The 278,376-nt window shown below is 47.6% G+C and overlaps 12 protein-coding genes and 10 long non-coding RNA genes across 71 annotated transcripts in view; 12 read left to right on the top strand and 10 right to left on the bottom strand.

The window, feature by feature from the left end:
* Positions 1-14,313: 14,313 nt before the first annotated feature.
* On the bottom strand, positions 14,314-25,437 carry LOC109260460 (uncharacterized). 2 transcript variants are annotated; one of them, XR_008423440.1, is made up of 4 exons: positions 25,371-25,437; positions 23,029-23,110; positions 19,652-19,766; positions 14,314-14,614 (listed from the first exon to the last, which is right to left on the bottom strand). It is a non-coding gene; the product is annotated as an uncharacterized LOC109260460 (long non-coding RNA). The 2 variants fall into 2 exon arrangements; XR_008423439.1 differs by lacking the exon at positions 25,371-25,437 and having other exon boundaries at positions 23,029-23,256.
* A 415-nt stretch (positions 25,438-25,852) lies between these two features.
* On the top strand, positions 25,853-56,298 carry ZNF274 (zinc finger protein 274). 4 transcript variants are annotated; one of them, XM_019438625.2, is made up of 8 exons: positions 25,853-26,100; positions 26,587-26,660; positions 27,414-27,540; positions 28,302-28,397; positions 43,188-43,670; positions 53,101-53,201; positions 54,362-54,488; positions 54,963-56,298. In XM_019438625.2, exons 1-8 carry the CDS (start codon positions 25,977-25,979, stop codon positions 55,862-55,864), a joined length of 2,034 nt encoding a protein of 677 aa, XP_019294170.2. In that variant the 5' UTR covers positions 25,853-25,976; the 3' UTR covers positions 55,865-56,298. The 4 variants fall into 4 exon arrangements, with proteins under 4 accessions (XP_019294170.2, XP_019294171.2, XP_019294173.2 ...); XM_019438628.2 differs by lacking the exon at positions 25,853-26,100 and adding an exon at positions 26,107-26,381; XM_019438627.2 differs by lacking the exon at positions 25,853-26,100 and adding an exon at positions 26,107-26,316.
* LOC109260450 (uncharacterized) lies at positions 29,290-38,826 on the bottom strand. Of its 7 annotated transcripts, none has more exons than XR_008423422.1 (4): positions 37,904-38,826; positions 37,342-37,466; positions 34,601-36,306; positions 29,290-30,190 (listed from the first exon to the last, which is right to left on the bottom strand). It is a non-coding gene; the product is annotated as an uncharacterized LOC109260450 (long non-coding RNA). The 7 variants fall into 7 exon arrangements; XR_008423427.1 differs by having other exon boundaries at positions 34,601-34,839; positions 36,211-37,466; XR_008423423.1 differs by having other exon boundaries at positions 34,601-37,466; positions 37,956-38,826.
* Positions 44,108-67,903, bottom strand: LOC109260453 (uncharacterized). Of its 9 annotated transcripts, none has more exons than XR_008423413.1 (9): positions 67,211-67,900; positions 66,405-66,633; positions 63,565-63,751; positions 55,858-56,016; positions 54,713-54,847; positions 51,279-51,327; positions 50,589-50,830; positions 46,248-48,810; positions 44,108-44,681 (listed from the first exon to the last, which is right to left on the bottom strand). It is a non-coding gene; the product is annotated as an uncharacterized LOC109260453 (long non-coding RNA). The 9 variants fall into 9 exon arrangements; XR_008423407.1 differs by having other exon boundaries at positions 54,706-54,847; positions 67,211-67,899; XR_008423411.1 differs by having other exon boundaries at positions 46,248-46,656; positions 47,342-48,810; positions 50,589-51,327; positions 54,706-54,847; positions 67,211-67,898.
* On the top strand, positions 67,872-82,864 carry ZNF544 (zinc finger protein 544). Of its 9 annotated transcripts, none has more exons than XM_019438600.2 (8): positions 67,872-67,919; positions 68,329-68,469; positions 68,964-69,108; positions 72,938-73,349; positions 74,650-74,741; positions 76,296-76,434; positions 76,740-76,823; positions 80,260-82,864. In XM_019438600.2, exons 4-8 carry the CDS (start codon positions 73,307-73,309, stop codon positions 82,281-82,283), a joined length of 2,382 nt encoding a protein of 793 aa, XP_019294145.2. In that variant the 5' UTR covers positions 67,872-67,919; positions 68,329-68,469; positions 68,964-69,108; positions 72,938-73,306; the 3' UTR covers positions 82,284-82,864. The 9 variants fall into 9 exon arrangements, with proteins under 9 accessions (XP_019294145.2, XP_053762181.1, XP_053762180.1 ...); XM_053906206.1 differs by lacking the exon at positions 67,872-67,919 and adding an exon at positions 67,955-68,097 and having other exon boundaries at positions 68,329-68,406; positions 68,968-69,108; XM_019438599.2 differs by lacking the exon at positions 67,872-67,919 and adding an exon at positions 67,957-68,097.
* Positions 77,438-96,345, bottom strand: LOC109260449 (uncharacterized). The gene is made up of 9 exons (XR_008423404.1): positions 96,147-96,345; positions 95,545-95,618; positions 91,650-91,871; positions 88,461-88,693; positions 87,725-87,807; positions 83,622-83,750; positions 79,184-79,339; positions 78,617-78,779; positions 77,438-77,894 (listed from the first exon to the last, which is right to left on the bottom strand). It is a non-coding gene; the product is annotated as an uncharacterized LOC109260449 (long non-coding RNA).
* Positions 96,346-96,501: 156 nt separating this feature from the next.
* Positions 96,502-110,502, top strand: ZNF8 (zinc finger protein 8). The gene is made up of 4 exons (XM_019438651.2): positions 96,502-96,677; positions 101,722-101,848; positions 102,147-102,242; positions 105,658-110,502. Exons 1-4 carry the CDS (start codon positions 96,612-96,614, stop codon positions 107,094-107,096), a joined length of 1,728 nt encoding a protein of 575 aa, XP_019294196.1. The 5' UTR covers positions 96,502-96,611; the 3' UTR covers positions 107,097-110,502.
* A 939-nt stretch (positions 110,503-111,441) lies between these two features.
* On the top strand, positions 111,442-117,363 carry LOC109260456 (uncharacterized). Its single transcript, XR_002077049.2, has 4 exons — positions 111,442-111,766; positions 112,180-112,287; positions 112,415-112,625; positions 116,780-117,363. It is a non-coding gene; the product is annotated as an uncharacterized LOC109260456 (long non-coding RNA).
* Positions 117,364-117,455: 92 nt separating this feature from the next.
* Positions 117,456-131,602, top strand: LOC109260445 (uncharacterized). Of its 3 annotated transcripts, none has more exons than XR_002077014.2 (3): positions 117,456-118,701; positions 120,303-122,432; positions 129,948-131,602. It is a non-coding gene; the product is annotated as an uncharacterized LOC109260445 (long non-coding RNA). The 3 variants fall into 3 exon arrangements; XR_002077015.2 differs by having other exon boundaries at positions 130,078-131,602; XR_008423434.1 differs by lacking the exon at positions 129,948-131,602 and having other exon boundaries at positions 120,303-122,796.
* LOC109260462 (uncharacterized) lies at positions 130,796-133,145 on the bottom strand. The gene is made up of 3 exons (XR_008423448.1): positions 132,990-133,145; positions 132,091-132,287; positions 130,796-131,006 (listed from the first exon to the last, which is right to left on the bottom strand). It is a non-coding gene; the product is annotated as an uncharacterized LOC109260462 (long non-coding RNA).
* A 160-nt stretch (positions 133,146-133,305) lies between these two features.
* Positions 133,306-143,929, top strand: LOC109260440 (zinc finger and SCAN domain-containing protein 22). Of its 4 annotated transcripts, none has more exons than XM_053906291.1 (4): positions 133,306-133,433; positions 133,918-134,149; positions 137,729-138,181; positions 140,945-143,929. In XM_053906291.1, the coding sequence occupies exons 3-4, from the start codon at positions 137,782-137,784 to the stop codon at positions 142,018-142,020; spliced, it is 1,476 nt and encodes a 491-aa protein (XP_053762266.1). In that variant the 5' UTR covers positions 133,306-133,433; positions 133,918-134,149; positions 137,729-137,781; the 3' UTR covers positions 142,021-143,929. The 4 variants fall into 4 exon arrangements, with proteins under 4 accessions (XP_053762266.1, XP_053762267.1, XP_053762268.1 ...); XM_053906292.1 differs by having other exon boundaries at positions 133,427-133,562; XM_053906293.1 differs by lacking the exons at positions 133,306-133,433; positions 133,918-134,149 and adding an exon at positions 134,156-135,955.
* Positions 139,634-140,952, bottom strand: LOC128778069 (uncharacterized). The gene is made up of 2 exons (XR_008423456.1): positions 140,398-140,952; positions 139,634-140,184 (listed from the first exon to the last, which is right to left on the bottom strand). It is a non-coding gene; the product is annotated as an uncharacterized LOC128778069 (long non-coding RNA).
* A 5,278-nt stretch (positions 143,930-149,207) lies between the features above and the next one.
* A1BG (alpha-1-B glycoprotein) lies at positions 149,208-157,664 on the bottom strand. Of its 2 annotated transcripts, none has more exons than XM_053906266.1 (8): positions 157,501-157,664; positions 153,101-153,139; positions 152,731-153,009; positions 152,035-152,307; positions 151,453-151,749; positions 150,505-150,801; positions 149,746-150,038; positions 149,208-149,373 (listed from the first exon to the last, which is right to left on the bottom strand). In XM_053906266.1, exons 3-8 carry the CDS (start codon positions 152,912-152,914, stop codon positions 149,227-149,229), a joined length of 1,491 nt encoding a protein of 496 aa, XP_053762241.1. In that variant the 5' UTR covers positions 152,915-153,009; positions 153,101-153,139; positions 157,501-157,664; the 3' UTR covers positions 149,208-149,226. The 2 variants fall into 2 exon arrangements, with proteins under 2 accessions (XP_053762241.1, XP_053762239.1); XM_053906264.1 differs by lacking the exon at positions 157,501-157,664 and adding an exon at positions 153,225-153,312.
* Positions 154,157-162,721, bottom strand: ZNF497 (zinc finger protein 497). Its single transcript, XM_053906480.1, has 5 exons — positions 162,653-162,721; positions 162,361-162,535; positions 161,243-161,342; positions 160,105-160,786; positions 154,157-154,810 (listed from the first exon to the last, which is right to left on the bottom strand). Exons 1-5 carry the CDS (start codon positions 162,719-162,721, stop codon positions 154,700-154,702), a joined length of 1,137 nt encoding a protein of 378 aa, XP_053762455.1. The 3' UTR covers positions 154,157-154,699.
* Positions 162,722-180,673: 17,952 nt separating this feature from the next.
* Positions 180,674-186,079, top strand: RPS5 (ribosomal protein S5). 2 transcript variants are annotated; one of them, XM_019438692.2, is made up of 6 exons: positions 180,674-180,804; positions 181,577-181,685; positions 183,900-184,109; positions 184,270-184,398; positions 185,778-185,876; positions 185,958-186,079. In XM_019438692.2, the coding sequence occupies exons 2-6, from the start codon at positions 181,578-181,580 to the stop codon at positions 186,024-186,026; spliced, it is 615 nt and encodes a 204-aa protein (XP_019294237.1). In that variant the 5' UTR covers positions 180,674-180,804; position 181,577; the 3' UTR covers positions 186,027-186,079. The 2 variants fall into 2 exon arrangements, with proteins under 2 accessions (XP_019294237.1, XP_053762287.1); XM_053906312.1 differs by lacking the exon at positions 180,674-180,804 and having other exon boundaries at positions 181,564-181,685.
* Positions 186,080-186,151: 72 nt separating this feature from the next.
* Positions 186,152-191,740, top strand: RNF225 (ring finger protein 225). Its single transcript, XM_019438682.2, has 2 exons — positions 186,152-187,023; positions 187,612-191,740. Exon 2 carries the CDS (start codon positions 187,623-187,625, stop codon positions 188,619-188,621), a length of 999 nt encoding a protein of 332 aa, XP_019294227.1. The 5' UTR covers positions 186,152-187,023; positions 187,612-187,622; the 3' UTR covers positions 188,622-191,740.
* Positions 191,741-199,130: 7,390 nt separating this feature from the next.
* On the top strand, positions 199,131-234,831 carry ZNF584 (zinc finger protein 584). Of its 8 annotated transcripts, none has more exons than XR_008423397.1 (7): positions 199,131-201,453; positions 208,742-209,986; positions 210,889-211,015; positions 215,851-215,973; positions 216,584-218,144; positions 223,626-223,766; positions 230,944-232,001. XR_008423397.1 is itself a non-coding variant. In XM_053906298.1 (4 exons), exons 1-4 carry the CDS (start codon positions 209,969-209,971, stop codon positions 217,588-217,590), a joined length of 1,275 nt encoding a protein of 424 aa, XP_053762273.1. In that variant the 5' UTR covers positions 206,556-209,968; the 3' UTR covers positions 217,591-219,501. The 8 variants fall into 8 exon arrangements, 1 of the variants encoding a protein (XP_053762273.1); XR_008423399.1 differs by lacking the exon at positions 199,131-201,453 and adding an exon at positions 234,099-234,831 and having other exon boundaries at positions 206,556-209,986; positions 230,944-230,979; XR_008423398.1 differs by lacking the exon at positions 199,131-201,453 and adding an exon at positions 233,015-234,083 and having other exon boundaries at positions 206,556-209,986; positions 230,944-230,979.
* Positions 234,832-236,306: 1,475 nt separating this feature from the next.
* Positions 236,307-243,349, bottom strand: ZNF132 (zinc finger protein 132). Of its 5 annotated transcripts, none has more exons than XM_019438622.2 (3): positions 243,096-243,349; positions 240,135-240,303; positions 236,307-238,777 (listed from the first exon to the last, which is right to left on the bottom strand). In XM_019438622.2, exons 1-3 carry the CDS (start codon positions 243,162-243,164, stop codon positions 236,847-236,849), a joined length of 2,169 nt encoding a protein of 722 aa, XP_019294167.1. In that variant the 5' UTR covers positions 243,165-243,349; the 3' UTR covers positions 236,307-236,846. The 5 variants fall into 5 exon arrangements, with proteins under 5 accessions (XP_019294167.1, XP_019294164.1, XP_019294168.1 ...); XM_019438619.2 differs by having other exon boundaries at positions 242,853-243,348; XM_019438623.2 differs by lacking the exon at positions 243,096-243,349 and adding an exon at positions 242,675-242,846.
* Positions 243,350-243,574: 225 nt separating this feature from the next.
* LOC128778057 (uncharacterized) lies at positions 243,575-263,154 on the top strand. Of its 2 annotated transcripts, none has more exons than XR_008423428.1 (2): positions 243,575-244,205; positions 261,037-263,154. It is a non-coding gene; the product is annotated as an uncharacterized LOC128778057 (long non-coding RNA). The 2 variants fall into 2 exon arrangements; XR_008423429.1 differs by lacking the exon at positions 261,037-263,154 and adding an exon at positions 248,197-250,475.
* LOC109260442 (zinc finger protein 781-like) lies at positions 255,757-261,921 on the bottom strand. Of its 2 annotated transcripts, none has more exons than XM_019438681.2 (3): positions 261,813-261,921; positions 259,736-259,862; positions 255,757-257,979 (listed from the first exon to the last, which is right to left on the bottom strand). In XM_019438681.2, the coding sequence occupies exon 3, from the start codon at positions 257,511-257,513 to the stop codon at positions 256,380-256,382; it is 1,134 nt and encodes a 377-aa protein (XP_019294226.2). In that variant the 5' UTR covers positions 257,514-257,979; positions 259,736-259,862; positions 261,813-261,921; the 3' UTR covers positions 255,757-256,379. The 2 variants fall into 2 exon arrangements, with proteins under 2 accessions (XP_019294226.2, XP_053762278.1); XM_053906303.1 differs by lacking the exon at positions 261,813-261,921 and adding an exon at positions 261,714-261,731.
* Positions 263,155-265,395: 2,241 nt separating the features above from the next.
* LOC109260452 (uncharacterized) lies at positions 265,396-275,533 on the top strand. The gene is made up of 3 exons (XR_008423420.1): positions 265,396-265,762; positions 270,805-270,991; positions 275,018-275,533. It is a non-coding gene; the product is annotated as an uncharacterized LOC109260452 (long non-coding RNA).
* Positions 275,534-275,778: 245 nt separating this feature from the next.
* LOC109260432 (zinc finger protein 324A-like) overlaps positions 275,779-278,376 on the top strand; it is a 6,101-nt gene continuing 3,503 nt past the window's right edge. For 2 of the 4 annotated variants that reach the window (XM_053906259.1, XM_053906256.1), the window contains exons 1-2: positions 275,779-276,557; positions 278,052-278,178. In XM_053906259.1, the coding sequence (XP_053762234.1) occupies positions 276,525-276,557; positions 278,052-278,178 (160 nt within the window). In that variant the 5' untranslated portion in view covers positions 275,779-276,524. Of the gene's footprint in view, positions 276,558-276,674; positions 277,093-278,051; positions 278,179-278,376 lie in introns of all 4 variants that reach the window. The other 2 variants (XM_053906257.1, XM_053906258.1) reach the window with 2 other exon arrangements.

Consider the following 278,376-nt stretch of genomic DNA (forward strand, 5'->3'; position numbering starts at 1 on the left):
TAAACGTTAAAAAAAATAAAATAAAAAAAAACAACTAAACTCTACACACAATGTAGTGCTCAAACTCCCAACCCTAATATCAAGAGTCACATATTCTATAGATGGAGCCAGTCAGGCACTCATACATCATTTACTTTTAATGTACTTATTTATAAGGTTGGATTTAGGCCTAAAATATTGTTTGTCTTCAGTTTACCTCTTCCGTGATTTGTTCCTTTGTTTCCGTTTTCCTGACTTCTCTGGATTATTTGAACACTTTGTAGCATTCCATCTTAGTTTATCTATAGACGTTTTAACTATATATCTTTGCATTTTTTAGTAGTTCCTCTAGGGATTATGGTATACATACCTAACTTTTATTTTAAAAAAATTTTTAATGCTTTTATTTATTTTTGAGACAGAGAGAGACAGAGCATGAGCAGGGGAGGAGAAGAGAGACAGGGAGACACAGAATCTGAAGCGGGCTCCAGGCTCTGAGCTGTCAGCACAGAGCCCGACGCAGGGCTCGAACTCACAGAATGTGAGATCATGACCTGAGCTGAAGTCGGACGCTCCGCTGACTGAGCCACCCAGGCGCCCCACATATCTAACTTGTAGTAGTCTATCTAGGGGTAATATTTTATACTTCAAGTAAACTATAGGTGCCTTACGGTCACATAGATCCCTTTACCCATGTGTATTATATCTACATACATTGAAAAGTTCTCAGGCAATATAATTTTTGCTGTCAATATTCACGCGGTGAAATTAATACAGGGAAAACTCACTACAAAGGAGTTGGGAGGCCAGCGGTGGAGCTGTCATGCTGTACCACTGCACGTCGAGAGTTGTCAGTAACAAAACCCATCAGAAGACCCCCAACAGAAAAGAATCATCTATTACAGGTCCCAACAGAAGATGGAAACTGCATTTCCCACAAGAAATCAACCGCCCCTACAACTGAGCCAATGAGAAACTGTCATCACCAGAACTCTTGCTTTTTTCTAATGGAATTTTGTTCAAAATTCTGTGCTGACAGCTCAGAGCCTGGAGCCTGCTTCAGATTCTGTGTCTCCTCCCTCTGCCCCTCCCCCTTTCATTCTCTCTTTTCTCTCTCTCTCAAAAATAAATAAAACATTTTTTTAAAAAGGAGAAAAAAGTTATTATGTTTACCCAAATAGTTATCATTTCAGCTGTTCTTCCTTCATTCTTGAAGTTCCAGTTATCCTTCTGGTGTTATTTCCTTTCAGCCTGAAGAACTTCCATTAGCATTTTAATAGAGCAGGTTTGCTGGTGATGAAGTCTCTTACTTTTTCTTCATCTAAGAATGCCTTTCCTTTGCTTCATTTCTGATGGATATTTTTGCTAGATATGGGTTTTCCATTTGACAGAGAGTTTTTTGTTTCTGTTTCTTTTTCCTTTCAGCACTTTAAAGATGTTTTCCCACTCTCTCATCACTTCTATGATTTCTGATGTGATGTCCTCCATCACTGGAATCATTGCTCTTTTACATGAAATGTTTCCTTTTTAAAATTATTTTTAGCTTGTTGCTTTCAATATTCTCTTTTGTCCTTCCTTCCTTCCTTTGGTGGGGGGCAGTACTTAGCAGCTTATGATATATGGGCATAAGTTTTCTGTTGGGGATGGCTGAGACTCCTGAGTTTGTAAATGTATACCTTTTTCCAAATTTGGGGAGTTTGTAGCCATTATTTCTTCAAGTATTTTTTCCTTCGCTACTCTTTATCCTTTCGTGATGTTTTAATGACACAACTTGAGATCTTTTGATATTTTCCCATAGGTCACCGAGGTTCTGTTCATTATTTTTTTTATCATTTTGTTCTGCTTATTCTTCAGTTTGATCTATCTTCAAGTTCACTGATTCTTTCCTCTGCTATTTTATTCTGCTCCTGAGCACATCCATTTGGTGAACTCTCTATTTCAGTCCAAAATTTCTATGGTCTAATTTCAAGTTCCAGTTTTAACTTCCATACTAAGGCAGAATTCCACCTTTCTATTTCATTTGTGTTTACCTTTACCTCAAGGAGCATGGTTATAATAGCTGCTTTAAAGTCTTTGATAATTGCAACATCTGGGTCATCTCAGGATTGGCATCTTTTTCTCTAAGTATTGGTCATTGGTCATATTTCCCTGGTCATTTTTATATCAAATAATTTGGATTGTGCCCTGGATATTTTGAATATTATGTTGTGAGACTCCGGGATTTGTTAAAATTAGCTGGAAATGTCGAATTGTCTGTTCTATCAGCAATCAACCCAGCTAGGTTTAGACTGTAAGTTCTGCCTCATTTTCTGTGGATGGTATTCCAATGTCGTTTCAGTTTCAAAGCGTCCTATGGTGTTGGGGTCTACCTGACATATGCATCGCTCAGGGGTATCCTGGAATGTTGGTTTTGTTTTATGTTTGTTTCAGTTCCCAAAGCCTTTCTTATGCCTCTTTGGCTCTGTTTCATGTTTGCTCACGAGGGTGAGCCCAGGACTTATGTCAGTTCATAAATGGAGTGTGAGAATCCTCTTCTTCAGCTCTCTCCTCACCAGGATTTCCCCTCCCAATTTTGGGCAACCAGCAGCTCTTTTCCCTAGTTTCTCTGGCCAGAAACTTGGGTTTCTTTCAGAGTTCAGTTCTGTGCCACTGGGCCATCTTTGGGATTTAGGAGTGAGAAGAAAGCAACAGAAAAAGTAATTGGGAAATTCCCCCACATTCTTCAGACAGAAGTGTCCTCTTTCTGCTTTCTCTGACCACAGAGGCAGGTTTCTCTAAGCTTTGGTTTTGTTCTATTGTGCAGTTCTGTGCAATGGGGTGTGCTTTCCAGGCAAAGTGGTGGGTGGAAAGAGCAGGAAAAGATTAGAATTCCCCTAAAACTCTTCAGTCAACTAAGGTTTCTTTTACTGGTCCTCTGGCTAGAAATGGGGGAGGGAGAGTTTCCTGGAGTCTTGCTGCCTGAGCCTATTTTACAGTTCCAGGATTTGGGCTGTCCATCTGTCAAAACTGGGAGAAAATATAAGGGGAGAAAACACAAACACACCTCTATAACATACATATCATTATTCAAGTTTTTAAATTCTGTACCAAATCACCCAATCTGCCTGATATTGTTTACTTTTCAGCATTCTTAGGTAGTTGGGGTTTTTTTTTTTTAATTTTTATTTTTGAGAAAGAGAGAGAGACAGAGTGTGGGCAGGGGAGGGGCATAAAGAGAGGGAGACACAGAATCCAAAGCAGGCTCCAGGCTCCTAGCTGTCAGCACAGAGTCTGATGCGGGGCTTGAACCCACGAACCGAATCGTGAGATCATGACCTGAGCAGAAGTCTGACATTTAACTGACTGGGCCACCCAGGCACCCCAGGTAGTTGTCTTTGAATTCTATTCAGAGATTTCAGCTGTAGTCAGTTGGAGAGATAGGCTGTAATTGGCTTACACCAGCTTGAACACCAGAGATTATATCAGATGTTAGAAAGGACAAAACTGTAGAAACAGAAAGCGATCAGGGTTGCAAGAGTCTTGGGTGAGGAGAGAGAATCAACTAATAGGGGCACAGGACACTTTTGGAGTAATGGAAATGTTCCCTGCATTGGTTATGTGGGTGGTTCTAGGATTGCATACATTTGCCAAAACACACTGAACTATGCACTTAGAATGGGTGCATTTTGTTGCTCATAAATTATAGCTCAATCAGGGAAATTTTAAAAAATGGACATAGCACTTCACACCTACCAGAATGGCTAAAATTAAAAGGACTCATAATATCTTTGTGTTGGCAAGAATGTAGAGCAATTGAAACTTCTACATACTACTTTAGGAGTATAAAGTAATATAACCACTTTGGAAAACTGTTTGGCAGCATCTACTAAAGCTCAACAATAGGACAACCTGTCGCCCAGCAATTCCACTCCTGGGCCTATTTGCAATCAGAAAGGTATACCAAGATGCAACCAGTGTACATGCAAGAATGTCCATAACAATAGTGTTCATGAAAGTCCCAAAGCGTCATCCACCCAAATATCTACCAATAGTAGAATTAAGTGAATTTGGCGTTTTCATACAGTGGAGCACTGGACCAAACTGCTACAAAAACAACAACAAAAAGGATGAATCTCACAAACACAGCGTTGAGCAAAAGAAGAGAAACAAAAACGCATACTTCAAAACCCCATTTATGTAAAGTTCAAAAACCGACAAAAAGTCTCCATGGTAACAGAAATCGGGATAATGTTTGTGAACCTTTGGAGGGGAAATGATATTGACTGGAATGAAACAGAAGCGGGGGTATCTGGGGGTGATGTTAATATCTTATTTTTTGATTTGTGTGTTTGTGATGCCCCCTTCCAGAATGGAGAAAAGGCCTCCCAGAGGCCTGACCAGGGATCCCAGAGGACATAGAATAAGGGGTTTCTCTCAGAGGGAGGAATCAGGGTCTTAAAAAAAAAAAAAAAAAAAAAAAGCCTCCTCTGTAATCAGGGCAGGATTTCGTAAGTGCTGTACACTGGAAACTGCCTTTTCCTTTGAGAATCCAGTCCCTGCTCACCACCGTACACTGGGAGCGGGGATGGGGCTCAGAACTTGCCTCTTAGCTTCAAGGTCAGTGGGTCCGAGGACTCTTGAGACCTGAGCTGTCTCCTGTGACTGGACAGGACTTGAACTACTCCTTTGGGAGGGGGGAGGGGGCGTTGGACCCGGAGAAAGTGAGGCCCCCGCCGGGACAGCGGATCTGGGGGACGACCTCCAGTGATGGCCACCAGTAGGCACCTGCCCCCGCTGGAGCCGCCTGCGACCCCGCCCGGGTCCTCCCGGCTGCCTCGCCGCTTCCTCGTCCCTAGCGCTACCCGCGCAGCTTTACCACCGGCAGCAAGATAGACGCCAGGTTCTACACCGCCTGCCACTAGCGAAGCAGACGCCCACCCCTCCCTGCTCAAGTCACCCGCTTCTGAGATTCTCCACTACGCATGCGTGTTACCCGGCCCCCCGGTCGCCTACATCTCCCAGAAGGCCGCGGGACCGGGCGCGCCATCTCCTCGCGGAATCTAGTTAGCTGCAGCGGTGTCGCCCTCTACCAGCGACGGGGGGAGAGGGCAGCGGATCGTGGATGTCTAGGTCTTCAAGGTGTTCAGGGAGGATCCTGGCCGCTGGGCTCTAAGGTGACCTCCCAAGTGGAAGGAAAAATCGTCCGGGGAGTCTAGCTCAGGCGGTCCAGAGCCTGAAACCCACCGCAGTCCTCCCTGGATTCATCCTTGCGGGCTACACGCGTTGCTACACGGAGATGGCCTGTAGGGGGCGGTAGAGACCTAGGTATTCTTACCAGAATATGGTGAGAGAGGTAGAGCAGGAGCAAGTGGGGGAGGGGCAGAGAGCGAGAGCGAGAGAATCCAAGCAGGTGCAGTGCTATCAGCGCAGAGATCAAAGTTGGGGTTGAACCTACAAACCGTGAGATCATGACCTGAGCCGAAATCAAGAGTCCCAGGCTTAACAGACTGAGCCACCCAGGCGCCCCCAGGATTTTTTTTTTTAATACAAGGAAAATCAATGGCTTGGAGACAGTGTGTCTAGAAAGGAATGAGGGGTAACTCCCTCAGCCAAAGATACATGAACCTTAGAAAATGTTGCATTTATTGGATTTACTTTTCCTCAAAATTCTATTTAGAACATTTTCAAACAGTCAGAAAACTTAAGATTGTGTGAGCACCCATGTGCCCTGCCCCTAAATTGAACAATAAACATTTGGCAATATGTGATTTATCACTATCTACATATCCAACATTGGGCTTATTCTGATAATAATCAAATGAGATTAAGAATGGCTGTGGATTCAAACAGGCACAGCCTGTGCCTCAGATTAGCACAGATGCTTTCTAGCTTCATCGCTTAAGTAAAAAGACCTCAACTCTCTAAAACTCACCTTCGTCATCTGAAAATCGGAGTAGAGAGCTGTGTGAGGACTGTATTGCTAATACCTATGTGCTCTACACACACTAAACTCTCAATGCGAATTTACTATTGTTTAACTACTAAGGCCTTTTAAAGAACTCATAGAAGTGGAATTTGTAAATCCCAGAAAGAATAGTATGAACATTTTAAACAGTTTTATACAGGAGTACCCGGGTGGCTCAGTCAGTTAAGCATCTGACTCCTGGCTTTTGCTTAGGTCATGATTTCACGGCCCTGAGTTCAAGCCCTGTGTAGGGCTCTGCAGCGATAGTGTAGAGCCTGCTTGGAATTCTCTCTCTCCCTCTCAGAATAAATAAATAAACTTTGGGGTGCCTGGGTGGCTCAGTCAGTTAAGTGTCCGACTTCATCTCAGGTCATGATCTCACGGTTGGTGGGTTTGAGCCCCGTGTCAGGCTCTGTGCTGACAGCTCAGAGCCTGGAGCCTGTTTCAGATTCTGTGTCTCTCTCTCCCTGCCCCTCCCCTATTCATGCTCTGTTTCTATCTCAAAAATAAAGAAACATAAAAAATTATTTTAAAAAGAATAAATAAACTTAAAAAAAAAAGTTTTATGTATTAATGAAATCTCCCTTCATACATCTCTCACCTACACTCACCAGCAGGTGTCTCCAGAGTCAAGTTCTCGGGACCAGCAACTATACAAATAAAGTGGGAGGAGAAATCAAAGGCACAAGCAAGGCTTTATTGCAGTCACAGCTCAAGCTGAAAGGAGACAGCACTAACAGACAGCAGTGAAACTCACCTCTCATAGTAGGGGAAAGGCCCTGCTTACTTAGGAGTGTTCTCTCAAGTTCCCACTCTGGCCCAATACTCTAATGAGGGGTTGGGGGGGGATGCGTCATTCTGATTGGCCCTGATTGACCGATATTGGCAGGTTACTCAGCCAGCTGTTTTAATGCTTTTTGGAGCCAGGATCCTGTTTGAAGTCTAGCTTGTATATAAGTCGGGGCCCCAGCCTGGCTGCATCATGGTTCTACTCTGTAGGAGAAGCAGTGCAACAACAGAAAGCGCCCCAGGTACACAATGTTTTTTTTCCCCCACCTGGGGCTTGTTCCCAGGTCCGTTTCATATCTCTATTGCTTTTCTTGCTGTGTAACAAGCTACCATAAATTTAGCAGCTGAAAACAACATGCATTTATCATCTCATAGTTACTGTGAGTCAGAAGTTTGGCATAGCTTAACTGGGTCTCTGTCTAAGGGTCTACAAAGGCTGCAGTCAGGGTGTCATGTATACACTTGACTGGGTAAGACTCTGCTTCAAGCTCATTCGGGTCGTGCCTGAGTACATCTCCTTGCACTTGTAGAGCTCACAACAGGTTGCTTCTTCCAAACCAGCAGGAGAGACTCTCTAAACACTCTTTTAAAGACTTCAGACTAAGGCCGACCCAGAATAATTTCCCTTTTGATTAGCCTATGTCAACTAATTTGGAACCTATCTTCAAAATCCCCTCGTCTTTGCCATACAACCCAAACTAATCATGGTATAACATTCTCACAATTCTGTCTACCACAATATCCAATCCAGAAATTGCAGTGTATCGTTGATTTAACTTGCATGTCCTTAATAATTAGCAAATTTGCACATTTCCTGTATGTTGCTTCATTAATACCCAGTTTTTTTTTGGGGGGGGACTAATCACTTAATATTGTTTATTCATTTTATGCTGGAATCTATTGATTTCACAAATGTGTATGAACTTTTACATGGAAGCTCCTTTTCCTCTGATTTTGTCTGGCTTCCCTAGGTGGTGCAGTTCAGGGTCAGCATACACTGAGATGGGAGTTAAAAGTGCAAAAGTGATACCAGAAACTAGGGGAGTTCTCCACACCTGAGACTTTGACCATTAGCCAGTGCCAGATTCTTGACTTCAGGGTAGAAAGATTTCAAGGATGAATCAGAGTAAAGCATAGCAGAATCAGCTTTATTGCAAAGCAAAAGAAGCCCACTTGAAGAGGGGGAGGACTGCAGGGGCATTTAGCTAGAGCATCTTAGTCGCAGGGTATGTGTACGGTTCTGATCTTTGTGAACAGTTATAATAAAGAGGTGAAATATTCATGTAGAATTCTGGGAATAGGAGGGGACTTCCAAGCCTTCTGTGTATCATTATACATGGGCAGTGCTGGACTACACGCAGGCGCAGTATGATTTTTCTCGTGGGGCTACTCTAGCCAAGATCTACCAGGAGTCCGCTAGCGCCCCCAGTGGATGCGGTCATTCTCACTCATTTGCAAGCTAAATGTGTCTTGGTGTGTACGCGTGCTTTGGGCTTGGGCAAAAACAAGATGCTTGTGGCAGTGAGAAACCACAGGGATATAAAGAGGTTGTTTAATCGCCAAAAAGTCTGTGAGGTGGCCGACTCTGTTTCCCCGTTTTTTGTCCCTCCAGCAATTTCTCAAGGTTTCCCTATTCTTACTCCCTCGGATGGTTTGTTGGGGAATAACACTGGTAAAAGAAAGAAAAAGAATAAAAGGAGGAGGAAGCCGGATTGCGCAGGAGGCACTGTCAGACCACAGTGCTACCCAGCAATGAGCTCCAGAACAGAGACGGCCAGTTAACGGAGTGTCATGTTAAGTGCAAACATTCAGGCCTTTGGACCACGGCCTTATTTGCTGAGTGGCCGGGCTGCTGGGCAAGGAGCATTACCTTGGCTCCTGAAAGAGCTCACAGCTAACAGCAGGACCCCCCGTGAAGGGGAATTTGGGCAGCAGCCAAACCAAGTGTCTATCCTTGGTGCCTTCTTCGTTCGTATACATATTCCTCTTAAAAATAAAATCCTTCACTCAGTTTACAAGGCCATGCCTGATCTGAGCCCTGAGCGCCCCCCGGCCCCCCCCCCCCCCCCCCAGCTTCATCAGGCTCTAGCCCCTCGGTGTGTGTGGCCTCTGATATTTCAATTCCCAGACTTCTCCATCAGTTACAGAAAACACAGTATCCGGGGCCCAAGATACCTTTGAGGGTCCACAAAAATGGTATAATTTCTTTTAAAATTAGAAGTGAAAAATCCTATCTGTACTACATTAATCTTTATACCAATGCAGTCATCAAATATAATTTTCTAAATTTTTTTTTATGAAAGAAGCAGCCCACGAACGCCAAAGTGCCTCAGGTTTGGGAAAGAAAGTCCCAATCTGCCCCTGCTGTGTTGCTTCTCACACTACGTTCTCTGCCATTTATCAGGCTCCTCTGCTAATTAGCACTCCCCCCTCTGCTCCTTCTTCTAGTCAGCCGTCTCATTTCTTTGGATCTTCTATTGCTTTCTATGACTCCAGGTGTATAACCTCAGCCCAGACTCTTCCCTGAACTCCAGACTAAAACAGTCACCTGCCTCCTTGACACTGCACTTGAAAGTCTAATGAACATCTTACATGCCCCAAACCAAATGCTGGTGCTTCCCCCATTCCCAGCCCCTCTCACAGCCTTGTCTGTATTGTCACCAGCATTTGTGTTCTTTCCCTGGTGCAGGCTGAAACCTCATTGGTGTCTGCACCCTCCTAATTCATATCCTGAGTGTGACTGGGCAGCAGGTCCTGACAGTATCATGCTCAAATCCACCCAGAATGCAGCCTGCTTTCACTTTCTGCCCAGCTGCCAGAATCTCTTAGAGTGATCATGTCACCAACCTTCCTGCTTCTATCCTTGTTCTCAAGTCTATTTCTCCACAGCAGCCAGAGTTCCTGTGGCATCTCCCTCCTTTGCTCAAAACTATTATGGGTTTCCACCTCCTTCAGGGTAAAAGCCCATGCCACAGCCTGAAAGGCCTGACCAGGTTAGTTCCTGTTGCCTTTCTGAGCTCATTGTCCACTCCTTTTCCTCTGCCTCACTCAGGTCCAGCCACATGGGTCCTCTTCCTGGTGCTCTTACATGCACGATATGCTTGTACCTCAGAGCCTTTACACATGCTGTACCTCTTGACTAGAACACCCTTCCACCAGATACCTGCCCAGATTATTCCTTTACCTCTTTAGGTCATTACCCATACCTGGCACATACTAGATGCTTAATGATTTCAATGACTGAAAAACCATCAATTGAATTGTTGATCCCAATATTTTGCTGCCCTTCCCTAAAGGACACTTACATGTCCTCACATTTGCTAGTGACTTGCAAGACCTCCTTGTGGGATTAGGAAGGAGGCATATATATGGGTGATATACATGTATGTCTATGTTTCTGTGTGTGTGTGTGTGTGTATGTGTGTGTGTGTGTGTGTGTATTCATATACATTTAAAGAACAAAGGAAAAATAAACCAAAACTAATGAAAAAGGATTTATTTACAGGTGGTAGAAGAATCGAAGTTGAAAGGACAGGGATGGGGGCACCTGGCTGGCCCAGCTGGAGAAGCATGCAATTCTTGATCTAGGGGTCATGAGTTTGAGCCTCGTGTTGGGTGTAGAGATTACTTACATAGATTAAAAAGCTTTAAAAAAAGAAAAGAAAGGACAGTGATGGAAGGTAGACTTCTCTGAGTATACTTTGGCATCATATAAATGGATTACAGGATTTAAAAAATTTAAAGACCTTATCAGTTAGAAATAGTTTAATATTAAATTAACATTAAAAATAATGTTCAGGGGGTGCCTGGGTGGCTCAGTTGGTTAAGTATCTGACTTCGGCTCAGATCATGATCTCGTGGTTCGTGGGTTCGAGCCCCTCATTGGGCTCTGTGCTGACAACTCAAAGCCTGGAACCTGCTTCAGATGATCTGTCTCCCCCTCTCTCTCTGCCCCTTTCCCACTTCCGCTGTCTCCCTCTCTCAAGAATAAATATTTAAAAACTTTTCAAAAATAATTTTCAAATGTTTAGTAAAAAGAGAAAAATAGGAAGGGAATTGCCCAAGGGACTCCCTGGGGAGGACTGCGGGGACTCTTATTGTCCTCACATCTACCTCTTCAGGCAATGCCTCCCACCTACAGCACATCACAGGCGGTTGCTGTCTGGCAGGTGGCTTATGCTCTGCCTCTGGTGTATTGGTGCAGATGTGGGTACCTGACCGCGGTTAGGCCCTTTGCAGTCCTCCTCCAGGATGATGTGGTCAGGAACACGGAAGCCGGCAGATAGACAAGCTGGGACTCATGGATGGTGATGCTATCCTCACAAAGACTATAAGCTCTGGCAGAAGAAGGCAGGAGCTACGTTTTTTGTAGCAAAGTTCTTCGATGCTTTCTTGGATTCCAGAACAAATTTTCTTGTTTTCCACAACTGCTTACAGTAAGTTATTACTAGCAACAATGGAACAAGTCTTGAAACATGATCTCTGTGAAGATTTTAGCATACTTACTTTCATTAGTTGTTTTCTTCTCCTTGTGCTTTCTTCTTTTGTCCTAGTTAAGATCATACCATATAGAATTTTTTTAACCTTATATCAAGATTAAAAACAATGACCATTTCTGTTTTGACCAAAAGCCACTGATAACTGAGAATATGTATCGGTCAGTTATTACCATAAGAAAACTGTGCAACAAGTCGCCCTTAAAATTCAGTGGCTTAAAACAACATTTCATTTCATTTTTGTTTTTAATGTTTACTTATTTATTTTTTTTTTTTTGAGAGAGAGAGACAGCGTGCAAGCAGGGGAGGGGCAGAGAGAAAGGGAAACAGAATCCGAAGCAGGCTCCAGGCTCTGTGCTGTCAGCACAGAGCCCGACGCAGGGTTTCAACTCATAAGCCATGAGATCATGACCTGAGCTGAAGTTGGGTGCTGAACCGACTGAGCCACACAGGTACTCCAACAAAGTCATTTCTTCTGGCACAATATGCCCACAGGTCAACTGGGGGTTTGCTGAGCTAGGCTGGGTTTAGCTGGCCTTCAGAATGATCATCTTGTTCTTGTCATGACAATGGCAGAGGCACAAAAGGGTAAGTCCAGCCACATTAGCACATTCTATACCTCTACTCACATCATACCTGTTAATCTCCTATTTGCCAAAGCAAGTCTCGTGCCTTAGTCCAAAGTCAGGGGCAAGGAGATATAGTGTATATTAGTTATATATACTATATAACTAATATATAGTTGTATATTATTTATATATTATATATATGTATATAATATATAAATTTTACACTTGGGGTAAAAATTACCCCAAAATATAATGGCTTAGAATAAGAGTAGCAAGCTTTTTCTATAAAGAGCCAGATAGTAAATATTTTAATTTTTTAATGTTTATTTGTGAGACAGAGAGAGACAGAGCATGAGTGGGGGAGGACCAGAGAGAAAGGGGGACACAGAATCCAAAGCAGGCTCCAGGCTCTGAGCTGTCAGCCCAGAGCCCGATGCGGGGCTCGAACCCAGGAACTGTGAGATCATGACATGAGCAGAAGTCAGACACTTAACCGACCAAGCCACCCAGGCACCCCGATAGTAAATATTTTAGATTTGGTGGGCCACATGGTCTCTGTTGCAGCTACTCAATGCTGCTTTTATTGTAGACAATAAGTAATGAATGGACATGACTGTGTTCCCATGAAGCTCTAGGGATAGTGATATTTGAATTTGACATTTTCACATGGCATACAATACAATTCTTTTGATTTTTTTAGCCATTTAAAAATGGAAAAACTGTTCTGTCTGTGAGCCATCCAAAACCAAACCAAAACAAAAAAGACAGCTAACTAGATTAGGCCTGGAGGCTGTAGTTTGCTGACTCCTTGCTTAAAACAACAAACATTTGATATGCTCACAGTCTCTGTAGGTCAAGAAATTAGGAGCAGCTTAACTGATTGTTCTTTCTCAGGGTCTCTCATGAGGCTGTAATCGAGATATTATTCGGGGCGATGGTCATTGGTCATATGAAGCCTAATAGCAATAGAGGGTACATTTACACGTTTTTCTATGTAGTTGTTGGCAAGAGGCCTCAGTTTCTCCTTGAGCCTCTCTCCACATGGTTACTTCACTGTCCTCCTAACATGACATCTGGCTTCCTCCAGAATGAGAAGAGATAAAGAAACAATAAAGACTAAAGCAGTGTCTTTTATAATCTGCTCTTAGAAGGGATGTACCATCACTTCTGCCACATTCTGTGAGTCACACATACCAATCCCAGCACAGTGTGGAAGGAGGGAACCAGAGGAAAGTGTGAATTCCAGGAGTGGGGAATCACCAGAGGCCATCTTGGAAGCTGCCTACCACACCAGCATCTATTTATTTTCCTTCTACTTGATCTGTTGTGAAACCTGGTCTGTGGGACTGTAAAGTTTTCCATGGTCTAGATTTTGTCGATCAGATCCTTATGGTGCAATTTAGGATGTTTTCCATCATCTATGTTCCCTGAAGTTTGCAGGCCAGGCTTCTTTCTTGCCTAGAGTCATTCCTGCCTTGGTATTTTTGGTTTACACTGCACTCATGACCTGGTGTCTCCATGTTTCTCCTCCTCCCAACAAGATTGCTTGCGGCCTGCAGTGTCCCTTGGATGAGTCTTCCCTAAGGACTGTAGGCTATAGGCAGCTCTTATGTCTCTCGGTTGAACACCCAAATAATTTAGTAAGGAGAAAAGTGGAAGCCCAAGGCTTCCCAGTGAGCCCAGGTCACCATGCTGGAGAGATTAGAGTTCAAGACCAGTGGAACCATAGAGTGTCAAAAATGATGTTCCTGGGGCATAGGAAGATTACTCTGTATCAGGGTGAGTCGCAGAGCAAAGACTAAAGATAGAAGATTAAGATTGCTTCAGTAATCCAAGTATGAGGTACTAGGGTCCAGACTCTTCCTTCATAGTTCCTTTTAAGTCCATCACCTCTGTTTATTTATCAACTCTATTCAGTTCCTACTCCATACCAGGCAGCTGTTGGGCCAGGGGCTGAATATTCTCTGAAGAATCTACCTTGTATACAAGTCGTCATCATATATCATGATAAGCATGGCAAGTGAAAAGAGCAAGAAATTATGAGGGAACAAAGGAGAAGGTGCCTTAGATCATATGGACTATCTTAGTTTCCTGTTGCTGCTGTAACGAATTACCACAAACCTAGTGGTTTAAAATAATACAGATTTATTATCTTATAGTTCTGGAAGTCAGAAGTCTAAAATGGTATTCCTTCTGGAGACTCTAGGGGAGAATCCATTTCCTTGCCTTGTCCAGCTTCTAGAAGACACATTGTGTGCTTCATGACCTTAAATCACTCCAATCTCTGATTCTGTCATCAAAAATCTTCTGATTTTGACTCTCCTGCATTCCTCTTACAATTTTGAGGATCTTGTGATTACACTGGGCCCACCCACATGATCCAAGATAAACTATCCATCTCAAAATCCTTAACTTAATCACATCTGCAAAGTCCCTTAGGCTACATGAGGTAACATGTTCTCAGGTTCTGCAGATTAGTACATAGACGTCTTTGGGGGACTATTACTGAATTCACCACACAGCTCAAGAAAGCCTCTCTGATGAAGTCAACTTTAATCTGAACTCTCAGGTGTGAGAAGGAGCCAGTATATAATGACTTGGGGAAGAGCATTTTAGCAAAAGGAGAAGTGCTAGCAAAGGCTCTGAAGTGGGAGGAATCTGGTGCAATCAAGAAACTGATGGCAGGCAGTGAGGCCAGAATGGATGGGTGAGGGAAAAGAGCAGAAGGACAAGAGTCAGATGCAATGAGGCTCAGATGTTCCAGGTCTTGTGGACAGTAATTAGGAGTTTGAGCTTCCTTCTAAATGCAATGGGAAGTCACCTGGGTTGAGGTTACCCTGGAGAGATAAAATTAGATTTATATCATTAGAAATTCATACTATGCTGTGTAGGAAAGATCTTCAGACATTCTGTCACTAACTTTGGAAATTTAGAAGCTGGGGTTTAATGATCTTGACTTGGAAGTCATCCACATACTGGTCAAGAGTGAAGTGGTGAGGAGTCTGAATGACCTCAAACAACTGGCCAATAAATAGTCTTGGCTTTCCCGTGCAGATGCTGGGACTAAAAGAATAAACAAATAGATATGGTATTTGCCTGTATGTATCTGTCTTCATAGTGGAGGTGGATATTCTAGAAAAATATATAAATAGCTAAGAGCGCCATTAAGTTCAAGTAGAAAAATGACAAAATCCGATTTATATTTTTGAAAGATTTTGCCGGATGAGTGTTGGGACAGAAGTAAAAACAAGATGGGATGACAGAGCTCTACTGCAGTAGTTAAACTAACAAGTGCAGTGACTCGGAGTAGGAGGAGGCTATGGAAATGAAAAGGAGAGCAATTCAATGTATACTTAAGGTGGACTCAAAAGTTGGTGACTGATTCAAAATAGAGGGTGGAGGGGTCCATGGCTGCTCACACAAGCAACTGGAATGGTGATGTTGTCCATTAGTAGAGAAAGGCTAGGATAAGAGCAAGTGGTGGGTGTGGGATTAGTATTCAATTTTGACAGGCTATGGTTGTAGAATAGAGATGCCCAACAGGCCGTTGAATGTGTTCAATGCTCAGAAAAGAATCTGGGATGAACCTATAGAAGTATGATTTATCAACATTAAAAATAGTGTTTGAGGGGCGCCTGGGTGGCTCAGTCAGTTAAATGTCCAACTCTCTGATTTTGGCTCAGATCATGATATCACAGTTTGTGAGTGATACAGTACATCAGTACATCAGTACATCAGTACAGAGCCTACATCAGTACAGAGCCTGCTTGGGATTCTTTCTCTCCCTCTCTCTCAAAATAAATAAACATTTTTATAAAATGGTGTTCGAATACGGGAGAATGAAAGAGCTCACACTGGCAGGAGACAAAGAAAAGGGCTCAGGACAGGTCCTCAAAGAATTGGGGTCCAAAAGAGCTCTGGAAAAGGAGAGGGAGGAGTGATCAATAGCCAAGATTGACCTATCTTCCCATCAGCCACCTCAAGTAGTTGGGCTCATTCTCTCTCACAGGTCAGTCACTCTTTGAAAGGCAGATTTGAAAAAAAATCCACATGCTTCCAATGTGCTTTTTCACTTAATCTCACCATTTTATCTCCAGAAGTTTTTCTCTAAGCACTTAAAACTATCTTTTTCAGATTGGGAAAGTAGACTCAAAAGTGAAGAGTGAACCAGAAAGCAGAATATTTCTCGTAGAAGCATATGCTGTCCTGAAAATAGAAAGATTCACAAGAGATAAACTGTATCCTTCCATATTTGTCAAAGACCAGGAATATAAGCCCACTTAACGAAGTAGCAGGAAAACCAAGGAAGATGGGTGGAACATATCAGGAAACAATGATTCAGGGCAGAGGCTGTAAGAATAGTGAATTTGGGGGAAAAGTTAATTAGAATGCAATCGTTCTTCCACTATGCAATGACATCAGAGAGGTCATACTTAAGAAAAATCATATAAATGTAATGAATGTAGAGAAGTTTGAACAGAGCTCAACCCTTTTAACTTTGAGAAAACCCACTCAGGGGACAAACTTTACAAATGTGTTGAGTGTGGGAGAGTCTTCACTGATAAGTATTGCCTTTCATTGGTTTCAGAACTCATAGAAGATAAAAACCATATAAATGTATAAAACACAAATTATTCCTTACTCAGTATGAAAGAATTTATACTTAAGAGAAACATTATATTTGCAGTGAATTCAGGAAATAATTTTTCTTTAGTTTATTTTTTTAAATTTTTTAATGTTTATTTATTTTTGAGAGAGAGACAGAGTGTGAGTTGGGGAGGAGCAGAGAGAGAGGGAGACACAGAATCTGAAGCAGGCTCCAGGATCTGAGCTGTCAGCACAGAGCCCGATGCAGGACTCGAACCCACGAACCATGAGATCGTGACCTGAGCTGAAGTCGGATGCTTACCAACTGAGCCACCCAGGTGCCCCAGGAAATAATTTTTCAAAGAGGGACTGTTTCACACTACACCTAAGAATTTATAAAGAAGGGAAACACTACAATGCAATTATTCAAGGAAAGTTTCATGCTTTTCTCCTTCCTTACTTGACATCACAGAATGTACACTGAAGAGAAACCTATGGATGTACTCATTGTGCGTAAGGCTTTAAGCATAACTCAGCAATGGGGCACCTTGGTGACTCAGTCAGTTGAGCTTCTGACTTCGGCTCAGGTCATGATCTCATGGTTCATGGGTTCGAGCCCCGCATGGGGCTCTCTGGGGTCAGCATGGAGCCCATTTTAGATCTTCTGCCCCCTCTCTCTCTGCACCTCCCCTACTTGTTTGTGCTCTCTGTCTCTCAAAAATAAATAAATGTTTTTAAAAATTAAAAAATTAATTAATAAACATGGCTCAGTACTCATGTTGCTACATAAGAGAACTCATACTGGGAAAAACCCCTATATATGTAATCAGCATGCAAGAGCCTTCAGGAGGTGTTCCTACTATATTCAACGCAAGAGGACTCATACTACAGAACACTGTGAATGGAGTCAATGTTGGCAGGCTTTCAACTATGGTTATCATCTTATTACCTTATTTGACACTGGGAAATTCACATAGATTTGAGAAACTTATTGAATGTAATCAATATGGAAAAGCTATTAGTTGAAATTCCATTTTATTTGACATCAGAAATCACAAAGGAGGCAGAATACACAAGGTATATTTGACCCATAAACAGGTGACTGCATGTAATAAGACTTTGCACTTGTGGTTCACTACAATCATGGATAAGCAGTTATAAGCAGTTGTGTTCTACATATCTCCTTGATTTGCCATAGAAACACCATTTAATGGGACTCAGGGTCTAGGCATGATGGAAAACGTCTCATAGGGATGACTGCCACAAACAATAAAATGTAAAGGTTATAACAATACCATATCTATCTTCTTACATCCTATATGAATTAGAGAACCATCAAATTTGAGGTGTCATGCAAAGATCACTTTTAGTATCATGGGGATCAATATATGCATAATTTTATAGTATTCATGGGGAGAACTGAAGAATAGGTCATCAAATTTTTCCCCTGCATAATCCAAATGCCATCACTTCAAACAAATCAGAGAGCTTTATACTAACTCACCAATATTTCACAAACGGCATTCTACTATTAACTTTAAGAAAGGTATCATAAAGAGTAGTGTGCATCTTCACACTTCTAGGGGCATAGTCAGGATACAGGAAGGATTAAAAAAGACATACCCTAATCTGGTGGAATGTCCACACTCCATGGATCATCTACATCTCACAAACTTCAACTAAAATACCTTTAAAAGTTGGGATCGGGAGGAAACCTCACCCATAGCTGCCCAAAAGGGTATCTGGCGTGTTCTTGGGGAAAAGATGAAGAGGAAGGTCCCACACATTAATTCTGAAGACCTTCCCCTCCCTCCCCCTTTATAAGAATCTTTTGAAATGCTGGCTTCCCTCCTAGACCCAAGGAAGAGATCCTGCTCCTCTAATACTCCGTGGAATACCACCTTTCCTTTCCAGCACAATCATCAAATCCTCTTCCAGGATCCCCATCTCCTTGCTGTCCCCTGGATGTTGAAACTTCATTAAGTTCTAGATCTCTGCTTCTAGTAGCAAGCCCAGAAAATTCCAGTATAAACTGCTCTCAGATTTGGCATGTGGCCTTATAACTCAACTTGAGAGGCCTATGTGGCAGAGGGGCCTCACCTAAGAAGACTTTTTTGACAACCTCTATTGCTGTGTCACCCTCCTCATTGTCGAGAGCCCATCTCCCTCTACAGATGCCAAAACGTCAGCTACTCTCTTTAACAGCTTTTCTCACAGACAGGATATAGACACAAGTGTCAATCCTGGCCAATGGGGTTTGAGGAAGTCTATGAGAAAAAGGGTTTCTGGGGGAAAGATTTTATCCCTTCTCTGTGCTACAAAGAGTAATGGCTCCCCCAAATGCGCATATCCTAATGCCTGGAAACTGTGAATGTGTTATTTTACAGGGCAAAAGGGACTTCACAAATGTAATTAAGTTAAGGATCTTGACATGGGGAGATCATCCTGGATTACATGTAGTGGGCCCAATGTCATCACAATCATCCTTGCTTAAGAGGAGGCAGGAGAAGCAGAGTCCAAGAAAGCAATGTGATTATTGAAGCAGAGGTCAGAGTCAGAGGGAGACTTGAAAATGGCATGCTGCTGACTTTAGTGTTGGAGGAAGAGACCATGGGCCAAGGAATGCAGGCAGTCTCTAGCAGCTGGAAAGGACAAGGAAATGGATTCTCCCCTAGAGAATCTCCTCTAGAAGGAATGCAGCTCTGCCAACATCTTGATTTTAGCCCATTAACCCATTTGACCTTCTGACCTCCAGAACTGTGAGATGAGAAATTTGTGTTGTTTTAGGTCACAAAGCATGTGGTAATTTGTTACAGTGGTACAGGAAACAAATACACTCCCTGATGCCAATATCTTCAGCCGAATGTTGCATGGCTTCATGTAATGTGTGGAACTGTGACAACCACTTTAAGACCATGAGGACACAAGCTTTAGGAATAACCAAGGCAATACACTAAGGGAGGCAATACACTAAGAAAAGATGGACAGTACCTGGCTAAGGGTGAGAGTCGAGCCCAGGAACCATCCCTGGAAGCCCTCTGCCTCTGGATTTCATGCAATATCAGATAATGAATGGTGATATATTGTCACTTGGGGGAAACCAAACCAAACCAAACCAAACCAAACCAAACCAAACCAAACTTCTTACACTACAACCCTTTCTTGCTCCCAACTAGCTTCTGCTTTCAAGTCTCTTGCTTAGTCACGCTGAGCTACTATTTAGGGACTCCTAGAAGTAGCCATCACAGGTAACCAAATTCTGCAGGCTCAGGCTGACCCTTGCTCACCTGATTTAGAGCCAATCCTCTGGAGGTGGACAACCCACAAAGAGCAGAGATCCACCGCAATCAGCAGGAAGGGCCAAGTTAACTCAGCAGCAATCTCCAAGGCACAGGCAAGGGGCTGCAGAGAAGGCAGCGAGACATTTCAGATATCCAAGGGTATGATGTAAAAATGCAGAGTGGGACCCAGGGGAGGTGGTAGCTTCATCAAATTACACATGCAGATATGGGTAGTCTTCCCCTCATGTCCCTGTTTATAGAAGGTGACATAAGTGTTTGAAATGAAGCACACACCTCTACCTAAAAAACTTGTGCCAACTTGCTGAACCATAAAATGAGTCTTCTATCACCACCATAAAAAAGTTCTGTGGCTATAACCGTATGCTATGGATGGCTTTGAAGTCTAAATTTTTTTTTTAATTTTAAAATATTTATTTATTTTTGAGAGACAGAGTGTGAGCAGGGGAGGGGAAGAGAGAGAGGGAGACACAGAATCTGAAGCAGCTCCAGGCTCTGAGCAGTCAGCACAGAGCCCGAGGTGGGGCTCAAACCCACAAATGGTGAGATCATGCCCTGAGCTGAAGTTGGACGCTTAACTGACTGAGCCACCCAGGCACCCCTGAAGTCTAAATTTATTGACAAAAAAACAAAGAATGTTTTTGAAGCAATAGTTTCTGGGAATATTTCTCCTTGAGAGGAATTTGATTCCATATTGATTGTTCTTATGAAAAACTACAGTCAGTTCCTTCTCCTACATTTTGAGAAAGAAGGAAATACAGAGTAAAGTGTGAGGCCAGTATTCCAAAAGGCCCTGCTGTAATCCTGTTTACTACTGCATTGAGCCTAGTGATGATTTGGGATTTAACAATTGGCCTTCCCATCCTGCAACATGATAAGCATTTTTATTTATGCAAATTTAATTGTAACTCTTTCCAGAAACTTACCTTCATATAGGTGGCCTGCATTTCCCAACAAATTAATCCCAGACATTTCATGTTTTTATGATTCTACTGTGACAGAAACCTTTCAATATACTTGTTAGGGTTATAGAGATTTTGTGTGTATGTGTGTGTTGATTTATGTGTCTTTATTTATTACTCTGCCTGGTTTATTGCAATCTCATTGATTTTTTAAATTTTCCAGTTGAGTTTTTTTTAGGTGTGCTAACACTATCTGTTAATAAGTGCATCTATTTCCTTTTCCAATAGTTACAGCAGTTAGATCTGTTTCATATCTTATTTGTGGTAACATAAATATCCAGGGATTTTTAATAAGTTTTTAATGTTTATTTATTTTTGAGAGAGAGAGAGAGAGAGAGAGAGAGAGAGCGAGCAGAGGCAGGGGCAGCGGATCCAAAGTGGGCTCGGTGCTGACAGGAGACAGCCTGATGTGGGGCTGAAACTCACGAACTGTGAGATCATGACCTGAGCCAAAGTCAGATGTTCAACTGATTGAGCCACTCAGGTGCCCCATTTTTAATTTAAGCTTGTTAAGAGCTGATATCCTTCTTTCATCTTGGATATATATATCCGTTCATGGTTGTTGAACAGAGGAAGAATGGAGAGAGACTCAAGAAGAAAGATTGGAGTTTGTAACGGCCCCTCAGATCAGTTTGATGCTTCAAACATAATACTGGATGAAAACATTAACTAGAACTATACAATAAACAATATAGCTCTAAGAGAAACATCTAGTGAAATGTCTTTCTGGGGAGGCGGTTGATGTTGCTGAAGCCAAGCAGCTGGGAACGTTATCTTTGATGTTGGGGAGAACAGGCAAAGAATAAATGTTTAGCAGTAATAAATAGATCCAAAGGTGTATTTTCTGGGAAACAGTTATTACTAATAATTTAATAAATTATTACTAATAATTTATAGGTAAAATGCTAATTTATTTCTGCTTCTCCAACTTGAAGTTCTCAAGGTCTGAGGAGTTCTGAGAAGTCTCCTAGAGACCCATGGGTTTTTTGTTTTGGTTTGGGTGGGGTTTTTTTGTTTGGTTTTTTGTTTTTAAGTAGGCTCCATGGCCAACAAGGGGCTTGAACTCTCAACCCTGAGATCAAGAATCACATACTCTATCACTGAGCCAGCTGAACACACCTATCTGTTTTTTTTTTTAAAGTTTTTTTTTTTTTTTTCAACGTTTATTTATTTTTGGGACAGAGAGAGACAGAGCATGAATGGGGGAGGGGCAGAGAGAGAGGGAGACACACAATCGGAAACAGGCTCCAGGCTCTGAGCCATCAGCCCAGAGCCTGACGCGGGGCTCGAACTCACGGACCGCGAGATCATGACCTGGCCGAAGTCGGACGCCCAACCGACTGCGCCACCCAGGCGCCCCTATCTGTTTTAAAGACAAAAAGGTTGACCTTTCTTTTCTTACTTTTTTTTAAATTTTTTTAAGGTTTATTTACTTATTTATTTATTTATTTTTAAGAGAGAAAGAGAGAGTGGGGGAGGGGAAGAGAGAGATTGACAATCTGAAGCAGGCTCTAGGCTCTGAGCTGTCAGCACAGAGCCCAACGCAGGCCCGAACTTGTGAACGGCTAGATCATGATTTGAGTCGAAGTCAGCTGCTTAACCAACGGAGCCACCCAGGTGCCCCACTTTTCTTCCTTTTTGAAATGACTTTTAAATGTGTGTTCCCCTCACATGAAACAATCTGAGATGCTCTGTACGGTGAAAGAAGAATAGACAATGGTGAGTGGAGATCAAATTAGGTCCATGATTCAGTCTTATGGCACGTTTAAGACTCCATTGAGTGCCACCAGCTGCCATAGTGATTTTGCCAATATACAGTTTTATATCTCTTATTTTTAGTCCTATGTTAAATCAGTAGTGGAATATTAAAGAAAGTATATGGAAGAATGTTAATATATCGCAACAATTTAGTATCTCAATAAACATGTCTTTGACTATATGGAGTATATTGAGAGGAAAAGTACAAATTAAGCTTTGCAATTGAATGGGGGCACCTGAGTGGCTCAGGTCATGATCTCGCAGTCCATGGGTTCGAGCCCCATGTTGGGCTTTGTGCTGACAGCTTGGAGCCTGGATCATTCTTCGGATTCTGTGTCTCCCTCTCTCTCTGTCCCTCCCCCACTCGTTCTCTCTCTCTCTCAAAAATAAACATTAAAAAAAATTTTAACTTTGCAATTGAATGAAACAAGTATTGCTAATCTAGCCATTTTTACATATGATCCACAATGCCTTTTCTGCAACTCTAAATTCCAAAAGCTTTTGTAATGAAGTTTCTTCCTCTATTATGTATCTGCCAAATTTACCAGAAATAACAAGGCTATTTACACATTTTCTCCAACCTAGTGTGACTTTTCATGTATTCTGCTCCTGCTCAAGATGTTACATAGTATGTGACATACGTACCTTACTATCCTGTTAAGATCCAAACACTTGTGAATTCCAAAACAGTTCTGGCCCTGAAGGTTTTGAATAAGGGATTGGGGCCCTGTATGAAAACAGGATACATGACATTTTTTATATTTTACTTGCATAATAGTTATTATTTGTTCAGAAATGCTTTAACATAATCAATCACAGTAAACTAAGTAGCATGCTTAATTTGCTAAGTGGGAAAAAGAGCACAGAATTTATTGTTAAAAGTTATATTTATTTATTTAAAAAAAATTTTTTTTATTTTTGAGATAGAGCATGAGCAGGGAAGGGGCAGAGAGAGAGGGAGACACAGAATCTGAAGCAGGCTCCAGGCTCTGAGCCGTCAGCACAGAGCCTGACGCGGGGCTCGAACTCACACACTGAGAGATCATGACCTGAGCCAAAGTCGGACGCTCAACCGACTGAGCCACCCAGGCGCCCAAGTTATATTTATTTTTTAATGTTTATTTATTGTTGAGAGAGACAGGACAAGCAGGGGAGGAGCCAAGAGAGGGGGACAGAGGATCTGAAGTGGGTTCTGCACTGAGGCCAGCGAGCCCCATGTGGGGCTTGATGTGGGGTTTACCACCTAAGCTGAAGTCAGATGCTCAACTGACTGAACCACCCAGGTGCCCCATTAAAAGCTGTATTTAAAGTGGCTTTCATGAATAAGTCTCCAATAATATATTTATTGAAAATCACCTTTTAACTGAAAATCATGTTTTTATCCCATACCATATAAACAGAAATTGACAGAACTTCCAAGGGGACTTGCTTCCTTAAGATGTTAACGTCCTTCATCAAACTGGATGATGAACCATGACAAGCATCCCCAGTCACATCCAACACAAAGCAAAAATAACATGACTAATTAATGTGGCTCTGTCACACTACCTAGGGCTATAACATAGATTTTTTTTAAGTCAAAATATGGAAAAGGAAGAAGCCAAATTACTTACAGAATGGAGATTGTATTTTCTCTACAATAGCCACAAGAAAATCCAAGGAAATACTCTTAGTATAAAAGACTTCTTCTCAGTTTCTGAGTAAATACTAATCAAAATCAAGACTGTCTTATTGCAACAAATATGATGAACAATGTGCAGCTGGCAGGTAGATGCTCTCCACAGTAACAATAAAAATTAACAACTCCTGGGCGCACCTGAGTGGCTCAGTCCATTAAGCATCCAACTCTTGATTTCAGCTCAGGTCATGATCCCAGGATTGTGTAATCGAGCTCTGTGATGGGCTCTGCACACATTGTGGAGCCTGCTTAAGATATTTCTCTCTCTCTCTCAACAAATAAATAAATAACAACGCCTGGAACAAGTTTGGCAGGCTGTGGACAGGATGACCCAAAGGGAGGCATAGGGTTGCTAAAACCTGCTGGGAAATTCCAAGAGGAGAATCCATGAAGTCTGGGGCCCAAGAAAATTAGGAGAGCCCCAAGAACATCAAAGCCTGGACCCTGAAGAAGTCAAGACCACAGTAGGCCCTGGGACCTGACCAAGATGAGAAAACACCAGATACTGGACTCTGAGGAAGATAAGAGACTACTTAGTCCTTGGCCCCAGGGAAGACGAGCACACACCAGATCATGGGCAGAAACAAGTCTTCTTTCATTTCCTAGACAGGGGCACCATGGCTCCCAGAAGAGGACACTGTGCAGAGGATCCTACCCATCCCACTCCTCCTCCCTAAGATTCTTTGCTTACCCAAACTTTAGTCAGACTCCCCTGAACCCTCTCCCCAACAACCTTCTATGTACTTCCTTGTAGAATCCAGTTTTAGCAAGAATCCTGTCAGTTTAATAAGAATTCTCTACCCTTGAAAACTGATCAAACTTCATCCCCACGACTGCCCCCAGGTGGTATCAGATCACCTAGGCCTGCCTTCAGCAATAATCTTGTTAGGTTGGTACGGCCAAAAGCCGCCGGACTGTGTATTTATCAGCTAACACCCCCAACTCCAACTTGTTTAGTTATAAATCCCCACTTGATCTGCTGGTATTCAGAATTGAGCCCAAGTCTATACTGGAGTGTGTCTTCCCCTGTAGCTACATTATGGTGAATAAAATTTATTTCCACCGTTTTAGCTTACGTCTAGCTCTGGTTTTCTTTCACAACCTACCCCCACACCCGTTCCTAGGGTACAGTTAACCCTGCCTTTCTACACACAACTTGAGTGGACATTTAAGCCTGACCCTTCTCCCCTACCTACAACTGGAGGACACAGAGCCGCACCACCTGCACCTTCGGGGCAGGCCCGCCCTCCTTTCCTCTCAGGACCCAGGCCGTCTCCAGCACATTTCCGGCCCTCCCTCCCCCTCCTACCTTCTTCCTCCCCCTCCTGCCCTTCTTCCTCCCCTTATACGAGGATCCGCATTTAGCACCGCCCCCACTCACTTCCGTCCTTCCTACCACAGCCTCCTCCCGGTATTTGGGTGGACTTTAGCTCCTCCCCCCTCCTACCCGCTCTCCGCCCGCTCCTCCTCCTCTCCCCGAGCTTGGCTGGACGTTAGCGCCGCCCTCTGTACGCTTCCCTCCCACGCTGTTCCTGCCCTTCCTTCCTTCACGTTGGGTAGGAATAGCAGCCCCAACCCTCTACGCTTCAGGCCCTGCCCGCTCTTCCTCCTCCGCCAAGGAATGTAGTAATCCTTCCCGCCATTCCTCCACCCAACTTTAATCTACTTCCGGCCCACCCTCTCTGCTCTCCGTCCCTTCCCCAACTTCCGGTCCTTCCCACGAGTGGTCGCCCTCGTGGCGGAGCACGACTCTGTTCTGGCCTGCGCCGCTGCTTGGGAACGTGTTGAGGCCCCGCGGCCTGGCGTACCCGACTCGAGCCCCCCCCCCGACCCAGCTGGACCACCAAGGGTCGCTGGCGAGTGCCCTCTTCCGGCCCGCCCAGGCTTCCCTTGCCATCCGAGATGGCCGGCCAACATGGCCGCCGCCTGGGAGAGGTCGGGCGGGCACGCCGCAGGGGTGGCTGGGAGTTGTAGTCCGGCCCTGCGCGCTGACGCATTTCGCCGCGGGCCGACGGTCGCCATTGTGCGCCGCGCACTGGGTGAGTGTGGCGCGAAATCCGCTCCCGTCGGGCGCTGTGCGGAGACATCCCGGGGCCACTCTTCGGGGTGTGCGGCCTCAGTCCCTTCCCCACCAACCTCTGGAGTCCAAGGCCGGTCTTGCCTGCCGTCTTCCTGCTGCGGGGCCGGAAGGGGCGGTGTGGTCGGGAACCCGGGGCCCAAAGGGAAGACAACTCCCTCCAGGCGTGGGGCTTAAGGTGGGCCGACCCGTTCTGGGCGCGTGCGGACTAGGGAAGGGTGTAACTTCCTCTGGGTGAGAAAGGTATGAGGACGATCTCCTCTCGACCAGGGGGAAACCGGCCCTCCAGGCGTCGGGGAGAAGGTGGAGACGACCCCTTCAGCGCGTTTTTCTAGGTGGCGGGTGGACCTGTTATTTCACATTGATGATGCCGGTTCTGGGCTAAGTAGGGGGCTCCCTTCCGCATAGACCTAACACCCCTTCCACCTCCCAAATTCGACCTTCTCAGGACTGCCCACTCCCACGAGGTACGTCGAGGAGAAGAAAGGTATGGCCTCCGGGCTTCCGACGGCCTGGTTTCGTGTGAGTAGAGGCTTCTTTGAGTTTCTGAGTCTACCCCGGGATCGGGGGGCGGGGGGGGCAGGGTGGTAGTGAGATGCCACCTTCCCTTGAGATGCCTTCAGGCTCCAGAGCATCTTCGGGAGGATTGAGAGACTAGCTGGGCATGAGAGACTGCTGAATGGAGGAACCGCTGGTTGCTTAGCTTTCCAAGGGAATGGTTAGAGTACAGGTCAGGTTCTGGGGGACTCTAGTTTATCCTCTGTATCGAGGATAGGTATTGACAGGTTTAAGTAGGGATTAGGTTTATATTTACATTTCAGTAGCCATTTTGGCATCAAAGCTGGAGGGGATGAGAGCTCTATCACTAGGAAAAAAACGATAGAGGAGGATGGATCCTTGACCATTGAAGGAAGTAGAAGCAGCCTAGGCGATGGACGGGAGCTGAAGGCTTGGGTGTGATGATTCAGCTCGCAGAATTCCCTAATAAGACGCATAGACGCTAATACTAGTACTGGAATGTCCAAGTTAATAAGAAATGGGAGATCTTCAGCGAATAAAGAACTCTCTCTGGCTTCACATGTCTTCCCTGCTGTGACCTGAATAGGGTCAAGCTTGGGTTTGCTCAATTTCAGACAAACGCAGAAACACACGAGACGTCGGGAATGCTTTCAGGTCATCTTGTAGACTGTGCCCTCATGTGCTGGGTCAGCCTTTCCCTTCCTGTCAGCGTGGGTGATGACAGACCCTGGCTGAACAGAAACCTGTGGGTTTTAGGAACCAGTGACCTTTGAAGATGTGACCTTGGGTTTTACTTCAGACGAATGGGGACTGCTGGACCTCGAAAAGAAGTCCCTGTACAGGGAGGTGATGTTGGAGAACTACAGGAACCTGGTCTCAGTGGGTAAGGATGGCCTCCATGTCAATAAAGATCTGCGCTTTGCAGCACGAATGTGGTGCCTCTGAAGTGTGTGTCTGCTTTGGCTCAGGCTGCAGGGATCAGAGTGCAATTGTCAAGGTCCTGGAGTCTGAGGGAGAGGGCTTTACTTTGTACCTGTAGGGAAAGGGCATCTTCACATGACTTCTAAAGCTGCCTAGTCCATCCCTCAGAGGCCTTGAGTTGCTAGGGAGGTAGGTCTATCAGGAATGTTTCCAGCTACAGTAGATGTTCATTTTTGTAACAATTCCGGAGGATGTGGGGTCAATGTCCCAACAGATCAGAAGTATCATTGAAGACTGATCCCTTCCATTTCCCAGTGCTTAGTGTGAACTTTTCCACGCTTATGTTAGTGTCTGCATGGCTGAGGCACCCAACATCATATCCATGTTCAGGGAAGAAAGAAGGCGAAGGGACAGTCCTGGCTAGTTCTCTTCTCACACCTGCCATTATTTAGCAAGAAAAAAAAAAAGGCCCTAACGTCTCCAGCTGACAGATTTCCCTTTGTGTCTTGCTGGCCAGAACTGGGGTCCCACTGCCACTTTTATTGGCAAGGGAGTCCAGGAAGGCAAGTAACTGACAAAGGGGATGGACTGCATTATCATCACTGCTGTAGACCAGAAGTCATGCCCTTGCAGGGAAGAATTCAGGGACAGCATGTGCCACAGGAGGAATGCATTTTCTCCTGAACACAGACCCCCAAGCCCTGTCTCTTTTCCCTTGGGCAGAACATCAGCTTTCCAAGCCAGATGTGGTATCTCAGTTAGAGGAGGAGGAAGCGCTCTGGTCGGTGGAGAGAGGAATTCCTCAAGACACCTTTTCAGGTGAGACCCAGGCCCATGGGAGTCCTGGCAGGGAATGGGCTGGTTAGTCAGGGACTGGTGTCTTAGAAAACAAGGTGACAGGGGAAACCCCCAGATGGGGTGCTGTGATGACTAGCTCAGACATGCTGAATCAGACTGTTTCTTCCTCTGGTCTGAGTCAGGGGCATACTACTTGGTTTAATGAGAATTTGTTACCAGTGGCCAGTTGACTGTTAGGGGCTCCTCTGCTCTACTACTCTTCCTTCATGTGATCACCAGTAACTGGTGCGTCTGGCCAGACTTTTTTTTATAGATGTTTTCATGTGTGTATATGAATATGTTTATGACTTGGGGGTGTTCTACTGGATACAAACAGGCCTGTTGTATCCATTTTAACAGATGCTATGTAGTCCACATTTGATGTTTCCTCCTGTGATAGTCTTTCAGGTTGTTGCAAAAAACATTACTGCATATTTTTCGTTGTTGCATATTCAAGTTGGGGTGTTTTTTGTTTTTGTTTTTGCAGGTAGGATTTCTTAAAATAGAATTTTAGAATCAACCAAGATAAAAGCTAAAAATCTGGTAGCAACAGATTGCTCTCTAAAAAATACATATAGCTGCTCAATTACATGAAAGCTTTTTCCCCTTCATTGCCAGCGATTTTTAATGATCTTTTTAAGGTTGGCAGATCTGATACTATGTTCAGTTTGTTGACATTTCCCTCATGAAGCTTACATATATTTTTATGTTTATGGACCATTTGTACTTTTGTGAGTTTATATACTTTCCCTTTTTTTTTTCTTCTTTCTGGGAACTCTGTATTAATTATGGGTACTGATACTACAGATATCCCAGACCAACATTTATTTATCTTCTACCTTTAATTTTTTTTAATGTTTATTTATTTTTGAGAGACAGAGCACAAGCGGAGGAGGGATAGAGAGAGAGGCAGACACAGAATCCAAAGCAGGTTCCAGGCTCTGAGCTGTCAGCACGGAGATCAATGTGGGGCTTGAACTCATGAACCGTGAGATCATGACCTGAGCTGAAGTCGGATGCCTAACCGACTGAGCCACCCAGGCGCCCCCATTTATCTTCTACCTTTAAATTTAGTTTTCATAAAGAAGTTATATAATTTAGGTATTTTTCCTTTCAGATCTGTTCTTATTCCTATCCCATTCATAGATAGGCAGATTTCATAAATACTTTCTTGTATTTCAGGGTTTTTTGTTTGTTTGTTTGTTTTTGTCTGATTGTTGCACTTATCTGGAGTTTCTTTGTGTATATGGTATGGAGCATATGTTCTTTCAACAAATTTTGATTAGATTCTTCTGCTTATTGGAAACACCGTCCTTATTACAGACTAAATTTCCATGGTACTTATTGGGCATAGGCTTCGGTCTTGGTCCCTTCTGCTTCGTTGATCTTAGTCTGAGTACACATACTGCTGTACATATGGTAGTTTTATAACTTGGATAAATGATAGTTCCTCTCATTATTTCTAAAAAAAAACAAAAAAACAAACAAAACAAACAATGAACTATTCTCACCCACCTGGTTTGCAAGATGAGTGCTTGACATCAGTTTGTCAGGGGTTCATTAAGAAAATCCTGTTAGATGATTGCATTTAGAATTCCTTGATGCAGAATTGGTATAGTCGAGTTTTGGCGCAAGTGTACAAAGAGGGATCTCGCTTCACTGTGCTATGTCAGGCCTTCTGAGTGCTGTTGGGCTTTCACTGTAGTGGTTGCTGTTAATCGGCTCAGGTTAATCCTCTGCAGTCTTGCGTAGTTGGTCCAGATGAACCTGTCATGCTGTTAAGTTCTCTTATTAGTTATAACAGTCTTACTAGAGCCTCAATTTTCTCAGTACAGTCATTTTACCAGCAAGTATAAAGCAGGAGGCAATCGTATTAGTATTGTTTTACTCTTGCCCAGTTACATAATGACCTTTGTCACAGCTGGTACTTCCAAAACACTGAAGTTGAGAGTGTGAAGAGTGAGTGACCTAAATGGGAAAGTTTCTGGGTCTTGACAAGCATGATGCTGGACTCTGTTTTGATTCAAGTCAGTTTTATCTGGACAAAGCAATAGTCATCTAGCCCTTTCTAATAAATGAAAATCAGTAATAGCCCGTTTTCCCTAATAGTCATGCCAAGGTGATCATAGTGATTTTCTTCTTTGAACAGTTAACACAGTGACATAATAAATGTGGAAGTGCCCTTGTAAGAGCTGCTGGCATCCACAGACAGATCCATATTCATAAATTAGGTTCAGGAGGTGGGTGGATTTCTTTTTTGTGTTTATTATCTTTAAAAAAAAATTTTTTTTTAACGTTTATTTATTTTTGAGACAGAGAGAGACAGAGCATGAACAGGGGAGGGTCAGAGAGAGGGAGACACAGAATCTGAAACAGGCTCCAGGCTCTGAGCTGTCAGCACAGAGCCCAACGCGGGGCTCGAACTCACAGACCACCAGATCATGACCTGAAGTCGGCCGCTTAACCGACTGAGCCACCCAGGCGCCCCGATTATCTTTATCAGCTTTGTAAAGAAAACTTTGGATGTTCTCTTCTTCCCTTTGTTTTGTGTTCTAATGCAAATGACATTGGAACTACCTGCTTCTGGTAGTATTCAGCTACGAAATCTGCACCTGATCCCCATCTTTGGTGATGTCCTTCTGTTTGCCACAACATAGACTGCCATCTCTATGAATCTCTGAGCCCTTTTTCTGAACTCAGTTTGATGGCTCAGTATTAGTGGTTCTTCTTTTCCATACTGAGTCATTCTTTTCATCCTCTTCACTGAAAACCTTTCTAACATCCATTAGCATAGGTCACTAAACTATGTCACCTGGAAGGTCCCCAGCAACACAAGCACTTTGTATCCACCCATCATGGTGTCTTTTCCCCCTGGCTGTTCCCTGTGATCTAGCCTCCCAAAGTCCCTTCCTGTCTTGTGGCTCTGACTGTGGCAGGTCTGTGTTTCATCCTCCCTGAAGCTCAGATCCCGTGTCCTGTGTTGGCAGACCTTCCAGCCTTGTACTTCTGGATGATCCAGTAGTTCCCTGAATCTAGTTGCCGTGAGGGATTTGGGGCACCTGTGGTTCTGTACGTCTCAGGGAGAGCTGGTTTGACGGGTGCCAGGAGATTCTGAGGTGATAACCCAGAGTGAGAGACCATGTCCAGAGAGGCTTATAAGGACATTTTATTACAGACTAGGCCTCAGGTGCCTGACTCCTCTCTGCTCTGTCACAATGAGTCCTTTACATGTTGTTTTCCCTCCACTGCCTCCCCTTTTACACCTCATAAATACTTGTGGAACTCCTCTTGCGTTCCATATAGTATACTAAACACTTTGGTAGTAAACCAAAGACCTAAAGTAATCCCTGATACTGTGGACTTCGCAGTCTAATAGATTATGACCTCTACAAACAAGTTCCCCAGATATAACTCTGTAAAGATGAGTAGTGGTTAAATACTGAGAAGGGAAAGAGTGTAAAGTGGGGGCAATGAATAATTACACTAGAGGAGGTATTTTGAAGGGCACTGCAGGGGTGAGCTTTAAGCCAATCCCCGAAGTGAAAGAATTCTACACACCTATAAGAGTGGTGGTGAAGAGAGCTTCCAAGCACAGAAACAGCATTTGGGGTGACCATGAAAATGGAATAAGCTTGGCACATTCAGGGAACATGGAGTCACCCAGTGGGCTGGTAGGAGGTAACTGAGGTATACTGACAGGCAGGTTAGGTTTGGCAGAACACACAGGGCCTTCACTGTGAAGGTAGTTTGGTTTTTATCAGGCAGATGTGTGGTACAGCTTTTCAAGCTCACTGCAGGTGCTTAGGAAAAAAGGACTTAATAGGACGCAGATGGAAGTAAGGCAGGTTACCGTGGTAGTACTACCTAAGGAAGAAGTGAGGTCACCTGGCCTGAGAGTAGCAGAGGGTTTGGGGAGAAGCTGGCATCGGCTTCTCCCCATTCATAGTGGATTCATTGGGGCCAGGTGAGTAATGGCCAAAGGAAAGGAAGCTGCCAAGAATCTCTCGTAGGTGAAGGCTTCAGGGATTTCCTGTGAGTATTCTTTGTAATGTATGCATTTACCATATATGTTCTTTTTCTATATATCAACATCCAACTTTAAAAGAAGAAAAAAGGAGAAAAATTACTACTCCTGAATTTTTGGTTTTAATCAATAATACAAGGAAATCTGGCAAAGGCAAAAACTTTTGAAGGGTAGAAATAGAGGTTTTGGTTTTACTTTTCTAATGTTTATTTCTGAGAGAGAGTGAGTGAGCACATGCACACAAGCGGGAGGGGCAGAGAGAGGGAGGAACAGAGGATCCAAAGCAGGCTTTGCTGACAGCAGAGAGCCCCATAAGAGGCTTGAACTCACGAATTGCAAGATCATGACCTGAGCCGAAGTCAGACCTTAACTGAGCCACCCAGGCACCCCTGGTTTTACTTTTTATGTTGAAATAATTTTTTTGACAGTTTACATGGAACTCCCTAATAGCTTTCACCTAGATTCAAGAGTTTGTGGAATTGTCACATGTCTTGACTGGTTCTGTTAAATAAGTATGAATGAGAAGGGACTGAGAGACATCCAAGTACAGGTTTGTGAAGCCAGCTGAGTGCACCTCTCTGGACTCGAGAAGGAGGTCCCAGCAGTGCATAAAGACTTGGGAATCCTAGATGTTTGGAATAGCGTGTTCTATTTACCACTGGATGAGACAACCATCTCTAGCAGTGGTCTGTCTCCCATCACTAGTGTAGCTGTGCCTTTCCCTAACTCAAGGGACTGAGTTTAAGTCGAAAGCTCAGCCTTTCTGAGGCAACTCATTTTGTATGGCTATCCAGCTGTCCCTGATAGCAAAAATGGCAGCACAGACATTGGTGGAAGCAGAAGGGAAACTTAGTAATAAGTGCTTAAGACAGAGGGCATTTGTTTTTAATGTTTTTTTGTTTTAAATTAAAAAATTTTTTTTTTTTTTATTTTTGAGACAGAGAGAGATGGAGCATGAGCAGGGGAGGGGCAGAGAGAGAGTGAGACACAGAATCTGAAGCAGGCTCCAGACTCTGAGCTGTCAGCACAGAGCCCAACGTGGGGCTCGAACTCACGAACCACCAGATCATGACCTGAGCTGAAGTCGGATGCTCAACCCATTGAGCCACCCAGGCGCCCCAGGGCATTTGTTTTTAAGAAGGCACTGATTTGGGAAGATGCTGTGAAGATCAGGAATACGGACTATATTTGATGGCACTCAAACCTTTAGCCACTGCTCAGTGTCCTTTCAAGGAAGTATTGCCATTCTGTGTAGTTTGGTTAGAAAACTTGAGATCTGGGCACCTGGGTGGCTCAGTAGGTTAAACATCTGACTTTGGTTCAGGTCATGATCTCGCAGTTTGTGAGTTCGAGCCCCAGGTTGGGCTCTGTGCTAACAGCTCAAAGCCTATGGCCAGCTTCGGATTCTGTGTCTCCCCCTCTCTGCCCCTCCCATGCTCATGCTCTGTGTCTCTCTGTCTCTCAACAATAAATAAACATTAAAAAAAAATTGAAAAAAAAAAAAAAAACTTGAGATATAATCTAGATTTAATCATTGATAAGCAATAGGGTGAAGACACTATATTGAAGATCGTGATTATAGGAAAGCCTGCAAGACATTTAACTTTTTTGACTTGGCAAGTAATGAAGCAGGAGAGATGAGCCATACAAATATGAATGTAGCAATACTCAAATCAGTGCAAACTTTAGTAGAAAAAAATAACATCTACAAGAAGATTGTTTTTTGGAAGGAAGAGAAGAAAATCCTCTTCTAGATTTCATTCATCCCTTGTGTAGTCTGAGAGGATTCATATGGGCTATAAAGCAGACACGGGGGATGTAGAAAATCAGTTGTTTTATACAAAGGATAATCCATTCAAGAACAAGACTGAAAAAATGTGTTTAATGTGAGAAGGCCTGTTTTCATTCAGCCTTTAACTAAGGGTCACATGGGAGGAGACTAACATGCAAAGACCTTGAATGGAGGAACTAATGTGCATGAATTTTTTGACATGAGAACTCAAACAGGGTAGAAACCCCAGGAATATGATCCTAGCAGGAAAGGCTTCTGGCCTGATTCACTGTGACTTGAGAAAACTCATATTGGACCCCCCCCCCCCCCGCCAAAAAAAAAAAACCCAGTTGTAATGAATTTGGGAAAGTTCTTAGATCAAATAATTACCTATGAGAACTCCAAAGCCAAGGGACTATGACTGCGTGAAAAGGTTTCTTTCATGCACAGCTCTCTTACTCAGGATCATGAGAATGTAATTGGGTCTTAGGAAGGCTTCAGGAGTCACAGAACCCACTGGCAAGAAGCCCTTCAGTAGGAGTCCTCATTGTATTCAACATCAGAGGACTCCTATGAGAGCAGATCCTCAATGTAATCCGTGCAGGCAAATCATTAGCCTTAGCTCCCACCTTATTTGACAGAACAACAAAACAGAAAACTTACACTGGAGAGAACCACACTGAATAATAAAAATGAAATGTCTCATCCTATTTTTATGCCAGATAAGTCATACAGAAGGCAAGTTCTAAATAAAATTTTGATCACATGTGTATACAAATACAGAAAAAGAGGTCTTTTCCAACTTGTTCTGTTATCTGACTGAACACCTAGAACAAATATTAAACAAGAGAGCAGGTGTCTTTATTTCAGTTTCCCATATATATCCCCAGTTGCTAAGACAATGACTCCATCTCTAGCTCAGGAAACTGTTGAGTGAATAAATGATTGAAGAAATTGTAAAAAAACAAGAGGATGTCTTCAAAGAGGAGACTATGAAGACAAGGCCAGGCTTTGAGACAAGAGGGTAGGTAAGGGATGATAAGGAGCAATCTTGAGATATATAGTGCTATTAAGAACTCTGAAAGGCTCACATCCTAGGGAGTGAGTCAAGAGTTTAGAATCTTGAGTGACTATCAAAACATATTTTGGCAGGAATCCAGCCTAGCAGAGTGTGGTAACACTGTGTAAACCTTTATTCAAGAATACATTCTGTGACCCTCCACATATTTGCTCATTAGGACCCATGTAATCTTGATCCTTCTATCTGGAAACCGTTCTGCCTGGTGTCCAAATATAATACCTAGGGTAATTTCAAGACCTGAAAATGCCCTCACTATTAATTAAATAAGGAAAACAAATGAACTACACATTTGACTCAAAGTCCTAAGGAAACAGAAAAGATAAATACAACACAAATAAATGAATCAAATGGAGAAGAAAAAAAGAACCCAAGAACTAATTTTCTGGAAAGACAAAAATTCAAAACCAACTTTGATTAAACAGAATAAATCAAAGGCAAGCTAAAAACCTATATAGGGAAATAACACTACACACATATTCAGCAACACATGTAATTTTCATTATAGAACTTTATACAACAGTAACAATGCATGAGCCAGCTCCATGTACTGATATGAAAGTCTCCAAGATAAGTGTATTTCTTAAATATGTATCTTTAACACGTATAAAGATAAGCAGATGCACATAATACCATTTTTTAGAAAATATACAAACAAGTTCAAATATGTGTGTCAGGTGGTAATCACTGAATGTAGATACTGACAGGCTGTGACAGCCTCCTGAGAAGGAAACTGCTACCTCCTTTCTGCTGTGTTACCAGTTCCTGACACAGCCTAGATGCCCAGAAATTAACAAACAACAAAATGGAAAGATTTCTGGAAAAGTGGAAGGTTGTCAAAATTGGTCCTAGGAAAAATGTTAAAATAATTTATAAAAATTTTTCAGAACAAAGTGGCCAGCTACTTATTATTATTACTGACCTGGGCAGTGAATATCTTCCAACTTCCTGTTAAAAGGCCATTTCGATGGAACACGAGCAGTTCAATGACAGGACAAGGCTGGAATGTTGACAGATTCTGCAAGGTAGAATAGCATTTTTGTCACTAAAGCACAAAATGAGAAAAACATTAAAAAGGAAATATTGATAGCTCATGACAATTAACCACCTTAAACTAATCCTTTGAAATAGTTAAAAATAAGAGTTCATCAATGTGACAAATAACAATAGAGATGAATAGCCTTGGCTTACACAAGGAATACCCAATTTAACACAAAGATATTAATAGGTTTTTGAAATGGGATCTAAGAATGAATTAAATGATTAGGAATTGTTTTTTTGTTTTGTTTTGGGTTTATTTTGAGGAGGGGAGTGGCAGAGAGAGGCAGAGGAAGAATCCCATGCAGGCTCCACCCTTGAACCCATGAACCGTGAGCTGAAATCAAGAGTCAAATGTTTACCTGACTGAGCCACCCAGGCACCCCGAAATGATTAGGAATTGTTAAGGAATAAATTATTAAGGCATTTCTATTTGAAAAAAAATTTAAGTGGGATATAAAATAAGTAGAAGCAATAACTTCGAGGGCTTAGAAAAATTTTAAGTTTATTCATTCCCTTTCTTGACTTAAGTCCTTCCATCATTCCAGCCTCTAGAGAAGTGTTGGAGCCATTATACCAGTGGAAGCAGAAATGCAAGTCTCTGACCTAGCTGGTTGGGAAAGAAGCAGGAATATAAACCAGGTGTCCTCTTACCCGGTGGCCTGCACTCCCAGCTACTGCTCAGGCTCCCAAGTGGAAGGGAACTTTGTAACAATAGCAATCCTCCCATGATAGTTTAAAGGTGGGACACAATTAAAATGCCAGTGAAATTTCCTGTAAATGACAGAAATATAGGAAAATCCAGAGAGCTAAAAAACTCAAAAGGCACTTTTTACGGCTATATTGAGCCAGTATTTCTTGAGCGCCTGCAAAAATGCCACGAACTGTTACAGGGATGGGTCACAGTATTGAACATGGTGGTAAGGCCCCTGTCTTATGAATGGGCCTACATTCATTTCAGAGCAGCCACTAACACGTGACTGATTAAGCTTAAACAGACTAAAATGAACTTAACCAGTTTAGTTCCTTAGTCACGGCCGTCTTTCAGATGGTCATTGGTCAGCTGCAGCTAATGGCTACTATGTTGGACAGTGTAGATCTACAACATTTCCTTAAAGAGAGCTCCATTGGGCAGTGCTGCTGTAGAAAAGGTAGAAAGGTGATAATTAACGAAACAGATACTTTGAGATAGCAGTCAGTGCTGTGAAGAAAAATGAAACAATGGAATATGCTAGCGGGAGGAGGCGTGGGTGGGCAATACTAGTTGAGAACTGCTCAGGAAGACAGTTCTGAGGAGAGGACACAGAAGCTAAGAGCTGGATGAGGAAGGGGTATCAGGTGAAGATGTTGGGAAAGACTAACAGGCAGGGGTATGGCACACTCTGGCACATATGAGGAAAATTAAGATAGTGGCTATGGGAAGCATAGCCTTTGGTGTAAAGGGCATAAAAGAACAGGGCTTGGATCCCAGCTGCTATGTTCCCCGGTGTGGCTTTGGACAGGGCTCTTAGAGTCTCCCAGTATGGACTTCCATATAAGTCCATTCTCCCAGTATAAGAATAGATGCTATTGCTTACTGGGACTATGGTGTGTAAAGCCCAGGTCTTGAGGGGTCTTCATGTAACTAACCACTGCTATTCGAAGACTTTGATGTTAAGATGACCATCAGCACCTTTGGGAGATCTTCCGCTGGGCCTGGCTTTAGGGTTTCTGATGCACAAGAACCAGCTGACATCCTCAGCAGTCCATGGGGGTAAACAAACTTCAAAGGCAACGCCATGGAGGGCCCAACAGAGCTGAAGAGTGATGGGGAGAGGAGGAGAAAAGGTGTAAAGCTGGGGGCATTCTGGACAAGGAGAAAAAGGAACAAGGGAGTGTACACAGGGATGAGAGGAGCTGAGGTGAGCGTTCCTCCTGACCCTGCCCCCAACAAGATCTTGAAAGGTCATTGTTAGTTATTATTCTATTTGTGGACTGGTAGCCCTAGTGTACCTGGTTAGTCAGCGTTCACTGTGGAACTCTAAGCACTGAGGGAGATGGCTTACCCTGGAAGGGAAGAAGCAGAAAGGGAAGTGAACTGTAAGAGGAGGAAGAAAAACATCCTCCATCATCCTTTCCTACATGCTATTCCTGGCTTTATGTAACCTAATCACTTAGAAAGAGGAAACTAAGGCCCAGAAGGATTAAGCCCCTTTCCCAGAGGCTGGGTGAGTTTGTATAACAACCCACTAAATAGATAGTTGCAAGTGAGGGGACTAAATTGCTAAAATTCTACACATACACACACCACCGGTCATTCAGGTGGTGGATTGAAAACCAGTACTTGGCGAGTGCCTGGGTGGTTCAGTTGGTTGAGTCCCACTCTTAATTTCAGCTGGGGTCATGATCTGACTGTTCTGTGAGTTCCAGCCCCGCATTGGGGGATCAGAGCTTGCCTGGGATTCTTTGTCTCCCTCTCTCTACCCTTCCCCTGCTCAAGCTCGCTCTTTCTCTCTCAAAATAAATAAATATTTTAAAAAAGAAAAGAAAGCCAGTACTTGGAGCTGCAGTTGATAGAGATTATTTTGTGCAGCCCCACACAGATGAGTGGGTCAGTCAGCCCGAACTATGTGCCAGTGAGTTGAAGATCCAGTTTCAACTCTGCCAGCTGTAAACTTTTCTCTGTGTACATTTTCACTTCACAGAGTACATTTTCTCTGTGAAGTGAGGTGAATACTTTCCTGACAGAGAGCACAGGAAGGGTTACCTTAGCGGCCTTGGGGGATGGTCCAGAGGACTGCAGTGACTAGAATGACACTTAACCACCAGCTTGCAGGTTGTGGCCCATCTCATTGACCACATAGCACCCAGGAGGAGCTTTACAATAACCCTGCGGAATATATGTTGTCCTGAATGGCTGCTACTGCAGGGAGAGCCAGGCTGCAGATCCACTGAGATCCCAGCACCACAAGGATGGGCAGAGTTCTCCATATCCACACCTAGACAGGCTCTGAAACTTAAAATGGTTAAGAGTTAACATTTTAATGAGCATTCAATTCAAGATTTTGAGAAATTGCCCTAGTGTCCCCCAGAGATAGGAGGAACAAAACACATGATCCAAGACTAAAGGAGAAATAAAATTAGAAATGGAGAGTGGATGGGAGTAGAATGAAAAGAACCTACAGTTAATTTTCTTGAGGGATAAAGTACTAAATAATCCGTGTGATTAACCAAGGAGTAAAAAACGAAAGTTTTTTAGAAATTAGAAAGTTGTGAAGCATTGTGGAGAATGAAGATTTCAAGTGTCATGCATGATTATTACTCAAAATGGTGCCTGTGGCCCAGCAAGGAGCGGCCAGGGAGCGCTACCCGCCCCCGCTGCTTCCTAATATCCCTTAACTGGGGCACTTTTCAAGCCCAGCCCTGCTGGGGATCCGGGAAATTGTCATCCTTGGCTTCCTGAGTTATTCTCAGGGCAATTTGAAGCTCTGAGAACGCTAACTGGAAGTGGGGAAATGAATTTTGCTTTTAAATCAACAATCTGGAGGGGAAAATGAACCCCCAGAAATCCTAGGGAACAGGAAGGTAATTAAATCCTGAAGACAAGAATAAATATAAATGAGTTGGGAAAGGCAAGCCCCCAAATAAAATTAATAGAAAAGTTTGTTTAGGGGAGGAGGTCAGAAATAGGAGATCAACGTAGTTATTTTTATCAAGGAAAAAAAATCCCTTGGACTAGGATTTTGATTCTAGGACTCTTGATCTTGTGGTGAATTCGAGCCCCACATTGGGTGGGGATTACTTAAAAAGTCTTTTAATAAAAATATGCTAAAAAAACAAAACAAAACAAAACAAACCCTAGGAAAGGAGTGACTGGCGATGGCCGAGATTAAAAGCGCGGCCCAGGACGTGTTTTGCAACCCCAAGCGCCCAAGGCCCGTTCGGGGCAGCGGGCCCGGCCCCACCCATCGCTGGTGACTCCTGACCTCGAGCTGACTCACTTCTCGAAGAGCGTGCCAGCAATTTCCAACACCGGTTAGATCTGTGAAACCAGTAAACCGAGGAAACCATAGACGAGCCAAGGTCTGTAATCCGGAAATGTGGAGGGGGAGAAAAAAAAAAAAAAGCATCCTACGCAAACGGGGAGGAATGTAGAATCGGGGATCCGAAAATGGATAAGGAATGCGGGCGCTCGCTCCCTTAGGGGGAAGCGACCGCGATCCTCCGCCCTGCGCCTGCCCGAAGGGTGAAAACTGGCAGACCGGGAAGGTGTATATGGAAGTTCCAGCTGCGCCGGCGCCGCCCCAGGGTGCGTCAGCCGTCGCGAAGGGGGGCGGGGGAGGGAACGAGAGTGCAGGAGGCCGAGAGCCCAGCAACTCGCCAAGGGGCGGCCGTCCGATCTGGGCCTGGGTCGCACCCACAGCTTCAACATGGCCGCTCCGGAAGTGTGCACCGCGAAGGGCCCTGGGAGTTGTAGTGGCCCGGCACCAGGCTCGTGATGCACGTCCGGACCGGGGGATCGGGGCGTGGCTATGGGGACGTGGGCGGTGTCGTCCCGTTTACCCGGTGGGAGGGGGACTGAGGCTTCAGCTTCCCGAACGCGGGCCGCAGTGTACCTGTGGCTGCGGCCTCCGCCAGCGCCACCCTCCCGGACGCCGCGGTGCTGGAAGGCCGGCCGGGCCGCTGCTTAACAGTGCGGGTGGCGCGCAGGGAGCCGCTGCTCTTCGGGTCTTTCCGAGTTTGTGTGTTTAAACAACACGGGTGCGGTCACTTCACACTTCCTGCTGCGCTCTTTTACTTCACGTGACGGGAGCTTTCCTCCGTTGTAATGATCACACTAAAACCAGCGTAATTTTTAATGCTTACCTGGGAATCTTTCAGTTTTCTTGAGCGGTGCTTTAGCACTACCTGTGTTTTCCAGTTTTGCTCCGTCCTACACCCCTGCTCAGGAAACGTGTGTTGTGGGAAAAAGACCACCCAAATGAGGACATGCGGAGGCCATCTACTCAGGCCACTGTAGCAGGTCGTCTGCCACCACACCTAGTGTTTAGTTGAGACTGGCAGGGAGGCAGGCGTGGGAAAATTTATAGCGGAAAAAAGGAAGGTTCTGACTGGAGGTTATTGACTTGGGGGTGAAAAAAAAACTGGCGGTCAAACAGGTCAAACAAGTCCTGAGGTTGCAGGGTCAGGGTTCTATTGTCGTATGCTGTCTGGCCTTTGTGTCCAAATACTCTTCTCTTGGTGTCTCTACAGTGGTCTTCCTGTCCAGATAGTTCCCTGAACACGATTAACCAGCTCAAAGTCCCCGAGCATTGATTGCCCTGGCATTCGTTGCCAAGGCTTTGAGTTCATGCTGGAAGTTCCTTTGCAGGTAGAGTTGTGCTAATCAGGTATATTCAAAACAGCAAGTGTGAGCGGGCACATTTGCTCTTGACATCAGCCGGACCATTTCTGTTTTTATAAACAAACAAGCCTAATTGGAAGTAAACCATAATCCGTGATTTACATTTTTTCTATTTACTTTTTTAAAAATGTTTATTAATTTACTTTTGAGAGAGAGATGGAGTGCAGGAGCACAAGCCAGGGAGGGGCAGAGAGAGGGGCAGACACAGAATTGCATCTCACAGAATTGTGAGACTGTGACCTGAGGCGGTTAGATGTTTAACCGACTGAGCCACCCTGGTGCCTCTCTATTGACAGTTTTAAAGCTTTCAAGTCATTTAGAGTTAGCATTTTTCCTTAGAGTTGTACAGTGCTTTCTTATTTCCTTTGGTTTGTGTGCCCTCCTTAGCATTTCAGGGACGTGCTGGAGTTGTGTTCTTGTGAGTTCTGTGCCAAGACACAGGGCTTCAGACTTTCCTGTCTTCTTGGCTCCCATGGAGGCAGGATCAGGTTCTACTCCCTGTACATAGCTGTGGGCCTATAGAGCATCACAGGTTTCTTCTTAAGCCTCCTTGCCTCTTGCTTTCCCACCCCCCTCCCATATTGAGGTGTAATTTACATACCTTAAAGTTCACCCTTTGAGAGTGTACAGTTCAGTGGTTTTTACTATAATTCACAAGGTTGTGTAGCTATCACTACAGTCTAATTTCAGAAAGTCTTTATCATCTCCCTGAAAAAGCTTCATTTTTATTAGGCAACACCCCCTAATTGCCTGAATTCCTTATCTCTTGGAAACCACGAATCTACTTTGTCTCAGTATATTCGTCTATTTTGGACATTTCGTATAAATGGAATCTTAAAATTAGCCTTTGGTGTCTGGCTGCTTCCATTCAGCATAATGTTGTCAAGGCTTAGCACGTATCACTACTTCATTCCTTTCTATGGCCAAATAATATTCCAATTTGTGGATAGACCATATTTTGTTTATTCTTCCTTTGATTGACATTTGTTTTTCTTTTTGGCTGTTAAGAATGCTGCTGTGAAAGTTCCTGTACAAGTTTTTGTATTGACATATATTTTCATTTCTCTTGGATGTATACCTAGGAGAATTCCTGGGTTATAATTCTGTGTTTGGCTTTTTGAGCACCTGCCAGACTGTTTTGCAAAATGATGCAGCGTTCTGTGTTCCCACCAACAGCAGTTTTTCCACATCCTCGCCAATAGTTGTTACCACCCATCTTTGATAATAGCTATCCTAGTAAGTATGAAGTAGTATCTCACGATTTATTTTTTTAAGTTTTTGTTTATTTAGGTGATCTCTACACCCAACAAGGGGCTCAAACTCATGACCCCAAGATCAAGAGTCACACGCTCTTCTGACTGAGTCAGCCAGGTGCCCCTCACAGTGGTTTTGATTTACATTTCCTTGGTGGCAAATAATGTTGACCATCTTTTCATGTGCTTGTTGGCCATCTCTCTGGCTGTGCTTTTGACTTACAGAGTGTCCTGCGGCTCAGTTGGACCCTCAAGTGGATCCTCTTCCTGCTGGGAATCCCCTGATGAAGATCGAAGTCGTTGAAGTCCTCACACTGAACCAAGAGGTAGCTCGTCCCCGAAATGCCCAGATTCGGGCCCTCTATGCTGAAGACGAGGGCCTAAGCCCAGAAGTACTTGGGGAGCCCACTCAACAGCTAGGCAAGCATCCAGCTGACCCTGAGGCTGCACGCCAGAGGTTCCGGGGGTTCTGCTTCGAGGAGGTGGCGGGGCCCCGAGAGGCCCTGGCCCGGTTGCGTGAGCTGTGCCGCCAGTGGCTGCAGCCCGAGGCGCACTCCAAGGAGCAGATGCTGGAGCTGCTGGTGCTGGAACAGTTCCTGGGTGCGCTGCCCAGGAAGCTCCAGAGGTGGGTGCAGTCACAGCACCCAGAGGACTGTCAGGAGGCAGTGGCCCTGGTGGAGGATGTAACCTGGATATCTGAGGAGGAAGGTAAGTGCAGTGGAGGGGCGGAGAGGGACACTCCTGTAGACGCATCTTGGAGAATGGGGGAGGAAGAACTCAGGCTTCCTCGGAAGGGGCGGGGAAGGGTCATGCCTCTTCATCTAGGCCAAGAGCATCTACCTCCCCAACGTGTTCCTGAGTCAGAGCTTCAATGGTTCCTTGCTGAAATACCTGCCATTGCCCCTAGGTCAAGGGATCTGAGTATCCCTGGACCCATCTACCGAAATGGAAAGTCTCAGACAACACCTCACAGCTACTGAAACCCTTGGGCAGGGCCTGGGACTGCACTCTTTAACTAGCCCTCCACAGGCTTGTGATAGAAGCTAAGGGATAAAATTGTTCATTCTCATCCTTTTGGAATCCCTGCTGTGCTACAAGCCAATAGAAAACGTGATTTTAGTCACATAGGCATATTCCCAGAATGCTTTTTAAAAAAATTTTTAAAGTTTATTTATTTATGAGAAAGAGAGTGTGTGAGCAGGGGAGGCACACAGAGAGAGAGAGAGAGACACAGAATCTGAAGCAGGCTCCAGGCTCCAAGCTGTCAGCACAGAGCCTGATGCGGGGCTTGAACCCATGAACCGTGAGATCATGACCTGAGCCGAAGTTGGACAGTTAACTGACTGAGCCACCCAGGCACCCCAAAACTTAATTTTTTTAAGTAATCTCCACACACAACATGAGGCTCAAATTTACAGCCCCAAGATCAAGAGTTGCATGCTCTACCAGCTGAGCCAGCCAGGCACCCCTCCCAGAGTGGGAATTGTGGATAAAGTGGTGACCAAGACAGGATTCATAGATTCATGAGCTCAACAAGCCTTAGACCCAGTAAGAATGATGGGAATTTGAGAAATGAATACGCGTTTGACAATGATGGGGTTGAGAAGAACCCAAGGGTGCTGGTGGGGCTCCTGGAGGCAAGTTGCTTGTAGCTGACACCTGGTGTGGAGTGGAACTAAGAAGGGGGCAGGAAGGATGTGCTGAGCAGGAGAGCATTGCCTGTGAAGGCCCAAAGTGGGAGCAATGACAGTATATTCAAAAATCCGAGGGGCACCTGGGTGGCTCAGGCGGTTAAGCGGCCGACTTCGGCTCAGGTCATGATCTCGCGGTCCGTGGGTTCGAGCCCCGCGTCACGCTCTGTGCTGAAAGCTCAGAGCCTGGAGCCTGTTTCAGATTCTGTGTCTCCCTCTCTCTGACCCTCCCCCATTCATGCTCTGTCTCTGTCTCAAAAATAAATAAATGTAAAAAAAAAAAAAAATTTAAAAAAAAAAAAATCCGAGAGAAATTGGGTGGGTCTATGGTAGAAGGGAGCAGGGGACAGGGCTGGCAGGGCCCTTGCAGGGGTTTTCGTGTTGTCCTAAAGCAATGGGAAGAGTTACTGTAAAGCAGTGGGAACCAGTCCATGAGCTCTAGGGACATGTGGTATTGTCTGACAGAGTAAACATTTTCCAGGTTGGGGGTGTTGCATCCACACGACTCCTGAAACAGAATGCTATGGGCACCAGTGACAGTCACAAGAAAGTTTACTGCAATGAGAGGCAAGGCCGACCGATCGGGACCAACACTCTTGATAAGAGTGCGGCCTCGAACAGCTGGGGTACTGAGTTTTTATGGCCGATCACATCGTTTTATCATCACCTGGGAACAGAACAGAGAAACAGTTCCCAGATGAGTTAGAAACAGTTGCCAGATGAGGTGATTATTTTAAACTTTCTGCCGCTTAGTTGCAACCAGTGGATCTCCTTGACCTTGCCTCTGATGCTCTTTTCTTTGAGCTTTTGTTTCCTTGGTTGGTGAAGACTGATTTACAAGAGTATGAAGCGTAATTTACAAGAGTAAAGCAAGGCTGTTATCTCTTGACCTTCAGTGTCAGAACAAAGCTGTTATTTTTCAAGCTAGGTGTTAGCCCTACACTACACTTTAATTCTTACATTTCTCCCTTTTCTTGTCAGTGAATCAATCCCTTGATTCATCATTAGGAACTAAGGGGACGTAGTTGGACCTAATCATCATAATTTTTATTTCACCAACTCGCCTCTTGACATACTGTACTAACCAGTTGATAATGCATGGGCCGATGGTTAACCCGAGAAGTAATAATAGCAGTGGCCCACCTATGGTGGTGAGCAGTGATGTGAGCCAGGGGGACCAAGAGAATAAATTCTGATACCAATTATTGCTGGCCTTTTCCTTCACATTCGACCTTTCTATTTGCAGGGCAACCGTATAACCCTGGTATGTTAGCCAATTTTTGTTCTTGATCCCTGTGTCCACGTCCATAGGTAACCATATAGGGGTTTTCGGGGACGGAGGAGCGAAGCCCGTTGGCTGTTTATAATTAGTAATTAAAAGTCCCCCATGAGTCCCCCACCAAGTCGCATAAACCAAACAAAAAACAAGGCACAGTGGAAGAGGTATTAGATGTTATCACCTTCCCCGTGACAGTGTCCCTGAGTTCCCGTTGGTATGGCCAAAAAGATAGGGGATGCGATTCCGTACAGTCCCCCACGCTTATCATTATACAAACCCGGACAATTATTATTAGTATGCCCGCATCAGTATTACCTTTAAAGGATCCTCTGAGTGCCTTCGGACCTTCCGTTGCTGTTCATTATCTGGTTCTGTATCAGTCTCGGGTGTTCCTGCCTTCACACAGGTTGTTTTTTTTTTAACCTGAGAGTGATGAATCCAGGTTCGGACACCATCTACCTTCACGGCCGTGGGCGTAGTCAGGATCACGGCGTGTGGTCCTTTCCAGAGCGGCTCCAGGGTTTTAAGCTCGTGCCTCTTGACCCAGACTAAATCTCCTGGTTGAAAGGGGTGGGGAAGAACAGGAGGATGAGCGAAGGCTTCTTTTAAGGCCCTGGTTATTTCCTTTCGTACATGTTGCAGGGCCACGAGTGAAGCCAGCAAGCGGTCCTGTTCCAACTGTTCCATTACGTCGCCTCCTAGCCTCGGCAGGATAGGTGGAGGTCTGCCAAATAAAATTTCATAAGGGGGAAATCCCTTGACAAATGGAGTACAACGCGCTCGCAAAAGGGCAAAAGGCAGGACGTCAACCCAATTTTCGCCCGTCTCAAGGGACAATTTGGTTAAGGTCTCTTTTAGGGTCCGATTCATCCTTTCTACCTGATCCGAGCTCTGAGGTCTATATGTACAATGTAATTTCCAATCTAGTCCCAATGCCCGGGCTAGACCCTGGGACACCTGCGCCGTAAAGGCCGGGCCATTGTCCGATCCTATGCTCAGAGGCAGCCCAAATCTAGGAATTATTTCATTAATAATTTCTTAACTGTCGCCTGAGCCGTTTCTGATTTAGTGGGGAACGCCTTGACCCACCCGGAGAAGGTGTCTACAAAAACAAGCAGGTTATTTGTATCCGTATTTCCCTGGTTTAATTTCAGTAAAATCTACTTGCCAAAACCGGCCTGGCTCAGTTCCTCTATCTCTTTTAGCTTCTGAAACCTTCCTACTCGCACCCTGATTTACTTGGGCGCAACCTGCACACCTTTCAACCACCTCTTCGATCTCTTTTCCCAGCCCTTGCGCCCTGAACTTCTTCCGCACTAATTCCGCCATCTTCGTTTTTCCCAGATGAGTCCCTTGGTGGAGCTGACCCACCATGCGCCGCCCGAGTGCCGCGGGTAAGAGGATCTTACCTTCAGGATCCTGAGACCACTTTTGTCCCGGCGTCACACTTCCCCCTTTTCTTGAAACCCACTCCAAATCTTTAGGAGTGTAACTGGGCTCCCTCGGTCAAGATCGGTAGCTCCAAGGCACTTTTACTTTTAGTTGGGGCAGCTTCTCGGGCTGCTGCATCAGCCAGGCGGTTTCCGACTGCTTCTAGGGAGTCGCCTTTCTGACGTCCCGGGCAGTGAATGATTGCCAGCCTCGCAGGTTCCCAGATGGCTGCTAGAAGATCTAAAATTTCAGCTTCAGTTTTGATGGCCTTGCCTTCCGCCGTGAGGAGACCGCGCTCTTGGTAAATGGATCCGTGTACATGCGCGGTTGCAAAAAGCATAGCGGCTGTCCGTATAAATATGAACTGGCTTGTTTCTTCCGAGTTTGAGGACTTTTGTTAGCGTGATGAGCTCTGCGTGCTGGGCTGAAGTTCCCGGGGGAAGGGTCTGTTGCCATAAAACCTCGCGGTCCGTCGTCACTGCAGCGCCCGGCGTGCCTTTGCCCTTGAAACACAAAACTACTGCCGCCTGAAAACATGCTGATATCAGGGTCCTGTAAAGGAACGTCCATAAGATCGGAGCGGAGGGACGAGATCGTCGCCAAGGTTTCTGGGCAGGAGTGCAGAGGGGGACCTTGTCCTTCGGGCAGCAGAGTGGCTGGGTTTAAGGCTGTGGGGGCACAAAAACGTATTCAGGTCTGGTCGAGTAGCAACGCTTGATATTGGGTAATCCGAGCATTTGACAGCCGTCGCTCTGGGGGAGCCCGCAGTAAAGCCTCCACTTCGTGGGGCCCGGTGACAGACAGTGCCTGCCTCAAAGTTAGTCTGCGTCTTCAACTAAGAGCGCGGTGGCGGCAATTTGTCGAACGCGTGGGGGCCACCCGGAAGCAACTGGGTCCAGCCGCTTGGATAAATAGGCCACCGGTCGGCGCCAAGGTCCCAGGCTCCGAGTCAGAACTCCCTCGGCTACCCCCCCCCTTTTCGGCTACAAACAAACGGAATGGCTTGGTGGGATCTGGCAGGGCCGAGGCCGGTGGGGTCACGAGAGCCTCTCGTAAGGCTTGGAAGGCTTTAGTTTGAGTCTCCCCCCACGTGAAGGACTGCGGAGACCCCTTGAGAGTGGCGTACAAAGGGGCTGCCAGTTCAGCAAAACCAGGTATCCATACTCTGCAGTAGCCTGCTGCCCCCAGAACTCGCGAACTTGTTTGCGAGTTTTAGGCTGAGGAATATCGAGTATAGCCCGAATTCTTTGTTCACCGAGATAGCACTTACCTTTTTAAGGTTGTAACTTAAATAGGTCACCGCAGTACGACAGATCTGCGCTTTTCTGGCTGACACTCGGTACCCCAGTTTTTGCAAAAGACTCAAGGGTTCTCTGGTGGCACTCAGGCATTCTAAATGAGAGGGGGCCGCCAACAAGATATCCTCAACATATTGCAATAGGGCTACCTGCGGGTTGGAGATTCGAAATGGCTCTAAATCCTGGTGCAGGGCGTCATTAAAAAGAGGAGATTTTTTTTTTTTTTTTTTTTTTTTTTTTTAAAGAGGAGAATTTTTAAATCTTTGGGGGAGTTGCGTCCAGGTGAGCTGTCCCTTTTCAGGATCAGTCCATTCAAATACAAATAGTGGCTGGCTTTGTGGGGCCAGCGGGATGGCAAAGAAGGCATCTTTTAAGTCCAGAACTGTATAATATACCTGAGAAGGGGGAAGCAAACTAAGGAGAGTATAAGGGTTGGGTACAGTGGGATGAATGTCCATTTACAAGTCTGGGGCTGCCTGTAAGACAAAGGCCAAATTTAATGCTCTTCTATTTTTAGGTGCCTCAGGGTCTACAGGGGTAAAGGTGCGGTACACCTCCGTGAGCCTTTCTAAGAAGGCTGAGGGGCTTTCCTCGGTCCCCTGAATTACTTCTGTTACCTTAGACATGTTTGTGGGCCGGCGGGTGGCCGCTCAGAGACCTCCCAGTAGAGTCTGGTGAAATAGGGTCAATGATCGCCTACCGTGAGGAGTGTTTGGGTCCCAATTTTCAGGATGCGAGGAAGGAAAAACTTCCTTGAATCCAGCGGGATCCTCGGTGGGTTGCCTGTTTGGCCCCATCACTAATTTCCGGGCCTCGCGACGGATCTTATCCCGCTCCTCAGTGGTGAAGAGAACCTGCAAGAGCTGCTGGCAGTCATCCCAGGTTGGCTGTTGGGTCACAAATAGAGTTTCAAGAAGAGAAATTAATGCTTGGGGTTTCTCTGAGAACGAGGGGTTTTGAAGCTTCCCGTTATAAAGGTCGCTAGTGGAGAAGGGTACATAAGTCATAAAGGGTCGGACATCACCCTGCAGGGGTGCAGGGGTGGCCCTGGAAGAAGGGATAGGGCAGCGGGAGGCGGATGGAAGGGAGTCCCTGACCGGGTGTGAGACGGGCTCAGGGGAGTGTCCCGACTCGGGCTCGTCTCCAGATCTGAAGCATCTTGACCTGTATTCTTTGGGCGAGAACTATAGGGCGGTGGGTGGTAAGTTCCTTTTTTTTTACCCCCCTCCTGTGCAGGTGATAGAGGGGGCGGCCGCTTAGTCTCATCAAGATTCTTATTCTGAGCTCCAGATGGGCGACCTTTGAGTGGCAAAGCCTGTACTTTAGGGAGGCGAGGGGGAAGGGGAAGAAGTTTTAACCAATCTGGAGGGTTTTCGATGAGGGTTCTCCATGCCCCAGTGTATGGGATTTGGTCTTCGTGCCTAGAAAAGACAATATCACGAACTTTATATACCAAAGTAAGGTTAAAGGTCCCCTGTGGAGGCCATTCGACCTGAAAGCTGTTACATTCCACCTCGCAGAGAGTTCGAAGGACTGGCTTCTTAACGTGGAGGCTGAAAACTGAGGCAGCTCTCCTATACTCCTGGAAATGGGTTAGTATGAGACTCAGCGGGGTGGGGGTAGTCTGATTCTGACCGATGACAAAGATAGGCAAAACTGACAAGGACGATGACAAAGATAGGCAAAACTGACAAGGACGCACAGCCAGTCAACAGGAAGAAGACAATTAAGACACGAAGAAAACACAAGTTCGAGATCTCAAGGCCAGTAGGCCATCGCAGCCACCTGAAAATAGGATCCTTCTTGACAAACACCAAACCTAATGGGGTCCACCGGCGTCCCGGTAGGATCCCTGACTCTGGTTCTATAGCTGCGTCAGGCAGACCCTCCTGAGTCATTCAAATGGCGCGCCCCAAGAATTCCTTACCTCTCCCAATCCCGAGCTTCCTCCCAGGGGTCGGCAGAGCAATCTGGGGAATGGGCCCTGTTTCAGACCTTTAACTTTCCCGGCCAATGCACCAAATGTTGCATCCACACGACTCCTGAAACTGAATGCTATGGACACCAGTGACAGTCACAACAAAGTTCATTGCAATGAGAGGCAAGGCCGACCGATCAGGACCAACACTCTTCATAATTTAATGGCCGATCACATCGTTTTATCATCACCTGGGAACAGAACAGAGAAACAGTTCCCAGATGAGTTAGAAACAGTTGCCAGATGAGGTGATTATTTTAGACTTTCTGCCGCTTAGTTGCAACCAGTGGATCTCCTTGACCTTGCCTCTGATGCTCTTTTCTTTGAGCTTTTGTTTCCTTAGTTGGTGAAGCCTGATTTACAAGAGTATGAAGCATAATTTACAAGAGTAAAGCAAGGCTGTTATCTCTTGACCTTCAATGTCAGAACAAAGCTGTTATTTTTTCAAGCTAGGTGTTAGCCCTACACTACAATTTAACCCTTACAGGGGGCACCCAGGTGGCTCAATTGGTTAAGCATCTGACTTGATCTCAGCTCAGGTCATGATCTCATGGTTCGTGAGTTCAAGCTCTGCATCAGGCTCTGTGCTGATGGCACAGAGCGTCCTTGGGATTTTCTCTCTTTCTCTCTGCCCCTTACCTGCTTGTGCTCTTGTGCTGTCTTTCTCTTTCAAAATAAATAAATAAACCTTAAAAAAAAAAAAAAAAAAAAAAGATTTACCAGGTTGCAGTTTGCGATGGTTGGTGGGCAAAAAACAAGGGCAAAATGAGAATCAGATTGGCCACCCAGAGCTGTTACCATGCCCACCGAGAGGTGTGGTGGCTTGGGCAAGACTGACAGCGGTGGGGGGCTGGGATGGGAGTACGTTTGGGGGTGAGATTCCATGAAATTTGATTTGTCAGGCTGAGTTCCATGGAGCACTTGCTCACCCGAATATGTAACCTCATACAGCAAAATTGACTTTGCAGATGCAGTTTATTAAATTGAAGATTTTGAGGTGGGGAGATTATACTGTGTTATTTGGATGGGGCAGGCACGAGAGTTCAGGGCAGAGAAGACACGAGGAAGGGCTGGGAGCTAGGTATTTTAGTTGGCCTCCAGAAACTGGCAAAGGTGACAAACATATTTTCCCCTAGAGCCTCAGAAGGAAGGTAGCCCTGCCACCAGCTTGATTGTAGTGCAGTGAGGCTGGCGTCAGACCTGATGTCCATAATCATAGGAAAGCAACTTTGCTTTTAGGCACCATTGTGGCAATTTATTAGAGCAGTAATAGGAAACTGATAGAGGTACCAAGGAGACAGTTGGGAAGCCCCTAAGACAAAAGCCAGTCTGTCTTACATTTCACACCTTGGGGGAGAATAAAATCAATTCATATTATAGTGGATGGCAGGAAGAGAGGCCTTCCAGAGAACCCTGAGAATCCTACATTCATTATCAGCCAGTTAGTTGCGACTCTCAGTTGTGAATGCCGGGGGAGGAGAATTTACTGAAAAAGTCCCAGGGTGACTTCAGGCACGGGTGGACCCAGGGGCTCCTGTAGTATTCTGTAGTATTCTCAGGACTCATTCTCTCTCTGCTATCATACTTCTGCTGGCCTCCGTTAGCTTCACTCACAGGCAGGGTGTCTCCGTAGGGAGCCTCCCTGCACGGAAATGTTCTAACAAAAGCCTCTTTTGCTCTGCTTGTCTAGCTCTGTGCCCTGTATTCATCTCAGACTTAATTATTGTGGCCAGGAGGAGGTGGCAGCCTGGTGGGCCAGAATGGGTCACATCGTGTTTCCCCCTTGAGAGCAGGGGTGTAATCATCCTTATGGAAGACCATGTACCAGGCAGCGATAGATGAGGAGAGTCAGGCATGAAGGAGTTGTGGTTAAGAGGGGCTGGAAGCCCAGGCAGAATGGTTTTCGAAGGTGGAGGAAACTTGATAAAATTCTCATCTAGATGGGTGTGTTATGAGAGTGGGTCCAGTCCCGGGGGTCAGAGGAAGTCCATGGAAGAAGGCAAAGAGGAAGAGGACAAGGAAGGCAAAGAGACAACATACTCGGAGGCTAGAAAAGGGGTCTTTCCTTCTGAGGAACAGTGTGAGGCCAGCTGTTGAGGCAAATGGAGAGATGAGGCAGCTGTCTCAGAGGAGGGACAGGATCCGGGACAGTCCTTGGAGAGGGAGGGAGTGGGGCCAGGGGTCTCAGCAATGGGACATTGGTGCCCTACAGTCACCCTTAGGGTGATGCATCTTGAGCTAACCAGGTGTGGGGATTTGGGCACAGGCTGTGAAGAGGAGCCAGAGTGGGGACTTGAGCTGGTGGCAAGAAAGGGTGGGCACAGATGCCCTCACAGTAGTAACAGCAGATAGGATGTGTGCAATGGCCGCAGGGGTCCCAGAGAGAGACGTGGGTATCATTGCCCCAACCTGGAAGTGGCACCACATCCGGCTGATCCCCTGTGCTGGTGTCTCCCCACAGCATTACCCGCCCAGGACCCCACCTGCTCTCTTGAGACCACAGCTCCTCAGGAAGAGAAGGAGGAGAACATGACCACCTGGCCGGCAAAGGCGCCACCTGAGGTGAGTGGGGGGTGTCACCCTTTTGTTCCCTGGTCACAGTGTCCCCTATGAGGTGACCTTCCCCCTACCTCCCAGCCTCCCACAGGGCAGACCTCTCAGAGTTTCTGAGCCTGAAGGGCTGGGCTGCCTTGTTGCTGCTGTGGAGACCAAGAAAGGGCACAGGGACTGGGAGGCAAGAAATCTGGAGGAGAAGGGAGGGGCCAAGTGTTTATAGATGCTTGGGAGCCCCAGGTAGGGACATGCAGACCACATCTGAATTTGTGTTAGAACAAGAGAGCCCTTGTCCTTCAAGAATGCATACTCAGGTGTTGATGATGGAAAAAATATCTGGAATTTGCCTCAAAATATCCCAGAGCTGGGGCATAGATGAAAGCACTGGCCATGTCTTGCTGACTGTTGAGGCTCAGAGAATATGACAGAGTGATGTGTGGTATTGGTCAGGACTCTTTCTGCTGCAGATGGCTCACAACTGGTTCAACCATAGGGTGAATTTATTGGCTCTCATGTAATGAGTGGTCTGTGATAGGCTTCAGGCAAGACTGTATTCAGGGGCTTCCACGTGATGAGAGAGGAATGTGTCTCCAGTCCTGGTCTCATGGCTCTGCTTTCTCCCATTCCTTCTCAAGCAGGCTCTGCCCCTGGTGGGTAAAAAGCCCCCATAGATCCAGGAAGAGTGCCATGGGGAAGCCTCTTCCTGCCAGAGTTTTGGCCAGCTCCCCAGAAAGGACTGATCTTGGCACCGCCTCTGGCCACACCACCCTCCAGCAGCCACCATCCACAAAGGCAGGGATGGTTCCTTCACAGGCAGAGGGGCTGTTCCCAGAAGAAGGGAGTGTGCCTGGCAGGCAGGGCTTGTCTGAGGGGCAGTCTTCTGTGGGAAGTTGCACAGAAAGGATGAGCTGCACATAGGCTGGGGTACAAGGGAGGTAGTTTGCTTATGGCGTTTGTAGCTCTTAGTGAAGTAGATTCTGCCTCCGGCCTGGGCCCCAGCCTCTGGGTTTGTGATAGGGGACCCACTGGGCCTCTTATGGGCCCAAGTCAGTGTTTCTGAGCAAATTCCAAAGCAGGGGTGTCCTCAGCACAGCAGACTCTGTTGGGAGGCCCTGGTCATCTGTTCCTGTCGATGACCCTCCTGCTGATCAGACATAGTGATATTGCAGGAACCAGTGACCTTCCTCGATGTGGCTGTGGACTTCAGCAAGGAAGAGTGGGGGCTGCTGGACCCGATGCAGAGGACCGAGTACCACGACGTGATGTTAGAAACCTTTGGACACCTGGTGTCTGTGGGTAAGGCTGTGCCCGTGCTGGCCACTCCACCCTTCTGGGACTGGGAACCTCAGGGGCCCTGAGTTGGGCCCTGCACCTTCTCTGGGCCCAGTGTGAGCACTGGACATGCTGACAAGAGTTCCTTGCACCATCCATGCTTTCAACTGGTCCTCTGGACCTCAAGGGGTGGGCATTGTGTGGACAGTGGAGGATCAGGCCCAAGGAAAGACTGACTTACCGCCCACCTTGAAGGCATATGAGGAGTCAGAGAGCTGGGAGAGTGCTCCCTGTTCTTGCCCCATCCCTGACTGCCAAGCTCGGTGTTCCTCTCTTTGCTACTTCACTTCTTTCCGTAGTCTCCCCAGGTCGCGTGACGGTACCTGGAAAACAAAAACAAAAAAAACCACCCAGCTTCTGAATACTTGATGATGTCATACTGATAGCCCCCTTTGCCACTTTCTCTCTATAGTATCTGTATCTTTTGGGTTCTTTCAGGGTGGGAGACTACACTGGAAAGTAAAGAGTTAACTCCAAAGTCTGACATCCCTGAGGAAGAACCAGCCCCTGACCTAAAAATGGAAGAATTCTCAAGGGATGACACCTGGTCCTCTACCTCAAGAGACATCTTGCAGGGTGGGACCCAGGAAGTCTTGGACACAGCACTGAAGCAAGTGGAGCTCACTCAGGAAGAAACCCTCCCTCAGAAAAGCCCCCAGTCCCGGGCAAACACTGGCCTTGTCACCAGCCCTATTTCACTCCAGAAAACTCTGCCCAGGAAACGCTTGCGCAAGCGTGGCTCGCGGGTTAAGAAGGTGACGCGTGGTCCATGTGTAAAAATTCATCAGAAGGGCCACAAAGGGGAAAAAGCCAGAGAAAACAGTGGTTGTGGGAGAGCCTTCAGCCGGAGCACTCAGCAGATTACGTTCACAAGAATTCACAAAGGGAGCCAAGTTTGCCGATGCAGTGAATGTGGCAAAACGTTCCGGAATCCAAGATATTTCTCTGTACATAAAAAAATCCACACAGGAGAGAAGCCCTACGTGTGTCAGGACTGCGGGAAGGCGTTTGTTCAGAGCTCCTCCCTCACACAACATCAGAGAGTCCACACCGGAGAGAGGCCTTTCGAGTGTCACGAGTGTGGGCGGACCTTCAATGACCGCTCGGCCATCTCCCAACACTTGCGGACTCACACCGGAGCCAAGCCCTACCAGTGTCAGGACTGTGGGAAAGCCTTCCGCCAGAGCTCCCATCTCATCCGGCACCAGAGAACGCACACGGGGGAGCGCCCCTACATGTGCAGCAAATGTGGAAAGGCCTTCACCCAGAGCTCGCACCTCATTGGGCATCAGAAGACGCACAGTGGGGTGAAATGCAAGAAGAAACAGCCTACCTCATAGCCCTCAAGCTGAGCCGGTTGAAGAGACATGGCCTTCTCAGCATGATCCTGCAATGTAACACGAACGGGCGTGGTTGGCATTTGGAACTGAATATGAAAAGCAGCACTGAGTGATGACGTTCTCAAGACCAAAGGACAACCAGGGAGACCACCCTGCACACAAGTAAATGAGAAAACTGGTGGGGAGTTGTTGCTAGTGAATATAAGTTGGAAAAACATTTAATTTTTCACTCACTTGATTTGCTGTTATAATTTGTTTGCTCATTTGGTCATTAAAAGTGATACTAGTGAAACCTGACCATGTTTATAATGTAAGTTTAAAAAGCCAGGTACCAAAAAGTCTGTGCACTGATATTATATTTGTGGTATTTATGCATATGGACAAGGACTAAAAGAGAACAAAGATAAATAAACTATATATTTCTGTGATAGAAATCTCTGTGGGTTTTTTTCCACCTATTAAATTTCTTTCATTAATAATTTGATACTTAAAATAAGCAGTGTTAAAACAAAGTGAAGGAGATTGTCAGACCAGTTCTAGCAGACTCTGCAAAAGGCCACAGTCCCTCTGGCCCAAGATTCCAAATGAGTTAGGATGAGTGGGTCATCCTAACCCTGATCCTCAGAGCATCATCAGGATGCAGGGAATGTTCGATTCAGGGAATGGTAATCTTAAGCAACCAACCATTGGAGGCCTAGAGGGAGGGAAACCCCCGGCAAGGGGGGGTGGGGAGCTTCCCAGGAATGTTCATGTTGGTGCCCGTGTTTCACATTTTACATGAGATGATAGATTAAAATCCTTTCTCCAGGTCACACAGCCTGTAACCTGCAACCCATCCACTCCTTGCTCCATGACTCTACCTCTGCTCTCTCAAGTTGTACATAACATTTCAAACTATGTCCTAAGACTCTGGGTCAGATGTTGAACTTATGCTCATCAGATATTAGTTGACTGCTACAGGGCACACCTCTTCAGAGCCCTTGGGATCATAACACTGACAAGGGTGAGGCACAGTCATGCCATCTGGAGTGAGCGTGTTTCACTCCTTTCTCTACAGGAGTGCTGGAGACAGACTAGAGAAGCCCAGAGGCCAGGTGCCTGGGGAATGGTGATGGCACACTAGCTGTCGTATTGCTTTTCATGCATCAGGCACAGGGCTCATGACTGCTGTATAACATCTCCATGGTAGCTTCTTTGAGAGATGAAACATTTGGGGCTGAAGAACTTGCCAGGGCCCCACTGCCCTCCCACTACACACTTGGAGATCTTTAACAGGAGAACATCAGCAGCTCCTTCTCCAAGTACTGATGATGTAGGGATGTCCATTTACTTGGGGGAGTGGCCTCACCATGATGCCCAGTGTCCACTGGGGAATGCCACAGTGCTCAAATGAGGTCACTTAATCCTGAAATGCCATACACAGTTTTGTTGCCAGAAGATGGTCACTGAAGGAGGTGTGCTGACTGCTTTCACATCTATGGCAGTTTCAAATATGGCCACAAACTCTGCCTTTCCTCCATTCCTAGAATGTGGCTGGGCTTGTGACTGCTTCCACCAATAGGGTCAGCAGAAGTTACACCATGTAACTTCCATGAAATGAGGTCATAAAGGATGCTGAGGACTTGTTTCCTCAGCGAAATGAGAAATGGTGGTGTCAGCTGAAACTGTGACCAGGCTGCAAGATGTTGGGTAGTGAATGAGGAGAGGAGAAATCATCCCTTCAGAGGAGGTGAACAGATGAGGGTAGGCTTGCCCAGTAACTCATCTGGGGCCCTGAGGTTTGGGATCACTAACTGCAAGGCTATGGACACTTTAACATCCAAATTTGAAATCCAGTTGGCTGCTTTAGAAGCCGAGAAATTTATCTCTGAAGTGAATGGAAGAGTTCCCACTTTCCTTAAAGTAGGATGAGATGATGCAGAATTTGAATATATGCAGCTGGTGGTCTCCCATCTTTTCCCAGCCACACGTAATTCATTATCAGCAGCACCCGCCATTACACTCAAAAGTTTGCCATTGGGCCTCAGTATGCCTGAATCTCCTGGGGGATTTGGGGAGGCAGAGTGATGACCCCCACATATGTCTACTGCTAGGCCCCAGAACCTGTGAAAATAGTGCTTCACATGGCCAGAGGGACTTTGCAGATGTGATTATGTTAGGATTTTGAAATAGTGAGATTATCCCGGATTATCCCCATCACAAGGGTCGTTATAAGAAGGAGACAGTAGGATCCAAATAAGAGAGGAAGATATGACAAAAGCAGCGATTGCAGTGATACATGGCCATAAGACAAGGAATGTGAGTGGCCTCTAGAGGCTGGAAAAAGCAAGGAAATGGACTCATTCCCTAGAGTCTTCAGAACGAACACAGTCCTGGAGACACCTTGATTTCAGTCCAGTGATAGACTTCTGAACTCCAGAATGTTAAAATAATAAACTTGTATTGTTTAAGCCACTAACTTTGTGGTAATTTGTTTCTGCAGTAATAGCAAACGAATGCAGGGGGTATATGTGATTTGCAATTTTCCACCAGTGGGTGCTGATTTGTGCCCAAAGGGATGGTATATCTCGCTGGGAAGCACTGGATCTGGGGGAGGGAGTGGGAACAGGCACTCTGCCTAGGGTTGGCAGCCTGAAGGGAACTAGTTTGGTGCTAGTGGAATGGTTCTCAGTCTCACAGACATGTGGAGATTGATTAGGTAGGAAAAGTCTACCAGTCTGGATGAGTGAGTAGAACGCTCAGCTCAGACTCTTGTGTGACCTTGGGACAAAGACTGCTGTCCGGTAGAAAAGTGTGCAAATCTAACGTCTGGGGGAAGAGACAGCTGCACTTGCAGAAATGGATGAGGATAGGGGCGCCTGCGTGGCTCAGTTGGTTAAGCGTCTAACTCTTGATTTCCCCTCAGATCATGATCTCATGGTTCCTAAGACTGAGCCCTGTGTTGGGTTCTGTGCTGACAGGATGGAGCCTGCTTGGGATTCTCTCTCCCTCTCTCTGTCCCTAACCACCCCCCTCAAAATAAACATTAAAAACAAACATTTTTTAAAAAAATGCAGACCCTCCCCTCCCAAGAAAACAGAGCCCATTACATTAGGTGAAAAAAAGTTCAGTCACACCTTTCTAATTTGAGATGCTCTAAACCAAAATGTTAAAGAATAACTGGAAGTAAATAAAGTGCCACATAAAGTGATACCTGCAAAAGCAAACAAAATAAAATGTGTCAATATTAAAATCAACCAAAGTGGGATTAAAAGTTAGAGGGTTGATCAGGATAAAGACATTTTGGTGTGATCAAGGTACTCTAAAAGAAGAAATAACAATTTAAAACCTATATACAACTAAAAAATGGCACTTAAATGACACAAAAATCAATTTGAGATACAAGGAGAACTTGATTAGAGCAAAGCAAAGAAAAAGCAGTTATGGAGAAAGAATTTAATATACTGCCTTCGGAATCAGACATATCTAGTATATGAAATAAACCTAATGAAAAATTGAATAACAAAATTAACAAGTTCAATTTAATAGATGTATATATAGGATTTTTGTGCCCTATGATTTCAAGAATATATGTGTGCTTAATCAAACAAATAATATTAAAGTATAAATTTTTACAGGTGACTTATCTGCTCATATATTAATAAAAGTATGAGTAAATAATAAAATTATCAAAAATATCTTAATTTGCTGGACATTAAGAAATAACTTTCAAATATTTGAACCAAAGAGAAAATAAAATTGGATTACTAACTCCCTTAAAAAAGAAAACACAACATGGGGCGCCTGGGTGGCTCAGTTGGTTAAGCGTCCCACTTCGGCTCAGGTCATGATATCATAGTCAGTGAGTTCGAGCCCTGCGGCAGGCTCTGTGCTGACAGCTCAGAGACTGGAGCCTGCTTTGAATTGTGTCCACCACTCTCTCTGTTCCTCTGCCACTTGTGCTCTGTCTTGCTCTCTCAAAAATAAATAGTAAAAAAAAATTAAAAAAAAAAGAGAACATGACGCATCATAATAAACGGTGCACAGCTAAGCTGTATAGCAGGAAAAATTACAGGCTTAATTGTATTATTAAAGTAGAATTATCAAAAATTAAGGAATTAATATTTTGCCTTAAGGAACTGGAGAAACAGTACAATAAACCAAAAATAATAAAATAGAAATTTATTCAAGTTAATGAAAATTAAAGCCAAAGTAAATGAAATGGATAGCAAAGGGAAAGAAAAGTTATGGTAATAAACCTCTCAAAAGCCTGACTGAGAGAACAAAAGTATTATAATGTAAATGAGAAAGAAGATAACCACAGGTACAGAAGCAATTAAAAGAATTACGAGACTATTATACAGAACTATATGGAAAATTTCCTAATATAAATAAACAAAAGTGAACAAGAAGCCGAAAACTCCAATAGAATAATTACCATGGAAGTGACATGGACACAAAGCCTAGGGTTTATAGCTGACTTTAAACCTTTCTTTTAAATTTCTTTTCAATATTTAGCACAAATCCCAACGTGGGGCCTGAACCCACGAACCATGACATCCTGACATAAGCCAAAGTCCGATGCTTAACCAACTGAGCCACCCAGGCGCCCCAGACTTTAAATCTAACTTTAAGGAATAAACTATTCCAATTTGTTAAAAAATTCCATATCAACACAATGAACAGCTTCACAAAATATTAAATGAAGATAACATAATACTCACATCTGATAAAGATGGTATAAAAAAGAAATGTATCACCCAGCTTCATCTATGAATATAAATATGTGAGTTGAAAATAAAATATTTAATCAAATCCAGCAGTATATCTAAAGAACAATACCATGACCAAACAATTTATTTCAGGAATCCAAGAATACTTCAATTTCAAGAAATTGATCAATTAAGTTTAATCAACTGTATAAAGAACTCATCATACCCAAGAAAAACTATGAATGTAATCAACATGGGATCCTTTCAGTTGGCCCTCCTTACCTGTTAGACATTCTTTAATTCATACTGGAGAGAGACCCCATGAATGTCATTAATGTGGGAGAGCTTTTGGTAGGATGTCTCACACTTAAAAAAAAACTATTCTGTTGTAATCACTGGGAAATCTTTCAGTCACATCCTTGATTTTAATACTTATCAAAGAAAGCATAACATGGGCACCTGGGTGGCTCAGTCAGTTAAGCATCCAACTCTAGATTTTGGCTCAGGTCATGAGATCACGGTTTGTGGGTTTGAGCCCCGCATCAGGCTCTGTGCTGACAGCGTGAAGCCTGCTTGGCATCCTCTCTCCCTCTCTCACTGCCCCTTTCCTGCTCACGAGTACACTCAAGCGTACTCTCTCGCTCAAAAAAAACAAAAAACAAACAAACAAAACATAATAGAGGGAAGCCTTAAGAGTGTAGTCAGTATAGGAATTTTTTTTCAGAGCTCTGGCTTTATTTCACACCAGAGAATTCACATTGAAAAGAAGACTTATGAGTGTAATCAGTGTGGGAAATACTTCAGTGGGAGTTCTCACTTTGTTACTCATCAGAGAATTCATACTGCAAAGAAACTGCATGAGTACCTTCAGTGTGGAAAATCTTTCATCTGGAGTTCTTATTAGGCATCAGAGAACTCACACTGGAGAGAAAACTTGTGAGTGTCCCAAGTGTGGAAAATTAACTAGAATTCTCATGTTATTAAACATCAAAGGACTCATATTAGAAAGAATCCCTATAAATGTAGTCAATGTGCCCCAGCTATAAGCTTTACCGTACCCTAAAGGGCCAGAGAGTAGATGAACAGAGTAGACTAAATTTAGTGTTGTAACACGAGCAAAATTAAAAGTAGCAATTTGATGTTATGCAGTCTTTTTTTTATTTTTTAGTTGAATATGGTTGCCATTATCATTACTTTATCCACCTGAAACAGGGATACGGTTCAAAGACTAAGGATCCATTGTCCTTCCATCTCAAGTCTTTCTGAGTAGAAATTGGGGAAGAAAGCCCAAATTAAAGTAAGTTATTCTTGGAGAGGACCTAAGAGAACATCCAGCTCTGGAGGGAAAATGGTGTTCTAACCAAGTCCAACCTTGTTTTGCTCACCACACAACAGGCCTATGTAAGGGGAGAGGCAAGACGCTGCGGTAATGAAAGTGACTTTATTCAAAAATCCAGTGGACTGAGACTTTTGTCTTAAGAACCTCTATAGTTATAAAGACTTTTATCCTAAAGAACCATCTTAACTCAGCATGAAACCTCAGCTTCTTTTGTAGCCCAGGCACCTGGATGCAAGCACACCTGGCTCCAGGGGTCCCTAACAGACCAGGGTTGGCCACACAATGCTGACAAAATCCAAAGGCAGAGAGACAAGTGTTGAAACAAGAAAAGAATTAATTTCGGGGCGCCTGGGTGGCTCAGTCAGTTAAACGTCCGACTTCAGCTCAGGTCATGATCTCGTGGTTCATGAGTTCAAGCCCTGCATCGGGCTCTATGCTGACAGCTTGGAGCCTGGAGCCTGCTTTGGATTCTGTGTCTCCCTCTCTCTCTTTGTTCCTTCCCCACTTGTGCTCTGTCTCTGTCTCTCAAAAATAAACATTAAAAAAAGTTTAAAGAAAAAAAAAAAGAATTAATTTCAATGAGGCCAACACCAGTTGGACAGCGGACTAATGTCTCAAAGACTATCTCCAAAGTGATGAGAATATTTCCGTGTTTATAAAAGGAAAAAGTGGAGCAAAGGTGGGTGGGTACATGCAGGTAGATATTGAGAGTCAAATCAATGGAGTCAAATCAATGTCTTGGAGTCAATCACAGGTGGGGTCTTGCTGGCTCAGGGCAGTCCTTATGGGGGGGGGGGTAGTTTTGGTTCCCCTCAGGGGATGCTTTGCCATCAGGGTCTTCTGTCTTAGCCAAGAGACAAGCTGGAAAGAAGAACCCTACTGGAAAGTGTGAGGTCAAAACAGAGACAGCTGAAGTCTGAGCCAAAATCTAGAGTCAGACACTTAACCAACTGAGTCAACTAGGTATCCCTGTGCCTCAGTTTTTCTAGCTGTTCAACAGGGAAGAAAGTGTCTATCTTATAGGGCTGTTGAGAAGAGTACTGAGTTAATATACACATGTCCTTTACAGGGCTGACAGTCAGTAAGCCCTTAATCTATTAGTATCGTTATTACTATCATTAATAGCTCCTCTTTCAACTCTCCACCAATTTAGAAGAGCTAAACGATAAAAAAAGTGTTAACAGCCAGAATCATCCTGAAAAAGAAGGGCAATGAGGTATGCTCTACTAAATAGTAAAAATACTACAAAGCATCCATAACTTAAAAATTGTAATATTGACACATGAATATATACAGATCAACTGAACAGAAAATCCAGAAATACTCAAATGCATGTAGAAATTTAAGTGTATGATAAAAGGGGTACCTCAAAACAGTAAGGAAAATGTAAGCTACTTAGCTAGTGTAACTATGGAGCCATAGGACAAAAGATAAAATGGAAGTCATTCCTCACACCATACACTAGGATAAATTCTAAGAATTCATACATTGCCATACTATACCATAAAAGTACTAGAAGAAACATGGGTAAATTGCCCCATAACTTGAGAATATTTCCTATCCATTAATCAAAATCCAGAAGCAATAAAGTTAAAACTCATAAATTTGATTAACTTTTACATGAGAAAGAAACCCACAACACTATTAGCAATATAAAAAAGATTACAAACAGGGTGCCTCAGTGGCGCAGTCAGTTGAGGGTCCAACTCTCGACCTCGGCTCAGGTCCTGATCTCGCGGTTCATGGGTTCAAGCCCCGAGTTGGGCTCTGTGCTGGTAGTGCGGCTCCTGCTTGGGATTCTCTCTCCCTCTCTCTCTCTGTCCCTCTCTGGCATGTATACACGTTCTCTTGCTCTGGCTGTAACAGTAATAAATAAACTTTAAAATTTTTTTCAAAAAGATTACAAAACGAAAAATTGCAATTTGTAATATAAGCTACAGGTTAACATTGCTAATCAAGAACTTCTAAAGCTAGAGTAAAAGACTAACAACCTTATAGAAAAATGGGCAAAATTGGGGTGCCTGGGTGGCTCAGTCGGTTGGGCGTCCGACTTCGGCTCAGGTCATGATCTCACGGTCCGTGAGTTCGAGCCCCGCGTCGGGCTCTGTGCTGACAGCTCAGAGCCTGGAGCCTGTTTCAGATTCTGTGTCTCCCTCTCTCTGACCCTCCCCCGTTCATGCTCTGTCTCTCTCTGTCTCAAAAATAAATAAACGTTAAAAAAATAAAAATAAAAAAAAAAAAAGAAGAAAGAAAAATGGGCAAAATATGAACAGTTCACAGAAAAAATGAAATGGCTCTTAAACATATTAAAAGATGCTCATAATTAGAGAAATTCTACTCATAATTAGAGAAATGCCAATAAGAACTACACTGAAATACTGTTTCTTACCTATCAGATTCACATAGGGTCAAAGTTTGGCATCAAACTTTGCCACACTCAGGTGATGAGACTGTACACCCTCCCATACATTGCTGGTAGAATGTAATAAGGTACAATCCCAAGGGAGAGGAATTGGGCAAAAGTACATATACATTTATCTTTCACTTCTATTCCAAATATACACTGGCAGAAATACAAAATTACGTAGGCAGAGGAGTATCCATTGCAGCACTATTTTTAATAGCAAAAAGCTGGACACAGATTACATGGCATCACTAGGGGCCTGGTGGAAGAACTGCCATCATGCCACCCAATACTGCCCAGGGCAGCTGCCAGAGTGGTCTCCCCAGCCAAATGGTTAGGTGGGAACAACAGAGTACATCACAGGACCATGTGTGGTATAGGACCTTTACCTAAGGAAGAGGTAGATTCTGTGTCTCCCTCTCTCTCTGCCCCTCCCCTGCTCATGCTCTGTCTCTCTCTGTCTCAAAAAATAAATAAATAAAACATTTAAAAAAAAAAAAAAAAAAGAGGTTTATAACAATAACTACTCTAGTAGTAATGGTACTCTTAGTGCCCAGGTCTCTAAAACACACTTCCCACTAAAAAGAACCAGGATTCCTCAGAGAAGTGCCTAATTCCAGGGTGGGGCAGGAAATTTACAGAATGAGCCTTGCAACATCTTCTCTGACTGGAAAGCAAAGAAGTTATCAAAAGCTTGAGATCATGTCAAAAGGACACAGGAGTCAGCATAGAGGGAGCTGCTTGTGGCCAACATTTGGACAGTTGGAGCATCAAATTATTCACTGTAATAGATTAAAACAGATAAAATATGTTAAAAATCATGTATATAAAACATACTCACTGGCTACCTTTGGAAAATGCTAATATATCTATTTTCTCAAAGCATAGGCAAAGAATGAAGCATTTATCCTGCTTTTCTTGAATAAACTCTACCTCCTTAGAGTAACCAAAACGTTTGTGAGGGAAAGTTTTTCCTTATGGAAGAATGCAGAAGATGCAGCAAAAAGATGCAGAAGAAATGATGTAATTAGAAAATAACCATTTTGTAACTCCTAATAAAATAATGGGTAATAATGGGTATAAGCAACAATCTTCAATGACTGCGAAAACCACTCTGCGAAAAATGCTGGACAATTCTATAATAAATGGATCAAGCTGTCAACCCTTGATCAAAATAAACATCACAGAAGTGCACCAGACATTACGTACCTTCTGATATGATTCCAAAGAAAACACATGCACCACTTATAAAGGATTGGCAAGCATAACAAACTTGAATCTAATTAAGCCTCAAGGTTCAACTACCAATTCACAGGAAAATAAGGGAACAAGAAATGACACCACAAGGATACTATCACCAAAATCCAGAATGTAGTAAATCCTTTTGGAAAATTTACCTAGTTTCAACAGATGGAAATAAAAGGAAAAAGCACATATGGGGCAAATCCCTAAATTATAAGACTGAAGCACACATTAACCAAATGTAAAGTGTGAATCTTGTTCAGATCCTAATTTAAATAAACAAAATGTTTAAAAAAAAAAAAAAAAGGACACAAGTGGAATTAACACTGGATATTTGATATTAAGGAATTTTTGCTAATATTTTTAGGTGTGTTAATGACTATGGTTATGTATTCAGAAGTCATCTTTTCCCCCCATTATATGTTTTTCCAATAGGTGTTGGCAACCTTATGTACTGATTTTTAAACAGTCTTATTAACATAATTCACACACACCCACTTAAACTGTACAATTCAATGGTTTTTTACTGTTTTACAACCATCACTGCAATCAACTTTAGGCCATTTTCATCACCCCCAAAAGAAACCAATATCCATTTAGCAGTCACTCATTTTCCCTCAAACTTCCCCAGTCCTAGGCAACCACTAATTTACTTTCTCTATGGATTTTCCTATTCTGCCAGAAATCATTATCTTTTACAGATAACCTTAGTTATTTATGAGTGAAATGATAGGGAATCTGCTTCAAAACAATCCAGTGGTGGCTGGGAGCAAGTGGGGATAAATTTAAAGAACAGAATGAGGTGAGTAAAAGAAGTTGAGTAAATGCATGGAGAGAAGTATGGGTTTTCATCACACTATTCACCTTACTCTTGTATGTTTGAAGTTTTCCATGATAAAAATAAACAAGGTCGTTTATGGTATCATAAGGAAAAGTCCCAAGATGGCCACAGGCAGTATTAGTTGATTCGGTGACTCTGGTTCTTTCCATCTTTCTGCTCTGCCATTCTCAGCATGGCGACTTTGCCCCTTGGGCTGGCCTCTTCAAGGTGCTGGCACGGCAGTACGGTTCTACACATTATGTGCAGACAATGCTGTTCAAAGACAATAAAAGGAGACACCCTATGGTCTATGTCAATTACTGAGGGGGGAACTTCCCCAGAAGCCCCCAGCAGACCTGTCGTTTCTCCTTGGCCAAAGGGCTTTTGTCTAATTCAGTGACACAGCAAGAGGCACGAGCCCACTCCATCAAGACTCTCCCTTTGGAAGTCAGATTCCAGACTTCCTGGAAGAATCTACAAATTGCAGGGTCATGTTAACAAGTATGAAATACGCAAGTTAAGAAGCTGATTGTTGTTGGGTAAAGCAACCAACGAGGTCAGGCCCAGAAGAGTCCAAGCGAGGAAGGCTGGTCACAAGAGCACCCCAGACACGAGGGAACAATCAGGAGCTTACGACGTTCAGGCAGAGCCAGAGTGGCTCCCGCCAGCAGGCCGGCCTGGGAAGGTTCCTGTGGCAGGTCAGCAGGTGGAAGGTCTCACACTCTGCGCCCCACGACGCAGTGAGGCTGCAAACACAACAACGGGCAGACCACACCTAACAGAACAGACCCACAACCTCTCCGGCTACAGGCCCCCACATTCAGGACTTGGTCACTAACTGTCAGCTTACCTATTTTTTTGTCCCTGGCCCACTTCGGGCCAACCGGAGAAAGCCAAATATACTCCCTAAGCCATCCCAGACAGGATGACCCGCTTAGTTAGCCCGTCTCCAACTTCCACACTCGCCAAAGTGCATCCAAGGCGCACCCGAGGCCTCTCCTGCTTGTCGCTGAAAAGCTTTCCGTGCCCGCCTTCGAGCCTCCGCCAAAGGCCCAGGATGGTGGCGGACTCCCTCGCTTTAAAGGGGTCTAGACCCTTTCAAGGCGTCTTCGTTCACTTCCACAGCAGGTCGACGCGCTGGAAAGGCCGACGAGGAAAGGATGCGGCCGAGCGCAGTTCAGACGCGAATCCCGCCCTCGACGTGGATCGCAGACGTCCGCCATTCTGGCGTCGCGGCCTCGGTTGCCGGCTGAGGAGAGTCAGAGTCGCGTCCGTTAACCCGGGCCGAGCGGAGAGGCACGCCAAAGAGCACAGCCCAAGGGAAACCACACTCGAAACCACAACACGAGCCGCCGTAAAAGGGAGACGGCCGACTCTGAGTCCCAGGGAGCCGCCGGCGCACAAACACCTCCGCCCTGGAACAGTCGCCTGGAAGAACGGTCGCCGCCGCGGGAAAAACCGCCACCGGCGCGCGGCTTTCTGGGATTTGCAGTCCGTTACGCCCAGCGCGCGCACTTCCGCCGTCCACCGGAAGCGCAGCCATTGATCCGCACGCTCAGGTGAGCCTGAAATCCGGGACCCACGCGGAGGCTCCGCTGTCGGCTGGGCGGGGCGGGCTGGAGGGCGGGGCCAGGCCGGACCGAAGTTATCTGGGCGGTGCCCGGGAAGTCAGGGGACTGGCCGAGGTCGTTGCGCCTGCGGGGCCGCGCTGGGCCTGTCGGAAGCGAGTCCCTCTCTGTACAGAAACTGGGAGGGAGCTGGTGCAGCCAGGGCCCCTCCTGCTGCAGAGAGCGGCTGGGTGTGATCTAGTTTGAGGTTCTCCTGCTCCGGGGCGCGGCCGGGAGCCGGTTTGGTTGAAGCTCTCCCGCCGCAAAGGAGACCAGCTGTTGTTGAGGGTTTCTGGCCGGCCTGTGGGAATCTGGGGCCTGCCCACCCAGACCCAGCCTCGCGTCTCTTTTCTTTCCTCAGGTTATTAACCCCACCTACCCCGGGGGCGCTCTGTGCAGGTGGTGGTAGCCTAGGCCTCCCGGCAGCAGAACCAGGCAAGTGAGGCTTCCTTTACCCAGAGGCCACCCCAGCCTCAGAACTTGGACGCGTTTTCTTCCACTGGTATGTGAACTTGAACTCAGTTTGAAGAGCAAGTGTATGCTTTCCAAGCGAACAAAGAATTAGGGGCAGTCCAGGTAGAGCATCAATCAACTCTGCGCCCAGGGTGTTCATTGTGTTTGTTGATACCCCAGGTTAAGGGCTGGGAGAGAGAAGGGGCTGGAGGTGTGAAGAACACGGACATGAAGCTATCCGGTACGTGAGGCATTAGAGTTGGATTTCAAAGAGCCTCAGAGTAGAAACGTCTGGCTGTGGAAATAACTGTGCAAGAGGGAATGCCAACGGGGTGGGAAGAGCTGAGGACTCTTGAGTTCCCATTTCTAGTGAGGAGCCAGGATGGAGGTCACAGAATTCCTGGTCACTCGGCTGTGTTGAGTTGAGGAGTGGATAGGAGGTGGGCTGGAAATAGAGGAGGAAGTGGCATTGGCAGGGAGCCTGGGAGGGAGGTCTGGGCTGAACTTGAAGCCTGGCACAGCACTTGAAACCCCACTCTCCAGGCAGGGAAAGAGGAAGCTGTGAAAGGAAGAAGAAGAAAACAACCTCTGCCCCAGCCCTGGAGACAGAGGAGACAAGGAGAGACCCTGCCGCACCAGCCCCCTCCCAGGTCCAGCAGGAGGCATAGAAGAGGAATTTATGTATAATGTATGTGACTAAATGTGCTGTGTCCTGTGTGTCGCATGATGTTGAGCTCTATAAATACAGCTCATTTAATCCTCACAGAAGCACGATGACACAAGGCCTGCTGTTCTCCCAGATGTCTACAGATCAGGAAACTGAGGCCTAGTGAGGTTAAGGAGGGCTGTTTAGGGCCTACAGAGGCAAGTGGTGGAGCTGGGACTTTGAAAGCAGTCAGTCTGGCTGCAGAGTAGTGTTCCCAGCCCTTGCCCTTGGATGCCTCCAGACAAGGAGAGGATGGGAGAGTAGAAATGGTTATAGGCAGGAGGAGACTGCCCAAGGATGGGCAGGAGTGTCAGAATAAGATGGCATCATCTAGAATCTTTGTCCGCTTTATTGGGTGTGGTGTGCATTTGCAGCGTGTGTGTTCAAGAGTGAGGGTAGAGTGGGGCGCCTGGGTGGCTCAGTCGGTTAAGAGGCCGACTTCGGCTCGGGTCATGATCTCGCGGTCCGTGAGTTCGAGCCCCGCGTTGGGCTCTGTGCTGACAGCTCAGAGCCTGGAGCCTGTTTCAGATTCTGTGTCTCCCTCTCTCTGACGCTCCTCCGTTCATTCTCTGTCTCTCTCTGTCTCAAAAATAAATAAACATTAAAAAAAAATTAAAAAAAAAAGAGTGAGGGTAGAGAGAGCATGGACAGAGTGAAGAAGAGGGGACTGAGGTGTTGGCTGCTCCAAGGGCCTAGCTGTGAGGAGCAGAAGCATGGAAGTAAGGGTTGGGGGTACTGGGATGCAGGAGTTTAGTTGACTAGAAGGGAAATCTCTCCCCTGAGAAGTTGAAGGGAGCCACTTGGGAGGGTTTTGGCTTAGAGGAGTCAGTGCCTGGAAGGTGGTAGAGCCTAGGGTCATTGACTGGAGTGAATTAAGAGGCAGGTTTGTCTGCGCAGATCGGACAGTAGTGAGAGGGGTGGGAAGAGGGAGTCAGAGCATGGACTTGCTGCTGTAGTGGGGATACAGATGGGGCGGATGTGTCTCATACCACCTAGGACTCAAAAGCCATCCGTGGCAGGCAGAGAGGGTGGCTGGTAGCCTGAGGCAGATTGTGTTGAGCTTCCAAGTGAGAGAGGCTGAGGGGCAGGTCCTTGATGAAAGATGCTAAGAAAGGGGCAGTGGGCTGGGCAGCAGCATACCAGAGGGAGAGGCAGAGAACCAAGATGGCACCCTGTGTATCTCTTTATCTGGTTGTTCATCTGTGTTCTTTGTCATATACCTTAATAAACTGGCAAATGCGTACATTACTTTGAGTTCTGTGAGCCACTCCAACAAATATAGGATCTAAGGAGAGGAGGTCATGGGAATTTTCAATTTGTAGCTAAGTCAGAGAGGAGTTGTGGGTAACTTGGGAACCTGCTGCTTATGGTTGGCATCTGGAGGGATTGGGGCAGTCTTGTGGAACTGAGCCCTTAAGATGTGGGATCTGAGTTGAGTTAAATTGTTGGACACCCTGCTGGTGTCACAGAGAAGTGTTTGGTATGGGAAAAACCCCCACATTTGGTGAGCAGAAGGGTCAGGACTGTTGAGAATGTAGGAGTAAAGGAGAATCTTGGGAGAACAGACAGGGTTTTTCCCAACTCAGTGTCCGAACTGGCATTTAATATGTACTTTTTATTTGATTTGATTTGATTTGATTTGATTTGATTTGATTGTTTTAATGTTTATTTTAATTTTTGAGAGACAGAATGCAAGTGGGGGAGGGGCAGAGAGAGATAGGGAGACACAGAATCTGAAGTGGGCTCTGGGCTCTGAGCTGTCAGCACAGAGCCCAATGTGGGGCTTGAACTCACCAACCGCGAGATCATGACCTGAGCTGAAGTCGGACGCTCAATCGACTGAGCCACTCAGGCGCCTCTCATGTGTACTTTAAAAAATTTTTTTATGTTTTTTTTGTTGAGAGAGAGAGAGAGAGAGAGAAAGAGAGTGTGAGTGGGGGAGGGACAGAGAGAGGGAGACACAGAATCCAAGGCAGGCTCCAGGCTCTGAGCTGTCAGCACAGCTCGTGACCTGAGCTGAAGTTGGATGCTCATCTGACTGAGCCACCCCATCTCATGTGCCCCATATCATGTGTACTTTTAAAAAAAAAAATTTTGTAATGTTTATTTATTTTTGAGAGAGAGAGAGACAGAGCATGAGCAGGGGATGGGCAGAGAGGGAGGGAGACACAGAATCTGAAGCAGGCTCCAGGCTCTGAGCTGTCAGCACAGAGCCCAACGTGGAGCTCGAACTCACAAACCATGAGATCATGACCTGAGCTGAGGTCGGATGCTTAACCGACTGAGCCACCCGGGTACCCCATCATGTGTACTTTTAATACAGAAAGGAACTTCCAGAGCTTGTGGAGGAACTTGAACTTGAACCTGAAGACAGTGGGAAACTGCCACACAGTGACAGAAGCTGCATTCTACTATGGCTTCTGTGGCTTCCTGGGAGAAAGGGGGAAAGACAGGAGATAGGACCCAGTCAGATCTTCTTCAGTAACTCAATCAAAAAGCAATAGGCCAGACATTGGGAACCAAGGGTGTGGAGAGGTGCATATTTGAAATGTGGGGGACCCCAGGTCTTTGTGACTAACTGAATGTGATAGGTGAGTGTGAAGGAGGGGTCAGGAAGGATTTCAGGGGCACCTGGGTGACTCAGTTGGGTGTCTGACTCTTGATTTTGGCTCAGGTCATGATCCCAGGGTTGTGTGATTGAACCCCATTTCGGGCTCTTTGCTGAACATGGAACCTGCTTGAGATTCTCCCTCCCTCTCTCTCTCTTTCTTCCTCTCTCCTTCTACCCCCAGCTCATTTGCTCTCTCCAAAAAGAAAGAAAGAAAGAAAGAAAGAAAGAAAGAAAGAAAGAAAGAAAGAAAGAAAGAAAGAGAAAAAGAAAGAAAGAAAGAAAGAAAGAAAGAAAAGAAAGAAAGAAAGAAAGAAAGAAAGGAAGAAAGGACTTGAAGCATCATTCTCAGATTCTCAGTACACATGTGAAGACCAGAGAGTTAATCATTTCCAGGCTAGGAAATCTTGGCACTGTTGACATTGGAGGCTGAGTCGTCCTCAGGTGGGGGAAGTGTTTAGTGCCCCTCTCACCTCTGCCCACCCTCTACAAGGTGTGACAACCACGTGTCTTCAGACATTGCCAGATGTCCCTTGAGGGCACCCCTGCTCCCAGTTGAGAACCACAGCTGTGCAGAAAGGGCCAACTTTCTCACACTTCCTGGAGATGGGGTTCTTTTCATGGCCTGGTCCTTTAGTTGAGCCTGATGCACACTGTGTATGGTGTCCCCAAGTAAACAGAGACAATTTATCAGGTAGGATATCCCTAATTGCTCAGAGGTTACCTCCCAGCAGCTAGCCGGTCAGGGAACAGGCCTTTCTTTGAAACGTGCGAGTCATGGATAATCTAGGCCTACGGAGTTACACAACCTGTTATGCACACAGTATGTTAGGTGTGCTGTGGACGGTGTGGCCATTCCAGCATTGTTATGGATGGATGGAACTTTTGCCTTCTTGGGGTGGGGGTTGTTCTGGGAGTCAGGTAAATGCGTACTCACACCAGCTCTAAAGTTGAAAGTTGAACTTTTTGTCACAGACTTATGTTCTGACTTTAATGTTTTTTAGTAGGATATAAATGGTTTTCCTCTAAGATTTCTTATTTGACAGCTATTCGAAACATTCTGGCATTCTGTTTCTTGCATGTTTATTGCTGCCTTATCTGTACTGGCCTGAGCGCCAAGGTCAGACACAGCCCTGCGTTTTGAAGCCATCATCTTCTGCTTCAGTATTGAATTTGTTGCTCAGCACTCTCTCCTTTTTACAGCAATTCTCAGAGGACTTGGGTGCTCTATTTGCCTGAAGAATATGAGGTCTCTGTGAGAGAGATTGGGACCCACCACGAAGGTGATGACCAGAAGAGAATGTCTGCAGAATGAAGCTCAGAAAAGGAGTTCTCAGACCTCGCTGCATTGGAATCAGCAGAGTTCTCGAAAGAGACTGTCTTGGAAGTGGGAGAACAGTGGGAAGCTGCCTCTGGTGCCTTTGTGGCTCCAGCAGTTGCAGGTGCTGAGGTCCTGGCCCATCTGCAACCACCGTGCTCCTGCTGACTGTGGCTAGGGGCTGCCCCCAGCATACTCTCCGCGGAGCTCAGGACCTATGAGAAACCCAGCACCTGGAAAAGCTCGAAGAGGAGATGACACTGGTAGAGGAGACTGTCCGGACATTTGAAGGCAGAGGTGAGAACTGCCACAAATGTGAAGCATGGGGAGAGCACGATTTCCCCTAGTGCTTTTTGATTCTCCGGGGAAATGGTTTTACAGAGAACGTAGAACAAGAAAAATGCTAGCATTCAGTCCTGGGAGAAGAGTGAGTGTCTGCCTCCCGGAAGCAATGAATGAGAGTCACGAGTCTCCGTGGGCCTCCAGCCCAGACGGTAGCTGTTCTGAGTTTCAAGGGGGTGAGGGTTCAAGGTTCTTTGTGACCTGGATGGCACCATGCAAATGAAAGGTGCCATCTGGCGGAATGAGCAGGAGCTCCATGTGAACAGACACACAAATGCAGCATATATTTCTGGAATGTTGGGTCGTCATCCCAAATGACCAGTGACGAGAGTTGGTGTGTGGGCGTACACAGGTGTGGGTGTGCTTCTGGTGCAAGTGGGTGAGCAGGAGTCAAATATGGGGAAGGTTTGGCGGCCATATTTCATGGGATTCTCACCCGGCCGTCTCAGTGGGACAGTCACATGCCTGCAGCCAAGCTATTAGACAAGTAGGGTATGGGAAGCAACGGCGAACAAGTAAAGCAGCAGGTGATGGGCACACGCCACGCGGGGGCAGCGTCCTGTACCTCCAGAGTAGCTTGGGGGAGCACATACCCGGGGTGACACCCCCTACAGAGCCCTTAGTTGTCCTCCTGGGGATTTTTATCCTCCTTGTCCCCATTCCCCCTACCCCCATTTTTGGAAACCAGCTGATGTTTTATTGTGATATTTTAAAATTGTGAGTCTTTTTTTCTTTTTGAAGCCAGTTCATGTGTCACTGGTATTCAAAAATTGTGCGGTTTTCGTGGGAAATTAGCTGATGTTTCATTGAGGTATCTTAAAATCGTACAATTGTCTTAACACTCTGCTTGTATCTCCTCCGATTTAGTCTCTTGAAATGACAGGAGAAACTGGCCAGTCCTTTACTTAGGTGTCTAGGGTTGGCTGTGTATCTGTGGGGTCACAGTTCAGACACACCAGCATGTACCTGGGCATTTACCTTGAGCCTGGGGCAGCCCATGTCCATCCCTAGGCTAGGACCTGGGCTGGCTGGCCCACTCCACATCTGGAAAGCTGGCTTGGCTGCCACAGCTGACCTCAGAGCCTTGGACTTTTAGGAAACTGGTCACAGCCCTGTCTCCCAGCTACTCAAACCCCAGGGGAATGTTCATCAGATGGCATTGGCAGGCCTCTCCTTTGTTGGGGTTGTGGGTGGTTTCTGTCCCGTGGGCTTACTGAGGAGGGGCTGAATTGCTAATTGCTCCCTCTTTCACCAGCCCTGCCTTCTGAGGATCCCTGCCCTCTCCACAACAGCTTATTCAGGTATGAGGAGGAAATGGAAGCACATTCTCAGCCAGTCCCATCCCAGGTGAGTTAGGGACCTTTTCTCTCTTTGCCTCAGTCTCCTCAGCTGCAAAATGGGTCCAGGACTAGCACCCAGGTCCTCAGGCCAGCCCATAAGAGCACTGTAATGTTGTCCTTAGCCTTCATGTGAAAGCCAAGAGCTCTTTGCAGATAAAGCACCTTCCCTGTATGGATGAACCAGGAGCTTCTAGGATCAGACCCAGCATGAGGCTTCTACACCTGGTCTCCTGGGACAGCTGGTGCCCTGTGGCTCAGACTGTTTGTGATGGCTGCTCAGCAAGTTATCAAGGATGGGCAGAACTAGGCCTCCATACCCCATTTAGCCACACTGGGCCCTTGACCCTCACTGAGACTACTCAGGAGGGCCACTGAGAGTGTCCCCTTAAAGTGCCATAGTTGCCCTTAGATGGCTCACAGTGCAGCACACAGTGGGATGAGGAGCAGGTCCCTGACCTTGTTCAGGGTCCCATCACCACACCCATTATCTGTGTGCTTACTGGGTGCCTGGGGGTCACTGCCCCTCACGTCCTGTGAGACTTCCTGATGCGGGAGACTGTCTTCATGAGGGACAGCAGCTCAAGCTAGAGGAGTTCAGGGACATGTCCAGGTGTCCCTCAAGTGAGTCATGAAGCTGAGATGCTACCTCAGGGCCTGGCCCCCGAGGCCAGGACACATGGCTTTTTGCCTGCTGGCGGCCTTCCTTGAAAGTAGGCTTCACCTAGCACTCTCTCTAAAGGGCCAGGTAGGAACTATTTTAGGCTCTGTGGACCGCATACAGCCTTTGTCCCATCCTTTTCACACATGGTGAAAAATGGATTTAAAAATGTAAAAATCCATTCTTAGCTATATTAGTCCGTTCGTGCTGCTATGACGAAATACCACAGGCTGGGTGGAGTAAGCAACATTTATTTTCTCATAGTTCTGCAGACTGGAAATCTAAGATCAAGGTGCCAACAGCGTTGCTTTCTGGTGAGGACTGTCTTTCTGGCTTGCTGGTGGCACCTCCACTGTGTCCTCACGTGGTAGGGAGAGAGGCCTCTGCTGTCCCTGCTTCCTCTTATGAGGACACCAATCTCATCACACTAGAGCTCTGCCCTCATGACCTACATTAGCCTTAATTACTTCTGGGTAAAGGCCCTGTCACTTTGAGGGGTAGGCCCTCAACATGTGAATTTGGGGGGAAACAATGCAGCTCATAGCATTAGCCTTATAAAAAACATACCATAGCCCTTATTTGTCCTGCAGGCGAAAGTTTGCTGACCCCTGATTTAGAACCTCCTCTTTGGCTTCAAATTTGTGACTTTGTAGAGAAGTGAGGGGTGGGATGTCTGAGTGGGATTCCTGTTGTTTCCCAGTACAGGAAATCAGAAGCACCAGTGTGACCAGGGTAGATGAGACACTCAGAGAGAAGTGAAAACACCATGGGCCTGGGTCTGGGTTTGGTCCCAAAGGTGGGAACCCCATGAGTGCTCATGGGGGTCATCCTCGGCCCACGTCCTCTCCCTCCCCATGCTGCCCCATCCCCCCTACCCAGCGTCCACAATGTATGATGATACAGGTGATGTTTCAGCCACCTGTGAGCTTCAAGGACGTGGCTGTGACCTTCACACGGGAGGAGTGGGGACAGCTGGATCCAGCCCAGAGGACGCTGTACCGCAACGTGACTCTGGAGACCTGCAGCCACCTAGCCTTCCTGGGTAAGATAGGCTCCGCCCATCACAGCAGTTTTCTGCTTCAGGGACTCAAAGCTCTGGCTCTTAAGGGTATGCCTGGGCTGGGCCAGAACATTCTAGAAATGGGTTCCTTTGAGATGCAGATCCCGGATATTGCCACTTTTCTGCCTCTAAGGAGCTGAGAGTTTTGCTGGGAGTTTTTTCGGGATGTGCAGGGCCTTCCTAGTCCATCCACATCTAACCCCAGGACTGAGGGCTGGGCTAGAGGACATAGTTCTCCTCCTCCTCAAACAGAGCACAAAGTCCTGTGTTTTCCCCCCAATGACCAGGGCTTCTGCTTTCAAAACCGGCTGTGATCTGCTGGCTGGAGCAAGGACAAGACCCATGGAGGGCAGAGCATGGACCTCCCGGAGGTGAGAGGAAATCAGAGGCCTGGTGAGTTAAGGGGGCCAGAGAGCTCTCCCCAGGACCCTGGGTCCTAGGAGGGGAGGAGGAGCAGGGAGCTTCCTCAGGCGTCCAAAAAGCCTCATTCTCAGCCACATCACCCCATCCATCCCCAGTCCATGAAAACACATCATTATTGTCCTGACATTTCTTATGTACAGGTTCTTTTCTGTTCCCATCTTCCCTTGGTCTTCATCCCTTAGCTGCTTGCTTCATCTACTCCCAGCTCCTTGTGCCCCCTTTTCCTTGAGTCCTTCGTCCTGACTTCCACCCAAGGCAGCGGCTCCTCAGACTTCCCCTTCAGGCCTGGTCTTTACCCTGTAGTTGGGTGTCCATCCCTCCTCCATGTTGGACACTCCCATAACTACTAGATGATCCAGAGGTATGGTGAGAACTTGTGCTTCCTGGGAAGTGGCAACGACCTACTCCTTCCAGAAGGATTTCTACTAAATCAGTTCCTGGACTTATTTTCCCACCTCTTCTCATCCACTTCCTGATACATCCCAGTGTGTCAGCCTGGTTGGAACTCTCTTTTTTTTAATAGCTGTGTCAGATACAATGCACATACCATACAACGCACTAATTTAAAGTATGCAGAGGATTTTAGTGTATTCACAGAATGTGCATCCATTTCTACGATCAATTTAGAACATGTGCATCATCCTAACTAATTAGGCTGCTTCTGATTTTTGTTGCTGTTCTGTTTTAATTAATAGATTTTATTTATTAGAGCAGTTTTATGTTTACAGAAAGTTGGGCAGAAAGTACAGAGTTCCCATATTTCACCCTTCCCTCCCCCACCACACACACACAGTTTCCTCTGTTATTAATATTTTATATGCTGTGGTACTTTTGTTACAATGGGTGAAGCTGTATGGGGCGCCTGGGTGGCTCAGTCGGTTGAGTGTCCAGCTGTTTATTTCAGCTCAGGTCATGGTCCCACAGTCCACACTGGGCACGGAGCCTGCTTAGGCTCTCCCTCTCTTTGTACCTCCCCCGTTCACGGGTGTGTACGCTGCATGCACATGTGTGTTCTCTCTCTAAAAAGAAAATAATGGGTGAAGCTGTATTAACCCATTATTACCAATAGAGATCAATAGTTTACATCAGGTTCACTCTTGGTGTTGTACGCTCTATGGGTTTGGGCAAATGTATGATGCCATATATCTATCATAGTATCATGCAAAATAATTCCACTGCCCTAAATATCCTCTTTGCTCCACCTATTCCTTCCTCCCTCCACCCTAACTCCTGGAAACCACTGGTTGTTTTACTGTCTCTGGTTTTACCTTTTTTAGTATGTCCTATAGTTGGAATCCTGCAGTGCATGGCCTTTCTTAACTGGCTGCTTTCAGTTAGCAGGAAGCATCATGTGTATCCTTCACACCATCTTCGACCTTCACACTGCCTTCTGTGTTCCCCTAGCCAGAGGCGTTGAGTTTATCTTATGTGTTCTTGTTGCTTCTTACCCTATAACTTGCACTTGCAGCCTCTATTATTGCTATTTTTCCTTCTGAAGCATCACCCACTTTTACTTGTTCTTGGTCATTCTCATGATGCCATCCTGAATTCAGTTTATGGGTGTCATCTTTATTCTCATCAGTCATAGACATCACTTTCTCTGTTTTCCTCATTTTGAAATCTTAATGGAGACACTGCTGAAAAATGTCTAACCTCCTTTGCCCAGTTCCCAATGACCAGACACAATTTAGACACCTTTAGCCACCCAAAGACTTCTTTCCTCCTTCTCGTCCCCAAATACCTTTTCACTCCCCTTCATTGTTTCATTTGAAAAAGTTCTGATCATTAGGGATTCCAAGGCAACATCAAAAGGGAACACAACAGAGTCTTGGGAAAGAGAACAGCATTGCTCGTGGAGGGTGTTGAGCTTAGATAAGGACTTTGTCCAAGTCGGAAATGTCCTCCTGGAAGTTAAAGGAGGGCCACAGGGTATAGTTAACATTTTGCCAAATGGAGGATCCCTGTCTCCATGGCAGACATGGAGGGTGAAGCACAGGGACTTGAGCAGAGGCCTTGATAGTACTAAATGTGGGCAGCTATACACCTGAAATAGGAAGAGTGACACGTAAAGGGGGAATCTTGGGAGAACTCAGGCAAGGGTCCTGAGCTGGGAACCTGTAGCACTTGTTAGAGGCCCACTATTTCAACAGAGGGAGGAATGCTTGTTAGGACAATCAGGGGTGATGATATCAATGGTACCATGAACTAACAGTGCACTCTGTGCCAGGCACCATGTAGGACTCACAGATCGGTTCATTTGTGCATCAAAGTAAACCCTGTAAGCTAAGGATTTTTATTCCTGGCTTACCACCGAGGAGAATGAACTTCAGAAGTTGCTGGTTAGTGAAGCCCAGTTGCAACCCAGCCTGGCCAACCACACTGTTTCAAGGACGACAGTGCTTTTCTGGGGTGTCGGTGGCATTGACTATGGAGTGGTGAAAGAGTCTTTTTTTCTGTGGGTAGCCTGAAGAAACAGTAGAAATAGTGTGTTAAGAATATTAAGTCAGTGTTGATGTTTGGGATCCTGTTTCAAGATCCAGAACCAGAAAATAAATAGAGTAAGATTCTGGATCAATAATCTAGATTGAGGCACCAGATAGGCCCCTGTATTAATTTCCCATGGCTGCTGTAATATTACCAGTTGGGTGGGTTAAAACAACACAAATTGATTCTTCTAGTTTTGGAGGCCAGAAACCTGAAATCAATACGATGGCAGCAGAGTCATGCTCCCTTGGAAGGGTCCAGAAGGAAATCTGTTCCTTGTTTCTTCCCACTTCTGGTGGCTGCAGCATTCCTTGGTTTGTGCCCACATCACTTCAGTCTTTAAGGCCAGCATCTCTAAATCTCTTTGTTCCGTGTTCATATCACCTTCTCTGTGTGTGTCAAATCTCTCTCTACCTCCCTTTTATAAGGACACTCCTGGTGACATTTAGGGCCCACACAGATACTCTCCCTATCTTAAGTTCCTTAACTTACACATCTGCAAAGACCCTTTTTCCCAATCAGGTACCATATTCACAGGTTCCAGCAATTAGAACGTAGGTATCTTTTGTGGTTATTGAGGGCTGTATACCTTCAGACCCCCCCCCCTGATTCTTTTTGTGGATTTCTCCTTTATTCTTTACCCTCCCCTGCTTATTCTTATTTCTCTGCTCCTTCTTTGGGGACCAGTCCCCCAGTATCTTTGCTTGTTTTTTATACTTTATCACTGATTTCCTGTTTGCTGATCCATCTTCCCCCCCCCCCCCCCACATCCTGCATGAAATTACAATCCATGGGTTAGAAACAAACCCAGAGACACCTCTTATACTTGGTGGGTCTCCTTCATCCCATCCTCTCCCTCTAATACATATCCAGTAATTCAGTATTTTGGATTTCTTTCAGACTGGAAGAATACACTTGAAAAGGAAGAGTCAGCTTCTAAAGAGGATACTGCTGTGGAAGAACCATTCCACAACATAGAAATGAAATGCTGCATACAGGAGGAGGGCCCCTGGTTGGTAACATTGGGAGGAAGGCAGGATTGGAGGGACCAGCTAAGGGAGCACCAGGAAGACCCTTTGAGTCAAACGATATTCACCCCAGAAAGACCGTTTGCTCATGGGAAACATTGTGAGCCTGACCTTGGGGGAAGTTACCTGAATTTAAGACTTCTACCTCCAACATTATCCACAAGAGCACATTTCCATACACTTGAGTCACAGGTTAAAAAGTTGAAACAGAATTCAGTTTTCATTAATCATGAGAAAGGCTGGGCTGATCTGAAGCCCCATGAAAATCACCAAAGTCCTAGCGCCTTCTATCAGAGCATTTCCTTGAATAAATTTACAAATGTTGAAACGAGAAATAAAAAGCCTTATGAATATACTGTCAGTAGTGACTCTTTCAACTATGATACCTCCCTTCAATACCATAATAGAATTTTTTCAGCAGAGAGCAGCGATGACTGTACAGACTATAGAAACATCATTAATCATAGCATGTCTATGAAGGAACACAAACCAATGCATTTTAGAGAACTCCAGTATGAATGTGACAAATGCCTTGTACAAACTGTGATAAGTGATCCTGAAGAAGCACCATTTAGATGTGAGGAGGAATGTAATACCTTCCATGAGGCATCATCTTTTACTGACTATGACATCATTCAGACTGGAAAGAAGCCACATGCATGTAATCAATGTGGAAAATCTTTCAGCTGTTGCTCTAAGCTTGTTGTACACCAGAGAACACACACTGGAGAAAAGCCCTATGAATGTTCTCTGTGTGGGAAGTCTTTCAGCCAGAGCTATGACCTTGTTGTACACCAGAGAACCCACACTGGAGAGAAGCCCTATGAATGTAACCAGTGTGGGAAATCCTTCACCCAGAGTTCCAAACTTATTAGGCATCAGCGAACTCACACCGGAGAAAAACCATATAAATGTCATGAATGTGGAAAATCTTTCAGGTGGAACTCTAACCTTATTGTACACCAGAGAATTCATACTGGAGAGAAACCTTATGAGTGTGGTCATTGTGGAAAGTCCTTCAGCCAAAGTTCTGACTTTGTTGCACACAGAAGGACTCACACTGGAGAGAAACCCTATGAATGTAACCAGTGTGGAAAGTCCTTCATTAGAAGCACTCAGCTTATTAGGCATCTGAGAATTCACACTGGAGAGAAACCATATAAATGCAATCAGTGTGATAAAGCTTTCACTGGGAGCTCTCACCTTATTGAGCATCAGAGAACTCATACTGGAGAGAAACCTTTTGAATGTAATCAGTGTGGGAAAGCCTTTGCTGGGAGCTCTCACCTTCTTTCACATCAGAGAATTCATTCTGGAGAGAAACCATACGAATGTAATGACTGTGGGAAATCTTTTCGGCAGCGATCACAGCTTGTTGTGCACCAGCGAACCCATACTGGAGAGAAACCTTATGAGTGTAGTCATTGTGGAAAAGCTTTCAGCCAGAGATCTCCCCTTATTGTGCATCAAAGAACACACATTGGAGACAAGCCGTATCAGTGTAACACGTGTTTTAAAGCCTTCAGTCAGAAGTCACGCCTTATTGAACATCAGAGAACACATACTGGAGAAAAGCCCTATGAATGTATTGACTGTGGGAAAGCCTTTAATGATCGGTCAACTCTTACAAAACACGAGAGGACACACACTGGCGAGAAACCCTATGAATGTAATCATTGTGAAAAGGCCTTTAGTCAGCGATGTCAACTTACTAGGCATCAGAGAATTCATACTGGAGAAAAACCCTATGAATGTAACGAATGCGGGAAAGTTTTCAGTTATAATACATCCCTTATTCAACATGAAAAAATTCATGGGAGAGAAACTCTGAATAATCAAGATGGAAAAGCTCACTGCGAAACCTTCTTTATTAGACATCAGGTGACCAAGGTATGACTCTCAGAGTGTGCTCTAATGACCACATATATCAGATTTGCTTGGAGTGTTCATTGAAACTGCATATTACCAAGCTTACCTTGATCTACTAAATCAGAACCTCTGGCAGTAAAACCCAGGAGCCTACAATTCCCAAACGTAGCACAAGTAATTTGTATGTACATTAAAATGTGTTTACTTCTGCATTTAGATGAGAAACTGTGAACATGATCACTGATTTAAAATTTTCAGTCAGAGCTCTTAGTAGGAGTTAGGAAATTCAAAATGTAAGTATACCCACCAAATAATCTTTTTAGTGAAAACAACCACCCAAACTTACTCAGACATTGTCCCTGTAACACATTCCTAGAAATAATGGATTGGAAGATATTCTTGATGTAAAGCCCCAAACACTGTCTAAAATGAAATCATTGCATGGTGAAGTTGGTAGTGAGTGATGAAATATGTAACCAGTAATGATCAATGTAAACCAGCAGTTAACATGAACTGGAGGAGGTCTAAGGATGGGAAGTCTTCTGAAATGGTTTTTATCAGAATTAAAAGTAGACTCTGGGGGCACCTGGGTGGCTCAGTTGGTTGAGTGTCTGACTCTTGATTTCAGCTCAAGATCCCAGGCCATGATCCCAGGATTGTAGGATTGACCCCCCGCATTGGGCTCAGCGCTGAGTGTGGAGTCTGCTTAAGATTCTCTCTCTCCCTCTGCACCTCTCCCCTACTCAAGCTCTCTAAAAAAAAAAAAAAAAAAAAAAAAAAAAAAAAAATACTGAATATGTCAAAGACTCTGTTGATTTAACTTTGTTGCCCAGTTAGGTTGACTGTAATCAGACCTGGATGTATAGCAATATGAAACATATTTATCACTGACTGGCTACTCAGCCGGCGGAGCATGCAACTCTTGATCTCAGGGGTCATGAGTTTAAGCCCCACATTGGGCATGGAGCCTACTTAGAAAATGTATATATATATCAGGTAAAGTGAAAACAGGACCCAAAGTAGTATTTACACAAAATGTTACAACCACATAAAAAACATGTACACAGATGGTTGGTTAAGAAGGTCAGCTCAGGGGCGCCTGGGTGGCTCAGTTGGTTGAGTGTCTGCCTTTGGCTCAGGTCATGATCTTATGGTTCATGAATTTGAGTCCCACATTAGGCTGGCTGCTGTCAGCACAGAGTCTGCTTCAGATCTTCTGTCTCCCACTCTCTCTACCCTTCCCCTGCTTGCTCGTTCTCTCTCTCTCAAAAATAAATAAACATTTTAAAAAGTCATTCAGCAACATGTTCAAAAAAAGACTGAACTGTAAATCAACAATGGTGAAGAAAGTGGGAGAGGCCATACCTGCAAATTTGAGCAAGGTGAAAGCAGATGTGAGGGCATCAGCTGGAGATGCAGAGTGGGAAAGGCTGAAGCCAGGGTCCTATGAAGAGCGCTGAAGTAGAGGCCACAGTCCCCTGGCAGAGCTGTACACTGAGAGGTGTGGGAGAAAACAGGATTAATTGAAAAATCTGTTCTGAAACTGAATTGCCTCTCCCTCCTCCCCCTTTTTTCTTGTCTTACAGTAAGTATCTGACTGTGGGCAAGCAAAAAATATAGGAGGGAGAAAGTTATGTGCTAGAAACAGTTTGAAGGACTAGAGAATTTGGTGGATTATGTTCCAGAACAAAAGCTGCCTTGTTTAGGCATTATAAGGACCTTCATCCTAACAACTACTTCTTGCACTTTTCACCCTATAGCAAAGCATGCCATTAAACCAGTCTCACCCACCTGTGGAATTTCCCATCTTCTTTGATAGTCTTTTCACTATGGGTGGGAGCCAAGGTGTGAAAAATGATGAAAGCTTTCAACATAAAATAAAAAATATCTAAAATGAAACAAAAACCAACCCCAAAGAGAACAGATATTCAGGGAACCAAATATTTAAAAGCTTTATTCTAAGAGTGGGTCAAAAAATAATTGCAAGTGAAAAATAAATCCAAGATGCTCTTTTTAAAAGAGAATTATGAAAACAAGAATAGACTATGAAATTAAAAGTAAGATTATTGGACAAGAAAGAAAAGAGGAAGGAAAGAAGGGAAGGAAAAGGAAGGGAGAAGGGAAGAGAAGGGGAAGGAAAGCTGAAAGATCTTCAGATCTTGCCAACTACAATCTATGATGAATAAGATCCATGCATTTGACCCTGATGCTAAAATTTCTTCTTAGAAGAGGCAGAAGACTCATGATATTGGAATAAAAGGAAGAGATATATAATCAGATTGTTTTGATTGGTCTTTCACTGAACAGTATTTGCATAGATATAAACAGGAGATACTGGGTTTTTTTTTGTTTTTTGCTTTTTTTAAAGAGAGAAACCCAGAGCTGTGATGTGAGGATTTCATAACGGCAGGAGTAGAGCACCACTGTTGCCAGCACTAACAGTGATGGTACAGTCTGCAGCTGTTGTAAAGTAGGAGAAAGAGATGTAGTGGGGAGACAGAGTATCCCTGTATCCTCATCTTAGGAAGTGGACTTTTAAATATAATACGATAGGTTATTTAGGAGACTAGAATTAGGGCTCAAAATGGTAATATGACAGAAATTAGATGCAAATAGAGGAGCGACAGTCTGAGCCAAATCTACACTGCTTACCAGAGCAGGAAGTCAGTTAAGTCTATAGGCCATAAAAGATCAGAATTATAGAGATGGCCTCAGGAAGAACTGGAATAGAAATGGTTAAAAAAAGAAAGAAATGGTTAATAGGCATTGATGGAATGTGACTGTTGAGTAGGGTAGGGCAGGAGACCTGGATTTCATTTTATACCTTCTGTAGTACTTCATTCCCTGGTGGTACATTCTTTGTTTGGGTAACAATTATTAACAATGTGTAACTATAGGTGAGCAAAAACCACAGTACATGAGGACATCTGCAATTGATTTGTGGGATTAGGTACAATTTTCCTTCTTTTGATTCAGTGTTGCTGTCACAGTAGATTGACAATTTAAAAAGCAAGAGCAAAAAAGAAAGATGTCAGACTTCTCTGTTTAGCAAATTAGATTTCATTCCAGAAGAAGGAAGGCTCCTTGGCTTCTTAGAAGTCCCTGGAATTAAAGGGGAATGGCTTCGTCTTTCAAGACTTGATTTTCCAGCAGCCTTATCACCAGGAAGTCAGAAGGCAGCCCCAGAGTGGGGACCTGATAGCCTGGGACAACTAGATGTGGCAAGACAGTTGTGTGAATTTGTGTCACCAAGTACTGAATGTGCTTCCCCCAAGGTCACTCTGGCAGTTACCCGGTTTCCATCATAAAACACTTCAAGTAATATAGCTGCCGTGGTTCATAGGAGACCCTGAGGTTGAGGTGGAAAACACCTTGGCTAGGCAGCCTGGACAGAACAGATGGGAACTTTGCTTGTGATTGGATAGTTGGTCCTGCTATTGCATAACTCTCAGAAGATGGCAGAGACTGGGGGGAAGGACCTGCCCAACAGACCCCGCGGAGTGAACATCGTTTGACAATTCCTGTTGGCTAAAACATCTGAGAGATTTCTGCATTCAGCAAGTCATGAGAGCAGCCTCATTCAATGAAGGCGCTACTGGAGACTCGGGTACAGAAGATGTGTGCGATGCCACAGTGTCCTCAAGCCATAGTGGGGACTCCACACGCGGTGGTTATGTGTGCCTGGAGACTAAGCCCAGAGGGAATTAGAAGACGGAGATGGAGGGACTGGGGATTGAAGGGTGCAGCTCCTGCATATGCAGCCAGTGCTTTAGCCTTGCTCTCATAGGTATTCTACCCCACACAAGTCCTAGGACCCAAGAAGTGGGCTCTCTGAAATAAGAACCTGAGCCCTTTCCACCCAAATTATTCTCATACTCAGAGGTCAGTGGTTCCTGATCAAAACATGCATAAGACCCACCTGAGAGGAGCTATTAGAATTGTGGCTCCTGGGCCCATCTTCAGAGAGTCCACTTGGTCAGGCTGAGGTGATACCTAGATATCTGGATAGTTCAAGGACACTTTCTATTTTTTCCTTAACATTTTGGTTGTTTTGTTTTTTAAAGATTAAAAAAAAATTTTTTTTAATGTTTATTTTTGAGAGAGAGAGACTGAACGCAAGCGGGGTAGGGGCAGAAAGAGAGGGAGACACAGAATCTGAAGCAGGCTCCAAGCTCTGAGCTGTCAGCACAGAGCCTGATGTGGGGCTTGAATTCATGAACAGTGAGATCATGACCTGAATCTAAGTCAGATGCTTAACCAACTGAGCCACCCAGGCGCCCCTAAAGATTTTTAAGTAATCTCTGCACCCAATGTGGGGCTTGAATTTACAACCCGAGATTAAGAGCACATGCCCCACTGACTGAGCCAGCCAGGCACCCCTATTTTTTTTTTTAACATTTTGTAAATAGTAATCTCAAAATCGTATATCCACATATCGCTTTCCTCTTTGTTAGTTTTATTTAAGTTTGTGGCTTTTTTTTCCTTTTTTGGCAAAAACGCTAGATGCCACATCTATTACATGTGACCCAGAGGCTCCTTTTAATGAGAAACAGAAATCCATTCTCCCCTCCCCCATTTTAGAATACAGATATCAAAATAATCCTACACATAATTTTGATACAACTAGGCAGCGAAACTGTTGAGGGCCACAAGACCATCCCCACATCCCGAGATTTCCAGGCGATTTCATGAGACTCAGCATATCCTCATACTCACAGCTAAGGCTTATTGTAGTGATGTAGCAAGGACACACAGGTGGACCATAAGGAGAAAGGTGAAGTCTGGGGAAATCCACGCGCAGGATTTCTCTCTTCTCTTCTCCCCTCTTCTGAGGGGGTCACACAATGCACTGAGATGATGATGGGAGTTTAAGTTCACTGTGATTTCCACACCGAGAATTTGAAGAAGACCAATAAGGAGCTCAGTAGGCTGGGGCTCAAGGAAGACACAGCTCTGGTACGTACGTGGATGGCAAGCAGGATTACAGGGACAAGAGGACAGATTGTGATGCAATCTCTCCCTCTTCTCTCTCCCTCTTCTGAGGGGGTCACACAATGCACTGAAGACCAGGCAAGTAGGCACCTTCTGTCTAAAACATACCACATTCCAGACTCCCAGAAGGAAAGCAGGTGTTCAGTGTAAATCACATCGTTTGCATATTCTGGGCACAGTGAGACATGCTTACCAGTTGGGATACACACAAAACTCTAAAAGCCAAGTTGCCAGGTGTCAGCCAAGGGCCAGGCCAACCCTGAAAATGGGACCTTGTAACAGGTGGAGCCTAGGCTGCCATATTAGTCTTCTTTGTGCAAGCTCTCATGCCTCTTCAAACATGAATATATTTAGCCGTATTCACAGTACCTGTTCCATTAGTAGTTCAGACTATTGCCCTGGCTGCTCAAGTGGGTAAAACACACAGTTCATATAAATCCTGCTCGAGGCTGGTTTTCAGAATCACACCTCCATACCTCAGACTTGACACTCCTTGCCATGATTCAGTTTGTAGACTCAAATCCCATTTGGATCGTTCCAGGCTTAAATGACACAGTACCTTGATAAGAAAACAAAAAAATGATATTGTCTTTTTTTCTTCTATAAATACCCTAAACATAAAACATAAATTTATGTTTAAACTTTTTTTTTTTTTTTTTTTTAAATGTAAGCTCTATGCCCAACATGGGGTTTGAACTCACAACTCTGACATCAAGAGTCACATGCTTTACCATAAGTCAGCTAGGTGCCCTGGTGTGTTAAACACCACTAAGAACGTTAAACATTCTTAGTAATGTTCAGGTCCAGTTTACTAGCTAAAGACATGTTGCATCATGGTATTTAATGAAGATAGCATGAGCAGAATGTTCTTGACCTAAGATGACTCTGAGATACACTAATTGTACATTTGTCCTTCTGGGGGCTGTGGAAGCTTCTGATTTTCTTTCGATATCATCAGCTCTTAGCATCTTAATTCTTGAGGATGTGATGCTGAGGCTGTATGAATTTTGCTAGTTGGCTGTCAACAAATGTGCTCTGTGTATATAACATCACCCAAGAATTATTTACACTATTCATATTCATTCTTGTAGAAACGGAACTGATGGAGGAGTTCTGGATATTTAGGTCCTTGCTCCACTTTCAGGTTGCATATTCCGTTTTCACAATCTGTCCCCTTGTCCCTGTAATCCTGCTTGCCATCCACGTACGTACCAGAGCTGTGTCTTCCTTGAGCCCCAGCCCACCAAGCTCCTTGTTGGTCTTCTTCAAATCCTCGGTGTGGAAATCACAGTGAACTCAAACTCCCATCATCATCTCAGCAGTTGAGCAGCAGCAGCAGCAGCAGCAGTTGACACTTGGATCTGTCACCTCCTCCTCCACACCACTGGTGGCTGGTTGCAGATCTCACAGAGAGAAACTCAGTCACGCTGTACAAGTGATTGTTGCTGCAAGGGATGCAGAGGGAGTCAAGACAAGGAGGCTCTGGTAACCAGCAACACCCATCATAGCCATGATGAGCTGGACAACACCCCTTTCCCCTCCCACTCAATTGCCAACCCCAGTGGACAGAGAGCATGACTAGTAAATCACCCGTAAGCAGACATGAGCCACTGAAAGTGGGGTCTTGTTTGTTAGTTCAACAGAACCTAGTTCATCCTAATACCATCTGACATAAAAAATATGTAATTAAAAAAAATAATTCTAACCCACCCCACCTTCCACACACACACACAATGTCAGTTCATAAGGGTAGGGCTGTTGTCTGCTTTACTGCCAAACAGTTCCTGGTACATAATAGCCATTCTTGGTCCAATGAAGAAGTGCTGGAGAATCATCTCATCTCATCTCATCTCATCTCATCTCATCTCATCTCATCTCAACTCAACTCAACTCAACTCAACTCAACTCCAGCACTGGAAGGATGATGAAGGAAATAGAGAGGAGCAGATTTGAGGAGGAATTGTATGAGATTAAAGACTCACTAGTCATATTTGGTGAGTTTTCCTTAATGAACATGCTGTGTGGCCTGAGGGACTTTTATGCCTACCTCTCTGTTCCTCAGTTCCCTCCCCTTAGATGAAGGATGTTATCCACATCTCACTTCCTACTGCAAAGACTGGAACTGATCTCCTGACTTCCAGAGAAGAGGTTGACACATGAGATGTCAATCTTACTCTCTCAGGGGTTGGGGATCAAGCAGTCACCCTGTGTGTGTGTGTTGCGGGGGGGGGGGGGGGGTTCAGGAACAAAGAGTGAGTTAGTGGTCAAGACTTGGCTGGAACTATGATCTCTGGAGAGGAAAATGAAGTGTCACTCCATAGAGCCATGCCCAGCTGTGTTCTCAGACATTCTCGTGTGTAAGAATCTGTCTAGCTGGAGTTGGAGAAGATGTAGATAGCTCGATGCTGGTTTCTGTGTCTCCTGCACATGGTGGAAACCCTTCGCACATTGCCGGGCTCGGAGGGAGTGGGAAGGGATTGCCCTTTGTCTGCTGCACATTGAGGTCACAGATCTAGCCATCCCAGGTAGAAAACAGCTTGTTCATCAGTCCAGATTTGAGGATTCTACATCTGCCCACTTCATAGCAGGACCCTTTCCCTAACAGATCTGGGGATTCCAGTCACACTGTATCCTGATCTCGGAAACGCTCTGCTCCAAAGGGGCTGCCTCCCCCAGCAGTTTTCCTGGTGTTTGGCCACAGCTGTGCTGAGCTCTCCAGAAAGATGCTCAAAGAAACCCAGCATCCTTCTCCCATGAGGTCAAGCTGTTCCTAGCTGCCAGGCAGAGGGCCCAAGCTGGGTCTGCCCCAGAGAATCTGGAACAGGGAGGGCACCCAATAAGCGCTAGATAACTAACACAGAATGATTATATAATAAGCAAATGGTCTGAAATTAGCTGGAAAAAGTAAAGCTAAGACATCCAAAGTGCTTAGAAGAAAGGATTCAAACATGGCCTAGAAGTAGATACATAGATCTAACCTAGGGAAATGCAAATTTAAAAGGCCAGTCACTGTTCCATGCCATTTGGCTTTGCAAGGATTCTTTTAAAACTGTAAAGCCCATACGTCAGAGGTTGGTAAGGGAGATACACTGATGCAGAAGTGTCAAGGGGTATAATTTCTGGAAAGACCCTGGGGTATGAAGAGCTCTACAGGGTTTCAGACCACTTGATTCAATAACCCTCTCTGTTCTGCAGAGGGATATTTTATGTTAATAAAAGGTAAAATCTACAAAGATTTTAAATGACCATGAACCTTTAGAAATGGCACTACTGAAAAATAGTAGAAATACCAGGAAAAATGGGTAAATCTACAGTACAGTCATTTGGGGAAACTTTAACATATTTCTCAGGAAAAAAAAAATGGCTGTTTAAGTAGATAAGTGATTCACCATGAAATGATTAACAAGTTTGGCATAACAGTCACAATAGTTGTATTTACACACTCATAACACACACACACACACACACACACACACACACACACACACACAATTTGTGACCAAATGGATTTTCAAACAGTTTAATACATCACTCCTTCCAAGAACTCGGTGAGCCCTCTCCAACACTGACAAAGAGTTTCTTCACATCAACAAACTTTCCTCAGTGATTGCCTTGATCATGAGCTTCTCTCTCTGTCCCCCATTCTCCATCTGGGGTCCCATTATTGGCCCATGAGGCTTTCTGGATCTGTTCACTTAGGCTATTACCTTCCATCAAAATTTCCATCTCTTTATGTTTTGTTCTGTCATGAGCTATTTCTTCTGTGGTTCTCAACAGACACTCTCCTGCAGGCCAGTTTGTCTACTGAAGTTCTTAACCTAAAAGTCATTTTCTCACCCCCAGAAAGTCTCTATGCTCCAACTGGGGACCCCACTTTAAATAGATGAAGAGGAACTAATATCTCAATAAAGTTGTTAAAAATAATAAGGAAGGATCTTACATGCTTGTATGGAAAGATTTCTAGAATATTGTTAACTGAATAAAAGCAAGGTAAAATTCAATGCGTGGTAGCCACCACTTGTATAAGAGAATGAAAAAATACTTACATATATTTACTTGTGAATACATAAGGTGTCTCCAGAAGGACCTACAAGAAACTAAAAATAGTAGTTGCTAGCAAGTAAGGAAGTCAGTGGTGGGAGTCAAGGGACAGAGGAAGATCTCACCAGATACTATAGTGCACCTTCTGAATTTCAAGTCATGAGAATGTATTACTTGCTTAAAAACATGTGTTTTATATTTTTAAAAACAATGATGAGGGACTGAACTAATAGGAAGGAACGAGCAGGAAAGATTTTTAGGAAGGTAAAAATCCACAAGCCACAGATTCACTTTTCTAGTATTACGTAACAAACATCCCAAACACAGTGGTTTAAAACAATAATTTCTTTAATTTCTTACCGTTCTATAAGTTGACTGGGTAGCTGGGTGGTTCTTTTCACTTAGGGCCTCTTGTGTGGTTTCAGGTCAACGCGATCAGGGCTGGAGACATTTGAAGGCTCAGGGTGAAGATTAAGGCTGGCGCTGGCTGCCAGCTGTGAGCTCAGCTGGGACTGTTGACTGGAGCACCGACATTAGACCCCTTCAAGTGGCCTAGGCTCCTCTCAGCATGGTGGCTGGGTTCTAAGAGAGGGTGTTCCAAGAATGAACATTCCAGGAGACCCAGGCAGAATCTGTAAAAACTTCTTATGATTTGGCCTCAGAAGTCACACATCATCACTTTTGCTACATTTTATTGGATAGTCAGTCAGGGGCAGCCCAGACAGGGGGAGGGGATATAAATCCCATCTCCCGGTGGGAAGAGACACAAAGAATTTGGGGCTATCTTAATCCACCATGGATCCTCAGTGACCCACGGAGGAGTAACAGAGAGAAAGGAATCTTTCTCAAAGAATCTTAATCTTATATCAGATTATGATATAGAAAGCTGAGTAGGCTGAGGTGACATGAAGGAGGAAGCTTGGAGCACAAGAACAGCACATGTGCTTGTGGACAGGTTATACTGAGACACCCAAGGGACATAAAGTGGAGCCGCCCAGTTTAAAATATTAGCCAAGGGGGGCACCTGGGTGGCTCAGTCGGTTGAGCGTCCGACTTCGGCTCGGGTCACGATCTCACGGTCCGTGAGTTCGAGCCCCGCGTCCGGCTCTGTGCTGACAGCTCAGAGCCTGGAGCCTGCTTCAGATTCTGTGTCTCCCTCTCTCTCTGACCCTCCCCCATTCATACTCTGTCTCTCTCTGTCTCAAAAATAAATAAACATTAAAAAAATTTTTTTTTTAAATAAAATAAAATATTAGCCAAGGTAAGGAGAAAACTTGATATACACCTACATTTATTTAAGTTTCACAAGACAGTTCTTTGAGCCTCTAGAGTCTTGCTATATTCTGTGATCTCTGCCTGGGACACTTCCCACCGAAACATCCCCATCGCTCCCATCCAATCTCCTTTAGGCCTCCTACTTGTGGATTTTCCCTCTTCAGAAAGTGGATTTTCAGGCACATAGAGGAATGGTATGAGAATGCTCTAAAAGGGTTTTAAAAAAGATTTTTTTTTTAATGTTTATTTTTGAAGGAGAGAGATAGAGCGTGAGTGGGGGAGGGGCAGAGAGAGAAGGAGACACGGAATCCGAAGCAGGTTGCAGGCTTTGAGCCATCAGCACACAGCCCAATGCGGGGCTCGAATCCACAAACTGTGAGATCATGACCTGGGCCAAAGTTGGACGCTTAACCGACTGAGCCACCCAGGTGCCCTCTAAAAGGGTTTTAAAAAGAAAGATGTGGGGGCACCTGGGTGGCTCAGTTGGTTGAGCATCCGACTTCAACTCAGGTCATGATCTCACAGTTCATGAGTTCAAGCTCCGTATTGGTCTCTGTGCTGACAGCTCAGAGCCTGGAGCCTGCTTCAGTTTCTGTGTCTCCCTCTCTCTCTGCCCCTCCCCTATTTATGCTCTGTCTCTCTCTCTCTCTTAAAAATAAATAAACATTAAAAAATTTTTAAACATTAAAAATAAATCATCATCCAAAAGCTATTTGGTCAAAGAGGAAAATAATAAAATAAGTAAATGAAATAAAAAATAATCTGATGTCGTTTAGACAAAAAAACAATATATCATATTATCATATCAAGTATCAAATATGATATTATCATATCATAATATCATATCAAACTCCATATCAAAACCAGAGGAATACATACAAAATTATTATCAAAGCATGCTTTCATTTTTTTAATGTTTATTTCTTAAAGATTTTCAACAAAAGAATTTTTTTTTAATTTTTTGATGTTTATTTATTTTTGACAGAGAGAAAGAAAGAGAGAGAGAGAGAGAGAGAGAGAGAGAGTGTGTGTGAGCAGGGGAAGGGCAGAGACAGAAAGGGACAGAGGATCCAAAGCTGGCTCCAGACTCTGAGCTGTCAGCACAGAGCCCAGCGCGGTGCTTGAACTCCCCATGGGGCTTGACCCGAGCTGAAGTTGGACGCTCAACCAACTGAACCACACAGGCACCCTGAGAATGCTTTTTTAAAAAAAAAATTAGTTATTTATTTTGAGAGAGACAGACAACAGGAATCAGGGAAGGGCAGAGAGAGAGAGAGGGAGAGAGAGAATCCCAAGCAGGCTCCGCACCACCAGCACAGAGCCCAATGCGGGGCTCAAACTTACAAACCATGAGATCATGACCTAAGCTGAAACCAAGAGTCAGGAGGATGTTTAACTGACTGAGCTACCCAGGTACCCCAATGTTTATTTATTTTTGAGAAAGAGAGAGAGAGAGAGAGAGAGAGAGCTTGAGCATGAGCAGGGGAGGGACAGAGAGGGGGACAGAGGATCCAAAGCGGGCTCTGTGCTGACAGCAGAAAGCCCAACGCAGGTCTCGAACTCACGAGCCCTGAGATCATGACCTGAGCCAAAGTCGGATGCTTAACCGACTAAGCCACCCAAGTGCCCCTGGTGTCTTTATAAAAAGAGAAAAATTTGAGACAGACGTGCACACAGGGAGAAGTCATATGAAGATGAAGGCAGAGATCTACAAGCCAAAGGATACCAAAGATTGCTGGGAAACCACCAGAAGTTGAGAAAAGAGGGATTGAGCAGAGTCTCTCTCTCACGCCCTCAGAAGGACCAAACCATATCAAAACCTTGATCTCTTGTAGCCTCCATAATTGAGACAATACATTTTTGTTATTTAAGTCACCCAGTTTGTGGTACTTTTTTATGGTAGCCCTAAAAAACAAATACAACATTTTGTTTTTGTTTTGTTTGGTTTTTTTTTTTCAAAACCCCCACTTTATGGAAAATAACTACAGTTTCCAAAACAAGTAAATATTAGTGAGTAGTGTTGCATTATATTTTTGCAAATTTCTTTAATGTCTGGCTTGATGGAAGGCAGTTGGGTTTCCATAGCTGCTTGTGCCTTTGAGACTTGCAGAGTCTCAGTACTCCTAGTACTCTCAGTTCAGTCCTAACCTCTTCACTAGGAGACAACTGGACTCTGGCATGGCTTCTAGCAGCACAATGCTGTGTCCCTAGAAAGACACCATCCTCCCAGTGAAATGCCTGCTGACTGCCTCCCTGAGAAATGCTGCCAGGAGAATTTGCTGTTTGTTCTGGTGAACACCCAAGGATAGCCTCCTGACCTCCTCTTCTTATAGCATTTACTAAAAAAGAGCTTAGAACTGAATTCTTTCTGTCTGAGATGTCTATGTACATCCTACAACTCAGAGTCTTTTTTAAGGAAAGTTTCCTTTGAAACAGAATGGTCAGAAAGGAGAGGGCTGCTGTCTCTAGTCTCTGTGGGAGGGTAGAACCCTAACTTTGATAATCACCAGGCAACAGCACACTGGCTCAATCATATTTACACTGACCAACACTTTGTAGTTTTCCACATGAGTCCTGCTCTCTCCCCCTTCTGATTCCCTTATTCTTCTTTAAAAGGCCCAGTCACCTCTGCACAAATGCAAGTGGGGTTCAGTGCTTTCCCCCACTGTCAGCAGTTAACTGAATAAAATCTGTTTTCACCATGTTAATCAATGTCCATTTTGTTTACCTTTAACACTATCATTCTGTTGCAATATTACACATCCAGAAGTCTCTGGAAAACTCTATTGTACATTCGTGAGAAAATGGGAGTGGGGGGAAAAGCTATTATTATGAACTCATGGGTTTTTTTCCTTCCTTTTCAAGTTTTTATTTAAATTCTGGTTAGTTAACATATATGGTAAAATTTGTTTCAGGTGTAGAATTTAGTGATTCATCACTTACATATAACACTCAGTGCTGAACTTAGTTTTGAACTCACCAACTCACAGGGTCTCTGAAGCTCCAGGGTGTCCCTGGCCCACACTTTGAGAACTACTGCAACAGACAAACGTCCTATAATATAACCAAGGAGAAAACAAAAATATAAGTAGTAGAAAATTAAAATATTGAAACAATAGGGAAACATCATGCATTGAAGCTTCAGCACTATTAGAGCCAGGAGGAAAGTTGTGCCCAGTGACTCATTCCATATAAATACATGGGGCTGCTCTAAGATAACAGACTCAACCCTCCCTCATCTTTTCCACCCTTTTGGGGCTGCTGCAGAGAGGAAGGCTATACTTCCTCCTGGGACTTTTCTGCCCACCGAGAAAGGAATACTGCCTGGAAATTGTGTGAGAACCCAGTAGTGGCCACATTCAGTCTCCCGGAGACTGCCTGATTCATGGTTCCCACAGCAGCTCCTGCCCTCTGCTCAAGTCAGTGAAGATGCCTGACAAATGCCCCTCCTGATGCTGCTGACCCCTGCCGCGCTGGGCACTGGGCGGGGTGGCAAGGGAGATGCCCAGCATTGCCAGCTAGGACGCGCAGGCCCCGGATCACAAAGCAGGGCCCCCCACTCCCGCGTGGACAGACGCGCACCTTCAATGGGGGCTGGAGGAGCAAAGGCCACCTAGGCGCCGCGGACGCGCGGAAACACGAACCCCCAGCTGCCAGGCTGGGAGGACGGACGACCCCCAGAACCAGGGTCCCCTCGGAGCCCGCCCCTGCGCCACAGCCCTCGGCGGCCCCCGGACGCCGCCGCCCGCCCGGCAGGCCTCGCGGGGGTCTGCGGCAGCAGCGCCCCCAGTGGCCGGAGGCCCGAAAGAAGGACAGTCCCATTGGCCCGAAGCCAGAAGGCTCTCATTGGTCGAAGATTCGACGACCAGAGGTTTCCATTGGTCAGGCTCTGAGGCACGCCGCACGGCCTTCTGGGAGTTGTAGTTGCAGCGTCACCAGCGCGGCCGCCATTGTCCCGCGGGCGGCGAGTGGAGTGGTCCCTGAGGCGGGGGCTGCTCTCGGGTTTACGGCCGCTTCGGGCTCCTGTTCTCGACCTGTCGGTCCAGGATGAACCCCGAAGAGGAAGCGACAGCATTGGAGATGGCTACAGGGCTGCCAGCGGAATGGCTTCAGGTAAAGTAATAATAATAACGATTGCAGCGGGTCCAGCGTCTCCCGCAGGTATTGGCCCTTTAACCCTGGCAGCGCACGGTGAGCAGGGCCCGGGCCTTATCCCCCTTTACACATGAGAAAACTGAGGCGCAGTTCAGGGCGCGCTGACTGGCCCGACTGGTGAGGGTGGAGTTTGGATTCGAACCCGGGCCATCAGGTCCCCCAGTGCGCATGCTCCCCTAGTACGCCAGTTTCCTTGTTCTGGGATGGGGCTTAGTATCATTTCCTAGGACCAGGCTGGCCCGGCTCCCGCCGATTGCTTTCCCCGCGAAGGCCATCTGCCATGTGATGGTGTCAGTGGAGCGCCGAGATGGCAGGTATTTCCGAATAGAAATGCTTTAATTCACGGAGCCAGCAAACACTCCCCGAGAGCCCTGCTCCGCGAGGCCCCTGGCCAGGGGGCTGGGCACAACCCCTGAGGATGATGACAGGTCACCAGGCACGGCATAACTGGGGCGGGAGCGACTACCGGGGCTGGGCTCCTTCCCAGCACCGCTCCCTCGCGGGGGCTGTGGGCAAATTGCACACTGGGCGGTCCGTGCCTGCAAGGCCATCTGGGAAGGTGCCTGTTTCAAAGATCCTGCAATTGTAGACAAAGTGGCCGCTCCCTGTGTTCTCCATAAAGTGCTGTCTCCACGTGGCAGAAACCAAAAATAATTCATAATTCCTGAAGCTCCGCATCTTTGAAATTCTGGACTTACTGTGTTTTGTTGTTGTTGTTTACAAGGATTTGCATTATTTCAGATTTTGTATGCAAAGTGAGATTATTGATAACCTTAGATTTGCATGTTTTCAGATATGTGTTATGCAGATTTGCATTAAATCACACTTTAGTGGGGCACCTTGGTTGAACATCTTTTTTTTTTTTTAATTTTGTTTGTTTGTGTTTATTTATTTTTGAAAGACAGAGGATGAGCTGGGGAGGGGCAGAGAGAAAGGGAGACCCAGAATCTGAAGCAGGCTCCAGGCACTGAGCTGTCAGCACAGAGCCCAACGCGGGGTTCGAACTCACAGACCGTGAGATCACGACCTGAGCCTTAACCGACTGAGCCACTCAGATGCACCGAGGGTCTGACTCTTGATCTCAGCTGGGTTCTTGATCTCTTGGTGGTGAATTTGCCTCCAGCTGGGCATGTGAAGCCTACTTTGAAAGAGAAAAAAAATCACACTTTGGTCTGCAGTGGATGGAGGGGGTGGGGCAGAGAATGAGCAATGTCAGTGTAAAACAATAATTAAGGCAGTCAAAACAGATTTTATTCAGAAACTATTGCAATAGAGGGAAAGAGACTTCAGTATAGAACTGGACTCAATTCCAAATACTACAAGTAAAAGTGGGAATTTCTAGCTGGGTTCTGGGGTGGGTATAATTCTTGCTAAACTGACCTAGGGATTCTTGCTGAAGCAGGCCAAGTGATCAGATATTACCTGAAGGATTCTGTGGGATGAGGACTTTGAAACGATACAGAGAGTAATTAGATATGGTGGGTGGGTATTCTGACTAAACCAACTCTTTTTCTTTTTTTTTCTGACTAACCCAACTCTTATGAAACGGGGTGATGCAAAGTGGACATAGAAGCCCAGAGCTCAAGGCCTAGTTGAGAAAAGGGTTCAGAGGAATGAGATTCTCTCAAGGAGAGTCTGTCAGCAGTAAGATAAAGTGTATTAGTTATCTGTTGCGTGTAACCCAAAAACCTAGTGGCCTAGAACAACAATAAATATTACCTCAGTTCTGATAGCAGAAATCCTTGAATGATTTAGCTGGTGGTTCTGGCCTAGGCCCATGAGGTTACCATCAAGATATCAGTGTGGACTGCTGTCATCTGAGACTTGACTGGGGTTGGAGGATCCACCTACAAGACAGTTCACTCACATGACAGTCCCTCCCCATGTGGGCCTCTCTGTGGAGCTGCTTGAGTGTCCTCACAACATGGCATCTGGCTTCCCAAAGAGTAAGTGGTCCAGGAGATGGCAAGGTAGAAGCTCCAATGCCTTTTGTGCCCTGGGGTCAGAATTTACACACTCATTGGTACGGTATCCTATTGGTTGCCCAACCGTATTGGTTGTCAAACCTGCACAGTATAGGAGGGGACTGCATAACTACACAAGGACTGGGGACCACTGGAGGCCATCTTGGAGGCTTGCCACCACAGGAGGCAAGGAAGTCGAGGGCATTGAGGTCCAGTGTATAGCTTTCTGTGGCTGCTGTAACAGAGTACTAAAGACTTGGTGGTTTAAAGCAATACACATTTATTCTTACAGTTCTGGAGGTAAGAAGCCTGAGATCAGTTATACTGGGCAGAGCCACCCCTGGAGGATCTAGGGGAGAATCGGTTTCCTCACCTTTTCTAGCTCTAGTGGCCGTAGTCCTTGTATTCCTTGGCTAATGGCCCTTTGTCTGTCTTCAAAGCCAGCAGCATGGCATCTAGCCATAGCGGTCACATTGCTTTTTGTCTTCTGTAGTTAAATCTCCCTCCACCTTCTTAGAAGGACATTTGTGATTGCATTTAGGGCCCACCTGGATAATCCAGGATAATTTCCCCATTTAAAAATCCTTAATCACATTCACAGAATCCCTTTTGCCATTTATGGTAACATTCACCAGCTCCAGAAACTAGGACCTGGGTATCTTTGGAGGCCATTACTCAGTCAACCATAGCCAGGCTGAAAGAGGCCATCCTGTACCCAAAGGTGAAAAGGAGCCATTCAAGACTTTTTAAAGCAAGTATAGCTTGGGTTTGAGAAAAAACATTAAAGCATCTGGGAAGGTGGGGGTAGGAGAAATACTGCGAGCTAACTAGGATGCGGGGAGGGGGCCAGTGACCAGGTGCTGGATGATGCCAGGGTGGCCTGGTCAGCTGTGGGAGTGTGTGGAGTAAAGGAGTCTGATAGCCCATCTCTCCAGGCACCAGTAGTGCAGAACAGGAGGAGAGCCACAGGGGTCTGAGGTGGAGCAGCAGAGAGGGCCATGAAAAAGCAAGGAATGGGCTCCTGCTAGAATTCCAGGAGAGACATGAAGGACTCACGTAATGCCACTGAGAGCTCTTATGGCCTGGAGAGATCAGTACTCGGTGGGCCTGGCGCCTGGGCTGTTACTGAGGACCCATGCAGAGTGGGTGATAGTTGAGGGGGCGAGGCAGGGAAAGCAGGAGGCACAGGGAGCATGTATCAGAGCTGGAGGACCTGAGTGGCATATGAGGACATGGGGACAAGAACAGAGACTTCTGTTTCCAACCAAAGGGTTCTCATGCTTCCTGAACAATTTTTGTCAGAGTTGTATGCCACCTGTACTATAATTTCTTTAAAATTTTAAAGCCTTCTTGTGTTTTTCTTAACATACCCCTTTATAATTGAGGTATTTAGTAAGTGATTGTGATTTGCATTTCCCTGGTAGCTAATGATATTGAGCATCTTTTCAAGTGCTTATTCAGTATTTGTATATTTTATATTTTCTTTGAAGAAATACCTATTTAGGTCCTTTGCCCTTTTTAATTGTGTTGTCATTATTATTGAGTTGTAAGAGTCCTTTATATTTTCCAGATACAAGTCACATACAAGATTTGTGATTTGCTATTATTATTTCCCAGTATGTGGATATTTTTTCACTTAATTTTTTAAATTAATTTATTTTTTTAATTTGAGAGAGAGAGAGAGAGCGAGCACGAATGGAAAAGAGGGGCAGAGGGAGAGAGAAAATCCTAAGGAGGCTCCATGCTTAGCAAGAGCCCAATGTGGGGCTCAATCCCACAACCCTAGGATATTCACCTGAGCTGAAACCAGGAGTCAGATACTGAACCAAGTGAGCCACCCAGGTTTCCCTCTTTTCATTTTCTTGATAGTGTCCTTTGAAGCACAACAATTTTTAATGTTGATGAAGTCCAACTTACTTTTTTCTTTCGTTGCTTGTGCTTTTGCTGTCAGATTCTAGGAACTCTTCACCAATCCAAGATTGTGAAGATTCATTACTATATTTTCTTCTAAGAGCTTAATAGTTTTAGCTCTTACGTTTGTCTTTTATCCATTTTGAGTTAACTTTTTATATGGTGTGAAGTAGAGGACCGATTTTATTCTTTTGCATCTTGTCCTGTAGAAAGTGTTTCACAACCACTTATTCCCCATCACAGCCCCCAAGGAATGACTTTGTAAACAGGGAAGCGTGGCAATCGAAGTGGTTACCTGCTCTATGCTTCTTGAGGAAGAAGTAGCAGAGTCAAAACTCAGATCCAGAAATATCTAGCTTCTGACAGTGGCCACACCGAGCCCACAGAAGGGTTTCACTTGTAGGACATGTTTTAGATACGTTGCATCAACTTACAAAAATTAAAAGTTTCATTTAAAAATGTGGCCTAATTTTCAGCTACTCACTAGAGATGGGCAGTTCTGACCATATGAGGCCTGAATTTCCCCCATGATCAGTTGGTTCTGAGTCCCAGCTGCCCCTTCAAATAGGGCATATATTACCCATCACCTGCAGTGTCACCTCTCGCAGGTTAAGTACCCTTGTAGGCTCTTCCAGTAGCCCACTTCAGTCTTTGATGAGCCTGCCTGGTCCCTGAAGATAGGTGAGTTTCTGACTCCAACTATAAACCCCTCTTTTCAGGTAGGATACTGAGTCTTGCCTTGAATCTGAGAGTTATTTAATGTATCAGTTAGATGTTACTATGTAACCAACTATCCTAAAGGTTAGTAGCTTAGACCAGTAACTGTTTCTTTAACCCACAGATCTGCAAGTCAGCAATTTCTGTTTGCACCTGCACCTGTCTGAGATCAGTTGTAGGTCAGCTGTGGGTGGCTTCCATCTTGCTGGGATACTTTCATATGCCCTCACTATACAACCTAAATGTGACAGTCCAGTAGGTGCCCAGTGAGACCTGACTTGGCATTATTCAGAATATGCACGCTCTCAGGACACTGGCCTGCCCATCTTCTGCTTCTCCATTCCTCCTTCTCTTCCTAAGAGCACTGACGGGGGCAGTCCAGCTGATCAAGAGTGTGTGTGATATTTCAGGAGCCGGTGACCTTCCGGGACGTGGCTGTGGACTTCACCCAAGAAGAGTGGGGACAGCTGGGCCCCGCCCAGAGGACCCTCTACCGTGACGTGATGCTGGAGACCTTTGGGCATCTGCTCTCTGTGGGTAAGGCCTGCTTCCCCAGCTGACGATTGGATTCCTACAGTGACTTATTTTTTATGGGTTATAGGTCATAGGGCCTCTGGTATGAGGACTTGATCTTGGGCTGGGGGACAGGGATCTTGCATTCTCATTCCTTGTGGTACATACAGGCAGGAGGAGGTTTCTGCCCTTTTCTGTCCCAATGCAAAGCCGTCACCTTATTGTGAGATGTCCTCATGCCCTATCAGGAGTGTAGGGCTGGATTCTGAGCTGGTTCTTTCTGTGGCAGGTCCCCACATCCTGTGTCTTTCCCTTGTTCCAGGGCCTGAGCTTCCAAAACCTGAAGTCATCTCCCAACTGGAGCAAGGGGCTGAGCTGTGGGCAGCGGAGAGAGGAATTGCCCAGGGTCACTGTCCAGGTGAGAAGCTGCCAAGTGGGAACTCCTAATGGGAGCAGCCCAAGAGGTGACTACAGATGTGCTGCTTGGAAAGGGTGGTGTGTCAGGGTCCCCAAGACCCCAAAGAGCCAGTGATTACAGCGAAAGAATATAGAGGAAAGTCGGCAAGGAGAAAAGGCAGATGGGGTGAAGTCCAGAAGCCAGCCAAGATTCCACAGTTCCTTCCTAGTAGAGTCACACTGTACATGCGTAGTTCCCACAGTAGTGAGTTGTGACGACACTTGAGGAATGCTAGCTCCCAGGGAAGCTTGTTAGAGGCTCAGTGCCAGGGTGTTTCATTGGGCGCTGGTCACTTAGGCACCCTGTGCCTGGCACAGACCAAGATTCCGGACTCGCAGGAGAGAGCAGGTGCTCACCGTAAACCATACTGTGGGCACAGTTTGGGCACAGTGAGCCACTCTTATCAGTTAGGGTGGTGGGAGCTCTCTTGAAATCCAAATTCCCACACGCAGCCCAGGGCCAGTCTCAAAACTGGCCCCTCTAACGATGGTAGCCTTAGGCCTGCCCTGTTAGCTTTTCTCTGTGTAGGAGGTCTGCGCCCTGCTCCTGTGTTCTCTGTTCTTCTCATCCGGGCTCTCCCTTCTCTGAGCACAGAGACCATCTGCCTCTCCTCCAGTGGTCAGAATCCCACCCTGTCCTCCCTCTCATGTTCTCTCTTGCCACCTCCGTGTGCCCTTGCCACAGGATCATTTCTAATGTGTGAACTTGCTCTCCATCTTCTCCATTTTAATCTTTCATGTCCGGATTCTGTAAACCTGTTCTCCACACCCTTGTGTTCTCTCAGCAACAAGGATTGTATTCAGCTCTAAATATCTGAAACCTGGGCTAGAGTACTCAAAAAAAGAAGCAATTTTTTTCACAAAGCAGCCACTGCTGCCTCTGACTCAGTATTCAGTGGCAAGGCTTATGGTTCTGATTCTTCTGGCCTTTCCTTGAGGTTATGGCATGGATGCAGCAGCTCTGGCCATCACATCTGTGCTCCAGGCAGGGGGTGTGGATGTGGGAAGAATAGTGCCAGTAACATTTCACCCCTTTTATCTGAATGAACTCCAGATTTCGTCCTATGAGGTCTCCTTGGTCAGGAATGGGTCACATCTACCTGCCCTTATGCCACAAGGGAGTCTGGAAAGGAGGCCTAGATTGTCATAATTGGCTTATGCCTGTCACAATCCCTTCTCTGGGACTGGTGCATTGGTACCCTGAAGTGCGTTGGAAGAAGGAGGCTATGACAGTGGGATACACGGCCAGCAGTACCTGCTGCTCAGCCTCTGACACCACCCAGCGCTTTTTGACCTGCAGGGAATGGGAATCACATGTACCTCCACAATGAGGCGTAGCCTATTACCCGAGGGCAAGGGTGAATCTGCAGCAGATGGAGAAGTACCGTGTCTCCTCTGAGGCAAAAGAGCCTGAAGTGCCCCCACACGTTTGACATCCTCCAGTCCCCAGTGCTGGCCTGCACCCCCAGGCCCTGAGCCAACTCCTACCAGGCTAGTCCCCTTCTGGATGCCATGGTCCCCAGCGGACCATAAATTTCACCATGTAAAACATACAATTTAGTGGTTTTGAGTATATTCACAGATTATACCCATCACCACTGTCAAGTTCGAGGACATTTTAATAGCTCCAAAGTCACCAATTAGCAGTACCGTGATTTGCTTTTACCCATATAACACTTGTGACACCCAATGTGTGGGGTTTTTTCCACACCAACAAACCGTTCTCCAACTCTCCAGTTACTAGCTGGGTGTCCAACAATTAAGTCCAAGTCTGACACTATCTACCTGGAGTTAGTGTAGACCCCACAGCCTGAGGACTCTGTCTCTTAAGAATGCCTCCACTTCAGATGCCAGTTGACAAGTCAGGGCATCCCATACCTCTGACTGACGAGCTATAAATCAGGGGTTCCCATGACCCTCTCCTTAGGTTCAGTAATATGCTTTTACAGCTCACAGAACTCAGGGACACTATTTATTACTGGTTTATTATAAAGGATAAAATGAACAGCCAGATATCAGGGGTTGGGGTCTGCTGGCTCTGAAGGTGAAGGAAAGGGCCATGGAATGTAGTCAGTCTCGTGAAGCTGGAAATGGCACGGAAACAGATTCTCTCCTAGAGCAGCCAAGAGTCATCCAGCCCTGCTGATACCTTGACTTGGGACTTCTGACCTCAGAACTGTGAGAGAAGTGTGGTCTCTTAAGGCGATACGTTTGCAGCACGTTGTTAGAGCAGCTACAGGAAGCTGATACCCTTGCCTTCACTGCACTGTAAGGAAGTGGGGAGCCCGCCTGCCTGCATGCAGTTCTTGTTCTGGAGGGTTCTGCGACCTGGGCTGGTCCTCCCAAGGTGTCCTACAGACATGAGGGTACCTCCACTTGGGTATCTGACCTACCAAACTTCGGTTTTCTAAAACTGAGCTCCTTGTCTGCCTCCCAAGCCTGCTCCTTCGATGATTTGCTCAGTATCTATTTCCCTGGCTCCTGAGGACTGGGCTTTTCATGTGTTGGGGTTGCAGTTTCTCCCCAGCATCAGGGGCCAGACAGTGAGTATTTTAGGCTGTGTGGGCTAAGTATACTCACTATTTGCTTTCTGTTCTCTCTGAAACGAATTACCATAAACTTAGCAGTTTAAAACAACACCCATTCGTTATATCACATTTCTGTCAGTCCTGGCTGGTTTGTCTGCTCCAGGTCTCACAAGACTGAAGTCAAGGTCCTGACTGGGCAGGGAACTCAGAGAGAATCCAGTTCCAGGTGTGGTCAGACAGAATGCAGGTCTGTGTGACCATAGGATTGAGGTTCCTGTTTCCTTTGAGACTGTTGTGCAGGAGTTGTTCTCAGGAAGTGCACCCATTTCCCAAGTGAAGTCCTCCTGTGCAGCCAGCCTCTCCCTTTTACCTCCTTCTGCTTTTAAGGGCTCTGGGGGCTACTTCAGGCCCATCCTGATAACCCAGCATCATCTCCCTATTTTAAGGCTTCAGGTCAGCTGATGAGTCACCTGCCAAGTCCCTTCCTGGCAGTACCTAGATGAGTGTCTGATTGCACAGCCAGGGACATCTTTAGAATTCTGCTTCTGTCATACACCCTTCTCTTTTTTTCCTGCAGCCCTTAAAAACATAAAAAATACTCGTAGTTGGGGGCTGTAGTCTGCCAGCCCCCTGTCTAAGGCCAGTGCCTGGGCCTGTGGCAGGTACTTGGGAGATTTTTGTCGAACGAATGAAAGCATGAGACTGTTTCTGCAGATGAGGCACTTGGTGTCTGCACAGGAGCAGAACTGAGATTTTCCTAGAGGTGGGAGGAGTAGTAAGGATGGAGGCCCAACGTGTCCTCTCTGTGTTTTTTCCACCAACTTCCTCAGCTCTTTGGTACTCTTTTAGGCTGGGAACCTGGACCCGAAAGCCAAGCGTCACCCAAGAAGCAGGGCCTTCTTGAGGAGGAGCCATCCCATGTTGCGGAAAGGGAAGGCTTCCTGAGGGACACTCCCTGTCCCACCACACTAGGGAAACACTGGGAACGTGAGCGCCAGGTACAGGTGCCTGAGAAGGAACAGGATAATTTGAGGCAATTGGAAGTTAGTCTTGAGGAAGTACCAGTTCAAGATAAAAGCTATGAAAGTTTCAGACCTGGGGAAAACAGTGTCCTGAATGCAAACCCAGATCCATCCTCGGAGACTTCTAGGAGAGACTCTCTCTGTGCTTACGACTCACAGGCTATAAACTCGGAAGGTAACTCAAGCTCAGTCCAGCAGACAGGCTCCTCCGGCAAAGGGCCGTGTGACAGCAGTGACTGTAGCAAAGCTTCCAGTCAGGCCATTCCCATTACAGAACTCACCCGAAGCCAAGTTCAGGATAAACCCTACAAATGTACAGACTGTGGGAAGTCGTTTAATCATAACGCACATCTCACAGTGCATAAGAGGATTCACACGGGAGAGAGGCCTTATATGTGCAAAGAGTGTGGGAAAGCCTTCAGCCAGAACTCCTCCCTGGTTCAGCATGAGCGAATCCACACGGGAGACAAGCCCTATAAATGCGCTGAGTGTGGGAAGTCTTTCTGCCATAGCACACACCTTACTGTCCATCGGAGAATTCACACCGGGGAGAAACCCTATGAATGTCAGGACTGTGGGCGGGCCTTCAACCAGAACTCCTCCCTGGGCCGGCATAAGCGGACACACACTGGGGAGAAGCCATACACTTGCAGCGTGTGTGGGAAGTCCTTCTCACGGACCACGTGCCTCTTCCTGCATCTGAGGACACACACAGAGGAGAGGCCCTATGAGTGCAACCACTGTGGGAAGGGCTTCAGGCACAGCTCCTCCCTGGCCCAGCACCAGCGAAAGCATGCTGGGGAGAAGCCCTACGAGTGCCGCCAGAGGCTGATCTTCGAGCAGACGCCAGCTCTGACGAAGCATGAGTGGGCAGAAGCCCTCGGCTGTGACCCACCTTTGAATCCAGATGAGAGGGCTCACCGAAGCGACAGGCCTTTTAAGTGTAATCATTGTGGGAAATGTTTTATTCAGAGCTCGCACCTCATCCGACACCAGATAACTCACACCAGAGAGGAGTCCCAGGGCCGGAACCGGCGACGGCTTGAGCAGTCCTTTGCCCGGGGCTCACACCTTGCCCGGCATCAGCACACACACTCCAGCGAGAACCCTGGGGGTGGGACAAAGGCAGGACAGCCCTCGAGCCGAGCGCTTGCCTTGTTTGACATCCATGAAATCATGCAAGAAAAAAACCCGGTTCACGTCATTGGGGTTGAAGAGTCTTCCATGGGTGCTTCTGTGTTATTTGACATCAGAGAATCCTCGTAGGAGAGAAACTCTACAGATGACTTTTGAACCACAGGTACAAAAATGTGGTAAGTCCACATAGTGCATTCACAGAAAGGGGGACTGGGGGTAGAAACGTCTAAAGTGACCTCTGATTCTTAAAGAAATGGTGCTTCCCAAATACTGGAGATTGATGGTTCTCAAATCTGCCAAGCCCAGTGCCCCCTTTAAGCACATGTGTTTTGTGCTGTTCCCTCTATTACTGCAAAATGAATTCATAGGTAATGTAACCCACATACATGTACTGTAAAAAATCGATATACCGCCCCTTTTTGTAAAGCATAATTAAAAAAAAGTAATTTATGGTAGAGTGATGTGGACTGAGTTGGTGCGGTACCTCTCCACGTGACTGTGTGGGCCATTGTGCCTGAACACCTACCTGGGGCATTGCAAGTGCCGTCTGGCATATGGGATATGGTATTGGTCATGGAAATAGTCTGAGTGGCATTCCAGTATGGGATGTGATTTTCCTAAGTGGTGACTAACTTTTGCAAAAGTTTTGGACAAAACAAAATACCACTGCATTTCTGGAAAATTCTGTATAAAATTCTAAGCGTGCAGGGTTAATTTGTGTTTCTATGTGAAGTTGACTTAGGATCTCAGTTCACACATGACAGACTTGTTTCACAGATTTGTACATGGTCCACAGGAGCCAGCTCTGCACTTCACAAGAGCACACTTGGCCCCCACCCACATGTCAGCTGCACCCATGCCCAGAGCAAAAGACAAAAAGGCCCCCATGAAATTCTGCTACATTCCCTGGGCATGTCACAGATCCTTTTGAAAGCCGTTGCCTTGAAATTGCCAGCGTTGCTTAAGCCAGAGGTTTTCCATCGGGTGGATTTGTCCTCCAGGAGACATCTAGTGATGTCTGGAGACATTTTTGGTTGTCATAACTGGCAGAACAGTGGGGTGCCACTTGGCAACTAGTGGATGCTGCTGAACACCTTCTAATGCCCAAGACCGTCCCTCAACAAAGAATTACCTAGCCCCAAATATGCCAAAGTAAAGAAACCATGCCCAGAACTACAGCCAACTTTTCCAGAGTCTAAATTGATCAGGGCTGCACTAACAGTCCTATACCTTTGATTTTAACAAATGATATCATTAACTGATTTATACCCAATGTGTCTAGGGGCGCCTGGGTGGCTCAGTCGGTTGAGCGACCGACTTCGGCTCAGGTCATGATCTCACAGTTTGTGAGTTCGAGCCCCGCATCGGGCACTGTGCTGACAGCTCAGAGCCTGGAGCCTACTTCTGATTCTGTGTCTCCCTCTCTCTCTGCCCCTCCCCCACTCATGCTCTGTCTCAGAAATAAATAAACATAAAAAAAAAAAATTTATACCCAATGTGTCTTATAGTAGTCTTTTTGACCATTTTGCAGCATTCCTAATTGGTGTGAGAAAAAAAAAAAGAATCTACTTATTTTTCTGAGTAATCTAAATTTTAGCATTGTAGGGGCGCCTGGGTGGCTCAGTCAGTTGAGTGTCCGACTTTGGCTCGGGTCATGATCTCGCGGTCTGTGAGTTCGAGCCCTGTGTTGGGCTCTGTGCTGACAGCTCAGAGCCTAGAGCCTGCTTTGGATTCTGTGTCTCTCTCTCGCTCTCTCTGCCCCTCCCCCACTTGTGCTCTGTCTCTCTCTCTCTGTCAAAAATAAATAAACATTAAAAAAAAGTTTTTTTAATTTTAGCATTTTATCATGGACATCATAAAACATAGATAAGCCCCACTTTTGACCATTCTTCTTCCCTTCCCCATCAATGGTGTGGGGTGCAGCTTCGGGAATGTTCTACCTATCAGTGCCCTATGTGGAGGGGAGCTCCAGTGGTAACTTCATGGTTCTAGGCAGCTGTGGAAGCCAGGCCTACAATTGTCCCTTTCCCTCCACCTTGGCCCACAAAATGGCAGCTCCTAAAGGTCTCAGAATGGTTGCTGGGTGGGCTGAGGTTACAGTGGCCTCAGTGGGTTAGCTGGGAACAAGCTTGTCACTCGCCTCCCTCTCCAGGCAGCAGAGATGATTACAAATGTTTCATTTCTCATTTCGGGTCGTGTTTTCTAGGCATAATGTTCCTACCGATTTCCTTATAGATGTTTTGAAACAGTCAGATAAACTCTTCAGAGGAAGTTACTATAAACTACGGAATACGTGGCTTTATCAGTTTATAAAAGTAATGCAGATTCTTTACTGTAAAACATGGAAGATGCACAAAAGTAAAATTTAATTCCTCATACTTCCACTATCCAGAGATGGTATTACCATTAAGATTTTGTTAATTTCCCTTGTAATTTTTTCATAACAATATAAATGTATACATAGAGTGTACATGTGGGTATATAGATCTTATACTCACAAAAAATATATTTCTAGTCGTGTCGTGTTTAGAAAATTGGAATCCTTTCTAGTAACACATGCTTCTTAACTGTTTTGGGGTTTTTTTGAGCATTTTCCTCTGGCCATGAATCTCATGTAGCTTTTTAAATTACCTTTCAGGAGGGTTGTAGGAGCATGACCACCTAGCATTTTACCAGCCTTGACTTTTATCCAAAAGTGAGGGAGTCTTTTCTACATGTTTCCAGGGAGAGTAAAAAGTGATACAGCCTCTGTGAAGGGCAGCTTATCAGTTGCTATCTAAAATTACAGACACACACAGGGTGCCTGGGTGGCTCAGTCTGATAAGCTTCAGACTTCAACTTCATGATCTTGTGGTTCACAAGTTCAAACCCCATGTCAGGCTCTGTGCTGACAACTCAGAGCCAGGATCCCGCTTCTCAGATAATGTGTCTCCCTCTCTCTCTGCCCCTCCCCCACTAATACTCTGTCTCTCTCTCTCTCAAAAATAAAACATTAAAAAAAATTTTTTTAATAAAAATTAAAATTATAAATACACAAACTCTTTGTCTCAGTAAACCTGTTGCTGGGAGATATATTTGTACATTGTAGACTGTACATGGTTTCACTATGGTATTGATTTCAGAAGTAAAATTTGTAAACAACCCCAGTGTCCACCCTGGGGAACTGGGTTAGTGATTGCTGGAATGGAGCATGACACAGTCTTAAAAATGGGGACTGTCTTTATGTACTAATATGGGAAAGAGCTCCAAGATACATTGTTAAATGAAAAGGTGTAAAACAGTATGTAAAGTATGTTTCCATTTGTGTAAAAAATCCTTTGCTTACACACACATACACACACATACACAATATCGCCTAAGGGTATAAAGTAACCAAGCATACTAGTTGCTCTTGGGGAGGAGAAGTGGGGGGAAAGGGATGAGGAATGATTTTCACTTTATATCTTTTGGTATTTTTGGAATTTTGAAATATGTAAAAGTATTACCAGTTCAAAAAATAAATTTAAATTAAAAATCTCAACTCTTTCAAGTTAAAGTAAGTTTGATAATTGGTTTCATTGTTTTCTGTCATACACACACACACTAAATTCTTAGCCACACCCGTTCTTATATAGGCACACATGCATGAACCTTGAGTTAATGGAACCAGTTAAGTATAAAATAGCTTTGACTTCACACATTTTCCTGCAAGCTATTTTAGCACATATATTTCTAAGTTATTTTATTAAATTCCCTGTATCAGCCCAAATTATGCCCACACGTAAATTGTGGCCAACAGCCAAGTTCCCCATTTTCAGTATCTCCTTGTACATCCTCAGAGAGATTCAAGTCATTTGTGCAAAAGGTAATTGGTAAGAAATCTGCATCGTCTAAAGAACAGTCTCCTATAGGTCTCCTTGTAAGGAGATCCAAGGTGAACATCTAGATGTACCAAGTTGTCCATCGTAATCACTAGCTAGGTATAGCTATTTAGATGTAATTTTAAATTCACCCAAAATTAGTAAATATTGAGTTCTTCAATCACATTAGCCACATTCCAACTGCTCAGTAGTTACAAATAGAACATCTCCCTCAACCTTAGAAAGCTCTTGCACAATTCTAGTCTAAGATAAGTGGCTGATTTCTTTAATCTCCCCTTGTGATCAACTGACTAGTGGGAAGGAAGGGTAGAGAAGGTTAGCCTGCACATCAGGAGTCGACTCCACCAGGCACAGCAGAGTGCTGTGCATGGTTTTCTATGCGGGCTTCACTAAAAAATGAAAACAAAAAGGACGTAATTGGGAGAAATGAGCATATGACTATATAGAAGGTAATGGTGTGGTTTCTTGAGTTTCTTGAGTAATTGGAAGAATTACTGGTTCTTAGAGGGCATTTGCTGAAGCTTTACAGGATGCACAGGGCTCAGGGGTTGGGAGGGGGGTGGGTGGGAATACCCCAAACTATAGTTAGACGAGTGTGGACGTACGTGAGTGTGAGAAGGGAAAGAAAAAAGTCCGCTGCATATCTGCAAGAACTTACATAGATCCATGCGTGTTCATATCCGTCTGGTCCCCCGCGACAGCGGCTCATCAACACGTTCCCACGCTCCCTTCGTGGCTCGTCGCCCTCTGGACTCCATTTCCCACAAGGCGAGTCACCTGTGCCGGCCCCTGGTATGCAGCGGGCAGGGCCCCCTCCGAGGTCCAGTCCCGAGCCGAGCGCGGGCCGTCGGCGGAAGTGAGAGCCGGAAGTGCCTTCGGCGTGTGCGGAGGCTGGCGGCTGGCGGCGCTGCCCGCCTCTGACAGGGGCCCGCGGCCGAGGTGAGTCCGCGGTCCCGGCGTGGTGGCTTTCGTGAGTGTGAGGGACGACGAGTTCCGCGTGTACGCAGCGGGAGTGACTGGTGGCCGGGTGGGGCTAGGAGGGGAGCGCGGGCCCGGCGATGGGTCGCGGGAGGTCGTGGGGGAGGGGAGAGAGGAGGGACCGTGTGCGCGTGCCGCAGGGTATGAGGAAGAGACCTATGCGTGCCCATGAGACCTCAGCTGTGTGTGGCCGAGTGTGACACTGCACGTGTGCGTGTCAGAGGAGGGCTGTCTTGCATGTCAGGTACCACCCGAGTGTGTATATGAGATGGCGGGGGCGCGGGGGGGGGGGGACCCAGTGCGTCACTTGTCTGTGTAGGTGTGTCCTCAGGTGTGTGCACGTGGCTGAGTGTGTCACCACCTGTGCGTTTCAGAAGTGAAGGGTGTATTGCATACGAAGCACCACGTGTGTGGGCAGATGAGACCTCCTGTGTGTGGGGACCCCAGCACAGCCCTTGCCTGTGTCTGCAGTGTGACCTCAGGTATGTGCATTTGACTGGGCATGTTACCGCTGGTGCATGTCAGAGAAGAGCGTATTGCATGTGTGACACCATTTGTGTGTGTGTTTTTTTTATTAAATTTTAATGTTTATTCATTTTTGGGAGACAGAGACAGAGCATGAGCAGGGAAGGAGCAGAGAGAGGGAGACACAGAATCTAAAGCAGGCTCCAGGCTCTGAGCTGTCAGCACAGAGCCTGACGCGGGGCTCGAACTCATGAACTGTAAGATCATGACCTGAGCCGAAGTCAGATGCTCAACCGACTGAGCCACCCAGGTGCCCCATGTGTGACACCATTTGTGTGTGCAGATGAGACTTCAGGTGTGTGTGAGTGGTCAGGTGTGTCACCGTGCATGTCTGTGTGGGGAAGGGGTGTTTTGTGTGTGTGACACCTCCTTTGTGTCTGCAGGTGTGAACTCAGGTGCGTGCTTCTGGCCCATACCCCTTAGCTATCACTCCCCATTCCCCTTTTCCGCAGCCTCTGGCAACCATTAATCTTTCTGTTAATTCTCTCTTGATTAATCTTTCACTGTTCCGGACATGTGATATAAATTAAATGGGACCATACAATGTATGGGTTTGTTGTGTCTGGCTTTTTTCACTGAGCATGTTTATTTTTTTTAATTTTTTTTTTTAACGTTTTATTTATTTTTGAGACAGAGAGAGACAGAGCATGAACGGGGGAGGGGCAGAGAGAGAGGGAGACACAGAATCGGAAGCAGGCTCCGGGCTCCGAGCTGTCAGCCCAGAGCCCGACGCGGGGCTCGAACTCACGGACGGTGAGATCGTGACCTGAGCTGAAGTCGGCCGCTTAACCGACTGAGCCACCCAGGCGCCCCATGAGCATGTTTTTAAAGTCCATCCATGTTGTGCTATGTGTCAGTACTTCATTTATTTTTATAGCTGAGTAATACTCCATTATATGGATATACCAGTTTGTTTACCCAAATAATGCTGCTGTGAACATTCACTTACAGGTTTTTGTGTAGACATGTGTTTTCCATTTGGGGGAAGGAAGCAGTTGGGTCTGTCCCAGGGAAGCCCACGTGTATGGCCACACCCACTCCCTGTTGCCTTTGCTCACCCAGCAGTGCTCCATTTTCCAGAATTCCAGCCCTGAGCCCCTAAGTGAGTGCCAGAAGCCTGATTGCCGTATGGGAGTAGATGGGAGGAGGCGGTGGCTCTCTCCCACAACCTGGGCTCTTTGTCTGGGACTAAGACCGCATGCCCCCTGTCCTGTAACTGCTGAGGTCAAGCAGCCCAGAGACGGAGCAGAGTAGCAGGCAATGGAACCTGAGGAGCCAGGTGAGGCACATGGCAGGGTGGTGGTCACAGGGCTGGACATTTTCAGAAACTAGATCTTCCTCAAAACATGCGCTGCTCCTGCTGCCTTCACTCTGCTGCCCTGCCATCCTCAGCCTAGTCCAGACTGTCACCTCTTCACAGGTCTCCTGCCTCCCCCTGCCCCCTCTGTTGCTCTCCACACAGCACCAGAGGGGTCTTTACACCCTGAACAGTGAGGCCACCTCTACCTTAAACCTTCCGTCCCTGCCCTGGCTGTCACAGCAGGTCGGCAAACTCTCCCTGTAAAGCACTGGGTAGCAAATGTTCTCAGCTTTGCAGGCCAAGAGGCAAAACCAAGGATGTCAAATCAAGTAGATACTTATCTAACGAGAGAGAAAACACATACCCACACGTTTTTTTTTTGTCCTGATGAAATCCAGAACTTCACTGAATGCTGAAATCTGAATTTCACTTAACGTTAATCTGATGACTTTCCCCTCCCAACCACTTAAAAATGGAAAAACTATTCTCAGCTCATGGTCTCTGCAGAAATAGGCAGTAAGTGGAGCCGAGTTTGCTGACCCCTAATTTGACCAGATCCACACTTCCCATGCCTTCTGAGCCCTGCATGACCTGACTTCTTCCTGTTTACAGGCCTCACCTATAGCTCTCCCTTGGCCCACCCCCTGGTTGCTGAATAGCATTTAAATTTAGGTATTACCTCAGAGGCCCTCCCTAACCACCTGACCCAAAACAAGTGCCACACACATCTACATTATGGGGTTTTTTTTTTAGCACTTTTACACATTTTACACATGTGTTTTTTACACATTTGAAGACTTTATACTTGTTCCCATTCATCATAGACTGCAAGTTTCATGATATTGTGCACAGTCCATGGAGTATTTGTTGAATGAATGAATAAACAGCCTTCACTATTACCCAGTTTTACAGATAAAAAACCCAGGCCTCAGGGGATTGAACAACCCAAGGTCACCCAGCAGAGAGTGGTAAGGTGGATTTGATTCTAGGTCTGACAGACTCCACTTATCCCTCACACTCACTGTCTCCAGTCTAGGAATGACACTGGGAGGAAGGTGTGGGCACTGGGTGCATCAGGGCCCCAGGGATCAGTTCTCCACTTTCACCCCTGTGCGGAGGGACAAAAGGCCTCACATCAGCCCTTCCCTACTGGGAGTCTGTCAGGAACTGAATTCAAGACAGCTGGGACTATCGCTTTTCCCCTCTTCTGAGCACTTGCCTACTTGGTATCTCACTTTGTCCCCAAACAGTCTCTGTAGAGGCATCCTGACAGGTGTCTGCTACCAGTGATGTCCATAAAACTGATAGCATGGGGCTGAATCCTCAGACTATTACACAGCATACGATTTACTTTGTATAAAGTTCAAGAATAGGCACAGCTCATGTGTGCCGCCAGAAATCCCAGCAGTAATCACCCTGGGGCTGGGTAGGGCTTTGCCTGGAAAGTGTGCCTGGTGGGAGCTGTCCATAGTTCTGAAAAGTCCTAGTGCTGAGCTGTCCAAAATGGTAGCTAACAGCCACATGTAGATATTGAAATGTGAATCAGTTAGACTTCAAATTACACATCCAGTTTCTCAGTCACACCACCTGTGTTTTTTGCTGTTCAGGAGCCACATGGGGCATATGGCTGCTGAACTGGACAGCACAGCTCCAGGACATTTCCATCCTCAGAAAGTTCTAGAGCTTAGTCTGGATGGTTGCTACACAGATGTGTACATTGGTCAAAACTGATTGAGCTGAGCACTCATACCTCTATTAACAGTGTATCTTTTTGAGAGCATAGACTCAAGTCTGACTGACTACCTGAGTTCACATCCTCACCTATCACTTGCTTCACACCTTTGATTTAATCTCTCTGTGGCCCCCTTTCCCCACTTGTATAAGAGGGTGATGATAGTACCTCTTTTTCCTCATGTTAGGGAACTTGGCCAGCATTGGACAATAACCCCTTGAGAAGTTTGCAGCCTGGGCGTGGTGTGGAGCCACAGCTGCCCATAGGGACTCAGCCTAGGCTCATGGGTAGTTTCTGTTTTAGAGGCGGGGGTCTGAGGCCCAACTTCCAAGCATTGAATCAGAGGACCACTTACTGTGGAGGCCTGAGCTCAGTGACCCCCTGCCCAGCCTGGGAGCCAGGACAGGATGGAGGGTGTAAAGGTGGTGTGGCTTCTGGCAGCAGGGGCACCATGAGGTGTTCCTGTGTTATATTATATTTCACAAAGGCTTTCTGAGACTTAATGCCATCCATCCTCCTGTCCTTTTTGTACCCAAGAAGAAATAGGTCCAGAGCAGGGATGTGGCCAGTTAGTGGCACATGGTGGAACTGCAGTTTCTGGGCTTCCTACTCCAAGTATTTTTCATCCTCTGGATCACCATGGGTCCATGGCAACTATATAGACCCCTTCACCAGAGCCCAGGTGGGCTGCCACATCCCCAGACTAATTCTGGGGGGTATGGGTCCACGTGGATACAGCCTTCTCCACAGGACTCATTATCTTGGTTGGTCATGGGTGGGGACATGTGGGGGTGCTTCCCCGCAGAAGCTCAATTCAAGCAAGCGTCTTCCCCCTTGACGCCTAGTTTCCTTAGTGTAAGATGGGTCTGGTAGTGTTGATCCTAACCATCACTCTCAGGAACAGAGTGAGGATCAAGTGAGCTGATGTAAGGGGCCCACAGCATGCCTGCCATATGTTAGGGGCTCTGGTTCTGCCAAGCCCTGGAAGGTAAGCAGGAGCAACACTTGTGGGAGGGTCTGGACTGGGAGGGCTGGAGCCCCTGGGAGAGAGGCTAGTGGCCCGTGAGGGGAGGGGTGTGAAGTGAGGGGCCTTTGGGGCTTGTGTCTCTGGGACCTGAGGACAGATCTGGCCTCTCTCATATCTCCTGCCCTCCCGCAGTTCTTCCTTTTCAGGGGAGTGTCAAGGAGGACAAGCCCAAGGCCCAAGATGCTGCATTCCCAGCAGATGCCTTCCACATGAGTTCCCCATAATGCCAGCAGTCCCAGCAGGCATACTCCTTTCTGCCCTCGCTTCTGTGATACTTCTACTCCTCAGCACAGGACTAGAGCCGCAACCCCCAAGGAGCATGAGTTCTGGGACAGGGTGCCTTCCTCTGCCCTGGCCATTCCTCCTGTCTTCCTTCTGTCTTCACTCCAGGGTGGCGCTTAATGACCCTGTCAATCTAAGGCACCTTGGAGGAAGTCCCATGCCTGGGAAGATCTGGGACACAGGCTGTTTATGGTCACACTGTTTATCCAGGATCCAGGAAAGGGACAGAGCAGAGCCTGGCATGTACAGACACCTGGAAGATATTAACAGGCAAATGAATGAATGGTGGCATGAACAGTGTCTAGATAGGTGGTTGGGGGTTTTGGGTGGTAAGTAGTTGCTCTGAAATTGCTGCCTCCTGACAGGCCCTTTTTTTAACGGGGTCCCCAAGAAGACAGCCACACACACAGGCAGAGGGATTATTGCCACAAGCTAGGAGTGCCGCTGTGGAGCAGTAAAATTCAGGTTGGGGACACTTAATGGCCTCGGAGCACATGTGGCTGGTGTCAGATGCCATCCCATCCTCCAAGCCTCCCCTGCCCAACCTTAAAGGGGATGCAGACCATGCAGGTGTGATAGATGGCTTTGTGGGGGGCTGGTAAGGACCATCCAGCTGTCCCTCTAGTGGCCACAAAGCTGAGTGTTTTGGGAAGTGATGAGGAATCACTGTGTCTTTTTTTTTTTTTTTTAAGTTCAATTCTTTTTTTTTAACGTATTTATTTATCTTGAGTGTGTGTGTGTGTGTGTGTGTGAGAGAGAGAGAGAGCGGGGGGGGGGGGGGGGGGGGCAGAGAGAGAGGGAAAGAGAGAGAATCCCAAGCAGGCCCTGCACTGTCAGCTTGGAGCCCAATGTGGGGCTCAAACCTATGAACCGTGGATCGTGACCAGAGCCAAAACCAAGAGTCGGATGCTCAATCGACTGAGCCACCCAGGCACCCAAAATCATTGTGCTTTAATCTGTTTAGACTCCCATAACAAAATACCATGAACTCTGTGGCTTAATCGACAAAGTTAGTTCTCACAGTTTTGAAGGCCAGAAGTCCAAAATGAGGGTGCCAGCAGGCCTGGGTTCTGCTGAGAGCTCTCTTCCTGGCTTGCACACAAGCTGCCTTCTCTCTGTGTCCTCACACACTGGGTAGAAAGCAAGGTGAGAACATGCACACTTTGGTTTTTCCCTCTTCTTGTGAGGGCACTAGTCCCATCCTGGGTCCTCATCCTCATGACCTCATCTAAACCTAATCCCCGCCAAGGACCCTACTTCCAAATGCCTTTTCACTGAGGGGTAAAACTTTAACAGAGAAGACACAACTATTCAGGTAGGACCATGGCACCCAGTGTCAAGGTGATAATAGTGCCACTCACAGAATGAGCCACCCCTCCAACCATGACCATAGGATGTTTCCCAGAGCATTCACATTCTGCTGTTCCTTATGGGGCTGGCTCTGGCCAGACAGTACCCACGGCTGAGCCACTGCATGTGGGATGTTTCAGAAGCCGGTGACATTTAGGGATGTGGTGGTGGACTTCACATGGGAGGAATGGGGGCTTCTGGGCCCCACACAGAGGATCCTGTACCATGATGTGATGCTGAGGAACTACAGCAACTTGGGTCCCTGGGTGAGGTTTCCCTGTCTCTTCTTCATCCATGTCACATGTCTGTTTCCACATGTGTTCACTACATGGGTGTATTTATCCCCTGCCTTGTCCCCAGTAACCCACACCCAGATAGGTCCTTGCTCTGACCTGTGTCCCCCAGTTGGGTCCCTTCTGTGCAGAGTGGACACCCTTTCCCACATCACCAGGGAGAGACCTCTACTGTGCCTGAGGCACACACACTGCATTACTGGGCCTGTTGGGTTCTGGCTGGCTTGTGACAACAGCACCAACATTTCCCTTCTACTTTCTAACTATAGGCAGGACTCCCCGGCTGCAAACCAGATGTGATCTCCAAGCTGGAACAGTGGGAAGACCCCTGGACTATGGAGACAGATGTTCTGAGAGGTCCAGGTGAGTGAAGTAAAGGTCTATCAGGTCAGGTTTTTTTATTAATTTCTCCCCCTAACTTTGACGTATAATTGACAGTTAAAAATTGTGTATATTTAAAGTGTAGAACATGGTGTTTTGATATACATTGTGAATGATTACCACAATCCAAATAATAGATATATCCATCTCCTCACATAGTTGCGATGTTTTTTTCTGTGGTGGGAATGCTTACAGTCAACTAATATATAGTATATAGTACAGTGTTATAACTACAGTCACCATGCTTCAGATCAGTTTATTTCTCCTCCTGGGGCAAGGAGGTGCAGTGTATATCCAACAGAAAAGAGCTAGTAGGTGCAGGAGCCTGAAAACAAACCCGACAGTCATTTAACAGTCTCTTCGTTCACTTCCCCCAGCATCTGACAGCCACTAATCTGTCTTCTGTCTCTATGATTTGCATCTTCTGAACTTTTCATATAAGTGAAGTTTATATAAATATATTCATATAGATACATATAAATTCACTTATTTTTCACAAAGATACATGTGTTACTATGGTGGCCTTTCTGTATCTGGCTTCTAACCCTTAAGAATAGTTCTCTATGAGGGGCAACTGGGTGGCTCAATTGGTTAAGCATCCAATTTCGGCTCAGGTCATGATCTCACAGCTTGTGAGTTTGAACCCAATGTCAGGCTCTGTGCTGATAGCTTGGAGCCTGGAGCCTGCTTCAGATTCTGTGTCTCCCTCTCTCTCTGCCCCACCCCCGCTCATGCTCTGTCTCTCTCCCCTTCAGAAATAAAAAAACATTAAAAAAAAAAAAAAGAATAGTTCTCTATGAGCATTCGCGTGCAGGTTTCTGTTTTCCATTCTGTTGACCAGGCCCTGTTCTAGTGAGGGCGTGGTTGTAAAACAGTGGCAGCTGACAGGTGAGGCAGCTCTCGGTGGCCTTGGCCCATGACTTTCTGTGCTCTGTTCTACCACTTTTCCTCCCTACTGGGCAGAAGAGAGTTGACAGCAGGCATGAGGCCACCATTCTCAGAGAGGCCTAGCACAGGGTTGGCCTTTGGCTGGTGTCTGGCAACTTGGATTATGGTAGGATCCCCCCATTCCCTAAACGATAAGAATGGCTCACTGCACCCAAGCCATTTGTACAAACAACTTGATTTACACTGAATCCCTACTTTCCTTCTGGGATCCCGGAATTTTGGTACGTGCTACACAGCCAGTGCCTGCATGGCCAGCCTCTAGTAAAACCCTAAGCTCTGAGCCTCTGACAAACTGTAGACAACACTTCAGTGTCAGAATCCAGAGCTGGAGGGGTTAGGTGCATGCTGTGTGGCTCCACTGGGAGAGGACTCTGCCCCTGCGCCTTTTCCCTTTGTTGATTTTGCCTGATGTCCTTTTGCTCTAATCAGTCACAGCCGTGAGTATGACTCTGTGCTGAGAACTGTGTGAGGAATCACCAAGCCTGTGGGTGGTCTTCCAGACCCTGATCCATTCACTCTTCTGTCCTCAACTGCAAGAGCCCTGCTGAAAGCCACATACCTGCACTGTCCAGTCTGACTGCTGCGGTTCTGTCCATCTTCCCGATTGGCTGTGCATGTTCAGGTTGGATCCTGAGCATACTTCTTTGCTTATTTTTCAGGCTCAAAGCCTGGGCCCCAAGCTGCATGGCTACCTCTAGACAAAGGTGCTCTGCTTCGGGGGCAGATGACAATGGGACTCACAAGGCAGGATTTCTGGCACACCATCGTGAGAGAAGTCACAGAGCATGAAGGCCAGGTGACAGACACTGCCGAGCAGTGACACGCAGCCAGAGGAAGAAGAGCCCAGAGTGGAACCTTGCAGGAACTTTCTTCTGGCGCCCATTCCTTGTTGAGCATCAGGGCAATCCCCAGTGGTGCAAGATCTCACAAGCCAGGTTGGCAAGAAGGGCCTCACCTGTGTTTCAGTCCTAGATCGGGGGTGCCCTGACAAGGAGACTATATGTGTATGGAAGCCCTCAGCTCTTTTCCAGGCCTTAGTCACCCACGAGGAGTTCACACTGAGGAGGATACATTGGTGTATGGTGGGTGCAAAGATGGCTTTAGCAAGAACGCATGCCTTGCGGGCTATCAGTGGGTTCCCACTAAATGGAAGCCCTACACATGCAAGGAGTGTGGGAAGGCCTTTGGACAGACACACATGTCATTCAGCACCAGAGAACCCACACTGGCAAGAAGCTGTACACATGCTGGCAATGTGGACAGGCCTTCAGCAAGAACTCGTGCCTCGTAAGCACCGTGCATCCACACAGGTGAAAAGCCCTATGCGTGTGGCTACTGCAGCAAGCGCTTCTGAGAGAACTCGTCGCTGGCCAAGAACCAGCAGGTACACACAGGCAAGAAGCATATACCTGTGGCGAGCGCAGGCATGCCTTCAGCCAGAGCACTCACCTCGTACAGCACCAGCGAGTCCACATTGGGGAGAAGCTGTTCACCTGTCATGAGTGTGGCAGAGCCTTCACCAACTCCTCGGCCCTCCTGGTCCACCACAGAACCCACGAAAGAGAGCAGCCACATGAGTGTCACACATGCTGCAAGGTGTTCAGCCTCAGCTCATCCCTGACCGAGCACGAGCGCTGCCACACAGGAGAGAAGCCATACACGTGCCAGGAATGTGGGAAAGCCTTCAGCTAGAGCTAGTCCCTCAGCAAGCACCTGAGGACATACACGGGTGAGAAGCCATATGCATGCAATGCCTGTGGCCACGCCTTCAGCCAGAGTTCCTCCCTGGCCAAGCACCAGTGAGTGCACACCAGCAAGCGGCCCTACATGTGTGGAGAATGTGGGAAGACCTTCAGCCAGAGCTCCTACTTGACCCAGCACCTCAAGATCCATAGTGATGAGAAACCGTTTACATGCGATGAGTACAGGAAACCCTTCGGCAATTCTTCAGCCCTGGTCCTGCAGCAATGGGTGCACACGGGTGAGCGGCCCCTACGTGTGTGGAAAATGCAGGAGGACTTTCATCCAGAGCACGTTCCTCACTCCGCACAAGAGGATCCACACTGGGGAGAAGCCTTTTGTTTGTGGAGACTGTGGAAGGGCCTTTGTGCAGAGCTTCTCCCTCACCCTCCACCTCAGGACACACGCCGGGGAGAAGCCCAACAAGTGCAACGAGTGTGGCAAGGCTTACATCCAGATGTCACACCTCACTGAGCACTACCGGGTGCACACGGGGGGAACAGCCCTATGCGTGCCATGCATGCAGCAAAGCCTTCAGCCGCATCACCAGCGCGTCCACGTGGGTGCCAAGCCCTTCATATGCAGCCTGTGTCAGAAAACCTCCCTTGAGGCTGCGGCCCTTGTTCTGCATCAGAGGATTCATGCCAGACAGGAGCCCTTTGAGTGTCACAAATGTGGGAAAGCCTTCAGCTAGAGCAGATCCCTGGCCCAGCATTGGAGAATTCATTCCCAGGAGATGCCATGTGAGTGCAGCAACTATCAAAAAACCCTTGGCAATTGTTTGGTTCTCATCCATCAGTGAACTGGGGATGTGCCAGATGGGGTAGAGACCTTCTGTCTGTCCTTGGTGTGTTGTTCTTCATCCAGCAGGGGGCCCTGTGAGTGGCAGGAACTGTGCAGAGCAGCCCCCTTGCACATCATATACACTTCTCTCTGCAGGGTCACACGGTGAGAAAGCGGAGTGAGCCTTCAAGAGGAACAACAGCCCCTCCCATTCTCCATGCTCCGGGTTCCACAGATATCCACCAGGTGGTAGGAGAGATCCACAGGTATGGATGGTCTTCTCAGCAGGCCTGGAACAGAGTTCATTTTGGTTTTTACCTCGGGGGAAAAATGAAATTTAAAAACAAAAAACTTAAAAGATGCTTTTATCAGTTGTTTGTGCCTTGTATTAACTCAGGCCACATGGTTTTAGATCATGTGGCTTGGTTTGAGGTTGTTTTGTTATTTTTGTTTTTTGTTTTTTGTTTTTTGTTTTTTGTTTTTTTGGCTTTGTTTTGTTCCTCTGCCAAAAAGTAAGGTTTATAATGCTGAAATGTGTGTGTGTCACAAAGCCCAGACCTTTAAAAAGACTTTGTGTGTCATTCATCAGCTTCAGCACAAAGACTTCATTAAAATCAGTCAAGACAGCGACATTCGTGTAAGACTTTAACACTTCATAAGCACTTTACACACATCACTCCATTTCATCTTCTCAGCAGCCATGGGGTGCAGATATTGTTAACCCCACTTCATAGAAAAGGAGCTGAGATTTTGAGAAGTTAAACCACTTGCCTGAGGCCACCAGCTAGAAGCCACTCGTTTTTCAGGATGAAAACATGGGAGTTAGCAGATAGGGACAGAGTGGCAAACAGTTCCCCCATCCCTTTCAGTATATGCCAGGGGTATTTACTGTAAGGAGGCAGCTCTAGAATTTAATGTTCCCTCGAGAATGTGAGATGGCGGGGTGATTGGGTCGCACCTGAAAAAGCAGGTCAAGTCCTCATCTGGCTGACTTGAGGCAAAGGCAAAAATAGGAGCTGGGCAGCCATTGCTCAGTCCAGACGTTGGTCACATGCCTCCTGGAGCCGTTCCTTTGTCCCAGCACAGGTGTGGTCTTTCACTTCTCTGCACAGCTTCACTCGGATTCTCTGTGGCCATCAGAGTACAGTCTGGCCTTGAAGCTGCTGCACTCAACCACCAAAGCCCATCTTTCCAGGTTCGTTTCCAGCCATCCCACAGGCAGCCTTTGTTGTCCAATCCCAGCTTGTTTTGGTCTCCTGTCCTTGGTATCAGCTCCAGGGCACCTCCTCACTGGCTGAATCCCCTTGTGCCCCCCACGGTGGCACGGACCTTGTGTTGTCATTGTCCGTGTCCTCATTCAGAGCCCACCCTGGACCTAGAGCCCCTTTAGCACACATCCCTGTCTCATGCCTCTATAGACCCATCCCCTGTCACATGGCAGGACCCAAATCCACAGGGAATGAGTGAGTGAACCAGCGAGACACCAAATGCAAAATGACTGTAAGGGAGTCCCCAAGACCACCTGCAGGTTCAGTGACTCACAAGGACTCCTAGAAGTCAGAAAAGGTAGAGATACTGTTTATTATAGTGAAAAGGATAAGATTATAATCACAAAGGTAGAAAGTACACAAACAAATCCAGGAGACACCAGGTACAAGCTGCCATTTGTCCTGTCCCAGTGCAGTCACACAGACGGCTCCATACTTCCTGCTAAGAGTGACAATACACATGGAGTACTGGCAGCCAGGGAAGGTCACCCAAGCCTGCTGATATTTACCGGGGGTGACCACATACATGCAGAATGCCTGCATGACTGACTTTAGTTACTGAGCCTCAAGCTGTCTCAGAGATCAGCCTGGTACAGTGTGACTCAAGGTCCCCATCATAAATCACAGACATAGCCTAAGGCTCCCAGTAAGGAAAGACTCTTATCAGGCAGGATATTCCAAGGGCTTGCCATCCAAGGGCCAATCCATTCTTTGTAATATGCAGTTTGGACACCTCAGATCTGCTGAGTTCTACTCTATTGCACAATGACCCTGCACAGCTGGTGACCAGTGACACCTCCTTACCCAGCCAAGTGTCACAGCTTCTACCACAGCACACCAGAGAAGAGGTGTCAGCTGACCGGAGGCAGTGTAGGTCAGAATGCTCAGGAGTCTCCCAGGAGAAGAGGCAACTTGGTTTTGTAGGAGCAAGACTGCCTCAGGCAGTGCACCCTTGGGAGAGCGTTCCGCGTGAGCCCCAGGGACCAGGCTGAGAGGCAGGAAGACCTGGGCAGCTGGGGACCCTCTGAGGCACCACATGGCATGGATGGGGCAGGCTTGCAGTGGGCCGCCCACTCAGCCTCTGTAAAAACAGGGACCGTGTCTTGGCAGCAAAGTGGAGGGAGGAGAAGGGATGTGACAGTGCCAGTCCTCAGCATACTTTGCTTCCTTCCCTCAAGGGGTGGTCAGGCGTAACCAGCTAAAACCAGTTCCATGGGTTTGGAGCCCAGCCCTCCCCAGATGAGTTCTGGGTCTTCACTCTCTGCTTCTGTCCCTCATGTTCCTTGTCTGTAAAATGGGGATGGTGACCCCCCAGCCTGCAAGGATTTAACATGTTAACTGGTAGAGAAAGCGTATGTTGGGTGCGAGTGTTGTTGCACCAGGAAGCAGCCTCCCTCTGGGGCAGGTGAATGATGGTCACAGATTGGCTGCGGTCGGGTGATGAGAAAGAAGTGCAACCAACAACTAGCATGAATGGCCCTGCGGGAGTGTGGCTGGCCAGGGGGCGAGGTCAGCAGTTGTAGGGGCCTGGGCTTTCACATGGAAAAGACTGAGCTCTGCTGGCGCCCGATGGTCAGGGCAGAGGCTGACACAGCACCACACAGGAGCAGGGGCCTATCCGGAGAATGTCCCCAGGGCAATTCATTCTTTCTGTAAGGCCAGGTGGTCTTCAAGTTCTTTGCCTGTTACTATTGATTGCTCACCCGTGTTGTTCTTATATCAAACATCTGCGTGCAAAGAGCTGTCCAGATGCTGTGTGGAGGGCAGAGAGCTGTGGGCACTGGGGCACTGGCTGCAGGAGGCAGAGTCTGGGTATCCGGGCAAGGGGGAGTCCATGGGGCCTCAGGGCTCTCCGTTCACTCCTTGGGGTGGCCACTGGTGGGGTGTGCATCTGCACTTGAACACACGCTCACACAACATCACACACTCGCACGCTGACAAAGATTCTCTCCATGACCAAACTTCAGTCAGGCTGTTCTGAGGAGAGTTTGATGAGGCCTCAAACCTCGAGCTCCTGTGTCCTTTCTTATAGAGTCTAGTTCCAGGAAAAGTCTTGCTAAGTCAGTTTAGGGAGAATTTCCCACCTTCCAAATATGATCACTCTCACTGTCTACTCAGGTTCCTCCCCCTCCCCGCCTTCCCCACCCTGTGATGTCTGATCCCCCTGGCCTGCCTTCAGCAAGAATCCTGTTAAATGTCCCCTTACCCCTGAGATTTTCTTTTTTTTTTTAATTTTTTAAAATGTTTTACTTATTTTTAAGACAGAGACAGAGCATGAGCAGGGGAGAGGCAGAGAGAGAGAATCTGAAGCAGGCTCCAGGCTCTGAGCTGTCAGCACAGAGCCGGACGTGGGGCTCGAACTCACAAACTGTGAGATCATGACCTGAGCCGGAGTTGGACGCTCAACTGACTGAGCCACCCAGGCGCCCCGAGGTTTTCTCTTAGTAACTGTTTATCCGCTGGTACCCACCCTGCTTCCTGACTATAAATCCCCACTTGTCCTCACTGGATTCAGAATTGAGCCCAGTTCTATAATGAGGTCTATTTCCCACTTTGCAATAGTTTTTCTTAATAAAATCTGTTTTTACTACCTTAACTGCTGCTAGGAATAACTTTAACAACATGCACACTGCTGACATTCATTCCCACACTTCTACACTTCCACACACATTCCCCACGGTAGCTGGATGACCCTGGATGCCAAGGCAGCTACCTAGCAGAGGGAGCATCTGGGCCTCTCCCCCTGGAGTCCTGAGAGTGAGATTTGGCTGACACACACAGTGGTGGTATATGCCCCACCTTGGTGCTGAGATGGTCTGTGGGATGAAATCCAGGGCCTGCAGGCAGCTGCTACGTCCTCCAGGCAGGGGCTGGGCTGGTGGGAGAGCCTGCCTCTAGTAGGTGCCTCTGGGTATGTCTGCATGCATTCATACGTGTGTCTTTTCTTTCTTTTCTTCTTTCTTTCTTTCTTTCTTTCTTTCTTTCTTTCTTTCTTTCTTTCTTTCTTTCTTTCTTTCTTTTCTTTCTTTCTTTCTTTCTTTCTTTCTTTCTTTCTTTCTTTCTAGAAAAAGAGAGCGGGGAAGAGGGACAGATAGAATCTCAAGCAGGCTGCATACTCAGCGTGGAGCCCAACAGAGGGCTTAATCCCACGACCCTGGGATCATGACCTAAACTGAAATCAAGAGTCAGACGCTCAACAGATTTATCCACCCAGGTGCTCCTATGTCTATTTTTTTTTTATAACAGCTTTTTAAAATAAGATGGAATTCACGTTCACACTTCTAAAGTGTACAATTCAGTGGTTTGTAGTGTTTTCACTATGATGTGCCGCCACCACCACTAATTCCAGAACATTTTTATCACCCCAAACAAAAACCCAATATCCATTAGCAGTCACTCTCCATCCCCCCTCCTCCAAGCCCCTGACAACCACTAATCTACTGTCTCTACAGATTTGCCTTTTCTGGATATTCCATATGAATAGAATCTTAAAACATGTGACCTTTGCATCTGGCTACTTTCATTGAGCATAATGTTTTCAAGGTTCATCCATTGTCAGCACTACGTTACTTTCTTTTTTTCTTTTTAATATTTATTATTTTTGAGAAAGAGAGAGCACGATCAGGGTAGGGTCAGAGAGAGGGGGACAGAGGATCCAAAACGGGATCCGAGCTGACAGCAGCAGCCCAATGTGGGGCTCGAACTCACAGACTGCAAGCTCATGACCTGAGCCGAAGCTGGACGCTTAAACAACTGAGCCACCCAGGGGTCCCAGCACTGGGTTACTTTCTATGGCTGAATAATATTCCATTGTATGAATAGATCACATTTTGCTTATCCATTCACTGGTTGATGGGGGTTATTGGGTTATTTCCACTTTTTGGCTATGACGAACAATGCTGCTATGAACACTTTGTGTGGGCACATGTTTTCAGTTCTCTTAGAATTGATGGGTCATAAGGTAACTCTGTGTTTGACTTTTTGTGGAAATGCTAAATTGTTTTCCACAAAGGCTGCATCATTCTTCATTCCCACCAGCAATAGATGAGGGTTCCAGTTTTTCAACCTCCTTGCCAACACTCATTGCTACCTGCCTTTCTGATTGTAGCCAGTGGGTGTGAAGTACCACCACAGTGTGGTTTTAATTTGCATTTCCATGATGACAAAGGATGTTGAGCATCATTCATATGCTTATTGGCCATTTGATTTCTTTGGAGAAATGTTTACTAAGTCCTTGCCCGTTCCTTTTTTTTTTTTTTTTTTTAATGCTTGTTTGTTTATGTATTGAGAGAACAAGGAGGGGAGGGGCAGAGAGAGAAAGGGAGAGAGAATCCCAAGCAGGCTCTGCACTGTCAGCACAGAGCCCCACGCAGGGCTCAAACTCGTGAACCCATGAGATCATGACCTGAGCTGAAATCAAGAGTCAGACCCTTAACCAATGGAACAACCTAGGTAGCCTTTGCTCATTCTTAAATTGTTTTGTTGTTGTTGAGTTATAAGAGCTCTTTATATATTCTGGATACAAGTTGTGTTATCTGTATGTCTGTGTGAGTCTAAGTGTATGGCTATGTCTGAACAGGCACACCTTTGCCTCTCACCATGGACACAGGTAAGCAGAGGGTATCATGATCAGCTGAGAAGAGGTGAGAGTATCTTATCTCCAGATCTCCATGTTACAAAGTCAGGTTTATTATCTCCAGATTATGGAGAAAGAAGTAGAGGACCAGAGAAGTGAAGTCATTTGCCTGAGCAGGAGAGAGTAAGAGGCAGAACTGGTACACAAAAGGAGCCCACTGAAGAGGTGATTTATTGGTATGATTTTTGGGAGTGAGCATCTTAGGGCTGTTCCTTCGACAACAGAAGACAGCGAACCATAAGGAAGACCAAGAAGACCCAAGGAGATAGAGGCGATCAGTGCCACCCACAGGCCAAAGCCCAGTTTAGTGCTTGACGGGTGACCTGGGTTTTGGTTGGGGAAAACAAAGGGTTCCTTGGATTAGGATCCCTTTGGTATGTCTGTCAGTGGTCAGAAAATACTAAGAGGCCATTTACACAAAATATCAGAGGAAGAAAATCCATGCAGACAGAAAGCAGATTAATGGGTGTCAGAGGCCAGGGGCAGAGGGAATAGAGAGTGACTGCTAATAAGCATGGGGGTTGTCTTGGGAGTGATGTAAGCCTTTTGGAATTAGAGAGCAGTGATGGTTGCACAACCTTGTGATTATACTAAAAAGTGAACTGTATACTTTAGAAGGGTGAACTTAAGGTATGTGAACTATAGCTCAAAAAAAGTTAATTTTTATTTTTTTAAGTTTATTTTTATTTATTTTGAGAGAAAGAGAGATAGCAAGCAGGGAGGGGCAGAGAGAGAGAGGGAAACAGAATCCCAAGCAGGCCCTGTCCTGTTAGCGCAGAGCCCAACGTGGGGCTTGAATTCACAAACTGTGAGATCATGACCCGAGCTGAAGTCACGAGTCGGATGCTTAAGTGACAGAGCCACCCAGGTGTCCCCTCAATTTGTAAAGAGGAAAGGATATGGAAAGAGGACCAGGTAAAAGGGCAAACCCTGGCAAAGGGGAGGGAAGCAATGAGAGTCTATGAGGTGTAGGAGGAGGGAGATGAGATGCCTCAGGCCTTCAAGATGGTGGGAGGTGATGTGGGCAGTGGAGAGAGCACGGCTACCAGGTGCTGTGGTGCTGAAGCAGGTGTGAACTGTAGCTGAAGGCCTTGCCACACTCCCTGCACAGGCAGGGTTTCTGGCCCACGTAGGTGCGCCGGTGCTGGCTGAGGTGTGACCGCTGGACGAAGGCCTTGTGGCCTTGCCACACTCCCGCCAGGCACGGGGCCTCTCACCCATCCGGCCCCGCTGGTGCCGGCCAAGGTCTGCGCTGCCTTTAAAGGCTCTGCCACAGTCCAGGCACTCGTAAGTCCTCTTGCCTGTGTGGATCTTGTGACACTGAGTGTGGAACTCTGCCACAGGCCTGCCGCACTCAATACACTCACACGGCTCCTCACCACTGTGTGTCCTCTGACGGTGGATCAGGGCGAGCTCCACCTGAAGGCTTTCCCACAATTCCAACACTGGTAGGGCTTCTCCCCTGTGCGAATCTGCAGGTGTTTCCACATGTCTGAGTTCCCCAGGAAGGCTTTGCCTACATTTGTACTGGTTCTCTCCAGTGTGGGTCCTCTGGTGCATTGTGAGTGTGGAGCTCTGAATGAAGGTTTTTCCACACTCACGGCATTCGGAGGGTTTCACTCCAATATGGATCCTCCGGTGCTCAATGCGGTCAGACTGGGAAAAAGACTTTCCCACAGGTGCTACACAGATAAGGCTTTTCCTAGGGCGAGTCCCCTAGTGCACAGAGAGGGCCAAGTGCTGCTTGAAACTCTTTCCACACAAGCCACACCTGCAGGGCTTCCTGTCCACACAGGTTGCCTACAACACATCTGGCTCTGGAACCTGCTCAAAGCTTCCTCCACGTGTGACTAACATGTGTGGTTTCTTCTCCACAGCAACATTCTTTTGTTTGACAGGCTCAGAGGTATCCTGACACTCCTCACAGCTTCACTGCCTCCATAACCTCTCCCCACACTAGGATTTTCCATGCTGGGGACTGACCATTGCTTAAATTCCTTTTCCCAGAAAAGCAAATGTTGCCCTATGTCCTCAGTAGGACCTCTGTTCCGGTTCCCCGAGTAGGCCTCAGGAGCGCCAAAGTGTGTGAACACAGACCCTCAGGAGATCTCTTTTCTGACGACCTCCATTATTATCCTCGGGATGGATTGCAGCAGGTCCTTGAATATGCTCTGTGGTCGCCGTCCTTGATCAGAAAGAAACCAAGATCACAAATGTTAACTTTGTTGACTTTTCTGAACTGAAAGAAAGAAATCAAAAGGATTGATGATGTGGATGGAATTACTGGCTCATTTCTTCACCCCTCCTCGTGTACACACCTTTGGCCACATTTGTGGTTCCTCTCACTAAAGACAGCATGGATACCCTTTCCTTAACTTTGGGTGTGGCCATGTGACTCGTTTGGCCAATGGAATGTGAGTGGCACTGCTAGTATGTTAGTCTTGAGCCTGGGCGCAAGCCTGCTGGCATCTCTGCCATCACCATGAGCCCTACAAAACAAGTGCAACAAAGATGGACCCAACCTGTAGCCTGGAGCCAAGCCCCAGCCAGAATAGCCAATCCTTAGACTCATGAGAGGAATAAGTGCTTATTTCTGTCAGTAACTGAACTGTTGAAACTATTCATTACAGAGGATAACTGATTGATACAGTGCCAAGTTAAAATGAACACTTCCTCAAAAAGATGAGGTTTGAAATCTGGGGAGAGGATGAGAAAGAGACAGAGAGGAAGAAAGGAAAGTCTATTCAGGAAAGCCCAGAGGCCTAGAACACTGGTTGAATAATCAGAGGATAAGCACAAAAGGGGTCTCCCAAGGTCTGGAGTATGGAGTTGAAGGGCCATGGTGCATATGGAAGGTAAATGAGAATCCAGTTGTCTGTCCATCTGCCATTCAGTTATTCATTCCTTGTTCTTCAGCAAACTTTTCTCGTGCTGTGCTAAAGGCAAAGAATACCTTGGCCTCAGGCCGTGGAAAGGGCAGGACTCCTCCCAGCTCTAACAGCACAGACTCACAATCTGTACAGAGAGGAACGCCCTGAGGGAAGCTTCCATGGAGTTTCCAGGGTCACCCCACACCTACTGTCAGTCTGGGCTCGTTCCTCCCTGGCACCTGGGTCTCCTCTAGATGCTACCCTCTCTCTCCTCTCCTCAGGAGCCTCCCACAAAGTATCCCCACAGTCATACCAATGCCCCTTCGACCCATTATGGAGTGAGTGAAGTGTGTCCCCCCCAAATTCATATGTTAATATCCTAACCTAAGCCCTAGAATGTGACTGTATTTGGATATAGGACCTTTAAAGAGGTAATTAACATTAAACAAAGTCATGTGGGTAGGCCCTGTTCCAGTATGACTGGGAGAGAGAGACCAGGGGCATGCTAATGAGGAAAGGCCATGGTGAGGACACAGCAAGAAAGTGGCCATCTACTAACCAAGGAGGGAAGACTCAGGAGAAACCAACCCTGCCAACAACACTTTGTTCTTGGACTTCCAGCTTCCAGAGTGTGAGAAAATAAAAGTTTATTGTTTAAGTCACCCAGCCTGTGGTATTTTGTGATGGCAGCTGTAGCAAACGAAAATACTTTCAGGGTCCTGAGCCACCCTTGCTCTGCCCTTGGATGCTGCGCTTCAACCCATTAACCCTGTCCACTCCACCTTCAAAACAGATCTCTATCTGACCACTGATCAACACCTCTACCTCCACCATCGTGATCTGACCTACTCTGCTAACCAGGACTCCCTACCTCTACCCTCACCCCAACAGTCTTCCCTTGTAACCACCACAAGAATCCTACAGAGCTAAAGTCACAGCACAGTCTTCTGCCCAAAGGCTTCCCATGGCTCCCACCTCTTTCAGGGTAGACATCAAAGTCCATTCATGGCCCATAAGCCCTGCAAGATCTGCCCCCTACAAGCCTCCCCATTCTGACCCTGTCCTTTCCTATCTCCTTCCCTCAATCCACTCCAGCTGGGCCTCCTTGTCTGCACCCACCTTGGGGCCTTGGCATTTGCATTTCAAGTACCTGGAAAATTCTGAGTCCTTCCCTTTATTCAGGCCTCAGCTGGGATGCTAACTCCTCAGAAACAGTTCTTGTTTCTTTGATTACCGTCTGCCTCCCTAAAATAACATCAGCTCCATGAAGGCAGGCTGTGCCTCTCCTCTTCATTGCAATGTCCCATCTGGAATAGCGATGGTCCTTACTGGCTGCTCAGTATGCATCTGGGGAAGGAAGACAATGTGCTCATTCTGGCTGCATGCAAAGGTCTGATGAGCTGAAGGGGACATGGTCACAGGCTGGGGGCAATAAGCACGGGCCGGGCGAACCTCAAAGCCTCACCTGCACACAGGTTGGGCCACCACCCTCCCTGTCCTGGGTCCCCAGCTGGGGTCTCCTGCTTAAATTCTCTCACACACCCACATGCACACACAGAGAACACATTCTCACATACAATCACATGTCCAGACATCCATAGTATCACACAATCACATCCATGATCACAGTCACAGTCACTGAAGCAACACACAGTGTAATCATACACAGTCTGGGGCCTTTGTGCTGTATCAGGCCCTCCTGGGCACCTCCATGTCTCTGTCTCAAACACCATCACACAACGTGACAGCCGCATGTGGCTGCAGAATTATCACATACCATAACTAACACAAAGGTCACACCCACCCACACAGTTACACGCACAGAAATACCCACACATGTGGTCACAGAGAATGACACGCGCAGCCCAACCTCTAGAGCACCAGCAGTCACACAGGACAGACACGTGGAATCACCTGTGTATGGTCACAGTAAGCAACACACTACACACGATGCGCACCCCACACAGTGACACCCTCTCCCCTCACCCCACGCACTATGCACGGTTCCACCTCCCGCACAGCCCCCCGCCCGCCCGCCCCTTCTCTCACAGCCACCACAACCCCACAAAGGCCCAGCCTTCTACCCACTGCCCTGCCGAGACTACAACCCCCGGCGTGCCCCAGGGGGCGCGGGCTGAGGGCGCGGGGCCTTCGGGTGATTGTAGTCCAGGAGGGCGGGAGGGCGGCGCTGGGGCCGTGGAGCCTAAGACGCGACGCGAGCTCAAAGTTGCGGTCCGCGCGCAGGGGCGCCTGCTGGGCAGCGCGGCGCATCCTGGGAGTTGTGGTCCCGGCGAGCGGGCGCGCAGGCGGCCCTGCCCCTGTGGCGCCTCGGTGCGCGCTCCCGGAAGTGGCGGCCGCCGCGCGTGTGGGGTGGGCCTGGGTGGGGTCTGCGGGGGTCGTGGCCGGAAAGAAACGTCCCAGGCCGGGAAGGCGCCAGCGCTGGCGGCGAACTGAGCCGGGTGTTGCGGGGCCGACCCGCCGACGGGGACTGAGGTGCGGACCGCGAGCGGCGCGCCTGGAGGACCGACTGACGGGCAGTGAGCGGGACCGACGCGCAGACCGAGTGTAGAACTCACCGGTCGCACGTGGGACCGACTGGCCGGCTGTGTGTGTGCCTGAGAGGTCGTGCTTCTGCGTCGGCGCGCGCGGGTGTGCGCTTCCTACCGACGGCGTGGCAGTGGGTGACCGTCGGACGTGGGGTGCGGCTGACGGCGACGGGGGTCGGAGCTTTCGCGGGGGTGTCGTGTGATGTGAGGAGAGCGCGGGGGTGCGGCCGGCCGCGTGACTTCAGGCGGGACGCAGAGCGTCCCTGGCTGAGACGGTGGTCAGGGACTGTGAGTGACCGTGGGGGAATTCCACTGGTGAGTGACACAGAAATGTGCTCCTGGGTGGCTGACACGGTGCCTGAGGCAGGGTGCGCGCCTGTCACTGCGGGACTAAGATTTTGTCAGGGTACTGAGATGCGGGTGATTTGCAGAGTTTGCCAAGGATGCGACGGAGAGTTTCGCTTCCGCCTGTCTGCAGCCGGAATTGACCGCGGTCCCCAGCCGGCTTTGCGGCTATGTTCCCCAGCACCGGCCGTGGGCCCGAGTCTGGCAGGAGGCTGTGGAGTGTCAGGTTGGTTGTTCACCCCGTGTCTGCAGTGTGCCAGGCCGGTACTGGACGTTTGTCGCGGATCGCCTCGGGTAACCTCACAGCAGCCCTCTGAGGTAGGTGCCACTTACCAGGTCGGTGACTCGCAAGGACAGAGAAATGGAAGAACCGCTGTGCTCAGTTGGTTGAACACTCATGGATCGGGGACCTTGACCTGATGTGAGGTCGGCACGTTGGGGGATGGGTCCATATGTCTCAGATTTTCCAGAACAGGAGTTTCAGGGGTGCAGCAAAGGGAGCTTGGAATCTTGCTGCATGTATCGTCATCCCTGCCATTCCTGCTCCTCCTCCCCTGTACAGTGAGTGACTCCCCACATCTGTGGGTGACCATGCTCAGCCTTTCCTGGTCCCTCCGTTTGCTCAGCACCTGTTTATTATGCACTTGACATAGGCCGTGCTCTGGGCACTGTGGGCTCCAGTGTGCTCAGTCTCTCTGGGGCAACATATGGTTCTAGCCAGAGCTGGGAAAAGAGAGACCCAGGGCACTCAGAAGGATACTCAGCTTGCTCTCAAGTGCTCCTACAACTCTTGGAGAAGACGGCAGATAAAGTGCAGTCTGGAGGACCGGGAAAAATTAGGTGCAAAGAGATTTTAGAACAAAAGAATAATAGAGGCAAAGGCTGAGAAGATGGGGATCGGGGATAACGGCAAGGGCAAGGGGACAAGAAGCCCAAGCGAGCTTCAGGGTGGACTTAGGGGCTAGAACACAGTTTTGTGAGAAGTTGCCACCTGCCGCTGAAAAGTTGCAGGATTGGGGTCTTGTTTCACTAACCTTTGCTTCTCCCTGTGCCCAAGACCATGGCTCATGTGCCAACCAACATTTCTTATCTGTCTTTTTGATTTTAGCCATCTTAGCAGGTGTAAAGCGGTACCTCACTGTGGGTTTGATTTGCATTTCTCTGGTAGTCATGATGTCAAGCATCTTTTCATGTTGCCTACAGGCCATTGGTGTATCTTCTTTGAAGAACTGTCTAGTCAAAACCTTTGCCCACTCTTAATTTTTTTTTAACGTTTATTCATTTTGGGGAGACAGAGTGTGAGTGGGGGAGGGGCAGAGAGACACAGACTCCAAAGCGGGCTGCAGGCTCTGAGCTGTCAGCACAGAGCCGGATGCGGGGCTTGAACCCACAGACCATGAGATCATGACTTGAACTGAAGTCGGATGCGTAACTGACTGAGCCACCCAAGCGCCCCAACCTTTGCCCATTCTTTAGCTGGATTATTTATCTTTTTACCATGGAGTTGTTTAGATACGTATTCCTTATCAGATACCTAATTTGAAAATATTTCGTGCCATTTTGTGGGTTGCCTTTTTGCTTTCTTGATGATATCCTTCAAATCATGAAACGTTTTAATTTTGATCAAGTTGTTTACTTTATTTTTTATCACTTATCCAGGAAGGCTTTGCATTTTTAAAATTCCAGTATAGTTAACATACAATATTATATTAGTTTCAGCTGTACAACATAGTGATTCAACACTTATATATGGTATAAAATGATCACCATAATAAATCTACTTACCATCTCTTGCCATACAAAGTTAATACAATTTTATTATCTATTTTCCATGTGCTATACGTTACATCACTATGACCTATTTATTTTATGACTAGAAGTTTGCACCTCTTAATCCCTTTCACCCATTTCACCCAGTCCCAAATCCCCTTCTCCTCTGGCAACCATCAGTCTGTATTTGTGAATCTAGTTTTGATTTGTATGCCCATTTGTTTTGCTTTTTAGATCCACATATAGCTGAAATCATATGGTATTTATCTTTCTCTAATTTATTTCACTTGGCATAATAACCTCAAGGTCCATCCATGCTGTTTGTTCTTTATTATGGCTGAGTAATATTTTATTGTATGTATGGGTGCCACATCTTCTTTATCCATTCATCTGTTGATGGACAGTTAGGTTGCTTCCATATCTTGGCTATTGTAAATAATGCTGCAGTGAATATAGGCGTTAATATATCTTTTCAAGTTAGTGTTTGCATTTTCGTTTGGATAAATGCCCAGAAGTGAAATTGCTGGATTGTATGATAGTACTTTTTTTTTTCTTTTGCATTATTTTTAAGTTTATGTGGATATTTAAGTTTTTGTGGAATGTTGACCAAAGTTAACCATACACTGGGTCACAAACCAAGTTTCAGCAAATTTCAAAGGATTGAAGTTGACTAAAGCACATTTTCTGAGCACAACAAACTTAATCTAGCAATCAATAATAAAAAGACAATTAGACAACCGTAGTTGTTTGGAAATGGAGTAGCAGATTTCTTTTTTTTTTTTAAACTTTTAATGTTTATTTTCAAGAGAGACAGAATGTGAGTGGGGGAGGGGCAGAGAGAGGGGGAGACACAGAATCCAAAGCAGGCTCCAGGCTCCAGCTGTCAGCACAGAGCCTGATGTGGGGCTTGAACTCACGAACTGTGAGATCATGACCTGAGGTGAAGTTGGACACTCAACCAACTGAGCTGCCCAGGTGCCCCATGAGTAGCAGATTTCCAAATAGCCCAGGAGTCAAGAAGAAACCACAACAGAAATTAGAAAATATTTTGAACTCATTAAATGATAATGAAGATGCAACATTAAACTTATAGATGTGCAGCTAAAGCTGTGTTTAGAGGGAAATTTACAGCCTTAAGTACATGTATTAGAAAAGAGGAGGGGCGCCTGGGTGGCTCAGTTGGTTAAGTGTCCAACTCTTGATTTTGGCTCAGGTCATGATCTCACAGTGGTGATATTGAGCCCAACATCAGGCCCCGTGCTGAGTGTGGAGCCTGCTTGGGGTTCTTTCTCTCCCTCTCTCTCTGCCCCTCCGGTACCCACTCTCACTCGCTCTCATGCTCTCTCTCTCTCTCTCTCTCTAAGAAATAAATAAACATTAAAAAAAAAAGAGGACCAGATGAACATAAGGGAAGGGAAACAAAAATAATATAAAATCAGGGAGGGGACAAAACAGAAGAGACTCATAAATATGGAGAACAAACTGAGGGTTACTGGAGGGGTTGTGGGAGGGGGGATAGGCTAAATAGGTAAGAGGTACTAAGGAATCTACTCCTGAAACCATTGTTGTACAATATGCTAACTAACTTGGATGTAAATTTTAAAAGATAAAAAATAAAATTTAAAAGAAAGAGGAAAGAAAGGAAGGCGGAAAGTCATTTATTTTTAAGTATCCATCTCAGAAACCAAAATAATTAGCAAGGGAAAAGTGAAGGAATGACCATGTGGCTACCTAGGGAGTGTGTGAGATAGAGAGATCTGGTTCTGTGTGGGAGGAGCACACCATAAGCAAACTGGCCATGGGGTCAGGCTGCCTGGGTTTGTAGCTCAGCAACTCCCAATCTGTTCAGTATCTGAGAAGCTTTGGGTGAATCTTTTCCTCCTCTATATCTGTTTTCATATCCACAAAATGGAAAGGAAATTCTTACCTCCTGAGTTTGTTTAGAGTTTTAAATGAGTTACTATATGCAAACTTTTAGCATGGTGCTTAGGCATCTGATTATTTTGAACATCTGTGTCTCTGTGAGAGAGTCACTCTTACAGGCCCCAAGCCTGCATCTGCCCTGCTCTACAGATGTGAGCAGAGCCCCAAGTTCCACATAATGACAGAGTTCTGACATTCCTGCAGACCCGGTTCCAACGTTCCAGCCATTCTGTGCCTCACTGGAGTGCTGCTGCTTGATGGCCATCCCCAAGAGCCCTCTGAGCCCCATGCCCTGGGAACAGGATGGTTTCCTACGTGTGAAGGTGGAGGATGAGGAGGCTGGCCTCTCTGAGGTCCAGGAATCTAGCCCTGGCCACACTGTCCACCCTGAGGCTGCACGTCTTCGCTTCCGGCGCTTCTGCTATGAGGAGGCATCCAACCCACATGAGGCCCTGGCGCAGCTCCGTGAACTGTGCCACCAGTGGCTGCAGCCTGAAGCACATTCCAAGGAGCAGATGCTAGAGTTGCTGGTGCTGGAGCAGTTCCTGGGTGCACTGCCACCCAAGATCCAGTCATGGGTGGGTGCCCAGTTCCCCAAGAGTGGTGAGGAGGCTGCCATGCTGGTAGAAGGTCTGACTCGGTCACTGGACAAGAGAGGTGAGAAGGAACAACAGGCGACTGTTTGCAGCACACTGTGGGCAGAGCCTGGACTGGAATGTGGGAGTGCAGGGTTTGGGTTTGGGGTCGTTCACACACACACTTGTTGTCATCTTTGTACGTCACCCAAACTCACACACTGTGCTAAGCAGATCTGTTTTGACTGCTAATGTCCAAAAACCGAGCTCAAACTGACTGCAGCAAAGTAGGGAGCTCCTGGCTGTATCCAGGAGCTCAGTGGATGGTGTCAGGACTCTTTTTTTCTCATTCTGTTTCTCAGTTGGGTTTTCCTACATTAGCTTTACTCTTAAGTAGCTTCTCTCCTCAGTGGAGACATGGTTGGCTCAGCAACCCAGGCTTATGTCTTACCGATGTAGAATCCCCAGGGGGAGAACAGTAAAAGGTTCCTGGGCTGAGTCCCACTGAACTGGTTGGGGTCTTGTGCTTGTTTTTGGCTGACCAGATCTCAGGGACTGACGTGAATAAGGAAAACCAGGCTGTTGGTACCAGATGAGGGGGCTGGAAGCCTATAGCAGGGGAGGGGATGACAAAAATGCCAGGTGTCTCCATGTGTCCCTCTGCTGGCCTCCAGGATCTGTGTGTGTCAGACCTGCCCTAGGCTAGAGTGGGCACCTTTGCTCTGGAGGACCTACACAGATGTCCCGGCCCAGGGAGGTCCCAACGGATGCAGTCCAGAGCAGGGAGTGAAGGCTCTTCCTGGAAGGGCCCGACCTGGCCCTGCCTGATGATAGCAGATAGTGTGTGTATGCCAGGCTCTAGGGAGGAGGCGTGCAGTGAGTAGAAAGAACAGAAATATCATGAAGGCTTGGTAGATCCAACCACAGCTCCTCCTCCTGGCCATGTGACTTTCCTGTGCCTCAGTTTCCCTGTCAATAAAATGGCGATTGCAGTTCATAATACCTACCTCGGTGTCATTGAGAGGTGTAAATGAAGCATCACCTGTGCAGCACATGTAACAGTGTCTGGTACAGATTAAACACAGTGGAAACTGTAGCTGTTAGGATAATTGTTTAGCTCCTCGAGAAACAGACCTTTCTGGAGAGGTTGGTCATGTGCCTTCCCTTGGGCCCATCAGCTCTGCCAGGCAAAGGTCACAGGGACAGGGAAAGGGGATAGTGGCCACATCCTCTTGAAGGGTCAAGAAAGTCTTCAGAGAAACGGCAGTATGGCACTGAGATAAGGAGAATGACGTGGAAGTCCAGGCAGAGGGAATGGTGGGGGTGAAGACCCGGTGGTACGGACTGGTACATTCTGGGAAGAGCAGTTGGGCAATGTTGCTGGAATAGAGGAAGAAGAGGGATGTGGGACCAAGCATATGACTGAGGAGGCTGGGTAGCTAGGAGGACATCTGTGGGCCTAGAGGACAAAATCTGAAATCTAAAAACTCTTTTTTTTTTTTCAATTTTTTCAATTTTTATTATTTTTGAGAGAGAGAGAGAGAGAGAACACGTGAGCAGGGAAGGGGCAGAGAGAGAGAAGGGGAAAGAAGATCCAGAGCTGGCTCTGCGTTGATAGCAGAGAGCCTGATGCGATATGGGGCTAGAACTCACGAACCATGAGATCACGACCTGGGTTGAAGCCGGACTCTTAACCGACTAAGCCACCCAGGCACCCCAGAAGTCTGAAATCTATACCTGAAATTTCAATTTGACCACCAGCCAACTGTGTGATCTTGTACCAGTTGAGTACTCAAGACCTTCCTTCAGCCGGGTCTCAGTTTCCTTGTCTGAAATGCAGTGTTCCAGTATGTCCTTGTGAGAGCAGACTGAAAGTGAAATGAGGCAATGGAAGTTACCCACTGTGCTTGGAGAGCCTAATGATGACCAGCAGCCCTGGCAGGCGAGCAGTATAGTAGCTCTCTCTTACAGGTCCAGACGAGGGCAGGATTGCCCAACGCTCTGGAGCTGGCTCGTGGCAGGGCTGGGGCTCCACTGTGGACTTGAGCAGCAATTATTCGGCCTGCTCCCATCTCTTCCTGGAATCTGTCCAGTACGTGATGCTATTAAGTGTGCCCCGGTGCCTTATGCACCTATCAAGGGTCAGTTCAATTCAAAGGTCAGTTCAGGCTGACCTCATACACAACCCAGTCTCCAACTACCTTTCAACCACACTCCACCTTTACAGCAGTTTATAAAGAGTGGGCCTCAGGCCTCCCAGGGTCTTAGGGACGCCAGGCGGGCTTGTCACCCACTCACCCTCAGCAGTGGTTGTCAACTTGGGGCTCGAGGTAGATTCTACTGTGGAAAACTGCACAGTTGCCAGCATCTGGAATTGCTTTCCTCATTCAGCCAGTCTTTACTGTCACCTGCAGAAAATGCTCGGTAGGCTTTTTAGGTCCAGGGCTAAGGCACTGAGAGCTGGGGTCTCCCGAGGGGGAGTAAGTACATAGGCACTTGGCAAGGGCAACCCCCTGTGTGTGCTTACTTACTCTCATTCTTTCAGATCAGTTCAATCTTAGGGTTTTCCTTCTGACACTTGAGCCCAAATCAGCAGCCTTGAAGAATGGAGAGTTTCAGGGGTGGGGGGTGGGGGAGGATTGGAACCTGTGATCCAGTTTCTGATGGTGTGGGAACACAGCCCTATGCCCTTTGTCATCCAGGACACCAAATGGGAAACTTTGGAAATGGGACCAAATGTCAGGAGTGGCCATTTGTCTCCTTACAGAGTAAGACCACGACCCAGGTAGAATGGGGAAAGCCCTGTGTGGAAATAGTGTTGACACTGTGGTTTGGGTTGTTTCAGGACAGGAACCAGGAGCTGAGCTCTCAGAGTCAAGCTGCAAGCAGAATGATTTGGAAGAGTCCGAGCCACTGGGTAGGGCCACTGAAACCCTCGCGGGAGGTGGTTCCCGGGGACCTGCCTTTGGTGATGCTTGTGAACCTGAGGGCAGCTCAGAGAGGCAGGCAGGACTCTCAGGGGAAATCTGGACAAAGTCTGTCCCCCAAGAGATGGATTGCAGGAAAACTTCAGAGCCTCACAAGGATGTTCCCACAGACCAGACCAGCTGTGAACCTGGTGCCTTGGGGAATAGTCCCAACATGTGGCCAAATTTCATCTCACAAGAGAAGACACCAGAAGAGAAATTTGATCCATTGGATGGTTATGGGACGGAGTCGCCATGCGTATACTCAAGGAGGAAGTCTTCCAAGTGTGGTGAATGTGGGAAAACATTCCAGAGCCCCTCCGCCCTCAAAGCACACCAGAAGAGCCATTTTCGGAAGACACCCTACACCTGTAGTGAGTGTGGGAAAGCCTTTAGCCGGAGCACTCACTTGGCCCAGCACCAAGTCATCCACACGGGGGCAAAGCCCCATGAGTGTAAAGAGTGCGGGAAGGCCTTCAGCCGGGTCACCCACCTAACTCAGCACCAGAGGATCCACACTGGAGAAAAACCCTACAAGTGCAGGGAATGTGGCAAAACCTTCAGCCGCAGCACCCATCTCACCCAGCACCAGCGGGTGCACACAGGGGAGAGGCCCTATGAGTGTGACGAGTGTGGGAAGGCCTTCAGCCAGAGCACCCACCTGACTCAGCACCAGCGCATCCACACCGGGGAGAAGCCCTACAAGTGTGACGCTTGTGGAAGAGCCTTCAGTGACTGCTCAGCTCTGATCCGCCACCTGAGAATCCACTCTGGAGAGAAGCCGTATCAGTGTAAGGTTTGTCCGAAGGCCTTTGCACAGAGCTCCTCCCTCATTGAGCACCAGAGAATCCACACAGGAGAGAAGCCGTACAAGTGCAGCGACTGTGGAAAGGCCTTTAGCCGCAGCTCAGCCCTTATGGTTCACCTGAGGATCCACATCACAGTACTGCAGTAACCCAAGAAAACTCTCGGGACACAGTATCCTCCCCTCAGAGGCTCAACATCTAAGAAAAACCCTGAGTTCCAAAAGAACAAAGAATGGGGTGGGTGATAGTACCCCAAAATGATGAGGTGCTAAAGGGCAGACTCTGGGGCTGTCTGGGAACAACTCTGCATTTGGAGACCCAGATGGAGGCGCCTAATGAACACAAAGCTATTCAAACCATCTGGAGAAGCTTCCAGAAGGATCCTGCTGCCCTCCAGACCCCACTCAGGCCCATCTCAGAGAAAGGACAGCTGAGGTGAGGACTTGGATTTGTCTTCAGAGCCAGGGCAAGTGAAGTTTCTTTTGGGACTCAGTGGTCCCAAGATGCTCTGGGCAGGAAGGCTCCAGCTTCATGTTCCCATATAGCTGTTCTTGCCTTTTCCTCCCCTGTTTAGCCCAGGAGGGGTACCGGCCCTCGCCCGCCTCCGTGCCTTCACGCCTATTGTTTCACTCCACCTATTCACGTCTAACTCTAAGGCCAACCTGTGAGGCTGCCTCTTATGTGAGGCCTTCTCCGGGCCCTCTGTCTGTTTCACAATCTCCCTTAATCGAGGGTGCAGCCTGATGCTTGCCCAGCATCCATTTCTCCCTGCCCTCCCCTTCCACATCCCATCAGTCATCAGCCCTGTTGGTTTTACTGAAAACTCACCTCTAATGATCTTCTCCACCTTCGTCACTTTCTGTGAGCCCTCATCACCTCTCATCTGGATTCCATCTGGGGTCTCTTGCCATCATTCTCTCCCCCGACCTCTCCCATTGTTTGATTCTCCACACCAGGGGGCTCTTTCTACAACCCAAACCTGATTGTGTCACTCCATGGTGGAAAGCTCTTCAGTGTACCTTCTACGGCAAACCTTCCTGAATGGTTTATAAGTATGCCAAGACATAACTCACTTTGAGCCCCGAACAAGCTCTCCAGGTACCCTCATACGTACATGTGAATATTGTCGTTTTTGTGTGTGTGCAGTGATGTGAAAATGGTTTCAGAGTACTGCCCTGTGGGAATAATGGCAAACTCCTTCACCTGCAATTTATGATCATTTGTGACCTGGCCCCAGCCTTGTCTATCGTAGTCCCCCCACCTTCCACACACCAGTCACGTGGAACTACTTGTGGTTCCTGAAGAAGCCATATTTTTCCCACCTACGTGCCTCTGTAACTGTGCCTGGAAACCTCCTCTTCTCTTTCCTCCCTGGCGTTTCACATAGCCCTCCCTAACAAAGCCTCCCCTAGCTCTCTGAGCTGACTTCAACTTGCCTTCTGTGCTTCCAGAACACCTCCTTAACTTCTCTTCAACTTCCTGTCATGTTTATTTACTCCTTGCAGAGCTCGCAGTCTGTTTCCCAAAGACACTGAGAGCTTCCAAAAGCAGGGGCTGGGTCTTATTCTCAGTACCCATAGCACAGGACTCAGTAGGCTCTGACCTGTGTCTTCTGAATGAATATACTGTGACCGGTGCCTTCCTGGAGGCAGTCATCATGCTCCGCCCTGCGTCGGCCTGATGTATGTCTACACTGTTGTCTCCCCCAACAGCCCTGGGCCCTGCAGGGCACGAGCAATCTGATTTTCCCAGAGCCCCACCCATCAGACAAGCCTGGCATACAGTGGCCTCGATAAAATGTTACCATATTGAGTCTGCCCTTTCTGTCACCCCAGAATGCCCCTGGTGTCATGGACTCTGTGGTTGCCAGCATGCTGTCAGTGCGCTGTCTGGCCTCTCACGGTTCTGTATCCCTGACCCTCTTTCAGGGTCCATGTCTGTAACTGAATGTCACAGCCTCTGTTCTTAACTGTCAGGTTGTCAATCTTCCTCTCTTTCTTTGATGATCCCATTGCATGTTAACCATTTGACCTGCCATACAGTTGTGTACTGCTCATATCTCCCTGTGTTTCTTCTTGTGTCTTGGACTTGTCCCCTCTGTGTCACAAGTAAAGAGTCACAGAAACCAAGGAGTGAGGTTCAGAACAGGAAGGTTGAGACCCAGGGAAACAGAGATCTTGTGTCAGCATCTCTGAGAGAGTCCCAGATACACCTGCCCACAGGCAGACTGCCACACAGTGAAGCCAGGGCTGAGAGACGCAGAGAATGTGAACAGGGAAAAGCTCAGATGAGAGATACACGTTGCTGGTGAAACAGTCACACAGGCCTCCAACAAGCCCGCAGGAAGTGGAAAAGATGTAGGCCCAAGTCACGCTGCAAACAGCACTCCTCCTCAGGGCTGCTTTTGGGATCCCGGGTAAGTGACTTCCCTGAACCTCAGTGACCTGCCCATCTGTAAAGCAGGAATAAGATGACCTGCTTTGTGCAGCACCCAACCCATGGCCTGGCCACTGGCTCTGACTTGGAGCATCTGTCTCCACCTCCTGCCCTCACTCTCCTGGTGTTTGGCACGAAAGAGCAGAATCTCCACCTCTGGTGCTCTGAGCATCTCCAGCACCCACTTTGTCATAAGATTTGTGTCTTCCTATGTTTGTCTAAAGGGGGAAGAGGTCAGGGGAAAAAAGGAATCTTTACTGAGCGTCCACATGTGTTGTTCAGTCTGCCAAATAATTTATGTACATCATCTCCCAACACTGAGGGCAGGACCACCATCCCCACTGTAAGGGACATGGGGTTGGAGAACATGAGTGGCCCTGACGTGTACGCTGACAGGGACTGGACACTGGGATTTGAAAGCACATCCAAATATGTCAGCAGTTTCAATAAGCACTACTTATCAACAAATAAAGTAAGACAAATACTAACATTGTATTTCTTTCAAATCCAGGCATATGTTCTTTAGAAGAAACACACCTAAAACAAGGACATGGGAAAGCTGAGGCTAAAGGAATAGAAAAGGATATACAAGGCAGGCACGAATCTGAAGAAAGACAATGAAGCTGTCTTAATTTCAGACAAAATAGATGTTGACACAGAAAAGCATTATTAATTTAAGGTCATAGGATCACTATGTTTTCTTTAAGTTTATTAATCTTTGAGAGAGAGAACACAGGAGGGTCAGAGAGAGTGGGAGACAGAATCCCAAGCAGACTCCACACAATCAGCTCAGAGCCCAATGTGGGGGTTGAACTCCCAAATTGTGAGATCATGATCTGAGCTGAGATCAAGAGTCGAACGCTTAACCGACTGTGACCCAGGCGCCCCGAAAGAAAGAATTTTTGAAGAAATAATGACTGGAAACGTTCCAAATTTATGCCTTTCCAGAAGGTATAAATTTACAGGTTCAGAAGGCACAGTGAACCCAAACAGCATAATCTCAAACCCGTGCCTGGATACATCACAATTGAACTCCTGAAAACTAAAATTAAAAAAAAAATTTTTTTAATTTTTTAATGTCTATTTGAGAGACAGAGAGACAGCACGAGCAGAAGAGTAGCAGAGAGAGAGGAAGACACAGAATCCGAAGCAGGCTCTGAGCTGTCAGCACAGAGCTTGATGTGGGGCTCGAACTCATGAACTGTTAGATCATGACCTGAGCCGAAGTCAGACGCTTAACTGAGTCACCCAGGCACCCCGAAATTTAAATTTTTTGAAAAGAGTCTGTGAAAAACTGCATCATAAAAATTGATGCAAAAGATAATGAGAAATCATGAAAGCCAGAAAGGCAAAGAAACAACATTTTTAAAGTGCTGAAAAAAAAATAAAACTGTCAATCAAAAATTCTATATCCAATGAAAATACACATCAAGGAGAGCAAAATAACATTTTCAAATGAAGTAAAATTAAGACAGTGTGTTGCCAGCAGGCTAAAAGTTGTTTTGATGGAAGGGAAGTGATAGCAGAAGGAAAACTGGAATTTTGGTAATGAAGAGTAACACACTGAAAAGATTTTATCTTTTTTTTTTTTTTAATTTTTAATGTTTATTTATTTTTGAGAGAGACAGAGTGTAAGCAGGGGAGGGGCAGAGAGAGGGAGGGAGACACAATCTGAAGCAGGCTCCAGGCTCTGAGCTGTCAACACAGAGCCCGGCGCAGGACTCGAACTTACAAACCATGAGATCATGACCTGAGCCAAAGTCAGATGCTTAATTGACTGAGGCACCCAGGAGTCCCAATTTGATCTTTAAAATACACATAACTGTGGGGGTGCCTGGGTGGCTCAGTCAGTTAAGCATCCAACTCGATTTCAGCTCGGGTCATGATCTCACGGTTCCTGAGATCAAACCCCGAGTAAGGCTCGGCACTGATGGCATGGAGCCTGCTTGAGATTCTCTCTCTCTCCTCTCCCCCTCCCCTACTCTAAATAAATAAACAAATGAACAAACATACACTTAAAAATATTTTTAAAGACACACATGACTTGAAAACAAAATTTATAACATTGTCTAGTAGAGTTCAATGTATATTGATGTAGTATATATGACTACAACATACAGAGAGGAGAGTATCAAAATTCACTCAGTGATATATTTGAGACTTGTATATTTTAATGCATAAACTTATATGTCAAGAACCACTAGTGTACAATTTTTTTTTTTTAATTTAAAGGTGAGGGTAAAGAGACTGATATAGTGATAAGGTTTCTACATTTCACTGTAAGTGGTATTAATTCTATACAGACTGTGAAGACTGGAGTATGCATATTGTAATCCCTGAGATCTCACACACACACACAACTATACAAAAAGATAAAAGATAAACCCAATATATGAGTTAAAATGGAGCTCTAGAAAATATTTAGCTAACCCAAAAGAAGGCAGGAAAAGGGAAACAGGGATAACAGAACAAAGAGAAAAAAAAAAGGTAGACCCAAATCCAAACATATCAATAATTATATTACATGTAAATGATCTAAACACACCAATTAAAAGTTCCCAGAAATTTTGTTTTCAAAATAAACCCACTTTAGGTAAGTTTAAAAGGGTGGAGGGTTGGGGGCGCCTAGGTGGTACAGTCAGTTGAGCATATGACTCTTGATCTCGGCTCAGGTCATGATCTCGAGGTTCCTGGGTTCGAGCCCCACGTCAGGCTCTGCGCTGATGTTGCAGAGCCTGCTTGGGATTCTGTCTCTACTTGTCTGTGACCCTCTCCCGCTTATGCTCTTTCTCTCTCTCTCTTTCTCAAAATAAATAAACTTAAAAAAAAATTTTTTTAATAAAAAAAAGGCTGGAGGGTGAAGGAGAATGAGAGATACAGTCTTAGGGTTATGGAATGAATAAGTCACAGGAATAAAAGGCACAACATAAGGAAAAAAGGCACAACATAAGGAATATAGTCAATGACATTAGAATAGTGTTGTGTGGTGATAGATGACAGCTACACTTGTGGTGAGCATAGCATAATGTATAAAGTTGTCAAACCACTATGTTTTACACCTGAAACTAATGTAACATTGTGTGTCAACTATACTCAAAAAAATTAATTGGAAAACAAAAGGGTGGAGAAAGATATATAATACAAAAACTAACCAAAGAATGTTAGAGTGACCATATTAAAATCATGCCAAATAGACTTCAAAACAAGGAAAATTACCAGGCATAAAGAGGGACATTACATAATGATATAGGGTCAATTCACCAAGAAGACCTAATAATTCCAAATATGTATGCAATATGTATGTGTTTTAGGGCAACAAAGTCATAAAATACAGGAAGCAAAAACTGATAGAACTGAAAGAAAATAATAAATCCATAATTATAGTTGGAAACTTCACACATCTTTCTAAAATCAATGGAACAAATAGACAGAAAATCAGGAATTGAAAAGAGGAATTGAACACCACCAACCAACTGGATGTAATTGATGAAGTTGCCAATATTTAAATATTGCCAATTTTTTTTTTTTAGATATATGTTTATTTTTGAGAGAGAATTAGCACAGGGGAGGAGCAGAGAGAGAGGGGGAGAGATGATCCAAAGCGGGCTCTGTGCTGATAGCAGAGAGCCTAGTGTGGGACTCGAGCTCCCAAACTGTGAAATCATGACCTGAGCCGAAGTCAGCCACTTAACTGACTGAGCCATCCAGGTGCCCCTATTGCCAATTATTTTATGTACAAAGTAGTTTCCTATTATTTAAACTGTTTTTAAGCCCAATAATAAGCTGTTACTGTTTACCCCCAAGAAATCAATGATCTATGTTTCCATTTGAAGGAAGTAAAAAAGAACAAATTTAATTCAGAAGTAGGTAGAAGGAGGGACGCCTGGGTCGCTCAGTAAGTTGAGCATCCGACAACTTTGGATCCTCTGTCCCCACCCCACCCCACCCCCGCCCCTCCCCCTCATGCTCTCACTCCCTTTCAAAAATAAACATTAAAAAAAAGAAGAAGTAAATAGAAATAAGGGAATAATAATGATACAAGTAGAGATCCCCAAAGCATAAAAGAAGCCATAGAAAAAAATGAACAAGTCCAAAAACTAATTAGTTCTTTGAAAAGATTAATACACTCGATAACCCCCTAGCTAGAGTGACAGGGAGAAAAGGCGGGGTGCGGGGGGACAATATCAGGATGAAAGAGGTCACATCACTACAGACCCTGCAGGCATTAAAAGAATTCATGAATATTGTGAACAACTCTGGACCAGTAAATCAGACCACTTAGATGAGATAGGCAAATTCCTTTAACACAATTTATCAAGTATTAGTTGATAATGTTAATACACACCTACTGGTATGCCAGGACCTTGAGGCCAAGCTCTAGAGAGGGGCTGGGCAATAAAATGGTCCAGGGGTGTATTGCGTCCAGCAAAGGGCCTTAGATCCGAGGGGATGTTGGGAGAGCACGGAGAGGAGTCCCACCCCTCCAACAGTTTCAAGCTCTAATGCGAGAGACCTAGCCTGTGGCTGGGGACAGAGTCCGGCACCACCACCTGGTGGCCACTCAGCGCAGAAGACAAAACTACTAAACGCAATCTCTAGCAGCTTTCCAGTGTGGGGACCGATTCTGTCAAGGTGGGGTTGAGTGTATCTGGAGCCTCAAGCTACCTACCCAGACCTGCTGGGGACAGGCAGAGGTGCCTGGGAAGTAGGAAGCACCTTGATGGAAGAAAGCAAAAAGTGATCTTGAAAAATATGGACCCAGTGGCCAATCTTTGGCTCCTTTATCCTCAGGATCCAACCCAGAGCCCTTCCACCTTTAGGACACAAGATCCCAGCCCATTTCCCTCAGCCCTGGAAGTCCAGCCCCCTGTACCAGGACTACATCAGCCAAGGACACCTGTTAAAGTCTCTCTTCACATTTATTGATTCCCAGGAGGAATGAGGGACAGTCCTCCAGCACCCCCGGGGTGAGTCCAGCCTCCAGCTGCAGCATGAGGGATCAGTGCCAGAAGGGAGAAAATACTTGCCAAGGATACCATTAACAGCCTGAGTCTGCAGTGGATCAACTTCCTAGACAGATTTGACAAAGAGAAATGGTAGGGGAGGGAAGCGTCATGTGTCCTCCTCCCCAGTGAAATCAGGGCCGACTTCACCGAGGCCTCGCAGGAAGGAAGTAGCTAGGTCAACCGCCAGCCAAGACCTCTCCCACACCTAGGCCTCCCTCCAGGTGCTCAAGCTGACCAAACCACTCTGCTTCGGGCCTTAGCTTGTGTTGTTTCCCTGCCTGGAACTTCCCTCACAACCAGAGCAGAGGAGGGACACTAACTAATGTCCTCGGAGGAGGTGAAGGGAAGGGGCAGTCCTGACGCAGGGCACATTCTGGGCAAAGGCCAGCAGGAGGAAGCCAGCTCACAGAACCCACAGAACCAGAGGAAAACTTCACCTGCCACCTGGAGCTCCACCGGCTCGCTGAACTCCGACACCAAGACTTTGGGCCACAACCTGCGGTACCGGCAGCTGTAGTTGCCCACGTGCTGCGGCCCCACGTAGGTCAGCACAAGGTCTGCCGAGCGGTGGGCGGTCCGGGTCTGGGTCGAAGCCTCCTTCTCACCGGCCCGCAGCAGCTCGAATGTGACGTCCGGCACCTGGCCTTCGCAGCGCAGGACGGCGTCGCGGCCCGGAGTCACCGCCCCGCGCCACAGGGGCCGGAGCTGGGGCCTGGGAGGGGGCCCTGGAGCAGCAGCCGGGCCAGTCGGGTGAGGCCCGCCCCTCAGGCAGCACCCCACCCCTCCCAGCATTCCCGCCCCCGCTACACCCGGGCCTCCAGGCTGCCGCCCTGCTCTCACACACCTGTCTCCCCTCTCCCAGCCCCGGGCACACGCGGCTCCTCCTACTGTCTGCCGCGTCCCCCCTTCCCCAGCACTTCGCAAGTCTCCTGGACTCGGGCCTGATCTGGGGCTTCCCGGGTACCCCGGCATTTGGCACTCGGGACCTCAGGACAGGGGAGGAGGAGGAAGAACGGGCCCCGGAAGAAGAGGGCCGCGAGCACCGGGAGTGAGGCAGAGGCGAGGCGGCCGGGGCCCCTCCGCCGCCGGAGTTCCGGCAGGACGGGGCAGGACGGGGCCGTGCGGGCAGGACGGGGCCCCGGAGCGCTTCCCCGCCGAGCGCAGCTCTGCCCCCGGGCCCGGGCCGCTCACCCTCCACGCGCAGCTCCAAGGGCGCGCTGGGCGCCGAGCCCGCGAAGGGCGGCTCGGTGTCCACGTAGACGCAGCTGTAGTTGGCCGAGTCCACGGCCGAGACGTCGCGCAGCTCGAAGTGGGCCTCGGTGCCCGCGGGGCTCAGGACTCGGTGCACCCGGCGCTGGCCGGCGTCCTCGCGCACCAGGGCGAAGCGCAGGCCGGGCCGGGGCGCGCGGCACCGCAGCTGCAGGGACGCGCCGGGCGCCGGCCGCGGAGTCGCGGGTTCGGCCGAGAGCTCCGGCGCGGGGAGCGTCTCTGAGGGGAGGACACGGGCTGACCCGGGCGCCGAGGGGACGTGTCGGGCCTCTCGCCTGCAGGAGGCGGCCCGGCCCCTCCGCTCGCTCCCGGGAGGCCCGCAGGCGCCACCCTCCGCTTACACCGCATCGCCCTCCAGACCTCCCCGGGACTCTCGCGCGCACTCCTACACTGTTCCTCACTCATTTACTGTCCATAAAGATAGACGTGGGCAAGGGGAGCCCAGGGCGCTGGGTCGGAGGAGCACGCGTGCTCCCCCGCAGGCCTGAACCCTCCCTCGGGGTCGACGCTCTGGGTCCGGGTCCTCCGCAGGCCCTGCGGCCCCCGCCTGGCCGCCTTCAACAAACAGGCCCCCGGCGTCCCGTCCCCCTCCCCCCCGGAGCTGGGAGGCGGGAGGGGACCCCGGGCAGGCGGCGCCTGCGTGACCTGTGCCGGACTTGCGTGTTGACCCAGCTATTCTTCGTGGGGCCCTGGGGTAGACGAGCTCATTGTCCCATTCTCAGTTGGCGAAACTGAGGCTGGGCGGATTGGGCTCTCCAGTACCGGGGGACCCTTCCCCGGGTCTCTCCTCCCGCTCTCCGTCCCCGGAGAGGGGCGCTGTCGCCCTCCCAGCCCCAGGTGCACGGTTCAGCGCACGGCCGCCAGGCTTACCGTCGCTCAGCAGCAGCTCGGCGGGCGCACTGTCCAAGGACCAGGTTTGCTGGCCACGCAGCTGATAGCGGCAGGTGTAGAGACCGCCGTCGCCCAGAGCCACCGCGTTCAGGTTAAAGAAGACGCGGTCTGGGCTGGTGGAGCTCATGGGTACTTGCAGCACCTCCTCGCCCCGCCTCAGCTGGAAGTGCACGCCGCTTAGGGGCGCCACGCAGACCAAGGTCTTGCGGGCACCCGGGTGCAGGACGGCGGCTGCAGACTCTCCCTGGAGACTCAGCGTGGGCGGCAACGGTGCGCCTGCAAGGTCGCGAGGTCGCTGGGACAGCGTCGCTGGGACCTCGGACCTCTGCCCTCCCGGTGGCCGCCCCGACACCACTCTTCCTTGGGGCCCGTCCCCAGGCCCTGCACCGCCCGGCAGTGTCAGTGTTCGGCCCGGGGATGATCCACCCAACCTTGGGCCCACTGTTTCCCAGACCCAGTCCTGGGCAAGGGTATTCAGGGTTAGGGGTCAAGATAAACAAAGCTCTGTCCTCCAGGAGCCTCCTACCCCAGGAAGTCCTCTGGGATGGTCCACACACTCACCCAGCTCTTCGACTGTCACAGTAGCACTGGGCTCAGAGGGTGCACCTGCTGCATGGGTGCGGTAGCTGCAGCTGTAGTTGCCAGGCCGACGGACTGGGAAGGTGGCCTCCACGCCTGTAGGGGCCTCAAACACCTCCAAAAACTGGTCATCGCCTTCCAGCCTCAGCAGGAAGGTGACACCCCGAAATCCCCCACGGCACAGCAGTTTTGTCTCCAGGCCAGGTGTGATCCAGGACACAGGCTCCGTTGAGAGCACAGGCGGGGGCAGGGTCTCTGCAGGTGGAGCAGGGTCAACCGGTGGTTCTGCATGACTTGGGAGACATGGGTGGCCCAGCCAGACCCAGCCCTCCACACTCACGTGAGTGGAGCCGGGGAAATGGAAGGCATTGATGGAGGAAAGAGAGGCAGCGGCAGGAGGAGACAGGGGTATGAAACAAGAAATAGGTTACAGGAAATGTGCCAGGCTTGTCCCAAGTGCTTTCTGAGGACTCATTTATTCCTCACAACCTTCTGGGGTCAGTATGAACATCATCCTCATTTTACAGATGAGGAAACAGGGTCAGAGGTGTCAGATGACTTGCCAACCCTCCCCCCCTGCCAGAAAAGCGGGACCAGGAGAGTGAGGAGTGGAGGGATGAGGCCTCTCTAGCAGCCTTCTCCCCATTGCCTCATGGCCCCATAAAAGCCTCCGCTCACCTGCCCCAGTCACCTCCAGGAGATTGCTCAGCTGGGTCCATCCGCTGCTCAAGCCAGAGCGGCAGCGGTACAGGCCCTGGGTGTCACTTGTCACTGGTCCTAGGGGGAACTGGTGCTCCATAGCAGGTACACCAAGGTGCACAAGTTCCTGGGTTACCCCATCCTTGAACAGCTCAAAATCCATGGTCTCCAGACAGGCATGGCAAATCAGTGTCACATTGGCCCAGGGTTCCAGCAGCGATTCAACCTCTGCCCACAGGTCTGGCTGGGTCTGGAATGCTGCACAGTGGATTGGGGTGAGTGCTGGGTCCCAGGACAGAGGCTCACCTCTGCCTGTGCCCGCCATCCCCAGGACCTGACCCAGACTCACCTATTGCGGCCTCCGTCGTCGCTGGGCTCAGCAAGAGACCTGCAGAGACCGAAACTGTGAGGCCTCTATTCCTATCGCTCCTGCTCCCTCCCGCCCCAAGGGACCCTGTCCCCAGCAACCTCACCCCAGAGCATGAGGAAGGCCCAGAGAGTGGACATGATGGCCAGCCTTGCTCCAGCCGGTGAATGCCTGGGGTGATAAAGCCCAAGCAAGGGGGCGGTGGCAGCAAGGGACACTGACCCTATTGTTTGTCCTTCCCAGAGGAGTGGGGTGGGGGGCCTGCATGGGGTGGAGACAAAGGGCAAAAGTCCAGAGCCTTGGGAGCCTCATCAATAAGGATAATCAATAATTATACATAATTAATAAACTAATAAATAATAAAAGTGGTAACTAAATATATATAATAAAAAACATATAATTAAAAAAAAACCCTCCCTGGGTTCCATAAGATTAAAGTCATATGGCCTGGGCCTCGCACATATGAAAAACATTAGATAAAGTCTGTAATTTTCTGGAATGTCCTCCATCATGACGATTTGTAGCTGTTTACGTAAAAGACATAAAAATGCGCACCAATGTTCCTTCCTGGAGCACGCTCTTCTTTGTGAAGACTATGTACCCTGGGCACCAACTTGGGCTGCATAAAATTCTTTTCCTTTCTCTTGAAAAAAAATTTTAGGGGGTGCCTGGGTGGCTCGGTCAGTTAAGCATCCAACTTCTGCTTGGGTCATGATCTCTGGGCAGAGGGCTCAGAGCCTGGAGCCTCCTTTGGATTCTGTGTCTCCCTCTGTCTCTGCACCTCCACTGCTCACACTCTGTGTGTCTCTCTCTCAGAAATAAAATAAACATTAAAAAAAGTTTTAATTTGTTCATTTTGCATCAACCTAACAAAAAAATGTAAATGAATAAATAAATAAAATGAAAAATAAAATAAATAATAGAATGGAATAATAAAATTACTAATAATTAAAATGATTAAGGTGAAAATAATGAAATGATTTATAATAAAACAATAAGTGATAAAATAAAACTAAATAATAAAAACGGAGGTACCTATTGTTGTTCTCAGTGTTCTGCGTGCTCAGACTTAGGCAGTATTGGGATAACTATCACTCCTGTGTTCGATGTGAAGGAAAGGAGGCCAGGCAGGGTCCTGTCCTCCTGCTGACTTCCTGTCTGCACAGTCTCTCATCTCTGAACAGCTGAGGAGTGCAGGGTTCCTTTTCTCTGCAGGGATGCTGAGCTCTGCCCTTCAGGGCCCAGCCTAGCCCCCTCCCCATCATATTCCACCCCAGGTGTGAGGGTGAGGGTCCACATGGGGTTTGCCTGTCTCTGGGTTGTTGTTGTGTTTTTTTTGGAGAGAGAGAGATGGCACAAGTGAGGGGCAGAGAGAGAGAGACAGAGACAGAGACAGAGACAGAGAGAGAGAGAGAAGCTGGGCTCACCTGAAGGGGGCCTGTGTTTACTCGAAGTGGGTTAAGCTCACCAGAGGCTGGGTTCGAACTCAAGAACTGTGAGATCATGACCTGAGGCGAAGTCAGATGCTTAGCCAACTGAGTCACCAAGGCGCCCCTGTGTCTGGATATTCTACAATGGAGGTCATGTGGTCTTCCTGGAGGTGCGTCCTGGCTCTTTCCAGGAGCTGTTAGTTGGTTCTCCTTTGTTGATTAATTCTGTGCTGTGTGATCCATCATGGATTTGGAGTCCGATCTGCAACAAGGACCTTGGGTTCAGATCGGTGCTTCTGCCCACCTCCCAACTCCAAACCTGTGCTCGGGTGGTGGACAGTTGTCTGAGCTGCCTGTGGTCACTTGTGTGGCTGTAGCCCACTGTCCAGAGGCCAGGCCTCCCCGTCTTTCCGTGGCCTCCCCTTCTCCCTGGGCAAAGCCTGATGGGATAGAGTGGGAGGAGTAAGAACATGGTGTTCTCACACTGGACCTCTGAGGAAGTCCTGCCATCCCTGGAGACCTAGTCTGCACCCTGGGTGTCCAGCCCCAGCTCTCTCCCTAGGTTGAGGGCCCACGGAAGCCTCCTAGGTCTCACATCACACCTGACCTGGCTTCCTCTGCCCTTGTTCATTCCATAAGCATTTGTTGAGCATCTCCTGTGTGCCAGACACAAAAAAGACAGTGGGAAAACATCGACCCACACCCTGCCTGCGTGGAGCCCAGCCGGTCAGGGAGATGGAGAATGCAGAGGGTGGGTGCTGGGAAAAACATAAACCCTGAGGATGTGGTGGAATGTGGGGTGCAGAGGAGCCATGTGACATTGGAAGGTCAGGGAAGGCTTCCTGGGGAGCAGAGATCTGAACAAGGCCAGCAGGTTGAGTCCTGCGGGTAACTCCTGGGGGAGGAGTATTCTGGGCAGGGGGAAGAGCCAGTGTAAAGGCTGTGAGGCAGGATGAGCCATGAGGAGGCTGGGTGGTAGGGGTGGATAGGCAAAGGGCAGAGGGCTGGTGGGAGAGCTCAGAGCCCTTATGGAGACCAGCCATGCTGGGCTGTGGGAAAGAAGTTTAAAAATTCTCTATGCCTATACCAAGGGGTTAACAAAGCATAGGGCTTCCTCAGGGCGAAAGCACCCAAGGCTAGTCACTAAGTAGAACAAAGCATAGAGCTGAAAGCCCCCCCCCCCCCCCCCCCCCCCCCCCCCGCAACAGGACAAAAGTGTCCCAAGTGTCTGAGAACGGCTAATGATAATACAGGTCTTAAGGGAGTCTTGAGGAACTTATTATTCTCAGGATAGCATGCTCCATTTATCTTAGTCCTTAGAAAAGTTAGATAAACAGATGCGGTGCCTGCAGGAAACGGCCATCTGCTTGGTGCTGGGATGTTGACTTGTCTTTACCCTAACCTCTAATGTCTCATACCTTCGAAACCCTTTTCCTCTCATATGAGTTAATGATTACTGTTTTGTTTCTTTCTGCACATCTGCCACATATGTAAGCCCTCTGATCCTAATAAATATGGAGAAGGGACCTTTACTTAGGGCTCTTGTCTCCTCATAGACATTAGTCTCTCTCGTATTCATTTCTGCATCCCCTCTCTTGCTGGACAGGGGAGAACTCCAGACTCATAGTCTGCGACACTGGGCCTGATGGGCAATGCAGGGTCTTTGGCTTCTGCTGAGTAGGAAGGGGAGCAGGGAGACTCTCCATGTCTGGTTTCCCTTCCACGTTTGCTGAGCATCCCCTGAACGCTCGCTGCCCCGGCTCCAAGCCCAGGCTTAGAAGGCTGCATGTTCCAGCTGGAGCAGGTGGGGGAGGCATTCCATGCAGAGGGGCCAAGGGTCATTCCACTGAGAGCCAAGGCCAATAGGTGTTACCAGGCCTCTGGCACCCAGACGAGGGCCTGTGGCCAGGTAGAGCAGCAGAGCAGAAACCACCAAACACTGCCTTTAGTCCATTTGCCACAGGGCTGCACAAAGGCAGGCAGGAGCATGATCAGGTCAAGGATCTGTAGAAATGAAGCTGGCAGCCTGCGACAGGGGATACTGCGAATTTCTTCTGTCAGTCCTAATACCACTTTGCTACACCTGCCTAGGAGGTCTCCATTCTGTCCAACCACCCCTTACTGTCCCCCTAGACCTCCAACTCAAGTCTAGCATGCTCTAGGTGGACAAGTGTAAAATCTGATGCCGCTTATACTTTAAAAGAATTGCAAGGCTTTGGTCATGTAATTGGCATAAACCTGGGTAATGAACACGGGAACAGCATCTAAGAGTATCTGACCAAGGAGGATGGGATACATCACTGGACCAGATCAAATTTACCTATACGGGCCAATTTGCAAAGACTGGATTTGAGGTGTTAGACTGAGTAGCTTGAGGGAGATTTTATTTGGTAGGTTGACTGAGACCTGGACTCACAGTGGCCTAAATTCAGCGAGGTTCAATAGCCAGAACTCCCCTGGTATAATGTAGAGGAAGGAATCCAAAGGCTTGGGGGTATAGGAATGTGGAAAGAGGTTTATCATGTGCAATATGGTATATGCACGCACACACACGCGCACGCACACACACACACACTCAGAGTAAAGAGGAGGACACCCTTGTTTTAAGACATTGAGAAACAGATTACTTAGGAGGGTACCTGCATCCCTGAAAAGTGGCAGTGCCCTCTAGGCTACTACGGCATTGGGAGATGCTGCCGTCAGGTCTGATTTCAATGGGGATGAAAGACCAGCTTAACAGAGCTCAAGTGACAGGGCCCACCAGAGATGTGCACAGTACCCATCACTGGCAGCAGTGATGAGGCGGTAATCAGGATGTTTTAACCCCCAGAGGGGTTGCTTCTGCAGGGAAAGGTTTAGGATGACTTCAGGGGCTTAAAGAGTCTCACCTTCATGAATATTGACCTTGCAAGTGCTTTTTCTCTACCAGGACGCAAGGACCACGAGACTTACCGCATTTTCGCGGGACAACAGCACACCTTCACGGCTTGCCTCAGGGCTGTTCACTCAACTTTCTTATTGTCTGTCACAATCTCTGTCGAGATCTTGATCATCCCAACTTCCCACAGAACATCACACCCGCACGCCATTGCCACTATATGGATGACAGTGGCTGACTGGACCTAATAAACATGAAGCAGCAGATCAATTAGACCAATAAGTGAGTTAAATGCACGCCAGGGTCTCACCTCCTCTGGCAAGTGCCTAGGGATCTGGAGCGTGTTAGGATAGCTCCTTCTAAGAGACGGGCAACTGACGTCAGTTGCTGCAACATACACCGACCACCTCTAAAAATGAGGAATAAGGGAGGCCTCTGAATTTGGACACAACGTATACACCTCACTGTGCTGCCCCAATCTGTTTACAACTGCAGTTTTGTGTGGAGCCCCCGCGGCAGGTCCCGGATACGAAGCAGGCTGCTCTGCCACTTGGGCCCTATTACCCAGAAGATCCAATGGTGCCAATGGACAGTTTCGACATGTCAGGCAAATAAGGATGCTATGTCGAGCCTCTGGCAGCCCAAACAGAATACAATGCTGGTTTCAAAGAGGTCTCTCCTGCACACCGTCAAAGTTCCAGCAATAACTATGCTCCAGCCTTCTCAGAGACGCGCCCCCCCCCCCGCCCAGCCCCAGGCCGCCAGGAGCCCATCCCTTCTCTTTTGCACCACCAGCCCTAGAGGTGGTAGCTGCTCTACAGTTATGAATCTCTGGGTTCTTTCAGCCTCACAGAGCTAGATAAACAATTCCCTCAAGATACCTAGGGAGGGTGCTTTCTTTGCCTGCCTCCTCCCCGAGACAGCCCTCTCTGCCCCACATCTCACCCATCACACGGGCCAGATGCACATCCCCACCCCGTTGCAGCGAGATATTAGTGGGCAGGCTGGAGTTCCCTGCGCCAGCTCTCTCCCATCACCCGGGGCTGGCATGAAGCCTCCCAACTCGGCAATCAGGTTGCAGGTGGAGGAGTCCCTGCAAAGTGCCGGATATGGCACCGTGGTGCTCAGCAACCCTTGTGACTAGATGCTGCTACTCTGGCAGACGGCCGAGTAGGATCCTCGTCAGCTGGGAGTCCTCGGGCCAGTCTGGGTCCTCCCTGGGGCTCCACTCTGGAGACATGAGAAGGAATTTCCCAAACTAGGAAGGTAGCCCCACACACTCCTTCTCCCTGCTTCTCTCATGAGCCTATGTTGGAGTCTGCTATTCCAGCCAAGGAGACCCAGGAGCAGGAGGAAGTACAGCGCATCCAGGGGCAGCCAAGGTCAGAAAGAGGCGTCCAAAATGGTGGTGGAGGTGGCAAGACTGACAAGCACTGACTCCAGGGGAGACCCCAGTGCACACAGCCGTTCAGATCAGGGTGATTCTGGCATGGGGAGACGAGGCGGTGGTAGCTAGGCCAGAGAAGGGTGTTCGTCGTGGCTGGAAACAGTGAACGCCCCCGTGCTTTGTGGGTGGTCTGCTCTGACCACCCCCCCTCCACCCCACCCCACCAGTCTCCCACTGAGCCCAGCTGCTCTGCCCTAGCACCCCACAGTGACCAGGCTGGCTTCTTCTCCCATTTCCTTTCCCTTCCCTTCCCAGCGGCCTTCCTGCTCACCATCACTCCACCCCTCCCCCAGCTGGTTTTCCCTCGCTCTAGCTTCCAGAATCTGGTCAGTTGTGCCAGGAAATGGGTCTGAGACCTGCTCACTCAATGAAGGCAGGGCGTGGGGGCTGTGCCACCACCCCCGGGTGTGTGGGCCTGATACTGGGTCCATAACCAGCCAGAAGTGTTTCAAGCTGCTCAGGTTTATCTTTTTAAACTGGACTCCTAGCTTTAACCATGGAGAGAACAGGAGCAAGGGGTAGGGGTGGGAGGGAAGCAGCTGAGAGCGGACGGCGGCAGGACCACCCCCACTCTTCCCCTTAGGTCTCCTGATGCTCACCAGGGGCCCCAGAGCAAGGCCTCTGACCTTCTGGCCCCGGCCCGTGGGCCCTCGGCTTAAGAGAAAAAATTCTGTGCAACCTCGGATCCAGCTGAGGGGAGGGGAGGCAGGGAAGGGGGCGCGTCTAACCCTTGCTCCTGGGCAGCCAACTGGGCCCTGGGTCTCAGTCCCACAGGGTTCTGAGACAAGACCACCACGCCTGTGGGAGCCTCTGATTCTCACCAGCCTCTACACAGATACACCCCTCCCGGCATCAAAATCCACCGCCTGCACCTGGTGAATTACCTCCCTGCCACCCGTGTGCAGCCAGGGGGGTCACCAGTGAAACTGCCATTGTCATCGTAGGGGCTGTTTCCACGGCCTGACGCTCTGCCTGCATCGTCGCCATCCCTGTGCTGCAGCACACCGAGCCCACGACGGTGGGGCACGCGGATGGCGATTTTACACACACTGTCCACAGATGGCAGCATCGGGTGCCTCGCGCCCGGCCGAGTTGACTCAGACTCACAGTCCGGCAGGGGCATCCCAGAGTCAGGGTGTGGAGCCACCCGCGTGCCGCTCCCGGTGCTCGTTGAGGTTGGAGCGGTGGCCGAAGGACATGCTGCACACACGGCACGTGTAAGGCCACTCACCTGTCTGCCTGCACCTGTGCTCGGCCAGGCTGCACCGGGTGCACTCAAAGGGCCTCTTGCCAATGTGTGCGCTGGTGCTGCCACAGGCCGGCCACGTGCAGGAAGGCCTTGACCCAGTCGGGACAGGCGTGCAGCTGCGCGCAGCTGCGCGACCCCACGTATCTTCAGGTGCTCGGCCAGGTTGAAGTTCTGGCTGAAGGCCTTGCCCCAGGCCGGGCAGGTGTGGGGCCGCGCGCCTGTGTGCGTGCTGGTGCTCCAGGAAGTTGGAGTTCCAGTTGAAGGCTCTGTGGCAGACCGGGTATTCACAGGGCCTCCCGCCCGTGTGCACTCGCTGGTGCTGCAGCAGGTAGGAACTCTAGCTGAATGTCTTGTCGCACTTACTGCACCGCAGGCAGGCTCCCTGTGGAGAGGCAAGGGGCCGGGCACCAGGCCCTCTTGGATGCTTCTGGGCCTGCCCCCGTCCCTCCTACAGTCTGCAGGCTCCAGCTTCCCTCTGGGGGCCCCCTGGTCCTTTGCCTCCACCGGAGCTTGTCTGGGGTCTTCCCAGGCCCTCAGGCCTCCAGATGCAGCCCCCTCAGAGTGGCCTGGAGTGTCAGTCTTCAGCACAATCCAGGGAATGTCACCTTTTCCTGGAGCCACCTGCTGGGCCACTGTGCTGGCGACTCCACCTTGCCTCAGTAGTCTGAAACAGGAGGAAGAGAAAGCAAATGCCTAAGAGCCCAAAGCACCCTGGGGAATGGGGCAGAGGGGCGTAGCAGATCTCAGGAACGATGTGATTGTGACAGATCTAGAGTGGGGGCAAAGCTTGGGGCTGGCTGGATCCAGCATGGCCATCACCCCCACCTTTCTTGAGCTGGTGCCCCTGGCCCCTCTTCAGTCTGGAACAGGAAAACAGGGGCCGCAGATGCTGCAACTCTCCCCATAGAGGCAGCATCCAAGCCCAACTCTTGGAGTCAAGCTGTTGCCCTGTTGAGTTCTGGCAGCCCTGGCTATGATGGGAGCATGCCAGGAGACCACTGTGCCTGCCTAGATGGTGTCACATCCCACATGTCCCCACACCTACCCGGGCAGCAGGATGCCGGGAGGGGAGGCTGTGGGAGCCAGAATGGTGGAAAGGTTCAAAATCCACCTGTCTCACCTGTACTTGGTCTCCAACTCTGCACAAGGTAGCTCCAGGGCCTGGCTCCCATCCCCTTGTTCCACACTGGGGTCACTAAGCACCAGAGAAGTGAGGACACCTGTTTTTGAGGATAAAGATGGACCTGGTCACCTGTAGAAACACTAGAAGTGAACTACCCTCATTCCAGGAGGCTTAAGGTGACTACCTGACCCAAACCCTGGCTGTGTCTGTCTTCCTTGCCCACCTCATCTCTGCCCCGACACCTCAGCAGTCCCCTCCACCCGATAGGCAGCCTGGCCAGGCATGGAGGAACCCCAGTGGCTGCCAGGCACTGTTAGACCACATCAGGCTCCTGTCTCAGCCCAACCAGACTGGTCCAGCTACCTAAACCTAGGACTTGGGGTGGCTGTGCAGCCAGATCCCTGGGGGAGAAATGCCAAGGGCAGGAGGCTTCATTGGCCCTGAGGCCACACTTGCATCTTTGGCTGCTCCTTCCTGCAGTGATGCATCCACAGCAAACAAAGCCCATCCACACTCGCCCCTGACCACCCTTACTGTCCTTTACAGAGTCCATAGCCCAGCTGGTGCCCTCATTCTGCATGCACTGGAATTGTCAATGATCCCAGGGGCTCCAATTCACCCACTCCAGAGTGAGGCAAACCCCAGGGGCACCTGTCATCCCCAGGCCACTAGCAAGGTGGCCCCAGGGTCAGCTGTCAGGATGAGGTAGGAGCGAGTGCATGGATAGGTGCTGTACCGGGAACTAGGGCTTGGAGAGGGGAACCTCCTGCTCATATTGCTCCTCTGGCTTGGGGACCAGCACCTCTTGGGGACTGGGGGCCGGGACCTGGGGACAGGAAAGCAGGCAGGCCAGGCAGATCCAGAGAAAACAAGGGGCACGTATTGGTACGCTCCATCTTTCTTGGCGTCCCCCGTGTCCCCACATTCTGAGGACACAGTGCTGAGAACAATCACATGTGTGATCTTGAGGGCATCCATCTTACTCTGGGGTCTGAGCAAAGACCAAGCTCTCACCATCATTCTCCCACAGTGCCCCAACCCTACCAGCCCCAACGGGGGACCATAAGCCAGGTTCAGAAGGAAGCAGACCCAGCCCCCACCCAGCCTGCCCTCACCTGGAGTCTTGTCCTGGCCAGCTCCTGCTGCAGCCCCTCCACCAGGGCAAAAGCCTCCCCGGGGCTGCATGGCTGCTGCCCCCCGAACGTGGGCCTGGATCTCAGGTGGCAGCACGCCCAGAAACTGCTCCAGTACCAAGAGCTCCAGCATCTGCTCCTCGGAGCATGCCTCTGGCTAAAACCACTGACAGCACAGCTCTGAGCTGGGCCAGTGCCTCATGAAGCCCCTCTTCCTCCTTGTAGCAGAACCCCAGAAGCACCTGCCATAGATTTCAGAGCTGGGCTCACCCACCATTGGGGCTGGTGTGCTCTGAAGGACCCCGGGGGCCAGGGCTGATGCCTTGTTCTTCTGGGCAGCCATCATACCCTTTCCCAGACAGGGTAGCCACAGGGCCCAGGGCGCTTCCTCTGGACCTGGAGACACAAAGGTGAGCCTGTGAGCACAGCCAGGCCGTGAAGGCCCCTCCCCAGGACCCTCTGACAGTAACTCTGGGTGCTTGTGCCTGTCAGTAAGACAGGAAGTGAGTGTCCCTGCCTCTGTGTCCAAGTGTTTGAAGGATATACCGAGGTGCCCAGTCTGTGGTCTTCTGTACCATCCCCTCCTCTCCCTGCTTTTCTCAGGGCCCTCTGCCCTGGCTTCCTCAACTCCTTGGCTCCATTGATCCCCCACACAGCATGCCAAAGGCTGCAAACTGGATAGCCAGTCTTGCTTGACTGCTCCCTTGCAAAATGTTTTGTAAAAATTTAAATTAGTTACCAATGAATGTTAAAAAGTAATCAGATACTGATGGGAATGTCAACTGGTGTGGCCTGGCGGGGGGGGGGGGGGGGGGGGGGGCGGGGCGGGGGGGACGGACACTCTGGCAGTTCCTCAAATGGTTAAACCCAGAGTTCCACGTGACTCAGCAATTCTACTAGTAGGGTATCAATGCAAGAGAAATGAAAGTGTGGGGCGCCTGGGTGGCTCAGTCAGTTGAGCGTCTGACTTCGGTTCAAGTCATGATCTCGCGGTCTGTGAGTTTGAGCCCCACGTCGGGCTCTGTGCTGACAGCTCAGAGCCTGGAGCCTTCTTCAGATTCTGTGTCTCCCTCTCTTTCTGACCCTCCCCTATTCATGCTCTGTCTCTCTCTCTGTCAACAATAAATAAACATTAAAAAAGAAAAAAAAATTTTTTTTTAAAGAGAAATGAAAGTGTGTCCAGGCAGCTTTTTTAAACACACACACACAAAGAGCTACATGACCCACCTTGGGGCATCCTTTTTCCATTTTTTTCCTCCTTAATCTTGTGTGTGTTTTCAATTTTTTTAAAAAACAGAGATCTGTGGCAGTGCTGTGCGTGAGGAAACTGTTGCTAAGGAGAATTTGAGCTTTCCCCCATTTCTTTTCCTGTCTCTTTTCCTCTTTCTTTCTCCTGGTCAAGGTTTTATTTTTATTTATTTTTTTTTTTTATTTATTTTTGGGACAGAGAGAGACAGAACATGAACGGGGGAGGGGCAGAGAGAGAGGGAGACACAGAATCGGAAACAGGCTCCAGGCTCCGAGCCATCAGCCCAGAGCCTGACGCGGGGCTCGAACTCACGGACCGCGAGATCGTGACCTGGCTGAAGTCGGACGCTTAACCGACTGCGCCACCCAGGCGCCCCTCCTGGTCAAGGTTTTAAATGTAACCAAGAAGCAGAGAAGCAAAAAAAAAAAAAAAAAAAAAAGTATCCATGCAAAAGCTTGCACATGAATGTCATAGCTGTAGTGCAGATAATACAGTAATACAGATAATATATAATATATATAATTACTATAGCAGCCAAAAAATGATAACAGGCCAATGTCCATCAACTGATGAAGGGATAAACAAAACGTGGCAGATACTTACAATCAAATATCATTCTGCCGTAAAAAGGAATGAATCCTATAGGATACATGAACCTTGAAAACACTATGCTAGGTGAGAGAATCCAGACACAAAATACTTCACATTGAATGGTTCTATTTATCTGAAATGTCCAGGATAGGCAAATCTGTAAGAAACAGAAAGTAGATTAGTGACTGCCAGGAACTGGGAAGGAAGGAATGGATAATTTGATTAATTGGGTATGAAATTTCTTTTAGGGTGATAAAAATGTCTTGGAATTAGATCATGGTGATGATTGCACAAAAATGTGAATATACTAAAAAACGACAACTGTACGTATTAAAAGTGTTAATTTTTTTAGAAAGTCATCAGCCAAAGGGCACCTGTGTGGCTCAGTTGGTTGAGCATCCAACTCTTGATTTTGGCTCAGGTCATGATCTCACAGTTTGTGGGATCAAGGCCTGTGTCAGGCTCTGTGCTGGCAGCATGGAGCTTGTTTGGGATTCTCTCTCTCCCTCTCTCTCTGTCCCTCACCCCTGCTCATGCGCTCTCTCTCTCTCTCTCTCTCTCTCTCAAAAATAAGTAAACTTTCAAAAAAAAGACTTTCCAAAAAAAAAGTCATCAGCCAATTTCAAAAGGTTGTTACATGATTTCATGTATATAACATTCTTGAAATGACATAATTGTAGAAATAGAAAACAGAAAGCCAAGCCTTAAGGAGGGGATGGAGGCAGGAGAGAAGTAGGTGTGGCTATAAGGGCAACTTAAAGAATCAGGTGATGGAAATATTCCTTATCCTTACTATCTATTTGATATGGTTATCATACTGTACTGTAGTTTTGCAAAAAGGTACCATTGGACAAAACTGGGTAAAAGCTACATAAGATCTCTGTATTATTTCTTACAGATGGGAATTTATAATTATGTCAAAAAACTTTTTTTTAATCATCAGAATTAAAAAAAAAAAAAAAAGTCCGTTTTTGTTTCTTGAAGGACCAGAAGACCTGGCCTCAGGAGTCCCATGTTTCTGAGGATAGAGTCTGGCAGGGATATCCCTCCAGGCAGGACTTATGCTTCAGAGCCGCCCAGCCCTCCGTCCCTTCTAACCGGGCCTAACCGCCTGGGAGTCTGCCCATCTTGGGATAGTATCCAAATCCCTGAAGGTCGTCCCGATTGCCTTCACTGCTCCAGCCTCCCACCATCCTCATACTCACCTTGCGTGCTCTTTTTCCGCCTGAAAGCCTTTTCCTCCACTTTTCCCCCCAGAATGCCTAATCACCGTGGTCTGTGGCCACCTCCCCAGTAAGGTCCCGTCTCCCACGCCAATGGGCTCTCATCCGACGGGTCACAAGTGACTATTTGTGTCTACTCCCAACCCCCAATGCCCGGGCTCTCACCTACTGGGGACTGGGTGAAAAAATACAAAGTGGGAGAAGGGGAGGGACACTGAGCAGGAGACGTCCAAAGGGGGTTTTGGTCTCAGGAAGCGCTGGGCTTGGATCACACCGGGCAAGTGAGAGTGGAGGTTGGATGCCGGCGTGCAGAAGGCACATGCAAAGGCTCGGAAGCGGGAACCAGGAGCGCCGGGAGGAGGTCTGAACGAACGAATGAATGAATGAACGGAGTTAGGAATGTTGGCGGGCCTAGGGAACGAGAGCAGGAGTAACGAATGAAAGGGTGAATAGACGGACAAATGCATCGGGAGATGCCGGACCGCGCAGTTTAGCGCACGAGAGGCGAGAGGCGGAACCAGAAAGCGGGGGCGGGGGATGAAAAACAAGTGAGTGAACGAACGGGCAGGGGGAAGGGATGCTACACAAATAAATGACCTACGTGGCTCACGGAAGAGCGAGCAGAGCCCACCGACTCTCGGGCGACCGCACTTCGTCCCGACCCCACTTGGCCGAGCCACTTCCGGGCTGCTCTGGGCGGCGTGGAGACCTTACTCTCAGTGGTCCCAGAGCGCGCCTGCGAGGCCAGGCCGTGGGAGCCGGGGGCGCGGGTCCGATAACACGTCCGAGCTGGGATCGTTCTTTTCTGTGTAAAAGTCTCTCAGTTGCCCCCACTCTCAATTTGGGTTTGGGCAAGTGTGAATGCATGACTCAGGCAGACAGCATCCAATTCCCCTCGGCCCTCGGGATTGACTCAGGATCCGCAGACGACCTACTTGGACCTGTGGGTTTCACGGGGCAGGGATTCTTTCTGAACTATTAGGGCTTGTATTTCCTGTGGAACTTTAAACCCTGAATACCTGTCAGCAGGTACAGGTGCAGCCTTCGTGTCTCCATGAAGGGAGAACCTGTCAAGAGAATGGAGCCCACACAGAGAAGCAGAAATGAAGGACAGTGTATTAGTTTCCTGTGGCTGCTATAACATATTACCACAAACCTGATGGCTTAAAATACCGGAAATGTATTCTTTCATAGTTCTGGGTGCCTGAAGTCTGAAATCAGTATCATTGAGCTGAAATTGGAGTGGCAGGAAGGCTACCCTCTTTCTGGAGGTTCTAGGGTTGAATTCATATCCTTGCCTTTTCAACATTTAAACTGCATTCCTAGTATTCCTTGCTTATGGTCCCTTCTTCCACCCTCAAAAAACTGGTTGTAACACCTTATTAAGAAACAAAATCTCTGACACATGTTCATTTTATACTTGCATGAGAGTCACAATTTTAGTTCTTTTTTTCTTAAGTAGGCTCCATGCCCAACTTAGGGCTTAAATTCATGACCCCAAGATCAAGAGTCACGCGCTCTACTGACTGAGCCAGCCAGGAGCTCTATGATTTTAGTTTTTTCAAAAGATGTATTCACTAACAGCACATAACAGTGACTACACTAACAAACAATCCCGGGATCTCAGTGGCTCAACAATCCCGGGATCTCAGTGGCTCAACACAATACAGACTTCCTTTTTGCTCATGTCACAGTCTCAAGTGGGTCAAGTGACCTTCCTAGAAGATTGTCCTTGATTTAGGTACCCAAGCTCCTTCTATCCTGGGTCTCTGCTGTTCTTTGTGTCCTTCTCAGGATTTTCTGCTGAATCTCCTTTGTCCAGCTGACTGATGAAACAAGTGAAAAAGATGATGTAGGCCATTTTAAGTTATCCATCACTCCTGTCCACATTCCATTAGCCAGAACTCATTCACGTGGCTCTGGGTAACTTCAGGGAGCCTGAAAAACATAGGTTTGTGGATGCAGGAAGAGAAAAGGGGATTGTTGGGTATTTTAGTCCATCTGTACCATAGGACACACAATGTCTCCCAGGAAGTCCCTGGTTTTGACTGGACTCAAAGGCTACCGTACTCCTAGCCATCCCAGCAGCCATTCAACTCCTTGCTCATATGGACTTTCTGATGCTTGATGAAGTTGGACTACCAGCAAAAGCTTTTCCTTATGCTTCTCACTTAGATGGTATAGTAACCAGCATTCAAGAGGACTGCCAACAATCCTCACCTCCTGATAGTCACACCTTTGTTGGTATGGTTTTCTCCTACATTGAATCAGGGATGGTCTGTGTCACCGGTAGAATATGGCATAAGTGACAGTGTGTGGCTTGGACTCTTGAATCGCTTGCTCTGGGGGGCGAGGGGAGTCAACTCCCATGTCATGAGGACACTCAAGCAGCTCTACGGAGAAGCCCTTTAGACAGGAACCACTTGCCAACCATATAAGTGAGCCATCTTGGTAGTGGACCCTTGAACCCATCATGCTTCAGAGGACTACAGCCTCATGAGAGACCCTGTCATGTGATTCATTCTGGCCAATGAGCGGTGAGAAGAAGTACCCTGCAGCTGTTGGGCTACACTTTCAATTAAGAGGTGTGAGGCCCCGAGAATTCCTTTTCTATCTTTCATATTAGTGTCCAGCTATGTTGGAGATAGTGGCTGTTCCGTTGTCAGGGACCCTGATGAGTGACAGTGAATGTAATGAGTAGTGCCCTAGCCAACCTGTGAAGCATGGTTTGGGCAGGAGTTAGTTTTAGTGTTTTCAGTCAGTAAGGCAGTAAGCTGTGTCACTGAAGTGGAACTGAGCCCACCTGGTCACATTCCTAGGTTCTCCCCAAAAAGAATTCTCTTGTGTTGAGGCTCGATGGGAAATTTTATTGCATATATCATACCAATGGGTTTTTCTTTGGTTTGAATGTTTTCAGATCAAAACCTGTTGATGGTTACAGGTCATTCATGGCATAGTGACCAGTGGTAGAGTTTACCTCCTTCATAAATCCTCTTATGTCTACCAAGGATTGATTTTTCAATAATAGAATGTCTCTCCAGAATACATGTTCTAGGTTTCTGTAAAAGATTGAGTTGTCTTTGGGTATACCCACAAAACGGGTATGGTAAATGTAAATGCAAACAGCTGAATGGAGGGGCCCTGTTCACTCCAGCAACAACCAACACCAGGAAGGCCTGATGTCCGCTATGACTATTTCCAAATGCCACTGTGGCTGTTAGTTTCCCATTGCTGCTATAACAAATCACCACAAATTTAGTGGCTAAAACAATGCAAATTTATTATCTCACATAAAGCAAGGTTTCAGCAGCGTTGCTTCCTTCTGGAAGCTCAAAGGCAGGATCTGTTTGCTTGCCTTTTCTAGATTCTAGATCCCACCTACTTTCCTTGTCTTGTGGCCCTGTCTTCCATCTTCAGAGCCAGCAGTGAAACATCAGACTCTGCCCCTCCTGCCTCTTCTTATACAAAGATGTTGTGATTACATTGGGCCCATCATAAATAAGCCAGGATAATCTCCCGCATCAAGATCCATTATCACACCTTATAGTCCCTTTTGTTTGTGAAATAACATATTCATAGGTTCTAGGGACTAGGACACATACATCTTTTGAGGAAGGTGGGGTGCATTATTCTCCCTACAACAGTGGCTTTTTCTGAGCTCTTCATATGGTTTACTGGGAAAACACAGTATGTGCATCAAGATGCCATTCAGATTAAACAAAACTATGAAAGTTTAGCCTGGAATCTAATACACATGCAGCTCAGAACAGTCCCATCTGGGTAGGGGCTCACTTGGCGGGCCATAACTAAAATATGCAGAGCAGGGGGAGTGAATCTGATGTGCAGCAAACATACATGGAAGGGTCAGACAGAGAAGGCCCACCTGATGGGTGGGAATATGGAAAGGAGGAAGAAGAGGACTTGCACGTTGATTAGGTTACTGATCAATGACAGTCACTAAGAGAGGATTGACCTGTTAAAGAGTTCATGGTAGGGGTACCTTGGTGGCTCAGTTGGTTAAACCTCCGACTTTATCTCAGGTCATGATTTCCTGGTTCACAAGTCTGAGACCTGCATCAGGCTCTGTGCCGACAGCTCGGGGCCTGGAGCCTGCTTCAGATTCTGTGTCTCCTTCTCTCTCTGCCCCTCTCCCACTTACGTTCTGTCTCTCTCTCACAAAAATAAACTTGAAAAAACTTTTTATTAAAAAAAAAAAAGAGTCCATGGTAAGAATGAGAATTCTTCCTAAGTTCTTGCTACCTCCAGAACAAATATGGACTTGCCCAGCACAGCCTCTGGAGTTTGAGTATGTAAGTGCACTAAATCAACACTTCACTGAGCACAAAAGCTCGGGCTCTTGTTCTTTCATTCTGTTCCCTTTTCTGTGGAAGGCAGATAGATATTCCTTCATCAAAAGTTCCAGAAATCTGAGTCTATTTGATGAAACTGTTTTCACCAACTCTTCCTTGACCGACTGTTGCTTTTCTGTCATTTTTGCAAATTTCTAAAAAGCAGGTGCCCAGGGGCACCAGTGACCTGAAATAAGTTGGCTTGGAACTAAAAAGAATCTAGCTAACTAAAAAGAACTAAAAGGAAGCATTTAACCAAATCTCTCTACACATTTTCAGCCAAGGACACTTCAGAGTAACCAGATGTGGTTCTTTTCAGGATGCTGCTCCCAACAGTCTCTGGTGGATTATTTTGCCCTTGGACATCACAACCACAAAGGGAAAGATTTGTTGACAGTCAGTGATCTGGAGGAAAATGTTTTGGAGTGAAAATTATGTACATAAAAGGTGAAAATACAGAGTTTGACATGTTCCACAGATCTGGAGGGGTCATAGAAGCAGCTGGGCCATCAATGGAGCATGGGAAGTGGAAGGGCCCACATTAAGGGTGGTTTGTACGGTCACATGTTCAGCAAGTCAATGGTCTGGGGCATTCTCCAAAGAAACAAAGATGGCAATAAGGACAGTCCTCACTCGGGTCACATGTGGTAACTGCCAAACCTCCTGTAGCCTCCAGGCCTGTGTGACACTGGCCTTAGACCCAGGACAGATGAGGCTACCTTTCTCCATCTGAATCTCAAAGCCACTTAGCATCTGGGTTGACTAAGGTTTCATGGGGCCACATTCAGGCCCATAAGGATATTGATCCTTGCTGGTTCCCTCTCCCATGGGTGGCACTGATCAGGGCTAATACCTTGGAAATCCAACACCTTCCCCATTGTGGCAACTACCACTTTGTGCCTTGGTTTCTCCAACTGGCAATTTAACCACCTGGAGATTGAGACCCAACCAGAGGTGCTCAGAGCCCCAAAATGAGGGACTTCAAGCAAGTTTGAGGACATCTGGGTGCCACTGGGCAAGCATGTTGTCCCCCAGTGCCAGACTGTCCATGGGGCCCTAACAGAGTGATCTGTCACCATGGGAGCCAGTGGGAGGCTGAGAGAGAAACATCTCTTTCCCAAGCACCTATGGATTTGAGTCCACAGATATTCTTTCCAGGTGGGAAGTGGCTGCTATCCCACCCTGTTACTGGGTTTCTGCCTGTCTGCAGCTCTCCAAGAACAGCAGTTGTGGGTTCCTTCTGCCCTCCAGTGCTGACCATCCCAACAACAGATGGATATGAATCTAACCTGCAACAGACACCATGCCCAGGGCTGATGGAGCCAGGCTCAGTGGCCATGACTCCTGCAGGGTCCTGATGGCCTGCCTGGGGAAGGTCAAGGGAGGAGCTTTCTCTAGAATGAGCGGCTTGCTGTGCAAATAAAATAGACACATTGGGGGTCCAGGTTTCAAAAAGTATCACTTGTACACTGGGATTGACAAAACTGTTGGGTTGTGTGGACCCAGTGTGGGTGGACTGATCAGCCTCTTCCAGCTAACTCACCACACTCAGACTTTGTCCTAATGAGGACAGATAGGCAGAAAGAGCTGGAAGAAAAAAAGGCAATTGCACAATGTACTCCCACACAGCTGGTGGGAATGGAAAACGATGGAGCTAGCTACTGTAGAAAACAGCCTGGCAATTCCCCAAAAGGTTAAACATGGAGTTAGCACATGACACAGCAATCCCACTCCTAAATATTTATCCAAGAGAAGTGAAAACCACTATTCAAGCAAAAATTTGTACACAAATGTTCACTACAGCATTTTTTATATAATAGCCCAAAGCTAGTAATAACTCAAATGTCCATCACCTGAAGAATGGATAAACAAGATGTGGTCTGTTCATACAAGGAAGTATTACTCAGCAATAAAATGGAATGAAATACTAATACGTGATTGGACCTCAGAAAACAGTAAGCTCAGTGAAAGAAGCCAGACACAAAAAGACCACACTGCACAATTCCATTTATGTGAAAAATCTAGAATAGGCAAATCCAGAGACAAAGACTGTATTGGTAATTGCCAGGGGCTGAGGGAAGGAAGTATGGGGGGTAACTGCTTAATGAGTATGCAATTTCATTTTGGGGTGCTGGAAATGTTCAGGAATTAGACAATGGTGATTGTTGCACAACATAGCAAATATATTAAAAACTAAAAATTATACTAAAAACCAAAGTGAATTGTACACTTCAAAATGGTTCATTTATATTATATGAACTGTACTTCAAAAACAAAACAAAACAACAGAATATACCCGAGCATAAATATTCCTGCAGTTGGTGTGCCCAGGTGTCTGCCTGGGTGAGTCCATTCTGCAGCATCCAGGATGTCATCTGAGCTCGGGCCACAGGCACAGTAATGCATGGGACAGAGGTACGTGTTTGTGTGTTTTAAACAATGCTTTTGTAATGAGAAAAGCAAGGTCTTCAAAAGTGTTAGGTAAAAATGAAATATACGGACTTCAAGCTGTATTACAAAGCTGTAGTCATCAAGACAGTATGGTACTGGCACAAAAACAGACACTCAGATCAATGGAACAGAATAGAGAACCCAGAAATGGACCCACAAACGGATGGCCAACTAATCTTTGACAAAGCAGGAAAGAATATCCAATGGAGTAAGACAGTCTCTTCAGCAAATGGGAAAACCAGACAGCGACATGCAGAAGAATGAACATGACCACTTTCTTACACCATACAGACAAATAAACTCAAAATGGGTGAAAGACCTAAACATAAGACAGGAAGCCATCAAAATCCTAGAGAAGAAAACAGACAACAACCTTTGTGACCTTGGCCACAGGAACTTCTTACTCAACACGTCTCCAGGGGCAAGGGAAACAAAAGCAAAAATGAATTATTGGGACCTCATCAAAATAAAAAGCTTCTGCACAATGAAGGAAAAACAGCAAAACGAAAAGGCAACCAACAGAATGGGAGAAGATATTTGCAAATGACATATCAGATAAAGGGTTAGTATCCAAAATCTATAAAGAACTTATCAAACTCAACACCCAAAAAACAAATAATCTAGTGAAGAAATGGGCAAAAGACATGAATAGACACTTCTCCAAAGAAGACCCCCAGATGGCCAACCGACACATGAAAAAATGCTCAACATCACTCATCATCAGGGAAACACAAATCAAAACCACAAAGAGATACCATCTTACACCTGTCAGAATGGCTAGCATTAACAACTTAGGCAACAACAGACGTTGGCGAGGATGCGGAGAAAGAGGATCTCTTTGCATTGTTGGTGGCAATGCAAGCTGGTGCAGCCACTCTGGAAAACAGTATGGAGGTCCCTCAGGAAATTGAAAATAGAACTCCCCTACGACCCAGCAATTGCACTACTATGTATTTATCCAATATATAGATGTGCTGTTTCAAAGGGGCACGTGCACCCCAATGTTTATAGCAGCAATATCAACAATAGCCAAAGTATGGAAAGAGACCAAATGTCCATCGACTGATGAATGGATAAAGATGTGGTATACATATGCAATGGAGTATTATTTGGCAATCAAAAAGCATGAAATTTTGCCATTTGCAACTACGTGGATTAGTCAGTCAGAGAAAGACAAATATCATATGACTTCAATCATATGAGGACTTAAAGACACAAGACAGATGAACATAAGGGAAGGAAAGCAAAAATAATACAAAAACAGGGAGGGAGACATAACATAAGAGACTCTTAAATATGGAGAACAGAGGGTTACTGGAGAGGTTGTGGGAGGGGAGGTGGGCTAAATGGGTAAGGGGCATTAAGAAATCTACTCCTGAAATCATTGCTGCACTATATGCTAAGTAACTTGAATGTAAATTTTAAAATTAAATGGTAAAAAACATATATACAGGATGCATGGTTAAATTTGAAGATAGATAGATAGATAGATAGATAGATAGATAGATAGATAGATAAAATAAAAACTTCTCCCACCTGGCCACGCTGACTGCACACCAAGCAGTTTTCACATCAGAGGCTGAACCTCTGCATTCTCCCCAGGCCCATACTTTTCTTCAGCCAAGGGTCTCTTAATCCACTCATTTCAAGAAAACTCTTGATGGGAAGCTAGACACATCTGCTGTACATGATGGGCCACAAGCTGGAGCACGGGGTGATGCTTTATGGTGTCTCAAGCCCCCGGGCACTGCCAGTACTGATTTACAGGTGGGAAGCTGTGACTTGGCAAGGGCACAGGGTGTGCCCCGCTCTGTCTGACCATGGAGCCGTGTCCTCCACACTCAGTTTAGCCACTGGCTCCCACTGCCATGCACAGCATTCAGCTTCTGCCTCTCACAGGCATGGGCTTCGCCCTCTGGTGGGTGAATGCCAGTCACAGAGAGCTGTGAAAAGCAGGCCCATCCCACCCACCTCCCCAGCGTCTTCTGCACCCCCTCAGCCTCTGCCTCTAGGCACCAAAAATTCTGCAGAGTTCCCTGGTCAGCCTCCCAAAGATCAGGCTGACCTTGCAGGGGGCCAACTACAGAATTGTGGGGGAAGCCATAAGCACGGATGTGGGGACTATCACTCTTCTCTTCCTCATACAGCTGTCACTCCAGAGCGAACTCTGGCCCCTCACAGAGAGGAGAGGGGCCCCACAGTGAGCGCCATGCAGCAGGAGGGAAGGCACTCAGGTTTCTGTGTATCATCCCTGGGGAGGAACCAGGGCTTCCACAAATGTACATCCTGGAAGCCTCTTAGCCAGGATCCAGGTCTCTCTGACAGGACACCAGGTCACTGCATTCCAGGTATGAAGGACAGTGAGTGGGACCTGGGTGCCTGCCATGCCTCCGCCCCAGGGCTTCCAGTAAATGCTTCCCTACAGGGTCATGGCTGCTGGCCTCATACCCTGGTTTGCACAATAGCTGGTGGCCAGAGCAGGTCCCCAGGCCAGCATTCTACATGACCTCCTGGAACCTTAGGGACCCAGAGGCCAAGGACCCACCAGGGTTGAAGAACACATCTGGGACAGCCTGGCCAACTGGAGACAGCCAATCACCAAGGAATCAGTGGACAGGCCACGGGATGGGTGGTCTGGAGTGTCAGGTCACTCAGGACTGGACAGATGCCACCGAAGAAAGCTGTACTGGACTGAATGGTCCCCCCACCCCCAAAAGATATATCCATACCCTAACCCCCAGAACCTGTGAAAGTACCTTAGCTGGGAAAGGAGTTTTGCACATGTAGTTAAGGATCTTGAGATGAGATCATCCTGAACTCCCTGGGTGGGTCCTAAATCCAAAAATAAGAATCCTTATAAGAGAGAGACAGAGAGAAGAGAAGGCCAAGATTGAGTGTTGGCGCCATGACCCAAGTTACAAATGGACCCACCAGGTGCCAGGACAGTTGCATGGGATGGTTTCCACCTCAGAGCCTTAAGAGTGGAGCCCTGCTGACATCTTTATTTCAGACTTCTGGCCTCCAAAACTGAGAATAAATTTCTCTTGTTTTAAGCCACCTAATTGGTAATAATTTATTATAACAGCCACAGAATATTAATATGGAGACTGGTCCAGCACCCTTCATAGGATGAGTGGGTTATGTGGGGGAGCTCTCCTGATCCGTGCTGATGGAGAGGATCAGGTAAGACTGGGTGGTCCCAGGAAAAAGGAGCAGCTCCCACCTAGCAGGAAGGCACCCCAAACTTACAGGATGTGGGGACCAAGGGCCAACCATTAGCCATGTACCCAGGGCATCTCCAGAACTGTCCCCAGACACCCTGCTCCCATAGGTATCTTCCTCTGTTCATCTACGGTGACAGAAACCTGCCTCCCAGCACTAGACAGCAGATGGAAGCTGCAGACCAGGGAAGAGTCTCCCTGCCTCTCTTGCCCTGCTCCCAGTCTACACCTTTAAACTGCCCTACTTGTCCCTGGATGACCTTCCTTCCAGTCACGGACCTGAGGGCTCCTGGGAGCCTGTCCCCAACCCTGCACTGCAGCCGTCCCAGTGACCTCTCATCTGCCCTGGATGAGCATGCCCTGCACCCTGAGTGCTCACCCAGTCTTTCTATGGGTTTCCGGGGCTGCTGGTGGATGGGACCAGGGCACAAAGCAGCCACCTTGGGGCAAACAGGGGGCTGAGAGATGAACGTGTCCCAGGCTGAGCCCTGAAGAACATGACAACAGCACACCGGAAAAAGGTTAGTGGGGCTGACCTTACTCAGAGCTTGGGCACAGCCCACTGAGGCTGATAACCATCTGCCCTATTCTACACTGTACACGCAGTGCATGACCCCATAGGGCAGGAGTGCCCCGAGTGCGGGCAAAACTCCGTTCTGTGCCTGTCCTCCCCACGGTGCCTCCATCTTCCTGGCCCTGGCCCTGGAGGACACGGAAGTTTCAGCACTCTCAGGCCATCTACCGTGTCTGGGTCGGTGGGTGCGGCGGAGCCAACCGGGGGATCCTTACAGGGCTTGAATGAACAGGAGGAAAATCAAATTAGTGAGGTGAAGAATAACAAACGCGGGGTAGCGCCACACTTAACTGGGACTGAAGGAGGAAGAGGAGCCGCTGTGTCTGGGGACAAGTAAAGGGAAACGGCAAGCGCAAAGGACGGGAGGCGGGACTGGAGGCAGTCGGGAGGCCGCGTCGGCCAAGCGGAGGATATGGGCTTGATTTTGAGAGTCGCGACGACGGGTCCTGGGCCGGGTGCCTCTCACGTGGGCCTCAGTCTCCACACTCAAGATTGGGCACGCGGGAGCCAGAACTAGGGCCGCCCCGCCGCCGGAACTGAAGGCCGCACCTGCAGTGGCCAGCCCGGACCCTGGGCTAGCGGACCGGAAACGCGCGGCCTCTGCCGGGAGCCCTACGCGCCAGGGTGTGGAGGGAACAGGGGGCGGCGGCCGCGCTGAGCGCCCGGAGGAGCCCGCCTCGCAAGCTGGGGTCGCGGGTACGCGCCGAACGCCACATACCAGCTGGGGGGCGGCCCGCACGGGTGCCCTGGTCCCCGCCTCGCACGCAGCACGAAGCCTTCTTCCCTCTTCCTACGGGCCGTCGCGGCACTGAGGGCCCGGTGCCTCCGCCGGAGAGCCGGAGCCCTCGCGAGGGCTGTAGGGAAACGTAGTCCCGCCGCCCCGGCTGTCCAACCCCAGGTCTCCCGGCTGTCATGGCAACCGCGGCCATCCACACCCAGTAGGCGAGGCGTGAACTTGCGTGGTCGCCCGGGAAACGGCGGCCCAGACAAACGAGCAGTGCCGCCTGTCCGAGCCAAGCGGGTGTTTGATAGCCCTTGCTTCGAGTCAGACTTCTGGGAGTTCGGGCCCCAGAAACGATCTGCCATTTGCAGCCTCGCTAGGGGAACAAGAGTTGGAGGTGGGAGACACGTGGGTAGCTCTGAAAAGCCTGGGTGAGCGGGCTATTCTCTAGACCAATGAAATCGCTGGAACCTCTGGGTTGGGGCTCGAGCATGTGTGTCAAAACTCCACAGTTGATTCTAATATGTGCCCCATTTGAGAACCCCCCAGCTCCAAAGGTGACGCTAACCCTGCTTGCTCAGGATGGGCTGGTGAGGCCTCCCCAGCCATTTATGTCACCCTCATCTTCTGCTCATTATCTCGTGGCTCCTGCCTCACATAAACACATCTAATTTTGTTGAGCTGATTCACCTCATGTATGGCATCCAGCAACCCATCCTGACTGCCCCAACTTTCTGCTCATGCTGTGTGTGTGTGTGTGTCTCAGGAGGCACTGGGCTTATCCCACTCCCTTTCTTGATGCTCTGGGTATCTGGACATTGAATGCTCTGACTCAGGGTCTTCTGTCTCCCTGTCCAGGGACAAAGTCAGGGCTCGGTATGGAGTCCTGTGTGGAACCTACCATGCTGAAGGATGATGGATGGAGCAGTCGCTGAGGAGCACTTGGAGGGCCGCTGCCCATGTGCCTACCCAGGTACACACGAAGGACTTGCCCACAGTTGCCGCACACGAAGGAGTGCAACTGCTGGCTATGTGGGTGCCCCAGTGAGTGAGCCGTTTCCACCAATGGCCGAAGGCCCCGTGCACTCCCTGGGGCCTCTCACTGCCGGGTCCTCTGGTGCTCGATGAGGATTACCAAAATTGGGACTTCTCGTGCCCATGGGTGCACTGTTGTTGAAGGAGCTTCAAGCTCTTGCAAAAAAGTTCTGCTCTGGCTCCACAGAAAGGGCCTCTCCTCAGAATGAATTATCCGGTTTCTGCCCACCACACAAAGGCCTTATTGCTGTTGAGGCAGGCATGAGTCTGCCTGCACTCAGGGGGTTGCAGCTCCAATTGAAGGTGGGTACTGGCATTGGGGGTGTGTCTAGATGGGGGCTAGCTACAGGGTCTGTGGAAGATCTGCATGCCCTCCCCGTTTTTATAGAACCCTGCTGCCTAAGTGCACTGCCCCACACCCCAGGGCTAATGCTGGGAGCAGCACCAGGAAAGCACCTCACGACATTCACTGGTCACATACACAGAGCTTCAGGAGTGAGAACCCTGGTCATGCAGGTTACTAGAGAGGAAGTGGGAGTCCCACATGAGGAACCCAACTCCCTCAAATTGTCAGTCACTGGACTGGGGCTTGCGCCAAAGTCACAGACCTGGGAGCCTGCATCCTAGGAAAGTTGGCCACCTGCCACGCCCTTTACACAGGCCCCTTACCTGAGAGGGGATAGCACATCTCTGTCCTCTGCCAGGAGTCTTGGCTCCACCTTGGGTCTCTCCTAAAGGCCCAATGCAGCTCACTGGAGTCAGTCTCAGGGACTCTTGTGAATTTTAGCTATGCAAGGTGACCATCCCCCCCGCTATTTCCCACCCCATGGGGTTTTATGGCAAGACCTCCCTCCTGCTCTCCAATGCACAGCAGGCCACTCTTTCAAGTTCTATACAGACGTCCATTATCAAGTAACCACCAGCAGCCCAGGGCATAGGATCCAAACTGGCCTTGTCTGATTCTGTTCTCATTTCTATGCTGAAGGGGGAAACTGATGGGGCGCCTGGGTGGCACAGTCGGTTAAGCGTCCAACTTCAGCTCAGGTCACGATCTCGCGGTCCGTGAGTTCGAGCCCCGCGTCGGGCTCTGGGCTGATGGCTCAGAGCCTGGAGCCTGCTTCCGATTCTGTGTCTCCCTCTCTCTCTGCCCCTCCCCCGTTCATGCTCTCTCTCTGTCTCAAAAATAAACGTTAAAAAAAAAAAAATGAAGGGGGAAACTGAGGTTTAGGGGGTGGTGCCTTCTCAGCTTCTGAGGAGAAAGGGGCAGGGTTGGGAGCCTCCCTCTGGATCCTGCTGAGTGCAAGGGTAACTGGTGCCTCTGCCTCTCAGCTTCCCTGCTTTCCCCAGCTAGCACCTCCCCAGAAACCCTAACCGCAGGACGAGGTAGGGCCCCTAAGGATCACAAAGCATTCTGCCAGGACCAGGTAGGAGTTCACTTATCCCCTCCTCATCCCCCACAGACCCCAGTGGTAGGCCCAAGGCTGCTGTTTGCACGCACCAGGACAGGGAAACGATAAGGGCCAGAGGCTGCAGGGGCTGGGGATATTGGTGCCCCCTTGCAGCCTGGGGTCTAACCCCCTGCTTAGGCCACCTTCAGGGTATGTCCTTCTGAACAATGGCATGAACTGTGACTGACAACAGTCCAAGGAGGCCCAGAGTCTCTGGTCTAAAACACTCCCGAAATTGGGGTAGGGGCAGGGGCAGAGCCCTTACAATCGGTAAACAAACAGCTACTGAGCCCATACTATAAGCATGCTCACAGGGTGGTGGGCAAGTGGGTCACTGGAGATCTATCTATGCAGGACCCCTTCGGTCAAGTGGCTGGGCCCTTTGGGGTCTGGCTAGAAGGAACATCCCCTTGGAGGCAGAGACCTCATCAGGAGGTAAGGAGCTCCATGCTGCCCCATTATCCTCCCACCAGCCGGCTTGGGTGAGCAACCACAGTGTTCGCTGCCTCTGGCAAGCCAACCAAAACAAGTCCACGTCCCAGCTAGACTCCAGGGTCTAGGTTTAGGAGGCGACAAACAGGAGGGGGATGTGTAGGGCCAGCACAAGATCTTCGAGTTGGCCACATGGTCAAGGGTGGGGCACCCACTACCCGTGCCGACCCCCCTGCACCCGTCCATTGATCTCGCATCAACGCATGGCCGAGATGCATCAAACAGTGGGGTTTGACCCCCAGGCCACCTGCTGGACACAGCACCTGGTCCCACGTCCGGAGCTCCTCCCCTACCCTCAAGCTATGAAGAGGCGGCTGGAGCTTCAGGGGTCGAAGAGAGATGATGGGGGTACCCTGGCATGGGGTGAAGAGAGGTCAAACCGGAAAGGGTCCCCTCTGGGAGGCTCAGGCCCGCAGCAACCCCGGGCGTGCAAGCGTGGGGGAGGCCGACCTGGGAGAGGGGCTCGCGCATGCACGTGGGGGGGGGGGGGGGGGCAGGACCAGCGGAGGGCAATCGTGACCACCAGGCTCACTCTTCCTTCCCGAGCCTACAGCGAGCGCGTGCCTGTGAAGAGACTGTAACCTGGACGAGGAGCGAGAGGGGTACCGAACCGGATGCCCTACTCAAAACCGGCGGCAGGTGGGGCGTGGAGCCCGCGGCGGAACACGGTGGAGAGCGCGAGCCTGACTTCCGCCGTCACTAGACATGGCGGTTTGGCCTCAGAGAATTCTCTGAGCTTGTGCAAGCCCCACCTCCCCCCCATCCTCCCCCCTCCCCCGCCCCAAGAAGGAAAGTACTGAAGGTTAGAACAGCCGCCAGGCACGCTTATGGGGCCGCTTCTGCAAGTGCGCGTGCGCAAAGGATTTACGGCTTTCCTTTGCGCCTTCACATTCTTGTTCCGGATTGGCCCTTGAACAAACCGTGTCATTTTGCGCACGCATTGTCCCGGCTGACCCGGAAGTTTTCACCTTAGTTAAAAGCGTCGGCCCGCGACTCGCGGTCTCTTCCTGTCTGTGCCAGGGCAGCGCGTGGTGCACGCCGAGCGATTGAGACTCCCCGGCTGCGCCCCCAGGTGAGGCGGCCGCGGGGTTGGGGGTCCGAGGGACGATTCAGGATCTTTTGGGGAGTCTTCATCGATCCTCGAGGCCCGGGGCTTCCCTGGGGGGTGGGCTCTTTCCTTTCTCTGGAAAATGTGCTGAGAAAACGCGGAGGCGAAGGAAAGTTATTCTTTCTTTGGCGTTCCGCTACCTCCGTAGCTTTACCCTGCAGCAGGGCTCGGATATAGTGGTTTGGCCCCTGCAGGCATACTTTGAAATAGGACGTTGCTGTTATTTTTATATGCGTGATGCACTTTGTGGCATATACACGGTTTTCTCTTTAGTAGCAGCCCCTTGGTGCTTGCCAAATGCCCCCTTGGTGTCGGACACGAGCGGTAGCCTTTGCTTTGATTTTGCACGGAATTCGTGTAGTGATCTTGATGACAGATAAACGGTTCTGTTTTATGGAAGAGGGAGCAGAGTCTAAATTAGTTTGACACTCCTAGCGTGGCAGAGCTCGTTAATGACGTGGCTGGGATTTGAACTTGAGCGGGTGCAATGTTACGGTATTTGGCATCTACTGTCTCGATACGGCCCGCGCAGCAGCTGTTGACCCAGGCCTGCCACCAGCTCTCCTTGGTGAGAGACAGCTGTTTCTTGCTGACAGCTAACTGGTTCTTCTAAGACTCAGAAAGATGGACCCGGATGTTTACAACCTTTCTTGGTTCCACATAACTTCCCAACTTACAGGTTGTGGGTTAGTCTCACAGTGGTGGGTGTGCTTGGGCTCTGACAGTCTGTTCCTAGGATGACGGAGTGGGAGACAGCTGCACCTGCAGTGGCGGAGACCCCTGACATCAAGCTCTTTGGGAAATGGAGCACCGATGATGTGCAGATCAATGACATTTCCTTGCAGGTGAGGGGGCCGTGTGGTGGTTGTGCTACCCAGTTGGGTTTTGGGGCACACACGGATTCTTTCAGGAGGGGTCCCTGGAAACTTGTAGCTGTAAAGTTGAAAACCTGACAGGTAAAGGAGGGCTCCCTGGACCATCACACCTACATGTCCATTTTTTCCTTGTGTTCTTTTCATCTGTACACAAGATGGTTCCTTTCTCAGAGGTCACATCACATCCCACCCCACAGGGGTTTTGTGTGGGTGTTTTGGGGTTTTTTTGTTGTTTGTTTTTGGATCATTATTTTGCATGTGAAAATCCAGTTGTCCCAACACTATTTGGTTTTTGTTTTTAGAGTTTTGTGCATTTTATTTAGCAAATTTAGGCTATAAGTTGTCTTAAGTTAAATCTTTCATACATAATAATAAGTTTGTCTGAATGCCCCCATATGTTGAAAAGAATATTTCCCCTATTGAATGGTTTTAGTATCGTTGAAAATGAGTTGAGCCTAGCTATATGATATGGGTTTATTTTTGGACTCCATTCTTTTCTGTTCTGTAAATCTATCCTTAAGCCAGTACCACACTGTCTTGATCACTGTAGTTTTGTAGTAGGTTTTGAAATCAGGAAATCGGTGGGAGTCCTCCCAGTTTGTCTTAACCCCTATATTGTTTTACGCTGGGCCTCATTAGGACTTTTGTGGGCCTTTCGTTAAAAAGAAATTATATTTTGTAATTTCATTGGTATAAAGGCAAATACGGTTTGAATTGTTTCTATTCCTTTTTCATTTTAAAAGAAACGAAAACATTTTTTGTTGTTCTATACATATCATGGGATCTAGGCACTGTGCCTCATGGAGGATTCGGTCCTGTTTTTCACCCCGGATAGTTTGTAGTTTTGTTTTCCTTCATTTCTTTGTTCTGCGAGGGCTAGATAGCAAATATTTTAGTCTTTGTGGGTCATATGTGGTAGATATGTGTTGTGAGTGTAAGTGATGGAATGATCTTTGGGTGTATTTCATAGCGGAACAATTGACAATAGTCGTCTTCACGTACATGTAATTCCTCTGATTCCAACACCCCTGAACATTTTGGTGTTTTCTAGACATTTTCGTTAGAAATGATAGATATGTGTATAGGAGAGATTGACGAATAATTGTGTGTGTGTTTAGAGAGAGTGGGGAAGGTGGTAGAGAGGGGGAGACACAGAATCCAAAGCAGACTCCAGGCTCTGAGCTGTCAGCACAGAGCCCGACACGGGCTCCAACTGGTGAACCATGAGTTCGTGACCTGAGCTGACGTCGGACGCTTAACTGACTGAGCCACCCAGGTGCCCCAAATAATTGTTTTAAAACAGTAGTTCTCTGGAGTGATTTCCCCCCACCTCCTTTAGGGGACAGATGGCAATGTTGGCTTACATTTTTGGGTGTTGAAACTGAGAAGGGTGTTACTAGCATACTGGATGCTGCTAAACATCCTGCAGTGTGTGGGGCAGCCCTTACACAAAGAATGTTCTGATTTAAAATGCCTATGCTGCAAAGTTTGCGGAGCACTCTATTTAATGTTTACTTTTATATTTGGGAGAGACAGAGTGCAAGTGGGGCAGGGGCTGAGAGAGAGGGAGACACAGAATTCGAAGTGGTCTCCAGGCTCCAAGCTGTCAGCACAGAGCCCAGCATGGGGCTCAAACTCACGAACCATGAGATCATGACCTGAGCTGAAATCAGAAGCTTAACCGACCGAGTCACCCAGGCCCCCCAAGGAGCACCTTAAAATGAGATCATGAGGGGCACCTGGATAGCTCAGTCGGTTAAGTGTCTGACTTTGGCTCAGGTCATGATCTCACAGTTTGTGAGTTCAAGCCCCGCGTTGGGCTCTATGCTGTCAGCTCAGAGCCTGGAGCCTGCTTCAGATTCTGTGTCTCCTTCTCTCTCTGCCCCTCCCCCACTTGTGCTCTGTCTCAAAAATTAATAAATGTAAAAAAAATTTTTTTTTTAATGAGATCATGAGCTGTAATCTTGGTTTTCATCTTCCTTCTTCCTATTATAAGGGAAACACTCTTTTTAGTGACTTGGTAAAGTTACTTTTTGGGGATTTATTGTTTTGTGGCGCACGGGCCTCACAATCAAGCCCCCACAGGTGGACGGGGGCTATCCAGAGGTGGTGCTCAGTCCTTCTGGTTCCTGGCCATCCTGCTCCTGACCATGATCCCTCCATCCTCTCTCCCTGCTGCCCTAGGATTACATTGCTGTGAAGGAGAAGTATGCCAAGTACCTGCCCCACAGTGCAGGACGCTACGCGGCCAAGCGCTTCCGCAAGGCACAGTGCCCCATTGTGGAGCGCCTCACCAACTCAATGATGATGCATGGCCGTAACAATGGCAAGAAGCTCATGACCGTGCGCATTGTTAAGCATGCCTTCGAGATCATCCATCTGCTCACTGGTGAGGTAGGGCTCTGAGGCCTGATGAGGCAGAGAGTGCCCTTAGTACACCATAAAGCCAACAGCTACCCCATGGCAAGCATGCCAGGGTCTGCCAAGTTTTAGGAGTGAGGACACCGGGGAGGGACGTAGGTTGGGTGTCAGGTTCATGGCTGCCTTCTCTTAGAACCCCCTGCAGGTCTTGGTGAATGCGATTATTAACAGCGGTCCCCGGGAGGACTCAACCCGCATTGGACGAGCTGGAACAGTGAGGCGTCAGGCTGTCGACGTGTCCCCCCTGCGCCGTGTGAATCAGGTGGGCCTGGGGCTTTAGGCACATATGGATTGACGGGAACACCACTGGGCTCCGGTGTGGTTCTGCCTGGGGCAGATTGGCAAGTGGGAAGGTTTGTCCTGCCTGTGTGTTTTACTCAAAGTGGCCTTTCCTCCAGGAAGCCTTCCTGCATTTCCATCCCTCTGATGGCAGATTCTAGCTCTGGCCCCTTCCCTGAGCAACAGTTGCCTGAGGCACAGTTTCATTTGAGTATATTTTTACATACCATGTGTAGGTATATATTTTTTCACAGACCATTTGAGAATCAGTTGCAGGCATTGTAAACATTTTCCCCTTAACACTTCAGTGGATGTCTCCTAGGAACAAGGATATTCTGTCCCCACCATCAGCCTCAAGGAGTTTAACAGTGGTAGAATTATCTGATCATCCCATCACTGCAGCTGTCCCTAGCATACCTTACAGTTGTCTGTTTACTTTATTTTTTTAAATGTTTATTTTTTAATGTTCGTGTATTTAAATTTTTGTTAATGTTTATTTTAGAGCATGCACGAGTCAGCGGCGGGGGAGGGGTGGGGGGAGCAGGGGGCAGTGCAGACAGAGGGGACAGAATCTGAAGCAGGCTCCAGGCTCTGAGCTGTCAGTACAGAGCCCTTTGTGGAGCTTTAACTCACAAGCTGAGGTAATGACCTGAGCCAAAGTCGGATGCCTGAGCCACCCAGGTGACCCTAATGTTTATTTTAGAGCTGGGGGGGGGGGGAGGGGCAGAGAGGGGTACAGAGCGTTGGAAACTGGCTCTGTGCTGACATCAGAGAGCCTGATGCAGGGCTCTAATTCACAAACTGTGACAACGTAGCCTGAGCTGAAGTTGGACGCTTACCCAACTGAGCCACCCAGGTGCCTGTCTTAATGTTTCTTTGTTTTTATGAGAGTACATGCACGAGTGGGGGAGGAGCAGAGAAGGGGAGACAGGATCCCAAGCTGGGCTCTGCGCTGATAGCAGAAAGCCCATTGTGGGGTTTGTATTCATGAACTGTGAGCCGAAGTCAGATGCTTATCCAGCTGAGCCACCCAAGTGCCCCTATAGTAGCTGTCCATTTTTAATCGGAGGTCCAGGTCAAGAGCACACACTGCATTGCATTTCGCTGGGGTGGTGGGTCTCAAATCTCCTGTAATCAGCTTTTGTGTCTACGCTTGTTTTTGTGGCCCTTGGTCTGATCCCAGATAGGCAGCATGCCACCTGGGCAGCCTGTGGGCTCCCGCTGTGTCTTGACTCAGTGGGCCAGTGGATGGCAACATGGTAACTGACATTTGTTGGGATCACAGAGTACTGGAGGACAGTGGTCCTATCTGCTTTGGGGGCGCCCCTGCCCCCAGGCTTAACTGACCCCTGTGCTCCCTAGGCCATCTGGCTGCTGTGCACAGGTGCCCGTGAGGCCGCCTTCCGGAACATCAAGACCATTGCTGAGTGCCTAGCAGATGAGCTCATCAATGCAGCCAAGGTGAGTGAGGACACTGGGGTGGGGGTCAGTTCAAGAAAAGGCTCTTCCAACATTCCAAACTAACCATCTACTTCCTTGCAGGGCTCTTCCAATTCCTATGCTATCAAGAAGAAGGATGAGCTGGAACGTGTGGCCAAGTCCAACCGTTGATCTCCTGGCTATGGCTCCAATAAATCTGTCTGCTCTTGGGGCAGCCTCACCCACCTGTGCCAGTGTCTGTCCTTGTGTGGCTCCAGGAACTAGAGTGGGGATGGCAGTGTCCTGAGGAGCTTCTGGCATGTGTTTTGGTTCTTGGGGACCTGGGATCACCAGGGAAATATTCTGTCCAGGAAGCAGCACTGACTCAGGACCATGGCACCCCGGGGTGCAAGCCTGGCCACCTGGAGTGTTCCGTGGATGTTGGAAATGAGACGGGTGGGGTTGTCCTGGCAGAGATGTCACTGTAGTCTGGGGAGGGGCTTGGTGGTTGTCCATGATATCTGGGTGGCTGCCCACCATCCTGAGAGGCATGTTCCCTGGAAGGAGCTCCAGGGAGAGGAATCCAAGGCCACAACCGTTTCCAGCCCCCTGTCTGCTTGTTTGGGGCCAGCTCTGTCCAGTCCACTGTGGTGTCTGCCCACCTTCCACCCCAGGACTCCAGAGGTTCCTTGGTTCTGGCCAGGTTCCCCCAGGGGTTCCAGGCTGCCTCCCCAGTCATTTTGGGTGGTCAACACTGCAACCCAATCCTGGGCATCCTGTAGAGCCACTGCCACACTAGGCTTCTGATTGTACTGGGTGGCTGGGAAGTGGGTTCCTGAGGTGTTGAAGGCTTGGTTGCAGGGGTGTGGGGTGTTGGTGGGGGGGGATTATTGCCCACCCATGAGGCCAGACTCTCCCTGCCCTGTCAGTCTGCCATCCCTCACCTGCCGCCCCCAACATCCGGCCAAGGTCAGGCTTGGTGTTCATGCTGGAGGGACCTGTCTGGGGGGGCAGGGCAGGCGGTCAAACAGGTCTGGTGGGTACCTTGGGAACCTGGGATCTGGAGGGAGTGGTACCAAGGCAGCACCCTCCTGCAGGGAGGGGCACCTAGTATGCAGTTGCTGGTAGGCAGAGGACTGGGGTCAGAATTGGAAGGGACGTGCCAGCCAAAGGGAGGAGGCATCAACAGGTAGGAAGAGCCCAAAGGTCAGCTGGGGTCTGTCATTGTCTAGTTGGGACCCTCTGTCACCTGTTGGGCTTTCAACACTGCTCTGTCCTGCTGGGCTCCAATCCTGAAGTTTGGGTGTCCTCTTCCCTCATCTTCCTCTCCTGGAGTCTGGACTCCCCAGAGTCAGCTCTTTTGGTGGGTGGGGGCATCCCCTTCTTTGCTCCTCTTGGTGTTGGATCCTCCTCATTGCCTAGGGTCCTGCCTGGTGACTCAGGTCCTCTCTGCTATCCTCTCTGGGACCTTTTGAGTCTGTAACTCAGGATCTGGGCCCCCTGAGTCCATCCCAGTGTCTGTCCCTGTCCCCAATCCTCTGTCGTCTCATCTGTCCTGCCCCCCCCCCCCCCCCCTTCCCTAGTCCTGATCTACTTCCTACTTCGGACACCCTTTTCCTCTGCTCCAACCCAGAGAGTCGCTAACTTTTCCCGTCCTCTCTGCTCCTTGGCTCTCGCAACCCCCCTTTCTCTGAATGCCCCCTGCTCTAGGTTGGGCCAGCCCCTGACCTTCGTTCTTACACGGCCTCCTTCCCTGGCTGACCGCCTCTCCCCTCAGGCCTCGTCCGGATGCCCTGCCCTCGGCCACCCTGGCTCCGCCGCCCCCGGGCCGCTCAAGGCTCAGGCCCCTGCTCCCCGGGCTCACTCTCTGTGCCACGCTCCCCGGGCAGGGGGGAGGGTGAAGACGACGAGGAGGAGGAAGAAGGGGACGGCGGCCCGGGCTCGGGCCCCATCCTGCCCCCCGCGTCTCCCGTGGAGTGCCTCATTTGCGTGTCCCCCTTCAACGGCGAGTTCAAGCTGCCCAAGCGCCTGGACTGTGGCCACGTCTTCTGCCTCGAGTGCCTGGCCCGCTTGTCCCTGGCCACGGCGGGCGGCGGGGACGCGGTGGCGTGCCCCGTGTGCCGAGCGCCCACGCGCCTGGCCCCGCGCCGCGGGCTGCCCGCTCTGCCCACGCAGCCTGGCCTGCTGCCCCGCGAGGCGCGCGCGCCGACCCCGCGCCGGGGCTCCGTGCGCTTCGACCGCCGCCGCGGCCTGCTCTACCTGCGGCCGCCGCCGCCCCCGCCCGGGCCGCGCAAGTCCCGCGCCGCCCGCCCGCCGCCGCTGCCGCCGCCGCTGCGCCTCGGCCGCCCCCTGTCCCGCCGCCTCTCTCTGAGCAGCCCGGCCTGGGCCTTCAACGCGGCCGTGGCGCTGGCCGTGCTGGTGGCCGCGGGCCTGGTGGTGTCGGGCGTCTACATCTTCTTCCTCATCCCGCACGCCGCCTCCTCCGGCCCCGCGCGGCCCCAGCTCGTGGCGCTCGCCCCCGCGCCTGGCTTCTCGTGGTTCCCGCCGCGGCCCGCGCCCGGGGCGCCCTGGACCCCCGCCTGGACGCCGCGCCCCACGGGCCGTGACCTGGACACTGCCCTGCCGGGGGCTGCGGAGGACGCGCCGCAGCCCGAAGGGGGCTCCGAGGACACGGCGGAGGGCGAGGGGACGCCGGCCAGGGCCCCGAGCCGCACGTGGAGGGCAGGGGCTGGGCCCGGCTGGGCCCCGCGGGGACGGGGCGCGAGGAGGGTGTGGGGGCCGCAGTAAACGCATCTGTGCTCCGGGTCCTATCTTCAGGCCTGGGGACCTCCGTGTCACTCTAGTGGGGCCCTGCCAGCACCCCTTGCCATGATTCTCCTGGAGGCCTTAGTAAGGTGCATCCCTTACCGATCGCCCACTTCTCCAGAAGGAGGCCTGGTGGGATCATTCCAGGCATCATCACCACAAAGCAGGGGCCCTCTCAAGGACTACCCCCTGCCTTCATTCCCCCAAGGGGCCCTCAGAGAGCACCCATGACCCCAATCCCTGTGGACATCCGGCAGCTGAGGCTTATAAAGATCCCCATCTTTATAAAGGTCCTGCTGGGAGCCACTCCTAAGCCTGGTCTCCATTAGGATCCAGTGGGAAGTACCCTTGATCCTCATCCCTCGTGGCAGTCCACCTGGAGAGCCCCTCTGACCAGTATGGTGCAGGTACCCTGCTAGGGACACCATCAGCCCTGATCACAGGGCTCGACTAAGTGTACCCCCAGTCATCAGACCCCTGGGGGAGCACCCTCAGCAAGCAGCTGGGGCTGAAGGCTCTGATTTACCCACCCTTCGGACTCACTGGAGGTTGCTGGGGCCCCCCATCTTTGGAGGCAAATCTGCTGCTGCTGTTAGTCTCTGGCCATGGTCTGGCCCAGCCCATTGCAGTCCTCCCCCTCCCCCCTCCTCCCTCCCCCACCAATCCCTACTGAAGCTGTGGGGTTTTCCACTCTGCTGCATACAGGCTGGGTCTGGGTGGCATCCAGCTGTTTCCATGCTGGTCCTGTGTTGCCTCTCTGTAGACATAGCTGGGACTTGAGCTTGGAGGGGCAGCAGTGGCCTGGCCAGGATTTAGGAGGGACAGATAGACCCTGAGCCTCAAAGACTAGCTCCCACTTGGTCCTGAGTACCAATTTGCAATGGGAGCCTCCACAACTCCAATGGGTCATGGCTTCTGGGACCCTCCTGAAACGCTGTAGGGGCAGCTCTGGTCACCTAGGCTTAAAGAGGCTAAGGTTGCCCTCTAGGTCAATGTCACATGATTTTGGGGGTGGGTGTTCCTGGATCTCCCTGGCCTGCTGGCAGGTATCCTGGCCCCCTTAGGTTCTAGAACCTCCATCACCCCCATCTGCACTCAGTTATTGCACCTCTTCCTCCAGGGCTCTATCAACCTTTTTTGGCATCCTTGCCATTCCCCTAGGTGAAGCTTCAGCCCTCCCTGTGGACGGCAGCCTGCAGGGTTCCTGTCCTCCTCCTCTCAGAAGCCTTCCCTGCTAATGTCACTGCAGGGTAGATGGCAGCCACCTGCTACACAAACTGAACACGGGCCTTCTGTTCCCCCCAGGTCCTGGAGCCCACATCCTGTCTCACTTTGCCCAGGGTTGGGGTTCTGTGTTTTGTGGGTGGGAATCCAGCATTTTCCAGAGAGCAAAATGACTGCTATGGGGCTGGAGGCTCCTGTTTGACTTGTTTACATCTGTGTCCTCAGTGCCTGGCATACAGAGGGGGGCCAAATTGTATTCTGGGGAGTGACAGCATTGCAGGTGACAAAGAGGCAGCCCAGAAATGCCTATGGGCACTCCAGGCCCAACTGTCTCCCAGTCACCCCGATCTAGGCATGTCGGCAGAGCTCCTTTTGATACAAGCTGCTCCTTCCAGGTGGAAAGCCAGAGGGGGAACATCAGGACATTGAAGGGAGTGTCTTCCCAGACCAGTTCTTGTTGCACACCCAGGTGTCAACGTCACCCACAGGGGCTGGGGGCAGTGTGCTGGGTCACTGGGCAGTCATAGCCCAGCCCACTCAGGGAGGGAGGGGACTTGGTCAGGCAGGAACAGGTTGGTGGTCTGTATTAGTTTTCTCTGGCTGCTGCAACAAATTACCACCAACTGAGTTCCTTAGAACAACACACATTAAGTATCTTATAATTCTGCAGGCCTGGAGTCTTGAAATCAATTTTGCCTCGATAAAATCAAGTGTCCTCAGGGCTAACTTCTCTGGAGGCTCCAAGAGAGAATGTCCTTAGCTTTTCCATCTTCTTGAGCTGCATTCCTTGGCTTCTTCCTCTATCTTCATATTTTATTTTATTTTATTTTATTTTATTTTTTAAGTAACTACACCTCACGTGGGGCTTAAAATCACAAACCCGAAATCAAGAGTCCTGCGCTCTACTGACTGAACCAGCATGCTCTATCTTCAAAGGCAGCAGCCTAGCAGCTTCAGATCTCTCTCTGATCTGCCTCCCTCTTTCACTTATAAGGACACTGTGATTGCATTGAGCCCCCCCAGATAATCCCAATTTCCTCAGCTCAACATCCGCATCTGCAAAGTCCATTTTGCCATGTAAGGTAACAGATTCACAGACTCTGGGGATTAGGATGTGGTTATCTTTGGGGGACATTATTCAGCTTAGCATAGGGTCTCAGATATCCCTCTTCTCATTCCTTCCCTCCTCCACCCCAGGCTGGGAAAGTGGAGAGGGTCAGGAGTTGGATCCAGCTGGGGGTGTCAGAAAGGGGCCCTTAGCTGGTGGTGCAAAGAGGGAGAGACAATGCTGTCTGCTTGGAAGGAGACCTTAGAAATGTATCTTCAAAACAGCTGCCATCGAGGTAAAGGGACCTGGAACGGGAAGGTGGTGACTGAGGGCAGTGGGCAGGGCTGGCCCCTCCCCGCTGTCCTAACTAGCTTCCTCTTAGGGGCTAGGGAGAGTAAGAGAGTGCTTCTCCACTCTCACAAATGGAAACCTGAAGCCTCAGTCTTTCTTCCCTTTAAATGAGGCTGATGACAGATCCCAGGGGTCCTGACATTCCTGTCCACTAATTACCACCTTGATGCCTGCCCACCTGCTGCCCACAAACAAAAGGAGCTGCCCCAAACCACCCTGGGTGACTCCTCCCCATCCTTGCCTACCAGCCTATGTGGCCACCCAGAGCTGTGCTCTCCCAGCCCTCTCTCTGCCCACTGCATCCCTGCTGCATAACCACCCCTCGCCAGCCCCAGGCTTGCTCCTTCTTCTAGGTCCTGGTGCCTCTGACTACCCAGAGATGGGGCATCAACCTCAATGCCTTGCATGGTGCCAGAGATGCCAGACGTTTGTTCTTTTCTCTCTAAAATGGACAATAAACATTTTACTTGCAGGAAAATTTTGTTAATCGACAAGTATTTATTGAGCACCTGCTGTGTACCAAGGGGGGCGCCTGGGGACACCTCAGGAACAAAGAGGGCTCTCACATGCCAGATGACATCCATAAAGCTGAGCAGAGGGGCCATCATCTTGGCCACACTCCCTTCCTCGTCAAGCTCCTGGAGCCCCCAACTCCCCAAACCTTTCCCAGGTCGTCCCCCAGCTCTCCCTCCCATGCTCTCTGAAGGGCCCCCAGGTACTCCATTCTACAGGGATCCCGCCAGCCTCTTCTGATTGGAGTCAAGGAGGCTCCTGCTTACTCCAAACCCGACCCTGACCATCAGGCATCCTTTCGTGTTGAGACCAAGGGAACAAAGGCCTCAGAGGGCCCTCACTGGACCCTGAGAGCAGCAGCGTCCAGATGACATATGGGGAAACTGAGGCTGATGGGCTGGGCAGGACGTGGATTTGAACAAAGACTAGAGCTTTCTGCAAAACACTTTCTCCCCTCAACTCCACGCCCTGGCGGGGCAGCCTTGGTTTTTTCCCTTCCCTGGAGGTGCAGTGGAAGTTCTCTCTCAGTGCTTGGAGTCTTCTCTCCTTGCTAAGACGAGCAGCAGGCCAGGGGAGCTTGGGAGAGCTTCTAGCATTCCCGTCTGGGGGGCCACAGGAAGAGGGAGAGGTGAACAATAAACAAAAGACCCAGATACCTCAAACGCCTTAACGTAAGAAAAGGGGCAGATTTTGCGATCGCCTTTGTGGCGCTTCTGCTGTGTACCAGGCCCAGCGCTCTGGACACACAGGCCCATGCCCTCGCAGGGCTCACGCCAGACACAAGGTGGTGGACAGGGACTAAACTCGATTTGAACAGAGGTAATACAATTATGGAGAAATTTTAACACAGACAAATGTGAACGCGGGCAGATTAGATCACGAGGTTTCCAGTGGAGGTAAGTGCCAGAGGAAGACCCCAAATGTGCGCCGGGCAGGTGGACCTGCCTGACTCTGAGGCACTCTCACTAAAGCTAACCACGCATTCAGATTAGAGCTGGCAAGTGCTAAGATCCTCCCATCCCAGAAGGGAGACTGAGGCTGGGTCAGGGAGCATCTCCACTAGGAGCCCAACTTGGCGGCGCAATCCTGGACGTCTCCTCCAAGCTGCCACCCCCTCTGCGCTGGCAGTCTCTGCAGAGGCTTGGGGCCACAGTGGCCTGAGCGACCTGTGACCTGAGTTCTCCCTCCCTGGGGCATGGGGCATGGATGCTTCACTTTAATAGCCCGGGAAAACTTTGGGTATAGGGTATAGGACTTTTTCAAAGAAACTTCTAGAAATCTACTCTTTCCTTTTTAATTTTTTTAGAGAGAGGGAGAGAGAGTACATGTGAGCAGGGGAGAGGGTCAGAGAGAGAGAAAATGGGGATCTTAAGCAGGCTCCATGCTCAGTGTAGAGCCTGATGCGGGGCTTGATCCCGCGACCCTGGGATCATGACCCCACGACCCTGGGATCGTGACCTGGGCCGAAATCAAGACTGCCACTCAATAAACTGAGCCAGCCAGTCGCCCCAGCTCTGTAACTTCTTAATTAGGATCCAGCAAACTTTTTGTGCGAAGGGCCAGATCATAAATATTTTCGCCTTTGTGGGCTGTGCAGTTTCTAGCCACTCCTCTGTCACTGTAGCGTGAAAGGAGCCATCGACAATATGTAAATGCATGGCTACGACTGTGTTCTAATAAAACTCCATTACCACCTTAGAGCACCCAGAGTGGCTAGTATCAAAAGACAAGAAATAACAAGTATTGGCAAGGATGTGAAGACAAAGGAGCCCTCGTGCACTGTTGATAGGAATGTAAATTGGTGCATCCACTGTGGAAAACAGTATGGAGGTTCCTCAAAACATTACAAATAGAAGGGACTCCTGGCTGGCTCAGTCGGTGGAGCATGCAACTCTTGATTTCAGGGTTGTGAGTTCAAGCCCTGTGCTGGGTGTAGAGATTACTTAAAAAATAAAAGTCTTTGGGGTGCCTGGGTGGCTCAGTCAGTTAAGCCTGTGACTCTTGATCTCAACTCAAGTTTTGATCTCAAGGTCATGAGTTCAAGACCCACGTCGGCCTCTGGACGAGGCCTGGAGCCTACTTAAAAATAATAATAATAAATAAATTTTTTAAATCTTAAAAAAATTAAAAATAGAGATACTGCACAATCCAGTAATTTACTGAGGAAAATGAAAACAATTTGAAAATATATGCATCCCTATGTTTTTTTGCAGCATTACTTACCAAAGCCAAGATATGAAAGCAACCCTAATGTCCATCAATAGATGCATGGATAAAAAAGATGTGGGGTAAATACGATGAAATATTACTCAGCCATAAAAAAAGAATGAGATCTTGCCATTTGCAAAAATATGGACGGACCTAGATGGTATTATGCTAAGTGAAATAAGTCAGAGAAAGACAAATACCATATGATTTCACTTGTATGTGGACTCTAAAAACAAAACAAATGAACAAACAAAAAAAGCAGAAATAAACCCGTAAATACAGAGAACAAACTAGTGGTTGCCATAGAGGAGAGGGGACACGGGATGAGCAAAATGGGTGAAGGGGAAGGGAGGTAGAGGCTTCCAGTTATGGAATTAATAAGTCATGGCAATAAAAGGTACAACATAGGAAATATGGTCAAGGGTACAGTAATAGCGTTGTATGGTGACAGACGGTGGCTACACTTGTGGTGAGCATAACGTAATATATAGACTTGCTGAATGGCTACGTTGTACATCTGAAACTAATGTAACATTGTGTGTCAACTATACTCAGTAAAAACTCTATTTATGGATGCTAAAATCTGAATTTAGTATAATTTTCATACGTTACAAAATGGTGTTCTTTTGATTTTTTTCAACCATAAAAAATGTAAAAACCATTCTTATCTTGGGGGTAGTACAAAAACAGGCAATGAGCTGCATTTGGACCACAAGCTATAGTCTGCTCTTGCCTGTCTTAAATTACTCATGACTCTCGATTTTGATATTCAGTGAACCACAGAAGACAGTGCCCTTCTTTGAGTGGCCGTGTGCACACGGTCTGAGGAGCATTCTTTCTCTCTGAACCAGGCTGGAGTATGGTTCTTCTGACCCAGCTGGCTCTTGTTGGTCCCTACTCCATGGGCTGCAGACTTGGTTTATCGTCACAGCTGGCCCCTCCCTTGCCAAGAGGCCAGCTCAGAGCTCATTGCTTCCATCAGTTCTGGACTCCATCCCAGGCTAAGTGAAGAGCTCTGTAGTGGGTGGCATAATGCCCCCCAAAGATATTCATGTTCTCATTCCTAGAATCTGTGAGTGCTATATGGCAGAAGAAACTTTACAGATGTGATTAAGGATCTTAAAATGTGGAGATTACCCTAGATTATTTGTGTCGGGCTTCAATGCAATCACAAGTACCCTTCAAGAGGGAGACAGAGGAGTCAGAGAAAGAGATGTGACAACAAAGACAGAGGTCAGAGTAATGGGGCCACAAGCCAAGGAATGCAAGCAACCACCAGGAAGTGGAAGAGGCAAGGAACGGATTCTCCCCTAGAGGCTCTGGAGGGTGTATGGCCCTGGTGACACCTTGATTTTGCACTTCTAGCCTCCACGACTGTCAGACAATAAATTTCTGTTGTGTTAAGCCACCCAGCTTATGGAATTTTGTTATAGCAGGCCTAGAAAATGAATACATCCATATTTCCACTTTCAACCTCTTGCCACTTCTGCTCTGTCCCTTCCTGCCCCTGCCTCTGCCCTATCTCTCCCTCCTCCACCTCTCATTCCTCTCACCGCTCCCTCTAGTGTTTTCCAGTTTTGGTCTTCACTTAGTATATTATGAGATATGTTCATATCCTTAAACTGTTCTCAAATACTGGATACTCAGTTTCAACTGGATTTTCCTGTGCTTGAACACACCCTTCTGCACAACATCTACAGATTTCTAACAGGGCTGTGCTGCAAACCATTTATAGAGGTGTATATTGGAGAATCTGCCTTTTCTCCATGTTCTGTACTTCATTCTTGTGTCCTTGTCCCTCGTGAGGCCTCCTACATTCTCTGATCTTGCGCATCAGCCTCTTAACCTGATTTGAACCTCCTCAGTGGAGTTATTCTTAGTGTTAGACACACATTTATGATGGAACTGCCCCATTCAACCAAAGTCACCATGGACTTTGTCAGCATTTCTTCACTGTCGGCTTGTTGGCATTGAGTGGAGGACGAGGAGGCAACTTTCAAGCAGGGTATTTTTATAAAAGAAGAGTCACAAATCTTCAAGGTTGGTCCTGCTACCCAGAAGATCCACCTCTGTGACATATGTAATCCAGTCTTGAAGATAATTTTACACCTAGCTGAGCACCAAGGGGCAATCCTTGGATAGGAACCATATGTATGTAGGGATGTGGGAGAAGGTTCTAGTTCAGTGCAAAACTTTCCCAGCTCCCATCCTTCAATAATAATGATAATAGGAATGTCTGAGTTGCTCAGTCGGTTAAGTGTCCAACTCTTGATTTCAGCTCAGGTCATGATATCATGATTTGTGCCCTCCATCAGGCTCTGTGCTGACAGTGGGAAACCTGCTTGGGATTCTCTCTCTGCCCCTCCACTGCTCACCCATACTCTCTCTCAAAATAAATAAACTTTAAAAAAAATAACAATATTAATAACTATGACAGTAATGTAGTAACACTCATTGAGAGTTTACTAAATTCCAAGCACCACGGTTTGCCTGTCATGTTTTTTTTTTTTTTTTTTTTAAAGCTCAAATAGCCCCACAGGTAAGTCCTAGAGATGGTGAAGAGGCTAATGATAAAAGACTCCAGAGCTGGACACTCTGTGCCCTTAGACAAATAATGTGATCTTTTTGTGTCTCAGTTTCCTTCATGCCAAAACAGGGGTGAAAATAGCACAAGCTTCCCTGGTGTTTGAAAGGCTCAAAGTTATATAAAGACTAGATACATAAATAAAAGACAGTGCCCAGCAGAACTCAGCATGTGTAGTGATTACTATTGTATCTGTGTTACAGATGAGGACACCAGGGCTCACAGAGGTTCATCTACTTGACCAAGGTGACCCCTGCCCCAGTATAATTATGCTTGGAGTAGGGATGTGAACTTGGGGTTACAGGACTGCCTTGTATGCAGAGGAAGACTTTACTATTCTTATTTCATGGCCAATTTAGTAACTAATAGATTTATCAAACAATTAGCATGTTTAAACATTAAACAATCAACATTCCTAAATAACTACCAGTGGGACGAGTGAAAAATAAAAACTTAGGGATTTAAAAACAGTCGTATCCATGTTTAAATATTGTGTCCCACTCATAGGTACTCAAGTGAAACGAAAACTATATTCACAGACCAGTATACAAATATTCATAGCAATTTTATACTTTTTTTTAAATGGAAGCAACTCCAATATCCATTACTAGGATGAGTAAATACAATGTGGTACATCCATAAAATGGAATCCCATTAACCAATCAGAAGCAAAAACTTAGGGGCGCCTGGGTGGCTCAGCTGGTTAAACTGGACTTTTTTTTTTTTTTTTTTTTTTTTTTTTTTGAGAGACAGAGACAGCGTGAGCGGAGGGGCAGAGAGAGAAGGAAAGAGAGAATCCCAAGCAGGCTCCGAGCTGCCAGTGCCGAGCCCGACACAGGGCTCGAACTGAGGAATCGTGAAATCATGACCTGAGCGGAAACCGAGTGGGACGCTTAACCAACCGAGCCACCAAGGTGCCCCTAAACTGGACTCTTGATATCAGCTCAGGTCTTGATCTCATGGTCCTGAGTTCAAGCCCCATGTTAGGCTCTGCACTGGGCATGGAGCCTACTCAAAGGGGAAAAAAAAAAAAAAAAGAAGCAAAAAATTAATGACATATATGCAACACCATGGAGGAAAAAGTCTTAAAAGTATGAAGATAAGTGAAAGCTAGGAAAGAATGATCTTTAAGATTCCATGTATTATTTTTTTTCAAGATTTTATTTTTAAGTGATCTCTATACCCAAGATCCAGTGGGACTGGAAGTCACAACCCGTATATCGAGTTACGTGCTCTACCTACTAAGCCAGCCAGGCACCCCTGTAAGATTCCATTTATACAAATTCTAGAAAATACAGAATTATATTTTTCCACATTGGCTCTACTCATAAGGTGAGAGTTTTCTGAGCCCAAAGAAGAAAACATATGTGGGGCATTTTTTACTTAAGTCTTTCCCCAATGGTTGCGCATGTAAAATTCTCTGATATGAACTTGCTCCAGTAGACTTCAGAGGTGGGAGATATGACCAAGGCCCTGCGAAACTCCTTATGCACACAAGATTTTGCTCCGTGATCTCTCCAGTAGTAAAAGAGAGTTGCTTCTTCTCCAAGGACTTGCCATAAGCCACGCACTGAGAGGGCGAGTTTTCCGCGTCCACTCTCGGGATGTTCTGCACAGGGATTGTTGAGGCCTTAGCTGCCCGATAAGGGCACATACTGAGCAGTAGGAAGGCCCAGGCGGTGCACCATCTGCATCTCTGCCTACATCCAACTGTCAGCCTTCCTCCCCACACCTCCTTTTCCTCTTGCAGAGGTTCCCCAGGCATTAGTCCTTAGCTGCTCCACGCCACGGGGAACGACTCGGGGGCGGCCGCGGGCACGTGCCGGCTTCTGCTGTGGCCGCGGAGGACGCCCCCTCTCTGAGCGGCTGCACAGCCCCCGGGCGGTCCCACTATGGCTGGGGACGCCGGGGATCGGGGAGGCGGGACATTCGTCGCGGTGAAGGCGCGTTCATGGCGTGGTGGGACACCCCTCACCCCCACCCCTACACTCTCGTGCTGTCCCTGTTCCTGATTCCGCCCTTTCAGGGAGCCTTACAGACGCCGTCCCGTTGCTGCTACCCGATGCCTAAGCCAGAGGCTGTCGGAAGTGGAACTCTAGACAAACAACCGTCGGAGGCGGGTGGCGGAAGTCCCGCCCCAGAAGCCCTCCCCGAAACGCCCTCTCCTGGGTCTTCATTGGTCAGGGCCGAGAAGTCGTCGCAGTGTCTTCTGGGTAGCATAGTTCGCGCGGGGGGGCTCTGCGCTCCCGGCTGGCTGAGTCCTGTGGGTGCTCTACAGGCTGGGTGAGGGCAGCGTCCGTTGTCGTATCTTTGCCGAGCCGTGAGCCTCCAGTATTGGCTCCGTCTCCCTGAGACTCGTTGTCCCGACTATAGGATGGGCTGCCTGTCACGGAGATATCCGCCCAGGCCGCGCGCTCTCCCGAGCCTCCTCACCCTGTCCTCGTCCCCGCTGCCCCGGCTAGCGGCACCCAGGGCCCTGTAGGCATTTTACGCAGGAAGGGGTGAGGATTGAGGCCCAGACTGCCACGGTCAGCCTGAGGTCATCCATCCTTTGGCAGGGCTGGGGTCGGGTCTGCCGACCCGCGGGACCCACCGGGGTATCCGCCTTTCGGTGTGCAGCTCCGCCCCCAGGGTCCCGAGGCGTTGGCGGTGATGACAGGCCGGCTCAGATGAGTTGAGGGTGCTCCCTTGGCCCTCGCTAACTCAGACCCCGATATCTGGGATGTTGGTATCCTGAGACTTTTCCTCCTCGCCGCATTTGCCTCTCTGCCCTTAATTACTTGGGCTTTGGGAGTCCCATCTGGCCCATAATTCAGCGGTTATGCAGGAGAGTTCCCATTTCTGTCAGTCAGTAGGATGTGATATAGAAAGTGTTAAAGACACAGAGACCAGCAAATCCTTGGCAGTGAGGATGAGCTGGGAATGTTAAGAGAACCACAGGCCCCACTTAGGTCTTTTGAGAACAGTGAGCAGGGGCAGGAGTCAGGCGGAGAATGGACCTAGACCTCTGTTCTGAGGATGCTGGGCGCCATGGGAGATTTAGAGCAGAGGAGGAAGATGATCTGACTCAGGTGTTGGGAGGCTCTCTCTGGCTAGAGGGGAGAACAGACTGTACTTGAAGAAGGCCCATGAAGAGGCTGCTGGTGACAGGTGGCTGCACCAGGGTGGTGGCAGTGGAGATGGCAGATATGCTTGTACTCTGGATCTGTTATTTGAGTAGGACCAGCCCAACTGCCTGATGTGAGGCAGTGAAAGACACTGAGCTATCAAGGGTTAGCCTAGGTGTTTGGACTCAGTGGTTTGATGGGTGGAAGATAAATCAACAGATGTGGAAGTTGATGTCTAGAGCAGTTTCCAGGGACAAGACCTGGAGTGTGGTTTTGGAGATTTTAAGCATGATATATCCAAGTACTCTTGAATGGGGGTGTTGTGTAGGCTCCCGGATACACAACTCTGGAATTCTGCAGGATCAGGGCTGGGAACATCCAAAGGGTGGGGCTAGAGAGTGGAACTAGGAACAATGTGGGATTGGTGAAGGAATGTAAAGAATACCCCTACAGGTTGGAGAAGGGGAGGCTGAGAACCAAGGACCAGATGTCCTGACTATGCAGTTGGAAGGTGATGGTAGGTGTCATGAAGACACTGTGAAGGCTGGGCCAATGTTAGCAGGGGAATAAAGAGGGGGAGTGTCAGGGGGCCAAGGCACCTGAGAGGCAAGTGGACCCGGGGTGGAGCCTGTGGCATGGCGGTGATGGATGTAGGTGGTAAGTGGGCCCAGGATTGGGCTGATTCTGTGGGATCTCTAGGCTTTTATGTCTGCCCCCTTTGGGGCCCGAGGCTTTTCATTCAGGGTTGCAGAGGCACTCAGTGGCAGATGGGGGTCACCTGGGAGACAGGTAGGGTCCCAGGCCCAGTGGGCTGGACTCTGAATGTGCCTTAGGAGGGGAGAGGAGGGTCACGGCAAGTGAAAGGACAGCTTGTGCAAAGGCAGAGTTGAAGGAATTCCGGGATCTCAGAGATCCAGTTGTACTTCTGAGTGGCTGAATATTGAAGCTAGGAGCAGGGCCTGGTGGGGAGTCTTTAATGCAGGGCTGGGGGATTCCTGTGGCACTGGGCCATTGGAGGTGCAGGCGCAGACAGGCCTGAGCCAGGATAGGATTGTGGTTTCTATGCCACAGACTCTCAGGACGCCACATGGAGAGTGGCCTGTGGGGAGGCCAGGGAGTTGCCAATGGGGTGAGCTGGTGAGGTTGTGCTAGGGGTGTGGAATTATGAGCATGCCAAGTATGTTATGTGCCTGATAGGGGGGAGGGCAGACTGAAGGGCCTTGGGAGCGAGTATCTCGACCTAAGGGAGAATGGCGCGTGTGGGTTTGGTTGCATCTGAGAGGTGTGATCTGAAGGACACAGAGGGAATGGGCTGGGAGGAGAAAGGGTGAGGCCTGTGTGGCTGGACCAGAACATAGATGGCATCCGTCCTGTTGTTGCTGTGGGCTGGATACAGAGTCCAATAGTAACATGAGGAGAACAGCATCAATGGTGTTGCGACCTTGGTATTCTCTCTGAGGTAGAGTTCTGGGGAAAGGGGGAGCGTCAGGATGTGTTTGGGGGTGGTGGTTTGGGCCTCTGGGGAAATAGGATGTCAGTGAGAGATGTATTACCCTTCCATGTCAAAGGCCTGGCTGGGTGTGTCCCTTTGTCCATATTTTGGTTGTTTTTTCTGCCTAGTCATCAACGCCTAGGATCAGTTGAACCCACCACTGCAGGGTATGGTGACATGTGAGGATGTGGCCCTGTATTTCTCCCAGAAGAAGTGAAGGCTCCTTAATGTAACCCCGTGTAATCACCATGACGTGATGTTGAACTTTGAACTCGTCGGCTCACCGGGTAAGTCCCTTACGCCCTCCTGAAGTACATGATCACCCTCTGCCTTTTCCCATGGGAAGTTCTGTCTATCCCAAAGCTGGACCAGAGGGCTGCTTCTTTCCCAGGTTCCCTATGGTGGGTGCTGTGGGTGCTGTGACTGGGCCAGGTGTACTTTCCCTGCATTTCTTTGAGCAGCCCTATGAGTAGCCCCAACAGGTATTACCTGAAGGCTTCATAGGGTAGAGTTTGGGGGGGCCAGCTCTTTCACAGGTATCCAACTGATCCCACGAATCTCAGCCTGTCTCCAGCTTGTTGATGTGTGTGCAGCACATGCGTGAGAGCTTAGTTGCATCTCTAAACTTTTTTAATAGCAGAAATTACAGGAAAGCCTTCAGATATAGCTCCAACCTCATTCAGTACTGAGAAATTCATCACCCCAAAATGACTTGTAAATGCAGTGAATGTAGAAAACCTTTACCCCAAAGCCCCAAATTTGTTCTACATGTAAGTTTTCCTACCACAGAATATCCTCTTTAGCCCAACCAGTGTGGGAAAGCCTTTAGCTACAGCTCCAACCTTATTCCACACCAGAAAGTTCACGCTGAGGGCCTTAGAAGTACAATGAAAGTGGGAAAGCCTTTAGCCATGGCTATCACCTTGTTCAGCCTCACACCAAAGAGAAGTCTTTGCGAGGGAGCCACCGCCAAAGGCTCAACCTTGTGTAATAGTTTTCTATTGCTGTGTAAGAAATCACAATTACCAAAACATCCATGTATTAGTTCACAGTTCTGAGGTCAGAGTTCTAGCACGACATGGCTAAGTTTTCTGCTCCTACTAGGGTGAAGGTGCTGGCTAAGCTGAGTTCTTCTCTGGAGGTTCTGGAGGAAAAAATCCATTCGGTCTCATGAATTACAACAGAAAAATCTTGGGGCCTTAGAATTCTGCCCACCATGCTTTTTAAAAAGGGCAAAAGATTGGGACACCTCCACAGACAGCCAATAAACACAAGAAAATATGCTTGGGCACCTGGGTCGCTCAGTCATTACGCATCTGACTTCAGCTGAGGTCATGATCTCACGATTTCTGAGTTCAGTTCCCACATCAGTTGAGCTTGTATGCCTCTAATGGTGAGCTTTGCTTCCCTCTGTCTCTGTCTCTGTCTCTCTGTCTGCCCCTCCTAGGATTCTTTCTCTCTCTGCCCCCTCACTCACTTGTGCTCTCAAATTAAAAAAAGAAAATAAAAAAAGAAAAGATGCTAAACATCGTATGCCATTAGGGAATTGCAAATTAAAACAAGAGCATTACATATGTATTAGAATGGCTAAAATCCAAAATACTGACAGCAGGAGGAACCAGAACTCTCATTCAATGGTACAGTCACTTTGGTAGAGTTTGACAGTTTATTGCAAAGTTAAATATAGTCCTAGCATATGATCCAAGCAATCACCCTCCTAGGTATATACCCAAATGTGCTGAAAACTTAAGTCCACACAAAAACAAGCACATGGTTTATAGCAAGTTTATTTGTAATTTCTCAGAACTGAAATCAACTCAGATGTCTTTCAATAGGTAAATGGATAAAGAAACTATGGTGCACCCATACAATGGGATATTATTCAGCAATAAAAAAAAAAAACTGAGCTATCAAGTTTTATCAAGCTTAAGACATGGAGGAATCTTAAATGCATATTGCTAAGTGAAACAGTCTGAAAAAGGCATACTGCATAATTCCAACTTTATGGCATTCTGGGAAAGGCAAAACATAGAGACAGTAAAGTAGTGGTTGACAGGGACTTGGAGGAGGGAGGGAGGGAGGGAGGAACAGATGGATCACAGGGGATTTTTCATGCAGCACAACTATTCTGTATGGTACCGGAATGACTGACACATGCGACATTATGTACTTGTCAAGAGTCAAGACCCATATTATGTACAACACAAAGGATAAACTCTAATGTAAACTGTAGACTTTAGTTAATAACGTGTCAACATGGGTTCATCAGTTATAACAAACATACCACACTAAAGATGTTAACAGTCGGGGAAACTGTGCAGGGATACCAGGAATATGGGAAGTCTGTACTATCACCTCAATTTTCCATAAATGTAAAACTGCTCTAAAAATAATGCATATTAATAAAAACTAGAGTAATATTGGAAAACATCAGAAATTTTAAAAATGAGCCAGGGACGCCTGGGTGGCTCAGTCACTTGAGTGTCCGACTTCAGGTCAGGTCATGATCTCACGGTTCGTGAGTTCAAGCTCTGCATGAGGCTCACTGCTGTCAGCACAGAGCCCTCTTTGGATTATCTGTACCCCTCCCCTGCTCACGCTCTCTCAAAAAAGAATAAACATTACAAAGGAAAAATGAGCCAGACTAGAGACAAAGGGAAAATCATATGATTTTCACTTGTAGTTCATAGTAGCCTACTTGGAACACAGCTGACCAGTGTGAAGCATTGTCTACTCAAATTTAAAACAGTTCTCCCAATGACAGGCCCAAGGAGACTCATACAATGAACTTAAGAGCTGCACTGTTTTGAGGGGAAACTGCCTAACAACAGGCACTACTGGAAATGATTAGGGTATCTCCATTAAAAAATGTTGGCACCAAACATGACTGTATTTATAATCAGCAAGTATACTTCTAAACATTCTTGGACAATCAGAACACATCATGCGCTTGTTAAAGAGTAGACAGAGTCCCAGCTGGTGCCTTGGATGTTTTCACTCTCTCTTCCCTGCTCCTGATGAGCAGGGTCTTGGGGTTATCTCCTTGTCCATGTCAACCAACCCAGTAAGTACTAAAGCTGAAAGTATGTGACCCCAGACAATGATCTGAATCCACATGAAAAAACAAAAAAGCACCAGTAATTATGTAAGTATAAGTAGAAATGCATATTTCTTAACTTATTGTAAAAGTAACTATACAAAACCATATATATATATATACACACACACACACACACACACACACACACAAAACTATACACAACTATATATCTATCTATATCTATATCTATATTAGTTGTACTGTTTGGCCTATAACAAATAGAAATATACTTTCCATTAGCAACACAATGGAGGTGAGTGGGACACTATTGGCTTAAGGAAATGGCTCCAGTGAGTATCTCAAATTCAACACATGGGCGTATTTATTTGTCCAACCTCATCAAATTTTGCACTTGAAAGGAGTGCATTTTGTTGTACATAAGCTACACATTAATCAAGTTGACTTAAAAAAAATTCCAGTTAGAAAATGGGCAAAAACTTAAGATATTTCACTAAAGCAGATATATTATCCATATATCCATATATTACCCATATCCATATATCCATATATATCCACATGTGCAAATACATGCATGGAAAGATGTTCAATAGTAATTACTAGTGGGAACGTAAAATAGTACAGCTACTCTGGAAACAATTTGGCAGTTTAGTATACACTTACTGTACAACTCTACAATTGAATTCTTGGGTTTATCACCTCCCTGACACAAACAATGACAACTCATGTCCACACAAAAATGAAAACATGTTCAGAGAGAACCGAATACAAATGTTAGTGGCAGTGTTATTTGTAATAATAATAATAATAATAATAATAATAATAATAATAATAGTAATAATGCAGACAGCCCAGATGTCCCTCAATAGGTCAATAGCTAAACAAACTGTGGTATAGCCACACTATTCAGCAATTAAAAAGGAACAAGCTACTGACACACACAACTTGGATGGATCTCAAGTGCATTATGATGAATGGTGAAAGCCCAAAGTATATCCCATCCATACTATAGGATTCCATTTACGTGACATTCGTGATGTGGCACAAATATAGTGATGGGGGACAGATCAATGGTCGTCAGGATTGGGAGAAGGTGTGACCTAAGGGTTAGTTAGAAGAGCTTCCTTGTGAAATGGAACAGCTCTGTAGTGGATGGTGGTGGTGGTAGTAATATGAATTTAAACATATGATGATATTTCATAGAACTACATAAAGAGTATATGTGAAAATTGCTGTCATCTGAATAAGGTCTGTGGTTGAGTTAAAAGTACTGTATTAATACTATTTTCCTGGCTTTGACAATGTACTATGGTTACGTACATTGAGGGAAGCTGGACGAAGGGTACATGGGATCGGTTTTGAAACATCTTTCAAAGTACTTCAAAATAAAAAGTATTTAAAAAATTCCTTGAATGTATATGTCCAATTGAGTGTGGAAACACACAAAAAAAGCACTATGAAATAAGAGTACATATCTATTAGAATGGCTAGTGTAAGGTAAACATACATACTACTGTGCTTACAAAAGGGTCAGGCAAACAGTCCTTGTGGCGTACATGAGGAAGCTCACTGGGATTAATATTGCTGTAAGACCCTCACAGACACTGCTGGGCTTTATATGGGAGGTAGAATAGGGGGTCAGAGCCACTTCTCCACAGGGTCACTGGTCTCATCTGTCAATCCATAAAGTACACTGACCCCTCAACCTAGCAGGAAGACTTATATGGAATGTTTGTACTTTGATAAGGGAGCACATCACAAAATACAGGCAGGACTCTTGCCCAAGAGATGTGTTCTTACATGCTACATCATTCCCAACTGGAGACATGCAAGAATAATTCCCCCTAGACTATGCAGAGAGAAGGGTCTACACTGTTTCAAATTCAATGTATAAAATGTGATTCTGTATCTCATACTTTCAAATCCACACACTTCAAACTTGCATCATATGTAACCACCATGTCCTGCTAGATGCAAAATGGTACACAGAGGCAAGGGGGTCAGAACTTAGGGAGTCAGGCTGAGCTGATTTGTACCTGGGCTCCCATGTGACTGTGGGTACAATGCCTCACCACTGTGTCCATTTCCTTATGTATAGAATGGGGAAATTAGGGGCGCCTGGGTGGCTCAGTCGGTTGAGCTTCTGGCTTCGGCTCAGGTCATGATCTCACGGTCTGTGAGTTCGAGCCCTGCGTCGGGCTCTGTGCTGACAGCTCGGAGCCTGGAGCCTGCTTCAGATTCTGTGTGTCCCTCTCTCTCTGACCCTCCCCCATTCATGCTCTGTCTCTCTCTGTCTCAAAAATAAATAAACATTAAAAAATAAATAAATAAAATAAAATGGGGAAATTACAATCAGCCCATGGTGGGTGAGAATACCGACATTGAATGCCAGCAATGGAAGCTCAGAATCACTGCTCAGTCTCTGTATGGCTGTGTGGACACTCCCACCTTCAGTCACACTCCACAACCTTTCACAACTGGTTGGCAGGAAGTATCTCCCAACTGCTAACAGCCTCCCATGCTACACTGTGATCTGGATATTTCCAGGTGTCCACCTGCTGCGGCAACCCAAATTGCACCCTCCTCTTGCCATCCTTCAGGAAGCCAGTCCTAAGTAGATGCCCTACATTTAGGGGTGCCTGGGTGGCTCAGTCAGTTAAGCGTCCGACTCTTGATTTTGGCTCAGGTCATGAACTTGTGGTTTCAAGATTGAGTCCCATGTCGGGCTCCACACTGATTCTCTCTCTCTCTCCCTCTCTCCCTTTGTCCCTCTCCCCTGCTTGTGCTGTCTCCCCCCCCCAAAAAAAAAAAAAAAGATGTCCTACATTTAGGGTCACCCTGCCACCTTCCCAGTAAGACTCCATTATCTCATTACCTGTCCTTGTGGTCCCTAAAGAAGCACTAAACCTTTAATCTGAAAAGTAAAACTACTGAGGTCCAAGAAGTCAACCTCAGGAAGTAACACAAATAAAAACCATAATGAGCTGTGAATGCAAGCCCAAGAAAGATGAGTAAAGAGAGGAAACTTCAGTCCGAGAACACTTGGGTTCAAATTGTAGTGCTGTCGCCTACCAGTTGTGACCAAGCAAGCATGAGCCTCTGCCCACACCCAAGACAGGGAAGCCTGGCTCACTGAGGAATGGACTTTCTAGAACTACTGAAGAATGTGTATCTGCCCAAGACATGTTGAAGATGGCCAATGTTTTCAGCAGAAAGAAGGGAGAGGGGAGGTGAGACATGGAAGACAGAGAGGTGAGGGACAGCCAGGATAGAGGAGTCAGGGAAGTAGATGAGAGGGTAGACTGTCCATTAAGTCAGGAAGATAGAAAAGTCACAAGGGTAGTGGCCATGGCACTTGGACACCAGAGGTACAGCTCAGGCTCCAGGCACAAGAATAGTCTAACCCCAGAGACACTCCCACTCCCCAGCTTGCAATCTCGATGGATGAGCCTCTTCAGGACCTCTCATGCATCCTTGGTTTCAAGTCTACCTGGTCCATCAGTGCTCTTGACAGTACTCTAATCAGGTGACCTCATGGAGTGGAAAGGTGATAATCATGCAGGGAATACATACTGCTAGGCTCAGAGTCCAGCCTAGGCTAGAACAATCCACCCAATGACAGTAGTCTGTGGCCACTAACCACAGGCATGTACCATGTGGTGAGGGCAGTCCCAACTGTGCCTGCCTTCTTGGAGAGAATACACAGGTGTAACTGAGGAACAGGGTTGCGAGGAATATCTGAAGATATCCGATCAACTCAGGACCTGTTAATAAGAGGTAAACATTGCACAGCCAGGGGGCTGGAGTCAGGATTGTAAAGAGGATGAAAAAACACTAGGGGGTCAGGGAGGCACCAAGACCTGAGATGGCATGGACCAGACGCCAGGTGTGAGAATAGCCCACCTCGGGCAGTCACCAGGGCAGGTCTCCTCATCAATTCCATTGGGATAACCACAGGGAATGTAGAAACCACCAGAGCTATGCGAGCTGATGAGGTTTGTGAGAATCCACCCCAAGAGGACCAAACCACCCCTCAACAGACCATAACCCGTGAGGATCGTCTGTATATGAACAATACTGAAAATCCACAAACTGAATGTTCAGGGAAGGTCTCCAAGGCAGAGCCCAGTGGCCCCACAGACAATCACCATGTCAGTGCATGAAATGTTGGGCATCTTAGAGAAAGTGACTGAGCTGGACATGACCTGCTGCAAAGAGTTAGACTTCTGACCCGATTTCAGCCACTCATGGCCCCTTGATAGAATGTGTGTGTGTGGGGGGGGGGGGGGTTGTTCACAGCAGTCAGGGAGAGAAGGAAACATAGCCTGGGGGCCGCAGCTACAGGACCACCAGAAACTTGCAAGGCGAACACGGCAAGAGCAAAGAAAACAGAGTTCTAGGTGTGGGAGTAAGGAAGCCAGTGGCCCGACCCAGAGGTCACCAGTGCAAAGTTCTCAAGCATCACCCTGGGGTAGGTTGCTCTGGGACTCGTCTAAGTGTTCCATTCTTCCTAGGAGACTCGGCACCACATCCTCTAGGATGAGTGCATCTGAATCCACTGCACGACATCCAGGAGCCGGGTCCTTCTCCTGCTGGCCTCGCATCTTGATGTGCCCAGGACCTTTCTCCCTGACATCCTCAACAACGCGCTCACCCTCCTCCACAAGGCCCCCTACCTGACTATGGCCTTACACGGGGCAGGCTACCAGCCTACTGTCCCCTGAGCATGTTCCAGACCCATCCCCGGTACCCCAGACCTGCCTGAGTCCAGTGGCCCAGGCACCACCAGACTCAACACTTGTACAGTCCAACTGCGGATCTTCTCCAACACTTCCTCCTCCTGCCAAGGCTCCCTGGCCGCTGGTCCCCAGCTCCTCACTGAACTCAGGCTGGAGAGGCTTTTCTGAGCTCCGTCTCCTGCTCCGTGAAGCAGACACCGCGTCCGGGGCGATGACTCCTGGGCGGCGGCGGGCGCGGATGGGCTTTGACGGAGGTGAGACCCGAAGGTGACGCCTCTTTACCGCCAAAAACACTTGCCGAGCTTAAGCCGCGTACAGAGCGCGCAGCCTCCTCTCAGGCCCTCTATATTCCAGTTTCCACCGTTCGGAGGAGCCTCCCAAATTCCCGCCTCCGCGCAGTTACGCAGTCCGTCTGCCGGACGTGGTTCCGAAGGAGGGCGACGCCGGAAGTCCCACCTCCACGGAACGCGGAAAAGCTCCTCTCTGGGGCCGTCATTGGCTACGTCGGTACGAACGGACAGCAGCGCCCTCCCCTGTCGCCTTGGCAACGAGCAAGCGGCACCGCGAGGGGAGCTGGGAAATGAGGCCCTAAAGTGACGCTGGAGCTAAGTTAATGAAGGCGTCTGGAGGCGGCCGGACTTCCGGCGTTGCTCTAGCTGTGCTCTTCTTGCAGCTGTGGGTGGAGACCAGCACTTGGAGAGCCGCGTTGCCGAGAAGAGGGTCGGGGACCCTCGTCGCGCCTGTGCGCGCGCCGTGACCCTCGGAAATAACCCCATTTTTCTAAGACTCGGTGTCGCCCTCTGCGGAACGGGTGCCGGAGGGTCAGGGCCTCCCGCGGGCGGTTCCCTGGTCTTTGAGCACATTTTACACGGAGGAGACCTAGCTTCGAAGGTTCCGCGGTCGGCCGGAGGTTCCTGCGCCCAAGGCGGGGTGGTAGGTACGGATTTGAGCTGAGTAGACCGGAATTCGGCGCCTATCGCAGCCAAGCTCCGTCCACAGATTCCTATGGCCGAGGAGGCGCTGGTAAGTGGAAGGTGCCAGAGGCTCTGACAGCCCTGATCCCCACCCAGTGGGTCGGGTTCTGAATGAGCTCAGGAGAAGCGGGGAAGGCTGTGCAGGTGAAGGGGCAGCCTGGTCAAAGGCAGAGGTGGAAGAGGGGTCTTGGAGATCCATGTGTGGTCTGGTCGGCTGAGAGTTGAAGCGAGGGACAGGCCTGGGTAGGGAGGTCTTCAGTGCAGAGTGCGGAGGCGGGGATGCCCTTAACACTGAGCCATGGAGGAGTGGGGCTGGACTGAGTGAGGATGGTATTGTGATTGCTCTCAGTGGTGTTACCGGAGACACTGTGTGCAGGATGGGCATGTAAGGGAAGTCCAGCGAGTTGCCAATGGGCTGAACGGTGAGATTGTGTTGGGGTGTGGAGCTCTATCAAGTTGTGGTACAAAGAGTTCTGTGCATGTCAGACACCGGGGGCAAACTGAAGGGTCTGGGACCTAAGACAGAAGGGTGAGCCTAGGTTTGCTTGTCTCTGGGAGGCGATCTCTGGGACTTAGAGGGAATTGGCTAGCAGGAGATAGGGTGAGACCTGTGTGTCTGGCTGGGGACATAGATGGCATCTATCTGGTCACCAGCCTGTTGTTGCTGTGGGCAGGATGCAGAGTCCAATAGTAACATGAGGAGAGAGGCACCAATGGAATTGGGGGCCCTGGCAATCCTCTGAGGTAAGAGTCTTAGGAGGAGGGAGGTAGAGGGTATGTGTCGAGTGGGAGTAGGGGTTTGGGGCTCAAAGGGAAAGTTGATGTCAGTGAGAGATGAGGCAGGACCTTGGGACACTGATCAAGGGCCTAGATGTGTTCCTCTGTCTGTGTTTTGGTTGGCTTGTCTGCCCACTATTGACCCCTAAGGCTGAGTTCAATCCATTATTACAGGGGCTGGTGACCTTTGAGGATGTGGCTGTGTATTTCTCCCGGGAGGAGTGGGGGCTCCTTAATCTGACTCAGAGGAGCCTTTACCGTGATGTGATGCTAGAGAACTTTGCACTTATTGGCTCGCTGGGTAAGTCTCTCACACTCTTTCCTAACAGACCGCCTCTGCCTTTTACCCTTAGGAAGCTGTGTTCATCCTAAAACCCCACCAGAGGCTGCTTCCTTCCCAGGTTCCCTGTGGTTGGTGCTGTGAGTACTGGCAATGGGCTGTGTGTTCTTCCCCTGCCTCTCTCTGAGCAGCCTTGTTAACAGCCTCAATAGCTGTTGCCCCACGGCCTCCTGTAGTAGGGCTTGGGGTTCAGAAGTTTACAGTTTGCCCAACAAATCCCACTCGGCCCTGACTGTCTCTGTGACTCTGCTGAAGTCATGGCCTCTCTGTGCTCTGGGTTTTGCCTTCTTTCTCCAAAAGAAAATTTATAGGGTCCTCCTTGGTCCAAGCTTGAGCCATGAATTCGAATCAGTAGCTCAGTTAGGGGAGTATTGCCACTTAATATCTTTCAATTCAGAACATGAAATGTCTTTCCATTTATTTAGTCGTCTTTAACTTTTTTCAACAGTGTTTTGTAGTTTTCAGCATATAAGACTAAAGTTATTCCTAGGTATTTTATTCCTTCTGATGATATTTTAAGTGGAATTGTTTTCTTAACTTCCTCTTAGATTGTTCAGTGCTAGTGTATAGAAATATAGATTTTTGTATAGTGATTTTGTGTCTTGTGGCCTTACTAAACCCATTTATTAGTTCTAATAGTTTTGTTTTGTTTTGTTTTTTGTTTTTTTTTTTTTTTTTAGTGAACTCCTTGATATTTTCCATATATGTGGTGTGATGTCATCTGCATATAGAGATATCTTTACTTCTTCCTTTGCTTAACTGACCTGGCTAGAACCTCAAGTACTTTATTGAATAGAATTAGTGAGAGTAGATATCCTTGTCTCATTCTCAATTTTATGGGAAAAGCATTTAGTCTTTCACTAATAATCACTGTGGGTTTTTTGCAGCTCACCTTTTCAGGTGAGGAATTTCCCTTCTTTTCTCAGTTTGTCGAGTGCATTTATCATGAAAGGTCATTAGATTTTGTCTAGTACTTTCCCATGTGTATGGAAATGATCATGTGCAGGGGCCTGGGAGGCTCAGTCGGTTAAGTGTCCGAGTCTTGGTTTTGGTTCAGGTCATGGTCTCACAGTTCATGAGATCAAGACCCGAGTTGGGCTCTGTGCTGTGTGTGGAGCCTGCTTGGGATTCTCTGTCTCCCTCTCTCTTTCTGTCTGTCTGTCTGTCTGTCTGTCTGTCTGTCTGTCTCTGCCCCTCCCCTGCTTGCATGTGTTTTTTTTTCTCTCTCTCAAAATAAAAAAATAAATAAACATTAAAAAGAAAAGAGATGATTGTGTGATTTTTATCGTCTATTCTGTTAACACAGAGTATTGCAGTAATTGATTTTCATAGTTCAACCTTGTGTTACTAGGACGTTTTTCACTCTGTCGTAGTTTAAAATCCTTTTATGTATTTCTGGATTGGCTTTGCTAGTATTTTGTTGAAGAGTTTTGCATCTTTATTTGTAAGAGATACCAGTGTGTAGTTTTCTCATAATGTCTTTTGTTTTTTTTTTTAATTGAGTATGAGGGTAATTTTGGCCTCAATGGATGAGTTGGGAAATGTTCCCTTTTCTACTGTTTTCTGGAAGAGTGTGTCAAGTATTGGTGGAAATTTTTATTTCAGTGTTAACATTCATCAGTGAAGCCCTCTGGGCTGACTTTTTTTCTTACCCCCATGGGGGAAGTTTTGTTGTTGTTTAAATATAATCAGACTTTCTGTTTCTTCTTGAGTCAGTTTTGGTAGTTTGTGTCTTTTTTAGGAATTTGTTTTATCTAAGTTATCTAATTTGTGGGCATACAGTACAGTTGTTCATAGTATTTCCTTAAAACCCTTTCTAGGGGTGGGGCACCTGGGTGGCTCAGTTGGTTAAGTGTCTGACTTTGGCTCAGGTCATGATCTCACGGTTTGTGGTTTCGAGCCCCGCGTGGGGCTCTGTGCTGACAGCTCGGAGCTTGAAGCCTGCTTCAGATTCTGTGTCTCCTTCTCTCTCTGCTCCTCCCCCACTTGTACTCCGTCTCTATCAAAAATAAATAAATGTAAAACAAAACAAAACAAAACAAAAAAAACCTTTCTAGGGATGCCTGGGTGGCTCAGTCAGTTAAGTGTCTGACTTCGGCTCAGGTCATGATCTCATGGTTCGTGAATTCGAGTCCCATGTCAGGCTCTATGCTGAGAGCTCAGAGCCTGGAGCCTGCTTCAGGTTCTGTGTCTCCTGTCTCTGCCCTTCCCCATTCACACTCTGTCTCTCTTTCAAAAATAAGTAAACGTTAAAAAAAATTTTTTTTTAACTTTCTATTTTGTAATTTTGTTAGTGATGTCCCCCTTTTCATTTTTCTTTTTAATAATTTGATTCTTTTATTTTTTTCTTGTCAGTCTAGGTAGCAGTTTTTCAATTTTGCTAATCTTTTCAAAGATCCCAATTTTGGTTTCACTGATTCTCTCTTTCTAATCTCTATTTCATTTATCTCTGTTCTTTACCATTTCCTTTCTTATGTTAGCTTTGAGTTTAGTTGTTTTTCTTTTTCCTGTTCCTTGAGGACTAAAGTTAGGCTATTGGTTTGAGATCTTTTAATTTTTTTAAATTATTTTAAAAATGTTTATTTAGGGGCGCCTGGGTGGCTCAGTCGGTTACGTGTCCGACTTCAGCTCAGGTTATGATCTCGCAGTCCGTGAGTTCGAGCCCCGCATCAGGCTCTGTGCTGACAGCTCAGAGCCTGGAGCCTGTTTCGGATTCTGTGTCTCCCTCTCTCTCTGACCCTCCCCCATTCGTGCTGTGTCTCTCTCTGTCTCAAAAAATAAATAAATAAACGTTAAAAAATTTTTTTAAAAAATGTTTATTTATTTATTTTTGAGAGAGAGAGGCAGAGGGAGAGAGGGAGCCCAAGCAGGCTCCACACTGTGAGCCAGGATCCCGACAAGGGGTCAGACTCATGAACCATGAGATCATGACTTGAGCTGAAATCGAGAGTCATATGCTTAACTGACTGAGCCACCCAGGTGCCCCTGAGCTCTTTTTAAATATGGGTGCTGTGACATAAAAATAAATATATATTTTGTCTTTGTTCCCACTTCCTAGCACTGCTCCTAAAACTGTTGGAATCTCTGAAATGATGAGTATCTTTTGTGTGCTAATGGGATGGCTGGTGGCTGGGAGCCCCTAGATAGCTTCAGGATAGGGGGTAGCCACCAGAAAGACTAGGGCACCATTGGAAGGTTAAAAATTGAGCTGCCCCACCCCTTATCCTCCCAGTCCCCTAACCCTACCCTCCAGGGAGATTAGAGGGGCTGGAGACTGAACCAATCACCAGTGGCCCATGCTTTAATTAATTATACATCATAATGAAATTTCCATAGAAACTCCTAAACAATAGGCTTCAGAGAGCTTCTGGGTTATTGGGAAAAGTGGCACCACCAGAGGGCGTGAATGCCTCTAACCCTCTACTTCGTCAACCTCCACCCCCATCTCTACCCTGGCATACTTTGCCCTTTGCATCTCATCCATTGGGCTGTTTCTGAGTTCTATATTTTATAATAAACTGGTATAGTAAGTAAACTCTTTTCCTGAGTTCTGTGAGCCATTATAGCAAACTATTGAACCTGAGAAGGGATCAATAATTGTGGGAATCCCTGATTTATAGCCACTTGGTCAGAAGTGTGGGAGGTCTGGGACTTTCAACTGATGTCTGAAGTAGCAGAAGTCCTGTGGGACTGAGCCCTTAATCTGTGGGATCTGACGCTGACTCTGGGTAGTTAATATGAGAATTGAATGGAATCCTTGGACACCAGCTTGATGTCTGAGATTTGGAGAAGTGGTGTGGAACACCTGCCCTGTACCTACCCACTTTTGGTGTCAGATTGTTAGAAGTGAAACAGCACAGAGGTGTGTATAGCTCTAATTTCCTATTTTCTAAGGACTGCTATGTCCCATTACTTTGGGCATGTTGTATTCTCATTTTCATTCATTTCAGAGTGCTCTGTAGTTGTCTTTTGGTCATTTAGGAGTGTTGTATTTAAATTCCATAAATTTGTGAGTTTCCCAAATTTCTTTCTGTTGTTGATTTCTATTTTAATTCCTTTGTGGTCAGAGATCATACTTTGTGTGATTTCAGTCCTCAAAAGTCTATTTCCCATCAAGTGGTCTGTTCTGGAGAATGTTCCATGTGCATGTGAGCATGTGAGAATATGCATTCTGCTGCTGTATTGTGGCATGCTCTATAGATGTCTGTTAGGTCTAGTTGATTTTTAGTGTTGTTCAAGTGCTGTATACTTATTTGTTTTCTTCCTAGTGATTCTGTCCATTATTGAAAGTTCTCCAACTATTATCGTTTGTCTATTTTTTACTTAAGTTATGTCAGTTTTACTTCATGGGAGGCTCTATTAAAAGATTATGGTAAAACACAACATGGGGTCTACCTGCTTAACACATGTTTAATTGTGCAGAAGATGTTTTTTTCTTTTCTTTTTTTTAAAAATGTTTTTGATCCTTATTTATTTTTGAGAGAGGGAGAGAGAGACAGAGCATGAGAAGGGAAGGGGCAGAGAGAGAGGGAGACACAGAATCCAAAGCAGGCTCCAGGCTCTGAGCTGTCAGCACAGAGCCTGACGTGGGGCTAGAACTCAGGAACCGTGAGATCATGACCTGAGCTGAAGTCAGATGCTTAACCAACTGAGCCACCCAGGTGCCCCGAGGATGTTGTTTTTCTAATACTCTGTTTCCTTCATGGTTGCCATGGTGACATGAGCTTCCTTTGGTGGGGGATGGAGTGGGTAAGCCTTGGCTTGGGTTGGCCTCTTACTGCCTTTCTCCCTCCCAGGATTTGCATCTTCAAGGTGCCATGTGGTTGCCCAGCTGGAGAGTGAAGAAGAGTTCTGGGTTCCCAGCATGGTGGACCTGACTCTGGTCAGCAGAGTTGAGGCCAGGAGGGGTCCTGGTCTTGGTGAGTAGGGCTGAGACATGTCTTGGTTTCAGTGATGGGCTCACAGCATGCTGCTCATCTGTGTGCTTTGGCTTTTTGGTACTGAGGCCAGTGACCACACACTATGCCCACCTTTCCTCTCCCTTGTGGACACAGTATGTGATTTCTGTCCCTACCATGACTCTCAGGACCTAGATGACCCCCCTCCCTGTTCTCCACGCCAGTGTAGAGCTACTAGTGACTTGAGATGTGTACACATCCTTAAATAATACTTCAAGACCAGCTACTCTGTTACAGCTGCCTTTTCACCTGTGCAGACACATCCTCTTCACAGTGCCCACTGTCACCAGCAGTGGAGGCCCTACTTGAAACACATTGCAAGGAGTGACCTGGTGGCCTCACCTCTTCCCCTGGCACTGCTCCCATCTTTGTGTTCTCATCCCTGCTGAGGTCTTTCCTACTCTGTGATCTGGCAGAGCCCTGTTCTACTGGGCCAGCCGTTCCTCACCCAGACTTCTGGCAACCTCCTGGCAATTCTGTGGACTGCTTTCTGGTATGTCTGATGTGTGTTTGTGATGTAGGTACCTCCTGTCTCTAATCCAGCTCTCGGTAACTGGCTTTTATGTTTCAGGTTGTCCATGTAGCCTGAAGGATGGGGAAACCCCTACAGAGCAGATGAAGAGTTACAGAGTCTACCTGTCAGAGAAGCCCTCTCTGCTTGGGGAGTCTGGGAAGGACGTGCCTACCACCTTAGGTCTTCTCCGGCACCAGGCCACCCACGGCAAGGAGAAGCCACACAGGAGCACCGAGCATGGAGAAGCCTTCCAACCCAGCTGCAGTAGCCAACAGCAGCAGGCAGTCCACGCCACACAGAAGGCCTTCAAGTGCAGTGACTGCGGGAAAGCCTTCCCAAAGGCCTTTGCGCTCCTTGACCACCTGGTAACCCACCCCAAAGAGAGACCCTTTAGATGTCCAAAAGGTGGAAATGCCCCCAAGGAGAAATCCACCCATGTTAATTACCAAAAAATTCACACTGGAGAAACATCCCATGTGTGTACTGAGTGCGGAAAGGGCTTTAGTTATCCCTCTAAACTGAGGAAGCACCAGAAGGTTCACACGGGCATAAAACCTTTCAAGTGTGATGAATGTGGCAAAACCTTCAACCGCAAAGATGCACTCGTTCTGCACCAGAGAATTCACACTGGAGAAAGGCCTTATGAGTGCAGCGAATGTGGGAAAGCCTTCAGCGTTCTGTCTACTCTCATTCGGCACCGGAAAGTTCACATTGGAGAAAGGCCCTATGAGTGCAGGGAATGTGGGAAGTTCTTTAAATACAACCATAGCTTCCTTCTTCATCAGAGAGTTCACACTGGAGAAAGGCCTTATGAGTGCAAGCAATGTGGGAAAACTTACGTGACCCGCTCTGGCCTGTATCAGCACTGGAAAGTTCACACTGGAGAACGGCCCTATGAGTGCAGCCTGTGTGGGAAGACCTTCACCACCAGGTCCTACCGCAATCGGCACCAGCAGTTCCACACTGAAGAGAGGTCCTATGAGTGTACAGAATGTGGGAAAGCCTTCAAACATAGTTCTACCCTTCTTCAGCACAAGAAAGTCCACACTGGAGAAAGGCCATAAGAAGACAGGGGATGTTGGAAAGCCTGTAGCTAGGGCTGGCACCTTGTTCAACATGAAAAACCTCACTCAGAAAGGAGAGGAGAGTAGCCATTTGAAAGCTAAACCTGGCACACCCCAACACGTGCGCTGGGGTGGCAGGTGTGTGGGAAGTTTTCAGGAGCTAGGTTGCACTTGGACCTGCCTAGGCTGTTGGCAGTGTTAAGTTGCTGCCAGTTTCCATGATACAAACCATCTCAGCTCCACCACCTGGCAGGTGCCCAGGGTGTGCATCAGGCACCGCAACGTGCTCTGGAACAGCAAGACCTCCATGGTCGCCACTCTTTAAAGGAGAGAATCATGAGTGGTGGAGTCCGTGATGGGCCTCATTTGCTCCCTCCAACTGGTTCAGGTGTGCCTGCGACCAAGCTCTGGTCAAGAGTAGCTGAGCTGTGTCTACTGGGGGCTTCCAGAGAAGGTCAATCCTTTCCATGGACATCGTTTACACTACGCATGGTACCCGTCATGGATTTATCCGACCCTGGAACTGACTGTCTCACACTTCCCTGGAATGTATGGTAATAAAAGCTTTATTGTTTAAGCCATCTTTAATATTGGGGGTTCTGATCACTGTGTGTGAAGAGATTGAGAACAAAACTGGGCTCACGAATAGAAGGACTGGGTTCTGTGGTAAGGGGTCTTTGACTTTTGTTGCCTTACTGGGGATAGCAGGATGTTCAATCATGGCCATCACTCTGGTCCTGAGAGAAGGAAGATCCTGTTGTCCTGGGATGTGGCCAATGTTCCTAGTGTCTCTGCATACTGTGGCCTTCATTGTCTTTGCTGCCAGTGTGCCAGGGCACAGAGAAAAGAAGTGGTCGAACCAACATATGGACCCGTATCCTCTGGTTTGTGGGGTCTTTTGATTTAAAAAATTTTGGAAACTAATTTCCCAAAGGTCAATAAAATGTCAGTTCAGCAAAACTTGTATGTTGGTTGTAGCTGTGTCCCTGTTCCAAAAGTTATGCTTCCTGTCAAGAAGAGAATGTTAGTTTGAAGCACGTTGGAGAGAGAATGGTGACCCTAGGCTTAAGGGGCTTTGAGCCACAGTGCTCAGCCTACCATGTGTTGGGGTTGGAAATGACTGCTGCCTCCTATAACTGGAGTGATGCTTCTCCCCCACCCCTGATGGCAGGAGGGCTGGGGGTAGAAACAGGGTAGAAGCCCAGGCAGGCTTATAGTCAGGGGACTTTTTGGCCAGTCTGCTCAGTTTCTTCCCAACACTGTGAAGTATATGCCCACCTCCAGGCCTACTCAGGCCCTACTCCCTGCGTATAGTAATTGTTTGCCTGCAGCATGGTGGGGGTGGGGGTGGGGGTTGGTCTGTGTTGTAGGAGAGTTAAAGTCCAGCTGAGCCAAGTAGGGCTCAGTTCTTGGGGTAGGGTAGACATCAGTCATTAGAGTTCAATCCTTTGTACCTTGTATGGGTGGCCTTGGTTAGATCAGATGGCCCTGAGCACATGGGTGAAGGGTCCTCTGAACCAGCTTTCTGGTCTCCCATTGGGGTTGCTTGTATAGCAGCCAACCTGCTGGGGAGGGGGTGAAGGGTAATGTTTTCCAGGTGATGCTGGAACATCTGAGACAAATGGTTCCTGGTGGCTCTGACCCTTTGATTTGCCCAGGGTATCAGTTTGGGTATCAGCTCAAATCTCACCTGGAAAGCCAGTGCCAGCAGCCCATCCTTGCAGCTTCTGTCTTGGCTGCCCTGAGACTGCCCTCTCCCGCAGCCAGGGGTAGCTCTCCTCTGGAGTCCACCCAGCAGTTCTGTGCCCCTGGGCATTTTTATATGTGCCCTCAGCCTATCAGGAATGCCTCCCCAGCCTCTCTACCTCTTTCAAGAATACCCCTTCCACAGTTAAACCAAGATAGTATTTCTTCTTGAGACCCCTCACTTCCTCATTTGGAGTGACCTTCTTCCTCTTTCTCTGCCCTCTCTGTGCTTTGATGTCTGGCCGGACACAAACCCAGTGCTACCCCTAAGTTTGTCCTCACGATTACATCTGCTGCACGTTTGAAATTGAGGGATACATTTGGGTTTGTTAAAGACTTAGCAACATAGAAGTCTTCACTGAGATTGGGACTAGTGTGTTTCTTGATTTTTAAGTTCATCTACAGAGGCATAGTACTTCTTTTCTCACTGTGCTATGTGACGTGTTTGGTCCCCGGTCAGCAGGGCAGGTGTCTGTTTATTTTCTCACAGTCAACAAGACAGTTTGGTGATAGGAGTAAATGTGTGCGTCTCCATAGTAATTAAGCAGGAGAGCAAGGTTGAAATTCTGAATATTCTCAGTTTGATACCTTGTCTTAAAAGACTCTGTGAACTGGTTCATGAGAACAGACACCATCTTGCTCTGCAGATGCCCATAAGGGGAACCTCCTTCATCTCTTGGTGAGTGTCTCAGTCTGTTCAGTTGCTATAAGAAAATACCAGAGACTGGGCGGCTTAAGCAAGAGAAATTTATTTCTCCCAGTGCTAGGGACTGGGAAGTCCCGGACCCAGGTGTGGGCCAATTTGATTCTTTGATGAGAGCTCTTCTGGCTTGTAGATGGCCATCTTTTTGCTGTGTCCTTACATAGTAGAGAAAAAGAAAGTTCTGGTGTCTCTATGCTTCTTATAAGGATGCTGATTCTGTAATGGAGGACCCACCCTCATCTAAATCTAATTACCTCCCAAAGGCCCTATCTCCGCACCATCAGATAGTAGTTTAGGACTTCAACACATAATTTTGGGAGACACATTCAGTTCATAACAAGTCTCCTTAATATTGGTGATTTTCATTTTTTAAGCCAAGCTCTGGAACTTAATCATTTAGCACCTCAAGCCCTAAGCAGACCAATATAGCTAATTTACTGGGAGAAATGGAGAAGAGCCTAAAGAAAAGTTGGCTTTTAACAGTGAACAAGTAAGTATGTCCAGTGATTACTTGTTCGTTCACTCATTCAAGTTTTTACTGAGTATATGCATCAGGCCTGGTCATCAGAGCATATTCAACCCAAAGCTATAATGATGGGGGTCAAGGGTGGTCATGTGACCTGAGGTGCATCAATGAGAGGCATTCAAAGGACTTGCAAGGAATTGTGAGGAAAGGGGAACCCTCTTGTGGACCCTGGAGTTCATGCACCAGGATTTGGGAGTTGGGGCTGCCAGCAGCAACTTCTCCTCTTTAAAGAGATGCATGCCTGAAAACTAAGCCAAAAGAGGCAGCTGAGTGGAGATAAGAGACAAGCCCTTTTGATCTCACTGAGCCCTGCATCCAGTTGTGCCTAAAGCTGTCCTGTGAGCTTGATGAATGAATCAATAATTTTATTTTGGCAAAACCACTTATATTTGGGTTTAAGTGCCCTGGAAGGAAAAGAGTTCTGCCTAACATGTAGTCCTTCCCTGCAGTGGTTCCCCCCACTACTCCTGCCAAGGACATCACAGGGCAGAGCCTCCTGGGGTACAGTACCCACGGACAGATCAAAGCCATGTCGGACATGAGGCTCAGATTCCACCAACCTGAAGGTATATCAAGTGTTCACTTGCCTTCTCTGAGTTGCCCTTCCCCGCTCCACAAGCTCCCGGCAGCATGGCACCTGCACAAAGAAACTGGCCCCCTCCACCAGTATCACCACATGCAGCCCAGGCCTCCCTCAGAGCAGCATGTCCATCTGTGGTTCCCATTTGGTTTAGAACAAACCAAACTCATCCCAGCTTACAGGGCCTGCATGACCTGGTTTCCATGCCCTCCTCCTCCAGCATGGGTTAGGGTCTTCTCCTCGCTCTCAAATGCACCATCTCAGTCCTGCCTGAGGCCTCTGCCCTGAAGTTGCCTCTGTCCAGAATCCTCTTCCCCTGGAGTCACCTCCTCAGAAGTAGTGGTTGTAGCTTTCTGTCACCTCCCTATTTCATTTCCTTCGAACCCCAACCATTCTCTGCTATGGCCCTGTTCTCTGATCTGTTTGCACATTAAATCTCTGTATTGCACATCATATTGAGATAAAATGTGTCTGCCGCAGGGCCTGACACACAGTAGGACCCCAGGAAATGGAATTTTTGTTGAGCTAGTATTTGGCTGCCCTGCAGGACTGTGCTGGGCTCAGACCACAGCCCCATCATCACAGCTGACTCTGGGGAGGGAGAGAGAAGGACACCATAGAAAAAGGTAGTAAATCCTTCTTTCTGCACTCAAGTAAGTTACCTGAGTCTGCTTACATATTTATCTCATGCTATGTGAATTGCTACTGTATGCTGAGACTGAACTTGCCCATCAGGGAAGAAACACATAAGGGCATGGAGCTGACATTTTAGTAGGGGGATATAGACTGAAGTCCCCCACCCCAAATTCACGGATTAAAAACTAATGCCCAGTGTGGTATATTTGGAGGTGGGGCCTTTGGGAGGTGCTTAGGTCCTGAGAGTGGAGCCCTCATGAATTATATTAGTGCCCTCAGAAAAGAGATCCCCTGAGAACACCTTCCTTCCTTCCTGGAGTCTCACCAGACACTGAATCTCTTGCCACCCTGATCTTGGACTTCCCAGCTCCTAGTAATGCAAGAAACAAGTTTCTGTTGTTTGTAAGCTACCTGGTCTATGGTGGACTGAGACATGGGGAGACAGATATCCCTCAAGAAACCATACAACTGGCAACTATGACAGGGGCTATGAAAGGACATCCTTTAGGGTATCAACTGAGCCCCCTCTTGGTTCTCTGCATTTCAGGACCTCTGGGTTTGTCGTCATGTCTGTCTACTGGGAACTCAAGTGACTCTGCAATTGGCCTTTACCTTCTAGTGAAAGGAAGTTATCATGGCTTTTAGTCATCATGGCAGTTTCTTTTGTGTGGCTGTGATTTTGTTTTTATTTATTTATTTGTTTATTTTATTTTTTTAATGTTTATTTGTTTTTGAGAGACAGAGACAGAGAGAGAGAGAGACAGAGTGCGAGTGGGGGAGGGGAAGAAAGAGAGGGAAACACAGAATCTGAAGCAGGCTCCAGGCTCTGAGCTGTCAGCACAGAGTCCAACGCGAGGCTTGAACCCACGAACTGTGAGATCATGACCTGAGCCAAAGTCCGGTGCTTAACCGTCTGAGCCACCCAGGCTCCCCTGTGACTTTGTTTTTAATCTAATATTTAATGATTCTACTTTTTTGCAGTCCACAGAGCTTATTCAAATTCCACCAGTTTATATATGCACACAGATACGTGTGTGTGGTTCTATACAGTTCTATCACGTGTAACTTCATGTAACATCACCTCAATCAAGATATGGAACTGCTGAAATACCACGACAACTTCCCTCATTCTACTCCTTTATAACAACCCCCTCATGTTTAACCCCCAGCAGCCACTAATCTGCTCACCTCTGTAGCTTTCTCATTTTTAAAAAATGTTTATTTATTTATTTGGGGGTGGGGTAGGGACAAAGGGGGGGGAAGCAAGAATCCTGAGCACGCTTCACGCTGCCAGTGCAGCCCGATGCAAGATTCGAACCCACGAACCGTGAGATCATGACCTAAGCTGAAATCAAGAGTCAGATGCTTAACTGACTGAGCCACCCAGGCACCCCTGGAATTTTCTCATTTTAAGAAAAATGACTTAGATGAGGTCCAATTTGTCATTTTTTCCTTTTATGAATTGTGCTTTTAAGGTCAAGTCTAAGAACGTTTCACTTGATCCTAAGTCCCCCAAATTTTATCCTTAAAATGTTATAGTTTTGTTTTATATTTAAATCTATGATTCCTTTTGAGTGAGTTTTTTTACGAGGTGTGAAATTTAGGTAAGGTTTAATTTTTGTTTATTCACTTATATTTTACCTGTGGGCGTCCATTTGCTCCATTACCATTTATTTGTTAAAAGGCATATTCTTCCTCCATTTAAGTTCTTTTGCATCTTTGTCAAAAATCAGTTGGGCCTTTATGTGTGGGTTCATTTGGTTCTTTGTTTTGTTCCACTAATCTATGTATCTATCACTCTGTCAGTACTAATGATTAATTTTAATATTTCCATTTCCCCGTAGTTTGCACTGGGCGGACCTGGAGTCTGAGACCTAGAAGAGCAACTGGATTTGCTGTAGTGTAATGTCACCCTTCATGGATGCCACCACATTCAGAGGTTCATCCCCATCTCCTCTCCATGCAGCAAAGTAAAATTCCCAAAGGTAACTGCAGATCCAGCCCCCTGGTTGCCCATTTCCCACAGGACCTGACCCTTCCTGTCCGGGGGCCCATCTCTGACGAGGGATGGCCCGAGGACTTCCATCAGAGATTTATCTTTTTTATGGACATTGTTGACCCTACATAGGACATTTGTCATGGATTCGTCCAGCCTTCAACTTACTCATCCCTGGTACATATCACCTTATACTGCTCTAGATTATATGATAACTTAGGTCTTTTTTTTTTAATATAATTTTCTGTCAAGTTGGCAAACATACAGTGTATACAGTGTGCTCTTAGTTTTGGGGGTAGATTCCGTGATTCATTGCTTACAACACTCAGTGCTCATCCCAACAAGTGCTCTCCTCAATGCCCATCACCCATTTTCCCTTCCTCCCCCCGCCTTCCCCATCAACCCTCAGTTTGTTCTCTGTATTTAAGAGTCTCTTATGGTTTGCCTCCTTCTCTGTTTGAAACTATTTTTTCCCCTTCCCTTTCCCTATGGTCTTCTGTTAAGTTTCTCAAGTTCCACATATGAGTGGAAACATATGATATCTATCTTTCTCTGAGTGACATTTCACTTAGCATAATACACTCCAGTTCCATCCACGTTGTTGCAAATGGCAGGATTTCATTCTTTCTCATTGCCAAGTAGCATTCTGTTGTATGTGAACCACATCTTCTTTATCCATTCATCAGTTGATGGACATTTAGGCTCTTCCCATAATTTGGCTATTGTTGAAAGTGTTGCTATAAACATAGGGGTACATGTGCCCCTATGAATCAGCACTCCTGTATTCTTTGGATAAATTCCTAGTTGTGCTATTGCTGGGTCTTAGGATAGTTCTATTTTTTTAAATTTTTTAATTAATGTTTTTATTTTTGAGAGAGAGAGAAAGAGAGAGCACGAGTGGGGGAAGGGCAGAGAGAGAGGGACACACAGAATCTGAAGCAGGCTCCAGGCTCTGAGCTGTCAGCACAGAACCCGACGTGGGGCTCGAACTCATGAACCGGGAGATCATGACCTGGGCCGAAGTTGGATGCTTAACTGACTGAGCCACCCAGATGCCCTGCGTAGTTCTATTTTTAGTTTTTTGAGGAACCTCCCCACTGTTTTCCAGAGTGGCTGCACCAGTTTGCATTCCCACCAACAGTGCAAGAGGGTTCCCATTTCTCCACATCCTCACCAACATCTGTTGTTTCCTGAGTTGTTAATTTTAGCCACTCTGACCGGCATGAGGTGGTATCTCAGTGTGGTTTTGATTTGTATTTCCCTGATGCTGAGTGATGTTGAGCATCTTTTTAAGTGTCTGTCGGCCATCTGGATGTCTTCTTTGGAAAAATGTCTATTCATGTCTTCTGCCCATTTCTTCACTGGATTATTTGTTTTCAGATGTTGAGTTTGGTAAGTTCTTTATAGATTTTGGATACTAAGCCTTTATCTGATATGTCATCTGCAAATATCTTTTCCCATCCTGTCGGTTGCCTTTTAATTTTGTTGAATGTTTCCTTTGCAGTGCAGAAGCTTTTTATCTTGAGGTCCCAATAACTTCATTTTTGCTTTCATTTCCCTTGCCTTTGGAGATGTGTTGAGCAGGAAATTGCTGCAGCTGAGGTCAAAGAGGTTGTTGCCTGTTTTCTCCTCTAGGGTTTTGATGGTTTCCGCCTCATATTTAGGTCATCCATTTTGAGTTTATTTTTGTGTATTTTTATGTTAATTTTGTGTGTGTATTTTGTGTCCCCTTAGTCAAGGGTAAAACTGCAAGCATTTATACCCATGGTCAGTATTCCTTTGGGGTAACTCATGACTTTTGAATATTATGGAAACAACAATATATCCCTACTTCCAATGGGGATAAAATTAAAAATGACTCCTATGTCCAAATTTTATTAGATGCAATACCTTTGCCAGCTGCTCTGGATATTATTAAGCTTTCCAGGCATTCCAGACTCAACTCCCTGGAGGCCAAAAGAAAGCGCCTCACTGATATTTCCACCAAAAATGCTGCTTGCGAGGAGGCCAGTAGCCAAACCTCTGTCTTGGTCCAAAGAGATGTTATCCCAAGTGATAATTTGGATGGTGAGGAATGATCAGAGACACCCAAAGGAAAAACAGTATTGAAAATCTAATAATTGTTGGTTCAATAGTAATAGAGAACTTTGGTTTGGAGCAAATAACAACCCAGCTCTACCAGAAATTCTAAAATTCTCCCTACTTACAACTGTACATGCATCAAACCATTGGTTTACTGAGAAAATGACAACATTCATGAACCAATTTTGGTTGGGAAATATTAATAAGGTCTCACAAAGTACCTACCTCACTCATCCCATCTGTCCAAAGTATAATCCAGGGAAACCTGTTAAAAAAATGGATTTCATACAGCTTCCCCATCTTGTGGATATAAATATATTTTAATCATGGTTTGTATGTTTTCTCACTGGATCAAAGCTTTCCCTTGTAGACAGGTCAGTCATTCTACCATGGCTAAAATTGTTTCAGAAGAGATTATCCCTACCTGGGAAAATCCCTCTCCAACTCTCTAGCTCGAGGGGAACCCATTTCACTGGACAGGTGCTTTGACAAGTCTGCACTGTTTAGCTGGTTTTACGAAACTTTCATTAGCATGCCATCTTCAATCCTCAGGGTTGACTGAATGCACTAACAGCATGGTTAAGACTCAATTGGTAGGGAGTCTGAGTGGCTCAGTCGGTTAAACCTCTGACTTGATTTCAGCTCAGGTCATGATCTCACGATTTGTGGGTTGAGCCCCATGTTGAGCTCAGTGCTGACAATGCTCTCTCTCAAAATGAATAAATATGCTTTAAAAAAGGGTCAATTGGCAAAATTTACAGAGGTCTTCCAAATATTTTGGCTGAAAGCATAGTTGTTAGTCCTTCTAAACCTCAGATCCACCCCTTTGGGAACACAGACTCACCCTTTGAGATAGTCACAGGATGGCCAATGCATTTGGCTATGCCTCCTTTGATCCACAGTTGATAAAAGAACAAAGGACATATACTTCAATATTGTAAAAGCCTAGTTGGTTCTATTAAAAGTAACCATGCTTCGGTAGAGCCATCTTTTCACAGTGTGCTCCTGGGAGACGATGACCTTAAGCATCACACCTTACAACCAGGAAAAGACTGCTCCAGAAGACTCTACTGCCTCACTGGAAAGGCCCTTATCAGGAACTTCACACCAAGTCTTGTGCCACCAAACTCCAGGCAATAGACTCTTGGATTTACATGATGGAGCTAAAGAAATAACCAAACCCGACTGGACCTGCACACCACCTATTAATCTGAAAGTAAAGATTTCCCAAAGTGAAGCAGACAACATCTGATGAGACGACTTTCCCAAGATGTTTGGATCTTGCGTGCATTTTTTCTCACTGTTGCTTCTTGTCTCTCTTTTACGGGAAGAAAGGACCCCTGTCTGCATTTGCCAAGCCCTCACGAAAGGGGAAACCTCTTCTTTTGACTATGGCCTTTTGGAAACAGCCTCATTGTGATCCTGTGACAAATTAATTTTTCTCTTGCTTTTTCTGAAGGGTTAGAAGCTTCAGAATTCACAAAAATTTATATTTAATATATATATATATTAAAAATATATACACACACATATATGTGTATACACACACACACACACACACACACACACACACACACACACACATATATATATATTTTAAGTTTAGTTTTTTATTTTGAGGGGGCAAGGGGCAGAGAGAGAGGGAGACAGAATCCCAAGCAGGCCCTGAGCTGGCAGCATAGAGCCTGATGTGGGGCTTGGACTCATGAGCTGTAAGATCATGACCTGAAGTCTGAAGTCAGATCCTTAACTGACTGAGCCACCCAGGCGTCCCTTCACAAAATCTTTCTTTAATATGAACTATTAACCGATATTCAGAGATTCTTACTGAAATTCATGGTTTCTGAATTTAAAATTTATAGGCTGTATTATCAATAACATATTTGGTTCCACACGGTTCTTTTAAGATAATGATACTGTTTTAAAACATCTTTGAAACTTTGCTGTTTTGCAAAAAGTTGATCAACCATTGCTTCATGTTTATACTTGCACTGTATCTTCCCAAATTCACTTGGTTAGTTCTTTCAATGTGCTCCTGCAGTATTCACTCTTCTGTTTTCATGGCCTCTCTTAATTGGAGACTTCCAGGAGGATACACACTCCAGGTATGCCTCCATAGTGAGAGCTTTACTCCCCTGAGTCAGAAAGAGTGCCAATAAATATTTCAATTGGCTACTTTCAGACCTAAGGTCCTGGTTTAGAACTATCATACAATTTGGAATTATCACGTTACTTCCTCTGTTTTGTAAACTTAATAATTTTAAGTTTTGTATATCATTGCTGGTCAAACTTTTGTAAGAATGAAGTACCCAATAAAGAGACGATCTCCAATATTTATGATCTTGGTAAATTTATATTATAGATGGGAAGTGTCTGGAAGTTCTCCCTCCTAACCTTCCATGTTAACTCAAATGTGGCCTTAAGTGGTTTCCAACTGGTTTCCACTTTCCCTCCAACTTAGGACATGACAACCAGGAAAGGTCCTTTTTCTGGCACTGAGTGACAAAACCACTAAAATCTGATCCTTGATCTGTGATGCTTTTAAGGAAAGATCTTGATCAAAAGGGGTAAATATGAACATTTATAAAGGAAACCTTATAAAATGGACTTGGGAGGTAGGAAGAGGACGCTCATGCCCTACCACTGGTCATCAATGGCAGACCCAACAGGAAGAAACCAGTAGTTCATCATTCCAGCAGAAGAAAGGAGGATTTCCTTCTTGACATTGGCAAAAGCCCAGCCTAAGAAAGACATGACAGTCACAATCCAGTCAATGAGAAAAAAACACAACAAAACAATCCAGCCAATGAGAAGACACTACACCTTTGAGCTCCCAGTTTACCCCAATGGAATTTTGGTTTACAACAGCCCCTCCTAACTTCTCCTTTCTTACATAACAAAGCCTCCTTTCCTTTGATCTCCAGAATTGGATAAAGTTTTGTCACAGCTTGCTCTAATCAATCGTAATTGTCTGCTATTACTGAATAAATCCATTTTTGCTGGTACTCTGCATTATAGGTAATATCATGAAACAGTTTTGCAAAAGTCCACTTTTTATTACAGCTACGTCCTTAGTTGTAGCAGAGCATCAAAAGTTCTGTAATGGTCTCTTATTTATATGGGTTCCTATAGAGGTCCATAAGTAGAGCATTTTCCAAATCATACTGAAGTCATGCCTCAAAGCATACATACTATCAGTATTACTATTTTTTCTCTGGTTATTTGTCTACTGGCAGGTGTGGATGAGGGCAATTAATTCATCAATGTGAACTGAATTTCTGGGAAAGACTTTTTTTTTTAATGTTTATTTATTTTTGAGACAGAGAGCATGAGTGGGGGGGGGGGCAGAGAGAGAGGGAGACACAGAATCTGAAACAGGCTCCAGGCTCTGAGCTGTCAGCACAGAGCCTGATGCGGGGCTCGAGCCCACGACCCGTGAGATCATGACGTGAGCCGAAGTCGAACGCTTAACTGACTGAGCCACCCAGGCGCCCCAAGACTTATTTTCTAAAAATGAATGATCTGTGATAGCCTTCTGGGCAAACTTTGGCTTCTGTTTTAAGTATGAACAATCAAGAAAAAAATAAATGAGGTTATACAAAAGAGTCTAAAAAAGTTCGGGGGGCACCTGGGTGACTCAGTCGGTTAAGTGTCTGACTCCTGATTTCATCTCAGGTTGTGATGTCACAGTTTGGTTTGTGAGTTCCAGCCCCACATGGGGCTGGGTGCTGATGGTGCTGATGGTGTGGAGCCTGCTTGGGATTCTCTCTCTCTCTCTCTCTCTCTCTCTCTCTCTCTCTCTCTCTCTCTCTCTCTCTCTCTCTGCCTTTCCCCCACTTGCGTGCACTCTTTCTCTCAAAATAAATAATTAAACTTTAAAAAGGCGGATCGCGGGGGGCGGTGCCTAATGGCTCAGTCGTTGATCGTCAGTCCGACTTCAGCTCAGGTCATGATCTCTGGTTCACCCCACATGGGGCTCGCTGCTGTCATCACAGAGCCTGCTTGAGATTCTCTGTCTCCTCTTCTCTCTGCCCTTCTGCTCGCGCTCTCTCTCTCTCAAAAGTAAACATTAAAAAAAAAAAAAAAATTCAAGGCGCCTGGGTGGCTCAGTGGGTTAAACATCCAATTTCCGCTCAGGTCATGATCTCGCGGTTTGTGAGTTCCAGCCCCGCATCAGGCTCTGTGCTGTCAGCTCGGAGTGTAGAGCCTGCTTCGGATCTGTGTCTCCCTCTCTCTCTGCCCCTCCCCACTTGTGCTCTGTCTCTATCAAAAATAAATTAAAAATGTAAAAAAAAAAAAAAAGTTGTGTACAAGATGTCAACCAACAAAAATTCACTGAAAATTTAAGAAAATAAGCATATCTTGGGCAATGAGAATTCCAATTTGGGAGACACAGACTCAGATATAAACTTGAATTGGATCCTAAAGAAGACAAAGAAGGGGTAGAGTTATACAGGCAAAAAGCTAGGTAGGAGTGTAGTAAATGTTCAGTTCCTCTAGGCAAAACAGGGATTTAAATTAGGTTAACTGAGATCGGTAGAGTTAATATGCAAATGAGGGATTGAAACTTATTAAATCACATTGGCTTTTTTTGAAGTGAAGAATGTGGATGATTCAGGTGTCATGGTGAGGAGGAAATTAAGTCCAGGCTGAGAGCTTGCAGCTGACTAAAAAAAAAAAAAATTGTTTAAGTTCATGGTTTCCCCAGTGAGGATGTGCATAAGTTTCTCCTCCCTTATGCCTGACCCTGTTTAATTTAATTTAATCAATTAATTATGTGATGTATTTTGGCAGCTTGAACCTTTATTTTTAGTATTTTTTTAAAAGCATAATTATAGAGAGGTGGGTTGGGATGGGCTAGATGGGCGATGGGCATTAAAGAGGGCACTTGTTGGGATGAGCACTGGGTGTTATGTGTAACTGAGGAATCACTAAATTCTACTCCTTAAACCATTATTACACTGTTAACTAACTTGGATTTAAATAAATTAAAAATATTTAATTGATTTTAGAAAAGCATAACTAGAAACTTTCAATACGTAAATAATCCTAGCAAACCATTTAAAAGTGTTGTTGTTTCACAGGAATTTCACATCAGGTCCACCAGGACATCCAGCTCTGTGAGTAACCCCCCCCCCCCCCCACACACACATCCCCCCACCACCTGACTCTGTTTTAAAAAGAGACCTTTTAGCCAGTCTTGTTTGCTCCATTTTGAAATCTCCTTTTACAAAGATGTGGTTAATGTTCTAACAGAGGTCCAAATAGTGGAGAGGTTTCTCCCCTTCAAGTTGGGGAAGAAAGTTGCTGGATTCAAGCTGCTATAGTGAGAAAAGTGATACATAAAAGGTTAAGACACCATGGGTACCCCAATATATCACTATGTTCTTTAATTCTTCTCATAACACTTACTAGAAATTGTCTGCTTTCAGCAAGATCATTTGTTTTTTAAAAATTTTAAAAATGTTTTTATTTATTTTTGAGACAGAGAGAGACAGAGCATTAGCAGGGGAGGGGCAGAGAAAGAGGGAGACACAGAATCCGAAACAGGCTCCAGGCCTGTGCTGTCCGCACAGAACCCGACGCAGGGCTCAAACTCATGGACCGTGAGATCATGACCTGAGCGGAAGCCAGACGCTTAACCGACTGAGCCACCCAGGCGCCCTTCAGCAAAATCATTTATATTTAGAATCCTGGCAGCCAAATATCTGTGAAGGCTGTTTTCTATATTTTGTGCTAAAAGTTGAGTCTTTTTCTTGTAAATTGATAAATCATTGAAACATTTTACTTTTATAATAAAATTAAGAAGGTGGCATCTTCATTTTGTCAATTTTAACTTTTTCTTTTATCTGCAATTTGGTAGATAAAAGTGCTTTCAAATTATTAAATGTGGAGGATGCCAGACAAAAGTAATTTGTGCTATTATCCTTCCCTTCATAAAATGAAGGAGCAGCCATCCCTAGGTGGCTCAGTCGGTTAAGTGTCTGACTTCAGCTCAGGTCATGATCTCACAGCCTGTAAGTTCGAGCCCCGCATTGGGCCTGGAGCCTGCTTCGGATTCTGTGTCTCCCTCTCTCTCTTCCCCTTCTCTGCTCACACTCTGTCTCTGAAAAATAAATAATAAACATTAATATTCTTGGTTTGTTTTGTTTTTGAGAGAGGGCGGGCGCGAGAGTGAGAGCAGGGGAGGGGCAGAGAGAGGGGGGAGAGAAGGATCCAAAGCGAGCTCTGCACTGACAGCAGAGATCCCGATGCGGGGCTCAAACTCATGAACCCTGATATGACCTGAACCAAAGTCAGATGCTCAACCGACTCAGCTACCCAGGCACGCCTGTGTTAATATTCACCACTGTCACCAACTGGTTTTATTCTATAAAACTGACACTGTGTCCTGTGACCCTGAAGACTTAGCACTTCATATACTGGTCATAAAGAATCACTTTCCTTCCATAGATGTTATGGACTGAATGTCTGCATGTCCCCGAACTTCATATGTTTAAGCCCTAATCCCAGTGATGGTATCTAGACAAGAGGGCTCTGGGACATAATTAGGTTTATTTATTTATTTTTTAATGTTTTTTTATTTATTTTAGTTAAAAATTTTTTTTTAATGTTTATATATATGTGAAGGAGAGACAGAGATGAAGTGTGAGTGAGGAGGGGCAGAGAAAGAGGGAGACACAGAATCCAAAGCAGGCTCCAGGCTCCAAGCTGTCAGCACAGAGCCTGATGCAGGGCTTGAACCCACAAACCGTGAGATCATGACCTGAGCTAAAGTTGGATGCCCAACCGACTGAGCCACCCAGGCACCCCCATAATGTTTATTTATTTTTGAGAGAGAGAGAGAGAAACAGACAGAGCTCGAGTGGGGGAGGGGCAGAGAGAGAGAAGGAGACACAGAATCCAAAGCAGGCTTCAGGCTCTGAGCTGTCAGCATAGAGCCCAATGTGGGGCTTGAACCCACGAACCATGAGATCATGACCTAAGCCCATGACCTGAGCTGAAGTTGGGCCCTTAAGCCACTGAGCCACCCAGGTGCCCCTGGGACATAATTAGTTTTAGATGAGTTCATGAGGGTGGTGCTCCATAATGGGATTGGTGCCTTTGTGAGAAGAGGAAGAAAGGTCACACTCTCCTCTCTCTCTACCATGTGAGGACACAGCAAGAAAGCAAGCCACAGAGAGGGTCATCACCGGAACCCAAACGTGCTGGCACTCTGATCTCTTCCAGCCTCCAGAACTATAAGAAAATAAGTATCTGTTATTTAAACCACTCAGTCTATGGTATTTTGTTATTGCAGCCCAAGCTAAGTCATGTGACCTTTAAAATGATAAGAACACCTTGTTTAGCACTAGTCTTCAAGATCAATGATTTCAGAAAGACAAATATACCCTTGAGGTTTGAAACATTTGCACCTGTGGGTACAACCATGTAAGAAAACATAAGGATAGCAGAGGGCTGGCATCAGGCCAAAGGTTCAGGCATCAGAGAAGAGAGAAGCTAACACCAAATTGGAGGAGGAAAAGTACAGCAGACTTAGAGGAGAGGAAAAGTTGGGAGAGATTGAGAAGACTGTAGAGGGTGTCCCTCATGGGGGAGGTCACAGGGCAAAGGTCCAAATGCAGGGAACTACTACTGGACAGAGCTCAGAGAAGAGCTATCACTAGTGAGGGCAGAATGTGCAGTGTTGGTGGATTGACAATGGACTGAAAGCACTGTAACTGCTAGGTCCCATACAGGCTGGTATCCAGAACAGCTATAAGGTTAGGGCCATGAGGCCTTTGCCTGGAGTGTTCTGGCATCGCTGGCAAAAATCTTCCTTCTCCAACAGACTGGCTGCTGTGTACTGAGCCCCAGTAGGAGACCAGGCCGTTCTAAGGAAGATTCTTCACCCACAGAAGAATTCTTCACCCGTGAATTGGGGGCCATTTATGGAATCTAACCATGGCCATCCACACAGTGTACAAAGGATTGAGATGACCAGTGTCTATCCTACCCTATTTGCTTGGAAGGCTTGATCCTCTTGTGGCTCAGTTGGCCTTTAACTCTGATCTCACATGAGTTCTCCATGTTGATTAAAGATAATTCTTACATCCAGGAAGGAAGGTCTGAGCAGAGTGGGATTCCCCCAAACATCTCTGCTGGAGAGTACTTGAGCAGCCCTACTGCAAATTTTGATGACTGCAAGCCTGTCTTGGGTTCTGCCTCTGATGTGGCTATCATTCCTTGTTTCCTTTAGGCTTTTAGGAAAAGTCACCGCGAAGAGGAGGCAGCAACAATGCCTTCTCATCCACCAAGCAGTATGGATGTATACTGCATGCTGAAGCCTCTCATGTCAGAAAACTCCAGGTCTTTCTCCCCCCAGGTCTCATGGAAGGACACAGGGGAACGTATATAGCCCACATAAAGTTTTGTCAAACTGCTTTTGTACCAAAATGTTTTTTCAAATGGCTTCTAACATAAAACCAAAAGCCACATAAAAATCTGCATATCTGGCTCTTCTTGGAAAGCCAAGACATCTAAGAAACCCATATTAATTCAACCATGTTGTCTCCCCATCCCTTAAAAAGGACAGACTTCCTTGGTGGCTACCCGAAATGGGGTAATGAAGGCCATGACTATGCAATCCTCTAGAAACTCTGGTTATTCACATAAACCACTCTCCAGACCATGAGCTCTATCCTCTCAATGTCAGAGTTCTTGTGTGGTGACAGCCACGAGGTGAACAGCTCAGGAAGGATATAGGAATTCATAAAACACTTATTTGGATTTGCATTATGGGTGCTACACAAGTCTGCGGATCTTAAGAAGTTCTGCACCCTTGGGGCACCTGGGTGGCTTGGTTGGTTAAGCACCCAACTTTGGCTCAGGTCATGATCTCATGGTTTGTGGGTTTGAGCCTCTTGTTGGGCTCTGTGCTGACAGCTTGGAGCTTGGAGCTTGTTTCAGATTCTGCGGCTCCCTCTCTGCCTCTCCCTGGCTCGTGCTGTCTCTCTCAAAAATGAATAAACATTAAAAGAAGAAGAGGAGGAGGAGGGGGAGGGGAGAAGAAGAAGAAGAAGAAGAAGAAGAAGAAGAAGAAGAAGAAGGAAGAAGAGGAAGAAGAAGAGGAAGAGGAGGAAGAAGAAGGAAGAAGGAAGAGGAGGAAGAAGAAGGAAGAGGAAGAAGAGGAAGAAGAAGGAAGAGGAAGAAGAGGAAGAAGAAGGAAGAGGAGGAAGAAGAAGGAAGAGGAGGAAGAAGAAGGAAGAGGAAGAAGAGGAAGAAGAAGGAAGAGGAGGAAGAGGAGGAAGAAGAAGGAAGAGGAGGAAGAAGAAGGAAGAGGAGGAAGAAGAAGGAAGAGGAGGAAGAAGAGGAAGAGGAGGAAGAAGAAGGAAGAGGAGGAAGAAGGAAGAGGAGGAAGAGGAGGAATAAGAATGAAGAGGAGGAAGAAGAAGGAAGAAGAAGGAAGAGAAGGAAGAAGAAGGAAGAGGAGGAAGAAGAAGGAAGAGGAGGAAGAGGAGGAAGAAGGAGGAAGAAGAAGGAAGAAGAGGAAGAAGGAAGAGGAGGAAGAAGGAAGAGGAAGAAGAGGAGGAAGAGGAGGAGGAGAAGGAGAAGAGGAAGAGGAGGAAGAGGAGGAGGAAAATGAGGAAGAGGAGGAGGAAGAGGAGGAAGAGGAGGAGGAAGAGGAAGAGGAGGAGGAGGAGGAGGAGGAGGAGGAGGAGGAGGAGGAGGAGGAGAAGGAGGAGGTAGTAGTTCTGCACTCTTATCTCACTTGGCCAGTCACCTGGAATTTTCTGATGTACCTTTAGAACAGCCAAGTTCCCCCTAGTTTACTAGTCTTCTTCTCCACAGTCAGTGTTTCTGTACTAATGATGGCTTCCCAAATGGCCCCTGTGGGTCTCAGATTAAGTTATACTTGCCTCACCTGCAGAGCCACAGTTAATGGAGAACCGTGGTTACTCCTTATCCCCAGTGGCATGGGCCTATAGTTTCCTAGTCTCCCCAACTCCCTATTACTTCACACCCAGTGTTTCTCTATCCACTAGGTGGATACAGTATCCACTAGGCCTCTACTGGCCTCCCAGGGTCATATCTCCTTATTAGGAACCAGAAGACAGCTTCTCCTCACATGCGGGAACCCAGAGTTCTCTCTGTGAACTAGGGACCTGCCCTCTAATCCAAGAGACCATTCTAATGTTGCAGACTAACATCCTCCTTCTTCAGGGTGAGCTCTGGGCCTTCAGGTATCTCTGAAACACAGGCCACTATGTTTACTTTAAGAGCCCTTCAGTTTTTCCCAGTCCTTCAAATGCAATGCGAAGTGGGCCACAAAAGATCATAGAGCAATTCCCTATGTTCCTTTTATACCCTGAGGTAGATGTTGTCGGGTGCTCTGTATCAGCCTTCCCCCACTCTACCTGCTTCTTTTTTCAACCTACCCCACCCCAACCCCCAAGATTAAGCTGGGTTGATCAATGAGGTCTTTATTATCATGCTGGATAGAGAAGACCAGGGTAAATGGTTCCAGGGAAGGGTAATGTGTGGGCTCAGTGGACACATCATTGGGATTACATGCAGACATGACAACATCCATGAGGAATGTGCGTCTTCCTGAGAAGCCCAAACTGGACATCCCTCAAGGCCCCTCAACCAGCCTGGGGTCAGTTCATTTCCTAACCCTCTCAGAGGCAGTGGGAATGAAGCCATTCCAATGGGCCCAGGATAAGTCTGTTTTCCTCCAGGAAAGTGGAAAGGAGGCACAGGGAGCTGTTTTTTTCCATGCATATGTAGATGACTGTTGCAAATATTTGGATCCAGGCAGGTTCAAAAGGGATTTGTGCTCCATAGGGGAGAGAGCTCAGCTCTGGGCTGCTGAGAAAGGCCAGGGTAGCTTTTGAAGGCTTCTCCAAATTAGTGGTACATGTAGGTAACTTCTCTGTGGGTATTCTGCTCCAAGTCTGACTTGGCTGAAAATCTTCTCAGAAAGACCATTTCCATAAGACTCCACTCAGGTATGAATCCTTTTATGCTGAGCAAGATTGCAAAGACGGCTAAAAATTTTTCCACAGTGGCCACACTCATAAGTCCTTTCTCTGGTATGTACTATCTGGTGTCGAACAAGTGTGGATCGTTCACTAAAGGCCTTCCCACATTGGCTGCACTCATAGGGCCTTTCCCGTGTGTGAACTCTCTGGTGACGAACCAGGTGAGAATTATTGCTGAAGGCTCTCCCGCACTCACTGCACTCATAAGGCCTTTCTCCAGTGTGAACTCTCCAGTGATAAATAAGGCTGGACTTTCGGCTAAAGAACTTCCCACATTCGCTGCACTGATAAGGCCTTTCTCCAGTGTGAACTTTCTGATGTTTAATGAGAATGGAGTTCTGGCTAAAGAATTTCCCACATTCACTGCACTCATAAGGCCTTTCTCTTGTGTGAACTCTCCAGTGCTCAATGAGACTGGAACTGTGAGCAAAGGCTTTCCCACATTCACTGCACTCATAAGGCCTTTCGCCGGTGTGAATTCTCCAGTGCTGAATCAGGCTGGAGCTGCGACTGAAGGCCTTTCTACATTCACTGCATTCATAAGGCCTTTGCCCGGTATGTACTTTCTGGTGCTGAATGAGAGTGGAGCTATTGCTGAAGGCTTTTCCACATTCGCTGCACTCAAAAGGCCGTTCTCCAGTGTGAACTTTCTGATGTCGAAGGAGGTGGGAGCTCTGGCTGAAGTCTCTTCCACATTCACTGCACTCAAAAGGCCGTTCTCCAGTGTGAACTTTCTGGTGCTGAGCAAGGTTGGAGTTATTATTAAAAGCTCTTCCACACTCGCTGCACTCATAAGGCCTTTCTCCAGTGTGAACTCTCCAGTGTTGAATGAGAGCAGAGCTACGGCTGAAGGCTTTACCACATTGATTGCACTCATATGGTCTTACTTGGGTGTGAACTTTCTGGTGCCGAAGGAAATTAGAGCTTTGGCTGAAGGCTCTTCCACATTTGCTGCACTCAAAAGGCCTTTCTCCAGTGTGAACTTTCTCATGTCGAGTGAGGTGTGACCTGTTATTAAAGACTTTCCCACATTCACTGCACTCATAAGGTCTTTCTCCTGTATGAATTCGCTGGTGATGAACAAGTGTGAGTTTGTGGCTGAAGGTTTTCCCACAATCATTGCACTTATAATGTTTTACTCCAGTGTGAAATTTCTGGTGCTTCCTCAGTTTAGAAGGGTGACTGAAGGTCTTCTCACACTCTTTACATACATGACATGTCTCTTCATTATGACATTTTTGGTGATTAACAAGGGTTGATTTCTCCTCTAAGGAATTTTCAACTGTTGGACATCTAAACAGTGTCTCTTCAGAATGAATTCTCAGGTGGTTGAGGAGGGTGGAGCTCTTCTGAAAGACTTTTCCACAGTTGCTGCACTTGAAGAGCTCCTGGGTGGAATGGACTTCTAAGAGCTGCTCAAGATTAGAACTGTGTGAAAAGGCCTTCCTGCACTCTGTGCTTCTATATGGCTTCCCACTGCTCTCAATGGCTGGATGCTGGAAGAGGTCATGGCTGTCCAAGGCATCCTCACCATCTTCCCCACAAGTGAAAGGCTTCTCTGACAGAAGGACTATAGAGTGTTCCACAAATGAGTCCCTGTCCTTGTCCCATCTGAAGGGCTTTTCTCTACTGTGCTCCTCCTGGTGCTGGTGAAGGTTCACACTGAACCAAAACTCTCTTCCACATGCTCCACATGTATAGAGGGTATTCTCAGGATATGTTCTTTGATGTTCATCCAGGTGCAAAATGTCTTTCAAGAATGGGCCACACATATCACAGGTGTCAGCCTTCTGGGTGGAAGGATTTGCAGTGGGGATCCTGACCTGTAACATCCCTTGTATAGAAGCATTCTTCTTGGAATGGGCCCCCTCATCTTCCACTCCATGCCAACAACCTAAAAGCAGAGAAATTTCTGGTAACCTGAGTGCTCCACTTGGTGGAAAGGGTGATTTCATTAGAAATGTGTGGCTGGACATATACAGCAATGGGTCCAAGGGATGGTGACAGGTCAAGGGGGCCAGAAGAAGAGTGAAGGGCCCACTGTGTAGGACAGGGATAGCCAAGCTACAGAATAAAGGAGGCCTTACTAGAGGAAATGACAAAGGACTTGAATAGACATTTCTTAAAAGGAGATATGTATATATACATACACATAAACAAATGGCCAACAAGCACATGAAAAGTTGCTCAACATTAGTTATTAGAGAAATGCAAACCAAAACTACAGTGAGATACCATTTCACACCAACTAGGCTATCTATAAGAAAACAGACAATAGCAAGTGTTGATAAGGAAGTAGAAAAATTGGAACACTCATACACTGCAGTGGGAATATAAAATGGTACCGCCAATTTGGAAAACACCTTGGCAATTCCACTATGTATCTACCCAAGAGAAATGAAAACATACTTACGTAAAAACTTGTACATGAATGTTCATAGCAACATTTTTCATAACAGCCAAAAAAGTGGAAACAAGACAAATCCTCATCAACTGATGAATGAATAAACAAACCATTGTATATCTACACAATGGAATATTATTTGGCCATAAAAAGGAATGAAGTACTGGTAAATGCTACAACGTGGATTAACCTTACAAACACTACACTAACTGAAAGCCACTCACAGAGAAACATATACTGTGTGACTCCATTTATATGAAATGTTTAAATAAGCAAATCTATATAGTCATAAAGTATATTAGCAGTGGCCTAAGGCTGAGGAAGAAGAGATGAGGGAAGATGGGGAATGACTGTTAATGGGTACAATGTCTCTTTAGGTGATAAAAATGTTAGATTATGGTGATATTTATACAACTGTGCAAATACCTAAAAACCACTGAATTATACATTCTGAAGTATGAATTTTATGGTATAGCTCAACAAAGTTTTAAAAAACAAGTCCCATGGGGGAAGGGACAGATTCTGGGCATGGCCCCATAGTGGGTCACCGAGCCAGAAACTGGTCTAGCTTAGTGGGATCCATCGGGCACACCATATGTCCCTGATCCCCAACCTCTGTCCCACAAGGCCCCTGGGCAACAGCTATTAGGACTATTTATGAGGCTGCTCAGAGAAATACAAGGAGAATGCACACAGCCCAGTCCTAGCATCCACAGCATCTGTAACAGGAAACCTGGGAAGAACCAGTGCCAATGGTCCAACTTTGGGATGAACAGAAAACTCTATGGGAAGAAGGTAAAAGGGAAGAAGCTGGTCACCATGCTGGGGCAGGGCAGAAAGGCCTTACCAAGTGAGGTCATGAGCTGAAAGTTCTCCAGCATAACATTGTGGTACAGGTCCCTCTGGCCTGCATCAAGAAGCCCCCACTCCTCCTTGGAAAAGTACACAGCCACATCTTCAAAGGTCACTGGGCTTTGCAATGATGAAACAGCTAAGCTAGAAGGCCAACAGATGGGCTGAAAAGCAAACAAAAAGTCAAATGGACACATCCAGTTCCTTGACCTATGACTCAGAGTTCTGCTACATCTACCACTGGCATCTTCTCTTCTTTGACTCCCTCAGTCCATCCTTCCCTCACCCACCCACAGCTCCTCCTCCTCCTCAGGCCCCCACCTCAGAGGAGATAAGAGGCCCTGGCACCACAGATGTCCCTTTATCCTTGTAGTCTCACTAGTTACTGTAGCCAGGCCAATCCAATCCAATCCAATCTAGAGGAACAAAAAGCTGATACAGATGCTGTCTGTGCTCTGTGCCAGCCAGGAACCCACTCTTCACACTAAACAAGCTCCTTTGTGTTCCCCAGATCACACCTCCCAAGTATAAGAAAATTTGGACTCTCTTTCCTCCCTTAAGCCTCTAGTGCCAAGGCCCTGGGCCCATTGGTTCACATTCCCTTACCTTGTACATGTCACTCTTTGGACACCCACTCCCCAGCCCCCACCCCCCCTTCCTGTCCACACCACAGGCATATCCCTAGTTCCTATATCCCACTAACGCACATGGCATACCCAACATAAAATGGGCAACCAGGATCCAATACTCAGCCTGGCTTGCCCCACATCTCCAAAAATCGCCACTGCCAGAGACAATCATCACTTCTGGTTAATGCCTCCCCACTTTGCCTTGTTGCTTCAGCCTTCAGCTCCCCAGAACCATGAATAGATCTTAAACACCCCTGCCCTCTTCCACCTCCACCCTCTACATGCTTTCCCTTCAGCAGTCATAGCTGTTTTCACAGATAGACAAATCCCAGACCCTAGGCTTGGGGACTCTTAGTTTAGACTGACCTTTTCTGCCCCTGATTACTCCTCCACCCTGAAAAAAACCCCAGACCCCAAGGAGGATGGCCACAAAAACCTGGTGAGCTGTAGAGAGGTAAACCAGTCTCATCTCAGACCCCACTGTCATCTTACCTCTGTTACTTTCATGCTTCATTTTTTTCATCCCAGGTCTAGTCTCTAGGTAGAGGCTCGGTCACCATTTTGGTCAACCCCCAGCCACACATAATGTCGACACACAAGTCTCCCTTGGATGTCTCCAGCCTGGACCTGGCATAAAGCATACTTGGCACTTCCATCTGGCAGTCTACAGGACACCTCAAATACAACACGGCTAAAGCCTAGCTCTTCATCTTCCCTCTGAAATCTACCCCTCACGCCAACTTCCACGCCTGCCAAACCTGTCTGGGTCAACCCTGATATCTCATTGCCTCACAGCAGGAAATCTAGTCCACCCTACTTAAAAGGGAGATTCATGGGGCGCCTGGGTGGCTCGGTCGGTTAAGCGGCCGACTTCGGCTCAGGTCACGATCTCGCGGTCCGTGAGTTCGAGCCCCGTGTCGGGCTCTGTGCTGACGGCTCAGAGCCTGGAGCCTGTTTCAGATTCTGTGCCCCCCTCTCTCTGACCCTCCCCTGTCCATGCTCTGTCTCTCCCTCTCTCAAAAATAAATAAAACGTTAAAAAGATTTTTTAAAAAAAGGGAGATTCAGGAGCCAACAATTTCTCCTACTTCTACCTTTGGTCCAGCCACCAAAGCACACACTTGAACTGTTGCAGTCACTCAATGGAAGACTCAGTGGTCTTCCTGCCTCCAACTTCACCTCCAGAGAGAACTCTGTTCTCTCCTGGCCATCCAGAGGGAGCCTATTAAGATCCGAATCAGATCGCCTCCCTCCTCTGCTCTAAACTTTCTGGGATTCACCATGCTCAGAAGAGAGACCCAGCTCCTCAGCCTGCCCTTCCAGGCCGATACCTGTCCCCATGCTTTCTATGTTCACCAGATGAAATGCAGACCTTCGGTTCCTTGAACACTTCCACCTTATACTCACCTTCAAGAAATTTGCACATGCTGGTCCCTGTGCCTGGGATACCCTTCCAGACCTTATCCCATAGGATTCCAGAAATATGAACGTTGGGGGGGAAGTCATCAAGAGGATGTGACTGCCAGTTGACCCATGACCTGGACCTGGGCAATGGGAGGCTTGTCATCACCTCCTGTCCTTGGAATGTGTATTCTTCCCCACTCCCAGAAACTCCCCCAGGGACATAGCCTTGAGATTGTCATCTGACACTGAAACCATCTGGATGGTATACTTGACTGAACCAAGTTAAAGTCTCCATATAAACTTTTAAGATTTGTTGGCCTGGTGTGGAGATCTACTCTTGTGGCTGCCCAAGGCAAGCTTCCTATGTACCTGTCCTTGCTTATTAAATCTGCACCAACCAGTCTGGAGTGAGGTGCCTCTTTCTTCACTCTCTCACTACCCTCCACCTCTGGGGTTGGTTTCAGATTACACCAGGGCAGCTCCTGAGGAGGTTGCTAACTTACAGTGAACCCATCCATATAACGTCCAGCCTGGTTTCAGGATGCTAGGAAGAGTGACCCTGGGCTCCAGACTCAAGTGTAGGCGAAGAGTCCAGGACACCATCATTCTCTTGTACAGGGGCTCCAGGATCGGGAGGGCAGGGATACCAGCGGGCGAGGAACTGGGGCACCCTCCACTCACCTGCCCGGGGTCCATCAGCGAGGTTGCTGGCCTGGTCAGAGTCTGTGGAGTGGGCGGGGCCGTGCAAGGCAGCGACAGTGACAAGCCCTGCGGGGTCATCCAAAACCCTACGCCCCCACTGCCCGGGGTGACCGCGTGCTGACGGTCGCACTCAGGGTTTTAGTAAGTCTTCCCCGTATAAAATGCACCCAAGGACCTGGGAGCTGTCTCCGGGGACCGTGGGGCTAAGGCGGAGTACATTACCTCCGTTCTACATCTGGGGAAACCAAGGCTCAGGAAGGAGGAACCATGAGCCGAGGGGTAAAAGTGCATGCAGTGGTGCGGTGACAGTCCCGGGACTTCCCTATGCCCATCTCTGGTCCCAGCAGCCGACTGCCAACCAGCCCACCAACTGCGCGGCGAAGATTGCAATGGCGACGACGGAAGTCCCGCCCCGTCCTCTGCTGCTAGCGCAGAAACGCCCAGACTCTGAGCGGGCAAATGCTCTAGGCCCGCCGCTGGCTACCACGCTAGTTCCTACAACCAGTAGCTGTGCCTCCGGGTCGTTGCCTGGGTGATCAGGACACACACACACACACACACACACACACACACACACACACACGCAAGCGGACACACACGCAAGCGGACACACACGCACGTGTCGCGTCACTGCTCACGCGTCGCGAACTACATTCCCCAGAAAGCCTCTCATCAAGCGTCTTCTCAGAGCTTCCCAGGGAGAACCTGGGCGAGGGGCGTTTCCGAGGCCGAGATCTGGGCTCTGGCCAATGATAGCCTAGGGGAGAGGCGTTTCCGGAACCGCCGCGTCAGCGCGTGGTGGCTTCTGGTTTTCGGTTGTTTCTTTGGCAGCTTGCGGTTTTATCGGTATTGGAGGAGGAACCAAGTTGCCTGGCTGTGGACGGTGCCGGGAGGCTCACCGGGCCTGCGGGAACGGGTGCAGGGAAGATTCGAGAGTCGGGGAGATTCCGTCTCCGTGCCCTGTGCACCCCTTGACCCCAGAGAATGTCCTGACTACCCAAGCCCAGATATCCTTGGCTGTAGGGGGGCGACCGCGCGGGGATGTCTGCAAGGACCTCCTTCGGAGCCTGCCCGGGAGTCGTCGCCCTTGGCGTTGTGTCTGCTTTACGGAGCGGGGGACGGAGGCTCAAAGCCAAGCGTTCCGAGGTCATGACCAGCTTGTGGCTGGACTACCGGCGCGATGAGTGAGCCGATCGACTGGTCACGGCTGAAGGATTCTTCCACCCGACCTGACTCGGGGTCCCAGTGTCCTGAGTCCCCGACTGAGCTACAGGCCTCGATGTTCTGGATGATGGAGCGTTCGCAGGTGGGGAGTCTTCATCCCAGAATTCGGTATGTTAAGATGTAGAGGGTACAGACAGAGGGATCTGCCTGTGCAAAGATTCGGAGGTGAGACTGACCTGAGAACATTCAGGAAAATTCTCATTCTTCCACTCCATGAAGAGAGGAGTCCTGCCTCTGTTCATTGGCTGAATGTGCTGGGAGTCATAGAAATTTTTGAATAGAAGCGGGATATCCATTGTCTGGATTTAGGATTTTGAAAGTATCCCAATGAATACCAAGTAAACATACTGAGTGAACACACCGGTGGGAGAGGGGTTGTGGCCAGGGGTTGTGAGGACGCTGCTGCAATATTCTTCCAGACAGTTGTGATGATGGCCTGTCCAGGGTAGAAGTAGGAGAGGTGAGAGAAGTGATCAGATTTCGGTTAGATTTTCAAGATGAAGTTAATGGGATTTCCTGCTACGTGTGACGAGTGAACGTAAGTGGTGGATAAAAGACCATCCCGAGTGTTTAGGAAGAATGAGATATTGTACATGGAGACGGGAGTTTGGCAAGAGGAGGATATTTGGGGGAAGATTAGCAGTTGGATTTTGTAGATGTGGACTTCTAAGTGGAAGTGACTACGTGCCATGGACACATAGGGAGTTTTGGTTTGGCCTCCGATCTCCAGGTTGCAGTTCACTGGTGGCCTGGACCAAGGAAGGGCCTGAGAATGGCATTTTGGAAGGAGAGTCTTAGGTTGTGGTTGCAGATAAGTGGCCCTGAGGTGAGCGTGGGGTGTCCAGGATGAGGACCAGTGGCCAGGCGGAGGAGATGGGTGCAGAAAAGGAGAAGCACTGTCCAAAGACCAATGGATCTGGGGAGAGGGCACATCCAGGAGGAGGGCCCACCCTTTCAGATATGAGAGGGTAAGCAGGCATGTCAGGGGACAAGGTTGGGAGACATAAAGGGAGGTGGCCGCAGGACAGAGACTGGGGTCCCAGGTCCCATGCCCAGTGCTTGGGTTGCATCCATCTGCTCCCTGGCCTGCTATAGCAAGGCCCAGTGACTTTTAAGAAGGTCATATACTGCTTTCAGAAAAAGTGGGGCTCCTTGATGAGACACAGTAGGGCTACTACCATGACATGGTGCTGTCCTCACCAGGTTAGGCCACTGTGTTCCCCATGGGATATGCGGCTGGTCCTGGTGCTGGCCCATGTCTTGATACATCTTCTCCCAGACCGCTGTGTAAACAACTCCAGTATCTTTTAGGTCAAGGGTCAAAAGTATCACAACTTGCATAGCAGATCACATCCAGCTTGGTTATTATCTGGCCAAGTGACCCAGTCGAGGTGTGTTGCTTTTCTTTCTCCTCTGTCACACTTCCTCATTCCAGCAGGTTTTCTGCCGGCTGCCCCTTGTCAGCCCCTGTGATGGCACATGGACACAGACATGATCACTGATTGTGGGGACAATGCACCTTTCCCCTGAGATCTTTCCTGGTCGTTCATTTTGTGAGGTTCAGTTCTCCAGATGCATAAGTGATCCTTATCCACCTCAGTCTGTCATGGGTGAATCATGACAGACCTGGGGCTGGCTTCTCACAAGCCACTTGACCCCCCATAAGAATGACTGCCTGCACTACCATCAATGTGGTCACCCAAGGTGAACATGGCCAGGAGACCTGGACAGGGCAGCTTGAATCAGTCCATGACCAGAGAGGCCCATGGAGGACCAGTCCTGGTCAGTGCAAGACTGGTAGGGGAGGGCCTGTGGCAGCGGGCTTGTCTCTCACCTGGTACCTGGCCTGTGCCCTCTCTTACCCTGGTGCCAAAGTGAGCAGCCATGCCTCTTTTCTGTCATTCTGGGACTTCATTCTACTTTCCCTTGACTCATATTTCCTGGCTGATCCCTCTGTATCCTTTTCCTCTCGGCCTTTCGCCTTCTCCCCTTTTATGGTCAGATGCTCCACCATTGGCCTCCCCTTAACATGTTCTGAGCTGATACGTATCCTTAAGTAGTTCTTGAAAGGGTGCCTGGGTAGCTCAGTCAGTTGAATGTCCAACTGTTGATTTCAGCCCAGGTCATGATCCCAGGGTCATGGGATCAAGCCCCCATCTGGGTCCATGCTGAGTGTGGAGCCTGCTTGAGATATTCTCTCTCTCTCTCTCAAAAAATTTTTTAAGGAAAAAGAAAATTTATTTCTTCATGGGACTGCTTGCTTCCTCTAAGGAAGGTGGATATAATGTCAGTGGCTGGACCACCCTCACTGCTTGGCACCTGCCTGTCACCAGACACTGAGGCCCTTTTGCAGAACTCACAGAGAACTGACACTGAAGAGACACCCAGTAAACACATGGTATATGGAGAGGTGTTCAATCAATAAAAAATACCAGAATGGGGGGCGCCTGGGTGGCTCAGTCGATGGAGCGGCCGACTACAGCTCAGGTCATGATCTCACGGTTCATGGGTTCAAGCCCCTACGTCAGGCTCTGTGCTGACAGCTCAGAACCTGGAGCCTGCTTCAGATTCTGTGTCTCCCTCTTTTTCTGCCCCGCTCCTACTCGCACTCTGTCTCTCTCTCAAAAATAAGTAAAACATTAAAAAAAAATTTTTTTTAATTTTCAGAATGGGAAAAAAATCCCAAGTACATTGGGAAGATGGGAAGGCCTTCACCTTTGTCTCCATTCTGAGAAAGCAGAAGTACATTCATGTCTTCAAATGTCAGGATTTTTGTAATGTGAGAAAGCCTCCAGCCAGAGCTCTATTCCTTTTGAGAATGAGAATGTTTGCCCCTTAGAAAACACTCATTAAGGCAGGGAGTGTGGCCCAGCCTTGAGCAAACTTTTGCATTTCCCCTTGCACCAAAGGAGTCAAGTGCCGAGAATGTGGGCATCTGCATTCAGAGCTCCATTCCTGTTAGCACCAAAAGATTCATGGCAGAGAACAGTTGTACAAATGCAGTAACCACCTGAAAGCTCTCAGGAAAATTGAACCTCTTTCACACAGTCCCCACTGGAGAAAGGCATAATGAGTGCGGCTGGTGTTGGATAGCCTCCTCGCCCAGATTTAATCAAGTTTTGCAGCAGCAGGTTACTGCATTGTGAGTGTAGTGAGTAGGAGAGCAAAGCAGCTCCTGCTGGGTCCTGCATAGAAATATTCACACTGGAGAAAGCTCCTGTGTGTACAGCTGGTATGGGAGACTCAGCCACAGCTCCTGCCCACCAACCAGCACAAAACCTTCACTAGTGAAAAGCCATTTTAGGAGCAGTGAATTTAGTAAAGTCTTCAGCTGCCCCCGCCCCCCCCCCTTTTTTTTTTTAACATTTTCTTTTAAATGATGTTTTAAAAACTTCATTCAATATAAAAGAATTAACACTTGAAAAATACCGTATACAAATAGCCTTCAGCCACAAGTTGTACCTTGTATAGAAGTTATTTTTTTTTTAATTTTTTAACACTTATTCATTTCTGAGAGGGGGGAGGGGCAGAGAAAGAGGGAGACAGAGGATCCAAAGCAGACTCTGCGCTGTGAGCACAGAGCCTGATGTGGGGCTCGAACCCACAACCATGAGATCATGACCTGAGCTGAAATCAAGAGTCGGCTGTTCAACCGACTGATCCACCTGGCGCCCCAGAACTTCTACCTGCAGAGATAACTCCACGAATGCCCTGCAGGGGCCCCTATAGGGGCCATACTGTACTTTGTGACCAGCTGTCACACCGCTGGGTGCTATGGAAAATGTCCTTCTGTGTTTGATGGTCATCTATTACTCAGTGTAAGCAGCCCCTGTTCCCTGCTTGCCCTCCTCTGGAGGGATGGTGGTGGCCCTGCACCCATTGAAGTGATGTCCTACTGCTCACCCATGACTGAGTTTGGCATGGACACGACTCTTGCTCTGAGCAAGGGGCCTGATAAGATAGTTTCTGGAGGGCTTCTAGGGAAGTTTTCCCATTGTTTATGGACCTTGTGAAATCTGCCCTTGACATCCATGATGTCTTCATTGAGTTTCTCCAGGTACTCATAACATAGTTTATGTGCGTTGCTATCATTACCCAGCTCTGGTACCATGACTTCAGACTGCTCTGCACCATTTGATACTTAATACATCACCAATTAATTACCTTTGATATTGGAGTCCTGTTTATCGGGAGTGAATTGGAAACAGAACAGAGTTCTCAGACTGGTTATCAGGTTCCCTCTAGCACCTGACAGGGCACAACAGTAAGGCATGGAGCATTTCTGACCAGATGTGACCCAATTTGCATTTCTACCCCATGTTCTCTGACAAAGAATGAAAGCCTCTGTGTTCTGAAGCTTCTCACTGGAGTTCGCCTGGAAAAGCCAGTCAACAGTCTGGAAGAAGCAAGATAATGGTCTGTGTTTTAGGAAACGTCTCTTCCACCCAGCAGTGGTGAAAGGAAGCACTCCGAAGGCCAGACCCCGGTAATATATCATCCACTTGTGTTTGTACAAGGATGAATTGAGTACTGTAAATGGGTAAAGAATACTGAGTGTGAGGAAATAAGGTGTGGGGAGCCTGGTGAACTGTTTTGATGTCTGGGCCTTTGCAGGATTGAGGTGTGCAGGTGTTGGGGCGCCTGAGTGGCTCAGTCAGTTAAGTGTCTGACTTTGGCTCAGGTCATGATATTGCGGTTTGTGGGTTTGAGCCCTGTGTCAGGCCTGTCCTGACAGCTTAGAGCCTGGAGCCTGCTTCGGATTCTGTGTCTCCTTCTCTCTCTGCCCCTCCCCTGCTCATGCTCTGTCTCTCTCTCAAAAATTGATGAACATTAAAAAAAAAAAAAAGTGTGCAGGTGTAGATCTGTATATCTTCCACAGCTGTAGTCAACATATTTTTTATGCATTCCTGTCATCTCTTAGTGGGCTAGATACTTTTGGTCATCACCATGTGGTCAGGAACTCCAGGACTGTGAGAAAGAACAGCCCATAGCCTTTTTGTTAAATGGCTTTATTGAAGTATAATTTACATATTATAGAATACATCCATTATAATTGCATAATTAATGATTTTTAGTAAAATTATAGAGTTGTACAACCATTATTATCTCACCCCATTCCCATTGCCTCAAAATGTGCGGTTGGACACTTTTTTTTTTTTAAGTTTATTTAATTTGAGAGAGGGAGAGAGAGAGCATGAGCCGAGGAAGAGCAGAGAGAGAGAGTATCCCAAGCAGGCTCCATGCTGTCAGCATAGAACCCCATGTGGGGCTTGAACTCACAAATCCATGAGATCATGACTTGAGCCAAAATCAAGAGTAGGACACCTAACCAAGTGAGCCACGTAGGTGCCCCTGGACACTTATATAGCCAAAACCACTCCCATCCTCAGCCCCTGGCAACCACTAATCCATGTTATATCTCTATACTTTTGCCTTTCCTGATATTTGGTATCAATGGAATCATATAATATATATCCCTTTGTGTGTCATTTCTATCACTTAGCATAATGTTGTTGAGGGTTTTGTTTTTTGGTTTTTTGTTGTTTTTTGTTTGTTTGTTTTTGCTTTTTAAACTTTATTCTGGGGGTGCCTAACTGGCTTAGTCTGTTCTTGAGGTTTATTCATGTTATGTTATATATCAGTATTTTATTCCATTTTATTGCTGAATAATATTCCCTTGTATGGATATACCACATTTTATTGTCATTAATTGATAGACAACAGTTCTTGGCCGTTACAAATAATGCTGCTAGGCATATTTGCTTACAAGTCTTTCTGTAGATGTATGTTTTCATGTTGCTTGGGTAGATTCTGTAGGGGCTGAGGGCAGGCTGCCCCAAGATGGGCCTCTTCAGCATAAAGATTATTTTGAGTGAGGGGCGCCTGGGTAGCTCAGTCATTTAAGCGTCCAACTTTTTATTTCTGCTTGGGTTGTGATCTCATAGTTGGGGAATTCAACTCCCACATCGGGTTCTGCACTGGCAGCGCAGGGCCTGCTTGGGATTGTCTCTCTGCTTCTCTCTCTCTCTCAAAATAAATAATTTTTTTTTTTTTAAGTAATCAAAACCCAGCAGATGCAGGAAAAGCTCTCTGCCTTTCCCACAACTGTCTAATTTACATTGGAAGGAGAACCTGTAATAGGAAGAGAGCTATTAACAGACACTTCCCTTTGCCTAAGGAATTTATCTGCCTCATAGAGCAAACTTGTGTTTCTAAACATCTTTCACCTTCTTGCTAAAAGCTTTCTCCTTTTCATATCCTCAGACCTCTGCCCCTCTCCTCAGCTCATGTGAGCTTCATGTGCCCCATTGTCTTTGGAATTTCATGTCTGTGGATTCCCTGTATATGCACTCATTAAATATTATTTTCTCCTGTTAATCTGTCTCATGTCCATTTGGTTCTAAGTCCATTTAGAAGGATTATAGAGCAGAGGAAGGTCTTTCTGCCTGACAGTTTCTAGGAGTGGAACTGCTGAGTGAAGTTCACGTTTAACTCTTTACTGCCAAATTTTTCCAAAGCGTCTCTACTATTTTATATTCCCACCAGCACTGTAGAACCGTTCCATTTTCTCCATCTCCCTGCCAATACTTGGTGTTGCCATACTAGCGTGAAGTGGTATCTCAATGGATTTTTTTAAATTGTGGTAAAATATACACAAAACTTCTATTTATTAAGTGTTATTTATTTTGAGAGTGAGAGAAAGTGTGAGTGGGGGAGGGGCAGAGAGAGGAGAGAATCTCAAGCAGATTCTGCACTATCAGTGTGGAGCCCAATTCGGGGCTCAAACCCACAAATCTCGAGATCATGACCTGAGCTGAAGCTGGACACTTAACTGAGCCACCCAGGTGCCCCTAAAACTTCTATTTTTAGGTGTATAGTTCAATGACATTAAGTAAACACACAGTTCTACAACTATCACTCCTAAACATCTCTACAACTTTTTCATTATTATAAACTGAAACTCTGTGCCCATCAAATAATAGTCTCAAGGGGATTTTAATGTATATTCTCCTAATGAATAATGATGTCAGGCATCTTTTCTTGTGCTTATTAACTGTTTATCTTCTTTGATAAAATGTCTACTCAAATCTTTTTGCTCATTTTTACTTGGGTTGTCTTTTTTTTTTTTTTTTCATTTTTTTTTTGATGGTTTATTCATTTTTCAGAGACAGAGAGACAGAGCATGAGCAGGGGAGGGGCAGAGAGAGAGGGAGACACAGAATCTGAAACAGGCTCCAGGCTCTGAGCTGTCAGCACAGAGCCCGACCTGGGGCCCAGACTCACGGACGGCAAGATCATGACCTGAGCTGAAGTTGGACTCTTAACCAACTGAGCCACCCAGGTGCCCCTACTTGGGTTGTCTTCTTATTGAGTTGTTCAAATTCTTTATATATTCTGTATTAAGACTCCATATATATGTACAGGTGTTTCATCTCGGCCTGTAGCTTGTTTTAATTTTTTTTTAATGTTTATTTATTTATGAGAGAGAGAGAAAGAGCATGAGCAGGGGAGGGACAGAGAGAGGGAGACACAGAATCCAGAGCAGGCTCCAGGCTCTGAGCCATCAGCACAGAGCCTGACATGGGGCTCGAACTCATGAACTGCAAGATCATGACCTGAGCCAAAGTCAGACACTTAACCAACTGAGCCACCTAGGTGCCCCTTGTTTTAATTTTCATAATGACATCTTTTGAAGAGCAATATTTTATTTTTTATTTATTTTTTAAATGTAAACTCTATGCCCAACATGGGGCTTGAAGTCACAACCCTGACATCAAGAATAGCATACTCTACTGACTGAGCCAGCCAGGTGCCCCTTGAAAAGCAATATTTTACATTGTGATGAAGTCTAATTTGTTAGTTTCTCCTTTTATGTTTTGTCTTCTGGTTCATATCTAAAAAATTATTTGCCTAACTCAGTCAAAATTTTTCTCCTATTAGCTTTATAGTTTTAGCTCTTACATTTCCATTTATGGTCCATTCTATGATAACTTTTTTAATATTTATTTTGAGAGAGAGAGAGAGAGAAAAAACTCAAGTGGGGGAGGAGCAGAGAGAGAGGAAGAGAGAGAATCCCAAGAAGGCTCCATGCTGTCAGCATGGAGCCCTACATGGGGCTTGATCCCACACCTGTGAGATCATGACCTGAGTTGAAATCAAAAGACAGACACTTAACTGAGCAACCCAGGCACCCCTCATATGTCTTCTTTAGTGAAGTGAGTGTTCAAGTCACTGACCATTTTTTTAAAAATTAGGTTGTCTTTTGTAAGTGTTCCTCATAGGTTCTAGATTCACATCCCTTGTTAGGATTTGTTTTGCAGATAGTTCTTCCAGTCTATGGATTGCATTTTCATTTTGTTGAAATGACTATTGAGAAGCAAAAGTTTGGGCGCCTGGATGGCTCAGTTGGTTTAAGCTTCTGACTTTGGCTCAGGTCATGATCTCACGGTCGTGGGTTTGAGCCCCATGTTGGGCTCTGTGCTGACAGCTTGGAGCCTGGAGCCTGCTTCAGATTCTGTGTCTCCCTGTCTCTGCCCCTCCCCTACTCTCATTCTGTGTTTCTCTCTCAAAAATAAACATTTTAAAAAAAGAAAAGCAAAAGTTAAAAATTTTTATTAAGTCCAACTGATTTATCTTTTTCTTCTCATGCTTTTTGTAAGGAATACACTAAATCTGAGGGCTGACCAAAACCTTTTAATACAAGGACCTTTGCCTATAGTTCTCGGGCATTCACTTTCGAATGTCCCCTTTCTGTAAAGAGAGCTTTCCTATGATTCTTCCTTTCTGATCTTATCCTCTAATAAACTTTTGCCTGCTACTAAAGAAAAGAAAAGAAATCCACCAAATCCAAGATCACTATGCTTTCTTCTAGATTTTTTATTGTTATGAGTTTTATGCTTACATCTATGATCAATTTTGAGTTAACTTTTGCATATGACTTGAGGTAAGCTTACAGGTTTGTTGTTGTTACATATGGCAATTCAGTTGTTCTAGCACTATTGGTTGAAAAGATTACCTTTTTCCTATTGAATTGTCTTGGTTTGTTTTGGTACATGGAACCCTAAAATCCACTTGGTATCTGGTTTCAGGCACTGAGTGGACCTGGGGGCTCAAATGATGTCAGAAGGGCTGCTTCTGACCATCTCTCAATACTTCCTTCTTCTGTGGCTGGTTCAAAGGACAGCCTTCCTGTAGAGTTAAGATGAACATTAGTAGCCCAGTTCATAAGTGCTCAGAGCCATGAGGGCTTTGTTTTAGATGTTCCGGCACATGCACGTGCATGCACACACACAGCTCCACAGACACAGACACGCATACGCATACACACACACACACACACACACACACACATACACACACACAGTAGGCCAGCTGCCTTGCACAGAGCCCTGATGGGGAGAGCAAAAGTCAGATTCAGATTGGGACTACTTCACCAAATCAAGGACTCTTTGCCAAAAGACTTCGTTTTACAAGACACACACCTAGGTGACCATTCAGGAAAAGGGATTGAGTTCTGATGACAAATGTCTGTCCTATGTTGCTTGCAGGTGTGGGCTCCACATGGCTCAGCTGAACATTAACTCTAATCCCAAGGAGCCCTTCCATGTTGGCAGAAGGCAGTTGTTACACCCAGGAGGGAGAGCCTGAGCAGACCAAGGATCCCTGGGTACTTCATCACGATGGGGAGACTTTGAGCTCCACGTAAATTGGTCCTCTGGGGAGATCAAACTCTCAGAACCAACAGGCCTTTGTTTGCTATGTTCTGGCACCACCAGGGAAATATTAAGGTTCCAATAAGTTGGCTGATCTACAGAGAGCCGTGGTGAGGAGACTAGAAGGCAGGTAAAAGACTTCATTCATGCATTGGGAGCACTGTTATGAGGTCTGTCTAACCATAGCTAAAACATGGGTTCAAGGAGTTGAGCTCTTGATGACCCACGATCCCTTTGCTTGGAAGCCTGAGGCCTCAAGGTTCAAATGGGCTTTAGTTCTAACCCCAAGCCCCCATGTTAATAGAAAGCAATTATTGGGGCACCTGGGTGACTCAGTCGGTTGTGTCTGACTCTCGATTTGGGCTCAGGTCATGATCTCTGCAGTTTGTGAGATTGAGCCCCACATTTGGCTGTGCGCTGACAGCACAGAGCCTGCTTGGGATTCTCTCCCACTCTCTCTGCCCCTCCCCTGCTTGCATATGCTCTGTCTCTCAAAATAAATAAAATAAAACTTAAACAAGAAAACATAAGGCAATTATTATACCCAGAAGGTCCAGGAGTGCCATACCTTGGGATGTGGGGAGCACTTAGGCAGACCTGCCACATGCCTGGGACCCTGCCATCCCTCATATGGTCAGCTTCAGGGAACTGGAGGATCCTAAGTGGAGTGGCAACAGCAGTACCGTTGCCCCTGCCACATGTTCTCAGGTAAACACTGCACCAAAAGCCTTCATGTCTTGGGGTCCTGGGGCTCCAGACAGCTTGGTTCGTTTATTTTCTGATACTTGAAAGTATTGAACCAGGAGATATGCAGCCCATATATATCGGTTGCATATATACCTATAAGTTTTGTAAAGCAGCTTTCAACATTTATGAAATCAAAAGGCTTCACATAAACATATGGTTCCCTCACTCCTCTTGGAAAACCAGAAAATGGGGGCAAGCATATATTGATTCCATTATCTCTGACTCCTGTACCCGGGGACAGCCCTGCTTCAGTGGCAGCAAAAAATAGCAGATGATGAAGATCATGGACACTACACTCACCTGGAATATTGGCTGGGCTACAAAAGTCCTGAACTACAAGATCTCCCTTTTCTCAGGCCCAGGGTTCCTACCTGTGCAGTAAGGGCCTTGAAGTGACCAGTGCAGGAAGGCTACAGGAATCCACACCACCATTTGCTCAGGTAGTGAGCAACATACCACTGTTATGTCCTTTGTTCTAGAGGATAAGATGAGAATATGCAGGACTTCCTAAGACCTGCAGAGCAGAGTCTCTCCTATGGCCAAAGTCACTGTCAACAAACTTGGCAGACAATTCAAATCAGGTTTTTTTCAGTTGCTTTTTGTTTGTTTGTTTTCAAAGAGCTGTTGTTTCTTCATCTTTTGTGGTATAAATTCCACCATGGCTGATTGAACTTAACTAAATGTTGAGTTGAACACAACCAGTTCTTGTGAGTGGGTGTGATGTAGCCCAGGCATAGTACCAGCCATTATCTCCTCTGTTTGTCAGTGTCCCTGACCTCAAAACCAGTGTTTCTGTGCCCACTGAAACAGGTTCTACCTGCCTCCTGAAGATCTTACGTGCAGTGATACCTACCTACAGATTTTGGACATCAGGGGCCTTACTCCTGGACAGTAGCCCCTCAATTCTACTGGAGAATGTGGGACATTCCCAGGAACAAGGTACCCAACCCCTGCTGCCCAGGAAGTACTGGCGAATGTCCAAAGCTCTGGGTCTTACAGGTTGTCCTGGCATCCAGGACACAAGATTTGACCCAGAGACTTTCAGCCTGTCCCGGAAGCCCTTGGGCCTAGACTGCAATCTATTCCTTGCCATCCCACTGTTCAAGTTGAGGCCTCCCAAAAGACCTTCTCCTTTTTTATCCTGTTAGAGCCCAGTTCGTTCTCCATTTCCCACACACACAATGGATGGAGTCCCAGTATTAAAGATGGCTTCAATAGTAAGGCCTTTATTACCACACACTCTGGAGGCAGGCAGTTCCAGGGTTGGGTGATTTGGATACTGGACAATTGCATTGCGGGCACCATCTGTAGACTCAACAATAGCCACAATAAAAGGGAAACTTCTTCTGCAAGTCTTCACACTCCAGGTCAGATCCTCCTGGGGAGAACAAGGTCAGGACTGTGCCTGAACTACTAGAGACAGGGCAGAGATGGAAAATGAGGCCACCCCCAGATAGCTTCCATCACTCATGTCTCCCTCCGGGGAATGAGAGAGCACAAGATCAGCCTTCCCTGAGTACGTTGACATGATAGTTACACGCTGTGGGAAGATCTGCTGGCTGGCAGAAGTGAGATGGCATCTGGCAGTGACGTAATCTGGCAAAGCACCTGGACAGGTTAGAAAGTGTGGTGAAGCTCCTGAAAGCTTCCATGTATCTGGCAATCTCCTGGCAGGGGTATTAGGATATTCAAGGTTCAATTTTCGGCTTATGGCTTCTTTACAAAGGTTCCTTTCACAGAAGCTTTCTTAGGAGTGAATCCTTTTGAGGTGAGCAAGGTGAAAGCCCCAGCTAGTTAGTGGTTTTCCACATTTGCCACACTCCTAAGTGTTTTCTTTGGTGTGACCTTTCTGGTACTGAGTGAGGCTAGCGCTCTGGCTGAAGGCTTTCCTATGTCCACTGCACTCCAAAGGCTCTTTTCCAATATGACCCTTCTGGTGTTTAGAGAGGTTTGAGCTGTAGCGGAAAGCTTTTTCCGAGTTTGTTACACTCATAAGGCTTTTCTCCAGTGTGAACTCTCTGGTGCTGACTGAGGATGGAGCTTTCACTGAAAGCTTTCCCACACTGACTGCACTCATAAGGCCTTTTTCCAGTGTGAACTTTCTGGTGTTTAACAAGGTTAGAGCTATAGCTGAAGGCTTTTCCACATTCACTACACTTATAAGGCCTTTCTCTAGTGTGAACCTTCTCGTGCTGAATGAAGGCAGAGCTTTGACTGAAGGCTTTCCCACATTCCGAACACTCATAAGGCTTTTCTCCAGTGTGAATTCGCTGGTGTGGAACAAGGTTGGAGGGGCAACTGAAGGCTTTCCCACATTGGTTGCATTTATAAGGTCTTTCTCCAGTATGACTCCTTTGGTGCAGAATAAGTTTGGAGGTTTGCCGGAAAGCTTTTCCACATTCACTGCACTCAAAAGGCGTTTCTGTGTTGTGAACTTTCTGGTGCCGAACAAGATGAGAGCTGTTAACGAAGGCTTTCCCACATTCTTTGCACTCACAAGGCCTTTCCCCCGTGTGTATTTTCTCGTGCTCAACAAAATCGGCAACGCAGCTAAAGACTCGCCGGCACTGTCTACACTCCTAAGGTCTTTCTGTGTTGTGAACTTTCTGGTGCCGAAAAACATGGAAGCTGCGAGTGAAGGCCTTCCCGCGCTAGCCACATCCATAAGGCCGTTCTCCAGTGTGAACTCTCTGGTGCTGAACAAGTGAGTGTTTCCGGTGAAGGCTTTCCCACGTTCACTGCAACTGTGATGCATTTTTCCAGTATGAACTTTCTGATGTGTCCTCAGTTTTAAAAGCTGGCCGAAGGCCTTCCCACATTCCTTACACACATGGGATGTTTCTCCATTGTGGTTTTTTTTGTGATGAACAAAGGTTGAGTCCTCTTTAGGGGCATTTCTTGTTGGCCATCTGAAGGGTCTTTCTTTGGAGTGAGTTATCAGGTGGTCAAGGAGCATAAAGGCCTTCAGAAAGGCTCCCCCACAGTTGCTGCACTTGAAGGGCTTCTGTGTGGCATGGACTGCCTGCTGCTGCTGGCAACTGGTGCTGGGTTAGAAGGCCTCCTTGCGTGCGGGGCTCCTGTTCAGCTTCCCCGTGGTGTGAGTGGTCTGATGCTGGAGGAGGTCCTGCCTGCATGTGAAGAGTTTTTCTTCACTGTGCTCCTTCTGGTGCTGGTGAGAGTTTGTACTGAGCCAGAAGCCTCTCCCACATGTCTCACATTTGTATGGCTTCTGCCTAGGGTGTATTGCCTGATGCTTAGCCAGGTATAATACGCCTTTCAAGACCAGGCCACACATGTCACAAGTGGGTGGAAGGCCACACATGTCGTTCTGGGTGGAAGGACCTGCCTTAGGGGTTCTGAACTGAAACACTCCTACAGAAACACACTGTTCAAGAGGGGCTTTTTCATTCCATACCAACAACCTGAAAGCAGAGAAATGCTGGTGAAGTGTATGTAGGCTTTGTTGGGAGGGGGCAGCCCCTTTACAGATGTGGATCTGACAAACTCAGGAATGAGTCTGTAGGATCAAGTCAGGATGAGGTCGAGCTTGTGGTTCAGGACTGGGCCCAGGAGGGCCACCGAAGGTGAACACTCAACACATGAGAACACAGGGGTGGGGTTCAGGCTGGGAGGAGGGGCAGAGACCGCAACTCCTCAGCTTTCATCAGGACCCAATACAGACAGGCTCCAGATCTCTAGGAAAAGGGGACAGAGTGGTGAGCATAAGCCCAGGAAAATCCAGCTGCAACCAGGCATCTGCTGCTTAAAGTCTTTATGAGGATATGTGCACATCTCATAATACATTGACTGTGGGCTAATGTGGGACACCCCCGTAAAGGGGGGAGTGGAGGGGAATAAGGAAGACACAGAGCAGATCAGTGGAGTCATCCACCACCCAGGGCCCAGGGACAAAGTAGAAATGGCAAGACTGTGGTGTCTAAAATGAAGAAGGAAGGTGGAATAAGGTAGGGCTACTGGCTCCGGCAACAAACACTAGTGGATACAGGGCAGGTGCCGAGTATACCCCAATGTAACCTTTGCTCCAGCTCCCACTCACTAGAGCCAGACCCCGTCCCGGCCTCTCTTGCAGTGTATGGAGATATGTCCACCCTGTCAGGCTCTCAGGGTTCTTTGCCCTGTTCCAGGTGAGCAACCACATAGGACTTGGAAGTTGCAAGTCCTGGGAAAAAGATAAGGTCGGTAAGTAGCTGGCCCAGCTAAGAGCAGCCCACCCTGAGAACGACCAAAGGGAGATCATGTCATCTTTGCAACTGGGAAGAAAACTCAATGTTACAAAATAAGTCTCTCAGGAGCATCTCACAGTGGTTCCCATGAGTAATAACCATGTCAACTGTCTATAGGCCATGACATGGCCAGGCTTCCGGAAATGTCTGATATTAAAAAAAAGGGAAGGGGTGCCTGGGTGGCTCAGTCGGTTAAGCGTCTGACTTTGGCTCAGGTCATGATCTCACGGTCCGTGAGTTTGGCCCCGCGTCGGGCTCTGTGCTGACAGCTCAGAGCCTGGAGCCCGTTTCAGATTCTGTGTCTCTCTCTCTCTCTGCCCCTCCCCCGTTCATGCTCTGTCTCTCTCTGTCTCAAAAATAAATAAACGTTAAAAAAATTTTTTTTAAATTAAATAAATAAAATAAAATAAAATAAAAATTTTTTAAAAAGGGAAGAGGGGGTGCCTGGGTGGCTCAGTTGGTTGAGTGTCTGACTCTTGATTTTGGCTCAGGTCATTATCTCTCAGTTTGTGAGATCAAGTCCCATGTCAGGCTGTACACTGACAGTGCGGAGCCTTCTTGGGATTCCATCTCCCTCTCTCTCTGCCCCTCCCTTGAACGCACACTCTCTCTCTCTTTCAAAAATAAATAAATAAACTTAAAAAAATAAAAAGAGGGAAGAACCTGGGCACAGAAGTGCCACTGATCTGGACAAACTCGGGCAGCCAGCCAGACCCTCAGTCCTGAGCCTTTCTCCAGAAAGCTTCAGAAGCAGTTATTGGGGCTCCTCAGGGAAAGGAGTAGGCTGTGCTCGTGACCCAGCTCCTCACACACAGCAGATAGTCCAGAGGAAGAAGCAATACCCATGCTCAGCTGTGGGAAGACAGAGATGCTCCTGTCAGAAGGGGAAGGACAGAACCTAGAACAGGAAACTAGGAGGATGGGAGGGCCTTACCCAGTGAGGCCACAAGCACCAAGTTCTCAAGCATTACATCGCAGTACAGATGTCTCTGAGCTTCATCAAGGATCTCCCACTCCTCCCAGGAGAAGTACATGGCCACATCCTCAAAGGTCCCCTAGCCCTGCCATGATGAGGAGGACAGCTAAGTCAACCAGACCAAAGGGCAGCAGAAAAACTAACAACAAAAACAAATACACAGACGAACCCATATAGGCCTAGGCCTGTGACCCCACATGCTGCCACCTTTCTGGTGTTTAGTCTCTGACCCCCAAATCACTCCTGCCAACACACTCCTAGGTCATCCTTCTCCCTAAGCTCCGATGCCATGGCTGCCACTGTCTCCTTGTATCCCACTGATTACGGTGTCCTCCTTCACACAGTAGGCAGGCAGATAAGTTGCCACAAGCTCTGGGCCTAGTATGTGGGGCCCCACTGCCTCCTACTAGGCAATTCCCCTGGGTTCCCAGATCCTGCCTCCCAGAACAACCAAACGGGCTCATCTCCCATAGGTCCCCGCTACCAGGACTCCCAGTCCATGAACTCATACCCCCTCTGCATGTACACATCCATCTTTGTATCCCACATCTCCAGACCCCACCACCATCCCATGAGCCATCCATCCTCTCAGCCACACTACATATTACTCTGCAAATGGTGTCCAGAATGTGCCTAACTTGGTAAAGTCAACCAGGATCACATCCTGAGCCAGACTTCCAAAAGTTCCAACTTCCGGAGGTAGCACCCAGCCTTTCCTTCAGTTTCTACCTTTAACTCTCAGCTACCCAGAGTGGGCCACACAGATCTCTGGGACCTCCAAGTCTCTGCCTTTCTCCATGCTGTCCTCTCACCAACCACAGTGTTCCTCTCTCCTCCTAATGCACATTCAAAGCCCAGCTCCACCACCTCCCACCCTAGGCCTGAAACATCCCCAGCTGACTGCCACTGAGCTAATCTGCCATCCTGAATGAAACCCTCAGGTCCCAAAGAGGGTGGCCAAGGAAGGTTGGTGAGCCCACAGAGAAGTGAATAAACATCAGCCCTGGTCGCACTATCATGCTACTTGCATCTCCAGTATGCCTCAGCCTCTGTCCCAGGGACCTTGGTCACTATTTGGACCCTCCTCTCCCACACACACCTTCCCTCATGGCTGTTCCTCCCTTCATCTGACTTCGTGACATCCACCAACCCTGCCCAGGTACCCAGGCCAGCCACCCAGTCCTCAGCTGCCCCAGTAGGACATCCTTCACCATAAGCTAAAGATGCCCCCTCCCAAACCTGAAACAGCTCCACCTTAGTTCACAGGCTGACTGTTGACTGGATGTCTCCAAGCTGAATTCCTCGGCATAACTTAGACCTGCATGTCCAGCTGCCCTTTCAGTACCTCCACCTGGAAGTCTGCAAGGCATTGCCAGGGTCAAAATCTGCCTCTTGATCTTCCCTGAAACCTGCTCCGCCCAGCAACCTCCCCATCTCAGTCGATGCCCTTCAATTCCATCTTCTCATAGCTGAGGCCAAAATCCATGGCGATATCCCTGGATATCCACATCATAAAGTCCGGCTGACTTGAAAGATCCAAATCCAGCCACTTCTCCCAACTCCAGTCACCACTCAAGCCAAGACACCATCACTCACCTGATCCGGCAAAGGTGCATCCTTATGGGCCTCCCTTTCTGCCTCCTCACCTTCACTCCCTACCCCACGTCTGTTTTTCACTCTGCAGCCAAAGGGAGCCTATGAACACCTGGGTCCTATCACCTTCCTCCTCTACTCCAAACCTTGCATGACTCACACCACCCTCGGATTACAGACCAAGCTGCTCAGGCTACCGTGTCAGGCCTGACTCTTGTCCACCAGACACGAAGGAAACCTTTCACATCCTGGTCCCTAACCCTGAGACAGCTTTCCACACCTTGTCCCATTGGATTCCAGAATTATGAAACTTTCCACATAACCCCTGGCCAGGACTCAGGACCTCGGGCTTGGGGTAATCCTAGGGTCCTAGCAGCAAAGGAAGAAAGGCGAAGGCGGAGGAGAAGAGTCCAGAAGACTCCCCTCTATCGTGGGCCCGTACTATGCGGATGCCGGTCCGGGTCCGCCAGCGCCGCCGCTGCCGCCATTGGACCCGGGCAGACCCTGAGAGGTTGGCCGATCCCCACACCTCCACTGGGCCAGGTGCCCGCCCGCCGCCCGTCGCAATCGGAGCCTCAGAGGGGACGAAACGCGGCAGCCGATCCCATCTTCCTTACTGTCTTCCACGCTGGGTCCCGAGGAGGCGCCTGGAAAGCAGCCCCCGCCCAGAGCTCAGGTCCCCGAGGGCGCTTTATAACGACCTGTCAAGAGCAAAATGAACGCCCACCACGGAGGCGCCGGAAGTCCCGTGAGCCGCAGGAAGTCGCTCTTCTTCTGTGATTGGCCCATAGCTCGCCGCCATTCCCCTTGGCCTTCTGGTTAGTGTAGTTTCAGCCTCGCATTGGCCTGGAGTGGGGCGCGGACAAATTCTCCGTGGGCAACGCCCAAGTGGCAGTGGAGGGGCACTGGGAAATGGAATCCGAGATTAAGAATGGTAATGGTGTGTCATAGCTTCCTCTTAAAGAGGTCATTCTCGATTTCCTCCCTCAGAGATGTCCCGCCCGTGACCTGCATTCTGAACATGGAGGGACCAGCACTGTGAAGGGGCCCCTGGGAACACCTCTTCTGCATTTTCTGAGGATGTAAAATGAAGATAATACCTCCTTCATGGAGAGTTTTAGTAACATTAAATGTGTCTTTAATTCAGTGGTCCCCAGATCATTAGCATCAGCATCACTGGGGAACTTGCTAGAAATGCAAGTTCTTGTCCCTTCTCCAACCCCTCATCAGAAATTCTGGGACAAGCCTAAACATTCTGTGCTTTGACAATCCCTCTTGGGTATCCTCACCCAGAATAAGCTCTAACTCAAAATCCAGTGGTGAAAGTTGGAAAATACTACAACTTTCCTCAGAGAAGTGACATGAAAAGTGCTTAGCACAGGGCCAGGTACATGGTGCTGTGACACTTAGTAAAGGGAAACCTCACTAAAATGGAGTGCAAGGGAAAGCTCTCACTTGGTATCACTGGAAGTCAAGAATTGCCAACAGAAGAATCTTCAACAGGAAAGAATCATCAATTCCAGGCCCCAACAAGTAAAGATGTACATTGGATCTCCTAGTAGAAATCAACTGCCCCTGCAACTCAACCAATGAGAAACTGTCATCACCCTGAATTCTTTTCTCCCATGGACTTTCTTTCAAAACAGCCCCTCCCACCTTCCTCCTTCCTCTTATAAAATAACATTCCTCTCCTTTGTTAGACTTGCCTAAGGTTTTGCTGTAGCTTGCATGTTCAGAATTGCAATTCTCTGCTAATCCCAAATAAACCCATTTTTGCTGGCAAAGTAACTGTTTTATTTATTTATTTTTAAGTAACTTTTGTTTTTAAGATTGACGCTACTAAATAAATGAGAGCTATTGTTGTTATTGTTCTTATCATCATCATCATCATCATCATCATCATCATCATCATCATCATAATCATCATCCCAAGGCTTTCATAGCACTGCCAGGGGAAGGCAAATTGGAGATGCTTCTCAAGAGAATCGTTGTTGACATCTGTCAAAATATAAAATGCACTCTTCCTTGATTTAGCAAATAGCCATATAGGCAATGTTCAAAAAAATTTTAAGTATGTTCATGTATTGTGGTAGGCAGAATATACTGACCCCAAAGATGTACAGGTCTTAATTTCCAGAACATGTAAATATGTTATATTACATGGCAAAGGGGAACTTAAATGGTATATGGAATTAAGATTAATAATCAGCTGACCTTTGGGACACCTGGGTGGCTCAGTTGGTTTAATGTCCAACTCTTGATCTCGGTTCAGGTCATGTTCTCACTGTTCCTGGGATTCAGCCTGGCATCCGGCTCTGCTCTGTGCTGACAGTGTGATGCCTGCTTGAAATTCTCTCTCTTTCCCTTTCTCCCTGCCCCTCCCCTACTTATGCTCTGACCTTGAGATATGGAGATTATTCTGTATTATCTGAGGTGAGGGAGGGGTGGGCGGACAATATAATAACAAAGGTCTTTAAAAGTGGAATAGAGAGGCAGTAGAGATTGAGAGAGTCAAGAGTGCTGCAATGTGAGAAAGATTCAAGTTGCCACTGCTGGCTTTGAAGGTGGAAAGAGCCACGAACCCACACATGCTCCTCTGAGCCTGGAATAGGCAAAGGAACAGCCACCAACCCATCACCCTTGAACACTTCCAGCCAGACCTTTCTCAAGAAAACCAGATCTCTGAGTCTTGCCCACATCACCTCTCCACTCAGATATCTTCCAGGCAACTCAGACACAATCCCAACTCCTGCTTTTCCTCTGGAATCTGCTCCTCTTTCCCCTTTCCCATTTCTATGGAGGGCAGTTCCATTCTTTCAACTGCTCAGTCTAAAAGCCTGGAGTCCTTCTGGACCTCTCATCTCTTTCTCACCACTCTTTGATCCATCAGCAAATACAGCTGTCTCTGCCTGCAGAAGAGACTCAAAATCTGACTACTTCTCCCACATCTTTTGCGACCACCACCCTAGTCCAGGCTGCCGCCTGGACTACCATCGCTGGCCTCCTTGGTTGCAGTTGCCTTCTTCCTGTGTCCCCAACCACCTCCACCTTCATCTGGCACCCTATCACTTCTCCACGTGGAAGCTAAAGTTATACTTGCCAATTTAGATCAGGTCCCTCTTCTATTCACACATCTTCTCAGTTCCCAGGTCCCTCAGGATAAAGGCCTAGTATGAGCCCTTCTCCCCTTGGAGCTTTCTGGTAGAAGTAAAGGTCTTGAAGTTTCCCCAATGCCCTCCTCTCTGGGTCGCCTCCAAGCCTTTGCACATGCAGGTATCTCTGCTTGGAACAGCTTCCATGCTTCACTCCATGCGCACACTCTACTGTCCCAACCCGGGGGGATAAAAATGCCCCCGGGCCGGACATCCTCAGTTTCGCGACTTGGACACTGGGGCTTGAGTCTGGCCAGGCGAAAGCTTAAGAAACTTTCACCTACCCGTGCAGAGTCCACCAGCGCTGCCTCGGACGGGGACCCGGACGGGGACCCGGCGCAACGGACCCAATGTGGTCTCGGCGTCAGGCCCTCTGACAACACCGCTGACGAGCCTCAAACGCTTAGCCGCTTGTTCGTTGTCATGGTGACACGACAAGGCGGGGGGGGGGGGGGGCGGGGGCGGACTGCGGTCCCCGCGGAAGTAGGATTTGCGATGTGAACTACACTCCCCAGAAGGCGCTGGCGCCGTGCGGGGCGTACCCGAGTGCACCGCTCTGGGCAAGGGCGGGACATCCGACGTCGCCCTGAGGTTTTTCTTTGGCTGGTTGTGCGCCTGTGCGAAAAAAGGCCTCGATCCCTGGTTTGAGGACGCGTTTAGGAGACTCTAGGGCGCCACCGTCCAGGGTCTGGGGTGCTCCAAGTGGGGAAGGTGTGGGGCTCCTTTTTGCGCCTTTGCGCCTACGGGCGATGCCTGCGAGCGATCGTCCCCGCCTCCTCGGGCCTCGGCGTTGACGGAAATGGAATGGGCGGCCCTGTGGGGCGTCCGCCGGGACCGCCGCAAGAGCCCTCAAGACCTTCCCAGTAAGGGCCTTGAGCGTGTTTCCACCATAATGCGCGGGAGACCGAGGTTCCGAGGGCCTGCCCGCAGCCCAGGGTCCTCCAGCCGTAACGGGGGACTGAGGGCGGAGGAGGTGCTGTTCCAGCGGGCCACTCCCAGCGGGTGCGCGCGCGCTCTCTTCCTCCCCGGCCCCCCACGGGTTGGCATGGGACCAGCGCCGCTACCGATGTCTTTGGCGAGTGAAGGGTCCGCCTTGCCGAAGCCGGGCAGTCCTACCCCCAAGTTCCTGGAGCCCCAGCGTTAGCGGATGAGTGTACCTTGGGATTCCTGCCGCTTTCATTTCCTTGTCTGGGATGATGGGAGTCACTTTCATTTTGTGCCTTCGTGCTCCAGATTACTGGTCAGTATGCTGGCCAAAAGGGGGGTGGGGTGGGGCCTGAAAGGGTTTTTCACGCGTGGGGACAGAGATGTGCGGAGACTTGTTTGTAAGGGTGAGCCAAGCCATCGGGAACCGCAAATCCTTCTTAAATCTTGTGAGAAAAGAGCCTCATAGGACAATTTAGGCTTCAATTTAGGCCTTCTTTAGGGAGACTAATTGCTGGCCCTTTATTCTTACTCTGCTGTTAACTGGTTTCTTTGGCTAGTGTGTGAACAGACTAAGGGGCCAGGGCAAAAGCAGGGAGGCCAGGGAGGAGCCTTCATCCACAGTCCAGGCATGTAATGATGCCCTAGGCCAGAGTGGCAGCCTTAGGTGACACTTAGGAGGTGCCAGTCCTGAGGTGGACAAATTGTGGGAGCATGTGATGGGGAAGGGCCCAGGGAAGTTCTGCACACTGCTGAGGCTCCAGAGTGAGACTGCGGGCCTTGTAGGTTTGCTAGTATAGAATGATGGTTCAATCTACTGCAAGTGCAGGGGCCAGGATGTGTTATCTACAGTGACAGTGCAGCTAGAGTGGGTCTTGAAGGACTGTCTTGTGGTGGAGCAGGAAGGACACACCTGGTAAAGGATTAAGACAAAGGCAGAGGTATAAGAGGGCCAGAAGTGTTTGGGAATCCAGGTGTTTGTAGCTGAGAGATGGAGCAGAGGACAGTGACAGGCGGGAAGGCTTTGAACAAAGGGCCAAGGGCAGCCCCTAGGTCTAGGTGCCACTGGAGATTTTGTTGCAAGATGAGGTTGAAATTGGATCCCGGCTGTTATTTCCAGGGTCACTAGCTGCCATGAGCCGAGTGGCCTGGGGAGCCTTGAGAGAGAGGGCGGATCCAAGGGCATAACCCTTGGGTAGAAGAGGACCTAAAGGTGTAAGAAAGGAGCGGTCACAACTGATGAGTCTGTCTACGGGAGGCAGAACATTGGGGGAGGAGAGCTTGGTGCCGGGGTCCTAGGGGGGAGGTTGAACCTGGGGCTTATTGTGGTCGTAAGTTACATTGCGGTGAATGCCCAGGGAACCATCTGGAAATACAACATGAACAGATTGGGTGGTGTCTATCTGCCCTCCTGCTTCATGATGCAGTGGCTCCAAAGCAGTGGCCAGTTGGTGTTGGGAGAAGGAGAAGGCGCTGATGTTGGCAGACTAGTGTCCCCTCAGAAATGGAGGCCTGGGGAAGAGGGTAAGCTGAAGGTAGTTAGTATGTCTGGGAGGTGTTATAGGGGAGAGGTTGCCAGGGAGAGGGCAAGATGCCCTGGGTTTTAGGCCCAGGGCTTGAAGATGTCCACTCATTGCCCTGCAGGATCATCTCTCTTCCTCACTGCAAGGCCTGGTGACCTTCAAGGGTGTGGCCATGTACCTCTCTTGGGAGGAGTGGAGGCTCTTCACAGGCCCAGAGAATCCTGTACTGGGACATGATATTGGGTGACGTCACACCCATGGCCTTACCAAGTAAAGCTCCTGCCTTTCTTTATGTATTCTTTTTCAGAATTGTTGGCACCCAGGTTGGGCTGTGGGCACTTGCTTGTGCTCTCCCTGAGCCACTCCACCTTTGCTGACCCAGGCTTGTGGTGGCCTGGGGAGAAGAGTCAAAGTTCTCTCCATCTTTCCAATAAGCCCTTTGGGTTTGGCTCCATGACAAGGTCTCTCTGTGTGCCATGGATTCACTGTCTTTCTCTAGCAGATACTTCCTTAAAACTGCCAGTGCCAGTCTCTAAGGGTCCTGTCATTGTTTACAAGGGCTACTGAGTTATTCCTGAAAAACCCTCCTGAAAATTTCATTTTTTTCTTTTTTTATGTTTTTTTTTTATTTTAATGTTCATTTATTTTGAGAGAGAGAGAGAGAGAGAGAGAGAGAGAGAGAGAGGCAGAGAGAGAGGGAGACACAGAGTCCAAAGGAGGCTCCTGGCTCTGAGCTGTCAGCACAGAGCCTGATGTGGGACCAAACACACAAACTGTGAGTGAAATCATGACCTGAGCCAAAGTCGGCCACTCAACCAACTGAGCCACCCAGGCGCCCCGTGTTTGTTTATTTTTGAGAGAGAGAGAGAGAGAGAGAGAGCAGGGGAGGGGCAAAGAGAGAGAATGGGACAGAAGATCCAAAGCAGGCTCCGCGCTGATAGCAAGAGAGCCCGATGCAGGGCTTGAACTCACGAACCATGAGATCATGACCTGAGCTGAAGTCGACACTTAACTGACTGAGCCACCCAGGCACCCTGTTTCTTTTTCTTTTTTACGTTTATTTTGGGAAAGAGCGTGAGCGGGGAAGGGGCAGAAAGAGAGGGAGAGAGAATCCCAAGCAGGCTCTGTGTTGTCAGGGCGGAGCCTAACGTGGGGCTCAATCCCACAAACCATAAGATCATGACCTAAGCCAAAATCAAGAGTCAGACACTTAACTGACTGAGCCACCCAGGCAGCCCTCAAAGTTTCATTTTGTGACATCTCTTCTTCCTTCCTCCTTACTAATGATAAAGACGAAGCAAGCTCCTTGACTTCCACAGAAAGTTCACACAAAGGGCAGGCCCCTTACCTGCCTTGTCCTTCATAGGACTTGTGGCTACTGCATCCCACGGGGGCATTTTTGCCAGAGCATGGCAGGGAGTCCTGGGTATGTAGCTGAAAAGGTGCAATTCTGGCCATTGTCAGAGAGTCCTGGAAGATGCTGGGACTTGATGAGTATAATTCGGATATGGGCTGAGGCCTAGTCTACGTTGGATTGTTCCTGGCTGTGGTCTTATACCACATCACTACCCTGTGCCAAAGTTAATGTCCCAACCTCAGTCCAACTTTACACCTTTCTGAACATTCTGCCCTCGTGCCTTCTCTTCCTGATGTCTAGTCCCTATCTCCCTGACCTCAAGTTCCATCTTGTAACTACTCTCCCTATGGGTCCTCCTGTGTTAGCTTCTATTTAGCTATTAGGAGATGTTTATGTATTGGTAAGTAATCCTGGGAAGCCTAATGCTAAGAGATGGCTGAGTGTTACATCATGTGTGGGCTCTTTCTGCATAGCATTGACCTCTGCAAACATCCCTATTGCACTGAGTTTGCAGACAGTGAGCAGCAGATCCTGCCAGCCACAATGAGTCTGTGACCCTGATGAGATACTTTGCATTGGTCTGGCCAGACCCTATACCAAAAGGATTGGCCCTTTCTCCCCTGATCCTGGCCCCCTTAGTTTCTTATGAACCCAGGGAATCAATTGTTAGCTTAAGAATTATGAGCCCCACTTACTGGGGTGCCTGGGTAGCTCAGTTGGTTAAGCATTCATTTTGGCTCAGGTCATGATCTCACAGTTCATGAGTTTGAGCCCTGCATCGGGCTCTGCACTGTCAGTGCGGAGCCTGCTTGGATTTCTCTCTCTCTGTCCCTCCCCTGTTCTCTCTCTCTCAAAATACTTTCAAAAAGAAAGAAAGAGAGAGAGAGAGGAAAAGAAAGAAAGAGAAAAGAGCTTTAGACACCACTTAATGATGGGTCCATCCCCACGCATCTACTATGACATATAGAAAAGGGCATTTCCCAGGGCACTTGGGTGGCTCAGTGGGTTAAGCATCCAACTATTGATTTCATCCCAGGTCACGATCTTATGGTTTCTAAGTTTGAGCTCCACACTGTCAGTGCCGAGCCTGCTTGGGATTCTGTCTCTCTCCCTCTCTCTGTGTCCCTCCCCTGCTTGCTTGCTCACTCTCTCAAAATAAATAAATAAACTTTTTTTTCTTTTTTACGTGTATTTATTTTTGAGAGACAGAGAGATAGAGCTTGAGGGGGAAGGGGCAGAGAGAGAGAAAGGGAAAGAGAGAGACAGAGAGACAGAATCCAAAGCAGGCTCCAGGCTCCAAACTGTCGGCACAAAGCCTGATGCGGGGCTCAAACCCACGAACCGTGAGATCATGCCCTGAGCCAAAGTCAGACACTTAACTGACTGAGCCACCTAGGTGCCCCAATAAATAAATAAAACTTTTAGAAAATTTTTAAAAAAGGGGCATTTCCCTATTTTCAGGTAGTTCATGTGAAAAGGAAGATAAGGAGGCACTGTTGGAATCTGATGCTTCCAGAAAAATCACATCGCAGGGCTGGACTTCCAGCGCTGGTCCTTCTACTCACAAGGTCCACCCCTATAACACCGGGTTATAGTCTTCAAAGACTTTGTCCATAGAGAAACATGGGAACAGATCCTGGACAGAAACTGCACATATGTGGGGCATACAGGAAATAATTCTGGTTCCACTTAAACCTTCAACTGAAACAGTTGACTTTAATATGGAGAGAAACTTCTCCCCTGTGATGAGCACATACTGCAGAGAAGCTGTGCAGCCATGACCTAAGAGCCTGGAGAGCCATGACCTAACACCCATCCACCCACAGCAATAGGAAGCCGTGTGGGAACACCAAGCTCAGGGAGGCCTTCCCACCCAGCCCCATTATTGAGCAGTTCCCAAAGTTCACAGCAGGGAAGCCCTTCAAGTGCAGCAACTGGGGGCAGCCTTTGCGAGGAGCTCCACCTTCCTTAGCCACCTGACTCACCCTGAAGAGAGACTATGTAGATGTCCAACAAATACAAATGTCTGCAAAGAGAAATCAACCCTTGTTGATCACCAAAAATTCACCCAAAAAAATTCAGAGAAACATCCTATGTAAGGAGAGTAGGAAGGCCTTCAGGCACACATGTAAACTGAAAAAAAGGTCAGAAAATTCACTCTGGGGAAAGACCTTACAAGTGCATGGAATATGGAAAAACTTTCCACCAAATTTATACTCTAAATCAGCACCAGAAGGTTCACACTGGTGAAAGGCCCTATGAGTGTAACTAATACGGGAAATCCTTTGGCCACAGGTCTAACCTTATGAAGTACCAGAAGGTTCATACTGGAGAAAGGCCCTATGAGTACAGCCATTGTGGGAGAGCCTTTAGTGAAACCCGAGCCTTTGTTTGGCACCAGGTTGTTCACACCAAAGAAAGGGTGTGATTTGGTGTGGGCACTTGGGCTAATCCCTCTCCTTATTCTTACATGCCCAGGCTGGACACCTGAGATATCGTCAGCAGTACCAGATTCCTCATCACCACCAACTCCAGCAGTCAGCTGCCCTCAGAGATGGAAGAGAGGGCAGGAGCAAGTGAGGTTCTGGTCCCCGCAGCACTCAAGAATGGAACCATGGGAACTAGCATGCAGTGAGGATACTGGTGGCTACCTTCTGGCTCCCAGGTATGGAGGGCTGTAACACTGTTAGGGATGTGGCCCAAGACAAGGTGTGATGTTTTCCACAAGTCACAGAGGTCTCCAACATTAATGCAAGGCTGCCTGGGCCAGAAGCTGTATGTTGATACTCCGACAACCGTGAACTGGTTCTTAATCCACTTAGTGCATTCTTAGTCCACTACTTTAGATGTGAGGAAAATGTACATCATAGACAGGGGGCATCAGGGCCCAAGTTCACATGGGTTATAATCAGAGGAACCTGAGCAAATGCAGGCCAGCCTGACCTATCTTGGGCCTAAGCTTTGACTCTTCTTCTTCCATGTTGCATTTTGCATCCAGCTAGACATGTGCATCTATTTTATGCAAGTTTGAAGCATGTGGGTTTGGAAACCAGATACAGAAGAATGACTAACATCTCATTTGATGCTGCCAATTTGAATCAGTGTCAATGTTTCTCTTCCCATAGTTGGGAGGGAATAAGTCTTGCATCTCCCTAGTTGTGGATGGTGAGGCCTGTAAGACTGCACCCCATGGTTAGAGGCTTGCCTGTATTTCACAAAAGACCCCCCTGGACAGTTTGATTGTATACAAGTGTGCTTGTCAAAGTGTAAGGGTACACTGCTTGGGGTGCATTAAATTCAACACAACCCAAGGAAATGTTGAAGAACTTTTATTTACTTGTTAACTAACAAGTAAGGAACCAAGGAGATAGCTCTCAAAACACTGACTCCCAGTGGAGTTAGTACAGGAAGCAATTATTAAGTGTTTTAGGGGATGGAGACAGGGAGCTTGCATATACATTAAGGAACTTATTCATATCCTATTACTTAGCCACTTTGGTTCACTTTGTATCTTGGTTTGCTGTCTTGATGGGGTCAAATTACTCCATTGGGTTTGTGTCTTTTTATACACTGGACACTCCAGAATGTCTTCCCACTCTCCTTTTCTCTCCTGATTCCAGCCCCTTGCTGTGCCCACCTTCTGGGCCTCATATCTTACCCTTTGCCTTTATCCCCTCATCTCTTTCTCTCAACTCCTCCAACAACAGTCTCCCCTTACTGTGTCCTGACTTGGTCAAGCGTGTTTAAAATGTCTTATTAACATGTTATTGGATGACAGCCACTTGTGCATTCCAAGGGATTGTGGTCCAGGCATAACTAGCGCCAAGACCTGCCACCCAACATGGTGCTCCCCTGTCACCAGAGGCCATGTCTGTACCAAATCCCCCAAACAGGTAACTGAACAGGAGACCTACCTACCATGTCTCTTTGTATTCACACCTGCTCAGAGACCCCAAGTCCGAACTGTCCAGGCCTGCAGTGAACCTAATCCCTGTCCCCTTGGCAGTGACCCCATGGATTACATCCTGGGTGTGTCCAATATGCACTCAGTGAACTTGTATTTCTCTGATCTTCAGTTGTTAGTGATATGGAGAAAAAAAGGCAAAAGAAATGTAGATTAAGTTAAATTTCCTTACAGCTTACAGCCCATTGACAAATACTCGAGACAGAAAGAGTATGACATTCGTCCAGGAACTCCCAATTGTCTTAGCATTAATACCTTGCAAGAGAAAAAGAAAACAAAAAACCAGCAACAACAATCTTAGCTTGACATAAGCTAGGCTTCCAGGATCCTATAAATCTTCCTTAACCTATGAAAACAACTTTGTAAACTTCCGTTATCTCTACCCCCTCAACTTAAAAGTATAAGCCAATCACTTCACACAATCCTGGGACAGCTCTATCTGCCCAAAGGTCCTGTCCCTGTGCTTTAAGAAAACCACATGTTTTGCACTGACAATGTCTGAAGAATTCTTTCTTGACTATGTGCTCCAGAACCCCACATCAAATCATATCAATTAGCATGGAGCAGAGAAAAAGGAGGTGTCCTATGACCTGAAAGATAACCCTTGTGAAATATACACAGAACCATTTCCCTACAAAAACATATACTACAGGAGTAAAGACTGCAAGAGCAATTTCCATTTGGGGTAAGGACAGTGCTTCCATTCCAGGTCCCACTAGTCTTCTTCTCTCACCTAAGTGAGAGAGGTCATAGTCAACAGGGGCCAGGGCTACAAGGAAATATATTGAATATGCTGTAGCCAGGGAAGGCAATTGAGGTCAAGAGAAAGAAAGAAAAGAAAACAAAAGAAGAAAGAAAGAAAGAAAGAAAGAAAGAAAGAAAGAAAGAAAGAAAGAAAGAAGGAAGGGAAGAAAACTATAGGAATGGAGATACTCCTGAGGCCCAGTCCCACTAAAGACCGAGTATTCATTGGAAGATTTAGTATGCTCCTCTCCCCTGTCACCCATACACCACATCAGTGGAGTTCCAGTGTAACAACAGTGCACTATAACTAAAACAGATGCAAGACACAGACTCTCTCCAAAGAAGAATACTGACCAGAGCACAAAGTCTAGAGAAGAGACAACAACTAGGGCACTAGAGGAATTTGAAGGCTCCAGCACCCCCTGCTACAGCAAACATTAAACACAGCCCTCCTCCTATCCATATTACCATAAATCCTCATACAAACCTCCTGTCGCCTTAGTTCCTCTTAACAAACATGTGTCTGGTGTTCAACAACAAATGACAAGGCATGTCAAAAGGCAAGAAAAAAGGCAGCCCGAAGACACACAAAGCAGTCATCAGAATGACACTCAGATATGAACAGATGTTGGAATTATCAGACGGGCGTAAAATAGCAATGATTAAGATGTTAAGGGCTCTAGATGAAAAAATTGACAAAATACAGGAATAGATGGATAATGTGAGCAAAGAGATGGAAACTCTTAAGAAAAGATCAAAAGTTAGGGCTAGAAATAAAAAACACTGTAATAGAAACAAAGAGTGCCTTCAATGAGCTCATCAATAGGCTCAACCCAGCCAAGGAAAGAATCAGTGCTCTACACAATTCAGCCCAATGCGAGTGTTTACTACTATCTGTTTTGCTTTTACTGATATGGGAACAGGAGCTCACAGATGTCCAACCAAGTGGTTAGGGTCCAAGCACCTGCCACAGACAACACCCCCCATAACCCCCCATCTCCTGTGCCATCTTGTTCAGGGTAGAATGGGAGCCAGGTATATGTATTGGAGCTATTTTGTGTACAGAGGAAGATTTGTTGCTGCTATTCATTTCCAATTCATTAAATTATGAATTTATCGAACAATGAGCATTTCTCTCAATATTAGGCATCAAGATCCCTGTAGTCTAACTAATTCCACATTATAGGGATGATTTTATATTATTTTATTTTATCTTTTCAAGATTTTATTTGTCAGTAACCTCTACACCCAACATGGGGCTCAAATTCACAACCCTGAGATCCAAAGTTGCAAGCTCTAGTGACTGAGTCGGCCAGGTGCCCCCATACGGATACTTTTTAAATAAGAAATTAAATGTCTCCAAACATTCAAAGAGTGCTTGAAATGTTAATGCCTCTAAGCTTTGGATAAAGTCACGAATTTAATACTTACATTTTCTTAAATTCTTTCAAAGTGAGCAACATTTACACACAAATATTCCAAAATTGTTGTGGTCTCTTGCATTGTGATTATCTGGAGAGCACATTTCTTTATCTCATGTGAATTTACATCAATTCTCACCTAAATACTTAGACACAAGTGTGAAATGAAAGCACATAAACAGGTTTTGGTGGTTAAGAATCTGCCTTTGGTTTAGCTGCACCTTTACATCAGCTGCTGCCTTTCTATTCATGGGAGTAATCAGATATGAACTGTGTGACCTCACTTGTAGTATAATGTGACTCATTAATATTGCTAGGTGTGTCCTATTTAAATCTCTATGACTGAGCTCTCTTGCATTACGATTTACAAATAGTGTTAATTCTAAGGACAGTTGTTGCTGACATAGATGCATATATATAAGGACAAATAGTGTTAATTCTAAGGACAGTTGTTGCTGACATAGATGCATATATATAAGGACGGAGGAAGGGAGGAAGGGAGGAAGGAAGGCGGCAAGAATGAACGAACTCTACAGATTAATTCCGTATTTCCTTATAACAGCTCTACGATGGGTAACGTCATTGTACCATGTATGTACGAAGATGAAGGACCCTGACAACAAAACCTAAAACAAACCCTCACACTAGAGCAACAAAGAGGAAAGCTCTCGTTCTCCAGCAGTCGTGGGCGTGTACTGAGACTGCCCTTCCTTTTGTTTTCACGTGTGGCAGAAACTCAGGTTGGTCCCCAGGAGACAGGACCAAGGAATCAATATCCTGATGTGCCAGCCACACCTAGACGACCCAAAGACAGGCAAGTCTGGGAAAGTACATTTTGCGCGGTCCAGTTTAGCAAGGAAAACAGATGGTTTAGCAAAGTGTCAGAAAACAATTCAGACTCCAGAAAAATTTAGCCTAGGGGCTTGCAAACCTGATGTTAACCCCTTTACAAAACACGGAGAGGTCAATCCAGGGCACAGGCCTCCAGAGGTAGAGCCAGGCTCTGTGCCAAAGCACCGTCCCTCCTAACTCGCCCCTCTCATCAGGCTATGTCCTTTTATTTATTTGTTTGTTTATTTATTCATTAAAGATTTTTTTTTTTTTACTGTTTATTTATTTTTGAGAGAGAGGGAGAGAACTAGCAGGGGAGGGCAGAGAAAGAGGGAGATTCAGAATCTGAAGCCGACTCCAGGGTCTGAGCTGTCAGCAAGGAACTCACAAACCCCGGTATCATGACTTGAGCCTAAGTCGGCTGCTCAACCAACTGAGCCACCCAGGGGCCCCTATCAGGCTTTGTCTTTTTTTTTTTTTTTTTTTTCCCTTCACGCTTTGTCTTTAAAGACCGGTGCCGGGGTCGCCTCCTGGGACCTCAGCAATTTCCGCTTCTGCGCGTCCCGCGTTAAGTCTAGTCCGCCGCGTGGGCGAGTGTCTAGAGCCCAGGACCCCGAGTGAAGGACGCCGAGCCGGGCGATCTCACACCTCACTCCCTGGGATCCACGGAAGTTGGGGAGCGCCTGCGGGACTCCATTTCCCAGCGCGCCGCGCGGGGATGCCTAGACGTTGCCGCAGATATCAAGCAGGGCTCCGCCCACGCGGGACGGGAACTGCGCTTCCCAGAAGCCGCCGCGCGTGCGTCCGCAGCGTGCACTGGGCCTATGAGGACTTTCGGGGGCTGGACTTCCGGCGTCCCGGACTGTCACTTTGCTACCGGGCGTTGGGCCACACCGGTATTGGTGAACTGGAGCGCCGCGAGCCTCCAGGCCGGTTTCTTAGAAGGTTTGGAGACCCGAGGCGAGGGCTGGGAGGAAGACTCGAGCGGTGGACCGTCTCGCGCACGCCCTGATTGCGGGCGACGGTCGCGCCCCGAGCCTAGGCTTCTCCGTGAGGAGCCTGGGCCGCTCCGCGGGGCTGTGGGGCGGCGCCCCGAGTCACGTGCTGTCCGACCCCGGGGCGGCGGGGGAGGCGGCGCCCTGAGCGACCCTGCCTTAGACGGTCCGGGAGGCTGAGACCAGGAGCCGGCGAGTCCGTGTTGTCCGTCTCTTTCTGCGAGTCCCCAAGTACAGGTTCTGATGGCGACCGCGGCGCTGACACACCGGGCCCAGGTGAGTAGAGGAAGCGTAAGGCTCCCATCCGCCCGGATCCCTCCTCGAAGGACCCGATTCTCGACGCAGGGAGAGACTTTACCTGCACGTTTTGTCTCCCCTCTCGGTTCGTCCTAGGCCCCGGCGTTCAGGCCAGTGGAGCGTGCACGTGTGAGATCCCCACTTCTGGCAGCCAAGGGAGTGAGGTGTAGAAGGAAGTTCCAAGCAGAGGGTCCCGCACGTGCAAAAGCTGGGAGGGGAGACTGAACCTAGGTGCTTCCGGAGCTGAGCTTCCTGACGTGAGCACGGGAGAGAAATGGCAGGCTTGAGTTGCATCGGGGGCCATGGGATGATTCTAACAGAGCCTGGATATGCTTTAAGTTAGAGATTTTAAAGTAACCCACCGTTTGCTTGGCGGAGAAATGACGCAGAGGGGGTGGCTGTGTGCAGGGAGCAGGCAGCACGACAGTCCAGGTGGACAAAGACGGCACCCGCTGCACACGGGGCCAGTGGAGATGGGAAAGTGGCTGGATTCTGGAACGATCTGATGTCTCAGGTGCGGCGTGTGAGCGAGTGCCCCGAGTGGAGCACAGTCCCAAGTGTTTAAGCCTGAGCACCCAGAAGAATGGAGTTGCTGTAGACAGAAACAGGAATTTGAAGGCAAAACAGGTTTCAGAGTAAAATCAGGGAGTCTGTGATGTCCCAGAGTGGAGGTATCATGTGGACCTGGAATTGTAGGTGTCCAAGGACAGAGTCCTGGTATTCGGAACCAAGGCAGGGCCTGGGAATCAGACTTAGGAGGAGGGAATATCGTAGATTCAGCCAGGGATGGGTAGTGCTCCAGGGAGATGCAAAGAGGCTGGTGGCCCCTGGGGCTCCCAGGGGAGGTCTGGCAAGTGGCTGAAGGGAGGGTTTTGGCCAAGGAAATGGGGGGCGAGGAGCACATGGCTATAGAGGGAGAGGGGAACTGGCTTCCTGTGTGGCGACCAGACTCTTGGGGCCAGTCCTATAGTGACTGGAGGGGATTAGCCGGTCCTTCAGGCTGAAGGAGCAGCCTTGGAATGTCAGGCAGGTTCAGCAGAGGCGGGCATCCTTACGGGGATGGGCATGTCTTGTGGGTCCACAGCTAGGACTTGTACAATTGCTAATTACAAGAACAGATAAGGGCGTGGCACGTCTGGAGAGGGTCAACTTGTGCAAAGACTGGAGCACGAGTAGACACCTGGGCCTGCCTTTGGAGTAGCAGCCATCTGAAGGCCATGGGCTTGCTCTGGCTGCCTTGTATAGAGTGGCTAGTAGGGAGTCTGAGAAGACCTGTATGCCCTAGACAGGTAGGGTGGAGGGGAGGGGAGGGAAGTTTCATCTGCAGAGTTGCAGAGCCCTGGGGTGGGGCAGGGGGGGAAGGTGAGCATCTGAGGGACACTAGTTGGGGTAGCCATTGGGACAGGGAGGCGGGTCCTGGGTCCCACAGCCAGAGCTTAGATTGTGTCTACCTTCCCCTGCCCACTCTTGTAGGGCCTGATGGCCTTTGAGGATGTGGCCGTGTACTTCTCCCAGGAGGAGTGGGAGCTCCTGGACGCAGCCCAGAGGGCCTTGTACTGCCACGTGATGTTAGAGAACTTCGCGCTTGTGTCCTCGCTGGGTAAGGCCCTGGGTTTTCCGTGGGAAGCTCAGTCATTGCCAGCACTAACCCCTTCTCTCCTGTTGGCCTGTGAGCAGCCTCACACCAATTGGCTGAGTGTCCCTGTGCCACTGTGGCGCCTGTGTCTAGGCTCGGCCCCTTTCATCTGGTGCCGCCAACACGGTTCTCCTCACGGGGACCATTGAACTTTTCCTGTGA

The sequence above is a fragment of the Panthera pardus genome, unplaced genomic scaffold, assembly GCF_024362965.1.
Source record: "Panthera pardus isolate Hobbes unplaced genomic scaffold, ASM2436296v1 HiC_scaffold_18, whole genome shotgun sequence".
Taxonomy (NCBI): Eukaryota; Metazoa; Chordata; class Mammalia; order Carnivora; family Felidae; genus Panthera; species Panthera pardus.

What these genes read in the sequence shown, in the direction of transcription:
- ZNF497 (XM_053906480.1), bottom strand. Translation starts at nt 162,721, where the DNA reads ATGGCTGCCCAGAAGAACAAGGCATCAGCCCTGGCCCCCGGGGTCCTT. An exon ending in TGGCCAGGACAAGACTCCAG is followed by an intron (nt 161,343 to 162,360) that starts GTGAGGGCAGGC and finishes CCTCAAAAACAG; the next exon opens with GTGTCCTCACTTCTCTGGTG. An exon ending in GAGTTGGAGACCAAGTACAG is followed by an intron (nt 160,787 to 161,242) that starts GTGAGACAGGTG and finishes CTCCTGTTTCAG; the next exon opens with ACTACTGAGGCAAGGTGGAG.
- ZNF8 (XM_019438651.2), top strand. Translation starts at nt 96,612, where the DNA reads ATGAACCCCGAAGAGGAAGCGACAGCATTGGAGATGGCTACAGGGCTG. An exon ending in TGGGCATCTGCTCTCTGTGG is followed by an intron (nt 101,849 to 102,146) that starts GTAAGGCCTGCT and finishes CCCTTGTTCCAG; the next exon opens with GGCCTGAGCTTCCAAAACCT. An exon ending in TGCCCAGGGTCACTGTCCAG is followed by an intron (nt 102,243 to 105,657) that starts GTGAGAAGCTGC and finishes GTACTCTTTTAG; the next exon opens with GCTGGGAACCTGGACCCGAA.
- LOC109260440 (XM_053906291.1), top strand. Translation starts at nt 137,782, where the DNA reads ATGGCCATCCCCAAGAGCCCTCTGAGCCCCATGCCCTGGGAACAGGAT. An exon ending in TCGGTCACTGGACAAGAGAG is followed by an intron (nt 138,182 to 140,944) that starts GTGAGAAGGAAC and finishes GGGTTGTTTCAG; the next exon opens with GACAGGAACCAGGAGCTGAG.
- ZNF584 (XM_053906298.1), top strand. An exon ending in TGCACTTATTGGCTCGCTGG is followed by an intron (nt 211,016 to 215,850) that starts GTAAGTCTCTCA and finishes TCTCCCTCCCAG; the next exon opens with GATTTGCATCTTCAAGGTGC. An exon ending in CAGGAGGGGTCCTGGTCTTG is followed by an intron (nt 215,974 to 216,583) that starts GTGAGTAGGGCT and finishes TTTATGTTTCAG; the next exon opens with GTTGTCCATGTAGCCTGAAG.
- RPS5 (XM_019438692.2), top strand. Translation starts at nt 181,578, where the DNA reads ATGACGGAGTGGGAGACAGCTGCACCTGCAGTGGCGGAGACCCCTGAC. An exon ending in TCAATGACATTTCCTTGCAG is followed by an intron (nt 181,686 to 183,899) that starts GTGAGGGGGCCG and finishes CTGCTGCCCTAG; the next exon opens with GATTACATTGCTGTGAAGGA. An exon ending in CCCTGCGCCGTGTGAATCAG is followed by an intron (nt 184,399 to 185,777) that starts GTGGGCCTGGGG and finishes TGTGCTCCCTAG; the next exon opens with GCCATCTGGCTGCTGTGCAC.
- ZNF544 (XM_019438600.2), top strand. Translation starts at nt 73,307, where the DNA reads ATGACACTGGTAGAGGAGACTGTCCGGACATTTGAAGGCAGAG. An exon ending in CAGCCACCTAGCCTTCCTGG is followed by an intron (nt 76,435 to 76,739) that starts GTAAGATAGGCT and finishes CCCAATGACCAG; the next exon opens with GGCTTCTGCTTTCAAAACCG. An exon ending in AGAGCATGGACCTCCCGGAG is followed by an intron (nt 76,824 to 80,259) that starts GTGAGAGGAAAT and finishes GATTTCTTTCAG; the next exon opens with ACTGGAAGAATACACTTGAA.
- ZNF132 (XM_019438619.2), bottom strand. Translation starts at nt 242,951, where the DNA reads ATGACCCCGCAGGGCTTGTCACTGTCGCTGCCTTGCACGGCCCCGCCC. An exon ending in CGCTGATGGACCCCGGGCAG is followed by an intron (nt 240,304 to 242,852) that starts GTGAGTGGAGGG and finishes TTTGCTTTTCAG; the next exon opens with CCCATCTGTTGGCCTTCTAG. An exon ending in TCAGCTCATGACCTCACTTG is followed by an intron (nt 238,778 to 240,134) that starts GTAAGGCCTTTC and finishes CTCTGCTTTTAG; the next exon opens with GTTGTTGGCATGGAGTGGAA.
- RNF225 (XM_019438682.2), top strand. Translation starts at nt 187,623, where the DNA reads ATGCCCTGCCCTCGGCCACCCTGGCTCCGCCGCCCCCGGGCCGCTCAA.
- ZNF274 (XM_019438625.2), top strand. Translation starts at nt 25,977, where the DNA reads ATGGCCGCCGCCTGGGAGAGGTCGGGCGGGCACGCCGCAGGGGTGGCT. An exon ending in CTGGATATCTGAGGAGGAAG is followed by an intron (nt 43,671 to 53,100) that starts GTAAGTGCAGTG and finishes GTCTCCCCACAG; the next exon opens with CATTACCCGCCCAGGACCCC. An exon ending in CGGCAAAGGCGCCACCTGAG is followed by an intron (nt 53,202 to 54,361) that starts GTGAGTGGGGGG and finishes GTGATATTGCAG; the next exon opens with GAACCAGTGACCTTCCTCGA.
- A1BG (XM_053906264.1), bottom strand. Translation starts at nt 153,258, where the DNA reads ATGTCCACTCTCTGGGCCTTCCTCATGCTCTGGG. An exon ending in CCTGGAGGTGACTGGGGCAG is followed by an intron (nt 152,308 to 152,730) that starts GTGAGCGGAGGC and finishes CTCCACCTGCAG; the next exon opens with AGACCCTGCCCCCGCCTGTG. An exon ending in CGAGCTGCTGCTGAGCGACG is followed by an intron (nt 150,802 to 151,452) that starts GTAAGCCTGGCG and finishes TCCTCCCCTCAG; the next exon opens with AGACGCTCCCCGCGCCGGAG.
- LOC109260442 (XM_019438681.2), bottom strand. Translation starts at nt 257,513, where the DNA reads ATGCTCCTTGACCACCTGATAACTCACTCCAAAGAAAGACCCTTCAGA.